The sequence below is a fragment of the Lissotriton helveticus genome, chromosome 5_1 (assembly GCF_964261635.1).
Source record: "Lissotriton helveticus chromosome 5_1, aLisHel1.1, whole genome shotgun sequence".
In the NCBI taxonomy this organism is placed as follows: domain Eukaryota; kingdom Metazoa; phylum Chordata; class Amphibia; order Caudata; family Salamandridae; genus Lissotriton; species Lissotriton helveticus.
In genome coordinates this window covers 296,986,475-297,270,972 of record NC_136065.1, presented here as the reverse complement: position 1 = coordinate 297,270,972, position 284,498 = coordinate 296,986,475, and the positions used below count along the sequence as shown (strand labels likewise).

At 45.9% G+C, this 284,498-nt stretch overlaps 1 protein-coding gene and 1 pseudogene across 1 annotated transcript; both read left to right on the top strand.

Annotated features, from left to right (window-relative positions):
- Positions 1–88,666: 88,666 nt before the first annotated feature.
- CENPS (centromere protein S) lies at positions 88,667–225,070 on the top strand. Its single transcript, XM_078642259.1, has 5 exons — positions 88,667–88,860; positions 138,871–138,994; positions 158,625–158,658; positions 220,526–220,592; positions 222,000–225,070. The coding sequence occupies exons 1-5, from the start codon at positions 88,828–88,830 to the stop codon at positions 222,147–222,149; spliced, it is 408 nt and encodes a 135-aa protein (XP_078498385.1). The 5' UTR covers positions 88,667–88,827; the 3' UTR covers positions 222,150–225,070.
- Positions 178,197–178,291, top strand: LOC144756910 (U6 spliceosomal RNA; annotated as a pseudogene).
- Positions 225,071–284,498: the final 59,428 nt, after the last annotated feature.

The window sequence follows — 284,498 nt, the reverse complement described above, 5'->3', positions numbered from 1 at the left end:
TTCACGGCCTCATCTAAAATGCCATTTCACTAGACTGCTTCTGTCGTTCAGCTGCAATTGTCCTTTTTCTTCTCCACAAGCAATTTTCTCAGATTCCACAGCCTTCCTCTTTGGCAGTAGAGCTGAAATCTGAAATTATTGACAGCTTATCCCTTCCCAGAGAACCTTGATCAGGCTTCCTCTTCCTCCTTGAAAAACCCCGACTCATTGCCCTCTTTTCCTCTAGATAGGGAGTCCAATAGGATTAATGCAAATGGGGCAGGGGGAGGTCTTCTGTGTTGGGAACCTTGTCCATTTATTTATTTATTTAGTGTTTTCTATAGCGCGAATGAGACCCTGTGTTGGGTGTCGGACCGCTTTACATTTCCAACCACTTCGATATCCACAGATGTCCAATTTTTCAAGTCAATAACATGTCTGTGTTCCGCTAACATTTGCACATATTTATCCATACACAATAATGTAATGAGGACTGATAGAAATCATTAGATTACATTCAAGATTGTCTTGTCGTACTTCAACTTAGGAGTAGATGCTAGCCCTTCATGCTTAAATAATGACTGTATCTTGACTCTGAGGGTGAACAGTTTTTATGATCTGTGTCTAACTGGGTAGTATTCCTGCTCCCAATAGTTAAATTGATAATCTGCGTTAGGATTGCCATTTTGGCAGCCAATTTCCATAATGATTTAGATATCCGTGTTGATCATTATGGGAAGAAATGTACCCATCAGAAAGGCATTACGCTCCTTTTTGAATCTAGGAGCGTAGGAGATTCTTCTGATATTCGGTGGGAACGAATTCCAAATCCTTGGTGCTGCTCCTGTGAAAGCTCTATCGTAGTTTTTTTTTTCTTATGGCAGAATGCTGGTTTCAGTAGAAAATTCTCCGATCCTCTCTGGTCTAGTGCCGCAGGATAGCGTAATTGTCTGAGCTAGGTAATGTGGAGTTTTGTGGTGTATTGCCTTGTGAGTGATACAAGCACTTTTTAGTTCTATTCTTGCTTGGTATGGTAGCAAGTTTAGCGCTTTCAGATGAGGAGTGATGTGGTTGTATTTTCTTGTTCCCGTTATAAGTCTAGTTGCTGCATTGAGACAAGCTTTTAGGGGTGCTGTTGAGATTCTGGGAAGTCCTGATAGTTGTGCATCCATATTCAATTCTTGATATGACCAGTGCTTGGACTGCCAATTTCAGATCACCGGGATCGATCAGTGGCATTAGTTTCCGGTGGTAATTCAGATGAAAACGAGCGTTTATTTTCCCATTGTGTTGATGTGTGCGCTCATGTTTAGATCTTTGCCCAGTGTGATACCCTTGAATTTGGTTGAGTCTTTGCTCCGCGACTGCAACTTTGCCTCGCCCATTATTTCCACAGCTTGTGGGAGGTGGTGCAACTTGCCATCCTGTCCCTTCCAGCACACTTTTGTGACCACTTTGCAGAAGTTATGTGCGACGGGCAGGACATGTTGAAACAGATCATTGGCTCCGGCCTGGACACAGTGGATACTTAACGAGGTCCATGGGCTCCTTCCTTACCAACCACCATGTAAGGACAAAGCAAGGCAGCAGGGTACAACCTACTGCACCACCCAGTATAGTCACTCACAAGTCACAAATTATATACTGCCCACCTCCAAGACCAGCTGCCACATGGCCATAAATAAAATACAAGTTTAACAGAAAGAAGAGAGGCAATATGATCTTAAGGGGCTTTCAAATTGCAATGATATTCAATTCACTATTTTCAGTGTGAGCAGAAGATTCTTTATTTCATTTTCTTCACAATCAAGTGGGCACAGCCAACGTGTTTCGCCCAATAAGGGCTTCTTCAGGGCTGTAAGCATAGACAAAAATATATATGTGTATAGCTGTTTAAAAGCAGAATACATTAAAACGATGTGTACTTACTAGAACATAGGCACTTTAACTTTTGAATATACCAGACAAAGTACAGAAACCAAACTAAAGGAAAACCAACAGTGAAACGAGTGAAAAGCACGAAGGAGCAAATTCCTGTGACCTAAAATGAAAGTCCTAAAATGCAGCAAGTAAAAAATTATTGTATTACAAAATAAATTTACAGGAGATTCCATATGATACATATAATGAACATGTGACGTGTTAAATAATCCAACTTTATGGATAAAAAAAAACCTTAATAGCTGACCGTGTTGTACACAGAGGGAGGTTGGGGACAGAAAAAGGTTACAACCAAAGAGGTTTCAAACTGTAACCCACCCAGACAGAGTCCAAGCACAATACTAAGTGCACTGTAACACAGTATAACTCAAATAGTGAGAAAAAAGGCCACGCTCCCCTACTTTTATAGAAGCGGTACTAAGATGCCGTATAGGGAACAGAAAGCAGAGAGAAAATGTAAAATCAGGAGAGAGGGGAGGAGGAAAATCCGAAAACAAAAACAGGGTTCTGACCAGGAATCAAAAGAAGCAAATAAACAAATCATGATTTCAACCATCAATGATGACACCAATATGAAACATGATACTATTAGAAATGATGATCTTGTGGTGAAATGCTTTAACAATTCATGAGAAAGCGGTGTTGATTAAAGGACTTTGTTTTTGCACAGTATCCCATGGTTTCTTTTCAGATTCACATGTCAATTTATATAAATTTGTCAGGAATGCGAAACTGAAGTGTCACTTTGCAATCAATGAATTTAGTCGGGAGAGGGAAAGATGTGCAACTATACCTACAGATCTTACGGTTGCACATATCAAAGTTTCTACACTTTTGTCCCTAGATTCTGATAAGGAGTCATCTCTGGACCATATACTTGAGAGTTTAAAAATTACACAGGACTACACTTGTGACAGTGGCTTGCATACCCGTAGTCGGTTTACACCTAAGGGGTCTCCTCTAAACAGCATAGAGGTCTTATATAACCAATTCACGGGTGATTTGTACCGTCTAGAAGAAAAATAGTTGCAGTCACAGAGAACTTATCAAAAAGACAATCTTTCAGCAGAGGATAGCGCAATCTAATTTTCAAGGTAATGATTCTAATGATAAGGGAGGCAGACAAAGGTGGCGACGTGGTTCTTATGAACAGATGTGACTGAGGGAGAAGTGTACAGACAGTTGAACAACACCACACATTACACTAGACTACATAGTAATCCATGTACATTGGCCTCGGCTCGTATTAATGAAAAATGAATACACTGGAAAGATATTGGTCTTTTATCAATTGCTGAATTCAACTTTTTCCTGGTAAGTAATCCTAGATTCCCATGCATGTATCTACTCCCAAAGATGCATAAGAAGGCACACTTTTCACCGGGGCGCCCCATTATTTCTGGAATTGGGTCCATGACTGAATCGTTATCACAATTTGTGAAACTGTAAATAGATTTTGAAATGCAATAATTTTTACTCACTGTATTTAAGAATATGACTTTCAATTTAGGTCACAGGAATTTGCTCCTTCGTTGCTTTTCACTCTTGTGTCATGGTTGGTTTTCCTTTAGTTTGGTTTCTGTACTTTGTCTGGTATATTCACAAGTTATTGTGTCTATGTTCTAGTAATTGCACATTGATTTAATGTATTCTGATTTTATATCGATATACACATTTATATTTTGTATATGCTTACAGCCCTGATTCTTGGGCGAAACGCATTGGCTGTGCCCACTTGATTGTGAGAGAATGAAATAATCTTCTGCTCATACTGAAAATAGTGAATTGAATATCAGTGCAATTTGAACGTCTCTAAAGATTATATTTCCTTTTTTTTTCTGTTAAACTGTCCGCCATGTGTGCTGCCCTCATGGATTTCTGGATGATGTACAAGCAAATCTTATTGAAATGCCTGTTAACTCATGGAATTGCAATCAAATGCGTGAGACTCTCTTCCAATGTGTGAGACTTGATATGTCTGGGAAATTCAGTTTAGGTTTTTTTTTTTTTGGTCAATCTACATTTTTACATCCTCCGAAATGTGGTGTAACACGGGTATATGAGGTTTGTGATCCGCTCTCCCCAATAAGGAAGAGGCAAGTGTTAATTTTCATGAAATCAGGTAGTGGTGGAGTATTTAAAGCAGAGAGACGAAGGTTCCAGAGCAGCTAAGGATATTTGAATGTTAATTTGCAGTGATCGCCTTTTTTGTCTACTGAGAGGCTAGTACCGATAGGCAGGATCAGTGTGCATGAATCTGCAAGATAAGCTGGTCTCCTTCCAGTGAACATTGGCTGGGGGAGAGGCCGGCATGGCAACACCACAAGAAGAGTTCCCGCTTGCATTAAATGTCCACGCATTGTCTAAAAGGAAGTATATTCAGGTGTTGATGGCGGAGCCGATGTTGATAAGAACTGAGGCAGAGTTGATTGCATTGTAAATGTAAAATTTGGAATTTTAATCAATATATGGTTTGGAGGCTAATGCAGACTTATAAGTAGGTATTTGCTCGGTGCGCACAGTCCTGGAGCTTGTAGTGCATAGGGCACATAGAGGAGCTCCTTTCGTTGATGAGCAGATCATTCGAGAAGTGGAGGGGCAAGGGATGGATAGATTTTTAATGAGGTGTGTTTATTTTGTCTCAAGACAATGCTGTCTTTCCAGTAGCCGTGATGAGTCAGGAGTAATGCATGCATGGATGGTATGAGAATGTTCTGTTAACTGAACACCCCTTCTCTCACTTAGTGATTAGAAGGTCTTTGTACAAGACCTTAGATTCCAGCAGATGGGAGCAGCAAAAGCAAACTGTTATCTAACAAAATTCATGAAGACCTGTTTGAAATGAAAACCTTAAATGTTCAATCTCTTCAAAGCATTACTTGTTTTAGGAGGATAACGTTAAGAATACAGTGAGGTTGAGAGGTGGGGGCGGGTTTGATCTGGGTGCCATCAAGCCTGATGGTTGGGCATGATAATTAAGGTAAATGCCTCATTTTATCCAAGTACAAGTTTGCTTTTAATTGGCTGTGTAGGAAAGTGCCCCTCTTTGTCGTGGTCACCAGCACTTTTTGCCACTGGTACAGATGTTTTTCGATTGATGTGCACTGGGACCCTGCTAACCAGGCCCCAGTGCCTGTTCTCTTTCTCTAAAAACAAGGTAAAATTGTCGAATTGTCTTACAATTGTCACACACTTTAGCACCCCTGTAAGTCCCTAGTAAATGGTATCCCTGCTACCTAGGCCAGGGGCACTAAAGAGTAAGGGCATCAGTATGTATTATGCCACCCTACGGTACCCCCATAAAAATTGCATACAGGCTGCCATTGCAAACTGCATGACATGGTGTAAACCATGTATGAAAACAGGACATGGCACACTCAATGAGTGCCATGTCAAAGTCACTACATATATATATAACCCCAGCAGGCCTTGCAGCCCTAGGCAGGGTGCATTATATTTAGGGCTCCCAGTTTATGGTATTCATTTTTTGTTTTGTTCAACATTTGTTTGTATTTATCAAATATTTGTTGGTCATCTTATTGGTATTTATCCATATTTAGTTTGAGTTTGAGTTTTGAGATTAGTCACAAAATGGTAGATTTCCACATTTACCTGATAAACGTGCTCGTACTTTGATTAGACGCGTTTTAGCAAAGTAAGCAGTCCAATATAGCGGAACACTACACCCACAGGTAAATATCAGCATTATACTACAAATATCTGTTAACATATGCCTGTATTTAGGGATATTTCAACCTGTTTTTTAACTCCCGATGCTGTCTGCTCCGCTGCTGTACTGGAATTCACGAAAGACAGCATGGAGAGTCATTCACAAAATATCATTTTCAGTATTTTACCGCTTTTAAAAATCAATACAGACAGGAAACATTGTTTTCTGTCTGTAAAAACTGAAAAGTAGAAGCCTTAATTATGTGAGGATAGATCTACATGAGCAGATATACTCCTGTGATGTCTAGTTCTATAGCTAGATATTGCAGGTGAACAGGGAAGCCATCTTAAGGTATGTACTTGTCACTGGTCATTACGAGTTCCCAGCTACATGATGGCTTTACTGAAACCTATGGTGTTTGGTATCAAATACCTTGTCTCAAATCTGTACTGTTACCAGTACTAGACTTTGCATGATATGCACCCAGAGTGCCCCCTGAAAAAACCTTCCATTATATAGTGTGCTGGCTGCATAGTCCAGCCTGCCACCAGAGACAGGTTTCTGACCCCCTGCAGATGAGAGCCTGCGCTCTCTGAGGTCAAACCATGCCTGCTCCGAAAGGTGTTCAGACCACCTCCCGCAGGATGGCTAGTGATTAAGCAAATCATGGCCAGGGGCTTCAAAGCCCCTGATGCCGTTGATATGCAACTCCAGATCCCCTCAGACGTGGAAGATGCCACCTACTGCCCTGAGGCCCATTTGACACAAGGACGGGGATGAAACTATCTGTGCAGTAGGCGTGTTTCACCTCCAGGCTAGTCACACCCCTAAGGTGGCCTACCTGATATGCTTCACAAAAGAAGGGTTCCACCATCATTTTTAAAAAACATTTTTTACTTCATGGAATTAGAAACTCTGGGAATGATTTATGTCCACTCCCCACAGGAAGTTTTCATATATGGGGTGTAGTGACCCCAGGGGTAAGTAGCCCGTTGGCTACTTCCTTCACTCATCTTAATGCCCCTAACTTTAGTATTTAGGTAGATCCCAGACACCAGGAACTCCGATTTGTCTACCTGAAAGTATGTTGAAGAAAAGCCAAAGACGTGAGAACTGTGAACTAAAAACTAACTTGGTGCAAAACCCGGCCTGGCTGCTGCTGCTCCGGACAATCATCGACACGGACTCGTCCAGAAGCGCAGTAGCCTCCCAAAACCCTTGGAGGTCTGCCCAGCACTTTATGGGCCCAGCAACATCTCCATTGGAGTGGAGGAGCCACTTCCCTGCACCAGCAGTCACTGACCACATCTGCCCAGTACAGCATTCTGACGGCCCTCCCGGGCACACTGAAAGAGCAGCACTCCAATAAAAGGCCTTCGGTGCTCCAGAAGGTCAGATCAGTCTCCCAGCCAAGTTTGGCAACGCCAGGAGCTATTCGGCACCAATACCTACTGTACCGTAGTCAGTTGTACACACCAAGGCTTGTTTGCATTCAGTTAGAACACCAACGCCAAAATGTACCTACATGTAGAGGGACTTGGAGAGAGGCCAGCTCCACACTGAGAGTGGCCCTGCTGTGTTTCTTTTCTCTCTTCTTCAGGTACATCAAGAACTGTAAGCGCCTCTAACTGCACGCCGGCCAAAACACCTCTGCACCCGAGCTCCCCAGCCTAAGATGGTGTCTCTGTGGTCCTGGGACCCTCAACAGCCTGGCAGCCCCCCACCCACCCTCATCCACACCCCAGTGAATTTGGTTTCATCTTGAGTTTCTCATTTATTGACTGTGTGTACAACAAAAGCTTAACACTACCCTCCGAGAAGCCTAAACTGCTTTCTCACACTACTACAAAGCGCATTTGGGATTATTAATGTAAGCCAATAGGGGTCATCTGGAATTTCTAGAGTGTGTAACCTCAATTTGGTACACTACGTAAAATGCCAGCGTCCCACAGGCTGTATTGTGACACACGGGTTGGGTAGGAGCAATCCATACTACAGTCTGGATGAAGTGAATCATAGCTACTGCGAATCTGAAGAGGTTATTTTTTTAATTGATTGGTTGTGTTGTCCCTGTTGGATACTACACCTGATGTATTGGTATCACTTGATCGGCCAGGGAGATTTGGAGGAGAATGTCTTTGCACAGGTGACTCGATGGAATCATTTCATTGTGTCACTACGATCTGATCTTTGATTTTAGGTCTGGCTGAGATACAGAATCAAGGGAGAACAGATCTGTAAGACCTTAAAGGATATGTCGAATCAGGAGTTTCAAGAAGAACTGCTACAAATATTTTAAAATAACAAGGGGTGGGCATGTTTTCAATGGTTGCTCGTGGTTGCATATAAGGCCAGACTGAGGAAGCAGCTAATACAAGGGGGCTAGAATATAATCGGTAAGGATTTAAAAAATACTTTTTGGGCGGGGGGGTGCAAATGATGATCGGGGTGGACATGGTGACAAGAACGTTTTATAACATTCTTTAAAGATTCACCTGGGAGAGAAGGCGGCATGAAGATTTCTTACGAAGCAGAAGTATTATGTAAACCGGGAAAAGGGCTGATAGGTTGTCTGTCCATACAATAACGGGAAATAATGGCTCACAAGCTGTAGGGGAGGGTGGAGCAATAGTCATGGTTCATAAATAATTAAAAAAATAGTTAATTTTATTGCTTTTTATGTTGGTTTCAAACCACACAAAACTAGGAATAGTGGAAAAATGTGAGACTTGTATTGATAGTCCTAAACATTTGAATATTCCTGTTCTTGTCCAGGATGCTGGAATGCCTTTTTTAATGTAAAACATTTCTTGAATTGCTCGTTTTAAAAGCAGAAATTTAGATCCGCCTACCTGCAGGCTCTATTTGCAAAACTTCATTTTTTTAAACATCAAATTCAAGATTAAAATCATAAAACAAACGTTTCTACGTTAACTTTATTGATCTTTTTTTTTTTTTTTGAAGATGGAGCCAAATAGGCATCAGTTCTATAGCGCTGTATTTTAAGTGATGCCCTTTTACTGTGGCCAGCAGCTCCAACTCCCCATCGTGTCACGCACTAGCAGTTGCTTCAGTTTGTCTTCTGTGAGAAGGATTTATAGGCCCTGGACAATTTTTGCCAAGCAATCCTGTTACAAACCAAGGGCCTTATTTATGAAGGACTTGCGCCGCTGGTGCGTCACTTTTTCCCATGTTAAAAGTGACGCACCGGCGGCGCAAGTCCTTCATAAATAAGGCCCCAAGTCTTTTCACATTCACGCAGTGTTGAGTGTGTTCTCGAGCTGAATAGCTCAGTTTGCCATTTTTTTTTTTTACTGACCCAATGCCTTCATATTTTGTCAAGTGCTCCTCCTGCAGCAGGAAGAAGGCTGAGAAATACTCAGATTTCCAAGGTGTGGTCTATTTCTTTGAGTCTTGTGCTGTGGAAAAGAGTAAATGGTTTCAACAAATGTCCAGGAAGAGAAGGTACATGGCTTTGAGGTAGTCTGGAAAATGCCATCTAGAGCCAGCAAACGAGATGCAGCTGCTGAACGTGCTGGAAAGGACGGGACGGGGTGAGGGGGAGAAGCAGGGAAAAAGAGGGGGGCACCTTCCATTCTCACCTTCAGTCCTCTTCCATTACCCCCACTAAAGTAGATCCAAGGAGTGGCGCTATAATTCCATTATTCCTGCTGTTCCCATTCAACATTGAGGGTCACAATGTCCTGGAGAGGCATACCTGCCACATGCTCGCTGCGGGTGACTGTAATGTCATTGAAGGCGCACTCCACCCCGAACAGAACCTGGCCGTCTGTTTATCCTATATTGAAGACATTACTAATGTTGAGATGTACTTCAAAACATTTAACGTCCAAACCTATGAATCGTGAAACATCAAGGACAATGTTATAGAGGAAACATTCATAAAATTCAACTCCAGAAGAACTTTCAAGGCAGCAGTCTGTGACTCTCACGAAGGAGGCCAGACTACCAATACCCGACCCACTAAGTCTTTAACCAGCCATGAAAAAGTTTCTGACCTCGTCGCCGATGAAGTTTAAGACACTGAAACTTTTGACAAGATGCAGAACCCCTCAACAGGATCCTGCCATTCTGAGTGTCTACCAACATCCAGGTTCAGTTAGACATGGAACGCCTTTACAGTGGAAAACCTGATCCCAAAGTAAATGTTTGAATGAATAATATAGTGTTCAAAGGTCAGGACGACCATGCAGAGACAGGGGTACTTTACCCTTTTCCCTAGGATTCATGCTTTATTCAAAGTAAAAAAACAACAAATAAAAATAGCATAGTAATATTTTATAAACAATTGCATGTTATGTGTATATTATCCAAATCCTTTATGCAAAACATACTTGCATAGATATTAACATCCATTCTAGACTGCTTCTCCTTTCGTTCGGCTGAAAGGATATTCTGAGCATGCAAAGTTTTGAACCTGCAGATGATAGAAAGATCTCCGCAGTGAATGCTTAACTAACAGTTCTTTAATAAAGCACGTATTTAAACTTTCAATACCAATGACTTACCAACTAATAGACCGGAAGACAATCTGTTTGTCTGCCCCAGCACTTATTGATAATGTGTAATGATTACATTTATTAATTATTTTTGAACCTTGAAAATGTTTGCCTTACTGGTGGTGCAGTCATGGTTGTGTAGACCTCTGATGGTATTCTGTGTACTACCGTCTGATGTCTTAGCTAAGTTCATTGAGTTAAACCCTCGCTGTTGAAATCTATGTGTGGGCTGCATGTCTCTGGTTTGAATCCTAGCTCAACCAACCTATCATTTCATCCTTTCATTGAGTTCAAATGAAAGGATTAAAAGTAAATAGGTACAGTAACGTAAATCTGTGATAAGAACTACAAATAAAGACAGAGTATTATTGCGTTAAAGGGCCTTAAGAAATTAATAATCAACTTGTACTGTGAAGAGGAGCGCTTCCTTATCCGAGAGTTCTGCTTCTAGCAGCTACACAGTGTGAGCACAGAGTAAACCCAGCTCGAAAGGGCAGATTAAAGGGGCTTGCTTGTGTACAAAAGGTCTGTAACTACTGAGCGCAACATAGTATGAGTTTAACATACCAGAGGGAGAGGCTGAAGGCTCTGCCTGCATCTTCTGTCCTTAGCCTGACGATGCAAACCACACCATGGTCCTTCTTCTAAAGTCCTTCTAGAAGAGAAAGCACAGATGTAAATAAACAAGATGGCGACGGCAGGAGTAGTTACCAGCCACAGCAGAAATATGACCTGTGCGGAAACCGGTCGGGTCCGTTTAATGCCATCCAGTGATTATCTGGTCAAAGTAGCAGAAACCTTCAGGAGAAAATCAAAAGTAAAATGAGAAATTATCGTGGGACCAGCACACCGAATTACCAATTCCTCCAGTAAATCCTCACGTATCAGGGGAGTCTCATCGTTGACCAGGAACCCCGGTTAATGTGCACTCCCGTATGTAGTGACCCCACCAGGGCCGGCGCTAGGCATGGGCAGCGTGGGCAGCTGCCCAGGGCCTCGCACTCAGCCCACCAGCATGGGGCCACACACTGGTGATGGGTCCTGTTGTTTTCCTGGCGATCCATTTCAGAGAAAGGTGTCTCCTTGAAATGAAGGTCCTTCAGAGGGCCCCCCTCCCCAGGCCTCTCGGGGATGGTGTCTTGAGGCATAGGGGAGGGAGACGCTCCCTTCCATTGCAAGGAGACCCATTCAAAGACACTGGGAGGCCCATTGTCCATCATTTTGGCACCCCCATACTTTTAACTTTTAGCCCGCAAGCAATTCTCACACCTGTCGGACTGAAGGTGTGAGAAATGCTTGTCGGCTGAAAGTTAAAATTGGGGGGGGGGCAAAATACTGGACAATGGGCCTCCCACAGTGTCTGTGAATGGTCTCCTTGAAAGGGGCCACCTATCTACATTAGAGGGGCCTTGCACATTCCATTTTAGCCCAGGGCCTCGCAAATCCTAGAACCGGCCCTGGACCCCACCATCATGAACTCCGGGAAAATTAACTCCCTGTCCCACGGGGGACTCGTCATGATAACCTAAGTAAGGTCTGTTAGGTTTCTATTTGCATTTATATCATGCTTCATGCACCCACTGAGGTGCGCAGCACATTCGGTGAACTGTTATCAAGGTACTCCATGTGCCATGAGTGAGTACTCGGTGGGGGAGATCTGAACTAGGATTCTCTGCCTCAGTTGGATAACAAAATGCCCGGCAGGCTACAGTAATGACGAGAAAGGGTCAAATAGATCTGCCACTCAGTGCTTATTTGATCTCAAAATATAATTATTCATTCCTCTTGCAGTATGTAATGCAATTATAGTACAAGAGCAAAAACAGAGCTGCTGTGCAGTGTACCGTTGTGCAGAACAATGCGAAGACGAGGTGGGCGTTGGTCTTTCTTTGTGATTATTAACAATGTGCATTTACACGTTTTATGTATTTACAAATTATGGCACAGTTACAAGCAAAACCAAAATCATTTTTTCAATGAAACTCCGACCTAAACATAACTACAGGTGCTATTGCCAACTCTGTATATGTATACGTGTGTATATTATATATGCAAATGTGCTGTGTGTAATATCCATCAAGCAAAATTTCTAAAGTGCGGCTAATCACCTGCGAGGGTATCCAGGTGCTGAGGGACTTGCTGCTTCGAATGGGTTCAGTTGAACAGACAGGTCTTGAATGCTTTCCCGAATTCTAGGAGAGAGGTAGGAGAAGGAGAGGCCCCCACTATTGCTTCGGTGGATGTGGGAGGGGTGTGTGCGAGGGAGAGGGAGGTGGAGTGCAGGTGTGTGGAGGGTTAGTAGAACTCCAGGCGGTGGTTTGTTTGCTGCTCCATGGTTGTGCAAGACTATGTAGGTGTGGATCAGCACCTTGAATTGACATCGATTCTGTATGGGTAGCCTGTGGATTTTCTAGAGGTGAGGGATGATGTGGGTCCATTTGGGGGGTCGAGGATGATTCTGGCTGCTGAGTTCTGTATGATTTGCTGTCTCTTCAGGAGGTGAGTTCTGCATAGAGTGAGTTGCCGTAGTACAGGTGGCTGGTGACTAGGGCTTGAGTGATGGTTTGTCTGGTGTTGATCGAGCGCCATTTGAGGATTTTCCAGAGCTTGAGAAGAGTGAGAAGCAGACGGATGAGACTGTGTTGAGCTGGCTTTTCATGGTGAGTTTGCTGTCCAGGATAATGCCGTGGTTGCGAACATGGTCTGTCGGAGTTGGTGAGGGTCCTAGTTTGGAGGACCAACAGGAGTTGTTATACAGAGAGGTGTTGTTACCAAAGGTCAACACTTCTGTTTTGTCTGTGTTGCGTTTCATGGAGTTTTTTCATCCAGTCAGAGATGCTTGTCATACACCTGTGTAAATTGACCCTCATGGAGGTGGGGTTTTCTAAAAGTAAGAGGTTGAGCTGGGTGATGTCTACATAGGATTTGATGTTTCATCCATGGGCTCCGACTATGTTTGCCATGGGGTGGGTCATTTAATTGTTAAACAATGTAGAACTGAGGGATGAGCCTTAAGGAACGCCGCCGATGATGTTCTTGGGTTCTGAGGTGAACCATGGTAGACAGACTTGCTGGGTACTTCCGGCAAAGAAGGAGGCAATCCATTTGAGGGTGTCTCCTTAAAATCCGATGTGATGTAGTCTTTTGATTAGGGTGTGGTAGGATACAGTGTTAAATGTTGTTGGGTCAAGGAGGATCAGGGCTGCTGTTTCTCCCTGGTTGAGGAGGGTTCTGATGTCAATGGTGGCAGCAATCGGGGCATTTTCGGTGCTGTGGTTAGTGCATAATCCGGGTTGGAAGGTGTCCAGAAGATGGTTGTTCTCCAGGTGTTTTGTGAGTTGGTGGTAGATGGCTTTTTCAAGGAATTTGGCAAGGAATGAAAGCAGAAAGTAAGAACTGTAGCTTTTGAGTTCACTGGGGTTGGCGGACAGTTTCTTGAGAAGGGGTTTGACTTAAGTGTGTTTCCATTCTTCAGGAAAGGTGGCCGTGGTGATAGATGCATTGAAAATGGTAGTGAGCTTGCTTCTAATCTTCATGCTTCCAAGGTTTAAGATGTGGTGAGGACAGGGATCCGTGGGGGCTTCTGAGTGGTTGGAGTTCATGATAGTGAGGTGTTCTGTGTGGTAAGCTGGCCCCAGGTGGTGAGTAGGTGGTCGGTGCTTGCATCAGTGGGAGCAAGGTGGCCGAAGAGGTAACAGGGGGTGGACTGGGGTTCAAAGTTCTTATAGATGATGGAGATCTTGTTGTGGGAGTAATCCTCCAGGGTGTCACAAAGTTGCTGGGAAGGGGTAATTTTTTTGTGGTGGCTGAGAGGTTGGAGAACTCTCTGACGATGTTGATGAGTTATTTGCTGTGGTTTGAGCTGGCTCTGATGCGGTCCACCAGGGCTTTCTTTTTTGTCTCCTTCAAGAGCTGGTGGTAGTGGTTGAGGGCTGTCTTGACTATCTCTGTCTGTGGAATCCTTGTTGTTGTGCCATTTCCTTTCTAGTTGCTGGTGGTTATGTTTCGTGGTTCTTTGCTCCAAGGTGTACCATCTGGCCAATTTGGTGGATCTTTTGCATTTTCTGGGCTTGATGGGGTGGACTTTGTCGGTGTTGTCTGTGATTCAGGTGAAAAAGTTCTTAACAGCCTGTTCTAGGTTGGGTCCGGTGTCAGGGTGGGGAAGTGTTGAGGACGTCGGTCCACTGGCGTTCTGACACTTTCTTCCAGCTACGTTGGGGGGCTCTGGGAGGCTTGGCAGCAGTGCCGTGGGGGGTCTTGTGATGATGAAGTTGATGATGGCGTGGTCTGTCCGGGTGAGCTCGGTGACATGACTGTCCTTGACTCTGTCCCTGGCTGTGAAGATGGGGTCAAGCGTGTGACCTGCATTGCGAGTGGGGCTGGTAACTAGTTGGGTGAGGCAGATGTTCATGCTTTCGATGAGATTGGCAGTGTTGGTGTCATCAAGATATTCCAGGTGGAAATTTAAATGTCCAAGGAAAGATCCTGTACTTGGAGTCTATGGTGAGTAGGGCAATGAAGTCCGGTATGGTGTTTCAGAAGCTGGGGTGTGGTCCGGGAGGTCAGCAAGCGAGGACGCCTCTGATGGTGGATTTGCCGTCAGTTTGGAGTTTGAAATTGAGGTGTTCCATGATTGGGTGGTGATGCAATGGATGTTTTCTTTGTGGATGATGACAATTCCACCTCCATGTTTGTTAATAAGGTCCTTCTGTGCTATTTTGTAGCCATCTGGTGTTGCTAAGGCGATGTTGGGAGAGGATGCGGGGCTGAGCCAGGTCTTAGTGAGGCAGATGACGTCCAGGGTGAAGCTGGTGGTCGTGATAATGGTGTCCCAGATGTCAGTGGCATGATTGCAGAGTGATTGTGTGTTGAGAAGGGGACAGTAGAATTGCTCCGAAGCAGGTGGTGGTGGTGGTGGTGATGATGATGATGATGATGGTCATTGTACATGAGGGTGCTCTGATACTGCAGGAGAAGAGAGTGGGTGGTGAAAATAGATAGGAGAAAGATACAAAAGGGACTACTAAGGCAAATCCAATAAGGACTAAATAAGGCAAATACAAGAAAGACTAAACTAGGGAAATACAAGGACTAACAAGGCAAAAAGGGTGCAGAAGAAGGCAAGAATGACAGAAACGTGAGTCCTGCTGTTCGGGGCTTCGAGGGGGAGCTGGGTCAGGGGCCTGCAAATATGCTATTTATTGACATTATTAAGTGTGGAGACAGGGAATGACTTAAAATAGGTGAAGCCTTATGCGAAGCCGGGGATGTAGTAAATTAACTCAATGTTGTGGTAACTGATGGGCCGTAGCCCTTACCATGCCAGGGAATTGATGGGGGAAAAGGTTGTTTGTGTCGGTGCTTTCTCTTCATTTGCTTCAGTAATAATGCACGGTCCAGTTTTGTGGCCTCAGGCCCGCTCTCGTGAAGGCTAGTGGTAGTAATAGCCTGGAAATGGGGCCCTTCTCCTTTGACTGTAACACCATGCTCCTGCTTACATTTGAATTTGCTATTGTTACCAGATAGGTACCTGTACCACTGTGCAAATGGCGATGGTAGTGCTGTAACACAAAGTTAATAAAGATATACATTTTAAAAAGTCTGTTTGTGGCAGAGCAATGACATAGTTGGAGAATAAGTGGGTTATTTAGAGTTTGGTGTATTGAAAACATCTGCCACAATTTGGTAGATGTTATGTCTGCCCTACTTAGATTGTATACATGGGAATAATTCTAAATAGGGCAGCTCTGACGTCCACCGAAAACTGCCTGGTGCCACTTCTGCCCTCTTTACAGTGCATACCTGGGCGTTTTAAACCTCTGATTTGCGGTTTTCATGTGCCTAAAACATCCAGCTTGATAGGTATGGCTGTCCTTTTATTATGGCGATAAGACATTTTCTGTTTTGCTTTCCCTTGGTTTTTCATATGGCACAGCATTGCATTGTATTATTTCGGCATGTATATAGTATTGTAATTAACCCTGGGCGAAGCACTACGCTCCGCTCGCGGAGGTTGCGAAGTTTTTGCAACTTCGCACTACGCGAGCGGCACGTAGCACAGTGCGAACATGCGTAGTGCAGCGTAGCGTAGTGCAGCGCTCATTTTTTGCTTGTTCGCGGTCCTGAACGTCATGTTCGCGACCGCGAGCAAGCAAAATGACATCCCGGCGAGATTCTCAACGCGAGGAGGTCCGGTTTCTCATTGTGAGTGGTTGCGCATGCTCGCGACCGCTCTCAATGAGAAACTACCTGTTCGCGTTGAGAAAGCTGCCGCTCGAGTGATAATCTCCTCGAGCAGCAGAAAACTACAGCTCGCACTGTGCAAGATGCCATTTTCAATGCTTGCACAGTGCCGGATGCTTGTCCGCACTGTGCAATCATTGAAAACGCATCTTGCACAGTGCGAACATGCTACTACGCAGCTCGCGTAGTGCTACGTGAAGTTCGCGTAGCGCGAAGTGCACTTCGCGTAGCTTCGCGTAGCGCTACTTCGCGAACTACGCCCACCCTTAATTGTAATATTTCAGCATGCATATAGTGCTTACTACCTGTGACAGGCACTAAAGTGCATACAATTTAACAGGTTTCTAATGCAAGTTGCTCCACTTGCTGTCACTTCCGTATGGAGGTTGGTAATGTGTACTGCCAGGTTAATCCCAGTGTTTGAAATATTGTCATGAGTGCCCTTCCTGGACAAGTAATACCACCACTGGGTTTGGGCTCCCAACAGTAAGGCCAACTGTCAGACTCTTTCGCCCCCCAGAAGAAATGCAAAGCAAAAAGCCGAGCTCCAGCCCCCTGGTTTAACGACTCTCTGAAATCTCTCAAATTAGCCTGCAGACAATCAGAGAGGAAATGGAGACAAGGCTACTCCGATACTAATAAAGCAATCTGGAAAAACCATCTCCAGGCATATAAAACTGCTATTGCTCAGAGCAAAGCCAACTATTTCTGCACCACGATTAGCAATGCCACCAACAGCTCAAAAAGCATATTTCAGATTCTCAAAAACCTTACCCACCCTGAATGTGCCTTAACAACTACCCCTCCCACACAAGCCCTCTGTGATAACCTGGCGCTATTCTTCAAAAACAAAATTGACACCAGTATCCGTAATCTGAACTCCTCCCCTCCATCAGGTGGTCCCAACATACCAAGGGCCTGTACAAGTGACCCGGTTTCGGTGCACTCAGGTTCTCCTCCCATGGAAAAGCTGCGGGAGTTCCCCCCCATCCCAGAACCTGAATTCGAAAGGTTGGCTCTCGGGATCACCTCTGGCTCCCCTCTTGACCCATTGCCTCCAAAAATTTGGAAAAATTTTGGTACCGATCTCTTTGTCACCCTCCGTAGGATCTGCAATCAATCCTTACACTGCGGATTTGTGCCTTCCCCTTGGAAGCAGGCCCTAATCACTCCACTATTAAAAAAACCTTCCTTGAATCCTGAATGTTTGTCTAACTACCGTCCTATCTCCCTCTTGCCTTTCCCAGCAAAGATTGCCGAACGCTGGGTAAGCACCTGTCTCTCCACTCATCTGGAGCAAAATCAGATCCTGGATGATTTTCAATTTGGTTTTCGCCCTGCCCACGGGACCGAAACAGCTGTCCTGACAGCCATGGAGGACCTTCGTATGCGGGCAGACAGGGGCCAGGCAGTAGCCTTGATTCTGCTGGACCTGTCTGCCGCATTCGATACGGTTAACCATGGGATCCTGCTGGAGAGACTCCGGGTGGCGGGGAGTGGACGGTACAGCCCTACTTTGGTTCCACTCCTTCCTACGGGACAGGAGACAGGCTGTGTTTCTCCCCCCTTTTCAATCCACCTTTTCCTCTGTCCCCCACGGGGTGCCCCAGGGTTCCTCCATCAGCCCCATCCTTTTTAACGTGTACCTTAAACCACTGATCACGCTAATAAAGGCCCACGGGTTAAAAACCATTAACTATGCAGACGACACCCAGCTCATCCTCTCTTGGGAGGGAGAAGACTCTGCCCCCCTTGCAGCCTTTCATGACTGCCTAAGGGAAACGGCTGGGTGGCTACATAATAATTCACTGCAATTTAATTCCTCCAAAACGGAGGTTCTGTATTGTGCAGGAAGTCGCATTCCTCGGCAATTCCCCCGCGACTTTTGGCCCCCGGAAACTCCAGACAAACCTCTACCAGTCACATCGGTTCGCAACCTAGGGGCCACACTGAACAATAAAATGAGCACAGAAACCCAAGTTGCAAAAACGGTGGGAACTTGCACGGCTCTCCTACGCTCCCTGCGCAAAATTATGCCACTGCTTCCCGCACAAGCTCGGGAGCTGATAGTCAGGTGCACCATCCTCAGTCGCCTCGACTACTGTAACGCGTTGCTACTTGAGTCCCCAGTTGCTCTACTTGACAGACTTCAAAGAGTTCAGTCGGCCGCAGCCAAATTAGTTCTTGGCTGACCAGGAGATCTTCAGCCACAGCGGCCCTAGCTGAGCTACACTGGCTCCCACTCAAACAACGAGTGGCCTTCAAGTCCCTCGGCCTCGTCTTTAAAGCGCTCCACGGAGCTGGGCCCAAACCTCTGCAGGCCATGTTCAACTGGTATACCCCTACCAGAACTCTACGCTCAGCCTCAGCCTGTCTGGTAATTGTTCCCAGATACAACAAAGTCCGGACGGGGGGCAGATCCTTCAGAGTCGCAGCGGCTAAACTGTGGAACAGTCTGCCTCCTGAAATCCGTCAAATCTCACAACTCCTCCCCTTTAGGAAACGCATCAAAACGTGGTTATTCCCTTAAACCACAACCTCACCTGTTCCTTGCCGTTCCCCTTAGTTAAGAGTATTCGCCAGCGCCAGGAAACCTGCAAGGTGTCAGATGCGCTTTACAAATGTTTAAAATATAAAATATAATAAACCTCTGACCTGTATCTAACTAAACGAATGCCAATACTGCTACTTTTTTTTTTTATGAGCGGACATATTGAAAATCCAACATGTGCCATGGACTTCTAGTTCTGTCTGGAATAAATCTTTTCTTTTTATTTGTTTTTCATATCAAAATGTCAACATTTCCACAATTCTTAAATTTTTAACATCACATCTGAACACAATTATTACGTAAAAAATTCTCTTGCTAACATTACTAATTCTCCCATTTAATCACACTCAACCGCTTCAAACACTCTTTACATTCATTCAACACATTCACAGCAATCACCCTCTATTTACAATTTCTTTTTGTTTGATCTCTTTTTTGTCCTTAGTTCAAAAAAACGCCGTAGTAAACAATATCATCACACTATATTTCTTCATATACACAATTCAGGCTTTGTTGTGCATTCTTATGGCTGAAGAAAACTGGTCTACGTGTTTCGAACTCTTGACCAATGTAGAGTTCTCCTCAGGACCAAGTAGCTTAATCAAGCTGTTCTGATATAACAACCAGACGCTGGGAAACCAATCTATCTGACTCAAAGTCCGGCATATTACAATGAAGCAACACCGGTCTCCAACGTGACACACACCAATCGCGTGAATGCGGAAATCGTGACGCGGCTCCTGTTTTGAGTCGATTGAAGACGAAACGGCTACAGATTTTCCTCCCATTGCCAACCTAGAATATAAGAGCAGACCCACCGGGAGCCCGACTCTAATAGAAGTGCCACCTGGTTAAAATTGACGGGTCCGAGTCAGACGGTCATCTCACAGATAGATGGGTTTCCCATGGATGGAATGCTGACCATGCAAACATTCTCCCCCAGTCAAAAGATCTGGGTTAAATCCGTCATTCTTTTGCTCACTACGCCACCCCAATTTAGAACCAGCCATATGCAAATCAGTCTTGACCTTGCGCCCCATGGGAACAGTCCAGACCGAACTGCCAGGCCGGGTCCTCCCTGGACCGGAAACAAGCATTCTGGGACGGATTTCAGGGTATGTCACCCTTCTTCAGCCAGACTAGCTTGAATCCAGTGGCACAGTGAGCAAGGGACCCACGTCTGGGCATATGCATCCCACTTGGGGCAAAAGGGGCACAGGTTCAAGACTGATTTGCATATGGCTGAGTCCAAACTGGGGTGGGGTGGTGGGCAAAAGAACGATGGATTTAACCCAGATCTTTTGACTGGGGGAGAATGTTTGTATTGTCAGCATTCCGTCCATCATTTGTTTGCTGTAACGCGGTCAGACGTCTCCGATATATTCAAGTGAGGGAAAGCCCCATAAATTCTAAATAGTTCTCATTGACCTATATTTTCGGAAGAGGCGAATTCCATAATCTGACTGCTTGGGCTGAGAAAGATGAACCGCCAATGTTTTTTTATTCTACTCTGTATGATGAATTGTGCTGCTGATTGCAATGGAGTGTCTTTGTTTGGTAATATCTCTTCAGTATCAATTGCAGGAATACAGGCCCCTGCCCGTATATTGTTGTATGTGTGAGCTGAGAATTTTAAATGTAGATCTTCTAGTAACCAGTAGCCAGTGAAAAGCCATCAGTATGGTAAAGATATGACTTCCAGGATTTATTCCACATTAATCCGAATTCTTTGGAGGCATCTCCTGAATGAAAATTATACTGCATAAACCATTGGCCTAATCCAGTTGTGAAATGAGAAATGTAGTTGCTTAGACTTTCCAGGAAAATTCATCTTAGAATCCTCATGTATAGAATGTCAATTGCCTAACTTAATTTATCTGAGGTATTATAGGTAAGACCGAGTTCATTACAATCCTTTACTTCCTTTGAGTTTCTTACTATGATTGTAATTCCTCATGTTAGCTTGTTAAGCGGTCATGGGATTTTCAGGCTCCAGATCCTAGTGTTTTTTGAGGCGTTCCGTTTAAGAGGATCTGAGGATTCAACCCAGAGATGTGATTGGGCATGGGTGTTTGAAAAGTTTCAGCACTCAGTCCATCATCTCCTTGTGTTTGCTTTGTTCACCCTAAGTTGGCAGGGTATGCCCAGAAGTGGTATCTCTTGTTTGTTTTGCCACTGGATTCAAGTTAGCCTGGCTGATGAGGGTTGTTTCCCTGAAACCGGTCCCAGGATGCTTGTTTCCGGTCCAAAGAAGACATGGCTTGGCAGTTCGGGCTGGACTGTTCCCATGAGGCACAGGGTCAAGACTTATTTGCATATAGCGGAGTCTGAACTGGGGTGGCAAAGTGAGCTAAAGAATGATGATGGATTCAACCCAGATCTGTAACTTGGGGTGAGTGTTTGAAAAGTTTCAGCAATCCGACCATCATCTCCTTATGTTTGCTTTGTTCACCCTAAGTTGGTAGGGTATGCCCAGAAGTGGGTCCCTTGCTCAATTTGCCACTGGATTCAAGCTAGCCTGGATGATGAGGAGTGTTACCCTGAAACCGGTCCCCGGATGATTGTTTCCAGTCCAGGGAAGACATGGGTTGGCAGTTCAAGCTGGACTGTTACTATGGGACACAGGGTCAAAGCTGATTTGCATAAAGCTGTGTATGAACTTGGGTGGCAAAGTGAGCTACAGAACAATGATGGATTCAACCCAGATCTGTGACTGGGGCTGAGTGTTTGAAAAGTTTCAGCACTCCGTCAATCATCTCCTTGAGTTTGCTTTGAAGTTCTAAGGTGCCACAGTCCTTCAGTTTCTCAATTTTAAATATTATCTGGGTATCATGACCTTATTATAACATCTGAGTTGGATTTGTTGAGTTTCCAGGAGTGGCCTGAGGTGAACATTAAAAAGTAGTGGAGATCCCTGAGGTTTGGGGAACTCTTTCTTGGTTGGTGTAAGGTGACGAGGTGAATTGTTTTTTAAAATGATGCATAAGATTGGAGGAGGGCCAGTCCGGAATTGTTCCTGTGATGCCAGTTTCTTTCGGTCCACTAATTAGTGTAATATAGTGTGCGTCATCAAATGCTTGACATAGGCCAAGGAGAAGTAGAGCCACTACTCTTTTCTATGCACTGTCATTGTCAGATTATCCCAGATTGAGATTAATGTGGATTCAGATTTGCATTAACTCAGGATATGCCTCTTTGATATCTCAGGCTGTAGATGTGTTGTGGCACAAGGACGTGCTGCTTTAATGGGCATGGCTGTGGTTGTTCATAGGGCAGAATATATTCCTTTAATGTGCAACCCTGAGGTTTGCATTTACGCATGATAATGCTTTTTGATTTAGTGTGTGTGGTGTGGCCTCAGGACATGTTGTTCTTAGGCTCGATCTTTAGGGATAAAGTTTGATAATTGGAACAGAACATTCTAGTTTGGATTACAATACTTAAAGGCCTCCAAAATCCATGCAATTAAAAATATCTATTCACAGGTTCTGGCTAAAAGGTTAGACCAGGTATTAGGAGACATAGTATGCACAAATCAAAAGGGCTTTATGAAGGGGAGCAGCTCTCTGACCTTACACAATATCTGGTGTGTGCGATAGATGTAGCCTCTGTTATGGGGGGGGCCCCTAACTGTCATCATGGTCGACGCCACTAAGGCGTTTGACAAAGTGAGTTGGCCCTATCTGTATGAAGTGCTAAACCAAAATGGTCTTGGTGGTAACTTTCTGCAGGCTATTCAAGGTATATATGAAAGTCCCACAGCGAGGACTTTGATTAACGGTTCTCTAACCATGCCCCTCGTGATAAATAGGGGAACCTGACCGGGTTGCCCACTTTCGCCTCTACTATTTAATTTGTATTTGGAACCTTTGGCAAGGAGAATAAGAGCAGAGCAAAGACCCCCCCCCCTTTCAATATGGGGAGTGGTATAGGAAAGAAGCGCTTTACGCAGACAACCTGGTAATTTATACAGCTAGTTTGGAAACATCTTTGCCAGCAGTCATGGAATTAGCGGGTAATTTGGACTCATTTCGGGCTACCTAGTCAGTGAAGACATGACAAAGACTATTTCATGGAACAATCCCATTCTCATCCACCTTAAACACCTGGATAAGACAGAGTTCAGATACCTAGGAGTACGAGTTACAAAAGATTTGGTTAGAATGGCATTGGTCAACTACACTCGTCTTATGCAAGTGACAAAAAAGCTTTTGTAAAACTGGGCCTCCCTTCCGCATTCCATTCTAGGGAAGGGCTAATTTAGTTAAAATGACTATTCTCCCTAAATTTACATTTATTTTTAACACCCTTCCTTAGTATTTTTAAGCCAGCTTGGTTTAAAAAACTTCATGGACAACTCAGTTGTTTTATATGGGAGGGGTAAGAGCATGAGAATATACTGGGAAAAAAATTAGAAAGAAAAAGATGGGATGGGGCATAGCTCTCCCAGATTTCCAATTGTTTTATTGGGCTTTCTCCTTGAAGAACGTCAGGATTTTGTGGTTGACCCCTTATGATATGCCAATGAGATATTGGGCTCTAATAAGTAACCTAGGAGAAGAAGGCAAAGGGTTTCTATATAAATTTGATCATGCAAAATTCTTCAAAAACAATTAAATTTAAGTCGCTTATAGAAGCATGCAGAATCTGGATTCAGGTTAAAAAAACTCTAGGGATTCCAGCAAGGCACCAATCTGGAATTCCCCAGCAACACCGTTATGTATGAAGGACAGCCTAGTTTCTCCACTGATTAATGCAGGTTTACTAAGGTGGACCCAACTTGCTGAGGATGGCACCTTATGTTCATGGGCGGACCTAAACCAGAGCATGGATTTTAATCTATCCAGATTTGAATATTATCAGTTGGTTAGTTGATTGCGATCCCAGTTAAACCTCGGGATGGAGTCGGAGGTTGAGAAAGAGTTATTAAAGACACAAATCTTCAGGAAGGAAGTCTCAAAGTGGTATTGGGCATTGGTACAAGGGGATGACGGCGGTGTTCCATGCCCGAGGAATCCTGGAGGCTGGACATGCAAGGCTGCGATATCCACACCTTCTGGCAAGTAGCTGCTACTACATCATGGGCTGCAGTGATGTCGGTTCCACTTAGGCGAAATCATTTGTTCACCATGTACAGGGCCTACTGGTCGCCCAAGAAACTCGCTAAGATGGGAGGGAACAAAAGAAGATGCTGCCCGAAAAGTCAACTGGAAAAGGCAGATGATATACACCTCTTTTGGCAGTGTCCAGCTATCCAGCTCTTCTGGTGAGATGTGGGTAAAGTATTTAAAAAAATCTTTGATTGTGATTTTGAGGTAATCATGCCTTTGGTGATATTTGGGATACGGTAAGCCGATAAAACAGTCCAGGGAAAAACATCCTGTATTTGTTATTGAATTTAATGGCTATTACACGCAGGGAAATCTGTGTAAATTGGGTCCCTGAGCTCTCCCCTACTTGTGCAAATTGGCAAACATTTTCAAGGCATATAGCCAAATTAGACTGTCAGATGGGCTCACCCAAGAAAGAGAAAATGTGTGCCCCCTTTATCTCACTTGTTTTGTAATAAATGCACTCACAATATAAATCGTACAGGTGGGATTTGGAGCATCTGAATTGTAGGGTTATTTTTATCTTTTCTTCGCCTAGTCCAAGGATTAAGACAAGCTCATGGAGTTGACGAGATTAGTGGTGGTTGCCACTAGACCACTCATCAACTGCAAATCAGCTAAGGCCTCTTCCCTGGTGGAACAAATCTTGAAGGTGCATGGTGCCCAGATCACCTTCAGATAGATCTCACTCTCGGCCTTTGTCAAATATGAGGGCTAAAAAATAATATTTTTTAAAAATTAAAAATATGAACTGAGGAGCTATGTAAAACACCTTGTAAATTCATAACAGAAAGTGGAAGACACATGAACTTGAGTTGTCATTATTCAAATTAGATCTAAAGTACATTTCATTGTATCCTGTTTATTAATTTCCCAATTGTCTCCAGTTATTCCCATGGCCCCTTTCCCCAATCAAATCTATAAGTGGATTAATCAAGGCATATACCTTTATCAAAAGGGAGTAATGAATGCACTGGAAACCGCTTGAGACTACTAAAGAGTTTATAACATAACATGTATTTGTAAAATTCACCCAGAAGTGTCTTTTGTCACAGAAATAACAGATGCTTACTTTTATGCAATACACTGGTACCATTTTATCGACCTCGGAAGGACGAAAAGCTGTTGAGGCCCTTTGGAATTTTGACCTGTTACCCGGAGGTCAAGCACAGGTCCCTGCAATGGATGCATTACTCTATTTAATCACCAGACCCGGCTTAGGTCCGTCCTGAGAGACAGACTTTCTGAGTGGGGGAAGACCTGCGCCCCTTGAAATGCTCATTATATGAGAGATACGCCTTGGTGACACCAGTGCAACTCTTACAGCAGCACATCATTCTTGAATGTAGCCTGTGATTGTAGGAATGAAGGGCCTCGCGCTCTGTGGAAACCTATGCCACCCTGCACTAGTGTTTGACCTTCGGACTGATCCAATGTTTCCTCCACTGGACACACTGAGGCCACAGACGATGCTCCGTATGCTCTTGTCTTGCTTTATCAGCCAAAAGGATCTCTGCTGGACTTCGGGTGCATCCAGAGTGTGTCTCCGACCATAGTAAGAGGAAGAATACAACAGACTATAAAGAAACTGATGGCTGATTACTGCTGGGATTGTAGTGAGATGACAGAGAGGCAGGCATGGGAGTAGCCAGAAAACTAAAATAACCCCCCACTTTGAACCAAAGCACTGATGAAAGCAAGTGAAGCAGGTGAGCCGACCCCCTCCTTGAACAGCTTCCTTGTCGCTTCCATCTATGTATCTAGCCATTCATTCTTTCACAGTTCTATCCACCTGCTAATAGCCACTATTTCACCTTAACATCATATTCTATCTTCCATTCATTCTTTCACCCACTATTCAGCCTTCCCCATTTCACCCATCCAAGCTGCCATCCGTCATCCTTCCATCCATCCGCTATACCACCCATCGATACATCCACTCTGCCATTCATCCATCCATCCACTCTGCCATCCATAACCTCTGCCATCCATCCACTATGTGACCCATCCATGTAGACACTATTCTATCCATCCATTCCTACAATCTGTAATCCATCCATTCTGCCATCCATCCATCCAATCTGCCCTCCATCTACCCGCCTATCCAGCCATTCATCCACTCTGCCATTCATAAACTCTGCCATCCATCCACTCTGTGATCCATCCATCTAGACACTCTTCCATCCATCCATTCCTACAATCTGCCATCCATCCATCCAATCTGCCATTCATCCAGCCACCCATCCAGCCACACGTCCAGCCACTCATCCACTCTGCCATCTACCAATCCACTATGCCATCCACCAATTCACTCTGCCATCTTCCAATCCACTCTACCATCCCACCTCCACTCTGCCATCCACCCATCTAGGCTGCCATAAATATATCCACTCTGCCATCCACTCATCCTTCATTCTTCCACTCTGCCGTATACCCATCCACTCTGCCATATATCCATCCACTCTTACCATCCAGTCACTCTTGTCATCCATTCACACATCTTTTCACTCGCTCATCTATCAATCCCTTTAGCCTGCCATTCTTTCACTTGCACATCGATCCGTTTACTCTGCCATGACCTGTCCATCCACCTATCAATCACTTATCCTTACACTCCTACATATTCATCCACCTATTCATCCATTCATTCTTTTTTCACCCATGCTTTCAATTTTGCTTCTTTCTTTTCTTTCCTGTTCTCTTTACCCAATGAGGTTATTCCTTGCTCCTGCTTGCTCTCCTATTGATGCTGTATTATGGGGGTTATTACTGAGCTTTTTTTTGCCAAGTTGCTGTTAGAAGAGGCCTAGAAAAAGAACACCACCCCAGCTGTAGCTGCTAAAGCAGAGTGTTCACAACGCACCTGCAGAGAGGCCACTGGTTGCATCTCTGAAGAGGTTTCGGCTTGCCATTTCTGTGTAACACATGGCCAGCCCTGTTTCCCATAACTAGGTTACACAACATCTTCCTGGATGACTCAAGGAATCAAGCTTTTCCTTCAGACATGGTGCTGTGGAGAATGGTGTGAAGCAGGTGTGCTGTGTCCAGTATAGTCTGGAGTACCCAGGCGTTTAGAAATGTGTCCTCTTTGAAGGCATAGTGTTTCTAGCCCAAGATTAGATTCCCCTTCAATTTGTATTGTGTATATTACTATCTACATTGATGTTTCCCCCTCACAAGACCAACATTTCATTAGAGAGGTCAGGCGGAATCCACATTGTAATCTGCCAGGCCCGATCCCAGCCTGAGGACAAAAAACCGCTTTCATGCTTTGGCTTCTGTACTTCTTGGTAAGCCCTGAGATTGTGTAACCCTGCTAAGGGTCTCTAGCCCAGGGATCTCTAACATTATCTGTAATAGAAGCTACTTAGGTTCAACGAAAATCATCCTAAGCTGATATTAGAAGTGTTGAAATGGTGACAAGGAAATTGCCCCTACATCAGTGGGACCCAACAGCCACAGCTGCTATGCACTTAAATATCAGCTTTAAATATATTTTGGAAATCCATTTTTCAAAACATCACTTTATGAGCAAATAATATCATCCTGAATGCATGCTTTTCAATTTTTGGATACTCCTATTAATTCAACCAAGCAAAAGCGCCTAATTTAGTAGGCTGGTTTGCATACAGAGAGCTACTTACAGGGAGCCAGCGAACTACCAGTAGCTCATGAGCTACTCGTTGGAGAGGCCTGCTCTAGCCCTTCACTCTACTAATACACATTGTGATGCTGCCTGTCACTTCTCCCATTTTAAGTCTCACCTGAATTTGTGCCAAGGCATGTGCTTTCGCTTGCAAGAGATGTATTGTTGAATAAGGGTCTTGAAGCCTGCCCCTTGCTTACCATTTGTGGGCTTCATTGTCACTCTCCATTGCTGCCTTCTAATTGGGCAGCGTGTGCTGTCTTTACTTCCTCTTCTTTCTGTAGGAGCATGGACCAAGTACTGATTGCTTCATTTGTTATAAGGTTCTTTTGCTGCTGGCGCTGTGATTGAGGTATTACTTTTTTAGTTTCTTTCTTCTTTATATCCCACCTTTCTTGTCCGTGTTGTATCTTCCTCTTCCACCTTCCCCCACCAATCCATGTTGCTTCTTATCTCGTTCCCCCGCCCTCTGTCCCTGTTTCTTCTTCTACTCCCACCCACCCCATTGTGTTTCTTCTTACTCTCCCACCCTTGTCCATTTTGCTTCTTACCCGCATTCCCCCTTTGCTCCTTCTAATCCTCCCCCATCTGTGTTGCTTTTTATCCCTCTCATCCTTGTCCCCCTTGCTCCATCCCTGTTTGTTCTTCTCCTACCACCCTCCCCCTCTTCTTCAAATCCTTTTTTTTTTCTTAGATTGCCACCTGTCCCTGTTTCATCTTCAAAGTATAGGATGTGCACAACCTAGTTTCTATCCAATGGTTATCCGTGCCTCCTGGGTATCACTCTCCTCCTGGAGTGTACATGAATAATCTACAGGTCGCAGGACTATTGCCCCATAGTCCTCTCACCCAGGGCACCAGGTAATGGCTGATACTTCAGCTAATGAACTTCAAACGTGATTCTGTGTTGTTTTCACAAATAGTTCAATCGAATTTATTCATCATGATTTTTTATCATCAAATATATTCATGTTGTATTCACATATATATTCATTTCTTCCAAAAAGTTTTTATCTTATCCCCAATTTTATCAATTCCAATGCATTTCGGTGCCCTCAGCACCTTCATCAGGGAAACCTGTGAAATTACAAATAAAACTTGCTTCAACCTGTCCTGTTCACATGAGCAAACATTACTAACGTAGATAAATGTTAATAATATGGCGGTGTTTAATCACAAACTCCTGTTTTCTAAAATAATGTTCACCTTTACGCGCTGTCTAAAAAATGCTCAGTGCTCAATTACCGTTGTGCTGTGCTATGTTAACCTTCCATATCTTGTATGCTGCGAACGATGTTTAACGCTTGTGTTCAAACGTTTACAGCTAATACCTCGATGTTAATAAGCCGCCCAAACGCTTGCTTAATCTGGTATTATTTTAGTGAAACTTACGCTTTACGAGATCTAAGTAACACGCCGGTGCCTCTCACCTAATACTTGTTGCTTTCAGCTCCAAACGCTTACGCGAACTCTGCTGTGCTGTTCCTGACGTCGGGGTCATATGTGCAAAAACTTTTACCGGGAACTTGCGCATGCGCAGTACTACGCGTGGCGTGTTTTTTCCAACTAGCTTTACGTTAATGAACAACAGTAGTCCTAGGTTCTACCGCCATAGGTTAACTCTAATAGCTACTCGCCAGTGCCATGTCTAAATGCTGTATAAGCCTTTAACAGGTGTGTGTGTTGATGACCCCTGTCATTATTCATTACTGATTCAAGGATGCATTATAAAGTTAATCATAGGTATGTCCAATAATCACATTATGCATTATAAATAACACAAAAATTCTGTTCGATCATTAAGCCCATCGGGCTTCAAGCTGTTTAAGTGATAGATCCAGTAATTCTCTCTCTTGAGTAAGTTCTTCTTGTTTAGGGGACCCTCAGTTTTAGGGACCGCTTCCAATATACAAGCCCGTAGTTGGCTTATATGATGGTGTTTTTCTTTGAAGTGAACGGCTAGAGTTGATTTCACGGATTCTGTTCTTATATTGCTCTTGTGTTCTGTTAAGCGTGTTTTTAGTTTTCTTTCAGTATGCCCAACATACACCGAACCGCAGGGGCACTTTAGCATGTATACTATGTTCATTGTGTCGCATGTGCCACTCACTCTTAGCAGTATTTTAAAACCTTTCATTGGATGGGAGATGACGTTCCCCTTCATGATCTGTTGTGACAACTACTGCAGTTCATGCATGGGATAGGTCCACGATATGTGCTCCGCGGTGCACGTTCACTAGGATATTTCAACATCTCTCCCAAGTTTCTCCCTCTGGTGAACGCAAATAGCGGTTCTTCTTGAAAAATCCCTTTGAAATCATCCTCTAGTTTTAAGATTTGCCAATGTCGCCTGATGATAGTTTTGAACTGTGAGCTCACATTGGAGAATTTACTCACGCACGGTATTCTTTGTGTGGTTTGTTTCTTTTTGTTCTTAAAAAGTTCATCCCTGGGCAATTTTTGTGCTCTTGTCAATGCTGTTTGTATAGTTTGTTGTGGGTATCCTCTATCTAGGAACCTTTGTGACATAGTTGTTAGTTGTTCTTGGCATTCTTGCGTTTCCGAGACCACTCTCCTGACCTTGAGGAATTGCGAATATGGCATGTGTGTCTTCAATGATTGAGGGTGATGACTTTCGTATTTAAGTAAATTGTTCCTATCAGTTGGTTTCCGATAGAGGTTAGTTTGGAATTGATGGTCGGACCTGGTGATTTCAACATCCAAAAACATCAGAGCGGATGTATTCGCTTTTACTCGCTAATTAACATAGAAACTACTGAACATACTCTTGTGAAAAACAAAGAACAACATATAAAACACTTGCTGTACCTGACCAGAAAGGAGATTAATCAGCGTCTACACGCCAGCACCATGGTGAAATACCATAAAGCCCAAAGAATCCCCCGAGGCCTTCGAATTTCCCTGCGGCCATCCCTTTGCAAAAACTCTAAACCGTTTACTGAACGATGGTACGCAATATTGAATAAATGTAGTTTAGACTTAATTTTATTGATAATTGAAGAATTTTCTAAGATATTGGCAGAATTAAAGACGGAAATAGACGCCACCACAGAGGAATTGAAAAAAGCAGTATCCGAAGACTAACTTAAAAAAATTGTGGAGGATATAAATAAACAACTCATCAGACACACGCAAGAAGTAAATGAACGCAAACTACTAAAATATAGGAGAGATACTCTCGACTATAAGTTGCAGGAGGTGTATACATAGGCTGAGATATATGCCAGGAGACGTCAAACTAAAACTTACATTTCCCAAACAGACTCATCATCCACAGATGAGGAAAGACGACCAACACGTACGGACCAAGTTGGTCGTCTTCGGACCAAGCAGGACCTTTAACTGAACGACGTCCTTTTTTAGGAGGAGGCCTCACAGAAATGGTAGGTCCCGGAGGGGACTCAGAAAAAACAAAAGACAGAGACAAATCACCACCGCAGACGAGAACTGTAACGTCCAAGAAGGACAAAACCAAGAAACCACAACAGAACAAAAAAATCTGGTAATTAACATATCTGACGAAACTCTCAACAAAGTTCAAATAGATACACTACAAAAGGGGATGTCATTTGTACCCACAGCACGTACCAACAAATTAGAACTAGAAGTGAGTCTGTTTAAATTAACACGAAAAGTCAGATTACGTCACTTTTTTGATAATGTCCTCACAGAACCTACACAACCTAAAGTCGATGAACTAAAAGGATTAAAGAGTACCAGCACATACATGCCACCAGTTAGTCACAAGATGATTGATCTTTTTGAAACATTGTGCAAAGAAGATATAAAGAAAATTAACACCAACAAAGGGCATAAGGTGAAGAACATGTCTAACAAGGAATATGGCATCATAGGAGCACTAGCTAAAAACGACAAGATAGTGTGTCAAAAAGCGGACAAAGGAGGGGCAATGGTGATCTTAAACAGATCCTACTATGAAACAGCAATTAAGGAACATATCGAAGACCAACTGTTGTACATGGAAATTGATTTCAACCCAACTGATGAAATTCGGAAAATTTTAGCGAACATATTGATGAAAGCAGAAGAGAAAGGAACCATCACAGAGAAAACTATGAAATATCTTACCCAGGATAATCCCAAGAGCCCTATCATATACATGGTACCAAAGGTCCATAAGGATTTGAATAAACCACCCTGCCGCCCAATAGTCTCTACGAAAGGAAGCCTCCACGAACCTGTGGGCAAATTTATTGACAAGTATTTGCAGCCACTGGTGGTAAAATCTTTATCGCACATTAAGGATTCAACTGACTTTTTGCTGAGATTAAAAAGTCTCAAAACATCAGAAAATATCATCATGGTAACCATTGACGTGAAGACGTTGTATACGTCTATACCACACAAGGAAGGCCTGGAAGCCATTGAAAACGCACTGCTTAACAGTGCATATGAACAAGATCTACAAGTATTCCAAATGGAGTTAATGGAATTCACCCTTGTGAGCAGCTATTTTGTATACCAACAACGATGGTTCATTCAACGTAGCGGCACATCAATGGGCAATTGCGCCGCACCGGCGTATGCTAATCTATTTCTGACAGCCTTTGAGAACCAACACATCTATCAACGCCAAGAATGGGCAACCCAATTATTGATGTATGTAAGGTTCATCTACGACATTTTTTTAATATGGAAAGGCGATGGAGAAACACTGATCAGAGAGTTGGAATTATTAAACAGCAGAAACGAACGCATTAGCTTTACGTGGCAAACCAGTACTACAAAAATCCAGTTTTTGGATGTTGAAATCACCAGGTCCGACCATCCATTCCAAACTAACCTCTATCGGAAACCAACTGATAGGAACAATTTACTTAAATACGAAAGTCATCACCCTCAATCATTGAAGACACACATGCCATATTCGCAATTCCTCAGGGTCAGGAGAGTGGTCTCGGAAACGCAAGAATGCCAAGAACAACTAACAACTATGTCACAAAGGTTCCTAGATAGAGGATACCCACAACAAACTATACAAACAGCATTGACAAGAGCACAAAAATTGCCCAGGGATGAACTTTTTAAGAACCAAAAGAAACAAACCACACAAAGAATAACGTGCGTGAGTAAATTCTCCAATGTGAGCTCACAGTTCAAAACTATCATCAGGCGACATTGGCAAATCTTAAAACTAGAGGATGATTTCAAAGGGATTTTTCAAGAAGAACCGCTATTTGCGTTCACCAGAGGGAGAAACTTGGGAGAGATGTTGAAATATCCTAGTGAACGTGCACCACGGAGCACATATCGTGGAACTATCCCATGCATGAACTGCAGTAGTTGTCACAACATCATGAAGGGGAACGTCATCTCCCATCCAATGAAAGGTTTTAAAATACCGCTAAGAGTGAGTGGCACATGCGACACAATGAACATAGTATACATGCTAAAGTGCCCCTGCGGTTCGGTGTATGTTGGGCATACTGAAAGAAAACTAAAAACACGCTTAACAGAACACAAGGGCAATATAAGAACAGAACCCGTGAAATCAACTGTAGCCGTTCACTTCAAAGAAAAACACCATCATATAAGCCAACTACGGGCTTGTATATTGGAAGCGGTCCCTAAAACTGAGGGTCCCCTAAACAAGAAGAACTTACTCAAGAGAGAGAATTACTGGATCTATCACTTAAACAGCTTGAAGCCCGATGGGCTTAATGATCGAACAGAATTTTTGTGTTATTTATAATGCATAATGTGATTATTGGACATACCTATGATTAACTTTATAATGCATCCTTGAATCAGTAATGAATAATGACAGGGGTCATCAACACACACACCTGTTAAAGGCTTATACAGCATTTAGACATGGCACTGGCGAGTAGCTATTAGAGTTAACCTATGGCGGTAGAACCTAGGACTACTGTTATTCATTTACGTAAAGCTAGTTGAAAAAAACACGCCACGCGTAGTACTGCGCATGCGCGAGTTCCCGGTAAAAGTATTTGCACCTATGACCCTGACGTCAGGAACAGCACAGCAGAGTTCGCGTAAGCGTTTGGAGCTGAAAGCAACGAGTATTAGGTGAGAGGCACCGGCGTGTTACTTAGATCTCGTAAAGCGTAAGTTTCACTAAAATAATACCAGATTAAGCAAGCGTTTGGGCGGCTTATTAACATCGAGGTATTAGCTGTAAACGTTTGAACACAAGCGTTAAACATCGTTCGCAGCATACAAGGTATGGAAGGTTAACATAGCACAGCACGACGGTAATTGAGCACTGAGCATTTTTTAGACAGCGCGTAAAGGTGACCATTACTTTAGAAAACAGGAGTTTGTGATTAAACACCGCCATATTATTAACATTTATCTACATTAGTAATGTTTGCTCATGTGAACAGGACAGGTTGAAGCAAATTTTATTTGTAATTTCACAGGTTTCCCTGATGAAGGTGCTGAGGGCACCGAAATGCTTTGGAATTTATAAAATTGGGGATAAGATAAAAACCTGTTTCATCTTCCCCTCTTCCGTTTCTCCCTCCCATCTGCCCTATCCCTGTTTCTTCTTCCACTTGTCCGTTTTTCTTGTTACTCTCCCACCCCCATTCGTGTTGCTTCTTACCACCATAGACCCATTGCTCCTTACTCTCCCCTGTCAGTAATAAATAGCACCTATTTCAAGTGTGAAGGGAATAATATGTGAATTGTTGTGTTTCATGTTTAACACACCAAAAGCCTCATGATACGGTAAATACTGTATGCTTTCCCCCCATTAAATTTTAGCAAGTTTGACCTGCAGAGGTGTGGCGCCGCGGCCAGGGCGACTGACGCTGGAATCTGGGGACCACGGTTCGATCCCCGGCTCCGGCGGCAGGTCAGCCCAGCACCATGTGACTCTGGGCAATAGCTCGCTTAATCTTCCAGACGGCCCCCAGCGCCTAGAGACCCTTATGGGTGATTGTGCGCTTTACAAATGTGGACTTTACTTACTTTACATTTAACAAAGATTGAGGTATTAAAGGTATCCATTAAACAGGTGTTTACACACGAGTCAGAATACACTGACTTACTCAAAATCAGACCCTAAGAGTTGCTCTTACCACCGTTGGGAATGCCTTGCTGGAACGATTGGAACTGCACAGTCCTGGAGGAGAATAGTTACCTAAACCTTGAAGCAAGAGCAAAGCCAAGCTGTTTCCATCTATGTGGAGTAATCAAGCTTGCCCTTGGGACATGAAAGTCTATGATAGGAGTCTCTACCTTTTCTGTCATAAGAGCTACTTTTGTCAACATAAATCATCACTCTCGTGTCAGTTTTAAATCTGTTTTAAATATGTCAGAAATTAAACCATTTTCCTCAAAACATCAGCTTATGAGTTCTGAAAATACACACATTTTCTTCTTAATTACATAATTTTAAATGTTGCTATACATATATTATTTATGCCAAGCAAAACCTTCAAACAAGAGAGCTACTTACAATTAGCTGGAGAGCCACTAGTAGATCACAGGCTATTTTTGGAGAAGTCTGTCTATGACACATTGACTTAAAGACCATAGAGCCGGACTCCATTTTAAGCAGGCCAAGGCTCCATTTTCTGCATTTCTGCAGAATCATCAACATGTCTGCCTTTAATGCAGATATTGCCTGTCCTTTTCTTTCTTAGAAATAGACTTAAACAAAACACCTGATGCAACATCAGTCTGGAACAAATGCCTTATCTTTGTTTCAAGATCAAACAATAACAATAGCCAAAACAGTGTAGTCTGAATTGTTGTATTTTTACCTTGTCTGTGAGAATGCAGTCTAGACTAACATCTTGATGCTCATTGGTTCTACCACACATTCCTACAGTGATGTCGGAAATGCCATCTTAAATAAGATTCAATATAAAAAGGGCTGCCATTTGACCACTTGTCAGGAGAGGTCCTTTGCTCCAGATTATCGCACAAGAAGTTGCCAGTGAAGATCTTGACTGCCAGAGATGCTGCCGTATCACACTTTCTATGAAGAGCTGATATCGAGCCCGAGTCCAGAAGGAGTTGATGCAAGTGTGTGCCTTTCACATTGAACACAGCCTCCCTGACTACTGATAATGACAGTGCTTTACTCTAAATAGTTATGCAGTATTTTGATTCTCCCTAAGAAACTCTAGTTGTAAGTTAAACTACTCCAAGCTCTTCTAGCGTAGTGCGTAGAAGTAGGTTTTAAGGTGTTCGTTTTCTAAATTACATATTAACTAGGGTATAAATGTTTATTTTTATTCTCGCTGTTTGTGACATGCATTTGTAATTATATTCTGTGTGGTTGTTTTAGATCTGCTAAGCAATGGCATACACTTGTTGAAATAAACGCGTTTTTTAGATTTGTGTCTTTTTCTTAGTGCAGTTTGTACCACTCCCCAGCTGATTTATATGAAGATAACCTAAGGTGGCCCTTTCTGCCCTAAAATCCCAAGTGCAGTTCTGGAAAGTTGCCTTTAGCTACAACCAGGAAAATAGCCCTATCCAAAATGATCCTCCTGAGGTTGCTCTACTTTTTTGTAAATGTACACGTTATCCTCCAATAACCCCTTTTCCAGGAACTTGATACAATATTAGTGGACTTATCAGGGGAGACCAGCACTATTGAATTACACAGAAAAAGCTGTAATTGCCAGTAGTCAGAGGCAAACTCGAAGCCCCATCGTTTGAGGCTTACTACTTAGCTGTGCAATTACAATGTGTTTCATGGTGGTTAGTGGGGACGCTCATGGGAGGGGCATGTAATGGATTTGGTCCTCTTACACCATCTCTGCTGCAAAACGTCCTACTCCCCAAAGTTACTTTCCAGACCTCATGGTCCCTGAAAGTCATGATTGCCGTAAATGCCTCGAAGGAGCTTCCCACTTTCCACGCCACTCTCCTGCCTGCGCACCAGTACTCCCCCTGAAGGGCCTGCCACGTTTTCCCAGATACTATTCAGCCACTGACTCGAGGAGCTGGCATGAGCAATCCCTGACCAACGTAGGAGACCTCTTTGCAGATGGCAACCTCATTACCTTCGACCAACTTGTCTCACCATGCTATTCCACAGGGGCAGCTTCTCACATACAGATAGCTGTGTAATACATGACACGCTCTCTGGTCCACACATGACGAAGAACCCCAAACATACTCTGTTATACAGACCCTGATACATATGGGTACAGGGTGTCACCTCATAATGTGGATATGCAAAGCCGTACAGGAACACCCTGGGTTTCCATTGGCAGCTCTGCAGGAAAAATGGAAGGATGATGTATGGCGGGGGCTACATGACACCGAGTGGGATCAGACTCTTGAATTTTCCCAAAGAGTGTCTATGAATTCCTGGTATAAAAGCTTACAATTCTCTATTTTACACCGGGCACACCTGACATCAATGCAGCTCAGCGGCTTCTTCCCTAATGCACACCTTAGCTGCCCCCATTGCCATTCGGCTTCTGCTGATTTGCAGCATATGTTGTGGTCCTGCCTGGCCCTATCCTCTTATTGGCATTCTGTCCATAACAAGTTGCAAGAGATCACTCAGCTTACTGGCATTAACAGGTGGGAGGCCTGTAGCCTTGAAATCTTCACGCATAGAAAGCTGGAGCGGCTCGCACAGGTAAGGGCGGTAGGCGGGTGGGGAGGGTGAGGAGTGGTTGGAGTCGACAGACGATGGGTTAAGTAATATTCAATAAAGAAATGTAAAAAAAACACTTACCTTGTGATTGCCGCATTGCTGAGTCTGCGATGCGGCAAGCACAAGGTAAGTGGTTTTATTAGGATGTAGCCTTGCTGCTAGAGCTCCCGACTTTTTGAGCTGGGGAACCGGGGTCGAGCCTTGGCGTTGGCTCAGCATCCTGTGATTCTGAGCAAATCACTTACTCTCCCTGCACCTACCAAAATATGAATGTGTCCTTGTGTAACATAACTGGTGCTCATGTAAAGTGCTCCAAAACCTTCGGGTCGAGTACGCGCTATATAAATCTGAAAAAAAATTGCATTTTTTTAAAAAGAGCTGTGTATAAATTACTCCATTTAGCCGTTCGGGGTGATGCTCTACCACATGCACTGCCAGTGGTCTTTGGCTTTATTAAGCGTAGATCCTCGCAGTGTTTCAATGCAACTACGGTTGAACTCTGAATTAAATAACATCAACGGTGAATGAGCGTTTAATCCGGCTCATGTACAATACTTCTTAAACAAGCATTGCATAGCCAATAGGTCTCCCCTTTGGGAACTTATAAGTGCTTAGCTATGCAGCATATAATCCTGGGTGGTGAGCCGCCAGGGATTGAATAGCTATACAATTACTATTTTTGCCATTCACAAAGCCAGTTTAGAAAGTAGGATTTTTCTTGCAACAAATCTGTATGCCTTTTTACTCATGTATGGGTTGGCTAGAATGCACAGGGTATCATATTGGTTTGTGCTCTGTCTTAGTAAATCAGTAATACATGTCAGAACTGACTCTCTCTAGTGTGTAGGGAAAACATAAGTGTTGAGTACATGGGGCAGAAACGTTCTAGTTTAAGGACGAAGGCCCTTACCCACCTGATAGGAGGCATGCTTCATCATTGGGACCCTCCTGGCACCTCCCCTATGAGTCTTTAGGTGCAAGCTACAACCTATGTACTATTATGGGAAGCTTAGGGGGCTATGTTGATTATTATGTTGCTATGCCACTCATATGGTCTCTCAAAAAGTCATGGCTGTGTGAAGATGGGATTAGAACACTGAGTTTTAAAACATCCTACTGGGTGGAGTAAATAATTATGTTAAGTCCACTAGTGGTAGCCCTTACTTTTTGAGAGACCCGGGGAGGGAGAGAATGAATGGCAGTAGAAGGGTTTGTTATGTAGTTAATTGAGTTCTGATAAGGAAGGGGTGGAAAGAGAAAGGAGCTAGGGAAAGGGAGTGAAGACACAACGTATATTACATACAACTAGAAAGGAGGTGGAATATTAAAAGAGGATCGGGAGATTACTGACCTCCTTGCAGATTAGATGAAACACACTTGAAAGTACTTCACTGAGCTGAAGGACTAAATGCACCACCACCGCATGGAGAAAACATGTCAACGAGAGTCTGTCAGTGAGAGTGAGTGAGTCAGTGAGAGAGAGTGAGTGAGTCAGTAAGTGAGAGAGAGTGGGAGAGTCAGTCAGTGAGAGAGAGTGAGTGAGTCAGTAAGTGAGAGAGAGTGGGAGAGTCAGTCTGTCAGTGAGAGAGGATGAGTCTTTCAGTGAGAGTCTCTCAGTGAGAGTCGGTCAGTGAGAGTCAGTCAGTCAGTCAGTGAAAGGGAGTGGGAGTCAGTCAGTGAGAGTGAGTCAGTCAGTCAGTGAGAGAGAGTGGAAGAGTCAGTCAGTCAGAGAGAGTGAGTCAGTCAGTAAGTGAGAGTCTGTCAGTAAGAGTCAGTCTGTCAGTCAGTCATTGAGAGAGTGGGAGAGTCAGTCAGTGAGAGTCTGTCAGTGAGAGTCTGTCAGTCAGTGAGTGAGTCTGTCAGTCAGTGAGTGAGTCTGTCAGTCAGTGAGTGAGTCTGTCAGTGAGAGAGCCTGTCAGTGAGAGTCATTCAGTGAGAGAGTCTGTCAGTGAGAGTGAGTGGGAGAGTCTGGCAGTGAGGGAGTCTGTCAGTGAGAGAGAGTCAGGGAGAGTCTGTCAGTGAGAGTCTGTCAGTGAGAGAGAGAGAGAGTGAGTCAGTCAGTGAGAGTGAGTCAGTGAGAGTGAGTCAGTAAGAATGAGTCCGTGAGAGTCCTCAGTGAGAATGAGTCAGTCAGTCAGCGAGAGAGTGAGAGAGTCTGTCAGTGAGAGCGAGTCAGCCAGTCTGTCAGTGAGAAAGAGTCAGGGAGAGTCTGTCAGTGAGAGAGAGTGAGTCAGTCAGTCAGTGAGACAGTGAGAGAGAGTCAGTGAGAGTAAGCCCGTAAGAATGAGTCCGTGAGAGTCTGTCAGTGAGAATGAGTCAGTCAGTCAGCGAGAGAGAGTGAGAGAGTCTGTCAGTGCGAGTGAGTCTGCCAGTGAGTCTGTCTGTGAGAGTGAGTCACTGAGAGTGAGTCAGTCAGTCTGTCAGTGAGAGTGAGTCAGCCAGTCAGTGAGAGAGAGTGGGAGAGGCTGTGAGTGGGAGAGTATGTGAGTGGGAGAGTCTGTGAGTGGGAGAGTCTGTCAGTGAGTGAGTCTGTCAGTGAGTGAGTCTGTCAGTGAGTGAGTCTGTCAGTGAGTAAGTCTGTCAGTGAGTGAGTCTGTCAGTGAGTGAGTCTGTCAGTGAGAGTCTGTCAGTGAAAGTGAGTCAGTGAGAGTGAGTCAGTCAGTCAGTGAGACTGACTGAGTGAGTCGGTCAGTGAGACTGAGTGAGTCAGTCTGTCAGTGAGACTGAGTGAGTTAGTCTGTCAGTGAGACTGAGTGAGTCAGTCAGTGAGAGAGAGTGAGTGAGTCAGTCAGTGAGAGAGAGTGGGAGAGTCAGTCTGCCAGTGAGAGAGGATGAGTCTTTCAGTGAGAGTCGGTCAGTGACAGTGAGTGAGTCAGTCAGTCAGTTAAAGGGAGTGGGAGTCAGTCAGTGAGAGTGAGTCAGTCAGTCAGTCTCTGAAAGAGTGGAAGAGTCAGTCAGTCAGAGAGAGTGAGTGAGTCAGTCAGTAAGTGAGAGTGTCAGTGACAGTCTGTCAGTAAGAGTCAGTCTGTCAAACAGTCATTGAGAGAGTGGGAGAGTCAGTCAGTGAGAGTCTGTCAGTGAGAGTCTGTCAGTGAGAGTCTGTCAGTGAGAGTCTGTCAGTCAGTGAGTGAGTGAGCCTCTCAGTGAGAGTCATTCAGTGAGAGAGTCTGTCAGTGAGAGTGAGTGGGAGAGTCTGTCAGTGAGAGAGAGTGAGTCAGTCAGTCAGTGAGACAGTGAGAGTGAGTCAGTGAGATTGAGCCAGTAAGAATGAGTCCGTGAGAGTCTGTCAGTGAGAATGAGTCAGTCAGTCAGCGAGAGAGAGTGAGAGAGTCTGTCAGTGTGAGTGAGTCTGTCTGTGAGAGTGAGTCACTGAGAGTGAGTCAGTCAGTCTGTCAGTGAGAGTGAGCCAGCCAGTCAGTGAGAGAGAGTGGGAGAATCTGTGATTGAGAGAGTCTGTCAGTGAGTGAGCCTGTCAGTGGGAGTCTGTCAGTGAGAGTGAGTCAGTGAGAGTGAGTGAGTCAGTGAGAGTGAGTGAGTCAGTGAGAGTGAGTCAGTGAGAGTGAGTCAGTGAGAGTGAGTCAGTGAAAGTGAGTCAGTGAAAGTGAGTCAGTGAAAGTGAGTCAGTGAAAGTGAGTCAATGACAGTGAGTCAGTGAGAGTGAGTGAGTCAGTCAATCAGTGAGAGTGAGTGAGTCAGTCAGTCAGTGAGACTGACTGAGTGAGTCAGTCAGTGAGACTGAGTGAGTCAGTCTGTCAGTGAGACTAAGTTAGTTAGTCTGTCAGTGAGACTGAGTGAGTCAGTCAGTCAGTGAGAGAGAGTGGGAGAGTCAGTCTGTCAGTGAGAGAGGATGAGTCTTTCAGTGAGAGTCTCTCAGTGAGAGTTGGTCAGTGAGAGTGAGTCAGTCAGTCAGTGAAAGGGAGTGGGAGTCAGTCAGTGAGAGTCAGTCAGTGAGAGAGAGTGAAAGAGTCAGTCAGAGAGAGTGAGTCAGTCAGTAAGTGAGAGTGTCAGTGAGAGTCTGTCAGTAAGAGTCAGTCTGTCAGTCAGTCATTGAGAGAGTGGGAGAGTCAATCAGTGAGAGTCTGTCAGTCAGTGAGTGAGTCTGTCAGTGAGAGAGCCTGTCAGTGAGAGTCATTCAGTGAGAGAGTCTGTCAGTGAGAGTGAGTGGGAGAGTCTGTCAGTGAGAGTCTGCCAGTGAGAGAGAGAGAGCGAGTCAGTAAGAGTCTGTCAGTGAGAGAGAGTCAGTGAGAGTCTGTCAGTGAGAGAGAGTGAGTCAGTCAGTCAGTGAGACAGTGAGAGTGAGTCAGTGAGAATGAGTCAGTCATTCAGCAAGAGAGTGAGAGTGTCTGTCAGTGAGAGTGAGTCAGCCAGTCTGTCAGTGAGAGAGAGTCAGGGAGAGTCTGTCAGTGAGAGAGAGTGAGTCAGTCAGTGAGACAGTGAGAGTGAGCCAGTGAGAGTGAGCCAGTAAGAATGAGTCTGTGAGAGTCTTTCAGTGAGAATGAGTCAGTCAGTCAGTGAGAGAGAATGAGAGAGTCTGTCAGTGCGAGTGAGTCTGCCAGTGAGTCTGTCTGTGAGAGTGAGTCACTGAGAGTGAGTCAGTCAGTCAGTGAGAGAGAGTGGGAGAGTCTGTGAGTGAGAGAGTCTGTGAGTGAGAGAGTTTGTGAGTGAGAGAGTCTGTCAGTGAGTGAGTCTGTCAGTGAGAGTATGTCAGTGAGAGTGAGTCAGTGAGAGTGAGTCAGTGAAAGTGAGTCAGTGAAAGTGAGTCAGTGAAAGTGAGTCAGTGAAAGTGAGTCAGTGAAAGTGAGTCAGTGAGAGCGAGTGAGTCAGTGAGAGCGAGTGAGTCAGTCAGTGAGACTGAGTGAGTCAGTCTGTCAGTGAGACTGAGTGAGTTAGTCTGCCAGTGAGACTGAGTGAGTCAGTCAGTGAGAGAGAGTGGGAGAGTCAGTCACAGAGTGAGTGAGTCAGTCAGTGAGACAGAGTGGGAGAGTCAGTCTGTCAGTGAGAGAGGATGAGTCTTTCAGTGAGACTCTCTCAGTGATAGTCGGTCAGTGACAGTGAGTGAGTCAGTCAGTCAGTGAAAGAGAGTGGGAGTCAGTCAGTCTGTGAGAGAGAGTGGAAGAGTCAGTCAGAGAGAGTGAGTGAGTCAATAAGTGAGAGTGTCAGTGACAGTCTGTCAGTAGGAGTCAGTCTGTCAGTCAATCATTGAGAGAGTGGGAGAGTCAGTCAGTGAGAGTCTGTCAGTGAGAGTCTGTCAGTCAGTGAGAGAGCCTGTCAGTGAGAGAGCCTGTCAGTGAGAGTCATTCAGTGAGAGAGTCTGTCAGTGAGAGTGAGTGGGAGAGTCTGGCAGTGAGACTGAGTCAGTCAGTCAGCGATAGAGAGTGAGAGAGTCTGTCAGTGCGAGTGAGTCTCTCTGTGAGAGTGAGTCAGTGAAAGTGAGTCAGTGAAAGTGAGTAAGTGAGATTGAGTCAGTGAGAGTGAGTCAGTCAGTCAGAGAGTGAGTCAGTCAGTGAGAGTGAGTCAGCCAGTCTGTCAGTGAGAGTGAGTCAGCCAGTCTGTAAGTGAGAGAGAGTCAGGGAGAGTCTGTCAGTGAGAGAGAGTCAGTCAGTCAGTGAGACAGTGAGAGTGAGTCAGTGAGAGTGAGTCAGTAAGAATGAGTCCGTGAGAGTCTGTCAGTGAGAATGAGTCAGTCAGTCAGCGAGAGAGAGTGGGAGAGTCTGTCAGTGCGAGTGAGTCTGCCAGTGAGTCTGTCTGTGAGAGTGAGTCATTGAGAGTGAGTCAGTCAGTCTGTCAGTGAGAGTGAGTCAGCCAGTCAGTGAGAGAGAGTGGGAGAGTCTGTGAGTGAGAGAGTCTGTGAGTGAGAGAGTCTGTCAGTGAGTGAGTCTGTCAGTGAGTGAGTGAGTGAGTCTGTCAGTGAGTGAGTCTGTCAGTGAGTGAGTGAGTCTGTCAGTGAGTGAGTCTGTCAGTGAGTGAGTCTGTCAGTGAGTGAGTCTGTCAGTGAAAGTGAGATTGAGTCAGTGAGAGTGAGTGAGTGAGTCAGAGAGTGAGACTGATTGAGTGAGTCAGTCAGTAAAAACTGAGTTAGTCAGTCTGTCAGTGAGATAGAGTGAAAACAATATATGTGAAATAACAATCCCAGGCATATATTAAGGCAACAACCAATAGATAGAACAAAACAAACTAGTGCAGTTTCAAGACATATACATTTTTAATTGTATATGTCTTGAAACTGCACTAGTTTGTTTTGTTCTATCTATTGGTTGTTGCCTTAATATATGCCTGGGATTGTTATTTCACATATATTGTTTACCCTGTCCCAGGATAACTATCCGTATCAGGGGGTCCTTGTTTGTTAACATAGTGAGATAGAGTGAGCCAGTCAGTCAGTGAGAGTGAGTGGGAGAGGTAGTGAGAGAGAGTGAGTGAGTGAGAGAATCTGTCAGTGATAGTCTGTCAGTGAGAGTCTGTCAGTCAGTCAGTGAGTGTGAGTCAGTCAGTCAGTCAGTGAGAGAGAGTGGGAGAGTCAGTGAGAGTCTGCCACTGAGAGTGAGTCAGTTAGAGTAAGTCAGTCAATGAGAGTGAGTGAGTGAGTCAGTCAGTCAGTCAGCGAGAGTGAGTGAGTCAGTCAGTGAGAGAGAGAGTGGGAAGGTCTGTCAGTGAGAGTGAGTGAGTCAGTGAGAGTCTGTCAGTGAAAGTGAGTGAGTCAGTCAGTGAGAGAGTCAGTCGGTCAGTGAGACAGTCAGTCAGTGAGAGAGTCACAGCGAGAGTGAGTCAGTGAGAGTGAGTCAGTGGGAATGAGTCAGTGAGAGTCTGTCAGCGAGAATGAGTCAGTCAGTCAGTGAGAGAGAGTGGGAGAGTCTGTCAGTGAGAGGGAGTCTGTCAGTGAGAGTCTGTCAGTGAGAGTCTGTGAGAGTCTGTCAGTGAGAGTCTGTGAGAGTCTGTCAGTGAGAGTGAGTCAGTGAGAGTGAGTCTGCCAGCCAGTCAGTGAGAGAGAGTGGGAGAGTCTGTGAGTGAGTGAGTCTGTGAGTGAGTGAGTCTGTCAGTGAGTGAGTCTGTCAGTGAGAGTGAGTCAGTGAGAATGAGTCAGTGAGAGTCTGTCAGTGAGAATCAGTCAGTCAGTGAGAGAGAGTGGGAGAGTCTGTAAGTGAGAGTGAGTCTGCCAGTCTGTCAGTGAGTGAGTCAGCCAGTCAGTGAGAGAGAGTCTGTCAGTGAGGAAGTGAGCGAATCTGTCAGTGAGAGTCTGTCAGTAAGAGTGAGTCAGTGAGAGTGAGTGGGAGAGTCTGTCAGTGAGAGTGGGTCGGTCAGTCAGTCAGTGAGAGAGAGTGGGTCAGTCAGTCAGTGAGAGAGAGTGGGAGAGTCTGTCAGTGAGAGTGAGATTGAGCCAGTGAGAGTCAGTCAGTGAGTCAGTCAGTCAGTGAGAGTGAGTGGGAGAGTCTGTCAGTGAGAGTGAGTCAGTCAGTCAGTCTCTGAGAGAGAGTGGAAGAGTCAGTCAGTCAGAGAGAGTGAGTCAGTCAGTAAGTGAGAGAGAGTGGGAGAGTCAGTGAGAGTCTGCCAGTGAGAGTGAGTCAGTTAGAGTCTGTCAGTGAGAGAGAGTGAGTGAGTCAGTCAGTGAGACAGTGAGAGTGAGTCAGTGAGAATGAGTCAGTCAGTCAGCGAGAGAGTGAGAGTGTATGTCAGTGAGAGAGAGTCAGGGAGAGTCTGTCAGTGAGAGAGAGAGAGTGAGTCAGTCAGTCAGTGAGACAGTGAGAGTGAGTCAGTGAGAGTGAGCCAGTAAGAATGAGTCCGTGAGAGTCTTTCAGTGAGAATGAGTCAGTCAGTCAGTGAGAGAGTGAGAGAGTCTGTCAGTGCGAGTGAGTCTGCCAGTGAGTCTGTCTGTGAGAGTGAGTCACTGAGAGTGAGTCAGTCAGTCAGTGAGAGAGAGTGGGAGAGTCTGTGAGTGAGAGAGTCTGTGAGTGAGAGAGTCTGTGAGTGAGAGAGTCTGTGAGTGAGAGAGTCTGTGAGTGAGTGAGTCTGTCAGTGAGTGAGTCTGTCAGTGAGTCTGTCAGTGAGTGAGTCTGTCAGTGAGTGAGTGAGTCTGTCAGTGAGAGTCTGGCAGTGAGAGTGAGTCAGTGAAAGTGAGTCAGTGAGAGTGAGTCAGTGAGAGCGAGTGAGTCAGTCAGTGAGACTGAGTGAGTCAGTCTGTCAGTGAGACTGAGTGAGTGAGTCTGTCAGTGAGAGAGTGGGAGAGTCAGTCTGTCAGTGAGAGAGGATGAGTCTTTCAGTGAGAGTCTCTCAGTGATAGTCGGTCAGTGACAGTGAGTGAGTCAGTCAGTCAGTGAAAGAGTGGGAGTCAGTCAGTCAGTCAGTCTTTGAGAGAGAGTGGAAGAGTCAGTCAGTCAGAGAGAGTGAATGAGTCAGTAAGTGAGAGTGTCAGTGACAGTCTGTCAGTAGGAGTCAGTCTGTCAGTCAGTCGTTGAGAGAGTGGGAGAGTCAGTCCATGAGAGTCTGTCAGTGAGAGTCTGTCAGTCAGTGAGAGAGCCTGTCAGTGAGAGAGTCTGTCAGTGAGAGTCATTCAGTGAGAGAGTCTGTCAGTGAGAGTGAGTGGGAGAGTCTGGCAGTGAGAATGAGTCAGTCGGTCAGCAAGAGAGAGTGAGAGAGTCTGTCAGTGCGAGTGACTGTCTGTGAGAGTGAGTCAGTGAGAGTGAGTCAGCCAGTCTGTCAGTGAGAGTGAGTCAGCCAGTCTGTCAGTGAGAGAGAGTCAGGGAGAGTCTGTCAGTGAGAGAGAGTCAGTGAGAGTGAGTCAGTAAGAATGAGTCCGTGAGAGTCTGTCAGTGAGAATGAGTCAGTCAGTCAGTCAGCGAGAGAGAGTGGGAGAGTCTGTCAGTGCGAGTGAGTCTGTCTGTGAGAGTGAGTCAGTGAGAGTGAGTCAGTCAGTCTGTCAGTAAGAGTGAGTCAGCCAGTCAGTGAGAGAGAGTGGGAGAGTCTGTGAGTGGGAGAGTCTGTGAGTGAGAGAGTCTGTGAGTGAGAGAGTCTGTGAGTGAGAGAGTCTGTGAGTGAGAGAGTCTGTGAGTGAGAGAGTCTGTGTGTGAGAGTCTGTCAGTGAGTGAGTCTGTCAGTGAGAGAGTCTGTCAGTGAGTGAGTCTGTCAGTGAGTGAGTCTGTCAGTGAGTGAGTCTGTCAGTGAGTGAGTCTGTCAGTGAGTGAGTCTGTCAGTGAGTGAGTGTCAGTGAAAGTGAGTCAGTGAGATTGAGTCAGTGAGAGTGAGTCAGTCAGTCAGAGAGTGAGTGAGTCAGTCAGTCAGTCAGTCAGTCAGTCAGTGAGAGTGAGTGAGTCAGTCAGTCAGTGAGAGTGAGTGAGTCAGTCAGTCAGTCAGTGAGAGTGAGTGAGTCAGTCTGTCAGTGAGACTGAGTGAGCCAGTCTGTCAGTGAGACTGAGTGAGCCAGTCTGTCAGTGAGACTGAGTGAGCCAGTCTGTCAGTGAGACTGAGTGGGAGAGGTAGTGAGAGAGAGTGAGTGAATGGGAGAATCTGTCAGTGATAGTCTGTCAGTGAGAGTCAGTCAGTGAGAGTGAGTGAGTCAGTCAGTCAGTCAGTGAGAGAGAGTGGGGGAGTCAGGGAGAGTCTGCCAGTGAGAGTGAGTCAGTTAGAGTAAAGTCAGTCAATGAGAGTGAGTGAGTGAGTCAGTCAGTCAGTGAGAGAGAGTGGGAAGGTCTGTCAGTGAGAGTGAGTGAGTCAGTGAGAGTCTGTCAGTGAAAGTGAGTGAGTCAGTCCGTGAGAGAGTCAGTGAGAGAGTCAGTCGGTCAGTGAGACAGTCAGTCAGTGAGAGAGTCACAGCGAGAGTGAGTCAGTGAGAGTGAGTCAGTGGGAATGAGTCAGTCAGTCAGTGAGAGAGAGAGAGTGGGAGAGTCTGTCAGTGAGAGTCTGTCAGTGAGAGTCTGTCAGTGAGAGTCTGTCAGTGAGAGTCTGTCAGTGAGAGTGTGTCAGTGAGAGTGTGTCAGTGAGAGTCTGTCAGTGAGAATCAGTCAGTCAGTGAGAGAGAGTGGGAGAGTCTGTAAGTGAGAGTGAGTCTGTCAGTGAGTGAGTCGGCCAGTCAGTGAGAGAGAGTCTGTCAGTGAGGAAGTGAGCGAATCTGTCAGTGAGAGTCTGTCAGTAAGAGTGAGTCAGTGAGAGTGAGTGGGAGAGTCTGTCAGTGAGAGTGGGTCAGTCAGTCAGTGAGAGAGAGTGGGTCAGTCAGTCAGTGAGAGAGAGTGGGAGAGTCTGTCAGTGAGAGTGAGATTGAGCCAGTGAGAGTCAGTCAGTGAGTCAGTCAGTGAGAGTGAGTGTAAGAGTCTGTCAGTGAGAGTGAGTCAGTCAGTCAGTCTCTGAGAGAGTGTGGAATAGTCAGTCAGTCAGAGAGAGTGAGTCAGTCAGTAAGTGAGAGAGAGTGGGAGAGTCAGCGAGAGTCTGCCAGTGAGAGTGAGTCAGTTAGAGTAAGTCAGTCAATGAGAGTGAGTGAGTGAGTCAGTCAGTCAGCGAGAGTGAGTCACTCAGTCAGTGAGAGAGAGTGGGAAGGTCTGTCAGTGAGAGTGAGTGAGTCAGTGAGAGTCTGTCAGTGAAAGTGAGTGAGTCAGTCAGTGAGTCAGTCAGTGAGAGAGTCAGTCAGTGAGAGAGTCAGTCGGTCAGTGAGACAGTCAGTCAGTGAGAGAGTCACAGCGAGAGTGAGTCAGTGAGTGTCAGTCAGTGGGAATGAGTCAGTGAGAGTCTGTCAGCGAGAATGAGTCAGTCAGTGAGTGAGAAAGAGTGGGAGTCTGTCAGTGAGATGGAGTCTGTCAGTGAGAGTCTGTGAGAGTGTGTCAGTGAGAGTGTGTCAGTGAGAGTGAGTCAGTGAGAGTGAGTCAGTGAGAGTGAGTCAGCCAGCCAGTCAGTGAGAGTGAGTGGGAGAGTCTGTGAGTGGGAGAGTCTGTGAGTGGGAGAGTCTGTGAGTGAGAGAGTCTGTCAGTGAGCGAGTCTGTCAGTGAGAGTGAGTCAGCGAGAATGAGTCAGTGAGAGTCTGTCAGTGAGAATCAGTCAGTCAGTGAGAGAGAGTGGGAGAGTCTGTAAGTGAGAGTGAGTCTGCCAGTGAGAGTGAGTCAGCCAGTCAGTGAGAGAGAGTCTGTCAGTGAGGAAGTGAGCGAATCTGTCAGTGAGAGTCTGTCAGTAAGAGTGAGTCAGTGAGAGTGAGTGGGAGAGTCTGTCAGTGAGAGTGGGTCAGTCAGTCAGTGAGAGAGAGTGGGTCAGTCAGTCAGTCAGTGAGAGAGAGTGGGAGAGTCTGTCAGTGAGAGTGAGTCTGCCAGTGAGTCTGTCTGTGAGAGTGAGTCACTGAGAGAGAGTGGGTCAGTCAGTCAGTGAGAGAGAGTGGGAGAGTCTGTCAGTGAGAGTGAGTCTGCCAGTGAGAGTGAGTCACTGAGAGTGAGTCAGTCAGTCAGTGAGAGAAAGTGGGAGAGTCTGTGAGTGAGAGAGTCTGTGAGTGAGAGAGTCTGTCAGCCAGTGAGTGAGTCTGTCAGTGAGTGAGTCTGTCAGTGAGTGAGTCTGTCAGTGAGAGTCTGTCAGTGAGAGTGAGTCAGCGAGAATGAGTCAGTGAGAGTGAGCCAGCCAGTCTGTCAGTGAGAGTGAGTCAGCCAGTCAGTGAGAGAGAGTCTGTCAGTGAGGAAGTGAGCGAATCTGTCAGTGAGAGTCTGTCAGTAAGAGTGAGTCAGTGAGAGTGAGTGGGAGAGTCTGTCAGTTAGAGTGGGTCAGTCAGTCAGTCAGTGAGAGAGAGTGGGTCAGTCAGTCAGTGAGAGAGAGTGGGAGAGTCTGTCAGTGAGAGTGAGATTGAGCCAGTGAGAGTCAGTCAGTGAGTCAGTCAGTCAGTGAGAGTGAGTGGGAGAGTCTGTCAGTGAGAGTTAGTCAGTCAGTGAGAGTGAGTGTCAGTCAGTGTGAGTGAGTGAGTAGTCAGTTAGTGAGAGTGAGTCAGTGAGAGAGAGTGGGAGAGTCTGTCAGTGAGAGTCTGTCAGTCAGTGAGAGTAAGTCAATGAGAGTGAGTGAGTCAGTCAGTCAGTGAGAGTGAGTGGGAGAGTCTGTCAGTGAGAGTGAGCCAGTCAGTCAGTGAGAGTCTGTCAGTCAGTGAGAGTGAGTGAGTCAGTGAAAGAGAATGGGAGAGTCTGTCAGTGAGAGTCAGTCAGTCATCAGTCAGTCAGAGTGAGTGAGAGAGTCGGTCAGTGAGAGAGTATCCGTGAGAGTGTGTCAGTGACAGTGAGTGAGTCAGTCAGTCAGTGAGACTGAGTCAGTCAGTCAGTGAGAGAGATTCTGTCAGTCAGAGAGTGAGTGAGTCAGGGAAAGAGAGTTGGAGAGTCTGTCAGTGAGAGTCTGTCAGTCACTGGGAGTCTGTCAGTGAGAGTGAGTCAGTCAGTGAGAGAGTGGAAGAGTCAGCCCGTGATAGTCTGTCAGTGAGAGTGAGTCAGTGAGAATGAGTCAGTGAGAGTCTGTTAGTGAGAGTCATTCAGTCATCAGTCAGTCAATCAGTCAGTGAGTGAGAGTCAGTGAGAGAGTCAGTCAGTGAGAGAGTCAGTCAGTGAGTGAGAGTCAGTCAGTGAGAGAGTATCAGTGAGAGTGAGTTAGTGATAGTGAGAGAGTTAGTTAGTCAGTCAGTGAGACTCAGTCAGTCAGTGAGAGTGAGTGAGTGGGAGTGTCAGTGAGTGAGTGAGTGAGTGAGAGAGAGTGGAAGAGTCTGCCAGTGAGAGTGAGTGAGCCAGTCAATCAGTGAGAGAGGGGGAGAGTCAGTGAGTGAGTGAGTGAGAGTGAGTCAGTCAGTGAGTGAGTGAGAGTGAGTCAGTCAGTGAGTGAGTGAGAGAGTGAGTCAGTCAGTCAGTCAGTCAGTGAGAGAGAGTGGGAGAGTTGGTCAGTGAGAGTCTATCAGTGAGAGTATGTCAGTGAGAGTGAATGAGTCAGTCAGTCAGTGAGAGAGAGTGGGAGAGTCAGTTAGTGAGAGAGTGGGAGAGTCTGTTAGTGAGAGAGTGGGAGAGTCTGTTAGTGAGAGTCATTCAGTCATCAGTCAGTCAGCCAGTGAGAGTGAGTGAGCCAGTCAATCAGTGAGAGAGGGGGAGAGTCAGTGAGAGTGAGTCAGTGAGTGAGTGAGAGTGAGTGAGTCAGTCAGTGAGTGAGTGAGTGAGAGTGAGTGAGTCACTCAGTGAGTGAGAGAGAGTGGGAGAGTCTGTCAGTGAGAGAGTGGGAGAGTCTGTCAGTGAGAGTGCGTCAGTGAGAGTCTCATTGAGAGTGAGCGAGTCAGTCTGTCAGTTAGAGTCTCTAGTGAGAGTCTGTCAGTAAGTCTGTCAGTGAAAGAGTGAGTGAGTGGGAGAGTCTGTCAGTGAGAGTGAGAGTCAGAGTGAGTGAGAGAGTCAGTGAGAGTCAGTGTGTGTGAGTCAGTAAGAGTGTGTGTGAGTCAGTAAGAGTGTGTGTGAGTGAGAGTGTCAGTGACAGTGAGAGTGAGAGTCTGTGAGAGTGTCAGTGAGAGTGAGAGTCTGTAAGCGTGTCAGTGATAGTGTAATAGTCAGTAAGAGTGAGTCAGTCATTAATGCAAGGCCTTTGCCGTTAGGGTGAGTACTCTAAAATTCAACTTTCATTGTGACAATGGTATGAATATACAAACTGTACATGTTTGCAAAGTTTAACGATTTGTGGCTATTCGTAATGCATTGAGGATACTACATTATTATATGCAAATAAATACATGCAGAACAAATAAAAGAAACAATTATAGTGAAGACTTGAATCTGCATGTTCTGAAAACCTGTAATTTCGTGTGTGCGTGCGTGCGTGCGCAGTCTTCTCTTTTTCGAAGCACATGCTCGTGCTTGTGGCGCTCCTGCTCGCTCCCGCACGGTGGATGCCGCCACAAGCACGAGTATGTGCTTCGAAAAAGAGCAGAACGATGGCTAAAGGTCTCCTATGCAGCACATGCGCGCTGCGTAGGCGAGACCTAAAAACAATCCTGGCAACTTAATGGTAGCAAACAAGGGGACCCCATGGAGGTCATAGCTAAAGGAGATCCAATTCAATAATAGCTAGCAATGATGATAGGGAGCAAACAGGGTTGGATATAGTACTACCATGGAAGCTAAGAACTTTGTCATTCTGAAACCAGGGAAAGATGGAGAACACGGCTGGTCCTACAGAACAATCTATTTACTAAACATGGACGTCAAGATGTTTACAAAGATATTGGCAAACAGACTAAACAAAATCCTCCCCAATTAACTGCCTCGGACCAATCGGAGTTTGCTTAAGGGAGATGTGTCAGAGATAACACCAGAAAAGTTATCAATATTATTGCCTAAAAAGAGCCACTGTACTGCTACCCCTATATGCTGGAAAAGTGTTTGATGGGAAGGGAGTGTCTTTGAAAGACCATGCAAGCCTGGGGAAACCTATAAAATGTAAGCTCTATTCTGATGACATGCTGGTACTGGTAACCAACCCTACCAACTCTATCCTGCCATTAAGAGAAGGGCTGAGATAATTAAGAAAAATCAATGTAGTTTTAAAATACATTTTTCATCAGCTTTAGAAATGTCTGTATTTGTAATTGAGTATCCATGTTGGCGACAATTTATTGGTTTGTGAGGCATGTTTGGTGACTACATCTAGAAAGGCATACAGCCTGCACTCAAATCCCTCCTTGAGGAAGACTTGCTTACTTTTCGCGCTGGCTCACGTTTAAATCAGGCATTACATGAGGGTTTAGATCAGTCCTAACTGAGGACCTGGACAGAGCCAGTGGGTGGAGTTAGTAGAGGAAATAGGCAGCGCCAATGAAAAAAGTGGGTGACAGAATCCAGAGAAAATTTTGGGACGCCTGCACTTTTATTTATTTATTTTTTCAAATGTAGCACCTTTATAGATATAGGCAAAAAGGGACAAACAAAAGACAAGAAAGTTAAGTGTAGAACACCATTTTTTTCCACTGTGCTCCTGCAAGGGACAGCTTCTGAAATATATCTAAAAGAGACAACTACTAGTTACATTATAGAAGGGAATTCTCTAAGGCCTTAAAACGCAGTGACGAACAACACTTCTGCAGGCCACAAACACAGCCCCTTTATTCCAGTGGGAACTTGGGTAACAAATGATGTGTGAACAGCAGGCGCTGATGTTACCACCGCCACACTGCATAGACCCCGGCAGGCGAGATTTCTATTTTTAGGGGATTTTGCTCTGGAGGTGTTGGCACAATGGGATCTACATTCCATAATTGTTTATCTTTATGCATGCCAGTCCCTGAAATGGCCGGAGGGGATATAAAAAGCCTCTTGCTCTAAATTATGCCCATCACAAAATAAAAAGTTTTTAATTCTTCAAACCCAAGGGATGCTATTTATATATAATCGCGACTTAGGCTGGGGAGAAGTACAAAAGGAGGCTAAATACAGAAATAACACTGCGTTCCAACGTTCGTTTTACAAGGACCTCACACACAGGCTCATTTTTATGCAACTCTTACTCGAAACAGTATTATTTGTGAAAAAAGCAGTGTGAGAAATTGGCCTGGTATATGATGTCCACTATTTTAGTGGGCACCTTGCACCAGTCCAAACCACCCTTATTGATGGTAGGTTGTAAAGTCAACCTTATAGAAAGCTTATCCTAATGGTAGCTGTGGAGAGCAGCCTTCAGGCTAAGACTTAGAGACGAGTTAAGGAAGTTGTTTTACAAATTATAATCTCTTGAATGACCAAATGAAAGCACACCATACAAAGTATATATCAAATATATATGTATTTATTCTGAACACAACCCCTCTGGACTCTTTATGAGGTCGGAGCTAAAAGTACAATACAAGGAACTTAATTAGCATACGAAAAGTTGTACAGTATACGTTATGCCCTAGGGGCCTCACAAACCATATACTAAAATAGTGGTATAAGAACCACTTGAGAGTTAGAAAGCAGCCCTAGGGCCTGTAGAACTGCTGGGGCTACCTATAACCACCCAAGGTTAGGATGCAGGAGGCCCACGGGGAACGCATGCAGTGTCTAAACACAGCCGCGGATCACCATTGACTTTCTATGAAGAACGAACAAGTTACAATTTTAAAGATTAAGGGCACCTAGAGGTGAACTACGAGTGAACCCTTTTAGACTTAGAGACTTCGAGAGTCAATACCCATGGGAGCACCGGAGTACTCGAGTTACCTCACCCACGGAAGCCGGGTGCAGAGGAGTCTTTTGGTGTCAGGTTTCGTTGTCGATTCCAATGGAGAGCTGCGAAGAAATGCTGCAGGCGATCAGAGAAAAAGTGTTCGGGTGGATCGGAGATGTGAAGAACCTGAAAACAGAAGGGACAGAGTCTGGGTCACTAGCCAGTGACCAGGATGGCAAGGAGAAGATGACAGCCGATGTCGGGTGATTTCAGGTGAAAGAGGTGAAGCTTGCCTCTTCAGCCACAAGGTCCAGGCGGCGTCAATGACAACCAGGAGCTGGATTCAAGCTGTCCACCGAAGGATCTCGAGTGCTGCAGCGTCGGAATCCGGATTGGACCCAACAAGCCTTGGCAACAGCAATCCACGCAAGATGAAAAGATTGGCTTCAGTTCAGACCAGCAAGGTCTGAGGGACTCCTCCTTTGGAGAGGAGTGAAAGCACTTCTGGAGCAACTAGGAAAGCTCAAGAAATCGAAGATGGCCCTTCGTGGGGGCTCGCTAGCCAATGGACTAGGAACCTCCTCGAGCGGAAATGCACAAAGCGGGCCCATGGGACACTCGTGGAGTGTGGGCCTCTGAGCTTCGGTGCAAAAGGTGCTCAGGCAGGGGCTTTAAATACCCCAATGCACAACTTCGGGAGACTTCGGGAAGTAGGTGCAGTTGCAAAAATGCAGGATGTCCAGGAGTTCCAGTCCCACGTCTCTCGTGTCCGCTACAGGTCTCAGCTTCGCTGGGATCGCAGGTCAGCATCAGCGATGTCTGAAAGTCTGTGTCCTGTGTCGCAAATTCTCCGGGATCCGGCGGGAGCCTCGAAAATGCAGACCGGCAAAGATGCTTTTGTTGCCTGTTTGAACAGGGTGGTCACTCCTTGACCACAAGGGAGATTTCTTCGAACTTCCAGTCGATGTGGAATGTTGAAGGTCCAGGATATATGTTGCAGTGTTTCATCCAGGGTAAGCTAAAGTCTCAGGGACTGGGATCCTATTGTTATAGCAAGATTAGGGGTTGGACTAACTCTAGGGTCCCACCTATGGGAGGGCCTGGGGAGTGGGTGGTTACACCCCTTCCCCTTTGTCCAGTTTCACACCAGAGCTGGGGCTGAGTGCCCTAGCAACCGGTTTGAACTGGGAAATGCATGGAGCACCTTGTGTGCCCCAGGCAGTGTCTGAAAAGCATTCACTGAATGCAACCCACCCTGCCCCAATACACTAAAGCCTGTCTGGGGAGGTGCTGGCTCCTCCCTGGACAGGAAACCTATTGTCCAAGCCTCCCCTGCTGGAGTTTCGTCCAGCAGCAGGAGGGAAGACATGTGTCTGTGGCAGCAGAATCCATTTTGTGATGCTGAGGCTCTGTTTAACTTTAACAGGGTTTACCAGTAACTACATGTCTTCTCCCTCTAGAAGGGTGGAATGCTAACCCCCCCCTGCCAGACTTGGCAGGGGGGTAGTATTCCAAAGCGTTTGACATCTTACACGACATGTTTTGATGAGGCCAAACCAAAGTTAGCATTAACCACGAGGATTATAATGCACTTAAGAGTATATGGTATGGCTATATCATAGAATAGCTATAAGGAGATGGTTCCGAAAGCTGCAGAGGGGCTCAGCTCATGCTAGGGCACCCTCTCACACAAAACCAAGCACTCTGCTTCCAGGATTGTCAAGGCCTGCCATAAGAGTGACTTATAGGTTAATATGTGTCTAAATATATATATATATTGTTGCAGAATCTGTTGCTTTTTCGGCGATTTCCACACCACACAGAAAGAAGGACCTCCAGAGGCAGGCAAATTAATGGTGAGAAGTTTTAATAGCTCGCATGAAATGGGTGAACGCCGACCTGAAAACTGTGACAATCAACTCTGTGGAAGGAACCGAGGGAAACTAACCGGCCCGGCTTGGAAACGGGAGGCAGCGGTTCCGGAGGGAGCACGTCAACTGGAGTACCCTGGAGCTGGTAAGCGACCTCTGGTCTTCGCCTTCGTGATACAGAAATTGTGCAAAAATTTTTTTTACAGTACATTCTATGGTCGGCTGGTCTCTAACAATTGTGCCATCTAGTGTGAAAGCTTACGAGTGAGAGAAAGACTCGAGGAATTTTTCCTGAAATATAAAATCACATAAGGGAGCCGTCGGAGGTTCTAATTGGACACAAATTGAGACGGGTATTATAATTACTATAAGAAACGTCTTTAATACGAATGCAAACGCATTTCTGATAAAATTCAGCTAAAATATTTAAAGTCGCCAGCTCACCATGGATAAGAGAGAGGTATCAAGAAATACTTTGATTCAATCATGTTTCGAGGAAGAAAAAACAGCCACAGGAGCTAGTGGTGGTGTTCGCAAAACTGACCTGAAAAACAAACTACGCACATGGGAAAAACTTTCCAAAAAAGAAATCAATAAATGGTGGGAAGTTGCGGCCCTAAAGAAATACTTGGAAGTTAAGCGGGTGCCTCGAGGATTACGCATCAGTTAGATGCCCAGTCATCAAGACACAAGCAATGAATTGTTAAGTGAATGGGGAGAATTCATTTTAAACTCATCATTGGGTCTAATGCAGATCTTAGTAAAACACATTGAGATTGCATTAGAGAAAACGACAAAACAACTAAAAGACATGGAAAAGGAATTGGCTACATTGGATTTAAACCCGGAAATGAAAAAATTCAAGGAAGAGCTTGAACAATACATTGAAAAGCAAGGAGAGAGTGTACGTTTGAGGAAACAATCCAAGTTCGAACGGGACAAAGAGGATTACGAGGAGGGTCGTATTTTTACATACGCAAGAAAATATGAGAAATTCAGACAAAGTGATTCTGGAAGCATGATAACCATGGGAAGCATGTCCTCCCTCTCCTCCCTTGCATCGACGGAGCCAAGCGTCAGCGGAGGAGAAGATGAACAAAGGGAAGCAAGAGCAAGAGTCTCTTTTTTAGACAAAATGAAACTGGTGTTCCATCAAAAAAACTGGGGGAAATCAATGGGACCCCAAAAAACACCGTATCAAAGAGGAAAGGGGAGAAGGCGAGGCAATGCACCACAAAACAAACCAGAAGAGGGAAGCACAAGTGCAGTAAAAAATACTGGCGAAACCCGCGTGGGAACCATGACCAGGAACATGCGGAAGAAATGGAATCACTAATCATGGATGACGAAACGACCATTGATAATCAAGAACTAAAAGTAATCAACTTATTCTCTAAAAAACTAAATGATTTGGAACTTAATCTGTTAAAACGTGGCATGAACTTCTGCCCGACAAGTGGAATGAATCTGGCAGAAACACATGTGGATCTGTATAAATATATTAGAAAGATAAAACTGGCTAAACTCTTTGTGGACAAACCTAATATGGCTAACTGGAGAAGAACTATATCTAAGTAAGGGGAGATTACACCACCTTACCCAGGCTGCAATTTCAGACCTGTGGTGTCAGTTTGGAAGGCTAACCAGGGGTGGCACAATACATGCTGCAGCCCCTGGTAGGCCTCTGGTGCACCTATGCCCTGGGTACCTAAGGTACCATATACAGGGGCTCACAAGGGTGACCCAGTAACCAATCTGGTATGTACCTAAAGTACATGGTATCAATTTACAGAGAGAACAGCTAGGCTGTGGTCCTGATTAGCAGGGCCACATCCAGACTAAAGTCGAAAAAAAGTGAATCACAGCAAAAAGTGAGGGTAACCATAGGAAGCAGACCCTACTCTCCTACAAGCAGTAGCTGCCAAAATCTATGGTCCATCTAAAGGAAACCTGTTTAAGATGGAAATAGAGTGTTAATGGAGGGCGAGAGCATGACTGAGCACACAAGCTGTCTTTTTTCATTTAAAAACTGCTGAAAGCGCTTCAAGACTGTGTTTTATCAGTTTCTCTTCTTTTAACATCTTTTTGAATGTTAACAGATGCAGGGGGTGTCTCGGTAAATACATTTTCACATCAACACAAATAAATAACAAAGCAAACACATTTCGAACTTTTGAAGTAGACCTTTCTGTTTGGGTAGATTATTGGGAATTCAACTCTATCCTTGGTTCACATGAAAGAACAATGGGAACATTTTCCGAGTGGCTGCACACGAACCCTGACAAGTGCGCAGAGCCAACTACAATACATTATATGATAGCATAACCTGCCACCCACGGAACAGCTTTCAAACACATGCACTGATCTGCAAAAACACAAATCCCTTATTACACATGGTCTTTCTAATGTTAGGTGAAATACACCATCTTTATTTTTTTCCATTACAGTTCTCAATAAATGTCGTTCTTTAACTCTATTTAAAATTACAATGTGCCCTCTCCATGGAGCTGCAGCGGAACCGAGGCCGCACGTTTCTTTTTGTGGAGAAAAATATTTAAAAAACATGTCAGGATGGCAATAAGGGTTTACGTTTGTAGTCAAGTTTCATCTATTATGCTCATTTGCCTGTTGGCTTGTAACTTACGCGTGCCACGGCCGGAAGAGCACACAAGAAACTGCTTGATTTAAAAGCATTGTCTACTAAAACATGTAATCACCGTGATACTTCATTTATAGCAGGAAGTTAGTAATCAGTACATACTTCCTGTGCAAGATGCAACGCTCTGAAATTTTAGTATGGTCCCCTTTTGGGCACAATGCATGCTTACTGTAAAATTTTAGCAACACGTCGGCGTTCAGCAAGATAAATAAACAAGTGCGGCCCCGGGGCAGCGACAGTTAAAGTGACACTCTTATTTTCCTTCCCAGTAGCAGTAATAATGAAGTTTACGTGGAGCGTAGCCGGAAGTCCATGGACAGCCTTTACCTTGCGGGACCGAGCAGCGCCAGGCGCGATAATTGCTAACAGATGGTGCTGCTGCTCGCTCCCGCAAGGGAAATGCCAGACATGCACGAGTGCCAATAGAAACCAATGCAAAACATGCACGAGTTTGAAGCAAAGTCCTGAGCGATTCCAAAAGGTTCCTTCCTAGGCAGTGCTAGCGTGCAGCGTAGGCGAGACCTAGAAACGTGCAATTTTAGGTTTGCGTCTTGTGTAAAATGTAGCTCACGAAGGTAGGGCGCCATCGTGTGGAAAACTTGTGATACACAGATTGTATTGAGTTTCAGACAAAAGGTAATGTTTACAAAAAGCAAGAGAGGGCAGAAACAATGGTAAAGGTGCTTCGAGTACACACTTCCTATACACCTCACGAGCACACACCCACCCTCCCTCGAAAATCAGCTGACAGCACTCGCCAGAAATCTTAGTGTCGAAGAAAAACCATAGTGGTCCTACCATTTACCCCAAATTTTGTAGAATTTAGTTTGCAGCCCAGGCAATGTAAGTTCTTCTAGTTTAGCTAGGGTGACCAGGTTCATGGTTATTATATATGTTATTAGTCTCAACATAACAGCAATTTAATTTCATGGTTTACACAACCTGTACCTAGGAGCACCAAGCTGCCACGATGCTACCGGAGGGTGATGTCACTGGTTTGCGTGTGCCTTTTTTTGTACGTTTAGCAGGCGCGGTCCGTCCATTGGGGCGTGGGGGTGTAGCCTCCCCGCCCGTGCAGCTACGTCGGTATCTTTGAACTTAAGTAAACTGATTCAGTTTACTTAAGTTTACTTAAGTTCAAAGACCCGAGGGGGAGGAGGAGCCAAGATGGCGATCCGGTCGGACGTGTAGTCTCCCGGCTCCGCGATCCTTTGAGTCCCGCACGGCTATTCTGTTCGTCATCCTGCAATTGTGTATCGTTTTTGCTGTTTGGGAATGTGCGCTGACATCGATAGCGCATTCCCGTACTCCCTGCCGGCCCCCCCACTCGGAGAATTTCGGAACGAATGTCAGCGGCTTGGAAGACTCTGTGATTAGGCATCTGCTGCGCAACATGGCCGGAGGCTGGGACAGCGACGGCCATCTCTACTGACGTGGCGTCGTCCTGGTGGTGCCCAGTGCCTATCTGTTCGACCCCTACTACACATGCCCTAGTCGCCGGGTGGTGCGGCTTTGGTGCTTTCCCCCGGCTGTGACCTGGTGGTGCCTTTGTTTGCAAGTGGAATACGGATGGTGGCTGCCCCGACGCGGTTTGAGATTCGGCCCGGTTTTCCCGGGCTGCTCCCGAATTCTCGGCTGGCGTTGCTTTGGAGCGCAGATGTGCGGAGTATGGGGCCGCTCTCTTGGTGATTTGCCTTTGCTGTTCCCACGATCCGGATAGTGGTCCCGCCGAACTGTACTCGCCTGTGCCTGATCTCCGGTCCCCGTTTGCGATGGAAACCCTGAAGGGCCACCGAGAAGTGATGGCGGCTGCCTTCTTGACTATCGAGGTACAGCTAGTGGGAGAGTGCACGCAGTCAACTGGCGCTGCCATACGGGGGAGAGGGCCCGCGTTCTCTTGTAGTGACATCCTGGGTGCGCTTGGAGCCCTTCGATCTGCCTGGGAATACGGAGCCCGCGAGCTGGAGAGGAAGCTGGATGTTATTGAGTTCATGCTGGGACACTCCCGATCGGACGCCCCCCCTGGTGCTTGATGATTTCCCCCCGTCTGTTTCTGATGTGGGTGCTGGTGTCGCCATGATGTGCGGGGGGGCAGAGTTGGCGCTGTATGGCACTGTGAGTCGTCGAAGACTATCCGGGGGTTTGGATTGCTCTGATGGTTCCCCTTCACGGCGGATGATGGCGGCTTTGTGCCCCGTACCATTATTGATGTCTTCTGCTTTGCCCCGGTGGCGCCTGGATCCTGTATCTGCTTTTTCCACCCTAGTCTTTACATCCCGGGTGTGGTGTACGTGTTCTGAGACTACTTCGGGGAAGATGGCCGTCTTGGTGGATGACTCTGTGGGTGGCCAGCGGCGTCCATTTTGTGCGCTCCTGTTGCTCTTTGGTCTTGCCTGGATACCTTGTCTCCATCTGTTGGCGGATGATGGCGTTCTTCGACAAACTTGCCTCCGGGGACTTTCACGAACTGGCCAAGGATAAGTTGTGTTCTTCCATGTTGACATTTGGGTGGCTGGCGGGGGTGGGGGGCGTGCGCTCTTCTGACACGCTTATTTCTGCAGTATGTTCCTAATTCTCCCCAGTACGTATTGATTTGCTTTACTAGTGTGGTGCATTGTGTATCTTGGGGAGGAATGTATGTGATGGGACGGGGTGACCGGGAGCCCGTGTGGATAGCCCTCCTCCAGTCTATATATAATATCTTTCTTTTTCTCTTTCTTGACTACATTTCAGGTACTCTCATGGGCGACAGGCACGCTGCTTGGGGGGGGGGGGTAGGCCGTGGCCTCCGCAGGAGTGCAGGGTGGGGGGGTGGGGGTGGTTTTTTTTCCCTGTTTTGTTTCCCCTTTTCTTTTTAGTTCCCATGGGCCTCTATTTGAATCTTCTTTCCTCTCTTTTTCTGTTTTCTTTCTCTTTCTCTCCTCTTTTCTTCTCTTTTCCCCACCTCCTTTCTTCTTTGGGTCAATATGCTGGTTATACATTATGCCTTTCGTGCTTTGAAGGTTGGGTGTTTTTCTTCCCTTTGTAACTGCTACTAAGGTAGCCTCACGTCCATGGGGTGGGCGATGACTAGTTTGAAAATGACTCCGTGCTCTTTTATCCTGCTGAATATATTGCTGCTTTGCTAACTCGTTTATGATTACCCGTTCTGTTGACTACTGGTTTAGTGCATTGCCCACTCTATGTCCCCGGTTGATTATGCCGCATCTGATCCTTTTATTTTCATGTTAAAAATCACCTTCTCTAATCCTGTGACTCGGTGGTCACGTCGCATTGAAGTCCTATTTTGATAATTGTTCTAACTCGTGCTGGACTGACTACTGAGTTACTTTATTGCTCACGGTTATACTTTAACAATTGCTCTCGAGGCCGGCCAGGTGGTTGTAGGCCAGTATTTGTATGCTGTTGATGCACAATAAAGGTTTTAAAAAAAAAAAAAAAAAAAGACCCGAGGGAGACCTGACAATCATGTAAGTCAGCATGACGTCGGACCGCCCTCCCCCTTCATAGTCTGAAGGGGGTGGGCGGTCTGGCGTCATGTTGAATGATTGTCAGACAGTGGGGGGCAACAGGCAGCAACACAACACAAGTGCGCATGAGTAAGGACGGAGGGCGAATTTTCGCACCGTGCCCACGCATGCGCACTTGTGTTTTGACCCATTTGCGCATGCCCTTTCGGAGCCCTTATGGGCGTTCTGCGGGCGAAAAATAGCTGTGCCCTTCCCGCGAGCCCCCCCCCAGAGCCGCGACTGTATGAAGCATACAATGTCAATAAATCATGTAGACACTGTAACGATCGCATCAGCCTGCCAAACCCAGACCTACTACTTGGTTTAAAATGACGCCACAAAGCAAGAGCATAGAGCATTGCAAAATGTACACTGAAATGTATCTTCACATATTTGGGAATTAACATCGAACAGTTTACGTGCATTAAATTAAGGAGGGTGTGCTATTTCATCTAATATGCAAGTTATTTACCTTATGAATTCACAAACTCCTTAACTTTCTTTAGAAAATAATACATGCTTGGTAATTGCCTTGGCTGCAAGTCTCCCAGTTGCAGAGATAAATTTCGCTTCTATTGAAATCTGTAGAGGCTCCATGAAGAAGTTAGTGCTGCACTCATTACTGAAAATTGCAAAAAACACAGTTGATGGACAGAATGTAGAACAATGTCATACATTCACCTCAGTACAAGGATCTGGGCCTAAATCCATCGTTTTTTTGCACTCCACACCACCCTGGGTTAGACACTGGCTATATGCAAATCAGCTCTGACCCTGTACCTCATGGGGACAGTCCAGTCCGAACTACCAAGCCATGTCTTTCCCAGACCGGAATCAAGCATCCAAGGACCGGTTTCTGGCTATCAGCCTTCATCAGCCTGGATAGCTTGACTCCTGTGGTGTGGAGAGCCTGGGACTCACGTCTGAGCATACCCAGCCCACTCGGGGTGAAAATTGCAAAAAACACAGTTGATGGACAGAATGTAGAACAATGTCATACATTCACCCCAGTACAAGGATCTGGGCCTAAATCCATCGTTTTTTTGCACTCCACACCACCCTGGGTTAGACACTGGCTATATGCAAATCAGCTCTGACCCTGTGCCTCATGGGAACAGTCCAGTCCGAACTATCAAGCCATGTCTTTCCCAGACCGGAATCAGGCATCCAAGGACCGGTTTCTGGCTATCAGCCTTCATCAGCCTGGATAGCTTGACTCCAGTGACGTGGATGCTTGATTCCGGTCTGGGAAAGCCATGGCTTGGTAGTTCGGACTGTACTGTTCCCATGAGGCACAGGGTCAGAGCTGATTTGCATATAGCCAGTGTCTAACCCAGGGTGGTGTGGAGTGCAAAAAAACGATGGATTTAGGCCCAGATCCTTGTACTGGGGTGAATGTATGACATTGTTCTACATTCTGTCCATCAACTGTGTTTTTTGCAATTTTCACCCCGAGTGTGCTGGGTATGCTCAGACGTGAGTCCCAGGCTCTCCACACCACTGGAGTCAAGCTATCCAGGCTGATGAAGGCTGATAGCCAGAAACCGGTCCTTGGATGCTTGATTCCGGTCTGGGAAAGCCATGGCTTGGTAGTTCGGACTGGACTGTTCCCATGAGGCACAGGGTCAGAGCTGATTTGCATATAGCCAGTGTCTAACCCAGGGTGGTGTGGAGTGCAAAAAAAACGATGGATTTAGGCCCAGATCCTTGTACTGGGGTGAATGTATGACATTGTTCTACATTCTGTCCATCAACTGTGTTTTTTGCAATTTTCACCCCGAGTGTGCTGGGTATGCTCAGACGTGAGTCCCAGGCTCTCCACACCACTGGAGTCAAGCTATCCAGGCTGATGAAGGCTGATAGCCAGAAACCGGTCCTTGGATGCTTGATTCCGGTCTGGGAAAGCCATGGCTTGGTAGTTCGGACTGGACTGTTCCCATGAGGCACAGGGTCAGAGCTGATTTGCATATAGCCAGTGTCTAACCCAGGGTGGTGTGGAGTGCAAAAAAACGATGGATTTAGGCCCAGATCCTTGTACTGGGGTGAATGTATGACATTGTTCTACATTCTGTCCATCAACTGTGTTTTTTGCAATTTTCACCCCGAGTGTGCTGGGTATGCTCAGACGTGAGTCCCAGGCTCTCCACACCACTGGAATCAAGCTATCCAGGCTGATGAAGGCTGATAGCCAGAAACCGGTCCTTGGATGCTTGATTCCGGTCTGGGAAAGCCATGGCTTGGTAGTTCGGACTGGACTGTTCCCATGAGGCACAGGGTCAGAGCTGATTTGCATATAGCCAGTGTCTCACCCAGGGTGGTGTGGAGTGCAAAAAAACGATGAATTTAGATCCTTGTACTGGGGTGAATGTATGACATTGTTCTACATTCTGTCAATCAACTGTGTTTTTTGCAATTTTCACCCAGAGTGTGCTGGGTATGCTCAGACGTGAGTCCCAGGCTCTCCACACCACTGGAGTCAAGCTATCCAGGCTGATGAAGGCTGATAGCCAGAAACCGGTCCTTGAATGCTTGATTCCGGTCTGGGAAAGCCATGGCTTGGTAGTTTGGACTGGACTGTTCCCATGAGGCACAGGGTCAGAGCTGATTTGCATATAGCCAGTGTCTAACCCAGGGTGGTGTGGAGTGCAAAAAAAACGATGGATTTAGGCCCAGATCCTTGTACTGGGGTGAATGTATGACATTGTTCTACATTCTGTCCATCAACTGTGTTTTTTGCAATTTTCACCCCGAGTGTGCTGGGTATGCTCAGACGTGAGTCCCAGGCTCTCCACACCACTGGAGTCAAGCTATCCAGGCTGATGAAGGCTGATAGCCAGAAACCGGTCCTTGGATGCTTGATTCCGGTCTGGGAAAGCCATGGCTTGGTAGTTCGGACTGGACTGTTCCCATGAGGCACAGGGTCAGAGCTGATTTGCATATAGCCAGTGTCTAACCCAGGGTGGTGTGGAGTGCAAAAAAACGATGGATTTAGGCCCAGATCCTTGTACTGGGGTGAATGTATGACATTGTTCTACATTCTGTCCATCAACTGTGTTTTTTGCAATTTTCACCCCGAGTGTGCTGGGTATGCTCAGACGTGAGTCCCAGGCTCTCCACACCACTGGAGTCAAGCTATCCAGGCTGATGAAGGCTGATAGCCAGAAACCGGTCCTTGGATGCTTGATTCCGGTCTGGGAAAGCCATGGCTTGATAGTTCGGACTGGACTGTTCCCATGAGGCACAGGGTCAGAGCTGATTTGCATATAGCCAGTGTCTAACCCAGGGTGGTGTGGAGTGCAAAAAAACGATGGATTTAGGCCCAGATCCTTGTACTGGGGTGAATGTATGACATTGTTCTACATTCTGTCCATCAACTGTGTTTTTTGCAATTTTCACCCCGAGTGTGCTGGGTATGCTCAGACGTGAGTCCCAGGCTCTCCACACCACTGGAGTCAAGCTATCCAGGCTGATGAAGGCTGATAGCCAGAAACCGGTCCTTGGATGCTTGATTCCGGTCTGGGAAAGCCATGGCTTGGTAGTTCGGACTGGACTGTTCCCATGAGGCACAGGGTCAGAGCTGATTTGCATATAGCCAGTGTCTAACCCAGGGTGGTGTGGAGTGCAAAAAAACGATGGATTTAGGCCCAGATCCTTGTACTGGGGTGAATGTATGACATTGTTCTACATTCTGTCCATCAACTGTGTTTTTTGCAATTTTCACCCCGAGTGTGCTGGGTATGCTCAGACGTGAGTCCCAGGCTCTCCACACCACTGGAGTCAAGCTATCCAGGCTGATGAAGGCTGATAGCCAGAAACCGGTCCTTGGATGCTTGATTCCGGTCTGGGAAAGCCATGGCTTGGTAGTTCGGACTGGACTGTTCCCATGAGGCACAGGGTCAGAGCTGATTTGCATATAGCCAGTGTCTAACCCAGGGTGGTGTGGAGTGCAAAAAAACGATGGATTTAGGCCCAGATCCTTGTACTGGGGTGAATGTATGACATTGTTCTACATTCTGTCAATCAACTGTGTTTTTTGCAATTTTCACCCAGAGTGTGCTGGGTATGCTCAGACGTGAGTCCCAGGCTCCCCACACCACTGGAGTCAAGCTATCCAGGCTGATGAAGGCTGATAGCCAGAAACCGGTCCTTGAATGCTTGATTCCGGTCTGGGAAAGCCATGGCTTGGTAGTTCGGACTGGACTGTTCCCATGAGGCACAGGGTCAGAGCTGATTTGCATATAGCCAGTGTCTAACCCAGGGTGGTGTGGAGTGCAAAAAAACGATGGATTTAGGCCCAGATCCTTGTACTGGGGTGAATGTATGACATTGTTCTACATTATGTCCATCAACTGTGTTTTTTGCAATTTTCACCCCGAGTGTGCTGGGTATGCTCAGACGTGAGTCCCAGGCTCTCCACACCACTGGAGTCAAGCTATCCAGGCTGATGAAGGCTGATAGCCAGAAACCGGTCCTTGGATGCTTGATTCCGGTCTGGGAAAGCCATGGCTTGGTAGTTCGGACTGGACTGTTCCCATGAGGCACAGGGTCAGAGCTGATTTGCATATAGCCAGTGTCTAACCCAGGGTGGTGTGGAGTGCAAAAAAACGATGGATTTAGGCCCAGATCCTTGTACTGGGGTGAATGTATGACATTGTTCTACATTCTGTCCATCAACTGTGTTTTTTGCACTCATTACTGAAGCATCTGGAAAGGCGGGATTTTTTCTCTAGAGCCTGCTTACCATTCTCCAGAATCCCATCACTGGTCGACTGGACCTTTTTACCTGTCATAGAGTGAATTTAGGCAACCTATTTACCAATAATCAATACTTGCAACAATTCCCATCCACCTTTCCCAAATGACCACTGACTAAGAACCAAGGTTAAAGATTTATTACAGAAATGAAAACAGCTGAAGGTACAGACACCTCAACACGAGGTTCAAAAGGTAAACGGGCACTAATACAAACATAATCCTACGGAAAAGTCTTAGGCGGCTTATGAATAATACGAGAATCAGTTCCAGAACCATCAGGCTAACAAAAATTGCTGTAACTTGGATTCTGGTATGCATTAGAAAGAAAAATCAAGTTAATCTGTCCCTACACTATACTAAGTGACATCCCTACTCAACAATAGCCCATTCTAACCAAAGGTGTCAGCCGTGGTGACTTCCCAAAGAAGTTCGCCCACTCCTCTCTTAGACTAGAGTTCCTCATCCACGCTAAGCTCCTTGCCCAACACGACCGCTCTCTCGAACTCCTCAGCCCATCTGCTCAGCCTCTACCCTCGGGGTGCTGTCCCTAATACGAAACCCCACAATGCGAGCGACACGCCTTCAGGTACGCCCCTCTCGAAGGTGTTAACTTCTGCAAATTTCCACCATGGCACTTGTCCATCCTTGTCCGTGCAGACGTCCTTGAGTCCCAGACTCTTCATCCTTTCAAGTTGCTCTTTCAAATTCCTGATCTACTCCTCCATGTCTGAGTCTAATATTTCTAACATTCATACACAATGGGCCCTTCTACTCTACCGTCTACTTGGTGATGCACCTGCAAAGAAATGCATACTATTCGGCTCACATTCTATCAATGTTGCAATATTTTCTAAAGGCATCTTCTTTTACCAAACATTTCTACAGTTAAACGCTAAGCAAGACATTTTCGATCAGGCCTGCACAATTTCCATGAAGTAGGCCTCTGCTTGGTTATAGGCCCAACGTTTACATGAACAATTCACTCTAATTCTCTAGGCCTCTAACTTTAAGCAAATGCATTTCTAACTTAAACTAGTTATCGAGTACATAAAAACACAATTACACATTTCAATAAGCAAATCTGAATGCAAAATAGTACTCGTGTAAAACACGCTTCTCATTAGTGAAAGATTTCATTTCAACAACATCTCTATGTTAAACAGCAAGTGTGGATTTGCACTTTGTAACATTAGTTCTTCAAGTTTCTAATACCAATTTCTCTAGTACTCTATCCCACATTGCATCTAAACATGATTAAAGTCCTCTATGTATATACGGGTGCTGACTACTTGTACATATGATGCACCCCTACACATTTCACTGTAAATGGCGCTCTCTCAGTTCCCCCCTTTGATGACCCGTGTCATCACCACCCTTACACCATCCTTGAGGTAAGAACCAATCTAAACAGAGCTTGTGGCCATTTTCCCTCGCTTGAGCATTTCCAACGCTCTCAAGCTGCGGTATTGACTGTCCTGCAGCCTCTCCATTCGCATCTCTTGCGCTCTCATTGATCTCGCCAATCTAGTGGATTTGTACCACTTGTACAATCTCACTAAACCTCACAATCCAATCACACACGCCACTGCTTTGATGAGGGGTTTCAGTACAAACCCAAGGAAACTCTTCCCTAAATTGGCAAACCAGCTTCCAACTTTCCCAAATCCCTTGCCAACTGTCTCCCACGCATTCTCTTGTGTCAAATCCTCAATTTCATAATGGATTGCAGTAATATTGCTTATATATTTTTCCAGATCTTTAGAGTTGTCTGGAATGTAAGTACAACATTCCTGAACCTTCAAACGTTTACAGACTCCTCCCTCTTTTGCTAGGATGACGTCGAGAGCAAGACGGTTCTGTAAAACCATTGTCCTGATCGACAACATCTCACCCTCAACCAACACCAATGACTTGGCTGTATTCATTGACAATTCATCCACTTCAGTTGCCAACCGCCGTATCTTTATGTCATTCAAAATGACACCCAACATAGGTATCGCTGCTCCAAACACGTCTCCCATAATTGCTCCAGCACTTTCCCCTCGCTTTACCCTCCTTTGAGGCCCTCCCTCTAAGAGCGCAAAATCCTCAGTATGATAAATCTTGGGAAAAATAATTGCTAGATAGCATGTTCCATACCACTTTTCTGGCAATCTCACATACGCATTCCTTCCGCAAACAAAATACACAGTAGGGATCACCTGTACCACACTCTTCAAGAAATCCTCCGTGTAATATTCCAATGTGAAGGTGTGTTCACATGTAGTATGACCCACATACACATTTTCATAATACGTCTGTGGTCGGTGAAGGCACAACTTCCCTTTCTGTACTTCATCTAGAGCTATTTGACCATAACTCCCTCTCTTCTTCGGTCCAATCTACCTTGCCTTGCCCTGGATCTCGCAACTGTTTTTGCTTCGTGTACCTATCTTCCACTTGTTCAATGAACTTCTTCTCCGTCTCAGATAATAAGCATGTCAAGTTGTGTCGGTGTGCATACGGGGTGTCTAGCTCTTGTGTGGGAATGAAAAAATATCCGAGTCTGTCCTCTGACTTATAATAATCGCACTTGTTCAAATGCTTGTAATTCGGGACTTCTGGTAACACAGCATCATAATTTGAAAATAAATATTCAAAATGATTTCGCCCATAAAGTATACTAATCAGCAAACTACAGGATATTCCATATGTCAAGGGAAGGTGATGGTACCTAATACCCTCATCTACTGCAGCTGGCAGTTGCATACACACATAACAGTCCTTCGCATCCATCGCATCAATGTATTCATACAACAGCTTTACATACGCATTCTGCCCAAAATTTCCCTTTGACAGATCTGTATGTAGCCTACGACTTTCTGCAGCCAGCAAGGCTTTCTCTCTTCGCTCTCTGTCTTCTTTCTGGCTAGGGGTGGTAGGTGTCAGTGTCCCCTCAGCCTTCACTACCTGTTCGTGTGGTGCAAAATAGGAAACTAGAACTACTATAGCTATAAGGAGTATCACTCCTCCTAAAAGAGTGCCTACTATGCACTTGGCTCTACGATTCAGGTATCCAGGCGCCATGGTCTCAGCACAAAGTAGTTTGTTCTCGGAAAGTACCCAAAAGTCTCTTTCTTTGTTATTTGAGTCTCTCGAACCACCGCGGAAAGCAGAAATCCCCGTTTCAGTTCTTCTTTTCGTTTCAACAGCAGACAACCCTAACCCTTCTCCGTCCTCTGTGGAAAGTCCCTAAATTTGTTCTTCTTCCACTCGGCTCTAGGTTAAGTTCAACAGCTATATACAAAGTCTTTTCAAAGTCGTTGCAAAGTCTTTTAATAATCAATGATGATACTTGCTCCGATCGCCTGCAACACATAGTCTAAAAGTTCCATGCGGAGCACCACTGCATCATAAGATGGTATATCCGGACCAAATGTAAGAAAAATCAGTCTATCCAGGAGTAAATCACGTATCTTGCTCAGGAGAGGGGGATTAGGAATAGTGAGTGTCAGTACGCCTTCGATTTCAAGTCCAGGTACCAACAGTATCACTTCCAGCTTAACATTTGGGATCGTACTGGTCACCGCCACTGACCTCACCCTCCCGGACCTCAGTACACCTGGCATTTGTAAAAGGGTAGGTCCACTCAGGAGTGGCGTATCTTCGGCAAGGTACTCTCACCGACTCCTTGACCTTCTCGGACCCCTTTGCTCTGATTCTTGTTCTCCCTCCTCCGGATCTGATTATTCGGACACTGGAGCAAGATCTCTTTCGGAAGCCAATCTCATATTCATTCGCCTCCGTCTTTCGGGCCAATGAGCCTCTGCACTTCTTGCTCTTCTGCTTCTCATTTGCACACCCTGTTTGTCCCCACTGTCAGCCTCTTCTGCGCTCAGATCACCTTTGTCGCCACTTCCCCTTTCTGAGGCAGACTCAGTGTCACTGTTGTCGTGGACACTTTCTGCTCGATCAGGAGAGTCACCAACTTCCACTGGCACCCCCACAGCTTGACTCGACCCCTCCTGTGGATCCTCTTCCTCGTCAGAATTTCTCTCTTCTAGAGGAGCTGTTCCCTCCAGGGGTGCTGGGACTCGGCGGGTGTGAGAAGCATGGATCCAGTTTGGCAATCCACCACACTTCACAGCAGTAGTGGTCACTAGAATCACTTGGAAAGGTCCTCTCCAACGCACATCCAGGCAGCTCTTCCGCACGTGCTTCCGCACCAGGACCCAGTCACCAGGGCACAGGTCGTGACAAAGGTCGCTAGAAGCCGGGATTTGAGCAGCCTGCACCTGAAGAGACACAGAACGGATGACATCAGAAAGTCCCCTGCAGTAATCAAGAATCACGTCATCTGTGATATTCAGCAAGGAAGTTGTAGGAATAGATGGCAGTCTCATAGCCCTCCCCATCAGTACTTCATGAGGTGAGAGCCCTGTCCTCCTGTCTGGGGTACTACGCATACTCATTAGTACCAACGGCAAAGCATCGGGCCACTTCAGGGATGTGGATGAGCACACTTTTGCCATTCGGGCCTTGAGAGTTCCGTTTATTTGCTCCACTATGCCAGAAGCCTCTGGACGGTAGCTACAATGTAGTCTCTGGTCAATGTTCAGGGCAGAGCAGAGCATCTTCACAACTTCGCTATTAAAGTGCTTTCCTCTGTCCGATTCCAAAGAGGTCGGAACCCCGAATCGTGGCACTAGCTCCCTCAACAATAGTTTTGCTACTGTGAGTGTATCGCACCTACGCGTGGGATATGCCTCAACCCATCTAGAGAACACACACACAATCACCAAGACTTACCTGAGGCGATTGCACCTCGGCATCTCAATGAAATCCAGTTGCATCCTATAGAAAGGTCCGCCGGACCTCCCAATGTGACTCAATGTAACTGGTGTTCTTTTCCCAACATTCAGCTGTTGACAGGTTACACATCTCTGACATACTGCTTCCGCAGCCTGTCTAAATTTCGGATTGTACCACGTTTGCCTGAACACACGCATCATCGCATCCCTTCCCAGATGCACACGACCATGTATCTGTCGTGCCATTGCACTCACCAGTTCATTCAGCAACACAGCTCTTCCATCAGCCGAAACCCACATGTCCAAATCTCCTTTGACACAACCAGCCGATTCCCACACCCTTCTTTCATAATCTGACGCCTGTCCCTGCATGTCTCTCAACTCTTCCCATGTGTCTGCCACCTCAAGCATCATGCTTAGTTCGGTTCTTTCCTTTGGTCCCTCAATTGTTTGTTCAGTAAATGAGTATCCCTGCTCCGCACAGTATCGTGCAACTTCATCGGCATAGCGATTCCCCATTGTCACAAAATCAGTTCCTTTGGTATGGGCTGTGCATTTTACCACGGCTATCTCTGCAGGACCTTGCAGGGCCTCCAGCAATAACCTGATAAATTTGCCATTCCTGATTGGGGAGCCCGATGATGTCATGTAGCCCCTTTGAGACCACAACTGACCGAAGTCATGAACCACCCCAAATCCATATTGGCTGTCAGTGAATATGGTGATCCGAATCCCGTTGGCTGCCAAACAGGCACGCGTCAACGCAATTATCTCAGCCACCTGCGCGGAGTGTACTCCTTCCAGGCAGGCTGCTTCAATTATTCCAGAAATAGTACAGACAGCAAACGCTGCTCTCAACTGAGCAGTATTGTCTCTTACACATGAGCCATCCACAAAGTAAATTTCATCAGGGTCTGTCAATGGCTCATCAACAATATCCGGTCTAGGTTTGGTGCATAATTCAGTCACATCAAGACAATGATGGTCTTCCCAATCATCTTCTATATCATTTTGTAATGGCAACAAGGTAGCAGGATTCAAGACAGAGCACCTCCTAAGAGTCACATTCTCCGCAGCAGGTATAACCTGCTCGTAGCGTGTGAGCCTGTTGTTGGTCAAGTGCTGCGTCTTGGTCCTGGTCATCAACAATTCCACAGAATGAGGTACATGCACGGTCAGTGGATATCCCATTACAATACTTTCACATCTTTCAATGCTGACACCTGTTGCAGCAACGGATTTGAGACATCCGGGCAACGCTGCGGCTACTGGATCTAAAGTAGCCGAGAAGTATGCAACTGGTCTACGGACTCCTCCATGATCTTGCACCAAGACTGCCAATGCACACCCCTCTCTCTCACAGCAGAACAATGCAAATGATTTGGTGTAATCGGGCATTCCCAGAGCCGGAGCGCGACACAGGTCCTCTCGCAGCTTACGAAAAGCCATCATACAATCTGTGTCCCATGGTACCGGATCACTCACGTCCTTGTGCGTCAGTTTCTGCAATGGTTTTGCCTTCAGGGAAAAGTTAGCAATCCACTGTCGGCAATAGCCAACCATGCCTAGGAACATCCTAACCTCTCTTTGAGTCGAGGGCACCGTCATCCTCATGATTGTCTCAATCCTGTCAGGCGACACTTTTCTCTTTCCCTTCTCTATCCTGTGACCCAGATACTGCACTTCAGACAGGCAGTACTGTAACTTGTTGGGGGACACCTTGTGTCCATTCTCTGCCAAATGGTTCAGCAGGGCAATGGTGTCAATCCTACAAGCATCTTCGGTGTCTGCCGCAACAAGGAGGTCGTCTATGTACTGTACGAGAACAGAGTTCTGCGGCAGTACCAGACTCTCGAGATTCCTTTTCAACAACTGATTAAAGATCGATGGGCTCTCTGTATACCCTTGAGGGATACGACACCATGTTAAGACGCGGTTCTCTATTTTGATCGCAAAAAGAAATTGGCTCTCCTCATGCAAAGGGATGGAAAAGAAAGCCTGACATAAATCAATCACAGAAAACCATTCAGCTTGGAACGGTATCTGAAACAATATCACTGATGGATTCGGTACCACTGGACAGCATGGAACAACTATGTTGTTAATCTTTCGTAAATCCTGCACAATCCTGAACTTCCCACTTGGCTTCTGCAGACCCATAATCGGAGAGTTACAGGGACTGCCCATAACCTCCTTCAGAATTCCCTGGCTAATCATGGACTCAATCACGGGTTTTATACCGGCAAGTGTTTCTGGGGTCAGCTTGTACTGGGGTGTTCTCGGGAATTCAGCATTCGGTCTTACTTGAATTCTAACTGGCTCTACTCCTTTGATCAATCCGATCTCCTCCCCTGTAAAGTCCCACACCTCCGGTGAGACCGAATCTCTCAAATCCCAAGGGAGTTCCTCCACTGTCAAAGCAGGGTACAATTCAATGCACACATGCGTATTGGCAACCTTAAAGTCAGCATCGTCATCGTTTGTCTGTAATTCTACTCCCTTGGGGGTACAATAGATGGTGCAGTTGAGTTTACACAAAAGATCTCTTCCTAACAGGCACACGGGACTGGAATCACACACTACGAACTGATGTCTGTCTCTGAAACTTCCGATCTTCACAGGGACTGGCTCAGTCAGGGGGTTTGTCATTCTTCTGTTTGCTACTCCTACAACTTGTATGGTCTGTCCTGAAAGGGGCAAGTTGGGGACTACCGCAGACCGCAGAGTGGAGCGAGAAGCACCAGTGTCAACCAAAAAGGTGGTGGGATGTCCATCTACATCTGCCTCTACAAAAGGTCCTCTCTGATCTACCTCCAGCACTGCTCCAAGAGTACAGCCCTCTTCCCCATCCAGGTACCGTCCTGTCACTGGGTCAAAGTAATAGCACTCGTCTCCTTCGACTATGAAAGGCATTTGCTTGTATACCTTGTTCCCTGCTGAAATCTTCGGTGGCTGGGGAACCGGAGCCCTAGGGGCTGAAGTCCCCCCTTTCGTCGTCTGGAACTTGGTCACTGTCACCTTCCGTACCGGAGGGGCTTGAACTTCCTCCTCCTCCTCCTCCTCCTGTACTTGATTGTCAGGGTTATGGGGACACTCGCGTCTCCAATGCCCGACCTCATGACATTGATGGCACTTGGTCGTCTTTTTCAGGGCCGCTATATCTATCCTAGGTCTCGGACCCTCCTCGTTGTCCCTCTTCTGTCCACCTGATTTCCTCCCCAAGGTGCCATTGCCTGACTTGTAGTACTGAAAATTCTGGACTCGTGTAATGTGTCTGCACTCGAGAATAAAACTTCATCGTAAATTGACGAATTTAGTACCAAAAGACTGAGAATGACGAGTACGTCCTGTACAGGTATTTTCAGCATATTCGAGTGACGATTTCACCTCGAAATCGTCACTCTCGTTCAGAACCCTCGGCTTCCATTTTGCGTATGGCAGCCATTTTGTGAGTTGCCCTTTACATAGGCTTATAAACCAGCTGGATTCGACCCCAGAAGGACACGTACACCTTGATCGACTTTTCCTTGACCTATGCCATTTGGAACCATTGTCCCAGGCCGGACCTGTTAGGTCAGTTCCTCTCCAGTGGCCAAGCAAGATAGCATCAGGGCTCAGCCGGCCATAAACCTCCTCATTGCGCACACACCTGCCATATCTTGCTCACATCTGTCTTTATTCTTTTGCTTCACTTAACTTTATGATGGGGAGGTGCCCGTTTTTATTGGGGTCCACCGATATCTGATGAAGGGTCAGGCCTCACCAGGTGATTTGTTATGGCCGGGCTAAATGAAATATGGACATGTCATCATGACTCTGCCTTTCTTTTGTCTAAGAAGTTATGTCAATGATCTACCGTAAAACCAGGTATGTTTGCCTGAAGCTTAATATTCTGTATAAGAAGAGAAGCCTGATTTTGTAAATTGCGACAGTCTCCTGAGAACATACTCCCTGTGTGTTGTACTTCCAGGACGCTTGTTACCTTGGTTGCAACCAATAAATCGATCCTTGACTACACCTAGAAGACTCTGAGTTTCTGTGGTCTGAATCAGGAAAAGGACTCGAGGTCTTTGGGTGTGTATTCCCTGACACCGCTGGGTTACCGGTTAAGTACCGGTTCTGAAAAACCCAGTACCTCAGTTGGCGCCCAACGTTTGGGGCGATTCCAGCGGTACCGGTCCAGCCAGAGGTTCGTGAGGAGCTTCATGTGAAAATTCTGGAGGAAGGCCTGCCACTTCATCGACCCCTGCATGTCGACGTGGTCCAAAAGTCTTTGCTGCGAGGTTCCCCGCTTCCCGACGGCTACGAAGGTCTGCTGCCCTGGCTATCGCCCTGATTTGGACCCTTGAAGTTTGGTAGAGCGAAACACTGAGACGAGTCTTCTGGTGACGTCATCGATATCTCAGTTAAGTATAAGTGGAGCGTCTCCCAGTCCTTAGTTGATCTTAGTTTTGGTATCCTTGGGACAAAAAGTTTTGTGTTGGTACTTGCAAGCACCAAAACCGAAGGACTCGTGTATTCACGAGAAATATCGTGGGACTCTTGATTGGAGGACTCATGTCCGGTTCCTCCGGTTGGAACTCCAACCTACGAGTTATATGTGAAACATGGGGTAGGCCCCATCACATACAACGAAGTGTGGATTAAATACACCAGGAAAGATGGTGTTTTAAAATGGCCCCAACATGGTAGCTTCGACACGGAAATTCTAGATAACCTCGAAGTTAAACTTTTCAAGAAGAAAGCCCGGCCGGCAATGTTTGACTCTTTTCGCCTATGGCGTAAGGAGGCCAGACAAAAAGAAATTAAATTAGAGAAGAAAAATAAGAGAGAAGGGAATATTTCAGTAATGAAAGCTGCTATGCAGTTTAAAGACAATGAAGAAGAACAGATGAGTGAGCAGTTGCACAGGCAACGTAAAATGGCGATAGATAAATGCTATCCAGTTTTGCCGCGTCCCAAGAAGGATGCAGCAAAAGACCTTAAGGAAGACCCGTTAATGGGCCATTTGTTAAGTTCACCACCCCCCTATGCACAAACAGCCACGGCGCCTCAGCAACCCTTAGTTGCGCCGCCCATGGTTGTTGTGCCTGCTCCTCTACAGCACCCACCAGCTGCTCTTCAGCTGGCTTCCGCTCCTCCGGTGCAGCCTCCTCAAGGCACACCGACTACATCTACTTCGCTTATGCCTTCTACGACTTTGCCTAGTGCACCTTCGATTTCTCATAATGCTCCCTCTGCTATTGCCTCTACTTCAGCCTTATCTCACTCTGTTTTTCCACCCGTTCTCCCTTCAGTTTCTCCTTCCGTTCGACAGAGAATGGCCAGCACTGTAACTAATATTTTCTCACCTCTTTTCGGGTCGCCTACTACGACCCCTAACACGGAACGAAGACAGTTGCGAAGTCAACTGCCTGACTACCAAGAGAGAGATGTATTGAATCGTTTAGCTCATAAATGGATTATGGATACTGTAAAATATGACGTTGAATCTGTCATGAAAGTTTTCCTTCAGTGGGAAGCACCGACACAGAGATATGTTTTTGAACAAATGTGTGTTTTCCTCTGTGAGGATTTGGAAGACAATGATTTAGAATGCAACCCGCAGGAGTTGTGTCCTGTACGGTTCAAGTTTGGGGAAGGAATGATCGTAGGTCCCGATGTCCAAAAAGCGGTTGAGATATTGTTGTCTTATCGGAGTAAAGGGAACACTTCTGGTTCGCAATCTGAGCGCGATACACCTAGGAAACACCTAGGAAAAAGGCGCAACAGTATCCCATGAGAGAAGTTCCCCCTCAATGGAGAGAGGGTGACGCAACGGCTAATCCACCTATTCTGCCACACTTTCAGCATGTGTGGGTACATGTCCCATGGATGCGAGCTGAAGTTTTAGCACTTAAACAGACATTACCTGATCCGCGTAAAAACCCTGCAGGATATTACAAAGAGTTGTCGCAGACTGCTGGGTCATGTGTAATGAATTTAGCCGATATCGATATGTTATTTGGGAACGTTGTTCCACAGCCTTTATGGGGAAAAGATTCATCACACGGATCATGATCAGGAATTAGGTGACTCATGGGCTAACATTACTGCGACAGATGCCCTACAAGTAGGTGGCGCTAAGCCTGAACCTTTGATAGCAGAACTGCCTGGTAAAATAATTGATTATATGAAAAAGATAATGCCTGAAATACGCGTGAATTGGGATAAACTGTCTGCATGTAAACAGAAGAAAGATGAAACGGTGTCTGATTTCTTCACCAGATTTGAAGAAACTTTTGTCGACCACAGTGGTCAAGATATGAGCACAGAAGGTGGTCAGAGACTGTTCGTCGATAAATTCGTGCACAATTTGCTTCCTGGGTTGTGCAAAAAGTTAAAGGACTCGGAAAGTTCTTGGGCAGTCTCGTCTTCGGCACAGATATTAGCTACAGCACAGTATTACGAAAATCGAGACAAAGACGAGAAAGATAAAGTAGAAAAGAAAACGAAAGAGTTGAAAACGAAGGTCTTGTTACAGCAAGCATATCCACCACGTGATGGTGGCGGTCAAAATAATAACGGTCAGAATAATTACCAGAGTAATTTGCAGCAGCCTCAGCAATATCAGAGGAACGCGCAAAGGATCGAGTATTGTCAACCACGTGTTTCTGTAGGTCCCAACCAATGTTCGTATTGCAAGGAGGAAGGTCATTTTAAATATAGTTGCCCTATCCTACTACAGCGCGCGAATGGCGCTTCTGGTGTAAGAGGTCGAGGTGCTCAGCAAACGCCTAGAGGAAGAGGACACGTGAATGCCCCCCGGAACGAACGTCCCCTTCCACCTCAAAATTCCATGAACAAGTTTGATCAGCAGAATAACACATCTGGTAGGACAGCTCAGTACTATACAAATGATTACTATACAGAAAGTGAGAATGGGAGAGTAATGATTGCTAGGACAGCCATAGACAAAGAGAGGGAGTTGTTTCAGTTCCAGTAGATCAGAGCGGACCATACGTTGAGGTGATTACATCAGGTGTGTCAGAACCTTTTCTGTTGGATACTGGTGCTACGAAGAGTTCCATTAAGCACTCAAAACTCCCTGGCGCACCTTTGTCTGGGGAAACGAATGTATCAGTAGGTTTTTCTGGCGCCCCGGTTAGAAATCCAATTTCTGACCCTTTGACTCTTTCTGTTGGTCCCCGTGAATTAGAAGCACCCCTTATTCTGACAACAGGTTGTGGTGAAAATTTGTTGGGATTGGATCTGTTCAAAAGATTGTATGCGACTTTGTACTGTTCTCCCTCGGGAGTGCAACTCACTTTAGGTAAGAAAGTGGTTTCTGCCATGTATTTGTCGAGAGACAAACTTCCAACAGAGTTGTCGTTTCTTCCAGACATTCTTTGGGCTACTGGTCCTAACAATGTCGGTCTTTTAGAAATTCCATCATATGTTGTAAAATTGAAAACCAATGTTCAAATGCCACGAATTCCCCAATATAGAATTTCTAGTGAAGGCGAGAAAGCTTTGCTAGTGATCGTTCACGAGTTAATTGAAAAAGATGTGATTGAAGAGACAAGAGGCAACGTTTGCAATAGTCCTGTTCTACCTGTTTTAAAACGAACTGACCCATCTCAGCCACCGGTGTACAGATTTGTGATCGATCTCAGAGAGGTGAATAAGATTGTGGTGCCACAATTTCCAGTTGTCCCAGACATTACTACATTATTGACTATGATTCCAGCTTCTGCCACTTGGTTTTCGGTGATTGACCTGAAGAATGCTTTCTTCAGCATCCCGATCGCCGAGGAGAGCAGGGATATTTTTTCCTTCAGTTTAGGAGGTCGAAGCTTCCGTTTTAAATGCGCTCCTCAGGGCTACTGTGAAAGTCCGTCAATATACAGTCAAGCTCTAAAAACACAGCTTTATACGATTGTTTTGCCAAAAGGTGCTACTCTTGTACAGTATGTTGACGATTTGCTTATAGCTGCGGATACTGAGGAAATTTGCAAGAAAGCAACAATGTCATTGTTACGCCATCTGTGCGATTTCCATCACAAGGTGTCACTTTCCAAGCTTCAATACTGCCGACAAGAGGTGACCTACTTAGGTCATCTCTTATCGAAGGAGGGAAGGAAACTGACCCCAGAGAGAATTCAGGCAATAGCGAAATTGAGTGTGCCAAGAACACAGAGAGAAATACGTGCTTTCTTGGGCATTACATCATATTGTAGACAATGGATCCCTAATTTTTCGTTATTGGCCAAACCTTTGGTGGCGTTAACGTGTAAAGATACACCCAATCCCGTCCCTTGGTCTGAAGAGTGTCAAACGAGTTTTTCCGAATTACGCACAGCATTATGTTCGGCTCCGGTGTTAGGTAACCCCAACTACAGTAAGCCTTTTACATTGTACGTCCACGAGAAGGAAGGTTGCGCATTATCAGTCATTTGGGGACAAACAACGTCCATGCGCGTATTTTTCGTCGACTTTGGACCCGGTAGCTAGAGCATTGCCAAGTTGTCTAAGAGCCACAGCGGCAGCAGCTGTTTCTATTCGACAGTCTGCTGGCCTGGTCATGAATAATACACTAGTCGTGATGGTCCCACATGCAGTAGACACATTGTTAAATAGAACCAAGACACAGCACTTAACCAGTGCTCGATTGTCAGGGTACGAACTGACTTTGCTAGCAAGTCATGTACACATTCAAAAGTGCAACACCCTTAACCCAGCCACGTTATTACCATTCATAGAAGAATCAGATGCTTCAGAACAGCATGATTGTCTTTATAGAACAGAAGAAGAGACGAAAGGAAGAGTAGACCTCTTCGACACTCCTCTTGCTGAATGTGATGGTACATTGTGGGTGGATGGTTCATGTTTCAAGCTTCCGAATGGCGATACGACTGCAGCATATGCTGTCACGACTTTGCACACGATTGTTGAAGCTACACGCATCCCACATAATTCAGCTCAGGCAGCGGAGCTAATTGCACTCACGAGAGCATGTGTGTTGTCGAAAGGAATGAAAGTGACTGTCTACACCGACAGCCAGTACGCGTTTGGTGTGGCTCACAGTTTTGGACGATTGTGGAGAGAACGTGGGTTTCTGACTTCGCATGGAGCTAAAATTAAGCATGGTCAGTTGGTAAATGAGCTTCTAGAATCACTGACTTTGCCTTTACAAGTGGCGATTGTAAAATGTAGTGCTCACAAGAAGGTGACTGATGACGTTGGTCATGGAAACGCATTTGCTGATGAAACCGCGAAAGAAACCGCAAGGAATGTGACGAGTCGAATGTATGTTGCAGGCCCTGCAAGATGGATTGGTGACGTAGGAATGTGTGAAGACACGATAGAGAGCGTGAAGTCCATTCAAGCCGAAGCCACAGAGAAAGAGTTGAGTACGTGGAGAGAAAGTTCGGGTAGAATGGATGCGAATGGTTGCTGGATTGAATTGTCGGAGCATCAGAGGTGGTTGTTACCCGATGCGTACGTGCTTGCAGTAGTCACAATGGCTCATGGAATGGCTCATATCAGCGTGAAAGGGATTTGTGAGTTGTTGGCCCCAGTGTGGAAAAATTCAGGCATTCCCAAGTGTGCAGAGAATGTTGTCAAGAATTGCATGGGGTGTCTGCAACACAATCCTGGTAGGGGAACCCCAACTCCAGCTGGTCATTTTGCACCTCCTACGTATCCGTTCGAGGTTTTGCAGCTAGATTTCATCCACATGGAAAGGTGCAACAACTTAAAATACGTGCTCGTTGTTGTTTGTGCTTTCTCAAGATGGATAGAAGCCTATCCCTAAAGGACAATACTGCCTTGTCCACAGCGAAAGCCCTTGTGAAAGAGTACTTCCCTAGATTCGGAATGCCTAGAATGGTCTGGTCTGATAATGGGAGTGAATTTGTGGGTCGCGTGATGAAGAAAGTGTGTGAAGGGCTAGGTATTAGGCAGAAGTTTCACGCTGCAAATCACCCCCAATCAGCTGGATTAGTAGAATGCTACAACGGCACGCTTAAACTTTAACAGCAACATCTCAATGACTTTAGGAATATGGATCTGGACTCAGATTAACATGAGGACGGATTAATTGCCTATGTAAGGGCAAAAGGAGGGATTGTAGTACTGAAAATTCTGGACTCGTGTAATATGCCTGCACTCGAGAATAAAACGTCATCGTAAATTGACGAATTTAGTACCAAAAGACCGAGAATGACGAGTACGTCCTGTACAGGTATTTTCAGCATATTCGAGTGACGATTTCACCTCGAAATCGTCACTCTCGTTCAGAACCCTCGGCTTCCATTTTGCGTATGGCAGCCATTTTGTGAGTTGCCCTTTACATAGGCTTATAAAGCAGCTGGATTCGACCCCAGAAGGACACGTACACCTTGATCGACTTTTCCTTGACCTATGCCATTTGGAACCATTGCCCCAGGCCGGACCTGTTAGGTCAGTTCCTCTCCAGTGGCCAAGCAAGATAGCATCAGGGTTCAGCCGGCCATAAACCTCCTCATTGCGCGCACACCTGCCGTATCTTGCTCACATCTGTCTTTACTCTTTTGCTTCACTTAACTTTATGATGGGGAGGTGCCCGTTTTTATTGGGGTCCACCGATATCTGATGAAGGGTCAGGCCTCACCAGGTGATTTGTTATGGCCGGGCTAAATGAAATATGGACATGTCATCATGACTCTGCCTTTCTTTTGTCTAAGAAGTTATGTCAATGATCTACCGTAAAACCAGGTATGTTTGCCTGAAGCTTAATATTCTGTATAAGAAGAGAAGCCTGATTTTGTAAATTGTGACAGTCTCCTGAGAACATACTCCCTGTGTGTTGTACTTCCAGGACGCTTGTTACCTTGGTTGCAACCAATAAATCGATCCTTGACTTCACCTAGAAGACTCTGAGTTTCTGTGGTCTGAAGCAGGAAAAGGACTCGAGGTCTTTGGGTGTGTATTCCCTGACACCGCTGGGTTACCGGTTAAGTACCGGTTCTGAAAAACCCAGTACCTCAGACTGACCCTGTCCTCCCGATTGCATCTGTACTAACATCAGTTTGTCCTTTAGCTTCCTTGTCTTTGAGTCTATCTCGTCACTGCAATACCTCGCATACCTCAAGATCTCATCCAGAGGCTTGTTTTGCCAACAGATTAAATGTTGCTCTATCATAAGGCAAATATCAGGCCTCAGTCCCAGAACAAATTTGGATACGAACTGTCCCATGTCCTTTGGGTACATCACATCTAACCCACTGTACTGCTTAAAAATCTGCAATAGCCTCTCGTAGTATTCATGCACTGTCTCCTTTGGTTCCTGCCTAGTCCGATCTATTTTCACCCAATCAATGTCCTGTGGTGGTACCTTAGTTTTTAGCCACGTGATCGCTTGCTCATACTTTGCCATCACCCTGGGTGACGGTCCATTTGTGGCAGCATCTCGCTCTGGCTCCGCTGTGGGCCATTCAACACTGACCTTGCATGCTATCCACAAATCACCTGGAACCACAATGTCAAACAGTGTGTTCAAATCAATCCACAGTACCTTTGAGATTTTAACGAACCTCTCTACCTGTTTGTACCATTCCACTGGACTCTCACGCAACTTTGGAAATGTGTTCGTAAAGGCAGCCAGATCTCCCCTACTCCAGGGTACATGTACATATCCTCCATGAGCCACCTCCCGCAAGGGGTACGCTTCAGTATGCATCAATCCTCCTCCCGGGGATGTCTCACTAACACTCCGTCTAACACTCTTTCTCTTTGACCACCTTTCTTCCCATTTCTCCAACTGGGACCACGTTCGGATTCCCACAATCAGTTCCCTAATGTGAGTTTTTAATCCGATCACCCTCTTTTCTTCTAGATCTTGATCTGAGTACTGTAACCGGTGGCCACCCTGCAGTGCTTTTGTTTTCGTCAAATCTACAGTATACTTATTCGCTATTTCAGTGAGTTTCTCATGAGCTGTCCTAGCCCTCCGTGTAACATCCTTCGCCACAAACAATAGCTCATCTGGTTCGTATAGTTTGATCCTTTCTAGTGGCAATGTACCTTCCACTATCTCCTCCACTTCTGTTTTTAGTCTCAGCACATCTATCCTTCTTGCTTTTTTCGCAGCCCTCAATGTACCTTGGCTAGCAGTTCCATTAGAGTCCCTCCCACCACCGTCCTGACTCTCTCGTCTGTTTTCTTCAGGTGTGTTAGGGGGAACCCTTCTGTTTTCCCAGCCTTCTCGAACCCACTCCTGTCTATGTCGCCAGAGGTGTGGTGGGACGTCCCCCTATTCCCCACCCCTTCACGTTCCCATTCCTGCCTGCTTTCACTAGGCACGCAGTGAGACTCCATCCTATTTTCCTGGTTCTCAGACCCAAAGACATTCCTTGATCTATCACTCTGAGTGTCCACAATTGTTTCCCATGTTCTCAAATCTGGCCTTAATTCTCTCATCGACCTCTGCCTCGGTCCCCTCAGATCCATAGGCCCCCTCCAACCCCCCTGCTCTTCCGAGGAGTCTGCCGATGCTGCCAAAGGAGTGCTTCTTTCTACAGGCTTTGGCAACTGCCTCCACCCTTCTATCCCATTACTCCTGTCCTCGCTGGCACATCTCTCACTCCCCGTTTGCAGCGGACTCTCGCCTTGTTTCTGTTCTGGGTTGTACACTGATACTATGGGACCTATGGTAACAGGTACCGTAAGAGCATCTGGCAATTTCTGTGAGTGGACACCCTCTTCCACCCGAACCTTTTGTACTGTAAATCTTCCCACTACTCTCGCCACTGGGGAAGGTGGTGGTGCCTTTTCTCCCTCCGCTGGGCAAAACTTGTCCCCTGAGGTACTCAAACCACTCACCATTTTGACCGCATCATCCCCGTCAGAAACTTCCCAGTTCTTGGCTGATGTTGGCGTGCCTCCCAATTCGGGATTGTATGGAGGTGGTCTCTCTGACAACAGCCTCTCTATCAGGCTATCATCTGTCTCACTGTCCTCATCCTCCGTACTTTTCCTCTGTGCATCCCCTGTATTTTCCAGCAACGGGTACAACCTATCCCCTTCAATGGTCTGTACCCTCCATCTCTTGGCCATGGCATCCCATCTCGCATCTTGGACCGCCCTAACTGATCGTTTCACTCTTTCTTGTCTCCTATCTCTGTTCTTTTCATGGGCTGCCCTGATCCATGCATTTAACGCTTCAAACTGTGTTGGTCTGGGCAAAGGTCGCAACGCAGCCATAATCGCTTTCAGCTGATACAGCACCTCTAATCTAAATGTTCCATATTTAGGGAATGTCAATTCTTCCTTTCCGTCTGTCATCTTACACCAATTATCAAGCCACAATATGGTATGTAACCCAACGTTCGTTGCCATATAATAAGCTGGAGTATCCTCGGGTGGAGCCTCCTCCCCACCCCGAGGTTCTATCATGTTTTCCCCCTTGAAACATTTTCGCAACACTTTAAAACATTTCATGATGGAAACCCACAACGTTTCCTTGATCCACAGCGCTTGTTTACTTCCTGATGACAATCCGCCAATCTCAGCGCGGCTTTACACTAACCGCCCTATCCCAGCGCGGCTCCACGCCAACCGACCAATCCCAGCGCGGCTCTTTCTGACGTCACTCGCCTCCGTTTCGCAGCAGTTCCCCTCCTCTCTCCGTTCATCTCGCGGTCTCGCATGCGTCCCAATCATACACTGGAATTGATTACTTCCGACCAAGCAACCACTTCCTTGACTGTAAGTCCACAGTCTGACTGTAATTGTCACCTGAACCGGCAAATGTCTGTCTAGACAATCGCCTCAACTGATAGGTTACAAACTCACGGCAACTTCCGACCAGCGCCCGTTACCCACGCACTCACACATTCGTTCCCCCTATCTCGGGCCTGCGGGCGATCAATGGTACCTCATGACCCCCTTAACAATGGTCGACAATTACTATGAGTGTTCGATACACCCGGACCACTTAGACTCCCCTTGAGCCTAAGATTTTCACTGGTTGCGCGCGCTCACAACCTGTTCCTCTTTCACACTACAGGCACTCAACTCCGCAAGACAATACAACACACAATACAACATAACACCGCAATCTAGCAACGCATGACCCTTTTCATACTCTCTCCTCTGACCTGCTGCTTTCTGCCGCACTGTCACTCTTCGTCAGTTTCCGTGGAACGCCATCCTCCGTCCGCGATTCTCTGGACACTCATCATTGGTTCTCTATGGGCCTCGGGGAAATCTCAGCCTACTTCTAGATTACCCTCACTCCAGAAGGTAAACCATCATACTCTGCTACCAACTGGAAAGGCGGGATTTTTTCTCTAGACCCTGCTTACCATTCTCCAGAATCCCATCACTGGTCGACTGGACCTTTTTACCTGTCATAGAGTGAATTTAGGCAACCTATTTACCAATAATCGATACTTGCAACAATTCCCATCCACCTTTCCCAAATGACCACTGACTAAGAACCAAGGTTAAAGATTTATTACAGAAATAAAAACAGCTGAAGGTACAGACACCTCAACACGAGGTTCAAAAGGTAAACAGGCACTAATACAAACATAATCCTACGGAAAAGTCTTAGGCGGCTTATGAATAATACGAGAATCAGTTCCAGAACCATCAGGCTAACAAAAATTGCTGTAACTTGGATTCTGGTATGCATTAGAAAGAAAAATCAAGTTAATCTGTCCCTACACTATACTAAGTGACATCCCTACTCAACAATAGCCCATTCTAACCAAAGGTGTCAGCCGTGGTGACTTCCCAAAGAAGTTCGCCCACTCCTCTCTTAGACTAGAGTTCCTCATCCACGCTAAGCTCCTTGCCCAACACGACCGCTCTCTCTAACTCCTCAGCCCATCTGCTCTGCCTCTACCCTCGGGGTGCTGTCCCTAATACGAAACCCCACAATGCGAGCGACACGCCTTCAGGTACACCCCTCTCGAAGGTGTTAACTTCTGGAAATTTCCACCATGGCACTTGTCCATCCTTGTCCGTGCAGACGTCCTTGAGTCCCAGACTCTTCATCCTTTCAAGTTGCTCTTTCAAATTCCTGATCTACTCCTCCATGTCTGAGTCTAATATTTCTAACATTCATACAGAATGGGCCCTTCTACTCTACCGTCTACTTGGTGATGCACCTGCAAAGAAATACATACTATTCGGCTCACATTCTATCAATGTTGCAATATTTTCTAAAGGCATCTTCTTTTACCAAACATTTCTACAGTTAAACGCTAAGCAAGACATTTTCGATCAGGCCTGCACAATTTCCATGAACTAGGCCTCTGCTTGGTTATAGGCCCAACGTTTACATGAACAATTCACTCTAATTGTCTAGGCCTCTAACTTTAAGCAAATGCATTTCTAACTTAAACTAGTTATCGAGTACATAAAAACACAATTACACATTTCAATAAGCAAATCTGAATGCAAAATAGTACTCGTGTAAAACACGCTTCTCATTAGTGAAAGATTTCATTTCAACAACATCTCTATGTTAAACAGCAAGTGTGGATTTGCACTTTGTAACATTAGTTCTGCAAGTTTCTAATACCAATTTCTCTAGTACTCTATCCCACATTGCATCTAAACATGATTAAAGTCCTCTATGTATATACGGGTGCTGACTACTTGTACATATGATGCACCCCTACAAATTTCACTGTAAATGGCGCTCTCTCACATCCGAGAAGCCATGTAAATCACAGATATGGGCAGTCACAAATAATGTATAGCCCCATTATCTGAAATTACTGCTTTGGCAGCAGGTGATCTGAATGTCATGAGGTAATCTATGCTTTCAGTAATTTGTCATTAGCTGTCCGAAACGCCAGCGGAGCAAAATAACTATAGTGTTTTGCAAATCCTGAACATTAATGAAGACACTGAGATGGCAACAACCCGAATTACTTGCTCCGAGTCTCCCAATCACTGACCCTAGCTATTTGCCTCCCCACATCAGGAGACACCTTCCGGCTCAAAGTGGAATGGGAGTTGGCTGTCTTTTTTTCCTTTATTGCATGATTCTGGCCCCAGGCACTGACAGTCAGCACTGTTGGTACTCTGGTCCCCTGGGCCCTGGCCCACAGCTGGCACGTCACGTGGCAGACTGGCAGACAGTCAGTGGCACCCAGTGTGTTACTGTTGTTGTAAGCACTGCAGTAATAAGAAATAACTGGCAAGTGGTTAAGCAATGTGTAAAACACGGAGAATCATTCCTAAACTTTCTATGCTGCAATATGCGTATTTTATCACATAATTCCTTAACTCCTTCGCTGCGGCGGCTATTCCGCCGCAGCGCCAAAGGTCGCGGGCGGGCGCGCGGCTCACCTGCGCTGGTGACAGAACCGTTCCGTCACGGCTCGCGGGTGAGCTGTGCTTGTGACGGAACGGTTCCGTCACGGCCCCGCCCGCTTAATGAAACGCGCCGCGCAGGCGCGGCGGCCGGGCCGTGACGGAACCGTTCCGTCATGAGCACAGCTCACCCGTGAGCCGTGACGGAACCGTTCCGTCAATAGCGTTGAAGCAGTTAAAGAGAGACATGGTCCCCATACACTCTCATGTTGTTATGACATCCCTTCAAGCAAGCCGGGCTGAAGACGGCTGTAATGCCAGAAACCGGTCCTCGGAAGCTTGTTTCCGGTCCAGGGAAGGCATGGCTTGGCAGTTCGGGCTGGACTGTTCCCATGAGGCACAGGGTCAGACTGATTTGCATATAGCCATGTCTGAATTGGGGTGGCGGAGTGGGCTAAAGAACGTGATGGATTAAACCCAGATCTTTTGACTGGGTGTGAGTGTTTGATTGGTTCAGATGCTCTGTCCATTACTACCCTCTGTTATACCGCTTTTGGCCGCCATAAGTGTGGCAGGGTATGCTTAGACGTGAGTCCCTTGCTCACTTTGCCACTGGATTCAAGCAAGCCGGGCTGAAGACGGCTGTAATGCCATAAACCGGTCCTCGGAAGCTTGTTTCCGGTCCAGGGAAGGCATGGCTTGGCAGTTCGGGCTGGACTGTTCCCATGAGGCACAGGGTCAGACTGATTTGCATATAGCCATGTCTGAACTGGGGTGGCGGAGTGGGCTAAAGAACGGTGATGGATTAAACCCAGATCTTTTGACTGGGTGTGAGTGTTTGATTGGTTCAGATGCTCCGTCCATTACCACCCCCTTTTGTACCGCATCCTTTTATTAATGTAATAACTGCACTTTCACCTTTGCTTTATGAACCTTCTTGCTTCTCAAATTTGCTTGAAAATGCAACATTTACCCACTCAGTTTTCAAAATGTTCTGGGGGGGGGGGGGAGAGAACCCCCCTTTAATTGTGCTCTCCCACAGATAAAGGGGTGAATGTATGACATTGTTTTGCATTCTGTCCATCAATTGTTCTTTTTGCTCTCCCACAGAGCGTTTACGCCCACCACTTTCAAATCTCACCAGCCACCACTGACGTTTAGTATTTAACCACCTCAGTCACAGGTTTCTGCGCACCGCACCGGGACACAATTACATTAGCCATAATATCAACTGCGTCCTTTCGAAGAGTCCCGACTCTGTGTGTAAGAATGACAAAATCTCCACCCCTTAGGGGAGGGGAAAAAAACAAAGGCTCCGCATTGGCTGTCTTTATTTAGGCACCGCCTCTGGAGGCCCCGCCCACTTAGGACCGGAACTGCCTACGCCAGTCTTCTGCGCGCGCATGCATCGGTAGTACAGGCTTTGCAGCTGGAAGATCACGAATTCGCGCCCCGCCCATCACAACAGCTCGTGCGCTTACGTCCTCTCAGACCGCTTCCGCCCTGAGAGCGGGTGATTCAAGCAGCTGGAGAGAGGAACGCTTGAACGTCGTTATGGAGGAGGAGGAGCAGTTTTCATATGCTCAGGTGGGTGGATATGTGCGTGGGGCAGAGCGATCGGTGGTCACTTTTATTGTATTTTAAAAAGGCGGGGTTGGCGGAGGCTAACTTTGTGAGGGCCTTACAACCAGAGTTCCTGGAACTACGTGGCAGGGAAGATCAAATTATGTGGCAGTGTTGACTAAATTTCACGGCAAGAAAAATAAAATATGCAGCACATTTCTACATTTTCATATTCTTACGCATTACTACTGCCCAGGGGCGAATGTTTCACCTCATTAGTACTAGTTTAATACCCGAGTACAGTAATAAGCAACTAAAAGACTACCAGTCAACCCTTGCAAATGCCGTTCCACTCTGCAGTAAGACATGTTGCTGCGTTTTTAGTAACATTTGATATGTTTGATTTAAAAACATTGTTTTGTTAAAATCTAGAGATCAGACAGCAGATGATGGATTGTGTAGCATGGTAGGCAAATCCATAATTAAGTGTATAACGCAGAAGCCTCAGAATTACATAATTACAGTCGCCCTGCCTAAAAGTAAGGGAGAGTACCAACATGGATCTGTGGGGTTAAGGGAGTATCCAGAAAATTAAAATATCCCTCGCTTGAAGTATACTTGCTGCTGAGCCAAGAAACTAGCAACTCCAACCCTCCATAGAAGGATTTCTTTCACCCTTCTTTTATACATATATCCAGCCACCCTTCTATCCATTCGCCTCACTTAATACCACAAACGTATTCCGAGGTCCTTTGGGGGAGACATGCAAATTACATTGAGGTCATCATCAGGGTGTAATATTGTAGGCCTAGTGGCAGTCGCAGATGAATCGTAAGAGGGGATGCGACACCAGCCTAACCAACACTTGGGTTCAGAGAGTACACTTGGAGAGGCCCAGGAAGAACAGAGCTTTACTGACATAAGTTAGGCCCCAACATCAAGTGATCTATCAACCGCTACAAGTGGCAGGGATCTCATTTGACAGCATACCAGGCAACAGATCTCAGGCAATCACTCTACCCCTGATTTGATTGCTTTGTCCTCTTTTTGTTGTGTCATACTTCCACAGTTCAAATAAGTGAGGCATCATGTTCAGAACATATATACATTGTGTACCATGTCTCACTAAAGCCATTATTGCTAACGTAATGAAACTCTATTAATGTATAACAGAATGCTGTACCATGATCTGTATTATCCTAATGCTAGAATGATGTATGATGCAACTGCATTAATGTTCTTGTTCAGAAAGATGATACAAAAAAAAGTCAATAAAAAGATTTATAAAAAAAAATCAGGGTGTAATAATGTAAATGAGTACACTACACGGTTCCGGCGGCGAGGGGTAGGTGCTAGACGATACTACACGGGATGATCAACCAGATGTTGGATGACTTTACCCGTCGGATACTGTTGTTGTCTGCACATTTAACCATTTAGGTAGATGCAGCCCAACACAGGTATCATGCAGGGAACACTATTTTTTCTGTATACATACAAAACTTGAATGTACTCTGAATAAAAGATACCAATCACTTTGACGTAGACAGTTGGCTAGAATACTTAGTTTCACTTGTAGGTCCTGAAGAATCGCTAGCCACTGCACCAGAGCGAGAAACATGTCGACCAACTACAGCACACACTAATTTGTGACTCGTGACTTGGGAGCATAATATCCCAGCGAGTACTAGTTAGTATGATTTTAACTAAAGTAGGGGACCTCCAGAATAAAGTAATTCCCGGTACTCCTAGCTTTATTTTAAACCACTTAGACACGTCTAGGCATCTCAGGCCCCCCCCACCCGCACTTCATCTAAACGGCTGTTGGATAAAAGATCTCCGCCAAAGAGCCCCTCTTTGAGGTGTTGCCCGTTGGGTATTGCACCGCCGACCCAACGAGGAGCAAGCCCAGATGATGAAGCATGACACCTGAAAGGGTGTGTGAGGGCATCACATCCAACAAAATGGATGCCCAATCGTAGGACTCCACGAGACCCTACAACATCCCACACATTTAGAGTTTTGTACATGCCTGATAATCTCTAGGAACAGCACAGCCTTTTTGTAACTACACTACAATTTGCCCTAGCATTAGTCGTAATTGTGCACTATTTTAAGTATTAATCACAAGGCCCTTAAGAAGATTATTTATCTTCCTTGTTTATCTTGTGACGCACAGTAACACGGATAAGTTGTGAAGCGTGGTGGGACAGTCAGCTGTTTTTGTCCCAGTATGCTTCAGCCGCCTCTGGGGACCCCATTGACTACATTAACATAACCAACACAGAAAAGGATTTCAAGATTAATTTTTTCTGTGAATTACTGTGCAGGACATCAAGTTTTTATGTAAAATTTATGTCTTGACAGTCGGTTAAATAATCCCTTCTTGAGTTGTCACAATTGTTGTTTCATATGATTTTCAGTATGTTCACCGTCTAACTTGCTTTATGTTTTTTAAATCTATTTACGCTCAAGGTTTGAGTCAAACGCTTATAACCAATGAATCCTTAAACATTGATTCCATTCCTTGTATACGTTAAGTGTAGTTTAATCTATGGATAGAGGGGGTACTGTTTGTTTCCCAATTTTGGTACTTGATCGCTCTCCCATGAGTTTGAACATAAAACCTCATCTAATATAAAGATAGTGCATAATTTCAGCCGGCGGTTAAAGGTGGGGCCCACTGCATTCCTTTTTTGGGGATTGGCACTTATTTTTCTTTGTGAGACTTTCACACATAGCAAGAGAGAGAAAAACATAAACAGGTAAAGGAGGAAAATAGAGGAAAATAGAGATGGAAAAACGGTGACGAATGGAGAAAGAAAGGGTGGGGAAAAACATGACAAAGAGAGTTTAAGGTGCAAGGAGGGCCTCGTAGTATTTGAAAGAGGCATACAATGGAAACCAGACAGTGCAGCAATGGTATTCGCTCCACCCCAACCTGATACTCAATGTGGTGTCTGCAGGCTTCTGGGCAAATCTTTGGGCCCCTGCACTTACTGTTTACAAATTAACATGGAATGTGATGGCTGACACCAGTAATTTGTAAATATGAAGTCTAAAAATATACACCTGTGAGGGGATAACTGCATTGCTGCCATATTTTCAGTTTGGTTATAGTGACATTTCAGTGTCGCACCTTGGCTGACACTTTATAGTTCTAGACAAGGCAGTTATGTCCCTATAAAGAGATTATTTTCTGAATTGACTCCTTTTTAGGTCTTACCTAGAGACTGCTTTTAGCTGTCTGCTATCAACGAACTATTGAGTACACTATCAAAACACAGAGTGGGCTTTTGGTCAGCCCGTTGATTACTATGATTTGGTATTCTTATCAATCTCATTAGTTTGCTTCTTTTTCAATGGCTTTTCTTCCTCTTCTGATCTTAGTCCCTACTCTGGAGCATGTCATTGTTGCTATCCTTTTTATTGACCAACTTGTAACTTTTCATTAGCTTGCATTAGAAGGTGGGCCCATAAAGCTTGGGTAGGTTAGTCCTCAATATATGAATGGCAAAAATACATTTATTTTCAAGCACGTGTTTAAGTTGGAATTAAACAAAACAAGCATTTGCAAGAGTTTAAGCTATTGGCATTGTAAATGACAATGCTTTTTATTTATCTGTTTTGATAACACATATATAAAAGGCATTGTCATTTACAATGCCAATAGCTCAAACTCTTGTTAATGTGAGACCTATTTAATTTCAAAGAAGCAGCCACCATTGTCCCGGGCTGCTTGGAAAGTGAAAGGTTGAGGTGGCTATACAGTCTTCATTGAGTCACAGGTCCATGGGCAGCAGCTTTTTTGCTTCAAGGGGAGTCAGTGAAGCAGTAACAACTTGGTCTGCTTGGGCGGACTTCAGGACAGTGTCTCGGACAGCAGCACATTTACTCAGGCACACACTGGCAAGTGCCTCAAAGCGGTTTCAATCCTTGGGGCATAGTCTGCATTGACAAATGTTGGGCAAGTGCCATGGGACTAGCAGTGATGCAAGGCAAGTTGGACACACTTGGGGCAAGTAACACAATGGGTATGATGTATGAAATGTGGATGGATTACACTTGGCATGTATGTCAATTGTAAATGCAGACTCCCAGATGGGCCTCCTCCAGATAATATTCTTCAGACACTCTAGCCATGATCGCATACACTCCAGTCAGAGCAACTACTTTTCCCACGCTCCCCAGTCTGATTTTTGCAAGGGTTGCCCATGACATACTGTCACCGTGGGACTGCACCAGTTTACCACAGTGCCAACCACCCTTCCTTAATGGCAGTTGCCGTTTTCAATTCATGGAAATTTTTCTATTGACAAACCAGTTCAACTTCCTAACGAACAGGATGTAGGTTGTGTACCAACGCACCTCCATGACAAAGTAAGTTACATACAACTGCATGAGTCTATGGGTATTTTGGTCCACTCCAGGGATGCGCTTTGAGGACTCTCTTTATGATGGGTTTATCGTGTATTTCTGTCATACCTATAATTATTAAAGGCTGTTCCTCCGGTACTCCGTAGTACTATCCCCAGCTTTGGGCTTATCGTTTCCCGTGACTAACTTAATACATTTCTGTGACAGCCGAGATGGGTCTTACCTTCCCTTTATATTGTACACTGTGCCTCATCTTGAGCAACTTGTAATCACATTAGTTTATTTGTACTGCAAGTGTGTGACGACAGGAGTCGCCAGACTCATACGAGACCTAGAAGTCAGTAATGTCCCATATGAGAGTAAGCAGTGTTTGACTGAATACATGGCTTTGTCACTAATCACAGGTGTCTTGAGTAAGGTCCCTATATACATCAGTCTCTTAACTATGCTAAGATATTTTTCCCCCCCTAGGTTGGCTTATGCAAGTGGTGAAGATAGGAAATTGCTTTGCATGTGGTTAATAGGAGTGATAAGGGATCCACATATAGCCCTGATGAATGACCATTACCAGTTTCCATGCTCGAGTGGGCAGAAACATTTTGGCATCTTAATAAATGAAACAGGCTTTGGACCCTAATCATCCGCTACATATTTTGAAACATACCTAGGATACCTGTTAATAAAAATAATTCCTTTTCGGTATACCCTGAGGTACACCGAATACCATCTGGATACCTGTCTTTTCCAGGTATAAGTTTCATTAAGTTGAACTATATTACAAAAAAACTCCCACCCGACCTAGCATTTATTTTTCATAGGCTTGAATAACGCCACCACTGCCATAAACGCAGGTTCAATCTTCAGTTTAGATTGTAGTTCATTTAATACTTTTTATTAATTCATTTTTTCTTTTTTATGATTGAAAACATTAAATCATTCGATTAACCATATATTAAAAACTTAGGATCATCAAACATTTGTGAGATACAAACAGATTTTCAATTGTACAGATCCAATGTAGATGTGCTCTATTTTTGTGTTCCATAGCTATTTACATGTACTTTAAAATCATTACAATTTCCCCATGATTGAACCACTCTCCTATCCTAACCTGTCACACTGGTACTCACTAACCACACAAACCTCGCATACATACACTCACTACCCAGCCTGCAATAGCATACACTGATAAAATCACAAAGATGATATATCGTGGCCGTCCATGGTGGTGTTGCCAACTGGGATACCAGTCGCACTGGTTGAAGAACTCCCCCTCCGAAGTGGTTGAGTACCCCCTTGCGATATCCTCTTAACATGATATGGTTGAGAATACCGATGATGAAGCATACCACAGAACGTGGATGAGGCTTTCTTATCCAGAAACAATTGGTTTCACTATTTGTTTCTAGGGTTGAGCTAGGAAAGTAATCCATCCCCATTTTTTCATGCACAGTACCCATTGTGTTCTTTGAGGTTTCAGGTAGAAGGATGTACGGTGAAATTCCTCTTTCACCTTGTAGTACTACAGTTGAGGGAAGTGCCACGGCTGTGACCGCAAAGTCACTTCAGGCACAGTTGGCGAGTGCCACAATTTGACTTCAGTCTCTTGATCAGCAGTGCAGACTTCTTGGCCACACTTGTGGCAAGGGCCATGACTGCAATAGCAGGGTTGACTGGGCAATATGCTGGGGCACACATCAGCGGTGCCAGGAATCTTCTCCTTCGGTGATAGTTATCGGCTCTGAACTAAGAGCATGGGTTCCCTGTCGCATCACGCAGGGATTGCAGGACGGCATTAAAATCCCCCCCGACCACCATGAGGCCCTGCGGAAAGGAGAAGAAGACCAGCGTAAGATGCCGAGGGGTGGAGGGCAGAAGTGCAGGTGGAATATAAGTGCATACGAGGTTCGTGGGGCTTCCGTCAATCGCTCCGGAGACGGCCACATAGTGGCCCTGTGCATCGGTCTCTGCTCTAGCCAGGGCAAAGGGAAACCTTTTTCTGAGTAGGATAGCCACACCTCGGGAACCCCGCGCAAAGCCAGCATGCCAGACCCTGTCAAATCCATAGCGGGCTAAGAAATTGCATTGTGTACCCTGGAGGTGCGTCTCTTGGAGAAACAGGATGCCGGGCGTGTGGCGGTGGGCTGCGCGAAGGACAGCCGTGCGCTTGATTCGATCAAGGAGGCCATTGACATCCTAGGAAAGGATATGGATAGGCCTATTGAGGGTGCTCACCATCTAGTAGAGTGATGTGTGGAGGGGCTGATATAGACGTGGGACCGTTCCAGCCCGGGGGTGGGTACCCACTCGGACTCAGGAACTAGGGGAAAAGGCATGTAAAGTGATGATCTGCTTGTCAACTGCGGGGACAACTAGGGAATCACGGCTGCCAGTGAGAACAACAAACAGCGGCCCGTAGGAAGCTAAAAATAACAACTGTTGGGAGACAACAGTCGTCCCCCCCCCCCCACTCGCCCCATCTCAACCCACCCCACACTTCTGAAGTGGAAGCATCTGTCGCCCCAAAAAGTTCCCCAACCTCTAACTACCCCTCTAAGAGGTGATTCGCTAATCTAAAATGGTTAGCAAGAAACCAACAAACAAGCGAGAGCGTGGCTAAAGTGGACCCCCTCCATGTATACGGATGAATGCCAACAGCTGGAAAAGACAAGAAGTGATAAACGTAAGATTAACAGGGTGAATCAGTCCCGGCACTGCATTGGAAAGGCGAACCCCCGATCGGGCCACCCAGTGGAGCCAGGTAGGACCCTGCTCAGAGGATCAGAAGCAGACCCGTTGTGAAGAGTCTTGACGAGTGAAATGCAAGTTACACAGGCTGCAGCCCTGGTTACACCCCCTCCTCACCACCAGAGCCACGGATCCCTGGGCTCCCAGACAGGTCCGAGTCCGACATGGCCTTTCGCAGACTCACGTCCGGCCCGGGGATACTCCCCATGTCGATCAAAGAAGAGGCCAAGGTGGGGGAAGAGGCTCTTTGGTTTGGGGGCTGAGTCGGGGAGCGCCGGGACTGCGCCCCCTGTGAATGGGAACCGCCTCCCCGGCGATTGCCCCGTCTTCGAGATCCAGTTTGGCGCCTCTGGGACTTGGGCGCATCGTGGCTCGGCTGCGTCGATGGTCTCCGGGCAGGGGAGGGGGCCGCACCAGGCAGGAGGGGACCCTCCTAAGGGAGCCAGGTCCATGCCGCCTGGGGGGTGTCAAGGAAGAATGTCTTGTCCTGGGAGATCACCTTAAGATGTGCTGGGAAGAGGAGACCGTAGCGGAGCCCCATAGCCCTGAGTTTTTAGTACCGGCGCTGAGTCTGTACCTCTGTGGAGTAATCCAGGAAATACCATGATTTTGGAGTTCTGGAAGAGCATTGAACCCAGTTCCCTGGCCGCAGAATTGCGTCCCTCTCCCGGAAGTTGAAGATTCGAAGGATGATGGGCCGGGCAGGGGATCCGGGAGGGGGTTTAGGAGCGAGAGAGCGGTGAGCCCGCTCCACCGCAGACTAGGGGTAGAGTTTCTCTTTGGGCATCCAGGGGCGGACCAGGCCTCAATGAAGGTGTCGTGCGGCCCTTCACCACCCCCTCCGAAAAACCCAGGAGGCGCAGGTTGTTTCTCCGTGCCCTGTTTTTGGCATCTTGGGCCCTGCGGTGTAACTCAGAGGTCTGCTTGTGAAGGTGGGCCACCTGGGATTTGAGGGCACCCACGTCGTCCTCCACCGTGGAGATTCGGGACTCCGTTTCAGTGATATGCGCCATGGCATTCCGGAGGTCCTGTCGAATTAGGGCCACGTCCACCCTCACTTCCCCGATCTTGCTTTCCACCGAGGCCTGGGACGCGCTTATCGTCTGCAGGATGGTGTAGAGATCTCCCTCGGTGGTCCCAGGAAGGGGGGGGGGGGCACCCCGGCGTCTCGGCCTCAGCCCCCGCCACCCGTCATAGTGTCCGATTCCCTCACCCACACCTTGAAAGAGGGAGGCCACTCCCCAGGGAGCTCAACTGTCCACAGCGGCGGCGATCCCCCAGGCAGCCCCGGTGACCCCAAGACCCTCAGGCCCCCTCAGCAGGCCCCAGTGGCAAGGCCTCAGGCGTCCAGGGGATGAGAAAGGGCGCCCCCAGACCAAACCAAACCCAAGCTCACCACTCACCCCCAGATGGTGGAGAAAGGTGGTCCCTCACAGCATCGGTCCCAGGGTAGGGCGAAGAACGTTCAGGGCCCTGGAGACCAGCGTACTCCGCAGCTCCGGTGTCAGTGCCAACGATGGAGGGACCGTGTTGCGCAAGGGACCAAGCAGCCCGCCTCCAGGGACTACAGGACGGCCCCAGGCCAGTTGTCCCACTCGCCCAATGAATCCGGCAGCGTCATGCCTCCCTGGCACCGCGCCTCCAAGATGGCGGAGGGGGGGGGGGGGCGCGGGAAACCAGCAGCGAGCAACAGGGGGAGACCAGGGCACTCAGAGGACTCCCACACCGGCGAGCAGGATCCAGGCCAGTTCAAGCAGGGTTCCAGGCCCCGAGAAACGGGCCAACTTTCCAGGCACCAGCGTGGACCTCAACCCCAAGCCCGCACGGGGGGCGCCCCTGGCTATTCACCAGCAAGTCCCAGGGGGAGGCGACACACAGCCGGGCCCTCAGTCTCCACACAGCTGCCGTGAAACAGCATCAGACATGCCCAGGCAGAAGCCCTCACCTCGCCTGCCCCACCGGACCCGCGCTGGGTACGCCCGCACCCCAGCAGGTCGCCCACGTCACCCAGGCCTCGCCGCCACTCACCGCAGCCCCAGCCGCGGCCCGGGCCGGCACCTCGTCAAGTCTGGTCTTGCTGTTCTGCCAGTCCTCCGGCCAAGGCGAAGCTCACCGGTGCCGCCCACACTGCGCCGTGCAGGAAATCCGCTGGCACCTCCCGTGGCCCCGGCCAGGTTCAGAGGGTCAAGGGCACTTCCGAGCGCCCCATCCGGCATAGCGTTGAGAGCCATACGGATTTCAGCGGCTTCAAGGGGCCTCATAAGATATTCTCTGTGGCTATTCGTCAGTCAGGGCAGTTGTGTGTATACTCCAAGGTAGTTCAGTATGCTATTCTCATCTGGGGTGACGTTGGAGCTGTACAGGTCCTGGTAATATCGTCCAAATCTGTTTACTATATCTGACTGCTCCTTCAGGACAATGCCCTCCTCAACAAGTACTTCTCGGATAACTCCAGACTCATGCCGTCGGTGGGCAATCGCCGCAAGCACTGAGCCTGGCCTGTCTCCCTCACCATAATATCTGGCCTATGCTTATTTCCCCATGTCACAACGGTCAGTTTGCGAGGACTGAGGAAAGCGTCTGTGCCATCCTCTGGTTTTAGCGTACCTTTGGGTCTGGAAGCAGGTGACAGCTGAACGTAGTGAATCATAACCTGTCCGGTTAGCTCCATCTGAGAGCTTCTATCGCTGAAGAGAGTATTGTTTCATTGCCCACTCCTAGGTAGCCTCCGGAGTGTCAGAGAAGGTTCTAGCGGCAGGTCCGTGGTCCACTCTAAGCTGCGCCTAAAAAAGCAGTATATATTGAAAATGTTATGTTATGTGTTATGTTAAAATGTTATAAAGCGCAACAGCTGCCCCAGCTAAGAGGCATCCCTGCGCTAAGCAACAGAAGAATAGCACACAAGATGAGAAAAAGGGGGCCTACAGAGAAGGAAAAAGAAATGTTTTGATAGCTTTCCTAAAATGAAGATAGTTGGCGAGCCCTTGAATGTGAACCGGCAATGAATTCCACAGAATAGCAGCTCTATTACGAAAAGAGCGGCCACCGGCACAAACCCTACTTGCCCGGGGGATCACGACCAGGCATTGGCCCATCGATCGAGTGGGAGTATAAGGTAGGAGAAGATCAGTCAGAATTTGCAGGGAAGCCAATTTCAGGATTTTATAGGCTATACATAGTGCCTTGAACTTAATTCGCCTGGCCACTGGTAGCCAGTGGAGACGATGGATGGCACTAGTCACTGAACAGGTTCTACGCAGGCCCAGGAGAGATCTTGCGGCCGCGTTCTGAACTCTCTGTAACCTCTGTATTTCAGACTTGTTAGCTCCCAAGTACAGAGAACAGGCGTAATCTAGCCTAGACCAGATCAAGGCCTGAATAATGATCTGCCTAGTCGGGGCATCAAAGAAGGTCTGGATAGATTTGAGCCCACGTAACAGACCGAAACAAGTTCCTGCCACCTTTTTAGTCTGGGTCTGAAAATTAAGTGAGGTGTCCATCCAGACCCCCAGGTTCCTCACTGCAGGCTTGGGGCCCGGGGCCATACCTAGACTCTCGGGCCACCAACGGTCGTTCCATTGGTCATGGTTTCCTCCCATCAACAACACCTCCGACTTGTTGGCGTTCAGTTGGAGACAGTTGGTGGTCATCCACTCGGCAACCCTGAAATTTCCTGGCGTCCTGCTCTGAGTCGCTCGAGAGAGCCACCACCAACTGAGTATTGTCGGCATAAGAGACCATGGTCAACCCTCTGCTCCTGGCTACACCAGCCAGAGGTTGGACATAGAGATTAAAGAGCAGAGGGCTCAGGGACGAGCCCTGTGGGACCCCTGGCCTATAGAAGAGTACCAGAAGCGAAAGGGGGGGCAATCACATGGAACGTCCTATCAGCGAGAAAAGAGGACAGCCACTTAAGTGCTGAGTCAGTAACACCAGCCTCTGACAGACAATTCAGCAGGATCAAACGCGGCACTGAGATCCAAAAGGATCAGTGCCGATGCCTGACCCGCATCCAAGGCCTTCCACAGATGTTCAGTCACAGCCAGGAGTGCTGACTCGGTGCTGTGGCCGGGCCGAAAAGTTTTGAGAGGGGTCAAGCCTGTGGTTTGCTGTGAGATATTCTGTGAGAAGGGAATTAATGTAGGCCTCTGTAATCTTTGCAGTCCAAGGTAACAGGGATATAGGCAGAAAACTTTCACGTTTTTTGGGGTCTAAGGAAGGTTTCTTGAGTAGCGGTATTACCCTGGCCTGTTTCCAAGCCTGGGGCACAACCGCTGCACTCAAGGACCCATTGATCACCTGTTCCAAAGAGTGTATAATGGTTGATAGAATTTTTTGGAATTGGTCAGGCTTCAGGGGAACCTGACTTGACCTTGGAACAAAGTGTCAAGAAAACCTCTCGAGTAATAGGGGGAAACCCCTCAAGGGTACCATTGGTAGAGACACAAGATGTCAGGGGGGCCTATAAGGACCGTAGGGAAGCTTTTATAAATATACTCAATCTTCCTAACAAAGAAGGTTGCAAGCTCGTTACACCGCCGATCACAGGTAATGAATGAGCCAATCAATCAAGAAATTTGTATAGCGCACTACTCACCCGGAGGGTCTCAAGGTGCATGGGGGGGGGCGAGGGGGGGTCCGCTACTGCTCGAACAGCCAGGTCTTGAGTTGCTTCCTGAAGGAGAGGTAGTCTTGGGTAAGCCGGAGGTGGATGGGGAGGGAGTTCCACGTTTTGGCTGCCAGGTAGGAGAAGGATCTTCCTCCCATGGTGGCTCTGCGAATGCGAGGAACGGCGGCGAGGGTGTGGCTGGTTGATTGTAGCTGACGGGTGGGGGTGTAGAAGGTCAGGCGGTCGTGGAGGTATCTTGGGCCCAGGTCGTGGAGGGCCTTGTGTGCGTGGGTGAGGAGTCGGAACGTGATTCTCTTGCTGACGGGGAGCCAGTGCAGGTCTCTCAGGTGTCCGGAGATGTGGCTGTGTCGGGGGATGTCCAGAATGTGTCGTGCGGAGGCGTTCTGGATGCGTTGGAGTCTTTTCCGCAGTTTGGCTGTGGTTCCGGTGTAGAGGGTGTTTCCGTAGTCCAGTCGGCTGGTGACGAGTGCCTGGGTGACCGTCTCCCTGGTTTCGGTGGGGATCCAACGGAAGATCTTTCGGAGCATGCGTAGGATGTTGAAACACGATGATGAGACGGCGTTGACTTGTCTGGTCATCGAGAGGGAAGAGTCCAGGATGAGTACCAGGTTGCATGCGTGGTCCGTTGGTTTGGGTGCGCTGCCCAGGGCTGGGGGCCACCAGGAGTCGTCCCAGGCAGAGGGTGATGATCCCAGGATGAAGACTTCCGTCTTGTCTGAGTTTTGTTTCAGGCGGCTGTTCTTCATCCATTCGGCTATGTCTTTCATCCCTTCGTGTAGGTTGGTTCTGGCTGTGGCGGGGTCGTTGGTGAGGGAGAGGATCAGCTGGGTGTCGTCGGCGTAGGAGATGATGTTGAGGTTGTGTTGGCGTGCGATGGCCGCGAGGGGGCTCATATAGACGTTGAAGAGGGTGGGGCTGAGTGATGATCCCTGTGGTACGCCGCAGATGACTTCGGTGGCCTCGGATCTGAACGGGGGAGGCGGACTCTCTGGGTTCTTCCGGCGAGGAACGAGATGATCCACTCCAGTGCTTTCTCTTGGATTCCGACGTTGCTGAGGCGTTGTACAAGGGTGCGGTGGCAGACAGTATCGAACGCTGCGGAGAGGTCCAGGAGGATGAGGGCCGCTGTTTCCCCGTTGTCGAGCAGGGCTCGAATGTCGTCAGTGGCTGCGATGAGGGCGGTTTCAGTGCTGTGGTTGGTTCGGAAGCCAGACTGTGAGTGATCGAGGGATCCGTTCGTCTCGAGGAAGGCGGCAAGCTGTCTGTTGACGGTCTTCTCGATGACTTCGGCGGGGAAAGGGAGGAGCGAGATGGGGCGGTAGTTCTTGAGGTCGGTGGGGTCTGCTGATGGTTTCTTCAGGAGGGCACTCAGTTCGGCATGCTTCGAGCTCTCCGGGAAGGTGGCGGTGTTGAAGGAGCAGTTGATGATGTCCCGGAGTTGGGGTGCGATGTCGGAGTCGGCGTTGTTGAAGACGTGGTGGGGGCATGGGTCGGTTGGCGATCCGGAGTGGATGGAGTTCATCGTGCGGATGGTGTCTTCGGTGCTGACCGGGGTCCAGGCTTGGAGGGCGGTGGTGGGGGGCGTTGGTTCTGTGGTTGGGTGCGAGGTCTGTTCGTCGAAGTCGTTGTGTATGTCTGCGATCTTGCTGTGAAAGAACGAGGCGAGTGAGTCACAGAGGTCTTGTGATGGAGTGATGTCGTCGTTTCCGGCGCTGGGTTTGGAGAGCTCTTTGACGATGCTGAAGAGTTCCTTGCTGTTGTGTGCGTTGTCTAGTCGCTCCTTGAATGCTGATTTCTTGGTGGTGTGGATCAGCTGGTGGTGTTTGCGCACGGCGTGCTTGAGGGCGGTCATGTTGTCTGTGGTCGGGTTTTTTCGCCAGGCTTTCTCATGGGTACGACAGTTTTTCTTGGAGTTCTTGAGGTCGTCGTTGAACCAGGAGGCTTTCTTGCTTTCGGGCCTGCTGGGATGGTTATTCAGGGGTGTGAGATCGTCTGCGCAGTTAGTGATCCACTGTGTGAGGTTGTTGGCTGCTTGGTTGGGGTCCGTTGATCTGGCTGGAGGGTTCTGGTTCAGGGATGTGATGAGCTGGTCGGTGGTGATCTTATTCCAGCTCCTGCGGGGAACCTGTTGCGGGTGGTGGTGAGTCGTGGTCATTCTGAAGCTGAAGTGGACGCAGCTGTGGTCTGTCCAGTGGAGTCCGGTGGAGTGGCTGAAGGAGGTGTACTTGCTGGAGGAGAAGACTGGGTCGAGCGTGTGTCCGGCGTAGTGGGTGGGGGTGTTCACCAGTTGCTTGAGTCCGAGGTCGGCGAGGTTGTCCAGCAGGGTGGTGGTGGTGGTGTTGTTCTCCAGGTGGAAGTTGAGGTCCCCTAGGAGGATGTAGTCAGCGGAGGGGAGGGCGTGTGGGCTGATGAAGTCTGCGATGTCGTCGCTGAATTGAGTGCGGGGTCCTGGGGGTCTGTAGATGAGGGTGCCTCTGAGGGTGGTCTTGGGGTCGGTGTGTATCTGGAAGTGAAGATGTTCGGCGGCTGTGAGGGTGTCCGTCGGAGTTGGTCGTGATGCGGATGGTGTTCTTGTGGACGATGGCGATGCCTCCACCAGTCTGGTTGACGCAGTCCCTCTGGATGATCTTGTAGCCGTCCGGGGTGGCTATGGCGATGTCGGGCGCGGAGGAGGCGTTCATCCAGGTTTCCGTGAGGAAGTCGACGTCTGGGGATGTGGTGTCGAGCAGGTTCCATAGTTTCACGGCGTGTCTGTGGACGGAGCGGGTGTTGAGCAGAATGCACTTCAGGTGGTTGTTGCTGGTGCTCGGCTTGGCGGGTGCGGATGCGGTGCAGGTCCGGATGCAGAAGAACTTGCAGGGTAGGCAGGTGAAGGGTCCGTGGGTGTGTCCTGGGGTGGCTCGGTGGCATCCGGCCGGTGTTAAGTGCGTTGAGGGTTGCCGCGCCGTACGTCCGGCGGATGGGATGGCATCTGCGGGGGTCTGGCGCTGGGCGCGGACGGGCGCAGACGGGCTTGCCTTTGGCGCACCATTGGCGCACCCGCTGCGCGCACGCGTGGACTCTGCCATAAATGGAGAGGGGGGCGGAGCGAGGGAGGAGCAGCTGGGAGGCGGGAGCGGGGTGGCGAGTGGGGAGGGGAGCGGTGCTGGTATGCTGGAGGGGACGGGGTGGGGCCGCGGGGGAGCAGCGGCTTGGAGCGGGGAAGTGGGAGAGGAAACGGCGATGGGGTCACGCAACTAAATCAGGGGCACAACGGAGGACGAGAGGGGACAAATACCGGCACACACAGATGCTGGCACAATACGGGCAGAAACGGGCACAACAGCGGGCGAGAGCAGGCACAAAACGACAAATACTGGCACACACAGATGCTGGCACAATACAGGCAGAAACGGGCACAACAGCGGGCGAGAGCAGGCACAAAACGATACAGATACTGGCACAATATGAAACAATGCAGAGGCAACAGTGAGGCAGAACTCACGGGCAGCAACGGCAGCAAGGAGACCGGGCACACTGAGGGTGGGCCACGCGGCGGGTGGAGCGACCGGATCTGACCAGGTCAGGTTACCAGCAACGTCCTTCTGTGTTTTAAGGTCCGAGACTATAGAAAAATGCTCTTAGCCAGATTAGTACTCCTGATAATTTGCTCAGCGTAAAATGCTGCGCGCTCTGTATGGATAGCCCTGTGGTATTGCTTAACTGCTGCGTGGTAGAGATCCTTGGAAGTAGAGTCAAAGTCCAGTCGCCAAACTCTTTCCAGCTTCTTACAGGTCTTACGTAAGGCATCTAATTTGACGTTATACCAAGGATTAGATTTAGTATGACGATTCATGGACAACTTGGCTGGAATAAGGCCATCCAAAGGCTGAGTAATCCAATTGGAAAAGACCAAATTGGCCTCGTTAGGGTCAGCCGGAATGGCTGGCGAGGTGGCCGCAAGAGGAATTTGAAATTGTTCCCAGTTCAATTTATGCCAGGGGCGCTTAAAAGAGAAAGTAGTCTCTAAGTTGCGCGCTGGCATAATATCGTAAATCAACATGGGGACTAAATAATGATCAGACCAATCTAACGGGACAGGGGGTAGAACCACAAGGGAGGGTATATTTGTGAAGACAGGGTCTAATAAATGGCCAGCCACGTGCGTGGGGCCCGATACCCGTTGATCGAGCTGACGCCGCAAGATCAGCCAGGAAAGATGACACCTCAGGATCATAGAGCTTGTCTAGGTGTAAATTAAGGTCGCCTTAGAGGCATTAACCGCTAGAGTACTGACTACCTCAGAGAGAGAATCTCTAAACCCTCTGGACGGACCTGGGGGTCGATAAATCAGTAAACCTGACACAATGTAGTTGAGGTTGAGAGTGATTTTAAATAAGGCACATTCACAGTCTGTGACATGCTTTAAGCCAGTTCTCGATAAAGGTTTCCAAATTGGGGTGGGGGTCTCTACTCCTTCAGGAAAGCCCATTAGTCGCAAACTTTTGTGTCAAGAGCCATTTTCCACATCCTTAGCTGTAGCCTCGAGACTGCGCACAATCGAAAGCAGCATATCCCCTGTGGCCTTAAGATCTGTTGAGTCATCTTCAAGGTTGGGCACCCTATCCTTCATCCACGTAAACCTCCTGGCCACACCACGAAGGTCCTGACGCAGGAGAGCAACATCAATACCAACTTCATCAATTTTTGACTCGAGGTGCCAGCCGCCTACCTGAGTCCGGAAGCTCCCCAGAATGGACACAGCAGGGAAAATGGACAAGGGACAAGTTTTCCACGATGTTGTCGACCCAACCAGTGTCCTATGTTAGTCCATCCAGCCGGTCAGCATTCAGTGAAGAGATCAGTGGCAGGTCTTCGGCCTGCTTACCCCTTGAGCCTGAAGGTTCAGCATAAGCAGTCGGGAGGAGAGTCCGTCAGGTGGCTGAGTCACACCTTATTAGGGGAAATGAAGGTCACAACTGGTTTGGGAAGGTGCGTTTAGGTCCAAAAAAGACCCAAGGTATATGCAGTTGTACTGGGGAATTAGTGCCGCTTCAAGGGCCTCCAGTGACCACTAACAGGCTCCACCGCAATCCTGCAGGCAGGGGCCAGCCACAGAGGGGATGCATGTGTTGCATCCAGGAAACTGAGCTACGTGGCCCAATACCCACAATAAGTCTCGCACAGCCCCCGCTTCTGTCCCACAGGCAGGGGCTATCACGAGGAGCTGGGGGGGAATGGGTACAAGCTCCGATAAAACCACGGCTTGCGGCTACCAACAAGCATCTGTCGATCCCTGACTGGGTGAAGTCCGGACCACACTCACCAGGACAGTTGTGTAGAGACCCCATGGGGGCCAAAGCTGTGTGCAAGGGACCAAGGGATGGTGAGCAGGATGACGGAGGAACTCCAGCTATTTTAAGGGTGCTTTTTTACTCCTTTTTCCTCTTCTCAACTTATTAGCTCAGGCATTCCAGAGACGTGCAAATTGTACCTTGCAGCTATGGCCTTGTATATAAACTTAAAAAAGCAATGTTTTCTTCTCTATAGTGCTCCTTTTAATCCACATCAACCTTTTTTCCCTAGTTGTCCCAGCTTAGTTTTCAATTTAACTATGGCTTTTTGCGTCAGCTCACAAGCTTTGAACACCAAGTCAGTGGTTAAATAGAATTTTTTTTTGTGGCCAGCAGTTCAACTAGCAGGATGAATCTTTTTCTTTTGGGCAGCCTTATGCTGTTCTATCTAAAAACTAGGAGGACCTTCAAGCTTATCTTCCTTTTCAGCCAGAGTTTCCATCATGCTACTGTAATCAGTATATAGATGAGGCTTGATGTTTTTCTCCCTTACTTGTATCTTATGTACTCTCCTAGAAGCAGAGAAGATTTTTTAACATTCATGCTACATTCTTCATGCTTTAAAGGTCTGTTTAGATCAGACGAAGGCCTTTAGAAACTCATAGACTTTAATTACACAGTAGCCCAAATAAGTTAGATTTCTGTTTCTCGTTTGATATTCTCTCTGCAGTTGGAATTTGTTGCTGTCTGTGTGATTTCCCTCCTCCTTAAGACAGCTACTCACATTCATCCAGGGCTGTGCCAGTGCTGATGGCCTTGGATGACATCAGTAAGCAGACACTCTGTAACATTCCAGGCGTTTTGTAGACACTAACTTGTGTATTTCAGCTCTACCTTTGATGCTCAGTTTTGCAGAGAAGAACATTCTTTATTGAAAAATGGTGTCTACCAGTTGCCTTCCACCGTCCCATTGGAAATTAGGTTTAAATACATTTTATTGCGGTTTCATAGCATAACCTATACAAAAAAGCAGGAAAAAAAACCATTCCCATGTTCTGACCTCTCTCCCTAGTCTATACCCACCAACAGGGAGCCACATTCAATCAGAATGTGTAATTTGCATCATGAATAATTGGTGTATCTGGCATGTGGATGACCCAAGAAATATGAATGAATAGGACCCTGGCAACATGCAGAGGATGACCTGTCTTGAAGGAGGGGCTCGGGTTGCCCAGGACCTGAGGGCACTAATCCGTGCCCAAGATTCTCTTGGCGGGGGTCTATATGGTGTCTTCTCCTTGGTACTATTTCTGCAGGAATTTGGCCGGTGCCTCAGTCGGCAGATCCTGTTGTATTGTATTAATCAGTCTTCTGCCGCATCCGGGTTGCTGCTTTCCACCCGGTTGTATGAAAATAAAAAAAAGATTTTTTTTAAAATCAATATTTGTGAATTGACTGCACCTGCAAATAAATCGAGTCAAAGGATTGTTATACTCCGCTATCTTTTTTGTTTGAGTTATAATAGTCCCACATATTTAAGGCTCTCATCTCCTGGGGCATTTGCAGTTTCGGAAGTCTGTGGTGAGATAGTCCAGTAGCAAGTCCTACTGTTTTTAGAACTCTCGTTCTCTGGCCTCACCTGTCTTTGCAACTGTTTCCACCACCAAGATCCACCAAATCCTCCCCATCCATGGCGCCTCTCCAGCACCCCTGTAAAACCCCTTATTGACAGAAAGCTTTGTTTTGCCACCAAGAGCAGGTGGGAGATGATTCCTTCCCTCCTGACAAATATAGGGTACATTTCTTCCAAAGGCGACCCCCCGCAAAATCACCTCTGGACTTCTAGACAATTGGGATCCTGTTATGTCTTAAATCGTTTTTAAAAACAAAAGCCAAAAGATTTGTAGCTGTGGACATACCCGAAGAATGTGGGTCAGGGATCCTGTCCCTACATCCTCTCCAGCATTGTGAGCCTCCCGGATGTCCCAAAGGTCCTAATTAGCCAGAATGTTGTACCAGTGAAATTATATTTTCAAGAGTTGCTCTACCTCCAACATAGCTGGCTGCTGTGTTTGCTCAGGTTACAGTGTCCTGCCATTGGCCATGGTTCAGCTTGGTGGCGAGCTCTCCCTCCCATGCATCCTGAAAGGGGAATCATTTACTTGGTTTGGACCTATTCAGAAGCTAGTAGAGCTTAGAATTACTCTTCCCTAATTTTCATGGTTGAGAAGAAAGTTTTAAACAAGGTAAGGTCCATGCTGGCAGCGTTTCTTTATGTGCGGTTGGATTACCCAGTGTCATACATGACAGTGGAGAAATCTTTCACTTTCTTGTAACAATCACTCTTCTTTGAGCTGCTCAAAGGGTTTTCTTTGTCTCTCTTAAACATGCCTTTCTTTCAAAGTTCTGCAAGCCATCTGCTACTGTCTAAAAAAAATCCCACCTGTCCTGGAAAGATATGTTTATTGCCTCATAGTGACGTAAACTGGGAGGGACATATGATCATGCCTCTCTGTATCCCTATTTTACCCAAGACACTAAAGGGGGTGTACTGATCAGAGAGGCAAATAAGCTCACCTTCATGTCTGATTTAGCTGTGCACTGTTTTCTTAAAGATCGCCCCCAAGCGGACAATGGTCAATCATGACTCTCATTTATCAGTGTTCCTGTTAGTCCACTTCACGAAAAGGTAAAGCTGATTTGCTCAATACTTGTTAAGGAACGCCTGTGCCCCACTGTCTGGTTCCAGTCATACACTGCCGTCTACATAGCCTACCTTTTTAACTTGCCCATTCCCGCACTCCTTTATGCAGACGATGCCGTGTTACTGGCACGTACGCGAAATGACCTCCAGAGAGTTCTGGATAGCTTCAGTGTATTTATGAGCAACTTGGGTTGTAAAACTAACATTGCTAAAACATAGGTCATGAGATGTAGGCAAGACACCCAGAAGAACAGAGAAATGTTTTTAGATGGAAAGAAGGTATCAACCGCAAAAAACGTTTCTTATCTAGGTATACTTTTTAATCAAGATGATTCTTGGGTTGCCAACCTAACTGCTAAAAAGCTGGCATTTTCTAGATCCACCGCAGCTCTAGTAACATTCGCTAAAAAATCAGGTAGGAAACCACCCTCAGAACTCCTACAAATATATACGGTAAAATGCATCACTACGGCAACTTATGGGGCCGGGGTGTGGGGTTTTGCAGATGCCACCCGATACAAATAATTGAAAATGCTTTTATAAGGTATATTTTATCCGTATTCCCACTTATGGGGCCGGGGTGTGGGGTTTTGCAGATGCCACCCGATACAAATAATTGAAAATGCTTTTATAAGGTATATTTTATCCGTATTCCCAAGACCTCCTCATTTATCTGTCATGAAGAGTTGGGTTACACTATATATCTGACTTAGTAAAAGTAGAGTACAGAGTTTGGAACAGAGTTTGGTGTAAAGACCAAACAAAACTAAATCGGGAGATTTTGAAAGATGCATCGAGGTTAGAGGGGGCTATGCGGATACCTTGGATTAAATACATCCCTGATTTTATGAATGATTTGGGACATCCAGAGTACTTTTTTAAACCTAATATCCATGCTGGAGATTCCCAGAAAAACTTTTAAAAAAGACTGTCTCCAGTTAATGGAAACAAACGGAATGGTAGGGGAAATCTCAAACCAAATCACTGTGAGGCAACACCAGCTGACACGTACAACCTTGGGGATGGAGCCTTACCTATCATTCGTACCTGGAACATTTGATAGATTCTTTTTAATTCGGTTTAGACTGGGAAATATCCGTAGATTAACATCTTTGCCGAAAAGGAACGACTGGTCGCGCAAACTAATACCGTGCCCTTGCGATAAGATCTCAGACCAGTCGACTATGCATGTAGTTTTATATTGCACATTTTATACGGAGCCAGAGAAAGCTTGGATTAGGGCTTAGGCAGTGTCGCCAGGCAATGCTCTCACTCCAGCTCCTGGAAAGGTAGCACGTAGCGTGGAGAATAACAACGTTTAAAAAAAAAAGGTGCTACAAATCAGGAAATTTATTATTATGAATTTGTAAATCATGTACTATGTTTCTAACTGAGTATGATATGTGTCTCTTTTTATGTATAATGTAAATATTATGAATTGAACCATATTTTTTATCATAACTATGTGCTTTGAAGACTGTATTGAAAAGCAGCTGAATAAAGCTTTTCTTGACTTTTAAAAAAAAAAAAATCTGTTTATTAGCATAGTGTTTAGAGCAACAGTACAGTGTTGTTACCATATGACAAAACCAGAAGTGTGCCCCTCTAGGTCTAATAACAGCAGGTACATTGTACATTTCAATTTTGTTGTAGTTTCGAATATGTGAACAAACCCCTTAAGAATTGAAAAAACTCCCACCCGCCAAAATCCCACCCAGACACTCTCACTTTACATGCGTATATACCAATTAGTACCAGGTTGCATCCACAGTACAGATCGAACCAATTATGTTTTTTCACACACTCAGACAGTGACATGAGCAATAGTATCACGGGGTATCCCATATCATAGTCTAGTGCACCACGTTTGTTGACGGTACATGGAAGCCCACTGAAGTAGGACACAGTTCAGGTTATGGGTATCGAAACAGTAGACTCATCATCATCACCCCCTGACTCGAACCTCCCCAGAATGGCAAACCAGTCCAATGAAATCGGTGTTTTCCTGAGGCCCCTGTGTTCTTCACGCTGTAGCTCAGCACCCTCCGCTTTGCCCCATTGTATCACTTCCGCTTTCCACAATTCGGGATCAGGTGGCTTGGGTGATTTCCACCTCGTAATTGCACGTTTCGCTAGTAACAAGACTACATCTGTAAAACGTGTGGCTACGCTCCTCTTACGCGCTGCTGGGCTTAGCCCCAGAAGCGCATATTCCAGGGTGAGCGTTTGTACCAAGGCACCTGCTTCCGTGAGCGATTCATTAATAGAGGTCCAGTAATAGCCCAGTTTGGGGCATATCCACAACATGTGTACCAATGTAGCATCGTCCATAGCGCATCGAGGGCAGGCGTCGGATGCGTTAGGGAACATAGCGTGTATACGGTGTGGCGTTAAATACGCTCTATGTAGGACCATTAGATGAATGAACTTAAATTTGGGGTTCCTAGCTACTTTTTTGGGAAATTGAAGGATCCGCTCCCATTCCTTGTCCCTTAGTGGCCTCCCTATATCGCCTTCCCACTTGGTCTTGAGAGGCGATAGTGAGACCGCCCGCCCTGTTCTGATGTTAGCAGTGAGCCATTTAGTTAGATGACTTCCCGTCCCCATGAGATACTGCATTGTCAGCAAGGGGTTCGTGGGTGGTTCTACTCCCTCAGGCGCCCACCTTCCCATTACATAATGTCGGTGGCCAGCATGCAGGAGGAACGATCCTCCGGGAACACGATGTGCGGCCCTGAAGTCTTCAAAGGACAGCATCTGACCCTCAGCAAAAAGGTCTACTATGTGTGTTACACCAGCGTCGTGCCATGGCACAAGTTTGAGAGTTGTGAGTGGACCCGACCCCAGTGGTATACCCAGTAGCGGAATTGTGGGGGCATATGATGACATAGAGGTCGTGTATTTCATCGCTTTCCGCCAGTATTGGACCGCAAGTCGGAGGAGCGGTGGGGTGTCTCTCGGCAGTTCCGAGCCGGGTAATAGTAAGACATGGATTTTCCCTTTAGAGCGATCATCCTCTGTCATGTTAATCTCATGTAGGTTTCGACCCGCTAGCCAATAGGCCAGCCACTGCAGTTGACATGCGAAGTTGTAGGCCCTGAAGTCTGGTACTCCCATACCTCCAGTTCCGGAGGTGAGCTGCAACTTAGCAAGGCCTATGCGCCTTCGCCCCGGCCCCCATATGAGTTCTGTGAGGAGTGTATCTAGTGCCTTGAACGTCGTGGCAGGGATCAGGAACGGCAGGTTAGTGAAATAGTAAATGAGACGGGGAAGCATCACCATCTTGGAGATGGCTACTCTGCCGGCCACCGATAGAGGCAGCGACAACCAAAATTGTATTTGTGATTTAAGTGCTCTCATAGCCCTTCCGAGGTTGACGTCAATCATTACTTCGGCATCCCTGTAAACGTGTATCTCGAGGTAGCGGAAGGTGGTGTCAGCCATTTGAAATGTGTGTGGCGCGAAGGGCAGTGGTGTAGACGAGCCAGTGGCAGCAAATGTAAACCCGTAGGACTTGGGTTCGCTTATGGTGAGGCCCGACAGTGACCTAAATTCCTCAAATATTTTAGGTATAGGATCCAGGTCGCCCCGTAGATCATGTAGGTATAGGATAATATCGTCAGCATAGGCGGACACTATAAGTGTCGTCGTACCCCTCTGAATGCCACAGCGGGGGGCCACTGTCCGGAGTTTACAGAGCAGCGGTTCAAGTGCCAGGATGAATAGGAGCGGGGAGAGCGGGCAACCCTGCCTGGTACCTCTTGCTATGGGACCTGAGATGCATTTGGATGTGCGCACCCGAGCCGTGGGGTGGGTGTATAGCAGTTTGACCCACGCAATATATTCGGGAGGTATCCCGAATTTCGCGAACGTAGAAAACATGAAATCCCATCTGAGGGAATCGAAGGCTTGCTTCAGATCCAATGAGATGCATCCCTCAGGGCCTATGTCTGTCGGGTCTCGTAGTATCAGTTGGGCTTGTCTTCGAAGGTTCATGGCCGTGCTCCTGCCCGGTACAAATCCGCACTGGTCAGGGTGGATCAGTTGCGGGATGTATTGTGCCAATCTCGTCGCTAGTACCTTACTCAATATCTTATAGTCGCTGTTAAAGAGAGATAAGGGCCTATAACTAGCTAGGTGCATTCCATCCTTACCCGGTTTTAAGAGGGAAGTTATCAAAGCTTGTAGCGATGACTGTGGTAAGGAGGCAGTCCGCAGTGCTTCTAAATAAATGGTGTGTAAGCGCGGGGCTAGTAGGTCTATAAATGTGGCATAAAACTCGGCCGGCAGGCCTTCCGTCCCAGGAGTTTTATTTCTCGGGAGTGCGCGTATTGCCTGTCTAATCTCCGCAACAGTAATGCTACGCTTCAAGTCGTAGCTCTGCCCGTCAGTGAGTCGGGGTAGTTCTAAATCCCTCATAAATCCTTCAAGCGCAGTCTGTGAGAGGCATCGGTGTGGGCCATAGAGTGTGGTGTAGTAGTCCTTGAACGCGGCGTTGATTCCTACTTGAGTCGAAGCCAGCCTGCCTTCTTGATCCAGTATTCCCAGGATTGGGTGATGCACTGGGGAGTCACGTATGATACGGGCCAGCATAGGGCCCGACCTGTCTGCCTGCGTGTGCTGTCTATGAGTGTATTCCTTGTAGTCTAACAATCTCAAGTCTTCTAGCAGTTCAGCGTGCTTTACATGCGCGTCCTGCAGTGGTGTGAAGTGTGTGTTCGTGCCCGCAGCTTCACTCTCCAGCGTTGCCAATCTACCCTCCACTTCTTTTAGATCATCGATCACTGCCCTCCTCCTGCCCACCCGGGTGGCCATCGCTTCCCCTCTGATGAAGACTTTGAAGGCGTCCCATTCTATTTGTCGGGAGCTGGCAGTGTTAGAGTTCGTGTCAAAGTAACTCTCAATGGCGTCTGCCACAGACGACCTGAAGACCGTGTCTTCTAGCAGTTCTGTGGGCAATCTCCAAGTCTGGATTGGGGTCAGCTGTCGGCCCCATTGCCAAGTCAGCTCAATAGGATTGTGATCGGAGAGGGTCTTCCCCATGTGCTGGGCCTGGATAACCGATCCTAGTATGGAACGGGAGCAAAATATATGGTCTATTCTGGTGTGGAGTTGATGTGGCGGGGAGAAAAAGGTATATTCCCTGTCCTGTAGATGCGTACTGCGCCAAGCATCTGCCAGATCCCATCCCTCTGCCCATTGTGCCAGCGCTTCTGCTTGTCTCCTGCTTTCTGTAGCGTGTAGTGGGGGGTGTGACCTGTCCAGTGCAACATCTAATACAGCATTGAAATCCCCTCCAACCACCCATTGATGATCTGCCCAATCCGCAAGGACCCCATTGACATTTACCAGAAAATCCGATTGGCCCGAATTTGGTGAATACACACATCCAATCACAATAGCAGCCCCATCCAGTAAGCCCCGCATAAACACATATCTACCCTCCTTGTCAATTCTCTGTTCTAGTTGCTTAAAGGGGACAGAATTACGAAGCCAAACAGCGGCCCCCCTAGAGAATGTGGAGTAGGACGTAGCGAAAAGTTGACCCTTTCATTTCTTACGCAGTTTCAAATGTTCAGCGCAGTTCAAGTGTGTCTCTTGGAGGCAAGCTATCATAACTCCCCTACGGTTTAGCTGAGCAAGTATCCTGTGCCTTTTGTGAATCGAGCCCATGCCCCGCACATTCCAGGTGCACAAGTTATAAACATTAAGTGGTCCCATGTCTGATTGTGTAACGCGATAAAGCTGAGCTCGTGGGAGCACACGCCTGATACATCTTACTGCAGGAGAGGAGTGTCAAGCAAACAGTTAACCCCTGAACATTAAGGTCCCCAGGCCAACGGGATCGAGGTCCGAACCATGATGCCCAACATGGGCATAAGTCAAACAGTTCCATGTGCATACAGTGGGGGGTGCAGACCACTTGTGCCTAACTCGTACTGGCCTGCGGTGGCATGGCAGCCCTTAGTAAACCAAACCCTCAGGCAACCCACCTGTGTGCAGACAGAGAGTGATACAGTCAATACATTACCACCCGGAGAGCGTTCGTGGCGTTGATGTTAGAATTCCGCTGCCATCTGCGCCGTGATCTTGGGGAAGAGTTGCAGGCTGTCCGCCGATCCCGACACTTCGGTGTGTGTGTCAGAGTTGTTAATCAGGTCCCTGGCCGTGCCCGCGTCAAGAGCGGCGAGTGCCTCCTCCGTCAATTGTACCACTGATGTGTGGTCCGCCAATCGTTTTTCAGCTGCTTGTTCCTTTGGCGCTGGCCTTGGCGAGGGGGCTTGTTTAGTGATGGAAGCGGTGCCTCTACGATCCGTTTGACCCCGATGTCCGTCTCTCCTGTCGGCCGTAAATGGGTCCTGTGAGGCCGGTGGCGTTAGCGTCACCTCCTTCCACTCCTCCGCCTCTTCCGGCGAGTCAAAGAAGTATGATTTGTTACTCTGTAGGATCTTAAGGCGGGCGGGGAACAGAAGGGCATATTTCAAGTCTCTCTCCCGTAACTTGCGCTTTACCCCTAGGAAGGTGGACCTGGCACGCTGCACCGTGGGTGTGAAGTCAGGATACACTGAGATATTCTTGTCTTCATAGCGAATCAGTGCTTTCTCTCGGGCCACACGCAGCACAGTGTCGCGGTCCTTATAGTGAAGGAGGCGCGCGATCAAAGGACGCGGAGGCGCACCTGGTTGCGGCGGTCTGGATGGCATTCTATGCGCTCGTTCTACGCTGTATAGGGCAGTAAGATCTTCCGGACCCACCAGTTTCCAAAGCCAGTCCTCCACAAATTAAGGAGGATTCCTCCCCTCGCTGCGTTCCGGAATGCCTAAGATGCGGACGTTGTTGCGTCGGGCTCGTCCTTCCGCATCGTCCACCTTGTCCCATAGCTGCTTGAGTTGTTTCTCCATGCCTTCCAGTTTCGTCGAGTGTTCCGTTTGCTGCGGTATGAGATCATTCAGCGCAAGTTTCTGTTCGGAGACCCTCTCCGCGAGTTTGTTGTGATCTGCCCGGAGCAATGAGAGGCCCGTCGCCATGCTATCTATGCGTGATTCCAGTGCCTCCCGTGTGGCCCGTATTTCGTTGAGGATAAGGTCCAGTTTGGCGTCTTGTGTCCCTTTCCCAGTTGGTGGGATAACGTCCACATTAGAGGAGGCTAGAGGGTCCTCCGAGCCGGTGGACTGCATGTCCGTCGATGCACCGTGGTCCTGGGCCCTGCCCCTGTGCCTTCCCATCGATCTAGTATGCAGGGTGGCGCTGTGGCAATAGCGCTCCTGTCCTCAGTCTGTACAGCCTATGATGCACCGTGTCGTGGGTCCAGGGTGTCTACGCAGCTACCGGCGTCACAGCGGAGAGGGCAACGGGAGAGGTAGACTCCTGGTGTTGGGCAGGGTCAATGGTGCTGTAGCAGTAATAGCGCCTCTGGCAGGTGTGGCGTCGCTCCACGGAGGATCCTCTGCGCAGGTGTCGCTCCTGCCACAGCGAGGTGTTGGGTATTGGCAATTGACTGCAGGAGGGGGGGACCGTCAGAGGCAGGACAGAAGAGAAGCGCCGCGTACCTGCTCCAGTGAAAGTAGTCCCGTAGTCAGCGGCCCGCCTCGCGGGTCTCTGTGCAGCTGGACCCTACGATGTTGCTCAGGGTCGTCACCGGTGCTGTGGTTGCAGGGGCCGTGCCGGTGTTGCGCTGTGTCCCCCGGGCCGTGGCACCTCTGACCCCTCCAAGTGTTTCAGGTGTCGCCAGTTTTCGCGCCATCTCCCTAGGGTGCTCTGGGGTCCAGAGCGGAGGCAAGATGGCGCCCGTAGCACCGCCGCGGTGCCAAGGCTTGTCGTGCGGCCGCTGAATGTCCCACGCAGCGGCAACAGTCCCCCGGGCGCTAGCGGCCTTTCCTCATCTCCTCCGAAGCCTCTCTCCCCTCCGGCACTCAGGCGGGCACAGTCACCTCCGCGCCGAACCGGCGGGTGCAGGGCCAGTCTCGCGCTCCTCCGGCTGCGGTCGGGGCAGGCAAGTCGGGACGGGCCCTCCGGGCTCACCAGTGAGGGGGGAAAACAGAGTGGTGCCGGCAGGAGCAAGCGCCAGGTGCTGATTGTTGGCGCGTGGTCAGCTCAGTGTCTCCGCACCCCTCCGGCGCCCCATCCGCAGCCCGCCGGCGTCCGCCGGCAACCAGGCCTCCTGGCTAATTGAGGCCGCGGCTCTCCTCGGCGCAGTAGGCCCCAGCAATCTCCGCAGCTCACCAGGGTGTCAGGCGGTGTCCGAAGGAGGCAGCTCGCCGTCACTGCTCGCCGCTCGCCTGTGGAAGCTCCGGGCGCAAGATTGAGGTGGGTTGCGTTGCAGGTAGTCAGGATAATCAGCTAGTTTCAAGGGCTATGGACGGAGCTCTTCCACTATACGTCCGCCATGTTCGGCTCTTGGCCACGCCCCCAAAGCTTTTCTTGACTTGACTCGCCTGATAAACTCCATGCACCAGCGCTACAGTTCATCAATATATTCCTTCTTAATATGTAGTGGCATACTTTGAAAGATGTATAGTGTCTTGAGGAAGACATTTTAACAGCTGTGACTTGCCATAGCCAGGAGACCGTTTTACTTTGCCCATTGTTGAGTTTTGTGTGTACTGCATTCTTCAGTTTGCATAAATGATTCCCCCTATTCATCCTGAGCTTTACCTAGGTTAAGCTTTAGGTATCGAATGGAGTTAGCCCATTGTAATGGCGCTACCTTTCGAGTAGCCAACAGCATCAATGTGGCGAAAAGAGATGAGACCCTCAGATTTAGTCCAGTTTGTTACGCCACACTCTCTGGAACTCTGCCACCTCCGCCATAATGGGCGGGAGTGACTTGGATGGGTTAGTCAATTATAACAATACATTATCAGCAAACATAGTCTATTTAAATTCATCCCCAGCAAACTCTAGAATTTAACATTTTCCCTACAGGGCCTTGCCCCTCTTCAAATCTTTTGAGACGCTCTTGAGAGTCTCCAGCCTCTCTCAACTGTGTCTTCACCTGTAACATCAGGTCCTCGTTTGGAGGCAAGCTGCATCCACGATGCACTGTCTGCTGAAGATTACAATCATTACATCCCAAAGTGTATTAGAGCTTGCTTCTCCATAGTTCTTATCGGCTGTGTAGTCCATGATAGCTCTTTTAATGTTTCTAATGACAACTGGATCTCTTAACAAGGTCTCATTGGGGCACAAGACCACCCATCTTTGCCTTGGAAAGTGGGTTATTCCAATTCCAAATGGGTCATTGTCTAAAAGAGTCTGGAACCCGGAGTGGCTTCCTGAAACTCGGGGAACAGTCCATAATCTAGGAGAATGTGGTTTAGTTGTGGGTAGCTTTTATCAGTGGCCGAGTACTAGGAATAGTCTCTGCCTAATGGTTGCCTATGTCGTCACCCGCCTACTAGGCTAAGGTCTTCCAGGTGAATTTTTCACGGTTCTGTGATCACTGCTGCCACCCCTACATATGATTTGTGACCTCTCTGCTCTTCCATTCATGACCAGGTTCAGATCTGTGGCCACAACCATGGATCCCTCTGCCCAGTCTAGTAGAGTGCTTAAGGTTTGGAGAAGGAATTGTCCCTGAACCGGAGAGGAAATGGACTCCCTCTGAAAGTGCCACCTACCTCCAACCGCCTTCCTAACATGTCTATGTTGTGGTCTTTCGGACAAATCCACAGCCTCCTGCTGTCTTTTCCCAACAGATGAGAATTGTTGGTGCTGAAAGTTCCTGGATCTAAGCAGAGCTTGACCAGAGGGGTAGTAGCTGTAGGAGTCCTTGTCTGTCTTTAGGATTGTGAGTACATGGAGTATACATTTTCTTTTTGCTGGGTTATAAAGACCCTGTAAGTTACAAATTGTAACCATGCTTTGGTGAGTTGAGGGTGGCCCCTCGCTGTATTAACACTTGGCACGCTCGTGGTGATGGAGGGTATGTTAAGAATGTGAACCAGATCCCCAGTGAGTTGAACATTACAGTAACAAACAATGTTCGCCCAAAGTTGAACCACTTACAATCAGGCGTTTGCCTAACCCTATCTTAAACGTCCTGACCTAGTAATTGTCAACTGAAGAGACTATTAACATGTTGATTCTGAACCTGACGTATTGACGATTAATAGGGAAATTAAGTGGGAAGGCTACAGTTGGACAGGTATCCGAGGCATCGCCCCAGCAAGGATATCTTCAATGGCCATGCATGCTTAACCTGTATCGGACACCCCCCCCCCCCCCGCCCCCCCCCCCCTCAGCCTTCCCAGATCCGCTTTAGTTATTATCGAACCAAAGAGTATCTTGCTGGCCTCAGTAAGAGACTTGATCGTGGGGGTCAGACCCCTCCCAATCAAAGAGGATGTTAAAAGGGGGGGCCCCACTTGTATCTGATGCCTTTGTATTGGAGAAAGGAAATCACTTGCTTGCAGGATCTCTTTTTCTGAAGAGTCACTAGAGAGAGCTCTTTGAATATATTTGCAATTTGATCCAGTTGCAGGGCAACTATCCCTCATTCCTGACTGCTCCAATAACTCTCTTCTTGTCCTTGAAGTAACGTAGACCGGTCAGAATATCTGGCTGGCCTCCTAGACCCTATTTCTCCCATTTGTGCTCTGCGAGCCCTATCGAGTAGATGGCTCCATCAGCTGGTGTTCCAAGAATGATCTCTAGTAGTTCCTCGATGTAGGTCTTGAGCTCTTTCCCTCCGAACCCTTAGGTACTCTACAGATGCAAAGGTATCATCCATGTGACCTATTCTCTAGGTCTTCCTGCTTTTGATGAGTAACAATCAAATGGTACCACCAGCTGGAAGCTGAGGCACGTTTTCTCTGGTCTCCCTGGAGATCTAAAAATGCTCCCGCCAGGCAGAAGTCGTTATGCAGGCAGGGAAAATACTCTGTCCCGGTGGTGGGCTCCCCGAGAGAGAGAGTAATGGAGGCGGCACTGGGGGGCTACAGGGCCCCCTCCCTTTTAACTTAAGTTGGGACCCAGGGCCTGCAAATGCTGGGGGAGGATCGCCGTTCTCCCCTTTTACTGCATTTCGGCTCCCGGGGATGGAGTCCCCAGGACCTCTTAGAACCTTGTGGAGGCGGGGGGACATGCACCCAACTCCCCTTTACAAACATGTTGGGCCCAGGGAATGTGGTTCCTATGGCCTTTTTAGGCTTGGGGACGAGTGCCGTGAGGGCCCCTAATCTTCATTCAAATATCAGCTCTAGGGCTTCTTAAAGGCTTTGGGAGGGGGACCATGTGCCCCTGCTCCTAAAATTACCATTGATCTACCTCCCTGGGCTTTGGCTTACCCGGTGGAGTGTTTTAAATTCTCTTATTTTTTTTTATTTGACCATGGTTTGCCAATCCTCCTTGAATTTGTGGCAAAATTAGAAACACAAAACATTTTTGGCCCCACCACCAGACCCAGGGGGTTAGGATATTGCAACTTTGCTCCCTATGTTTTTTTTAGGTCGAGGACCGTAGGCTGCGCTTGCGCAGTCTCAGGGAGAGATTTAATGTTTTGTAGAATGGGGGCTTGAACCCGCCTCTCTCCCCCATTGGCTGGCTTCCTAAACGGAGGCCAGCCATTGGAGGAGAGAGGCGTCACTCCATTAAAGCCCCGTCTCTTTCAGATTCGGGGGCGTGTTTTTGCCGTTCTTTCGCCCTGTGACTTCATCCGTCACTCAGAACGCCAAAAACACGCCCCCGATTCCGAAATTTTCGGAGTTGCGGCTGCCATTTTGCTGCTCGGTAATGCCCAGGGATGGAGGAGACAAATGCAGGCAACTGCCCACATGGAATTTAATGCATGTCCCAAATTTGGAGGGAATATAACACCCTGTATGCTGTTTCTATATGCTCCTGGGGAAACCTCCTCGGGCCGCACTGTTTCCGCCCAGCGCCAGGCGGCCTTCTCCAGCTGCAAGCGAGGGGCCATGGAGTCTGCACCGGAGGCGGTCAGTACGCGACGCTGGGGATCGGGCCTCGGTTCTGTAGCCACGTCGCAATATATCCAGGGGAATCCGATTAACCTTACAAGCTAGACTCTTCAGGTATATGTCAAAGGGATATGTGAGCTATGCTCTAAGGGAATTGTAAATATCTATTTTGATAGGTGCTAGACAATATTTCCCAAATGGATCAGAAAATCTAAATACAAGCGCCTGTCTCCCCTCGGAGAGAAGCCCAAATCAAGTATATATCCTACCAAAAGAAGCCCAAAACACGTATATCCATCGAATATCAAGAAACATTTCCAGGAAAAGGATTCGAAATGAAAATACAAATGTAATGGCATGAACGTTTTATAATAACATATTCTTTTTAGCATGATTCAATCACAAGTATATTTTTTGTAAATATCAGTGAGCGCGCAATATGCAGGTTAAAGGCAACGACCATTTCAACTTGATATGTAGGTGCAATTACAGCTCAGCGAATGTACTGTTGATTATGAAATTATCGTATTTACAATATCTTTTGGGGTATTAGGATTTTATTTTCGTATTATTTTTTTGAATTGTACAATTGACTTGATACATTCACCGTTTACTGCAGCGGATCAGTATGTTTCAAAGGAAATAGTCTGTTCAAATATGGCCACAACCTTGCCTTTGCCTGGAGTGTGCGTTTTAAGGTTAGGTTGCCTGTTGGTCCAGTTCTTTTCTCAAATACTCCTCCTCCAATGATGATGAGCCAGAAGACTTCAATGCCTCGTAGTAGCTTGTTGATGGCTTTGGTTTCCGTCCTCCGTCACAAAGCACGTCAGAGCCTGTATGTCAGGTTTATTTCAGCCCAAACAGTACATCACATCCAGCAGCTTGTAGTATTTAGGGAAACATTTGATAATTCTTTGAAAAACCTGACGTATTGGACCTTCTTTACAAAACCCGAACGTTGTCTCCGTTTTGTTGCTAACTTTACCCTTCTATCAGTATAATAGTCCTAGCATGTTATCAAATGGTATTTAGGTAAGCCTCAATTAGCAGCCGCTTTACAAACTAACAGTCAAGTGCTAATTGGTCCTCACAAACGAATATATGTTAGTCACCATACCATACGCCACTTGCTTATTCCTGTTCTATTCACCACATTAATGGTTCTTAAGGACAACTAATTAATTTGGGGATACAGAATCTTGGTCTGTCTTGCATGGTATGCAGCATTTTTGTGCTAGATAGTTGAAAACAACCAAGGTGAAAGTATCGTCAACAGTTCTCGAATGTAAAATCTGATAAAAACTTCTCTGACCACGAACATTAGAGGTTCAACCATATACACTTGTGGAGTAAGTTCTGCATAACGCCTGTTAAGTTCGGCATTATTTTAGCATAAACATAGATTGATTATTATTATTATTATTGAAACCACAGAAAATCAATGAATATTTCTCCAGTTGGGCTTTAAATACTATGAGAGAATAAGTAAAAATACCGTTTACTCAAAAAGTCTCAAGCTTTAATAGATGGTCTAATGCAGTTGTCTTAAATGGATTGAAAGGTCTTTTGATGACTTCAGCCCTGGGGTTTGATCTTTGTAACCTGAATCAGTACTCTGCTGCTGTTTTGGCAGCTACCAATCATCAGGATGTGTTCCCCAATTCTGATCTCAAGAATGATTGAGAGGTCCCTTTTACAATAGATTTAACACGTCTCAGTACATTTTACCCGTAATGTAATTCCTCGTCAGCTGTACCCGAGAACGCAGTCACTTAAAAAAGCAAGCAAAAGGCCATACAATCAGAGTAGGCATCCCTCTCCACCCCAACCACTTTATTGATTCAGCATGTGCAGACCAGAGTAATTACATATTTTGTGTCACAAAAAGAAATTACTTCTCCCTAGAATGATTTATGGGTATTTGTATCCCCCCTAAGTGTACCGTTTGTGGCTCTGTCTGTGTGTGTGTGGCTCTGTCTGTGTGTGTGTGTGGCTGTGTGTGTGTGTGTGTGGCTCTGTGTGTGTGTGTGGCTGTGTGTGTGTGTGTGTGGCTCTGTGTGTGTGTGTGTGGCTCTGTGTGTGTCTGTGGCTCTGTGTGTGTGTGTGGCTGTGTGTGTGTGTGGCTCTGTGTGTGTGTGTGGCTCTGTGTGTGTGTGTGGCTCTGTGTGTGTGTGTGGCTCTGTCTGTGTGTGTGGCTCTGTCTGTGTGTGTGGCTCTGTCTGTCTGTGTGTGTGGGTCTGTCTGTGTGTGTGGCTCTGTCTGTCTGTGTGTGTGGCTCTGTCTGTCTGTGTGTGTGGCTCTGTCTGTCTGTGTGTGTGGCTCTGTCTGTGTGTGTGGCTCTGTCTGTGTGTGTGGCTCTGTCTGTGTGTGTGTGGCTCTGTCTGTGTGTGTGTGGCTCTGTCTGTGTGTGTGTGGCTCTGTCTGTGTGTGTGGCTCTGTCTGTGTGTGTGGCTCTGTCTGTGTGTGTGGCTCTGTCTGTGTGTGTGGCTCTGTCTGTGTGTGTGGCTCTGTCTGTGTGTGTGGCTCTGTCTGTGTGTGTGGCTCTGTCTGTGTGTGTGGCTCTGTCTGTGTGGCTCTGTGTGTGTGGCTCTGTCTGTGTGTGTGTGGCTCTGTCTGTGTGTGTGTGGCTCTGTGTGTGTGTGTGTGTGGCTCTGTGTGTGTGTGTGTGTGGCTCTGTGTGTGTGTGGCTCTGTGTGTGTGGGGCTCTGTCTGTGTGTGTGTGTGTTTGGCTCTGTGTGGCTCTGTGTGTGTGGCTCTGTCTGTGTGTGTGGCTCTGTCTGTGTGTGTGGCTCTGTCTGTGTGTGTGGCTCTGTCTGTGTGTGTGGCTCTGTCTGTGTGTGTGGCTCTGTCTGTGTGTGTGGCTCTGTCTGTGAGTGTGTGTGTGGCTCTGTCTGTGAGTGTGTGTGTGGCTCTGTCTGTGAGTGTGTGTGTGGCTCTGTCTGTCTGTGTGTGTGTGGCTCTGTCTGTCTGTGTGTGTGTGTGTGGCTCTGTCTCTGTGTGTGGCTCTGTCTCTGTGTGTGGCTCTGTCTCTGTGTGTGGCTCTGTCTGTGTGTGTGTGTGGCTCTGTCTGTGTGTGTGTGGCTCTGTCTGTGTGTGTGTGGCTCTGTCTGTGTGTGTGTGGCTCTGTCTGTGTGTGTGTGGCTGGCTGTGTGTGTGGCTGGCTGTGTGTGTGTGTGTGGCTGGCTGTGTGTGTGTGTGGCTGGCTGTGTGTGTGGCTGTGTGTGTGGCTGTCTGTGTGTGTGTGGCTGTCTGTGTGTGGCTGTGTGTGGCTGTGGCTGGCTCTGTGTGGCTGGCTCTGTGTGGCTGGCTCTGTGTGGCTGGCTGTGTGTGGCTGGCTGTGTGTGTGGCTGTGTGGCTGGCTGTGTGTGTGTGGCTGTGTGTGTGTGGCTGTGTGTGTGTGGCTGTGTGTGTGTGGCTGTGTGTGTGTGGCTGGCTGTGTTTGACTGGCTGTGTGTGTGTGTGTGGCTGTGTGTGTGTGGCTGGCTGTGTGTGTGTGGCTGTCTGTGTGTGTGTGTGGCTGTCTGTGTGTGTGTGTGGCTGTCTGTGTGTGTGTGTGGCTGTCTGTGTGTGTGTGGCTGTCTGTGTGTGTGTGGCTGGCTGTGTGTGTGTGGCTGTCTGTGTGTGTGTGTGTGTGGCTGTCTGTGTGTGTGTGGCTGTGTGTGTGTGTGTGTGTGTGTGGCTGTCTGTGTGTGTGTGTGGCTGTCTGTGTGTCTGTGGCTGTCTGTGTGTGTGTGGCTGTCTGTGTGTGTGGCTGTCTGTGTGTGTGGCTGTCTGTGTGTGTGGCTGTCTGTGTGTGTGTGTGTGTGTGTGGCTGTCTGTGTGTGTGGCTGTGTGTGTGTGTGTGGCTGTCTGTGTGTGTGTGTGTGGCTGTCTGTGTGTGTGTGTGTGTGGCTGTCTGTGTGTGTGTGTGTGGCTGTCTGTGTGTGTGTGTGTGGCTGTCTGTGTGTGGCTGTGTGTGTGTGTGGCTGTGTGTGTGTGTGGCTGTCTGTGTGTGTGTGTGGCTGTCTGTGTGTGTGTGTGTGGCTGTCTGTGTGTGTGTGTGTGTGGCTGTGTGTGTGGCTGTCTGTGTGTGTGTGTGGCTGTGTGTGTGGCTGTCTGTGTGTGTGTGGCTGTCTGTGTGTGTGTGGCTGTCTGTGTGTGTGGCTGTCTGTGTGTGTGTGGCTGGCTGTGTGTGTGGCTGGCTGTGTGTGTGGCTGTGTGGCTGGCTGTGTGTGTGTGGCTGTGTGTGTGTGGCTGTGTGGCTGGCTGTGTTTGGCTGTGTGTGTGTGTGTGTGTGTGGCTGGCTGTGTTTGGCTGTGTGTGTGTGTGTTTGTGTGTGTGGCTGGCTGTGTTTGACTGGCTGTGTGTTTGTGTGTGTGTGTGTGGCTGGCTGTGTTTGTGTGTGTGTGTGTGGCTGGCTGTGTGTGTGGCTGGCTGTGTGTGTGTGGCTGGCTGTGTGTGTGTGGCTGGCTGTGTGTGTGTGGCTGGCTGTGTGTGTGTGGCTGGCTGTGTGTGTGTGGCTGGCTGTGTGTGTGTGTGTGGGGCTCGCTGTGGGTGGGGCTCGCTGTGGGTGGGGCTCGCTGTGGGTGGGGCTCGCTGTGGGTGGGACTCTGTGTCCGCGAATACTCTCTACTACTCTCTAATGCTCACCTATTGCCATTGTAAATGACAATACCATTTATTTATTTATTTTTTTTTAAATGAAAAAAAGTCATGAGCAATGCCAATAGCTCTACCTTTAATAATGCCGAGACCATTGCATTGTAAATGCTTGTTTCTTCTTTTTTATATATACATATATAAAAGAATCAGGACTTCCTGGTTAATGTGTTGGCAGCTAATTAGATATCAACAGATCTCTTGGGTCCGCGGAGCCTCTGGAGCATGAAATATATAATGTTTTTGGGCATTAATTGCTATAAAATTACTGAACGTAATTACACCAAATCACAGAAAAGCCATTTCTGGGCCAAGATATAGCTTTCTGCCAAATTTAGTGTAAATCTGTTCGGTGGTTTGGACTGTAGATGTGTCTAAAGTTCTGGAAAAAAGATTAAGAAAAATGGGTTTTGGGACCCCTCCCTTTTCTCAGCCCCAGGAAGAAGCTATGGTGCAAAAGAAGGTTTGAGGGTTGAGTTTTGTGAAGAGACGTCAAACTGTGCCAAAGATATAAGCAAATCAAAAAATATGTTTCCTATGGAAAAACGATCCTAACTACCTAGTGGCAACCGTCGCTGGGTAATTCCACACATCCAATCACCTACTTGTGCTAGAAAGCAAGGATTGGCCCTCTAAAGCTCCACAAAAGTATTCAATTTCAAATGTGCTGAAACATAAATAAAAAATCAACGTGTTTCGGTGTTCAAGGCTTATTCGCAAAGGTGTGTGTGTGTGTGTATGTGTGTATGTATGTGTGTATGTATGTGTGTATGTATGTGTGTGTATATGTGTGTGTATATGTGTATGTATACTATTATGTCATCGCGAACACCCCTCCCCCCTGTAGATAGAAACAGTTCCCCACTGCAGCAACACATATACTCACCCTTCATACATCCAGGCCCTGTAGACATGCAGACGCACCTTCTAATGTTTTGTGCAGCAGCCATATACCCTCCAGCAGGTCTACCCAGCTATCAATCCACATTCCTAAGGTACTCTGGGATGACACTGGGAAGCTTTAGGAAGTGTGTTGATGAATGTAGGCTGGCTTACTAGAATGTGATGAAGATGGGATTAAGAAAGGAGAGGAGAGGCCATGACTCTCTACCAATATAAGTTTGTTAGTTCCAGCTGAATCTCCTAGGCGAAGCTGCAATTAATGTGTTTGGGCTGCTCCTTGCTGGTGGAGTGTTGCTACACTATAGTTGTTTGCGTTACTTTTTTGTTAGCTTCTCCAGAGGTAAAAACATGTTCTAAAGCTGGCTTGTCCAGGACACCTGTGATGCAGTTCCTCCATTCTTGATGTGTAAGCAAACTTTGTCCCTTCATAGAACCCTTTGCACAGCTTTTGATCACAGTGCGCAATGGGACATCATTCCCTGGTCACTCAAGCTATTTGGCCTCCTTCGCCCTTTTTCACTTTTTTAATTGTTTTACATAGCATGAGATGGCCCAGCTTATAAACCAATCACAAGACTGAGTCTCATGCAAGACAAAGCCTGGAATGTACTTATTCTCCCTCAGTCAGTGCCATGTCTGGCATATGTTATGTAACCTTCCACAGGTGGGGGCCTGCCAAGAAAGCAAAGAATTTGAAGATAGCCCCAGGAAAATTTTCATTCTAAACCAGAGATGCTCTAAAAGTGTAAAATGAGAATGTGGCCATCTAAGGAGCTTGCAGAAGGATTGGGATTGAAGTATACTGCCTATTGTTCTGATGTCTGTGGTCACGTTTGTAGAAAGATGGCTCTGTTTATACTATAGCAAAGTAAGGTATAGTGTGCACATAGTCCAGTGGATCCCCAGAGATACAGCCAAGGCTAAAGTAGATAAAACTGACAGCTCAGTTTGTGGTAGTGTGGTCGAAGTCCGGCTTATCAGAGGGCTGTGTTAAGCATTTATTGTACACACTCTGTCTAGAAATTGTCACACACTCTGAGACTGAACCCAGACCAATTGTTGTATAAAAAGGGGGCCGCAAAGGAGGAGAGACAATTCACCACCAGCAGCACTCTGGCAGCAGGGTGCAGTGTGCAAAGTCAAGTCATGTTCCCATTTTCAGACAATATACAGACATTCAAATGCGATAGCCATAGTGGAGACAGAGCCTACAGAATCAGGAACACATATCAGGGGCATATCCGGACATACAGAAGTAGTTGGTCATGAACATAATGGGATTTTGTAGAACAATACACACCACCAATGGAGTATGGGCAATCAGAAAGAAAAACAAGGTATTATACATTTGCTGTTACAGTTTGCATTGAGATAAGAACGTCTGGAGTGTGACAGTACATTAGGGTGCCATGATGGACGGGCAAGGGAAGCCGGAGTATTGAAGAAAGTGGACATGTGGGAGCAGATATTATCTGACTTTAGGGCGTAGCGTCGTCCACATGGGGGTGTTCTAATAAATATGTCTGCAACGGGCCACAAATGTCCTGAGGACGAGAGGAGCTGATCAAGAGTCTTTGTAGTAGAGTTTCTTCGTGGGACAATCCGTGTCCCTCAGAAGAAAAGAGTCTTTATGAAGGAGGTCCAGGCTCTTGAGAGGTGCTTGACGCAGGACACACCACTTTCTTCGGAGCAGGATCACAGGCTGGTAAGTCTGGGGCCAAGCCGGTTGTCCTCTTCTCATTGCACTGCTGCACAGCTCTTCGGCCCTTCTTCGTTGGTCGTCGTAATCTGAAGAGGTAAGGTTCAAGGGTGCCCCTAAATACTGGAATTAGGCCCATTACAGGTATGTGCAGGACCAAATGGTCCCTACCTTGGGGTGTCTCCACCCTCTAGTATGCCATCCTCCCTTTTGAGAGTGGCATATTCCTCTTCCTAATTGGCTGAATCCCCTCGTCTTCAAGCTGGAGGGGACTGAGATGTGTGCTTCACCTCACCTGTGGGGTTGGCAAATGTGGGCACACCTCCCTTCCTGGCTAGGTTTTCCCGACGATTCTTGCCCCCAAATGTGGGTCAGAACCGGTGGGGCCATTTGCTGATAGCAGCAAAAGGCTGGTGGTAGCTAAAAAGGCGGCATGTTTTTGAAGCTCCCACTTCGTGTGCCCTGCCCATCCTGGGGGAGGAGGCATGACACCTCTGCCAGGATGTGCTTTGTTCCCAGAACCAGAGAGCAGAAGGCTCTCTACGCAGGGGTCCAGAAACATGTCTGGTGGTGGCAGATGGCGGGTAGTCAATCAGGAACCACACCAGAGATGGTCATGTTTCAGGGGGCATCTCTAAGATGCCCTCTGACTGCTGTTTACATTAAATCCGACACTGGCATCAGTGCAGGTTTAATGTGCTGAAAAGTTTGATACCAAACGTCTGTCTTCTGTAAAGCCATCATGGAGCTGTGGGGTTCGTGATGACCTCTCCCAGCCCATGTACTCAAAATGGCTTCACTGCACTTACATTGTCTGTGAATGGCACAGATACTGTACGGGCTTAGTGCTCATGCAACTCTGCCCTCACCTGTGGTACAGTGCACCCTGCTAGAGGGGTGACTTACCAATGCCACAGGCAGAGTTTTTTAGGCATGTCTACTTTTGTGTTTGAGGGCCTCACTCTGACCCACAGTCTGCGGTGTGTACGTGTCAGGTGAGGAGTCTCTGAGGGTTGCATAATACATACTGCAGCCCTCAGAGGCTCTCTCCGGTCACTAGGCCCGTGGTACCAGTGGTACCTTTGACAAGAGACTTACATGATGGCCCGAGGTTATGCCAGTTGTGGGTACAAAGGTGCAGTTTTGGGAAAGAACACAAGTGGTGGGGCCTGGTTGGTAGGATCCCAGCACATACTTAATTCAGGGTGGCATCAGTTCTAGGCAAAAAAGCTAGGGGGTAACCATGCAAAAAGAGGGCACTTTTCTTAAAACATTTACTGGATTTCTCTCTGCAGCTACCTCTTGTACTGGATGAAGTCCACCTCTGAAAATATTACAGTAGTAACGTAGTGGTGATAGTTTAACATGTATTCTGCTTAAACGTGGGAAAAGATTTAGAAACTGGAACAGGCTTTGTATAGGGGATTGAGAGAGACAAAAGCAACGTAAATAACTTTGAGCGAAAACTGGTCTTAAACATACTGGAAAAACTTGAAAATGAGCTAAAAATGATGGCTATAGCAAACATTTTTCTTTCGTCTCTCACGTCTGAAGTAAGGAAGGTGACCATTTTTGCACTCAAAAAAAGGCCCTGTTTGAATAAATAAGTGAACAAACTACAGCGTATGGCCCTTCACAAGGAGACGGGCAGTTACGACTGAATGGTTTATTTTATTTTACAAATACCGAGAGCGAGCAAGATTTCCATGCACGCAGATTTGATAATGTCTATGATTTCAGCTGTATTTTATGAAGAATACATATAGTCTGTGCTGTAGCGTCTCTTATCCAACCACAACCACCTTATAGCCATGGTTACTCACAATCATTTTTCATGGCCCAATATTGTTTCTGGGTTGTGCCCGAGTTGTGCCCGAGGACCGCGTCATGCCGTGGTATTCTCAATGAGATAGGTTAGGGTGGGAGATTATGGATACAGAAAAGAAACGCCTAGTAAAACTTTGTTTCAGATCATTGTTGCACTTTTTGCAGCAGCTTATTTTAGTGTCTGTATCAGATTAATTTGTTTCAATTGTGTAGTCTGCGGTCTGCTGCATGTAAAAGATTGTTAAACTAATTAATTGCATCCCTGTCATAGGAACACTACAATATAAAGACACGTCACTTTTCCCCTGTGCACCAACAAGGATTTAACTCCGTGATCTTCCAGTTACACTCAGACATCTGAATTCTGTAGTGATTGCTGAGCTTTACTCCCAAAATAATGCATTTCCATAGATTAGTTTAACTTGCCTTCATTTTGTTCCTTTTAACTACCTGTCTGACCCTCCCCCCCCACACTCACTGACCCTGCCTGATTATGCTCACGATCACAAGACTTCCACAGTCCCCAGCCATGCTTTAACCTGTGAGCTGGGCTGCCTTGCTGAAAGTACACGTGAACGGGCTGTAGAAACCAAGTCCATAACCAAAGTAACACAAAACAAGCATTTACAATGCAATAGGTCTCGCAGCATTAAAGTTTGAGTTATTGGCATTGTGTATGACAATGCGTTGCATAAAATGTTTAGCAAACTGTTGTATTGGTGAGCAGTGAGTGTGTGCAAGAGTATGCTGTTCTTGAAAGCAGTGTGGTAGAGAGTGCAGGAATTTGGGTGACCTGAGCAATGTGGATGATGCACCTCACGCACGGGGCTGACGCAGTTATTATTCACACAGCTCTGATGATGCACCTCACGTACGGGCTCACTGTTGTTGTTCACACAGCTCTGATGATGCACCTCACGCACGGGGCTGACGCAGTTATTATTTACACAGCTCTGATGATGCACCTCAGGCACGGGCTCACCGCTGTTATTATTCACACAGCTCTGATGATGCACCTTAGGCACGGGCTTAGAGCTGTTATTATTCACACAGCTCTGATGATGCACCTCACGCACGGGGCTGACGCAGTTATTATTTACACAGCTCTGATGATGCACCTCAGGCACGGGCTCACAGCTGTTATTATTCACACAGCTCTGATGATGCACCTCCGGCACGGGCTCACAGCTGTTATTATTCACACAGCTCTGATGATGCACCTCAGGCACGGGGCTGCCTGCAGTTATTATTCACACAGCTCTGATGAGGCACCTCACGCATGGGGCTGACGCAGTTATTATTCACACAGCTCTGATGATGTACCTCCGGCACGGGCTCACAGCTGTTATTATTCACACAGCTCTGATGATGCACCTCACGCACGGGCTCACAGCTGTTACAGTGTTTCCTTCTTTTTACTGGGGGCGAACCTGGCTGGATAAATGCAGCGAAGTTTCTCAATGTAAAGACTTTGCTGCCTCAGCTGCATGTTTACTTCGTTTCACTGACTCAGAAATGTCCCTTTAAGTGGTTAAAAGACTACCTAAACAAGAGCAAAGAAAATACACCTAAAAAAAACTGAAGCCCCCCGAAGCCCGCTTACCGCTGGTGCTGTGGTGCGCGGGACGAAAACTACCGTGGGGCGGGACTTCCGTTTCCTGCTGGAAGCTCGCGCCCACGGAGTGACTGGCTAGGAGAGGAGCAGTCAGGAGAGGAGCAGTTTGTGACGCGGGGCTCCCATGCCCGAGGGAGAGTCCCGCGGTGGTGGCTGAAGTCCGGAGTTTCGCCCATGAGGTGAGTGGGGCTTAGTTGTAGTGGGGTGGGGGGGGGAGGAGAGGGGGGTTGTCTGTGTGCACTTTTGTGTCTGTGTGCGCGCGCTCTTGTGTGTGTGCGGCGGGGGGTGGTGGTGTGGGTCTCTGTATGTGTGCGCTCGTGTGTATGCGTGCGTGTATGTGCGCTCGTGTGTGTCCGTGCGTGTATGCCTGTGTGTGTGTATGCGTGCGTCTCTGTGTGGGTGTGTGTGTGTGACTAGCCTGCTGGAATAGGAGCGCGTGGTTGTGCGGGCCACCCGCTCCGATCACTCTCTTGACGATGCGCGCGGCCAGGTCTTGTCTCCTGGAAAGCGAAGCCAGTGTCAATAGGTCTCTGCCGAGACCGCGCTTTCGCGCGGTTAACGCCACGAGACCTAAAAAGTGCCCTTGCAAAATCGTTTTTATTGTTTTTCTGATTCTGAGCTTTGTTTCTAGAGTCATTTCAGCTTGCTCAATGTCCATGGTACAAGTGGAGCGGACTATAGAATCAATGCCCAGAATCCACAAACAAAGTTGCTTGGCTTGCAGAATTAGGCAAAAAAAGGGTACTCCAGCAGCTTTCCCTGCTGCAACTCTTTGTTTACCAGGTGTCCCAGAGGAAGATCTGCGGGCGGCAAGGAAAGGGTTACCGGGCTGTACTTTGAGTATCACTCTTGTAGGCACCTGGTGCTTCAATACATTAAATAAAAGTAAGTATATGATATGGTTGCCCAAGCCCTAGATCACAAAGTCATACAGTAAGCTCCAAAAAATAAATAAAAGGAAGGGATAGATTCATGAGCAGGATGTAGTAGACATTAGGATGTGGAACTGTATAGTCCTCTTAGAATTGTCCCATGCAGTTTCTCAAGGTCCTCTGAGGGAGAGAAGGCCCGGGCTGAATTCTGTAACCACTCTTTAGAAGCCAATAACGGAAGGGAGCCTATCCCGTGATCTACCCCCAAGTAAGCTCTGTTCTCCAGCAGTAAGAAACGTTTTACGGGCTCAGGACTCCTTAGACAATCACAGGCTAGAGTCCAGTCACTGACTTACGGCCAGTCACAGGTCTACACATGTTCTTAGTAATGATAGGATTTCTTAGTCGTCCATATTAGCTGTGAGCTCGAGAGTGCCGTAGTTCAGCCTCATTTTACAGTGATTTACTGTTTAGTAGTCCACTGGACAAAATGGATATTGAATCTTCTAGCCTGTGGCATAGCTGCTAAGTTTTCAGATTGCTTATGTGTGGCATTCCCATGGTTTCAATGTACTTATGACTGACATTATGACTGACATTCAACTGTCAAATGTGCGACATTAGAGTGACTCTTTCTTACGAGTGAAACCAAGAGATGAAGCAAATGAAAATAGTTAACTATCAAAAATGACACCTTTTTGAGCAATGAGTAGCTCTAAATAGATCTTGAAATGGTTGGAAAAACTGGATTGGCACTAACCTACTGCCCTTTTTTTAACATAATGACTTGCATATTCACAATGCTTTCGGTTGCAGGCTGGGTTCTCGTAGTGCTATGAATACAACTCGCATTCCCCTCTGCACTAGGATTCAATTCTATTTCTCTGTGATTACACACAAACACACCCAACCTCTGATGCATGTTACTTTACAGGGTTGCCTGTGGTATTTTGCAGGCTTGCTGTAACTGTCTAAAAAGCGCATCGTCGACAAAATAATAACAAGCATTTTCAATGCAATAGGTCTCGCAATTGCGAGAGTTTAACATATTGGCATTGTAAATGGCAATGCCTTTTATTTAACGTTTTAAAAACCAACACATAAATAAAAGACATTGCCATTTACAATGCCAATGGCTCAATCTCTAACAACTGCGAGACCTATTGCATTGAAAATGCTTGTTCTCTGAGCTGCAGTTCTGACAAATGTGAATGCAACTGGAGTTCATGTCCATGCTTTGTGCTGCAGTCTACGTGATGCAGATGTTTCAATGGACTGTATGTGTGAGGAGAGCTTGCACAACTGTGTGTGCTGCACGATGTGTGTGAGGCAAGCCTGCACTCCTGCTGCCCCTAAGCTTTATTTGTTTTGTGATTGGGGAACCTTTGCATACTGCTGCTCGCGCTGTGTTCATCTGTGCAATGGAAGCTTGCACTACACTTCTCGGTCTGGGAAGTTACATAAAGGATGTGAGCCCTGCTTGCCCATTGACTTCTCTCCATCAATATGCTTTTGACACACAACTGTATCTCCGTATCATTGGTCCGCAACATCCAGATGCTGCCCAGACTCCATCCAAACTTTGATGTGTGCTGTCTTACAAAAGCTCAACTTAACCTAAAAGATTTCATGCTCTACGGTAGCTGCATGTTTCGTCTAGTTAACAGTATGAACTGCAGTGACTATCCTACTTTTATTACCACCTGTGCCAAGCCAGTTGTTTTCCATCTAAATGATAACCTGTCCCATAAGGACCACGTACATGTCCAACTCCACATCTCTGCCCAGTCCCAAGCTTTGTATCCCTGGGCCTCTTGTACTGAATTCTGCCACTTACTTCACTTACTAGGATCTTGTCCTGCCTCATGGCTTTCCTTGTACCATTTTAGCGTAATGAAAGTTGGTGCTTTCAGAGCTGCCCGCCTCCTCCGCAATCAAAGGAGCTTTGATCTTATTGACCCAACTCAAAACTACTTTGCCTTCTTCCCCCTACCAGACTACATCACATTATCGTCAGACTGAGTAATGTACAAAACAGTCTGTGCAAAAAAACTTGTCAAGCAGACAAGTTAAGCAACTTTGTCAGTCTGCGCACAATATACTGCACTTGAGATATTGAACGACCAACAGAAATGTTAAAAAGCACAGAAGCTTTTTCTTTTTTCCTCTAGACTGTTAAGTTACTTGTGTGGTCATCTAAGCGTATCACCATCTCTGCACCCTCTCATTGGCTCGTCACCTTTTATTTCTTGCCTTACAGCTGATTCCTTCCAAAAAGTTTCAGAAAGTATGTGCACCTCCGTGAGATCTATAATTGTTCCTGCAAGCACTCTGTAGTCACATGTGTCAGATGAATACCCCTGTGCTGTGTCCATATCCTGTAATCCTTTGAACATTTGGCTTGTTCTGCATAAATACCCAAAATAAAAGGACAAAAATAAAATCATATCTAAAATGGTGGCGTGACTGCGATGAGCATTAACAATGAATCCGTAATTGTGGTGATTTTTCTTGAAAACTCCTGGCTTGACAAGTAGCCTTTTGTCCATTGTCTGCACAATGACACAGTCCTAGTGCTTTAATTTCTTGCTAACCGAAAAAAAATCCATAGCTAATTTCTGCCTCGATGTAGTGCAGTGTTCTTCTGTCATATATTCTATTGGTCCTCAATGGTTAAGGAACAGTGAAGAATACTGTTAAATGTAAATGTACAGGAATTTATATAGCGCAAATCACCGAGCGGTTTCTAAGCGCTTGCTTAGGGAACCCGTCCTGGTATTCCCCTGTGAGATAACCCCGGCAGGGTATCCGCAAGGTGAAAGCCAGGCATCCCGCCGCGAGGGGCCGTTGTGGAGATTAAGCAAGCTATTGCCCGGAGTCGCAGAGTGTGAACCCGTGAATCGAGTAGGCACCGGAGCGAGAGAATTGTCGAGTCCATGGACATTTTAGGACTCAAGACCCCGCCGAGCCGGGAATTGAACCCTGGTCCCGGGCTGACCTCTGCTTCCAGGTCTGCCTCCTCTAACCAGTGAGCCACACTTCTCCACTGTTCCTTGTCTTTACTGCAGTCCTTCTGGGTACTTACAACTGGAGTGTGCTTGGGAGCTGAGCACAGTCCAGAACACTCTTTAACCACATTTCCTTCCCCATACTGTTCCAGTTAATCCCCGTCCGAGGCTGGTTCTGGGTGCCCTGGTAGATGGCTGTGCTTTCCCAGGGCACCGTACTACTGGGCATCCCAGGGTGCCCAGGTGGAAGGCTGCACCGTCCCTGCTGCTACAGATGACAGAATGCAGACTGGCAGTGAAAGGATGCACATTCCATCTGACGCTGGTTCTGGGTGCCCTGGTAGGGCTGTGTTTTCACAGGGCACCGTACTACTGGGCATCCCAGGGTGCCCAGGTGGATGGCTGCACCTTCCCTGCTGCTACAGATGACAGAATGTAGACTGGCTGTGAAAGAAAGCACATTTCTGTTGAATAAGGAAGGTGTCGTTATTTTCATATTAAATTGCATTTATTATCTAGAACAAGTAGCTTAAGGACATCAGTCTAAATGGGCGAAAAGAGAAGGGGATTTGGTCCGCCCTGGAATTTGGCACCCCATTGCCGAGCTGTTGTTGCTGCATCGTTGTCCAGGAGGAGGTGACTCCTCGAGTTCCTATGGCTTCTGATTTTTATTTTCATTTCCACTCTTGAGATTCCGGAATTGGCTGCGAGGCGCCGATGTGAGTGAGGCACCCAACCCTTGTTGGTGTAACCTTCTAGATATCTCGAGCACAGTCAGGAGTTAAGCGTCTCCCACCTACTAGGTTTAGTAACGCAAGCTTTTAAATCTGAAGCTGCTACTTGGATTGAAAAAAGAACCTGCACTGCTGTTTTTAGGTGAGGTGAAATCAGCAGCTCTGAAAACCGTGGTGTAACGTGAGAGCAGTCGCCTCCCCATGCCACGTGCACGCGCGTATGCGCTCCTCTGCTTTCAGAACCAGTAAGTGCGACTTTGACTCCTCTGCTTTTAGAACCAGTAAGTGCGACTTTGACCTACAGGGGACTAAACAAATGGCATGCTCGAGGCCAATCCTTTGCGGGTTGAGGTCTGAAATGCCATCACGAGATTCTTCATTTTGTAAATAAAGGCAGTAAAGTGACTGTGGGTCGGAGGAAGGGTCATGCTCACCAGCTGCTTGGAGCTCAAGTTTCTCAAGGCCACGCTTGAGCAGTTAAGTCGGTGCCAATTTTAGTCCAGGTTTTATAGTGGGAGCAAGAAGACTACACCTCTCAGAATGCAAACGAAAAGGACAAGCTAACTCACCGCCGCAGCCCGGCTTCAACAGGAAGCCAGGCAACCTTTGTCGGGACGGGGGCGGGGCCGGACAAATACAGGAAGCAGACGGGAGCCGCGGTGCTGTGCCCGCCGGAAGATTTGCGTCGCAGCTAGCGGTATTCCCGTGCTCGTGGAGAGCCCCGCGGCCCCCGCCTGTTAACAAGAATGACCCGCTGGCTGCCGAGGGACAGGCGACAAGAACTTGGTGAGTGGGGTGTGAGGGGGATGTGCGCGCGCGTGTGTCTGTGTGTGTGTGTGTGTGTGTGTGTGTGTGTGTGTGTGTGTGTGTGTGTGTGTGCGCGCGCGTGTGTGTGTGTGCGCGCGCGCGCGTGTGTGTGTGTATGCGTGTGTATGTGTTAAAAGAGCCCGATGACCGTGGGGGGTGGGGGTGTGTACGCGAGTGTCTGTCTGCACCCAGCACTACACGTCTTGAGAAACACAAACCCGAAAGCGAAACAGCACGCACACAGCAAACAGCCAGCAGGAAAAGCACGATCACGAGGACAAATCTGAGACAGCAAAGGCGCGTGGCCGAACGCTGTCTCAGATTCCCAGGAAACTGAAAACAATAGTTGTCGAGCTAGACAGCGCATACTACGCATGTGCAACTCTAGCTCGACCTAAAAAGGAAGTAAACAAGCATGTGCAATCCGTGATGGCTAATTTTTGTTTTACATAAATGGCAACATTCACATAGCTGCTAAGGTTTCAGATAGCTATTTATGACATTATAATACTTTCAGTGTAATTATGAGTGACATACAACGACAACGAATTACACTTTCTTGCTAACAGTTTAATGTCACCCACACTTAGTAGTAGCATGGCACAGCCTAGGTCGGAGACCTGTTGCCAGGGGGGGCGGCAGAGAAACAATACATTAAACAGAGATTCCCTGTCTTAGCCAGCCTGCGCCTCCCTGGCTGGCAACCAATCAAATTAATGACATGATCAGATCATGATCAATTGACAAGTCTGTCAAGACTCTCTGCCATGTGAGGCCGACTACAGGATGTGAAAGGGGCCCCAGCGGGGATCTATCTTCTCCTTGTACAGTTCTCCAATCAGGCCGGTATGCATTTAGAAGCCTCATTTTGAAGCTGAATATACACAGCTGTTAGATACTATGTTTTGAGCAGGTGTTGCTTAATTACATTAATTAGTCGGGTGTGGGGTTTTGTCTTTCGGTCTTCAAATCTCTGAAGTTTGTTTGTCTTGCGTGTGAGTTTCTGAGATAGCAGGATTTTTCCGAGTCATAATATATTGAGATTTCTATTCCTCCTGTTGTACACTAGTGCCATCTTGTGGCCTTTGAGAAACTAGCTAAGCTTTTAAGCGTCCATCACAGCAAAACGAGAAACTACAACTACACTGTTTATTGCACTTCAAGACACCTTTCTTTTGCGTCACAATCTCAGGCATTGCAGTAATGCGGAAACATTACAACAAATGCATTATTCTAATGGGAGGTGCACGGCACTTGGCAGGGCTGCTGTAACAGAAAACAGGAGTCGGATGAGATGATTCCCACACCCCTGATGTCAACCCTGCATGATGCACTGAGGTGATAACTTCTGATAAGTTTGAATAGGATGATCTTTAATGTAACCAGGGCCAGCTTCAGGGCAGTGCGACCGGTGCAGCCGCACTTGGCGCAGAGCTCTGGACGGGGTGCTGCATGTAGAAAAGCTTTGGGCGTAACTACACCTGCTGTATGCGGAGTACCTTGTATACCTATGTCAAGGTAATTTTAGGGATTAATGTTCCTTCTGGAGAGATGTCAGAGTTTTGTCTAGTGGCAGTTTTGGCTCCTCATAAAGCTGTGCAGAGAGATAATGTGCATGCTGCAAAGAATGTGTACCATGCAGATCACAGAAGTGTATTTTATGTGGATAGCTCAGTGAGTTACTGCTTTCGTTACACATCTTTTTGTTACTTGCCGCACATACGTTACAATCCTGATACAGCACAGTGACCTACGTACTGTCATCATAGTTGCCTGCAAGCTGCATGTTATAGGTTAGGATGCTGTGCCCCCGGCTTTCATTATCCTAATAGGCTTTATTTGCGTAGAAATACATTCTTATTATGTGAGCGGGGGCTATGGAAAGATGAGAGGAACTGGTGGAAGGTTGATAGTGAGAGAAGGAAGCCATTCGGGGCACTAAAAAGGTTGTCGCACTTGGCACCACCAATGCTAAATCCAACCCTGAATGTAACCTTGTCTGATCGAATTATAATTACTAATAATATTAGTGGCTCAGGATGCTTTTCATTGATTATAGCATACATTTAAGACCTCTGCACTGTGTGGCCTTTCACAGTGGTAAGTCGGAGAGTATGTGGCCAAGAGAGACCTGAACTGGGCGATTTATGTAGATGGTACTTGCTAGTTACTTTTGTTACAAGAATTCTGAAACCAAAACTAGTGGTTTTGTTAATTTAAGAGAATTTAGAACACAAGAATTGCTTTGTTTCTATAAGCACGTGTTCAATTTTGTCTGCAGAGGCTGAAAGCTGCTGTTCACTACACCGTGGGTTCCATGTGTCAGGAAATGGCGGAAGAGAAAGACGTTCAGTACAGCAAACAGACTATTGCAGCCCTTTCAGAAGTGACCTTCAGACAATGCGGTAAGTACCCAACTGTTCATGCAGATTTGTTACATCTGTTTTCTGAAGTTATGTTACAGTAGTAAAGACAACATTACATCTATAATACCTCCCTCTTCACTGGCGCCTATTTTTGATTGCTTTGGTCCCTAATAGATTAACTGTTTTCAATAGTTTTCCTCAGTACAGTTTTTGAAATGCAAATGTTAGTCAAGGCTAATTCAGTTTAAATTTGCTCATTCTCAATTTGTTGCCTGTTGTAGACTTTTATTATAATCCAAGCATTATTTTTAATTTGTTTTGTTAAAAAAACTTGCTTTTGTGGGGTTTTAGTTTCTATGAATACTTCCATAAAGAGCAATCAATGACTCTTCATAAATGGACGGAATCTGCTGCCCTAAAGCAGTTTACAGAAGCTTTCATCGCTAAAGAATCTCTTAGAACCTGTGTCAACAAGGCCAAACAGCGAGTTACTTGCTAACCACGGAGACACCCACAGGAAATGTGATCTATGTAGCATTCTTACTCCATATGAGTGGAACGACTTTAAGCATGGTTTGCACCATTGGGTTTTACACCCAATAAATGAGCAGTGTGGTCAAGTATTAACAAAATGGAAATGCTATTTGGGCATTCATATGGATTTAATTGGTGGCCGCCTTAGAGCCTAAGCTACTATCGGTGACTAGTAGAAAAGTCAACCCAATGAGAAATGCTCATACCTTGGGCTTCCATGTTGAGTTGTAGACTGTTTCAATGTCACTGACAGATCCCGGGGGAAGACAGCAATGGGTATGGAGGCATCTCATGCAGTTAGTCTCAGAGGGCCAAGAATACATTACTACGTTCTATATCTTGCATGCACACCAGCTCGATTAGGGTCCAAAAGAAGATGTGAATTGAGGAACTGTCTGAAATGCTTTTTCTTAGTGCTTTCAATACGCCTTTCACCTGGGCAAATTAGCACCTCAAGACCTTCTGCATGCACATTTTGGTAACTTATGACCTACTGTTTGCTCCCTTGGTTAAAGATTAATCTTTCTTTTCTTCCAAGAGCCGACATAGTAGAAGGCTTCCTCCAGGGGCTGGGGCTTGCTCCCAGCCGTGTAGGATTACAACCGCAAACCCGACAAAGAGTCCATCACTGCAGGGGAAGGTTTCTTGAAGTGCCGGTGAATATAAAATTGTAGCTTAAGGGTATTTATTAAGCCAGTGGTTGGAATGCGGAGACAAACAAAAACTAAACTTCATTGGAAATTCAAAAGATCTTCTAATCAGAATGGAATGCTTTTCTCTGACTTTGCAACCTCTCCCTTAACTTTGGTGCTGGCGGGCATAGGTAGGAGTGATCCTAAAGCGATATGTGGATTTTACAGAAACTACTTAGCAAAGAGGGACACCAGGCCTACTAATTGTCCTCCACAAGCCAGTAAAGATTGAGCTGTAGTTTTAGGAACTGTGTAAGAAAACTGATTTGGTTCAGTAACAGAAGTAGGTTATCCCTCAGCGTAGCAGACTGCTTTGCAGCATAGACTTTGAATACAAAGTGCATGCAGGTTGTCCAGTCCAGATAGTATGAAGGAAGCCAGTAAGGAAACTGCTGGCTCATTCAGTCTTGTGTATCATGCCCTCTTTGGACGTGGTTCACAATGCACACAGGTTACTGGCCATTCCCATAGTTTGCATTTGGAATTTCACATACTACATACAACAGACATACTAAGGAAAGGAAGGTTCCAGTTATAGGGACAAGGGGGTTATTGTACATAGGAAGCCTCGGAAGGCTTCCTTCCTAATTGGATTACATTTGGAGAACAAACCATTACCAGTCAAGTACAATGTGGTGATCATTATCAGGAGAAAGGTGCATGCCTGCGCGCTTTGCTGCTAGCGATATAAGCGTGGAGCGCTTACTATTTCTATTTTAAAATAGCATTTTTTACTTCACATTGAAAACTCAGTTTTCCTGGTTTTAATATTTCTACAATTGTGCCCACATTCCCGCACTCTAAATTGTGCCCTCACCGCTTTTTTGCGGAGGCTGCTGTCCTCGCTTGATGCCCTTGTGCTGCCTTTCGCGTGGCACTTGGCCGCCATCTTGGGGGTGGTGGTTGTCGACCGTGCCATCTGTTTGAGCGCTCTAGCGCTTGCCAGGACCACAGGTGAGCCGGTATTTAAGACGAGCACGCTGGTTGCTCGTGCTTGAGAAAGGTGCATGCCTGCGCGCTTTGCTGCTAGCGATATAAGCGTGGAGCGCTTACTATTTCTATTTTAAAATAGCGTTTTTTACTTCACATTGAAAACTCCGTTTTCCTGGTTTTAATATTTCTACAATTGTGCCCACATTCCCGCACTCTAAATTGTGCCCTCACCGCTTTTTTGCGGAGTCTGCTGTCCTCGCTTGATGCCCTTGTGCTGCCTTTCGCGTGGCGCTTGGCCGCCATCTTGGGGGTGGTGGTTGTCGACCGTGCCATCTGTTTGAGCGCTCTAGTGCTTGCCAGGACCACAGGTGAGCCGGTATTTAAAGCTCGCACGGGCCGCGCAGCGGTGACGCGCAGCGGTAGCGCCTGACTCTCGCCTGAGTCGAGCCAGAGTCTGCCCGTCTGCGCCCGTCAGCGCTAAGGACGCGCGGGGCGCCGCGGGACTTCCTTCTCCTCATTCTTGGAGTGATAGGATGATTACTTACTCCAGTGCCTCGCTTCGCGCCATTAGGGATTCCCTCCCTCGCTGCTTTGTTGCATCACAACATCCGATGTGTGGCCCATGTCAGTGTGTCTGTAAGAAATGGTCGCTGGATAAGCCTGTAGGTATTCGTGACCCTGTCACCTCCCCGGCTCTTCGAGCTCCGTCTGGTGACTCCCCTACGATTGGAAGTTTGGGGCACGGCCTACGATTCTTTAATCTTAATACCAGATCTCTGGTAAAACACCACCTGTCCATTGCAGATCTTACCTTGGATGAGAAGCCAGACTTGCTGGCCATAACTGAAACCTGGCTTCAGGACACCGATGATGCCATAGTCAATCTTGCTTGCCCTTTGGGCTATTCATGTTTTACATCTAATCGCCGGTCCAGAGGTGGAGGTATCGCCTTATTTATCAAATCCGCTTTCGCATGTACCTGGACGGTCTTGCAGATTGCCGGATGTGAAAGCGCGCTGTTCAAGGTCATCGTCAGCCCCCAGTTCTCGCTGTCAGGGATGGTTGTTTATCGCCCCCCGGGCAGCGATGCTGCTTTTAGGAATGCCTTCCCGGAGGCAGTGAGCTCATGGGCTACTGGCTGCGCTAATTTTTCGATTTTAGGTGACCTCAACCTCCATTTTGACAGGCTAGAGACTTTGGCTGTCAGTGGTTTTCTGGCTGACTTAGAGGCCCTGCAGTTGATCCAGCTGGTCTCTCAACCCACACATGTGGCCGGTCACACTTTGGATCCGTTTTTTACGAACCTAGCGGATGTCCAAATTGTGGCGGTCGCTCCGGTGGCATGGTCTGATCACTTTCTGGTGTCCGCCTGGCTACCCCTTCCTGCCACTCCTACGATTCCATCTTCTAAGTGGATTCCTCGGCGCCACTGGAATAAGCTAAGGCTAGAGGACCTCCACTACATCATGGCCGCTGAGCCTTTAGGTCCTCTGCTTAACGCTACTGTGGGCTATGACCTGTTCTGTAACTGGATTACTAAGGCGCTTGACGCCCTGGTACCCATCATCTCCAGTAAGTCCAGTTCCCGACAGGCTAGCCCCTGGTACGACAATGCGCTTCGCGCCTTGAAGTCCTCCTGTAGACGGGCAGAAAGGGAGTGGCGTAAGTCGTATGACGCCGCTAGAAAAACTGCTTATCTGGCTTCAGTTAAGCTATACCATCGTGCTATCTGTAGAACCCGGGCGGCGTTCTACGCAGCGGAATTTCGTAATAGCCGCAATCCTACCAAGACCATCTTTAAAACCATAAAAGATCTGATGGCAAAGAGAGTTGCTCCACAGTTGGATAGTTCCATCTCCCACTGCGAAGCCTTAGCCACTTTTTTCTTGGATAAAGTTAAAAACATCTACCAGGCATTTCCAAGTACTGCGCTACGTGTGATCCCTGCGAGGGGTTCCAGTAGCTGTCCATCACTGCACTCTCTCCCCACTCTCTCTGATGAGGAGTTTGCTAAGTGGGCTCTGCGAGTCAAATCTGGCTCACCTGCAGATCCGCTAAGATCTGCCCTTTTCAGGGATGTTGCTTTTCAGGGACGCACAATAGTGTGCTCACTGATTAACCTCTCCCTGACTTCGGGCCTTGTTCCTGCCAAGTGGAAGCAAGCGGTGGTCTCCCCGATCCTAAAAAAAAACATCTTTGGATCCTTTAAAACCAGAGAACTACCGCCCCATCTCTCTGCTTCCTTGGCCGGCCAAAGTCATGGAGGCCCACGTAAATCTGGCCCTCGCGGAGCATATGACCCGAGCCAATGTCCTAGATCCCATGCAGAATGGGTTCCGTGCTGGTCACAGCACTGAGACGGCCCTTCTGGCAATGGTTGAGCATTTGCGGACTGTGTTGGATGCAGGTCAAACGGCAGCGCTTATTCTATTAGATCTTAGCGCTGCCTTTGACACCGTGTCCCATCGCATCCTTCTACACCGCTTAGAGGACATTGGCATCTGTGGCTCGGCTCTGCAATGGTTCCGCTCCTTCCTCAGTGATCGCTCCTTCTGCGTTGCCACCCCTCCTTTCCAGTCCAAGTACCATCCTCTGGACCTGGGGGTCCCCCAGGGCTCCTCGCTGAGTCCCACGCTTTTTAATCTGTACGTGCAGCCGCTGGCTGAGGTCGCTAGGCAGTAGGGCCTAACCATGGTCTCCTATGCCGACGATGCTCAGCTAGCGGTTACGATCAGCGGGGATGCCGAGCAGGATGCCCCCAGGTTCCGTAATGGACTGAGAGAGGTGGCCAGCTGGATGAATAACAACTGTCTCCAGCTGAACGCAACAAAAACCGAGGTGATGATCGTTGGAAGGGATGCGGACCATTGGGGGGACAGATGGTGGCCACCTGAGCTGGGGCCGGCCCCGGCACCAGTCTTGGAGCTCAGGAATTTGGGAGTATGGCTCGACCACACTTTGAGCTTTGTGACCCATACCAAGAGAGTGGTGGCTTGTTGTTTTGGGGTATTACGCGGGTTAAGACCTCTGCTCAAATTTTTTGACGCTCCAACAAGACAGCTGGTCATCCAAGCAATGATTATTTCCCGGTTGGACTACGCTAGCTCACTCCTTTTAGGAGTGAACCAAGCTGAGATCCTTCGTCTACAACGGGTACAGAACGCAGCAGCTAGGGCGGTGGTCGGTTTGCCACGGACTTGTCCTACTTCTAACACTCTGCAGTCCTTGCACTGGCTACCGATCAAAAAGAGAATTTATTTCAAGGCCCTTAGCTTGGTTTTTAAAATCCTTCGAGAGTCGGCTCCAGAGATTCTCAATAAACTTATCTCTCCCTACGTTCCCACCCGTTCACTTAGATCTCTTGGTCAATCCCTTGTGGTCGTCCCCCGTTTCAGACTCTGCCAGATGGGTGGACGCTCCTTTCGGGTGAAAGCTGCGATTCTTTGGAATGCACTCCCCTTGGAAATCCGTCTCTTGGATGACCTTTTATCTTTTCGTAGGGCTTTGAAAACCTATTTGTTTTAAATCTTTCTTTTAAGTATTCCTGCTTTTTTGCTGGTTTTAGTGTTGTGTTATGCCCGCCTTTCTCTGCGCCAGGACGCTCCTTCGCTGGAGCAGCTGTGCGCATTAAAAATGTAAATAACATAACATAACAATGAGTTGTGATTAAGTCCACTGAGAGAGAACCAAAAGACAGGCAAGAAAAATGAGATGAAGTAGGGTGACCCCTTTTTTTTCATGTTACACTAGGCTTTGCACCCCTATAATTCTTTCGTACGTAAGGAAATGGAGTAAAAGGTAGCCATTGATTTGCCTAAGATTGTTCAATGTGGTTAAACGGAGAAGCTTAAAATACATGACTTGTCTCCTGGCTCGAACATAAACATCTTAACCACTTATTTCTTCTCCGGTTTAATACTAGGTCAGATCTCTTCCAGTCTCAAGTTTATATTTAATTCTCGACACTGGTATTGTCGTTTTGTCAACAACAGACTTTGTGGGTCGGATTCACACACTGCATACGTAAAGAAGTATTACAGTCGTACTATTCACGTCCAACAAAATGCTGTTCATAAACCTATTGGCAAAGGCCTCTGCTACTATCTTTTCTGTGCAGAGATCTATGTACATATCGCTATATGGTTGGATAGTATATGAGGGAGGGACACGGTGGAATAGCTAATACATGGGTATCATGCTTTAGGGAAGTTTGAGGGGTTAAAGAGGGAAATACTGATATAAACACACAACTGCAAACAAGTAAGACCATTGATATCTACAGACTAGACATCTAAAGTTAGTACAGCTCTAAATGTGAGAAAACCAGTGTAAAGGTATTTCAGTTCAGCCATGCAGTAAGTGATGCACTGCACACGGCCACTAAAAATGATGGCAAAACACTCCCATAGAAAGCAATATAGACCGAGAAATAAAATAACCTCCCATAGGAACTAATGTTAAAAAAATGTAATTATTTCAACATTGAAAAAAACAATATGTGTGTGTGTGTGTGTGTGTGTGTGTATGTATATATATATATATATATATATATATATATATATATATATATATATATATATCTGTGGGTGTGTATATACTTGTAAACTCTTATTTAAATATTACACAAAATTTAAATTAAAAACCTAATTTACAAAATTAACAATATCATTTTTTGGGTGGGAAAGGTTATTTTATGAATTATGTTGAAACTTTATTAGTGAAGTTAATATATTTAATTTAGTCAAGACACTGCAGATAAAAACATCTAATCTGTCCTAAGACGCTAGCACTGGCAGATATGTAACACCAAGCGCACAGCTCTAGCAGATCACATCGACGCTAGCATAGATTTCACTGCGCATTCTGCAGCTTTTGCCAAACTTCACCTCCTCACAAGACATTTGCAACAAGCTCTTGGAATTCTTTGGTAACAAAATCACATCCATATACAGCAACTTTGACCTTCAACTGGTCTCTGTTACTGTCGCACCTCAACTTCCCATCACAACCGATGAATGGACGCTGACCTTGTGGCCTTCCATCACCACCATCAGAATCGCTGCTACCATACATCCCATCCACTCCGGGCCCCATCTTACCATTGACCTCCTCCTCCCCCCACCCCCCACCCCCACTGTTCACCAAAGTACTACTGATTTGTGAAACACTAGCACTCGTCCTCAACACCTCTATCGACTCGGTTACATACCAGGACACCTTGAAACATGTCTGCTTAACAAACAATCCACGGAACCAGCCACACTTTCCAACTACAGATCCATTTCCCCCTTATCATATCCGGCAATGGTCTTCAAGAAACTAATCAACCAACTCCTCACCGACCACCTAAGCGACTACCAGCTCCTTGACGTCACGCAGTCCGGATTCAGGCCCAACCATAGTACAGAAACAACACTGATTGCCACCACAGACTTCCTCATGATCCTTGGCAGAGGAGAAATGGCAGCCTTCATTCTCCTGGACCTCTCTGAAGCATTTGACACTGTCTTACATCCCATCCTCATAGGGTGCCTGAACAAGAGTGGTATTCAAGGACTTGCTCTCCGGGGGATCTGCTCCTCTTAACGGATAGAACACAAGCTGTCAGCCTGGTACTCACTCCTCAGAAGTCTGCAAACTCCTCTGCGGAGTGCCTCAAGGTTCATCATTCACCCCATCCTCTTCAACACATACACAATTCCTCTGGCAAATGTCATCTGCACACATGACATCCGCATATTCACCTATGCAGACAATCCGTAACTCTTACTATCCATCTCGTACAAGACACCCAACACAAGAAAAGTTCAGCACCGGCATGACTGAAGTCGCTAACTGGATGAAAGCCATCTGTCTCAAGCGCCACATTGACAAAAGTAGTGATCTTCGTCAAGAACAGTTCATCTTGGGACTCCAACTGTTGGCTGGCCAAACTCTGACCCAGAAACCACATCAGGAACATCAAAATAATCACCAACAGCAAACTGAACATTACTGCATAATTTAATGCTGTTACTGCATCCTGATTGCACACCCCAAAGATGCTGAGGAAGATCTTCAAATGGCTCTCGAGCAACACTAGAAAAACTGTCACACCCTTGTATCTAGCAAATTGAATTATGGGAAAACACTTTAGGCCTGGATCACCAGGCAACTCATTAGAAGACTACAAACCATCCAGAACTCTGGAGCCAGACTTATCCGCAGCTTCCTACACAGAACTCTCATCATACCACGCCTCAGAACTGTCAAATAATCTGCGTTTGATCATGTATGATTTAACTCATTAATTATCCTTGCTCCCTCCAAACAGCCTTTAATACTATAAACAGTTTTCAATACTATGTATACATCACAGACGACAGGCCCAGGAAGTTATATTAATATCTTGAACAATAAGACTGCGACTTATAATTTTCCTACGCGATGCACATAAGACTTATCAAATAAATTTATGAGGTTTGGATTATACAGGTTTTCATGATAGATAGTTTAGATTACTGTACCTCATAGACCAGGCAGTTTTTCATTTTCATTTTTTCATCTTTACGGATATAAAATAACACCAAATAATTACAAAATAAAACTTAGATCAATACAACTTATTTACAAAAGTATGCCCGGTTGGCACAAGTTAAAAATGTTAGCTGAACGCCTAAATCCTTTTCCTGAGAAGTGACGTTACTAAGTAGAAGCCTATGCAAGATAACACAACGGGACCCACTCTAAGATTGCCCCCCCCAGCGACGGCCTAGTCCATCGCAAGGACCAGAAGACCCTACCCAGACGTTGGAAGGTACTTCCTAGTTCAATACGGCCGGTACGGATATACTCCGTATTCTCTGTTGCTCATTGTAAAGGCCTACAGGTTTAGAGGACTTTCACAATCCCGCGGTGAGTAAACCTGCCTTGGTACCAAGAGTTAATGAATCAAATTACACTCACGTATACAAACTTTAGTACTTCGATTTTTTATTAAATCTGCAGACCTGAGAATGACCCAATTAGAACGCCGACCGTTAATAAAAAAAATATGGATTGCGAGGTATATTGACAAGATACTCCCCCGAATATGGGGTTCATCTATGACATATGAAGGGCATTGTATGCATGGGTGACAGCTCAACTAGTGCCTCGTCTATAAATACGAATCCTTAATTCTTAAAATTTTCTAGTACAAACTGAGGATTGTTTCCTATTAGAAGAAATAATGCCATTGATCCGCCTTTTCGTAGTCAATTCAACAGTAGGACCGAACACTTTAATTCTGGAAGATGACCGTTCTATCTCACTAAGATGTTAAGCACGTAGTTCATGAGGTGCTTAGCTTCCCAGATCTACATAATATATACCTATAGTCTTTTCCGGTTTCTTTTTATAGACCAGGTATACCAGCAATCATCAACTTACCTTCGCTCTGCTTGGAGACTTGATATATCTCTGTGCCATAAAATATCCTAGTCGAATATCTGGATATATCAGAAAAAATAATTAAACTATAAAAAAAATTAAGATTGCGTTCTCTCACCTAGAATTCTTTAACACTCCACCCCTCAGGTGATATCTGGTGTAGTAGGGTTTAACAAATAATACTTACATTTTTATTCTATTCTTCTCATGAGACCCTTTGTGTATTTTGTTCTTATTGCATTCGCCCTATCTATTAATGTCTGTTTTATGAAATGAATACATTCTGACTCATTTTCTTGTTTAATGATTATCTGTGTAATGTCTGTCTTATGAAATGAATACATTTTGCCTTGTCTCGTGTTATGTTGCACCTTTTCTAACACCATTCTTCACTCTCTTCCTCTTGTTCTGTTGACTTTTTCCTTTTTAATTTTATCCTTTTTTTCTATTTTCTTATTTATTTTTCTCTTTTTTTCGCTATTTTTTCTCCGATTCTTTTTACGTTTTTCCTTTGCTTTTCTTCCCTTTCTCATTACCACTTTCACTTCATGTTCGTTTCTCACTGTATATATCACTCTTGTTTGGAATATTTTAAACGATAAAATATAAAACGATAAAATATATTTCTGTAATGGTTTATTGACAACAACAGCCTTTAGAAAGCCTGGCTTTCGGGCCACATGGGGCGAAACACGTGTTGGTTGAGCTCTTTAAAAGTAGCTTTTCTTTACCTCATTTTCAAATAAACACGCACAAAAAGTACCAAACGATGTCTCTTTGTAACTAAGGATCTCACTCACTAAACAACAAAAGTGAATAATTTATCACCAATTGCTCAGGACTACTTCCACACGCCTCAGAATTACACTGCCTCCCGATTCACAGACTAACTCAATGCAGGTCCTTAAACACACATTCAAGGCACTATACAACTCAAGCCACACCTATGTTTACAGTTCTATCTCCTTCCACCAACTACGCTCCGCAGGACTTGCACTTTCACACATCCCATGCATACAGAGACCCAGATCAAGAGGACTGACATTCTTTTACATTGCTCCTAAAGCATGGTACAATCCCCCCAATTCCACATCAGAGCTTCTTCATCACTTCTTGAACTCTGCAAGAAGCTGAAGACCCGGGGAGGCGCTAGGGGGCGCACAGCGGAATGGCTGCCTAGCTGTGCAGCTCCGCCGGGCGAATCTCAAAATCGCCATTAAACCGCATTAAATCGGGTCGCTGAGGGTCGGCAGGCACACCAACACGGATCGGAACACAATGTGCATGCGAAGGACGACAGAAGAGGTGCATCGGCTCACGGGTGGTACAGCACGGGCCGGGGGTCTCGGTGAGCTCCGCGATCCCATCATGGCGGACGGCACTCTGCTGGCGACGTTCGGAGACTGACCGCGGCAATGCCACTGTGGGTGAGCGTGCATACACGGAGACAAGACACAAGCTGTGACGATCTATTGCAGCAAGTGATGCCAGAGGTACAGAACCGGCAAACACCGTATGGGCATTTGGACGGGAAACGGCGGACCAGAAGGTAGGAGGCTGAAACAGAGTGTTGGAAAACCGCCAGGCACTGCTATCCATGCCGATGTTTCGGCTAACAGCGCGACCTACCCTGGACACACAAAGGGCCAAATTAACAGGTTACAAATAACAACAGCGAAGCAGCCTTGCAGCGCCCATATAAACAACGGTTCCCTCCCAGTGCCCTGAGAATAACTTACTAAATGCCGAGAAACGGCGGGAAACAAAATGGCGGCGCCCATACACAGATTAACTCGGACCGCGCTTTACACACAACGGGGCTCCAGGGAGCTGGCCTACACACATAACGACATAACGCTTGTTCTCTTTCGGCCCTACAGCCAATAAGGAGGAAAGGGAGCAGAGTATGTGTCCAGGGACGGTGGGAAACCTTGAGTAATGTGTGCAAGCCTCGGAATGTAAAGCAAGAAACGCTAAACCCCAACACAGGCATCTAGTGCTGAAACAGCGGGGCCACCTTCTCAGTGCAAGACAAGCTGGATGTTTGGTGTAATTGCTGCTAATACCGGTTAACCCCCACAGGGCTAAGAGAACACTAATAAACATCACCTACATAGCGTGTCAGTGCCAAAGGCGGTGAGACTCGACGATTGGAGCCTGACCCTGCTCCCGGAACAGCGTGGCAATCTACGGAAACCTGTTGCAATGTCAAGAAACCACTACTGACTGCCAAGAGACGCATTCCGGCTGTTGGGTCCAGACTCTGCGGACAGGGTTGGCATACACAGACTGGGTGGTTAGGCGAAGAGCCTCCTCCTCTCGACCCTAGGTGCTACACGTTAAGCCTCTGCGCCCCAAACGCCAGGGAATCACACAACTCACGAGAGTGCCGATCCAGCACCCCCATATCATACAAAATTGGCAAACCGGATAAACAGCCCAAACTAACCTTCGAGGCGCGGAAGACACCGAAAAACCAAAATGGCGCCGCTGAGGAAGACCCAGAATCTGAATCACAAGAAGGTAGTGTCATGGAAACCATATTGAAATCCATACAGGCTAACCTACAAGATATCAACGGCAAACTCGATCACTTGACAGGTCGAGTGGACAGTATGGCGGCTAAACTCGACAAACAGGGTGAGCGACGGGACACGGCCGAAAACAGGATCTCAACCGTTGAGGACGAATCAAGAACCACGACGACCAGATGCACGGGAATGGAGAAAGTACTAGAAGTGATTAAAGCCAAGGCAGAGGAGTTGGAAGCTAGGTCGAGACGGAACAACATACGTATAGCAGGTCTGCCAGAATCGACCAACACTGGCCGAATGGAGCCTTATGTGGAACAACTGTGCAAAGACCTGTTTGGCCCTGAAAATCTATCGCCGATATTCATCATCGAAAGAGCACATAGATCTCTGGCGCCTCAGCCAAAACCGGGAGCTCCTCCGAGACCGATCGTGGCAAGAGTCCTGAATTACGGCGACAGAGACACCGTGCTCAGGTTGGCGAGGGAAAAAGGTGAGATCCAGCATCAGGGAAACAAATTAGCATTCTTCCCGGACTTCACGGTTGCAGTACAACAGGCACGTAAAGAGTTCAACGAGGTAAAAGTCAAACTTCGGGACCTACAGATCCCATATGCCATGTTGTATCCTGCTCGCCTTCGGATTATGTGGGAGGACAAACCAATCTTCTTGTCGACCCCGAAAGCTGCTATGGATTTCATCAAAACGGCGGTTGCCAAAGGTAAACGGTCCAATCGCAGAGACAGACATACTGAATCAGATTAAAGGTAAGACCTGCTGATGAATGGTGTGCTGCATTGCCTAATAAAAGACTGGCGACTCTCAGAGAGTAAGGTTATACACCTTCTAAGCTACGAAAACCGACCTGTGCCTCCTACCCTTGCCGAGTGCACTGTATGGAGAGACAATGGGTAATGTGGGTATCGTGCAGTAGAGAGATGCAGCTTGGACAATCGGGGGAGGTTTGGTGTGTTACACAAAACAGAAGGACGCAAAAAGCTAAAAGGTATAGACTTTTGCTAAGATGCAGTTTACAACCTCAGTGCAAATGATGGAAGGGCTCCATGTCTCTTGTCACGAAGTGTAAGACTGTTCTGGACACCTATTGTTTCAAAGACCTTTATCAGGGATGGTGTTGCTTTGTGACCTGGGCGACCTGTCTGTAGAACGTAGATTCGCCCACATCCTTTCACTAGGGTGGGGATATGCGCCCTCGGCGGACCTCCACAAGGGCAGCCCCCGAAAAGTTATGTTGACAACTATAGTTAGAAGGGTAAAATGGCTTCAGCAGAACTGGGTTGCTGGAGTGGGTGGGAACCGGGGCAGTTGGGGTTTGTTTTTTTAACCACCTGGGCGATCGAGATACACTGCTGTACACAGACGTGTGAACACTACTAATAGGCTGATATCCAGCATTATGACACTACACTACACTGTGCTGATACTTAAGAGGTGGGAATATTACACGGGACACATACAGGGAGTCGAGTGGACAATATGAGTAGAGATAGCCTGAAACTATTGATGTGGAATGTGAGAGGTCTTACCAATCCCAAAAAGGTCAGACAGATATTTGCATGTCTTGATAGGCACCATATAGACACAGTATTGCTTCAAGAGACCCACATGGACCCCAAGGTACACAGAACTATTGGTACACGTTGGGCGGAGTCCAACCACTCAGCGGCCTACTCATCCTACTCCAGAGGGGTTATGACACTGGTCAAAAAGGGCACTAATTACAAAATTGCACGTACAATTGTCGATAAAAATGGAAGGTATGTAATTGTCGGGGGTGCTAAGGGGGCAAACCATGACGATAGTGAATGTATATGGTCCGAATTTTGATTCTCCGGAATTTTTTCAGAAATTATGGTATCATCTGCTAGAATTTACTGATACGACAATAATTTGGGGAGGGGATTTTAATATAGCACTACGTGACACTGTAGATCGATCCACAGCCTCCATGGAACCACACAAGAAAGCCAGGGACAAATTGGGCGATATTTTAGAAGACCTAGCATTCAAGGATATTTGGAGGGTTAAACATCCATCCACACCAGGTGCGACGCATGTTAATATGGCACACGGCAGCTGGTCGAGGATAGACTACTGGCTGGGGACGGACAGCGCTGTACTTTGGGCTACAAAGGTAATGACGCACCCACGCACGCTGTCCAACCACAATCCAGTAGAACTTACACTGCAGATACCGCGCTACATACCCCCACCATTCAGCTGGCGCTTCAATGCGCAAGCACTGTTGGACCCCTTATATGTCAATACCATAACGAAAGCAATCAAGGATTACTTCCAGCTGAATGTGGGCTCAGTAGACGACCCATGCATCGTCTGGGAGGCATTCAAGGCTACACTCAGGGGCATATGCATCAGCACGACAGCTGGGATACTGACAGACATAAGGACGCAATTAACTAGGCTTGAACGTGAGGTGACAGTCCTAGAAAGGGAGTACACACACACTGGAAATGTGGAACTGCTGGGCAAACTTAAGCCTCTACTCGTAGAACACCAGAAATATGCGGAAGACGAACTGAAATATGTCAACAAACGGCCACTAGCCAGACAGTTTGGGGAGGGTGGAAGACCCGGCAGGATGTTGGCAAAGAAAATATGTAAAGGGAGAGAGTCACAGATGATCACACAAGTGCGCGACAATGACAACACCTTACAAACACAACCTGCGGGAATACTTGACAGCTTTGTCCGTAACTATGCAGACCTGTACACGTCCCGGCAACCTGCCCCACCACAGGAAACGCGTGATTACTTACATGATATAGCTATAGCGTGGTTGTCAGATCACCAGCGTGAATACCTGGCACAACCTATTACAGTAGAAGAGGTAACAGCCATTATACATGCACTGCCAAACGGGAAAGCACCAGGGCCCGATGGCTACACATGTGAGTTCTATAAAAAATTCGTTGACATCCTTGCCCCTCACATAGTTGAAATGTACGGTGCGGCCTTTGACCAACAGGTACTACCGCCGTCGCTGCGTGAGGCAATGATCATCGCTCTCCTAAAACCAGGTAAACAACCAGACCTCTGCGAATCATATCGTCCACTTTCCCTTTTAAATGTAGACTCAAAAATATTAGCGAAACTCTTGGCCGAGCGATTGCAACCCCTTATGTCGAACCTGATACTTCCGGATCAGGCAGGATTCATTCCAGCACGAGCCACATCCCACAATACCAGAACACTATTTGCACTATCTCACTATCTAAACCCCCAGACAAAAGCGGCTGCCGTCATGCTTGATGCAGCCAAAGCATTTGACTCCATTGAATGGTCCTACATAAACACGATATTGCAGAGAATGGGTTTTCCGGCGAGGTACATGACCTGGGTAGCTCTGCTATATACGCGACCTGTGGCAAGAGTGCGAGTAAATGGATACATATCTGCACCATTTAATATAGCCAGAGGAACTAGACAGGGCTGTCCACTGTCGCCGTTAATATTTACATTAGCATTGGAACCACTCGCATGCATAATTAGACAGACACATAACCATTCAGCCTTGCATTTCCCCGAGAGGCCCCTGCATATCTCATTGTATGCGGACGATATGCTTCTCTATGTAAGGGATCCCGAACAGAACCTCAGCCCATTATTGTGTGAATATGTGAAATTCGGACGCCATTCTGGGTTACAGATTAACTGGGAGAAGTCACTAATCATTCCACTTACTGATTCCACCAAGCCACATGTACCTGACTTTCCGCTAGACTGGCAGACAGACCCCACGCGCTACCTGGGTATCTGGTACAGCCGCGACCCAGAAGAAGTGATTAGGACAAACTATGGTAGGGTTTTTACAGAACTGGAAGGTAAAGTAGCGAGATGGATACAACTACCGCTGTCCCTGGCGGATAGGATTGCAATAGTCAAAATGAACATACTTCCGAAGTTTTTGTATTTATTCAATAACATACCAATCACACCGCCTAAAGCAGTTTTTACGCACATCACTTCCTTGGTGCTGAAACTTATATGGGCTGGGAAGCAAGCACGCATAGACTTGCGCACGTTAACACTGCCCTATGAAAGGGGTGGGTTTTGTGTGCCAGACTTTCGGCTCTACTTCTTGTGCGCACAGGCCCAATACGCGTCACACTGGTATCATCCCACCCCGTATCTAACGCACACAGCGGTGGAAAAAGGTGATGCCTCACCGATACCCTTAACAGCGATAGTAACGCATAAAAGACCGCCGTTACACTCAAAAGACATTAACACAATTGATACCACAGCTACCGCGTGGAGAACGCTAGGGAGGTTATCTCACAAATTACCGTTATACGCCCCGGCACTCCCACTACACTTCCACCCGAACGTATCGGTGACTAACGAACAAATGGGTATGGGCATACTGAAAAACACAGGGATTGACACATTTGGAGACTTATATCACGAAGGAACATTTCGCACAGCCGACGACCTGACCTATGTAAGTAACCCAACACTACTCTTCAGATTCACACATTACAGACTGCAGAGGGCAATTCAAGAATTATATCCAACCTACCCAGAAGAACCGCCAACTTTGCAATCACTACAATTCATCATCACCTCATCGAACACATCCCATCTGGTCTCTAGATTATATAGAGTGGCTCAAAGTGAAATTCTTTATTCATATAGTTATTACATAATTCATAATACAAATCACAATGTTAAAACATTCATATGACAATAAAACAAATTAAACAATTATAAAAAAGAATCAAAGGTCGACGCGGCGTTTCGGTTTTCTTTTTTTAAACACCTTCTTCAGGACTGATTCTTGTTCCAGGTTGAGATCATTTTCTCTACTGGGTGGCGCTAGGTCGTTCTCATTATTATGGGTTTTTTCTTAATTTCCCCATTCCGATATTCTCTTGCTGAATATGCTAATTCTTGTTGTTTCTGTTTTCGTTGATGTATTTTGTCGTTATGCTGCCAGGAGGAGCCACCGTTTATTTGTGTATTTTGCTCACATCAATGGAAACAATTTCCTCTGTTAGAGCAACTGAGTTTGGCCTCGTAACCACTTTCCATTCGGTTCGAATTACTTGATTGGGCCGTCTTGGGTAGCAGTTTCCTTTCTTAATATTATCGGCCTCCCTGCTCCTCTTTCCTGGCAGTCGACACCTCCTGTTCTTATCCGGAATATGGACTCAAGAACGGAATTGGTTCTGTTGCTCTAACAGAGGAAATTGTTTCCATTGATGTGAGCAAAATACACAAATAAACGGTGGCTCCTCCTGGCAGCATAACGACAAAATACATCAACGAAAACAGAAACAACAAGAACTTGCATATTCAGCAAGAGAATATCGGAATGGGGAAATTAAGAAAAAACCCATAATAATCAGAACGACCTAGCGCCACCCAGTAGAGAAAATTATCTCAACCTGGAACAAGAATCAGTCCTGAAGAAGGTGTTTAAAAAAAGAAAACCGAAACGCCGCGTCGACCTTTGATTCTTTTTTATAATTGTCTAATTTGTTTTATTGTCATATGAATGTTTTAACATTGTGATTTGTATTATGAATTATGTAATAACTATATGAATAAATTGTATTTTTTTTAAAAACTTTTTACCAAAACACTTTTTGTGAATTCGTCTGTCACTAGAAGCATTTCTGAATATATGTGCATGAACTGTCGGATTATATCAGTGATCTTGCTACTGTTTTTCGGTCTGTTATTATAGTTAGTAGGGACATAACCTGTAGGCACCAATTGAGATACCCGATTTGAACCTTTACCTCTCCCGCCCTTTGAGGGCATGCCATAGTTTGGGATTAACACCACCAATGATTCTTCATTGTAAGTGGATACATCTTTGATTATCCACTGATTTTGGGACCTTAAGCTTTAAACAACCCTGTTTCCCCCCAGTCCCGTATTAGTCTGTGTGGGGTCCTCCTTTTCTTTTACATCAAAGTGAAATTCCACATAATATAGACAGAGCACTGCAGAGATGGAACGACTCACTGTTGGAAGCGCTTACAGAGCGTGAATGGTCTGATGCCTGCACGCTCCTTAAACTGCTCACTTCAAATGGAAATCTGCGCATAACACATCTTAAATATTTACATCAAACATACCTTACACCACAAAGACTGCACAAATATGGGCTACGTGAGGACGCCAGGTGTAGACGATGTGGATATGACAGGGCGGATTTTGTTCATTTGGCTTGGCACTGTCAAAAGATAAACGCATATTGGGGTACGATCACAACCACACTGAGTAAAATGGTGGGGGTCGAGGTAGAGTGTACTATGAAAACTTGTCTGCTTGGTCTTTTACCCAAAATTAAAGCGGGGAAACGGAAGTTTTGTGCTGTGGCGCTGTTAATTGCTAAGAGACAGGTCTCCAGATGTTGGGAAGGGAAGAAGGTCCCAGACTCTAAGACATGGCTAAAAGACCTGACGTATTGTAGAGACTCCCTGCTAACATACGAAGAGGAGTTGCCCAGAAGCTCGCGTCCAAAGGACTATTGAGGGTATTTGTCAGACTACTTATTAACTTTGGTGGGGGAGGAAGTGGAGGTGTAGATCTGCATTCACGTATTCAACTCGCCCATGCTGCTGCATAGCTGGTAAGAAATCTGCACTAAGCAATGACTTAGGCCTATATTTAACGAACGTACATCATACTGCACACGAGAGGTGACGGAGTGTAGAATTGTCCAGGGGTTCCCAGGTTCAATGTTCTGAATGTTAAAAAAAAAGGGGCTAAGACCCCGAAAATGAAGTCAAGCATGAACGCACATACGGCTGGATCCGCACTAAGAGATATATTGCTGTAATATCGCTGAAAATACGCCGCTGGACCCCCGGGTTGCCAGCTGAACGGCTGTGTAGATTATGAAACTGTGCTTCTGCGAACCGCGGCCGGCCCCAGGGTTGTAGGCCAAAGGCTGTGTTCACTATGACATGACATGACAATAAAGATTTTGTTGAACTTCAAAAAAAAAAAAAAAGAAGCTGAAGACCCTGTACTTTGAATTTATCTACCTACCATAGGCATGGCTAGGCACAAACACCTGTTCAGTGCCAGGGTATCCACGCAGGTGATAGTTCACTTTACAAACACACATGACATTTTGGGGAGTTAATACGTTGTAACATTGTATTGTATCAGTTGTTGATTAAAATAATCCACATTAATTTACACTTCGATTTTACATGAATATTTTTTTAAAGAATATCTAACTTTAATATTTTCCCTATACTTTACCACAGGGAGATCTCCATCCTGCTGGTGGAGATCTCCATGTACCTGTTTAAAGTTATTAGTAGTAGAGGCATTGATGTGAATTGTTATATGATGCTACCTCTGTTGAGATTGATGTCATCTATGAAATTATGTATGAGATTGAGTAGTACATTGGGGGTCTGTGGGGGTTTTAATTGCATTGTGCACAATAACTGCTGAATTTATTTTGGGCAATTTAAATGTTCCTTTTCAATAAGAAACATTATTTCTGTATGTTAACTTACATTTGTATGTAATGATTGTTATTTTGGTATTTATTTTTAGAAACCTTTGCAAGGGACCTCGAAATGTTTGCAAGGTAAGTTTAATCACTGAGTGTGCCTACCAATTCAGAATGTATCAAATATATATATGTGTGTGCATGTATATATGTGTAGCAGTGTGGCTGTAGACACATTGTAAGCATCAATTTACTGTTGGGCTCGGTCTTTTGCAAGTTTCTCTTCTTTGAAAAATGTTTACAAGCCACGAGATGCAGTATTGTGACTCCCCTTCTCAATGCATATTGCAAATGTAAACTGACTTAATCGTAGATTGTGTTTTTTCCACCCTTGGTTCGGACGTGCACAGAATAGGCTCTGCATTTCAGTGTCGCCATTAAGTGTCTGTTGGATCCTTTGGGTCCCCTCCTTTATAATTCATAACCGGATTTTTATATCTGGTTGCTGAAAGACCATCGAACTTTCCATACTGAGTCTCTGTTGAGCCGCTCCGGGGGCTGAAGACTCTTCTACACGCAGCATTCCATCCGAGAATGAGCCATGGGTGATGGAACAAACACTGTTCCAATACTATCCTCAATGCTATAAATATCTGTGGACCGACTACCACGAGAGTTGTAATCTGTGCTCCTTGAGCTCGATGAAACAAACTGCCTCTTGGGCCTAGCTGGCTTTCGAGGAAAAGACTGCTCCCAAGTCTTCCACAAAAAAGCCCACCCCACCCCCCGAAAAAACCACAGTGTCAGTACCGCTAGCTCTATATCTCTGCCACACACTCCTCCATCAACTCCTTCATTAGCTGTTCTTTCACCCTTGCGCCTGTCACCTTACTCCATCTCCCCGTAGGGCACCGCCCATAAGGTCCATTTAACCCCTATGATCACACAAATCATCAGTTGGTTCCCACCGTACTGGCTGAAGTCTATAATGTGGACCCATTAGGCGATACTAAACTGGACCAATAACCTGTTAGGGCCTCCCCTCCAGATGGTACGTCCTTGTATCATGAAGTCATTCATTATGCCGCCAGCTACCGCGAGGTGGATATGCATATCTTGCAAGAGGAACCACACTTCCTTATGGAGACATTCTCCTAATCTGAGAGGTCGGTCCAGTTCTTCACCCATATTAGACTGGATGTTATAATATGCCCTGAAAAAATGAATAACCCTGTTAGGGCCAGGGTGGTCACCCGAGGGTAGAAAAAGTTTAACCGTCCCACCAAGGACTCCATATACATCAGGGAGCAAGTTCCACCAGAATCCCTAGTTGTCCACTTTGCCAGCAAATGCGCCTCAGCAACTGACGATGCTCCTCCTCAAAGTACAAGTTAGAGTAGACATTTTGGGTAAGAGGGTGGTGTTAGGAACGGCTTCCCATTGGTGAATAGCCATTTGAGTAGCTCTCCTATTACATTTCAATAGAGTACAGTGGGAGGAGATAGAATATACTCAAACATCTTCCAGAGCAATATCGCCGTTAAGGGTAGTGATAGTGACAGAAAGCAAACTGATTTCCAACCTCAATTTACGTTGCATATTGGATGTTGCTGACACAGCCTCTGGGGCATAAGCAAAAGCATAGTATTACGCTGCCATGCCTGGCTCTGTATCTCTGGTTTTAAACTTGCAGTCTAACAGCATCTTATTACCCAGCCATTCGACGAAGCACATCTCTTCGGCCCTCAGGTGGTTGAAATGCTCGATTTTATTTATTTATTTTTTTTTTTTTTAAAGGGTAAGGAGATGGCAAAATCTATAGGCGCTCTGCAGAGCACCACTTGAAGGGCGTCCTTTCAAACACCAGTTTGGGGGGGGGGTAGTCAACGCCTACATCTCCTGTTGCATCCTGTCAGAACGTTTCTGCATGATCACATTGCAAGAGGTCGTCCCACTCCTGCAGCAAGAGTTCATGATGACAACACTATCTCAAACGCTCATTTCCAGATTCTCATCCACCCTGCTCATCGAATGTTTCTGCGTTTAGTGGTAAGTGGTTATCAGTACCAGTTTAAGGTATTACCTTTCGGAGTCACTGCAGCCTCAAGGGTGTTACAAAATGTTTAGCCGTTGCAGCAACACCTTCACAGTGAGGAAATTCTTGTATTCCCATACCTGGACAGTTGATAGATCATGAGAAGCAGTAGGATACAGTGCCTAGTGCACACACAAGCAACTATATCCTTGCTTCATGCATTGAGATTTACCATAGATGCCACAAAATCACACCTTCTGTCCTTTCAGTTGTGGTTTTTCCTCTGCTCTATATTCCACACACTCACTGCCAAAACATACCCCAACCAACAAATGTTGCTGCCTTCCCGCAAATGGTGGCTTTTTTTTTTTAACCAAACCATCATATTCCAGTGTGAACGATTATCCACCTTCTCAGGATGATGGCCTGTTGCATTGCAATAAGTACCATATGCAAGGTTGCACCTGAGTTCCTGCGAGTGTGTCTGGCAGTCCAGTGGTCACAAGCGCAGGGTCAAGGGAAATATCTAGTGTTGGTTCAAGCCAAAGCTCATTGCTCTCTGGAATGGTGGACACCCACCAAGATGGTGCAAGACAAGCCTTTTGCAGACCCAGTCCCGCATGTGACCATTACCGTAGACGCCTCTCTGGGGGGGTAGAGCAGGACGCTCATTTATCTCATCACTCAATACAGGGCCAGTGGCCCCCTCAAAATCAAGGTCACCCTAGCTCTTGGCTGTATAACTCCTATGCCTTTCTCTAAATCATTCAGGGTGTGGTAGTTCCAATCAGCACAAACAAGACAGTGATGTATTGCATACCTAAGCAAAAGGACACACATTCACTCCAGTTCTCTTGACTAGTACAGAGCATCTGGCATTGGGCGATTGACCACAAGATTCACCTACTTGAAGAACATCGCCCAGGAGTAGCCAACAGTTTTGCAGACCTACTCAGCAGGACGCGTCAACAAGTCTGCGAGTAGAAACTCCATGTCCTTCACACATACTTCCAATGGTGGTGCACTCCACAAATAGACCTCTCTGCCACTGTAGAAAGTGCGAAAATGCCCAGGTTGTGCATTCAGATACCCCCACCCAAAGTCCATGAGGAATGCACTATGGACAGACTGGTCAGGGCTATTTGCTTTTCCACTTCTCCCACTGCTTCGATTTGTGATCAGAAACTCGAGCAGATATCTCACCCTCGTTTGAGTTACACCAACCTGGGTCAGTGAGCCCTGTTGTTCCACTCAGTCATGCCCCACAAGAGGTTTCCCGCTCAGACCAAATCTGCTCACACAGAGACACTAACAGTTCAGACACCTCGACCCAGCACAGTTTAGTCTTGCGATTTGGCTCCTAAGGTCCTAGAATTTGGGTAACTTCACCTAACCCATTAATGCATGTTCATCCTCAGGAAGCTAGACCTCCTACAGCCCACGCTGGTTACGCAGCAAGATGGAAAAGAGTTGACCACTTCTGCATCACCAAGAAACACTACAGTACAAGAGTTAATTACCCAACTTCTCCATCTACCACTGGCAGGATTAGCTTACCCATCTATCTGCCTCCACCCAACTGCTGTTGCAGCTTATATGCAGAACAGACCGCATACATCTTTGTTCAGAATACCAGTGGTCAAAGTATTTATGAAGGGACTAAATAGAGTAGTACCCCAACAGAACCCTGCAGGCCCTATCTGGACCTTCAACAGAGTCTTTACTAGACTTATGGGGCCACAATTTAAACCTTTGCATTTATGTACTCTCCAGTTCCTTTAATGGATAGTAGCCTTTCTAGTCACAATTACATATTTTAGGTGCATTAGCAAGCTACAAGTTTTTACCATCCAAGAACTCTTTATGTAGATCCACAAGGATAGCGTAGTTCTTAGAACCAACCCTATGTTCCTTCCTAAGTTAGTATCACTTTGCCACCTCACTCAAACTATTGAACTTACAGACTTCTTTCATCAGCCTGATTCTGTGGATGGATGTTTAAAGGTCACATAAGTATTATATTGACGGGACCAAAACATTCCTCAAATCATACCAAATGTTTCTCATTTGCTGAATTTATCAAGGGGCAAGCCATTTCCAAAGCTGACATAGCCAGATGGATTGTCAAATGCATTCAAACTTGTTACCTAAATGCCAAATGGGTACTTCACACTCCTCCCCAGGGCCCTCTATTGCCTTCCTTGGCAGTATCCCTTTAGCTGACCTCTGTAAGGCAGATATTTGGTCAACACCACACCCATTTACTAAGCATTAATTTGTGGAAATATTGGCCCGCCAACAAGCATCATTCATGCTCTAGCCACCGCAACGGGGCAGGGGTGGGGGGATACTATTCTAAGCATCTACAGCCGCACATGTTACAAACACAAAATGCTCCTTGCCCTGTAAGAATCTTAGTGATGTATATTCACATGCACCAACCCTCCCAGTGCCTAATCTGCTATGGAGCGTTTAGCTTGCTGCCCGCAATTCTGTAAGCACTTCTCTCACGTGCCCACCTCTCCTTTCTTTTTTTTTTTTCTTTTTTGTTACTTGCACTTTATTTACATACACTTAAAACACTGCTCACATTTGTGCTCCGGCACATCATTTAAAATATTGGACGAACTTGTTAAATATGTGATTTGCATTCTTGTTGTCCTGTTCCTAGTAATTGTCATAATGAACTTACCCATGGACAAATATGGATCAAACATACTAATGAGTGTTATTAGATTGTATGGTGCAAAAAAGAAATTATGACAACAAAGTGCAATATTATTTGGAAATGTAGTTATGTTCAATATTGATGTGGTATTTCTTATTTTGGGGACATTATTTAATTTTTTTAGTTCTAATTAGCACAATCTCGACCCTAAGGTATTGGAGCGCTTTACATGAGTACCAGCTGTGTTAATAAAGGATACATTAATTTTGTTGGGCACGGGGGCCCGATTCACAGAACTAACTTGAGACAAAATCCTAAACTTACTACTTTTGGTATTCACAGAAGGCATTTAGGAGTTAACTTAAGTTTGTTAAGACAAAATCCTAATTTAGGACGAAATCCTAATTTAAGACAAAATCCTAACTTGGGACAAAATCCTAACTTGGGACAAAATCCTAACTTGGGACAGAATCCTAACTTGGGACAGAATCCTAACTTGGGACAGAATCCTAACTTGGGACACAATCCTAACTTGGGACACAATCCTAACTTGGGACACAATCCTAACTTGGGACAAAATCCCAACTTGGGACAAAATCCCAACTTGGGACAAAATCCCAACTTGGGACAAAATCCCAACTTGGGACAAGACAAAATCCCAACTTGGGACAAGACAAAATCCCAACTTGGGACAAGACAAAATCCCAACTTGGGACAAGACAAAATCCCAACTTGGGACAAGACAAAATCCCAACTTGGGACAAGACAAAATCCCAACTTGGGACAAGACAAAATCCCAACTTGGGACAAAATCCTAACTTGGGACAAAATCCTAACTTGGGACAAGACAAAATCCTAACTTGGGACAAGACAAAATCCTAACTTGGGACAAGACAAAATCCTAACTTGGGACAAGACAAAATCCTAACTTGGGACAAGACAAAATCCTAACTTGGGACAAGACAAAATCCTAACTTGGGACAACATCCTAATTTAAGACAACATCCTAATTTAAGAATACTAAATGCCTTTTTTGAATACTAAAAGTAGTAAGTTCAGGATTTTGTCGTAAATTAGTTCTGTGAATTGGCACCGGGGAGATTAAGTGATTTTCCCACAATCACAGGATGTTGATCATCCCTGCCGAGACTCTACTCCTCTAGCCGTTAGGCCACATCCTCTCCTATTCCTAGTTTTTTGCACTGAGCTGCGCCCTCAGGGCAACACTTTCTGCAATTTAAAATTGCTGCTTTTCAATCTGTCCTAAAAATACTTTTGGAAATTATAACTTTCCCCAAAATATTCCAGGACTTGAGGTAAAATATTAAATAAGCCTGGAATATATGGGAGAAAGTTGCCCTCTCCCATTTATTTTTTTGGACTGGCATTAGAATAGTAGATTTCACCTTCTAAACCTGTAGATCTGAATCTCAGGATCATAGTATGTCATCGATTTGTAATGCACTGAAAGTATTTGTATCTGGCGATGATAGGGCACACTATGGTTTGACTATGGCAGAACTCTGAAACGCACAACTTACTGGCATAAACACCCCTGTTTACAAATCTTGGGGTGCCAGTTAATTTCTGATCGGAAGAAACTATGTGCGCAAATCACAGCACAGGCTGTCTGTAGGAGCTTACCGAATAGTTTTTATGACTCATCTCAGTACCAGATGGCGTATCTTACTAAGAACATTTTGTTCAGACTTACCAGAAACACAACATTTTAAGTCAAAAGCTGTATGAAAAACGTCGAACGAAAACCAAATATTGGAAATTGTGGTGTGAAGGACAGAGCCCATTTTTCACAGAAATCTGAAACAAATTATTGAAGCAACTGCCAGTTCATGGCATGTGGGATACTGGAGATGCTGGCTACCTTGAATGTGCTTAGGTTTTAGTTTTTATGGCCTCTGTCCCCTCATCCTCTTTACTGTTTCATTTAAAAAGTTATCAGAAAATATCAACTGAGTAGCTCCCTGTTTTTTGGAAGACTCCTTAATTCATGTTTTGCCCCAAGTTTTTCAACTTCTTTTTTTTAATTCTTTCTCCTTATTAAAGGCCATTCCTCGTAAATGTGACCGTGAGCTCGTCGTTGTCCTTGTGGCATTGTTAAATTAAAAAAAAAAAAGCTACCTTTTCGATTATGGGCTTTGGCATATGTATCATTAACCATCGGTGCCGTCCTAAAAATACAAGCTTCTCAACATGTAGATGAAACCGTTGCAACTTTCTGAAGAGGAATCTGCCTCTTTCCTGAAAATGTCTCTGCTTCTGGTTTTTTAAACTATAGAAGTTTTACAGTGATACCCTGTTTTAGGCATTTGCTCTCTAACTAGTATTGTAGAAATGCTTGTATTATACTGTCAAACCCAGCTCAAAGTTGCACCGCTCTGTACAGTAGTGCATCTTTTGATTAGTCTGCTATGTAGACAGTCACTTTGTGGGAATTCAGACCATGTGGGATGATTCATCCTCTCCTCTTCCCTCGGCCCCTACTATCCCTTTCCACCAAACCGTGCAGGATCCTGTTTGCAGGAGGTGGTGTTTGGGTGCTAAAAGTAGCACTATGTCCTATACTGCAATATGGCAGACCTTTTAGACACTGTTCCTTGGTGTTCTATACTGCAATGTTAAGAGTGTTTGAGCGACAGCATGCGGCTATATTGTGCTGCACTATAGGGAGTAATTCAAGCTTTGTACTCTATCATTTCTGCAAACAGAAGTTATTCCCCTCTAGCACTGCCTTGGAGGACAGCATAGGTGTGAAAAAGGTCGGGGCAGGATTATGCTTTGTCCAGCTCGAAAGTTGAGAATTCAACATCCACTCAGCTTAGAGGTTTCTGGTCTGTGCAGTAAGGCAGCGGATAATCAGAGGATGGATCCTGCCAGAAATTTGATCTGATGGTAACGGCAAAGGGGCAGCAGGCTGTTATCTTGATGTAAAGATGCCCAGTTCTGTGAATATCTTTCTTGACTATTGTATTTTATTTCATACCCAATAAGTAGTCAATGTAGTCGGCGTCAGCTAAGTTTTACAGTTTTGGCATTTCATTGTTCAGGAAATGCAGAACACTGCCACTCCAAGAACACTGCACAACACAACAGAGCAAGATTAGTCGTCGTACTGCATCCATCTGTCTACCGTACTACTTGTATCATCACATGCTAGTGGTAGCCCTCAACCTCAGCAATGGGACAACCGCTTCACATCTTGTGATCGGAAACCAGTATCTCCTGCTCAAATATACCCAATCATCGATTTGCATTAAAGCAGAAACGTTAGATCTTGCTTCAAGTAGTGTGTGCTGCTTTCACATGCAAAGGAATAACTTGCAGGAATGCACTAAATATATGTGATCGTGTTTGATACTAATTGCCACTTGTCTAGTAGTAACCATGCAATAGCTTGCAACTAATACTTCTGGTGTAACTCTGTTACGAAGCTAAAGAACACAAGGCTTAAGGGAGTTCAGTTGAGTAGGTAACTCCAGTCCAAAAATGTGGGTGCAATTCCTGTTTATTGTGCACTTAAGATGGGCTTTTCGGTTTCTTTGATGAAACCTACTTACTGCAGAGGTAGGAGAAGTGTAACAACTCATTAATGTGCCTGCAGGATGGACATGTAAATCACAAACCTCGAAGCTTTAACAGGAAGGGGTCTTTTTAAATCACCTGAGCGTTAGGGAAACCGGAGGGATATGAAAGTACTTTTATCAAACAAAATTGCCTGTAGCTTCCTGAAAAGATTTCTTTGCACTTTGCCATCAAACCTGAAGTACAAACTGAAACCAGAATTTAATAGTCTGTTTCCAGGTAGGCTTTACATACATTTACCTGCAATTCATCGATCTGTCTGCACATAGTGATTAATGAAGAGTTAAGTGCAATGTGGTACTAGTGATCACTGACATATTAGATTCCAATAATAGGACCACTACTGAGCCACAACAGATCTTTGTTAACCAGCGCCACCTCAACTCTACAACAAGTTCTCATTACCAGTTTACTGTCCCTACCCACAATCAACCTCATCGCTACACCGCACTACATTGCTACACTGCATTCCTGCCCACGTGACCGAAGCACACATATCGAGCGCAAAGAATATAAGAGTCACACACCACTAGTTCCGCATATCCTACAGAGGGTTTACATTACCCTCTGTACTTCCCACGCTATCAGCTGCTGTGAACAGAAGCCAGACAAGGAAGTATCTGTTACTCAGCGATTATCAAAAAGAGAGTGTCGAGCCTAACCGCTTAACCACATCCATCACTTAAACCCTGCTCGAAAATGGCGGAAAAAGAAGGCAGATCTTCATACAAGAAAGTAAGACCGGGACCAACCACCTCGGACTGAGCAATTAAAGTCAAACCAGATCTAAACAGCACAATGGACATGATACTTAAAAATTAGCTGAAGTCCATGACCTGGCGAAATCCACGAAGCAAAACACTGACTCCATGCAATTAGAACTTACTGCGATTAGCGCAGATTTAAACACTATGGGCACAAGAATTAGTGAAGCAGAACAAAGAATAAGCGATGCCGAAGATGCGACCTCCCAAGGCATCAAAGAACTCAAACATCTCCACATAGTCACTAGTGAACTCAAGAAGCAAAACGCAGAGTTGGAAGATCGAAACAGAAGGGGGAACATACACATTTTTAGCATCCCGGAAGGATCAGAAACCGATGCGGGTTCATGCGTGGCCTTCTTTGAATCCTGGATCCTGATGGTAACGGGGTGGAAATTCCACCATGGCTTGGAATTAGACAGAGCACACAGAATCCCAACTTTCAGCTCTCCTAATAAAAAAGGATTGCGGCCGATGATGTGCAAACCACTCCTCTACCAGCACACAGAAGCCATTCTAAACTTCGCCAGGAAGAACCACCATGTAACCTGGGAAGACCAGCGGATACATTTGACATGTGACTACTCTAAAGTTGACACACGGAAAGGCTTCCTACAACTGAGAGACAAACTGAGGGCAAAAAACATTAATTTGCAGGTCCGGTTAAGTTTAAGATTATGGAAAATGTCAGACCACACGTCTTCACAACCCCGCCAGGACCTCCCCCGACATCTGGAGGAGTCTCCCTCCCAAGAGATGAACTTAGCTGGAGGTCCCTCCAACAAGCGGAAAACCTGATATCCTTTGATCTGCTCTCCTTTGATTCGCTGTACCAATGCTATTCCCATGGCTTTCCTGTTACCTTTTAGTTTGACTTCTTTGAGAGCCAAACACACTCACATGTTTATGCAGCGTTTATGCAATGGTTATATAATGCACGTTTGTTCCTGAGATATATAAATTGTCTGATGTTTACTCTATTCAAATCGCCTTAATGCTCATTAGAGATTCTGCAAACCATCCTGCTATACAGTTCATTCACGCCAATACACTCTCTACAATAACCCACATAGGACACACCTTTGATCCTATCGCATGGAGCCGGACACGCCCATCGATGACGCCGACTACTCCTAAGACCTTGCTATACACCCAACTCAAAACACCTTAATGCACACTTTGACTCTGAAAGTCTACCTGACATACACCTCACATACATTCATGCATGCTCTAAATATACACCGCAAAGTACTCTTCCAGCTGCAATGTAACCTAATGACACCTAATACTTTCTTAGTACGAACTCTATCTCCTAGTTAAATCACAATATATCTCCTGATGAGACAATGGATAATCTAATCACTTCATGTTACCGTTAGACGGACCTGCTTTCGCAGCTCCTGAGTTCGAGTTTTTCAGGGAAGAGAGGGAGGGAGGGGAGGGATGGCTAGGGGATGTGGGGGGAATCAGGGATGAGGGTATGTGTAATTTTGGTTCTTTCCTCTCTTTTTATTCCATTTATGTTGGCTTATTAACTCAAATATCGCTGTAGTATCCGATGGGATCTTTCTTGCTCGTTTCCTTAAGGTGAAGAGCCATTCGTGCATTCGCGAGACACACACCACTAATGCCTCGCTCTATGATCCGGTACACTTGTTTCACCTACTGTAAACTATTCAGGGATGACCCTTTCACAGCTACATCGACCATAGAACCCATTGCAACTATAGCGACATCAGGCCCCTAGATGACACAACATAAAACATTAACAGAAAACCTTAATATTGTATCTCTGAATGTTAAAGGGCTCAATCACCCTATGAAACGCAGGAAAATCTTTGATTACTCAGTGAAAACTAAAGGAGATATAATTCTGCACCAAGAAACGAAACTCTCAGAAGAAGACGTAGGCTTCATAAAACACAACTGAATTGCTCATAAGTTATGCTCTCCGGCTGACCAAAAGAAAAAAGGAGTGATCACCCGTATCTCCAAAAAATCCAACATCACTGCTATCTCACACACCCATGATAACGACGGTAGGCTCTTAGTCACGCACCTACAGAGAGGCGACGACCACATCCATGTAATCAACATTTACGGGCCTAACAAAAATGACCCCGATTTCTGGGAAAAGGTCTCGAACACTATTGGGCGCATCCCTCAGAAAGACCTCACTATAGTGGGGGGTGACTTCAGCCTTCCAATGGACCCCCCCATATAGAATGACAATCTAAATGCAAATACCACCCTCACGCGAGGTCCTCAAAAGCATATGCTCCAAGTTTAACTTAAAGGACTCGTGGCGTCTCCAAAACCCAGACGTGAGGGACTACATATTTTACTCGGCACCACACAATTCCTACTCTAGGATTGATTACATCCTACTCTCAAGCCTGTTCACACATCTCATTGACGAAACTGATCTAGCCCCCAAACTAGTTTCCGACCACTCCTGCATCAGCACTAAGCTCGCAGGCACCCACACCATCCTGCCTCCAAAAAGATGGCGCTTTAACGATTACATACTTTCTGACCCAGAATATAAACTTAAAATTGACAACGCAATTAAAGAATACATCACACTAAATGACCTCCCCGACATGAACACTTCCACCCTATGGGATGCACTTAAAGCGACCATCAGAGGAGTCATTATCGGTATCAAAGCTCAGATCAACAAAAAACTAAACCTTGAACTTGAATCGCTAGAAAAAGAAATCCAATCACTCGAAACCTCACATTCGGTGAATATATACAACAAAGCCACCCTAGACCAACTAATCAAGAGGAAATACGAATATAATAAAATAGTATGCAAACGTGCTGGAGTATGGATAAATAAATTCAAGGCACTCAAGCTATGTGAGGGAAATAAGGCAGGGAAAATCCTAGTGTCATATCTCAAACATAAACAGAAACAATTCACTATTTCCTTGATTTAAAGATCATAAGAATAATATTCAAAGCAAACAAAATAAGATACTAAGTACATTCCATGCCTTCTACGAGGACCTATATAAAAACAAACAAACAATGGACCCGGAGGTCTGCTCCAAATACCTAGTGTCACTGAATCTACCAAAACTATCAGAATCAGACCATTCTGTGTTCGGGACAACCCATCTCTGAAAAAGAACTACGGAACGCCATTAAATCCCTCAAAAACAACAAAGCCCCGGGCCCAGACGGCGTCTCGCCGCCTTTTATAAAGAGTTTGATAAATTGCTTAGACCTACTTTACTAAAATTATTCAACTCTGTAGCCAAGGAGGGCTGTGTCCTTATTCAATGGGTGAAGCCAATATTATCGTCATTCCGAAAGAGGGGAAAGACCCCCTCTTAACTAAATACTACAGACTGATTTCACTCATCAACCTGGACTGTAAGATCTATTGAAAAATCCTAGCCAACAGGCTGAACGCTATCCTTCCAAAACTGATCAGTAACTCACAGGTGGGGTTCCTAAAATATTGCATATCTAACGACAATACCAGATTATTATGTCGTATTCTAGAGAAAGCTAAGATAACGGCCACCCCCTCTATTGCCATTACCCTGGATGCAGAAAAAGCATTCAACAGGGTATCATGGTCATTCCTAAAGCAGTGCATGGTATCCTTTAATCTTGGGGAGTCCTACATCAACATGGTGATGGCTCTTTACTCGAACCCTTCCGCCTGAATTGCCATTAATGGTACCCTGTCAGATTCATTCCACTTAGAATATGGCACCAGAGAGGGTTGCCCTCTTTCCCCTGCGCTGTTTCTTTTGGCCTTAGAACCTCTAATTACGGATATCAAAAGCAACAAAGAAATTAGGGGAGCAAAATTAGGAGAAACTCAAGTGAAACTAGCCGCATACGCGAAGTATATCCTTGTGGTTACAGAGAATACGGGTGAATCCATCAATGCGCTCAGGTCCACCATAGAAAGATACTCGATCCACTCTGGATATAAACTAAACCCGGATAAATCAGAAGTCAAACCACTGAATATTCTCAGCTCTCGTGAAATGCTAGGTGACTCGGGCCTCACATGGCAGCCAGGATAAAATTAAGTACCTGGGGATTGAATTCGGCAGTACGACACTAGAAACGCTCCAGCGCAACGAAGACATCACAATAGAGAAAATTAAAAACCTTCTAGATGCACGGTCACCTAGATTTATAACTTGGTGGGGAAGGATCGAGGCCATCAAGATGATGATCTCCCCACTAGTGAACTATCTAATCACTATGTTACCCCTCATATTATCCGAGGAATTCCACAATAAACTAGACCTCTTACTCTCGAAATTTTTATGGAGAAGGAAGAAGGCAAGAATTAGTATGAAATAACTCAGATTAGATAAATCATTGGGAGGGGTCAATCTAGCTGACTTCAAACTCTACCAGACACTGTTTTTTGGCAAAACAAGGCTCTTACTGGCTAGTCCCACCGGTCGAATACACCCTTGTTTGGCTAGACATCGAGAAATCAATCCTAATGGATCTTACACTAGCGACCCTCTTAACCACAAACCTAAATATGGTCGCCTGTTCAAAATCTCTATTCTAGAACACAAAGTCCGCCCTACTAAAGATTGACAGACAGTTAGACATTCGCATTAAGCGATCTAACCTTGAATCCCTCTGGAACAATCACTAAATACTCTATAAGGGGAAAACCTTATACAACGAATCATGGATTAATAAAGGGATCTATTTCCCCCATCAACTCTCTAACGGAGCCTACCCTCTTTCATTCAAAGAATTACAATCCAAATACAACTTGCACGCACTAGACTTCTATGACTTACTAAAAATAAAATCCACTATAACCAAAGCAAAGCTTTTACCATTACCTCCTTCCCATCTGAGCTACCTACCAAAAATACATAAACTAGGTCACCAGGTATCCTGGATCTACAAATGAATACGCCCACAACACTCTACCCTCAATAAGAGACTCGCATCCTTTTGGGAATCACACGCCTCTTTCGCAATCTCAGAGCTAGACTGGACCGCAACCTGGAAATCTACCATGAGATATAAGATCAGCCCAACACTCTCCCAGACGAAGTTCTGCTTGTTGCATAGGGCCTTCTGGACGCCAGCCAAACTCTACTCACACAAAATTAGGGATGATTCCATCTTCTGGAACTGCAAGGACAAAACAGGAGACCTCGAACATTTACTAATTCAATGTGAATGCGTTCTACCCTTCTGGGATAAAGTATTCAAATTCATATCTAAACTTTTCTCATACTCTCCTAGTAGGGATCTCCCGACACTGTTATTCGGTTTCCTCAAAGCTGGGTCACTACAAGAAAAAGATAGGGCGCTCCTAGATCTACTCCTAATATCTGTGGTCAAGATTATTCTCAGCAACTGGGAAGGCACACGTAAAGCTTCCTTTAAATGCTGGCTAAACTGGGTCACCAACCTAAGAGGAGCTGATAATATAATGCTCCAGAATTCACCGTGGAAACCTTCCACCAGACACATGTGGGACACTCTTGTCCTCTACTTTTGTTCACAAAAACCGCCATGAAGCCCACCGTTTGTGATAACTGCCCCGCTAAACGATCTACCTATGCTGTTCTCGTCTCTCCTATGCATGTCATATAATGTCACTGGGCATACTCACAAGGTCTGTGCTTGGTGCTAAAGTTCCCCCTGAAGTTCATAGAGATACCGCTCATGATAACGTTAACAGATATAGTCGCCTGTGGTGCGATACACTGATACTACATGTGTTTATTCCCTGAGGTTCTGCCGTACCATTTTGATTAATAGTGACTTCTTCTAGCCATGTAATTATTGCTTTGTACCCAATGTTTATTTCTGTATGTCTATTTCATATGTCCCTTATTTGATGTGTTGTCCGTATGATTTTATTTGGGAACAACCAATAAAAACTTTTTTGAAATAAAAAAAAACTGTTCTAATGTTGTGCTCAATTTAGACCCCGTTAGTGTAAATAATATATAACAATCCTAGTACATTAAAAAGATGAGAAAAAAACAAGAATGCAATTGATTATATTGGTTGGTCAACATAAATATTTCACAAGTTCAGTCATCACAGATGTATTATAATAATGAAATCGGTGACACATGAACATGTGGGCACGTATCCTATAGTATCATAGATAAAAGATTGGGAAAGTGATATCTGTGCAGAACGTACGCAAGTGTCTTGTTATACATGTACTGGGAGTCTATAAGATCTTTTGTATAAAAATTATACAGTAAGTCAAAAACTTAAATTGAATGTCTTCAGTGGATGAATTCGTAATTTCGATTCTACTTTTCTCTATCATATTTATATTTATATTTGTAAGTGTTTTGCAGTTGAATTTCATTATTGCTTTGTATTTAAACGGTTGGTTAAGCATTCATTTGTCAGTACTTACCCTCTCAGGAAAGTGTGGCTACTTGGAACCTAGACGGCATTGTTGTTTAACTAGGGCGTTGATATATTATAGGTGTGTTAGGTAATGGCTATAAATGTTTCCTTTTTGTTGAAAATCCGCATTTTATGCGTGGCCACACTGTATTTTTTGCCTTTTGCTGAACCCTATATATTTGTTGTTGTTAGAACTCTGTACATTATACCCCTGCTAGCCAGTGATAAATTGCCTCTGCTTTTCATGTCAACATGATAAAACTGGTAAACTCCTAATTGTTATGTTTAACTTGTATATAAGTCCCTGGTATATGTGTTTCTCGCTATTGGATTTTTGTTCATTTTATTCTATTTTTCTAATTCCTGTGTAATGTTTGTTTTCCATTTCATCTTTATTTTTTTGTTATTGCATAAATACTTCACACATTTTTTAAGTTAAGACTATCTGCTTTGTGCAAGTGCTACCGGGGGTTGTGTAATTTAGTGACCGTAAGGGTTGTGATTATTCCTTGAGGTAAGTAATTCCCCACCCCAATTTATAATCCGATTTCTAACACATTTCAGATTTCTTTTTGTTTGTTTGTAATTTAGCCTCTTGAAAGACCTTTTGGTCAATACATGTGAGCTGTGGCTTTTTCTCGCTTTACCTCAGTTGGTGCACTGCTTTTGAAAATAATGTAATCTGTTTCCTCAGTATGGTTCTCAGTGGTGAAGCATGGTTTAAAAAAGGTTTCTGGCTTCTTGAATTTGGTCCCCCAGTTAGCTGGTCTAGTGTTTGCTCATAGAGTTTGGTCCTGTGCGAAGCATCTTAGATATTTTGTTGTGCTTAATGACAGTAGAACCATAGTGCACCCATCTTGTTTTATACAATATTTCCCACTTCCTGTAGTGTTCCTATAAACCATTCGTTTTGGGTTTCGGCATGCACTTCTGTAAATAACTTGCCCCTGATTAAATGCTTTTGCTGTAGGTTCCTTCAGATAGAGGGTTTAGTGTTGTGATGTCAGCAGAAAAAGTTATTGTAGATATCTTTAAATGCCACTGGAGCATGACATTTCAGGTTGGATACTTGCTTGAAGAATGATTCCAGAGCAATGGAAGAACATTATTTGAAGTAGCTTTTCTTTCAGCACCAAGGAAAAGCTGATCTAAACATTGTTTATAGTCCATGCCTTCCAGTACCAATACTAGATATGAGAAGGTTTCTCTCAATAGAATAAAAACAATGAGTGATGGTGCCGGTCATCTATTCCAGCTTTTGTTCTACCAGGCAGTGCTCCTGTTAGATACAAAGCTCGGTTCTGCACCAGCTTCAGTGGAACCTCCATGTTTGGATGTCCTCCTCCTTCCACTCACAGCCAGCATACACCACAGCAAGATTTGCTGAGAGAAAAGCGAAAGAATTGATGGGTGGACTGCAGAACTCACGGCTCACCTTTTCCACTAGGGGTGTCAATTTGACCAAAACTCAGGCTTTACATTGCTGATCAGGCCCAACAAGGCTGGGTTGTGGGATGCATTTGTTTATTTTGAAAGGAGATGTGACCTAACAGCTCAGAATCAACTGTTCTTTTTAAGCATCACTAAGACAGATTTGCATATTTGTGGTTCTGGTCTACAGTGGCACAACAAACCAAAACTATCTGTCTGAAATGCAGTTAAGAGTAATGACTGGTGGCTGAGATGAATTGAAACGTTCTACCTGTGACTTATTGCGATCCCACTGCAGAAAGCTTCTGCTGTTTTTCACAGACACCATTGTATATAATATTACATAGATTGGGTTTCCAGTCAACCTCTTGCTCATGATTGAATGGCTGTATTGTCTCTCCCAATTCCCTGCACTTTATGGAATGCCTTTCCTTCCGATTCCTCTATTTTTCACACCATGGAGTGTTTCTTCTTTATGATTGCTTTTGATTGGCTAAGATGTATGCTTTCACCTCTGGTGTCATGTTACTATGTTTGTAGCATGTGTCCGTAGATACGCATGTTCTGTGTACTCCTGCCATCTAGTATTGGACTTGAATGCTTTCAACTTCTTTTTCTTCAATGAAGTCTTTCTAGTCACGAGGTATAGTGACGCTTCCCTTAGCTGGTAATTAGCTTGTTTTTTTTCCTGCCATTGAGTTTGAATGTGTACCAATGGGTCGCCGTATTCTGCGCTAGTAGCACTAATCTTCTAGCCCATTTGGGCACACTCCAACTCCGGTAAACACCGGAACACATCCCTCACAGCGACCATTCCATTCTTCGGCAAGGCACCATTTGTAGGATGGAACTGTCCTCCATGTCCAAACCAGTGTTGACCACAAGTACCCACACAGTGCCAAAAACCCACATGATACCGGCCTCTGATAACTTGAAGCAACCCATCCTTCAGCACCTGGAGGTAGAGTTAGATGCTTGACAGAAATGCCTGTTCATAGTCTGTCAAACAGGCAAGATTACTAATAAGCCTCCATTGAAGCCAACTGAGACTATACCATGGAAGAGACTGCTCGCTATTAAGTGAAAAATAGAAAGTGGGCAAGGCTCCAAAGCACAAGGACGGTGGCACCAGGCTTCTTAATCGTCCTACTCTTAAGACCACCACAGTCGCCTTTAAGAAGCCTGTGAAGGCCAGGGTAGTCACTCCATTTGTTGATCAAAAAAGACATCCCTCCTGCCAATGACCACCCTACCTTAGTAGGCAAGTGCCCTCTGATCATGGTGGTCTAGACTGTGCAGAAACGCCCAAGCCACAAAAGCTGCTAACCCACCAGATAGGGAGTGCAAAAAGGTAGATGCAGCATTGAAGAGGGTAGCAGTGCAGGCAGCTACCCACTGGAGGTGCACCGACTTTCTGATGTTGCTCTCCCTGTGTGATAAAGCACACTGGGACGAAATGCAGGTCCTCATCAAGCATGTACACTAAGAACATAGATGAAGGGGTGAAGAGTTGGTGGCAGAGGGGAAGACCATTTCCAACGCACTATCCTGTGTGCCCAGGATGTTGCCAACACCACTGCTTCTGGACTCAAAACCAGTATCCTGGTCAGATGCTACACCTGGTTCTATGTTTCTGGTTTTAAACTAGATGTCCAGCAGCATTTGCTCAATCTGTCCTTTGATGGCAAACACCGCTTTGGTCCGTACATTGACCAAATGCTAGAGAAACTGAAGAAAGACACTGACACACCCAAGGATATGGGCGCCCTCCAAACAACATCTCTTTCAAAGGGATCCTTTCCAAGGCAGCATTATAGACTAGGCATTAAGACCACCTCTACAGGCACCCCTTCTTCATTTCAGAGACCGCAGAAGGCCTACCACCGGCAGAATCCAAAGGTTTAGTCCTGAGGAGTTTACATAAATAACAGTGGTAGGGGCAAGGAAGGTTCTGTGAAAGTGGTTTCCACTGCCACATAGACACTGTCCCTCCTTTCTCCCAGCTACACATGTCAAGGGAAGACTCCAGGATTTGCTCCAGTTGGCTGGAAAACACATTAGACAAGTGGGTATTAGGCTTAGTTCAGGACAACTTTGCCTAAACTTCTCACACCACCACCCAACTTTCCCCCCCGCAAACACGACCTCAGCAGCAAACACCTGTGTCTGCTAGAGGAAGAGGTCCAAACAATTCTTCAAAAGGGTGCCATCGAGCAAGTGCCTTACTGTCCGAGGCGCAAAGGTGTTTACTGATTTAATTCCTGTATCTCCAAAAAGTATGGCTCTCTCCGACCCATCAATAGATATGTTCTCTCCAAACTTTTCCACATAATCATGCTGCAGGATGTCAAGCCTCTACATAGCAGCGTTAGACTTCAAGGATGCCAACTTCCACTTCCTCCATTCACAGTGCTCACCAACTTTACCTGAGATTCGTGGTCACTTGTCGGCATTATCAGTTCAAGGTACTCCCTTTCATTGTCACCACTGCCCCAAGGCTCTTCACCAAGTGTCTGACAGTGAGGGCTGCCCACTTAAGGATTCAACCTTTTCTCCGAGTGAATTTAATTTTTTTCAGCCTCAAAGCCTACCCAAGCCCTCAAAGGGTCGTGGCCATTGGCCAGCTTGTATCTGTTTTTCAGCTGCGGTGTCACAGATGTAAGAACTGTAATGAACCTCTTGGGCAGGGTGGCTTCCTATACTGCTGTTATACCCCACACCAGGCTATGCATGCATCTGTTGAAATAATACCTCTCAGCACAATGGTCACAAGTAGACGGTCAAATGCTTGCTTTGGTAACACATATACTAACATTTGAACAATTCTGAGAAGATGAGCATGGCCCCTGCACAAGAATGGTTTAAGTAAAAAATGGTTCTGTTGGGTCGGACCAATTCCTTTGGGAGAAAAATCATTAAATGTAAATAACAGCTCTCTGATACAAGTCCAACATTTGAGAAATGAATGCTCAAAGACTTAGGATTGTATGATCAATCTATTGTATTAAAAGATTCAAACATTTAGTATCCGAATTTTAGTCATTCATGGATAACTTTCAATGCATGTTGTGACCGTCAAAAATGAAGTGACTTTTTTGTGAAGGGTGCTCAGTGAATGACCAAGTATACAATGCAATAGATTTCTTATGTACAAATATATACAAGTATTTTCATTGGCCAGATGACAATTCTAAACCAAGGATTCCTAGTGTTTCTATCGGGATCCTGGCCTTTCTGGGCCTATGATGTTCGTTGATGTTTCGACCCTGGTGCACCCCGGTTGGTGGTCGCGGCGGGTCTTTATCAAGACAGGTGGGGGACAGTTTGGAGTCAGGCAGGTGAGTCTCAGCCTGAATCAATTGGCGGCGCAAGGGCCGATCAATTCTCATCAGTAGATAGGTTACTGCTGGGCATACGGAGGCGCTTAGTTCCTCTCGTCTCAGTGCAGATACTGAATGCGCGCGGAGCACAAGCCGTTTTGCAGTTACGGCCGTGACTGCAAAACGGGGCGCACCAGGGTCGAAACGTCTGAGCACCCTTCATAAAAAAGTCACTTCATTTTTGACGGTCACAACATGCATTGAAAGTTATCCATGAATGACTAAAATTCGGATACTAAATGTTTGAATCTTTTAATACAATAGATTGATCATACAATCCTAAGTCTTTGAGCATTCATTTCTCAAATGTTGGACTTGTATCTGTTGCTGTTGTTGTTTACATTTAATGATTTTTCTCCCAAAGGAATTGGTCCGACCCAACAGAACCATTTTTTACTTAAACCATTAATGCCCAGGTTCTGAGGGACACAGGGTTACCACTTTGCTTTAACTATCCCTGCACAAGAATGTCATGGAAATTTGTGAAGCATTCCTTGTTTTTCAAATAACAATAAACGCTAGCCGAGGTTCAGATGGATGATCTAGTGCTAGTAATGGCCGGCACCCATTGCTCTCTGCAGTGGTGGAACAGCAACGGCCTAATGCGAGGCAGGCCTTTCCGAGACCCCATTCCGCAAGTCACCAATACCACGGACACCTTCCAAGTTGGGTAGGAAGCTCCCTTCGATTGCAATGCAGTACAAGGTGTGTGGACAACAACTCCGCTAGCCACCACATCAGTTACCTAGCCATTCGCCGTGCCATCGAAGCCTTCCTACTACTTGCTCGAGGCAATGTAGTCCTGGTCAGAACAGACAACATGACTGCCATGTATTACATTCCAAAGAACCCCCTCGCTCTTCCTCTCCCTGCTAGCTCAGGCTATTTGGCATTGGGGTATTTACCACTGCATTCACCTGATGGTGAAGAACCTCACAGGGATGGACAGGGACCTGGCGGACTGGTTATGCAGGACTCATCCACAAGTCCATGAGTGAATACACCACTTGCAGGTCTCACACCAGTAATTCCACGGCTGGGTCAATCCTGACTTCGACCTGTTCACCACCCTCAAGAACGTGAAATGCCTAAACTTCACCTCCAGATAGCCAAACCCTCACTCCATGTGCAATGAACTATGGATCTACTGATCAGGGATATTAGCCTACGCTTTTGTGCCTCTTCTCCTCCTTCAACTGAAGATGATGTGACAAACATCACAAACCTGCACTGTATAGACCTTGGGGAAACTAGGCCTGCAGGGTGCTCCACCAATGTCCCTGAGGTTTCACAAATATAATCAATTGTAATTCGTTCAGTGCAAAACTGTAAGTATAGCTTAATCAAAAACAATACAAGAAAGTTTACGTTTTTCACATCTTTTGTCTATTTCATTAGGTCAATGCTTTTCAAACATTTCTGAGAAAATGATATTCAAGTCATACATTTCCAAAATATTTTTGTTCAATTAGAAGTGAAATCTATATACAAATTGTAATTCCTAAAACGCCCAATGCATTTCGGGTTGCGTTGAACCCTTCTTCAGGGGATACAAGTTATGAAAATGTTCTTATGTACTTCTTCTTGGGTTATCTTTCATTCCAAGAGTAGGCACTACAACAAAAATAATACATATTTCAAACGCGTGTTTAGTTATATTCTGCATTATTCCAAAAGGATAGCACTTGATGAGGTAGAAGGTACTGGTGGTTAATAAACTAAACCAAAACGTGCAGATAATGAAATGGAATGGTGAAAGAGATAGAGATATGAGAGCTTGTATACCGCAATAGTAATTTCCCGATGTTATCTATGTTAAATATGTCAGATTGGAAGTGTTCGCCTATGAGTGCTACCAGAGTACTGATCCCTATTTGGTGTCACACTCCATCGTGTTTATTCAGATGTATCTATTCACGTTTAACCCTGGCGTTCGTTGATCAAAGTTTCGATGGTTCTCCCTCAGTGCTGACTTTATATTATCGAGTGGCCAAGTCTGACTGAAAAAATAGTAATAATGAGGTACTCCTGTGTTTCAAAAAAGGCCTGGGCTTCCAAAAACTTAGATTAGTAAGTGCTGCGAGTTCGCATCTTTAATAAGCGCTTACCCCTGCATCTGTCGCGTTATTCTCTTCCATCTCCACCGTTATCTCAGGGACCTCGATTTCTAGTCTTGTATTCAACTCGGCTCTGCCAACTTCCTAATCGTGAACAAAAAACGCCCTCCTTAGTCGAAAAATCCTCGCTACAAGTGGGGTTCTAATTATATCAAGACGCTATTTCCGTACCTTGAAACGCTCGTTAAGAGTACCGCCTCCGGTTCCTGACGGATAATCTTCCGGTTCTGTCACGTGATGATCTCGCCTACGTTTTTTTAAAGGGAAAGCTGTTGTTGAATAACTTTATTGGAATTGTTCCGTAATAAAGCGAACACTGCTAACCTTTATATACTCCTCTCTATCTTCAACTATAGTGTGAAATGTGACTTCTGTGATTCCAGACTAGGTGCTAACTACGGGATTATGGTCATTAGTCCCTAAATACTGGAGAATACTCCTGGTGTGAGCTTCCTGTGATGTGCTAACTTAGATTATATATCGCACTGTGTGTGTTCTCAGAACATCAAAAAAAGGACAGGATAATGGAAAAACACAAGGAAAAGCAACATTACGAAATCAGAAATGATAAAGAGAGTGAAATCAATGAATGGGAAAGTGAGATATGACCAGTGAGTTACAAAATGTGTGTGCCAATCCCTTATAATCGGAATTGTTACTTGTCCAACATAAGTCAATACCAAATTTTATACATTTACAGGTAACACAGCAATTCATATTGATCATTGAGACCCCCTTGATTTATTGTATCCATGTATTTAATCCAAAATGTTTCCCTTCGTGATAGAAATGTGTGGTGGTCTCTCCCTGTTTGACTCTCTACTACTTCTAGCACTGTGTATCTGAGTTGAGGAATAGTGTGTGCTTCTTTTACCCAGTGTGCTGCCAAATTGGAAGACATTTGTTTGTTCCGTATTGTACTTTTGTGTTCTATGATTCTAGTTTTGACTTTTCTTGCTGTCCTCCCCACATATACCAAGCCGCAGGGGCAGCGTATTGCGTAAATTACTCCTGTTGTGTTACAATCAGCGTTGTGTTTGAGTTTAATACTCTGACCGTTTTGGGGTGTCCAAATGTATTCCCCACTATGACATTGCCACATTGTCCGCAGTTCATGCATCTTCTCATCCCTTTGAAATTCTGCACTTTGGTTGTTTCCTTCTTCTTTAGAATCTCCCTGAGATTCTTAGCTCGTGTGTGTGCAAAAATAGGGGTGTGTTTAAACAAATTCACAAAGTCTGGTTCGTTTGCAATGATTTCCCATCGTTGAAGTATGATTTTCTTGATAGTTGCTGCCTGTGTTGAGTACTTCATGATAAATACTATACGTTCATTGGTAGATTTTTCAGATTTTTTCAATAAACTAGTTCTGTTCATTTTTGCCACCTTATTTTTGGATTCCTCAAGTACCTCCTCTGGGTAACCCCGTTCCTTGTAACGTTCCATTTGTGCTTGAATCAAAGTTTCACATTGATTTGATTCAGATGAGATTCTTTTGATCCTAATCAATTGTGAGGTGGGCAAATGATCCTTCAGAGTTTTTGGGTGAGCTCTTTGATAATGTAAAGCATTATTTACATCCGTTGGTTTCCTGAACACTGTTGTGGATATACCTTCCAAAGTTTTATGAAGTTCAATGTCCAAAAATTGGATTCACTCTTTGTGGAAAAGTAAATTTTGCCATGTTCTGTCTCCCTACGCCTCATCCATCATATGTTATGTGTGCATGACCAATATGCATCTGTTATTCCCCATGTCTGATAAAGACGCAATTATAGTTGTGTCCACCTCTAGTATGCTATTTTCCAGTCCTCGTGAATACTACGAATATTAGGCCTAGGTAAAGTTATGTTGCCACGTTCCTCAGTGTGCACGTTATTCCATTATAAAGTCCCCGTTTCCAGGCCTCAAAAGGGCCCGGACATCAGATTCAGCTCCTGTCTCCTGAAAGCCTCGCTGAGGAGCGATACAGCCCCCACCTGTATCCTCGACCCTTCACTTACTTCCTGCTTCGCAGTGCCCGGTGCAGCTTGGCTCTGCCTCTGAGTCTGCCAAAAGTATGTTATAGTTCCAGTTATCAGTTCAGTCCTCCTTCTTTGCATTCCTAAGCTACTGAACTGCATCAATAGTTTCCGTCATTGTCTAGCCTTCTCGTCTCCACGTTAGAGAAATACTGTATCAATGGTCATTTAATATTCTTCATCACGCACTACATGTAGAATAATGCATGGTCCAGTCTTAGAGTCAAGTTAGCTTTTCCCCTCATGACTCCTAGTTTATATCAACATGTTCCAACATGTTCCCTAAACATCAGATACCAGATAGGGTTTAGGTACATGTCGCTCCGACCCTCCAGACTCTAGTCTCTGCTCCTAGCACAGAGTTCGTAGCCCCCCAGCTTCTCCTAGTAATACGTCATTGCCAGTTTTCGCGCACCATTAGGTTAGAGGTCCCGGCTCCTTAGGTAGCCCCCTCCTATGTTTCCGCCCATTCATGACATATTCTGTTACGTTTGCATCACATGTCTATGTACACTCCCAGTTACACCTCTTTTTACTGTTATCTTTCGCGACTGCTACGCGTCACGCCTTCTGCTCCACCCACTGTTACGCCTACTGCAATGTAATGCTATGTGTTTGCGCTATGTATATAAGTCAATGTATTGTTATTAAAAGTTAGCGCGCTCATCCCAGACCTAGCCCCAGCAGCTGCTGGGCCTCTTTTCCCCTGCTGGGCCCCAGTTGTCCTGCTGGGCCCTGTTACCCCCGTTCTATGCAGGTTGTCCTGATCCTGTCCTTATGCTGTAATAAACCTGCAGAAACTCCTACTACCTCGAATCTTGACTCTTATTTTATTGAGCTATCTGTTATTCATTCATACATTCAAAAATAGATCCGGTATTATTTATTTATATACCACATAATGGCGCCCGAATAGGGACTTGCCCTTTCCCCACGCGTCGGTGAAGCCACGCCGACCCCCTGACCCTCTGCAGTCGTGACGGAACCATACCGTGCACTGGCAGATATTTCTGCTCCAAGTATCCCTCAGGCCCACGGAGGAGACGGAGGAGGCGGTCCAGCATCCGAACGAGACGGTGGAGGAACGCGGCGAGTCCCGACCAGAGCCCAAGCCGAGAGTCCAAGGTCCGAGGTATCCGGAGGCCCACCTGTAACTGAAGTCCGAAGTTCGTCGTCCAGTCCAGTCCGAGGCCTTCCGTTCCGTGCTGCCCGGTGAGTACCATTGCTGGGGTAGTATCTAGACAGGACCAATCTAAATTGACTCCTGGTCCGTGGGTTGGTGGTACCCAGACTCACAAACGAAGTGTTCACCTAGGTGGATACGGGTCTTGATGCGTCCCTTTATGGGACCGGTATGTTCCGTACTGTTACAGCAGTGCATCCAGTAACTCTAGTCTGTTCCGTTCTCGAGGAATTCTGTTCTGTTTCTGTTCTCAGTATTCCAGGTAATATTCTGTTCGAACTGTTATTTATAATGTTCTTTATGTATTTTAATGTTGTGGTATGAGTGTGACGTGATTTCGTGTTTTCATTGTATATTGTATTGTGTCTAGATTACAGTTCAGTCATGCCGCTCTTTTCCAAGTTACGTCAGATAAAAACTAGAAAGGGTCTGTTAGAGGAAGCGGTTCCTGTCCCGCCCAGGGACAGTCCAGGTCACTTTATGTATCAGAAACATGGCATAAGCGCCATAATGTATCTAGATTTATGGGTAGAGTATACCAAACAGTTAGAAGAAAAGTATAGATGGCCCGTATCGGGTACATGGGATGCCGAATGTATCATGCGAGTAGAAGAAGCATTATGGAAAAAGAAAGCCAGACAGTCACAGAAAGATGCCATCGAGTTATGGCGTAAGGAAGCTCATAGAAGAACCGAGAAAGAAGTCAGAAAGTCAGAGTTAAGTAGAGAATCCCAGGAACGAGCCCAAGAAAGAGAATTAATCGAGATAGGTGAACAAGTCAAAGCTGAACAGTCAGACAGACAGAGGCATGCCCTCATTAAGGGTATGTATCCTCTTCTTGCCGAAGGTGTGCCAAAAGCGACCCCAGAGGCATCTAGTAATTTCCCGCCACCATTAGTTCCGACTAAGTTACGTCACAAACAGACCGCAGCTGATATTTTTATTTCGTCCTACTTGGACGACACAGTCCCAGAATATGCAAATCCTGTTCGCGCTCCGCCAGTCCCTGTAAATCAGGCACTTCCTGCTCCTTCAGACACCGGGGTGCCCTTAACAGCCCCCCCGGGCCAGTCCGCCATACAAGTCCAGCCCACGTTACAACTACCGACCCTGTCAGCACGAAGAATGTCAATCGACGATTCCAGTTTAGGGGCCGCAGGAGGAGGTCTTCCTCAAACCCCGCCGCCACACAAGCGTTTAACATTACTCGAATTACATGCTCAAGCGTTACAGCGCACGCCTAAACATCAGTCTGTTACAGAAATCAGGCAAACCCTTAACGAATGTGTCTATGATCCAGTTCCAGGCGAATATAATATGGTTTTATATTCCTTACGTGTAAGGAGAGTGACCGAGTATCTAGTCACCTTGCCGAATATGAAAGAAGATCTAGACAGAATATATCGTTTCATCCGTACAGGGGATGATCCAGAAAGTATTGGCGAGATTATGTCTCAAAGGAAAGCCGAGATTCAGCTCATGATATTAAAGTTCCTGATCAATTGTCTAATAAGAGAACAAGATTACCCGTCTAAAGATCCCGCCGAAATGAGAATCCTGACAAGGTGGAGTGATAATATAGCCGAGGGTAAGCACAAGACCATCGGTGCTATGGAGAGTATGTACAAGAAAATCCGTAAAGAGATAGTAAAGATACACGAACAGCGTAAAGCAGCGCAAGTAAGCGAGAAAGAAAGTATCTCTGATCCTGAAGAGGAAGACGAGAATTCCGCCAGAATAGCGTATGTAGGAAAATCTAGATTTCCAGATCGTCATTTACGTCTAGAACACAAGTCTGTTTTTCATCATCCAGCACCAGAACTAGGTTCTCTAGAACAAGTATTTCAAGCTACCGATCACATTCTGAAATCACGAGTCGGTTACAGTGAATTAAGTACCATGCATGAACAAGAACTAGCCCGATCAGCAGTCCGATGGATTACTGATTCTACCACTTTTCCAGACGAAATAGTGGCACAAATGTTTCTGAAACTGCCCCCAGCCGAGCAACGACTGGTGGGTATGTATATGATCCAGCACCTCATCACTCTGTATGAGGGTCAACATTCTGATCCAGGTCCGTTGCATGATATTCTGAACGAGTTACTTCAGTATAGATGGAGAGGTCTAGGTACCGATTTAATTAGTGTCATTCTAGAACAGCGCCACAAATATAGAACGTTCCTGAATCCGCATTTTGTTCATGTCTCACCCCCAGAAAGTAAATCATTTTACATAGACAGACAGAATCCGTTACGAGAAGTCCACCCAGTCCAAGGGGCGGGTGGCGTAATGCAACGAGTGTTTGTATACACTCCGATTTCAAAGATGGAACTTCTTGAAATGAAGAAATTAATTCCCTGTCATGACAAAGATCCAGCCGGGTTCCATAGAGAATTAAAAGACATGCTCCGTATGGGAGAATACACTTACCCAGACATCATTAAAATGTTAAAGGTCCTGTTACCCGCAGGGGTGTATGAAAAGCTAAAGGAAAAAGAATGGGAGGTGGGAGAGAAAAAGATCGATTGGGCAGCTCTAGAAGCTGAAGACAAGGCACGAGTACCAGGTACCGGTCTTGGAGATAAATGTAAAGAATTACCAGAATTACTGATTCAAGTTTTACCCAGATTATTGACAACTAGGAAGGAAGACTGGGATGCAATCTCAGCCTGTAAACAGAAACAAGATGAAGATATTAGTGATTTTTATTCTAGATTTGAAAAATGTTTTAGTATTAACAGTGGTCTCAAGACAAGTAGTGAGTCATACCCTCACCTTTTCGTTACCAAATTAGTCGAGAATTCAAGTCCACAAATTAAAAACCGAGTTTTGAAAGTCGAAAGCACCTGGCAAGCAAATACTCCGTCCCAGATGCTCCAGATGCTCCAGTACCACCAGAATAGAATCAGGGAAGAGCAAGAACACGAGAGAAAACGTATGAAAGACACGAAAATGAAAGTGCTAGTTGCACAATCTGTTCCTCAAGACAGTCAGAAGAGGGGTCCGAATCAAGCCAGTCATCCTGCAGCTCCCGTTAAAGGGAACTGCAATTATTGTAAACAGCCAGGTCATTTTATAAATGAGTGTGCAGTTCTGAAACATAACATAGCTACTGGTAAGACTAAAGAAAGACCACGTCCGCCTAGACAAGAACAAGTTTCACAGATTCCTCAGCCACAGAATGCACAACAGACAGTTTCCGCACCGCAGCCTATTGCTGCAACACAGCACGTTACATCGCAGATGTACCAGTATGCACAGTCTGAGTATCCAGAGTACCAGTCATATTCATGAAACAGCCTGGAGAGGGAGGTAGGCTTGCCTCTCATCGAGATACCTGTAGATCAAGAAGGTCCCTATGTTCACAGTCAAGTATTAGGGAAAGACAGAAAGTTTTTGATCGATACAGGGGCAAGTAGGACCACAATTAGTCATGCCGAAGTTCCAGGGGCTCCACTCTCAGGCTCAAGAAATGTTTCCCTTGGATTTTCAGGAAAGCCAATAGTTAATGAGATATCCAAGCCAGTTACTCTAGAAGTAGGTCCATTGTCCCGTACTACTGATCTGTTACTTACTAAGTCATGTCCAGAAAACCTATTAGGTATTAAGACACTGAAAGAATTAGGTGCAGTTATTTGCTGTTCCCCAGAGGGAATACGATTGTTCCTACGTGACTTTAAGGGTCACTATGTATTACGAGATTTTGATTCAAGATTGTCTAATGTTCCGCAGCATTTATGGGCGCAAGGTCCAACTGATGTAGGTTACATGCAAATCACACCCCATCGTGTGACTCTCAAACCAGGTGTAGTGTTACCACGAATCAGACAGTACAGATTGCCACCTGAGGCTGTAGCAGCCTTATCCAAAATTATTGACGAGCTCATCGCTCAGGGAGTAGTTGTAGAAACTGACTCCAATGTATGCAATTCTCCGATCATTCCAGTCATGAAACGTACTGATCCGAATGCACCCCCAGTATATCGATTAGTGATTGATTTACGAGAGCTTAATAAATGTATTATTCCTCAGTACCCAGTTGTCCCAGACATTTCTTCCCTGTTAACAGCCATTGATTCCGAAGCCATGTTTTTCACTGTCATTGACCTCAAGAATGCATTTTTCAGTGTTCCAATTCATCCAGACAGCCAGTTTCTTTTCGGATTTTGTTTAAATGGAAGGAGCTATATGTTTACACGCGCTCCTCAAGGTTTCACAGAAAGCCCTAGTATTTACAGTCAAGCACTCAAGCGACAACTAGACAACATTCACATGCCAACTGACACTGCCCTGCTCCAGTATGTCGATGATCTACTGATCACAGCCCGTTCTGAACGTGCTTGCGAGCGAGCATCACTTACAGTCCTGTATTTTCTAGCCGAGATGGGGCACAAGGTGTCACCTTCGAAGCTTCAATTCTGTGTCCAGCAAGTGGTATACTTAGGACACTTGCTGTCCAAGAGGGGTAGGCAGTTGACACCAGACCGTATCCAGTTAATAGCGAGTCTTCCCCAGCCCAGAACCCAGAAGGAGGTACGTGCTTTTATCGGCCTTACTTCTTATTGTAGACAATGGATTCCCCAGTATGCATTTCTAGCCAAGCCACTGATACAGTTAACGACACAGGAGGCAGCCGTATCGACTGTCCTCCCTTGGACATCTGAACATACACTTAGTTTCAATGAGTTAAAGAAAGCCCTATGCCAAGCTCCAGTTCTGGCTACACCGAACTACAGTAAGCCTTTTACACTTTTCGTTACTGAACGCGAAGGTACAGCATTATCTGTTCTCACACAAGATCAAGCAGGACAATACAAGCCCTGTGCTTATTTTTCGAGCACACTAGATCCAGTCGCCCAGGCGTTGCCTGCGTGCCTCAAGTCAGTTGCAGCCACAGCACTAGCTATCAGACAAAGTGATTCCATAGTTTTAGGGCATTCCCTGACAGTACAAGTTCCACACTCCGTAGAAGTTCTTTTAAACCGAACACAAACTCAGCACTTGACAATTGCACGTTTAACAGGTTATGAATTGACACTGTTCCAGCCACACATAGAAATTAGACGCTGCAACGTCCTGAATCCTGCTACACTGTTACCATCAGTTAATTCAAATCCAGACCCACACGACTGTGTGGAAGTAGTCAACATTACGACAAAGCCAAGACAAGACCTGACAGATATTCCGTTACCAGATCCCGACCTGACACTTTATGTGGATGGTTCATGTATGAGAACTAGTACAGGAGAACTAGTCGCAGCATATGCAGTAACTACTGACACCGAAGTTATTGAGACACACCGTATTGATACCCTGTCCGCTCAAGCAGCAGAGCTAGTCGCCCTGACACAAGCCTGTATACACGCCAAGAACCAGAAAGTTAATGTTTACACAGATTCACGTTACGCATTCGGAGTTGTACACGACTTCGGAGTGCTCTGGCAGGAGAGAGGTTTTATGACTTCTCATGGAACCAAGATTCAGCATGGTCTCCTTATTCAAGCCCTGTTAGATGCCATACATTTACCGACATCCATTGCTATCATGAAGTGCAAAGCACATACGAAAGTTACAGACATTATTTCCCAAGGTAATGATCTAGCAGATCACACAGCCAAGTTTACAGCACAGACTCCAGACATTCCAGTTAACATGACACATACTCCAGATCCGATTACATGCATGACAGTTAAGGACCCTACTCGAGACGTCATAGATATACAGTTACATGCTACTCCCGATGAAATCAAGAAATGGTCTGAACAAGGAGGGGTCCAGACAGATCAAGGATGGTTAACGAAGGGTAGAGCCACATGGTTTCTCCCCGACTCTATGGTTCAAGTCATTATCAATACCGCACATAGTCCAGCACATTTAGGAGAAAAAGCTATGTTAGACAGTATCCAGAACATTTGGTTCAACAAGCATTTACGAGCTGCAGCCAAGCAGAAAGTCCGTACCTGTATGATATGTTGTCAGTTTAACCCAGGTAAAAGTGTCCCGGTGGAACAAGGTGGTTTCCAGCCCCCTGACCACCCTTTTGAGGTCCTCCAGATGGATTATATTCAAATGGAGCGATGTCGAGGTTTCAAGTATGTCCTTGTAGTAGTATGCGCTTTGTCCAGGTGGACAGAAGCATATCCAGTCCCAGATTACACAGCCGCGACCACTGCCAAGCAGTTGGTTCGTGAATTTTTCCCTAGATATGGACTCCCTAGAGTCGTATATTCTGATAACGGTCAGCCATTCTCATCTGAACTCATGAAGCACGTTTCCCTGTTGTTAGGGTACCAGTGGAAGTTCCATTGTGTACGCCATCCTGAAGCAGCCGGTCTCGTAGAGAGACATAATCAGACTCTGAAAATCCGTATCGCAAAAGTTTGTAAAGAAAAAGGTGTGGACTGGCTAGTAGCTCTGCCAGTCGCTTTGTTTTATATGCGCATGGTTGCACATTCCAGATCAGGTCTGTCCCCGTACGAGGTCGTATTCGGCCGCCCCCCTAACATGTGGGGTACTCCTAGACCCCGAAGTATTACCGATGTTTCATGTAATATGCTGACAGATTACCTAGCTTCCTTGATGTCTGCCCTCAACTCATGTCGTTCACAGGTTGCTGCCGCATTTCCAGACAATACCGAGGTGGCACCACATGAAATCGTTCCAGGCTCCCTAGTGATGGTCCGGAATTTCGACAGATCAAGTCCGCTGGAACCACGTTGGAAGGAGCCACGTCAGGTCCTCTTGACCACCCGTACTGCCGTCAAGTTGGAAGGCAGAAAAGGATGGATCCACCTGTCTCATGTTAAACTTTTTAAAGGACTAAAATCTGTTTCTAAAAACATTTCCCAGGATTCGAAGGACTGCCAGAATATTGCTCTTAAGGACTGTCCCGCACAAGACATTATTACAACCCCTCCCTTGTTAGAGAAAACTCCGCAACAGGAGTATAAGTTAAAGCTCAGGTCTAGTAAAATAAGTCAGTCAGTTTGATTGTATAAGTCCTCCCCTAGGTGAAACGGTTAGACTGTTTCTGACATGTATAAAATAGACCCCCATAGTGAGAGAGTTAGTCGAAGTTCAATTCAATGTATCGTTTTTCTGAGTTTCGTATTATTCATCAGCATTATGATTTCCTGCACCAGCTATGCATTCTATCTGTATTTTCCAGTTTCTCATGCTAATATGTCTACTAATACTACAGTAGAGCACACGTTTAGTGATCTACCTCCTCACGAATATTCTTACCGCCTCGCTATGCGCAACAACACATTTATCCGTATGTTACATTATTCACACCAGACCAGCAATGCCACTAATTGTTGGGTGTGTGGTCGACTCCCCCCTTTTCAGACACCGAAGGGAGTTCTGCCACTGTTTCCTTATCCATTCTCACATAATGGTTCGTGTGGAGCATGGTCCACGTTAACGTCATCCTCAACAGATATGTCTTTTCTTAACAGTACATGTTTTCCAGACAAGCAAGGTCTCCCCCACAGAACAGGTTTAGATCTAGAAAATGAAGTTTATAATTTAGGTAATTATTCGTCGAATTTCATGGTCCTGAATGTTCAGTCTGATACTACTCCAGACTTACCTGCTATTTCAGTACTACCAGTCAAAGGCGAATTATGTGTCCGTAATTATGGTTCTGTACACGTAGGACATAGTGATTGTACTACTGTTATCCAGTATAGTGACAGTGGGAAATCTGTTTTCAAAACTTCACGTCATTCCTATTTTATTTGTGGTCAGACCGCATATGTTCGTCTGCCCCTCGATTGGGAGGGAACCTGTTACATTGCCTTCCTACTGCCACCTGTTTTTCTAGCCCCATCTGATTATCACAGAAACACACATCTAGTACACATTAGACATAGAAGGGAGTCCCCAATTGTCGATTATACTGAAACTACTCTAGAACAGTATACAGATTTCAATAAAGGTTTCTTCTTTTTTGTAGGACCTGTCCAGAATAGTAAACTGATCCGTAGGTTAACAAGAACCCTTGAAGCTGTAGTAAATGAGACTGCCTCTGCTCTAGGTAACCTAACCGAAGAACAATCTGCTATGAGATTTGTCGTTTTGCAAAATCGTCTCGTCCTTGACGTCATATTGGCCGATAGGGGCGGGGCCTGTAGAGTCATCGGATCTAGTTGCTGCATTTTCATTCCAAATAACGCGCCGTCTGTTTATTCAGCTATAACCAGACTTCATAAAATTGCCCATCTGTTACATCAAGATCCAGGCACCTGGACATGGTCAGGTTGGTTCTGGAATATAATTTCCGCCTGGGGATGGAAAGTCCTGTCCTTTCTAGGTATTGCAGTAGCGATCATATTTAGCTGCTGCCTCTGTATACAATGTGGCCCTGCGATTTGCGGCATTTGTGCTACCTCTTGTATTCCTAGTCCCAAGCTCCGTTCTAAGTCCCGTTCCAGGATAATTCGAGACGAGCAAATGATACTGTATGAAATGATAGATGGTATCATGAAAATTGATGTTTCCTGATGGAAACGTAGTGACAAGGAGGGAATGTGGAAAAGTAAATTTTGCCATGTTCTGTGTCCCTACGCCTCATCCATCATATGTTATGTGTGCATGACCAATATGCATCTGTTATTCCCCATGTCTGATAAAGATGCAATTATAGTTGTGTCCACCTCTAGTATGCTATTTTCCAGTCCTCGTGAATACTACGAATATTAGGCCTAGGTAAAGTTATGTTGCCACGTTCCTCAGTGTGCACGTTATTCCATTATAAAGTCCCCGTTTCCAGGCCTCAAAAGGGCCCGGACATCAGATTCAGCTCCTGTCTCCTGAAAGCCTCGCTGAGGAGCGATACAGCCCCCACCTGTATCCTCGACCCTTCACTTACTTCCTGCTTCGCAGTGCCCGGTGCAGCTTGGCTCTGCCTCTGAGTCTGCCAAAAGTATGTTATAGTTCCAGTTATCAGTTCAGTCCTCCTTCTTTGCATTCCTAAGCTACTGAACTGCATCAATAGTTTCCGTCATTGTCTAGCCTTCTCGTCTCCACGTTAGAGAAATACTGTATCAATGGTCATTTAATATTCTTCATCACGCACTACATGTAGAATAATGCATGGTCCAGTCTTAGAGTCAAGTTAGCTTTTCCCCTCATGACTCCTAGTTTATATCAACATGTTCCAACATGTTCCCTAAACATCAGATACCAGATAGGGTTTAGGTACATGTCGCTCCGACCCTCCAGACTCTAGTCTCTGCTCCTAGCACAGAGTTCGTAGCCCCCCAGCTTCTCCTAGTAATACGTCATTGCCAGTTTTCGCGCACCATTAGGTTAGAGGTCCCGGCTCCTTAGGTAGCCCCCTCCTATGTTTCCGCCCATTCATGACATATTCTGTTACGTTTGCATCACATGTCTATGTACACTCCCAGTTACACCTCTTTTTACTGTTATCTTTCGCGACTGCTACGCGTCACGCCTTCTGCTCCACCCACTGTTACGCCTACTGCAATGTAATGCTATGTGTTTGCGCTATGTATATAAGTCAATGTATTGTTATTAAAAGTTAGCGCGCTCATCCCAGACCTAGCCCCAGCAGCTGCTGGGCCTCTTTTCCCCTGCTGGGCCCCAGTTGTCCTGCTGGGCCCTGTTACCCCCGTTCTATGCAGGTTGTCCTGATCCTGTCCTTATGCTGTAATAAACCTGCAGAAACTCCTACTACCTCGAATCTTGACTCTTATTTTATTGAGCTATCTGTTATTCATTCATACATTCAAAAATAGATCCGGTATTATTTATTTATATACCACATAATGGCGCCCGAATAGGGACTTGCCCTTTCCCCACGCGTCGGTGAAGCCACGCCGACCCCCTGACCCTCTGCAGTCGTGACGGAACCATACCGTGCACTGGCAGATATTTCTGCTCCAAGTATCCCTCAGGCCCACGGAGGAGACGGAGGAGGCGGTCCAGCATCCGAACGAGACGGTGGAGGAACGCGGCGAGTCCCGACCAGAGCCCAAGCCGAGAGTCCAAGGTCCGAGGTATCCGGAGGCCCACCTGTAACTGAAGTCCGAAGTTCGTCGTCCAGTCCAGTCCGAGGCCTTCCGTTCCGTGCTGCCCGGTGAGTACCATTGCTGGGGTAGTATCTAGACAGGACCAATCTAAATTGACTCCTGGTCCGTGGGTTGGTGGTACCCAGACTCACAAACGAAGTGTTCACCTAGGTGGATACGGGTCTTGATGCGTCCCTTTATGGGACCGGTATGTTCCGTACTGTTACAGCAGTGCATCCAGTAACTCTAGTCTGTTCCGTTCTCGAGGAATTCTGTTCTGTTTCTGTTCTCAGTATTCCAGGTAATATTCTGTTCGAACTGTTATTTATAATGTTCTTTATGTATTTTAATGTTGTGGTATGAGTGTGACGTGATTTCGTGTTTTCATTGTATATTGTATTGTGTCTAGATTACAGTTCAGTCATGCCGCTCTTTTCCAAGTTACGTCAGATAAAAACTAGAAAGGGTCTGTTAGAGGAAGCGGTTCCTGTCCCGCCCAGGGACAGTCCAGGTCACTTTATGTATCAGAAACATGGCATAAGCGCCATAATGTATCTAGATTTATGGGTAGAGTATACCAAACAGTTAGAAGAAAAGTATAGATGGCCCGTATCGGGTACATGGGATGCCGAATGTATCATGCGAGTAGAAGAAGCATTATGGAAAAAGAAAGCCAGACAGTCACAGAAAGATGCCATCGAGTTATGGCGTAAGGAAGCTCATAGAAGAACCGAGAAAGAAGTCAGAAAGTCAGAGTTAAGTAGAGAATCCCAGGAACGAGCCCAAGAAAGAGAATTAATCGAGATAGGTGAACAAGTCAAAGCTGAACAGTCAGACAGACAGAGGCATGCCCTCATTAAGGGTATGTATCCTCTTCTTGCCGAAGGTGTGCCAAAAGCGACCCCAGAGGCATCTAGTAATTTCCCGCCACCATTAGTTCCGACTAAGTTACGTCACAAACAGACCGCAGCTGATATTTTTATTTCGTCCTACTTGGACGACACAGTCCCAGAATATGCAAATCCTGTTCGCGCTCCGCCAGTCCCTGTAAATCAGGCACTTCCTGCTCCTTCAGACACCGGGGTGCCCTTAACAGCCCCCCCGGGCCAGTCCGCCATACAAGTCCAGCCCACGTTACAACTACCGACCCTGTCAGCACGAAGAATGTCAATCGACGATTCCAGTTTAGGGGCCGCAGGAGGAGGTCTTCCTCAAACCCCGCCGCCACACAAGCGTTTAACATTACTCGAATTACATGCTCAAGCGTTACAGCGCACGCCTAAACATCAGTCTGTTACAGAAATCAGGCAAACCCTTAACGAATGTGTCTATGATCCAGTTCCAGGCGAATATAATATGGTTTTATATTCCTTACGTGTAAGGAGAGTGACCGAGTATCTAGTCACCTTGCCGAATATGAAAGAAGATCTAGACAGAATATATCGTTTCATCCGTACAGGGGATGATCCAGAAAGTATTGGCGAGATTATGTCTCAAAGGAAAGCCGAGATTCAGCTCATGATATTAAAGTTCCTGATCAATTGTCTAATAAGAGAACAAGATTACCCGTCTAAAGATCCCGCCGAAATGAGAATCCTGACAAGGTGGAGTGATAATATAGCCGAGGGTAAGCACAAGACCATCGGTGCTATGGAGAGTATGTACAAGAAAATCCGTAAAGAGATAGTAAAGATACACGAACAGCGTAAAGCAGCGCAAGTAAGCGAGAAAGAAAGTATCTCTGATCCTGAAGAGGAAGACGAGAATTCCGCCAGAATAGCGTATGTAGGAAAATCTAGATTTCCAGATCGTCATTTACGTCTAGAACACAAGTCTGTTTTTCATCATCCAGCACCAGAACTAGGTTCTCTAGAACAAGTATTTCAAGCTACCGATCACATTCTGAAATCACGAGTCGGTTACAGTGAATTAAGTACCATGCATGAACAAGAACTAGCCCGATCAGCAGTCCGATGGATTACTGATTCTACCACTTTTCCAGACGAAATAGTGGCACAAATGTTTCTGAAACTGCCCCCAGCCGAGCAACGACTGGTGGGTATGTATATGATCCAGCACCTCATCACTCTGTATGAGGGTCAACATTCTGATCCAGGTCCGTTGCATGATATTCTGAACGAGTTACTTCAGTATAGATGGAGAGGTCTAGGTACCGATTTAATTAGTGTCATTCTAGAACAGCGCCACAAATATAGAACGTTCCTGAATCCGCATTTTGTTCATGTCTCACCCCCAGAAAGTAAATCATTTTACATAGACAGACAGAATCCGTTACGAGAAGTCCACCCAGTCCAAGGGGCGGGTGGCGTAATGCAACGAGTGTTTGTATACACTCCGATTTCAAAGATGGAACTTCTTGAAATGAAGAAATTAATTCCCTGTCATGACAAAGATCCAGCCGGGTTCCATAGAGAATTAAAAGACATGCTCCGTATGGGAGAATACACTTACCCAGACATCATTAAAATGTTAAAGGTCCTGTTACCCGCAGGGGTGTATGAAAAGCTAAAGGAAAAAGAATGGGAGGTGGGAGAGAAAAAGATCGATTGGGCAGCTCTAGAAGCTGAAGACAAGGCACGAGTACCAGGTACCGGTCTTGGAGATAAATGTAAAGAATTACCAGAATTACTGATTCAAGTTTTACCCAGATTATTGACAACTAGGAAGGAAGACTGGGATGCAATCTCAGCCTGTAAACAGAAACAAGATGAAGATATTAGTGATTTTTATTCTAGATTTGAAAAATGTTTTAGTATTAACAGTGGTCTCAAGACAAGTAGTGAGTCATACCCTCACCTTTTCGTTACCAAATTAGTCGAGAATTCAAGTCCACAAATTAAAAACCGAGTTTTGAAAGTCGAAAGCACCTGGCAAGCAAATACTCCGTCCCAGATGCTCCAGATGCTCCAGTACCACCAGAATAGAATCAGGGAAGAGCAAGAACACGAGAGAAAACGTATGAAAGACACGAAAATGAAAGTGCTAGTTGCACAATCTGTTCCTCAAGACAGTCAGAAGAGGGGTCCGAATCAAGCCAGTCATCCTGCAGCTCCCGTTAAAGGGAACTGCAATTATTGTAAACAGCCAGGTCATTTTATAAATGAGTGTGCAGTTCTGAAACATAACATAGCTACTGGTAAGACTAAAGAAAGACCACGTCCGCCTAGACAAGAACAAGTTTCACAGATTCCTCAGCCACAGAATGCACAACAGACAGTTTCCGCACCGCAGCCTATTGCTGCAACACAGCACGTTACATCGCAGATGTACCAGTATGCACAGTCTGAGTATCCAGAGTACCAGTCATATTCATGAAACAGCCTGGAGAGGGAGGTAGGCTTGCCTCTCATCGAGATACCTGTAGATCAAGAAGGTCCCTATGTTCACAGTCAAGTATTAGGGAAAGACAGAAAGTTTTTGATCGATACAGGGGCAAGTAGGACCACAATTAGTCATGCCGAAGTTCCAGGGGCTCCACTCTCAGGCTCAAGAAATGTTTCCCTTGGATTTTCAGGAAAGCCAATAGTTAATGAGATATCCAAGCCAGTTACTCTAGAAGTAGGTCCATTGTCCCGTACTACTGATCTGTTACTTACTAAGTCATGTCCAGAAAACCTATTAGGTATTAAGACACTGAAAGAATTAGGTGCAGTTATTTGCTGTTCCCCAGAGGGAATACGATTGTTCCTACGTGACTTTAAGGGTCACTATGTATTACGAGATTTTGATTCAAGATTGTCTAATGTTCCGCAGCATTTATGGGCGCAAGGTCCAACTGATGTAGGTTACATGCAAATCACACCCCATCGTGTGACTCTCAAACCAGGTGTAGTGTTACCACGAATCAGACAGTACAGATTGCCACCTGAGGCTGTAGCAGCCTTATCCAAAATTATTGACGAGCTCATCGCTCAGGGAGTAGTTGTAGAAACTGACTCCAATGTATGCAATTCTCCGATCATTCCAGTCATGAAACGTACTGATCCGAATGCACCCCCAGTATATCGATTAGTGATTGATTTACGAGAGCTTAATAAATGTATTATTCCTCAGTACCCAGTTGTCCCAGACATTTCTTCCCTGTTAACAGCCATTGATTCCGAAGCCATGTTTTTCACTGTCATTGACCTCAAGAATGCATTTTTCAGTGTTCCAATTCATCCAGACAGCCAGTTTCTTTTCGGATTTTGTTTAAATGGAAGGAGCTATATGTTTACACGCGCTCCTCAAGGTTTCACAGAAAGCCCTAGTATTTACAGTCAAGCACTCAAGCGACAACTAGACAACATTCACATGCCAACTGACACTGCCCTGCTCCAGTATGTCGATGATCTACTGATCACAGCCCGTTCTGAACGTGCTTGCGAGCGAGCATCACTTACAGTCCTGTATTTTCTAGCCGAGATGGGGCACAAGGTGTCACCTTCGAAGCTTCAATTCTGTGTCCAGCAAGTGGTATACTTAGGACACTTGCTGTCCAAGAGGGGTAGGCAGTTGACACCAGACCGTATCCAGTTAATAGCGAGTCTTCCCCAGCCCAGAACCCAGAAGGAGGTACGTGCTTTTATCGGCCTTACTTCTTATTGTAGACAATGGATTCCCCAGTATGCATTTCTAGCCAAGCCACTGATACAGTTAACGACACAGGAGGCAGCCGTATCGACTGTCCTCCCTTGGACATCTGAACATACACTTAGTTTCAATGAGTTAAAGAAAGCCCTATGCCAAGCTCCAGTTCTGGCTACACCGAACTACAGTAAGCCTTTTACACTTTTCGTTACTGAACGCGAAGGTACAGCATTATCTGTTCTCACACAAGATCAAGCAGGACAATACAAGCCCTGTGCTTATTTTTCGAGCACACTAGATCCAGTCGCCCAGGCGTTGCCTGCGTGCCTCAAGTCAGTTGCAGCCACAGCACTAGCTATCAGACAAAGTGATTCCATAGTTTTAGGGCATTCCCTGACAGTACAAGTTCCACACTCCGTAGAAGTTCTTTTAAACCGAACACAAACTCAGCACTTGACAATTGCACGTTTAACAGGTTATGAATTGACACTGTTCCAGCCACACATAGAAATTAGACGCTGCAACGTCCTGAATCCTGCTACACTGTTACCATCAGTTAATTCAAATCCAGACCCACACGACTGTGTGGAAGTAGTCAACATTACGACAAAGCCAAGACAAGACCTGACAGATATTCCGTTACCAGATCCCGACCTGACACTTTATGTGGATGGTTCATGTATGAGAACTAGTACAGGAGAACTAGTCGCAGCATATGCAGTAACTACTGACACCGAAGTTATTGAGACACACCGTATTGATACCCTGTCCGCTCAAGCAGCAGAGCTAGTCGCCCTGACACAAGCCTGTATACACGCCAAGAACCAGAAAGTTAATGTTTACACAGATTCACGTTACGCATTCGGAGTTGTACACGACTTCGGAGTGCTCTGGCAGGAGAGAGGTTTTATGACTTCTCATGGAACCAAGATTCAGCATGGTCTCCTTATTCAAGCCCTGTTAGATGCCATACATTTACCGACATCCATTGCTATCATGAAGTGCAAAGCACATACGAAAGTTACAGACATTATTTCCCAAGGTAATGATCTAGCAGATCGCACAGCCAAGTTTACAGCACAGACTCCAGACATTCCAGTTAACATGACACATACTCCAGATCCGATTACATGCATGACAGTTAAGGACCCTACTCGAGACGTCATAGATATACAGTTACATGCTACTCCCGATGAAATCAAGAAATGGTCTGAACAAGGAGGGGTCCAGACAGATCAAGGATGGTTAACGAAGGGTAGAGCCACATGGTTTCTCCCCGACTCTATGGTTCAAGTCATTATCAATACCGCACATAGTCCAGCACATTTAGGAGAAAAAGCTATGTTAGACAGTATCCAGAACATTTGGTTCAACAAGCATTTACGAGCTGCAGCCAAGCAGAAAGTCCGTACCTGTATGATATGTTGTCAGTTTAACCCAGGTAAAAGTGTCCCGGTGGAACAAGGTGGTTTCCAGCCCCCTGACCACCCTTTTGAGGTCCTCCAGATGGATTATATTCAAATGGAGCGATGTCGAGGTTTCAAGTATGTCCTTGTAGTAGTATGCGCTTTGTCCAGGTGGACAGAAGCATATCCAGTCCCAGATTACACAGCCGCGACCACTGCCAAGCAGTTGGTTCGTGAATTTTTCCCTAGATATGGACTCCCTAGAGTCGTATATTCTGATAACGGTCAGCCATTCTCATCTGAACTCATGAAGCACGTTTCCCTGTTGTTAGGGTACCAGTGGAAGTTCCATTGTGTACGCCATCCTGAAGCAGCCGGTCTCGTAGAGAGACATAATCAGACTCTGAAAATCCGTATCGCAAAAGTTTGTAAAGAAAAAGGTGTGGACTGGCTAGTAGCTCTGCCAGTCGCTTTGTTTTATATGCCCATGGTTGCACATTCCAGATCAGGTCTGTCCCCGTACGAGGTCGTATTCGGCCGCCCCCCTAACATGTGGGGTACTCCTAGACCCCGAAGTATTACCGATGTTTCATGTAATATGCTGACAGATTACCTAGCTTCCTTGATGTCTGCCCTCAACTCATGTCGTTCACAGGTTGCTGCCGCATTTCCAGACAATACCGAGGTGGCACCACATGAAATCGTTCCAGGCTCCCTAGTGATGGTCCGGAATTTCGACAGATCAAGTCCGCTGGAACCACGTTGGAAGGAGCCACGTCAGGTCCTCTTGACCACCCGTACTGCCGTCAAGTTGGAAGGCAGAAAAGGATGGATCCACCTGTCTCATGTTAAACTTTTTAAAGGACTAAAATCTGTTTCTAAAAACATTTCCCAGGATTCGAAGGACTGCCAGAATATTGCTCTTAAGGACTGTCCCGCACAAGACATTATTACAACCCCTCCCTTGTTAGAGAAAACTCCGCAACAGGAGTATAAGTTAAAGCTCAGGTCTAGTAAAATAAGTCAGTCAGTTTGATTGTATAAGTCCTCCCCTAGGTGAAACGGTTAGACTGTTTCTGACGTGTATAAAATAGACCCCCATAGTGAGAGAGTTAGTCGAAGTTCAATTCAATGTATCGTTTTTCTGAGTTTCGTATTATTCATCAGCATTATGATTTCCTGCACCAGCTATGCATTCTATCTGTATTTTCCAGTTTCTCATGCTAATATGTCTACTAATACTACAGTAGAGCACACGTTTAGTGATCTACCTCCTCACGAATATTCTTACCGCCTCGCTATGCGCAACAACACATTTATCCGTATGTTACATTATTCACACCAGACCAGCAATGCCACTAATTGTTGGGTGTGTGGTCGACTCCCCCCTTTTCAGACACCGAAGGGAGTTCTGCCACTGTTTCCTTATCCATTCTCACATAATGGTTCGTGTGGAGCATGGTCCACGTTAACGTCATCCTCAACAGATATGTCTTTTCTTAACAGTACATGTTTTCCAGACAAGCAAGGTCTCCCCCACAGAACAGGTTTAGATCTAGAAAATGAAGTTTATAATTTAGGTAATTATTCGTCGAATTTCATGGTCCTGAATGTTCAGTCTGATACTACTCCAGACTTACCTGCTATTTCAGTACTACCAGTCAAAGGCGAATTATGTGTCCGTAATTATGGTTCTGTACACGTAGGACATAGTGATTGTACTACTGTTATCCAGTATAGTGACAGTGGGAAATCTGTTTTCAAAACTTCACGTCATTCCTATTTTATTTGTGGTCAGACCGCATATGTTCGTCTGCCCCTCGATTGGGAGGGAACCTGTTACATTGCCTTCCTACTGCCACCTGTTTTTCTAGCCCCATCTGATTATCACAGAAACACACATCTAGTACACATTAGACATAGAAGGGAGTCCCCAATTGTCGATTATACTGAAACTACTCTAGAACAGTATACAGATTTCAATAAAGGTTTCTTCTTTTTTGTAGGACCTGTCCAGAATAGTAAACTGATCCGTAGGTTAACAAGAACCCTTGAAGCTGTAGTAAATGAGACTGCCTCTGCTCTAGGTAACCTAACCGAAGAACAATCTGCTATGAGATTTGTCGTTTTGCAAAATCGTCTCGTCCTTGACGTCATATTGGCCGATAGGGGCGGGGCCTGTAGAGTCATCGGATCTAGTTGCTGCATTTTCATTCCAAATAACGCGCCGTCTGTTTATTCAGCTATAACCAGACTTCATAAAATTGCCCATCTGTTACATCAAGATCCAGGCACCTGGACATGGTCAGGTTGGTTCTGGAATATAATTTCCGCCTGGGGATGGAAAGTCCTGTCCTTTCTAGGTATTGCAGTAGCGATCATATTTAGCTGCTGCCTCTGTATACAATGTGGCCCTGCGATTTGCGGCATTTGTGCTACCTCTTGTATTCCTAGTCCCAAGCTCCGTTCTAAGTCCCGTTCCAGGATAATTCGAGACGAGCAAATGATACTGTATGAAATGATAGATGGTATCATGAAAATTGATGTTTCCTGATGGAAACGTAGTGACAAGGAGGGAATGTGGAAAAGTAAATTTTGCCATGTTCTGTGTCCCTACGCCTCATCCATCATATGTTATGTGTGCATGACCAATATGCATCTGTTATTCCCCATGTCTGATAAAGACGCAATTATAGTTGTGTCCACCTCTAGTATGCTATTTTCCAGTCCTCGTGAATACTACGAATATTAGGCCTAGGTAAAGTTATGTTGCCACGTTCCTCAGTGTGCACGTTATTCCATTATAAAGTCCCCGTTTCCAGGCCTCAAAAGGGCCCGGACATCAGATTCAGCTCCTGTCTCCTGAAAGCCTCGCTGAGGAGCGATACAGCCCCCACCTGTATCCTCGACCCTTCACTTACTTCCTGCTTCGCAGTGCCCGGTGCAGCTTGGCTCTGCCTCTGAGTCTGCCAAAAGTATGTTATAGTTCCAGTTATCAGTTCAGTCCTCCTTCTTTGCATTCCTAAGCTACTGAACTGCATCAATAGTTTCCGTCATTGTCTAGCCTTCTCGTCTCCACGTTAGAGAAATACTGTATCAATGGTCATTTAATATTCTTCATCACGCACTACATGTAGAATAATGCATGGTCCAGTCTTAGAGTCAAGTTAGCTTTTCCCCTCATGACTCCTAGTTTATATCAACATGTTCCAACATGTTCCCTAAACATCAGATACCAGATAGGGTTTAGGTACATGTCGCTCCGACCCTCCAGACTCTAGTCTCTGCTCCTAGCACAGAGTTCGTAGCCCCCCAGCTTCTCCTAGTAATACGTCATTGCCAGTTTTCGCGCACCATTAGGTTAGAGGTCCCGGCTCCTTAGGTAGCCCCCTCCTATGTTTCCGCCCATTCATGACATATTCTGTTACGTTTGCATCACATGTCTATGTACACTCCCAGTTACACCTCTTTTTACTGTTATCTTTCGCGACTGCTACGCGTCACGCCTTCTGCTCCACCCACTGTTACGCCTACTGCAATGTAATGCTATGTGTTTGCGCTATGTATATAAGTCAATGTATTGTTATTAAAAGTTAGCGCGCTCATCCCAGACCTAGCCCCAGCAGCTGCTGGGCCTCTTTTCCCCTGCTGGGCCCCAGTTGTCCTGCTGGGCCCTGTTACCCCCGTTCTATGCAGGTTGTCCTGATCCTGTCCTTATGCTGTAATAAACCTGCAGAAACTCCTACTACCTCGAATCTTGACTCTTATTTTATTGAGCTATCTGTTATTCATTCATACATTCAAAAATAGATCCGGTATTATTTATTTATATACCACATAATGGCGCCCGAATAGGGACTTGCCCTTTCCCCACGCGTCGGTGAAGCCACGCCGACCCCCTGACCCTCTGCAGTCGTGACGGAACCATACCGTGCACTGGCAGATATTTCTGCTCCAAGTATCCCTCAGGCCCACGGAGGAGACGGAGGAGGCGGTCCAGCATCCGAACGAGACGGTGGAGGAACGCGGCGAGTCCCGACCAGAGCCCAAGCCGAGAGTCCAAGGTCCGAGGTATCCGGAGGCCCACCTGTAACTGAAGTCCGAAGTTCGTCGTCCGTCGTCCAGTCCAGTCCGAGGCCTTCCGTTCCGTGCTGCCCGGTGAGTACCATTGCTGGGGTAGTATCTAGACAGGACCAATCTAAATTGACTCCTGGTCCGTGGGTTGGTGGTACCCAGACTCACAAACGAAGTGTTCACCTAGGTGGATACGGGTCTTGATGCGTCCCTTTATGGGACCGGTATGTTCCGTACTGTTACAGCAGTGCATCCAGTAACTCTAGTCTGTTCCGTTCTCGAGGAATTCTGTTCTGTTTCTGTTCTCAGTATTCCAGGTAATATTCTGTTCGAACTGTTATTTATAATGTTCTTTATGTATTTTAATGTTGTGGTATGAGTGTGACGTGATTTCGTGTTTTCATTGTATATTGTATTGTGTCTAGATTACAGTTCAGTCATGCCGCTCTTTTCCAAGTTACGTCAGATAAAAACTAGAAAGGGTCTGTTAGAGGAAGCGGTTCCTGTCCCGCCCAGGGACAGTCCAGGTCACTTTATGTATCAGAAACATTGCATAAGCGCCATAATGTATCTAGATTTATGGGTAGAGTATACCAAACAGTTAGAAGAAAAGTATAGATGGCCCGTATCGGGTACATGGGATGCCGAATGTATCATGCGAGTAGAAGAAGCATTATGGAAAAAGAAAGCCAGACAGTCACAGAAAGATGCCATCGAGTTATGGCGTAAGGAAGCTCATAGAAGAACCGAGAAAGAAGTCAGAAAGTCAGAGTTAAGTAGAGAATCCCAGGAACGAGCCCAAGAAAGAGAATTAATCGAGATAGGTGAACAAGTCAAAGCCGAACAGTCAGACAGACAGAGGCATGCCCTCATTAAGGGTATGTATCCTCTTCTTGCCGAAGGTGTGCCAAAAGCGACCCCAGAGGCATCTAGTAATTTCCCGCCACCATTAGTTCCGACTAAGTTACGTCACAAACAGACCGCAGCTGATATTTTTATTTCGTCCTACTTGGACGACACAGTCCCAGAATATGCAAATCCTGTTCGCGCTCCGCCAGTCCCTGTAAATCAGGCACTTCCTGCTCCTTCAGACACCGGGGTGCCCTTAACAGCCCCCCCGGGCCAGTCCGCCATACAAGTCCAGCCCACGTTACAACTACCGACCCTGTCAGCACGAAGAATGTCAATCGACGATTCCAGTTTAGGGGCCGCAGGAGGAGGTCTTCCTCAAACCCCGCCGCCACACAAGCGTTTAACATTACTCGAATTACATGCTCAAGCGTTACAGCGCACGCCTAAACATCAGTCTGTTACAGAAATCAGGCAAACCCTTAACGAATGTGTCTATGATCCAGTTCCAGGCGAATATAATATGGTTTTATATTCCTTACGTGTAAGGAGAGTGACCGAGTATCTAGTCACCTTGCCGAATATGAAAGAAGATCTAGACAGAATATATCGTTTCATCCGTACAGGGGATGATCCAGAAAGTATTGGCGAGATTATGTCTCAAAGGAAAGCCGAGATTCAGCTCATGATATTAAAGTTCCTGATCAATTGTCTAATAAGAGAACAAGATTACCCGTCTAAAGATCCCGCCGAAATGAGAATCCTGACAAGGTGGAGTGATAATATAGCCGAGGGTAAGCACAAGACCATCGGTGCTATGGAGAGTATGTACAAGAAAATCCGTAAAGAGATAGTAAAGATACACGAACAGCGTAAAGCAGCGCAAGTAAGCGAGAAAGAAAGTATCTCTGATCCTGAAGAGGAAGACGAGAATTCCGCCAGAATAGCGTATGTAGGAAAATCTAGATTTCCAGATCGTCATTTACGTCTAGAACACAAGTCTGTTTTTCATCATCCAGCACCAGAACTAGGTTCTCTAGAACAAGTATTTCAAGCTACCGATCACATTCTGAAATCACGAGTCGGTTACAGTGAATTAAGTACCATGCATGAACAAGAACTAGCCCGATCAGCAGTCCGATGGATTACTGATTCTACCACTTTTCCAGACGAAATAGTGGCACAAATGTTTCTGAAACTGCCCCCAGCCGAGCAACGACTGGTGGGTATGTATATGATCCAGCACCTCATCACTCTGTATGAGGGTCAACATTCTGATCCAGGTCCGTTGCATGATATTCTGAACGAGTTACTTCAGTATAGATGGAGAGGTCTAGGTACCGATTTAATTCATTCTAGAACAGCGCCACAAATATAGAACGTTCCTGAATCCGCATTTTGTTCATGTCTCACCCCCAGAAAGTAAATCATTTTACATAGACAGACAGAATCCGTTACGAGAAGTCCACCCAGTCCAAGGGGCGGGTGGCGTAATGCAACGAGTGTTTGTATACACTCCGATTTCAAAGATGGATAATCTTCCGGTTCTGTCACGTGATGATCTCGCCTACGTTTTTTTAAAGGGAAAGCTGTTGTTGAATAACTTTATTGGAATTGTTCCGTAATAAAGCGAACACTGCTAACCTTTATATACTCCTCTCTATCTTCAACTATAGTGTGAAATGTGACTTCTGTGATTCCAGACTAGGTGCTAACTACGGGATTATGGTCATTAGTCCCTAAATACTGGAGAATACTCCTGGTGTGAGCTTCCTGTGATGTGCTAACTTAGATTATATATCGCACTGTGTGTGTTCTCAGAACATCAAAAAAAGGACAGGATAATGGAAAAACACAAGGAAAAGCAACATTACGAAATCAGAAATGATAAAGAGAGTGAAATCAATGAATGGGAAAGTGAGATATGACCAGTGAGTTACAAAATGTGTGTGCCAATCCCTTATAATCGGAATTGTTACTTGTCCAACATAAGTCAATACCAAATTTTATACATTTACAGGTAACACAGCAATTCATATTGATCATTGAGACCCCCTTGATTTATTGTATCCATGTATTTAATCCAAAATGTTTCCCTTCGTGATAGAAATGTGTGGTGGTCTCTCCCTGTTTGACTCTCTACTACTTCTAGCACTGTGTATCTGAGTTGAGGAATAGTGTGTGCTTCTTTTACCCAGTGTGCTGCCAAATTGGAAGACATTTGTTTGTTCCGTATTGTACTTTTGTGTTCTATGATTCTAGTTTTGACTTTTCTTGCTGTCCTCCCCACATATACCAAGCCGCAGGGGCAGCGTATTGCGTAAATTACTCCTGTTGTGTTACAATCAGCGTTGTGTTTGAGTTTAATACTCTGACCGTTTTGGGGTGTCCAAATGTATTCCCCACTATGACATTGCCACATTGTCCGCAGTTCATGCATCTTCTCATCCCTTTGAAATTCTGCACTTTGGTTGTTTCCTTCTTCTTTAGAATCTCCCTGAGATTCTTAGCTCGTGTGTGTGCAAAAATAGGGGTGTGTTTAAACAAATTCACAAAGTCTGGTTCGTTTGCAATGATTTCCCATCGTTGAAGTATGATTTTCTTGATAGTTGCTGCCTGTGTTGAGTACTTCATGATAAATACTATACTTTCATTGGTAGATTTTTCAGATTTTTTCAATAAACTAGTTCTGTTCATTTTTGCCACCTTATTTTTGGATTCCTCAAGTACCTCCTCTGGGTAACCCCGTTCCTTGTAACGTTCCATTTGTGCTTGAATCAAAGTTTCACATTGATTTGATTCAGATGAGATTCTTTTGATCCTAATCAATTGTGAGGTGGGCAAATGATCCTTCAGAGTTTTTGGGTGAGCTCTTTGATAATGTAAAGCATTATTTACATCCGTTGGTTTCCTGAACACTGTTGTGGATATACCTTCCAAAGTTTTATGAAGTTCAATGTCCAAAAATTGGATTCACTCTTTTTGAATGTTATATGTGAATTTTATGCGTGGATTTTTTGTTGATGTCTCTGATCCGCTCTTTTAGTTCCACTATCTCTCCCTTCCATAGAACAAGAATGTCATAGATGAATCTCGCTAGTAGTAATGAACTCTCCATCCATTTTGGATCTTTTAAAATGAATTGGTCTTCAAAGTACGCCATGAAGGTATTCGCGTATGATGGGGCCCCAGAGAACCCCATGGATGTACCAGTCCTTTGTAGGAAAAATTCTGATTTCCACAAAAAGTAACTGTGGTATAAGGAGAAATGTAATAGTTCTAGTAGTAGTACGCAAAATTCGTGATCCAACTCTGAATTCAAAAGACGCCATTCCATGGCTTCCATACTTTCCATGTGGGCAATTGAGGTGTATAGTGCCACTACATTAATAGTGCAAAATACAGTTGTTTCATCCACTAAATGATTGATAGCAGCAATTTTTGACAAGTAGTCGGTTGTGTCCCTGATGTATGTTGTCCATGATTGCACCAACGGTTGCAAGTAATAGTCAATAAAGCGTCCAACTGGTTCATGAATTGAACCACATCCTGCCATGATGGGTCGAAACGGAGGGTTTGTTAAATGCTTGTGAATTTTTGGTAACATATATATGTGCGGTATCTGAGGTGTACTGGTGCGTAGATATCTGCTCGTATTCACATTAATGAATCCTTATGTTTCCGCCATTGTGATGATGCCATCCAAAAGCTTACCAAATTCGGTCGTGGGACTTTATCTAGTTTTATGTCAGTCTCCCTGTCTTGTACATGTTCATTCACCTTGCTGTCATAAAAACTTGTATCCATCATCACCAGTGCTCCTCCTTTGTCCGCTGGCTGAAATGTAATCTGCGTGTCTTGTCTCAAATTTGTCAGAATTCCCATTTCTTTCTTGGATAGATTAGTATTCTTGGGTCGATGGTATTTGATTTTTTCCAAATCTTTTTTAATAAGAGTCTCAAAATTATCACAAACCCTCATCCTGGTATCCCGGACCTGGGCCAGGCAGACCTGGTATTCAGCCCTACTAGAGATGGCCATCAGTGCTCATGAAAATTTCCCAGATACACTGAACCATCTCAGCAGAAACCAATTTCAGGTGAGGCACCCAGATCCCAAAACAATGAGTCTAGCGATCTGCCACCTGGTGTCTTAGAATTTGGCTACTTAGCCAGGCCATAGATCTTCCAGTCGTCTTCCAACAACTAGACTTTATAACGGAGAGGATGTAAAGCACACTCTCATTGACGGAACAAACCTTCCCGTAAGGCAGATCAACTTTTTGTGGCTTTTGTATAGCCCCCAAAGAGCAACCCAGTTCCATGGCTTTTTTTGCTAGGTGGATAGTTGGGTGTAACCAGTCTTTCTATCTTGAAGCCAAAAGAGCCCTCCCTTTTAACCTCTGGGCTCTCTCAATTTGCAAGCAGGCCAGACCCATTGCCGCCTTAGGGGAATTCCCCTAGCCAACATAAGTGAGTCGGCTACATGGTAAACCCTGCACACATTTACTAATCCCTATTGTGCGGATGTTTTAGCTAGACCACATGCAATGGTTTACCAGACAGTCCTGAGGACCTTATTCCAGACAGCTGCATCATCCACACAATAAACACTGCTTACAGGCAGGTACTGCTTTACAGTCTAAGCAGAGCATGTGTATCTTCAGCAGCACGTGCTCCGAATGGAAAACGTTGCTTTCCCTGTAAGTATCTGTTGGTAGTGTGTTGTGTTATATATTCACATGCACCCACCTAACTTCTCGGACTCATGTAGCTTTGAAAAGATTCCTTCACTCTTGTTTTCACTCATTATCTATTCAAGGCAATGCACATGTGCATCATACAGAGTTCACTCACTATTCCATGCTACTCCCCCCCGATGTGCGGAAAACAATCTAACATGGATTCGATGCCCATCCACATTGCCAGCTAAGGGAGAAATAAGTCTATACCTAGTGACTTGAAAGTAATTTTCAAAGAAAAACAAGTTGCAAATGTCGGAGTCGAACTCTAGATGACAGGAGTATGCAGAGCGTGTGAATGTAAACACTACACGCTAAGACGGATGCTTCCAGGGTAAGTAACATTTTCCTTTTGATTTCTGTCTCGGCGTTGCCTCAGAGTGCATGCCCTGCTCCTTCCTTAGGCGCCCTCACTCTCTCTCTCTCTCTCTCCCTCCCTCTCTTCTCCCCTCTCCACCCATCTCAAGGAAGATTCTGAGTATCCCACTTGTTCCATATTCATGAGGCTGAAGATTCGGTTGACGTCTCTGCAACACGTCCGGCGCCGGATGGCGAGATTTGTGATGCCAGGGATGTTGTTGTGATTACTTTCCTGTGCCTCTTGGCATCCTTTTTCCTGAGCCTTCTCCCCTTCTCTAGCCCTATCCTCTTAGTTTATCGCTATGTGCTTTCAAGATCGCTACTGCATTGTCATCACATTGTATCTCAAGGTGGTAACCATCTTGGAAATATCAAATTCATTATTTTCTGTACTTTTATGATGGCCACTTACCACTATTGGCTTTGAAGGTGCTGGTGCATTTTAGCAGCATTCAGTATTTGTAAAGCCTACAGCGATGAACTTAGAGCATTGGCAAAGTGAAATAGATTAGTTTTGCTAATTCTCATTTGTTTTTCTCAGTGCATATGAGGAGGTTGCCAAAACATGGGCCCTGTAATTCAATGTAGTATTCGATCTGCTGCTCACTGATGAGACCAAATCGGGCAAAAAGTAGTCTGAGGATGCTTGTGTTCCTGTTCAGAGGGGATGTGACCTGGCAGTACAAACTATCTGGTGTTTTCCTTTAGGACCAGGACCAAGGCTTATGTGCATTCCCTGTATGTAGTGGCGCAGTGAATAAATCATAGACTGAAATGTGACACAGAGTAATTTTCCAGTGACTGAGATTAACCCCACTTAACGCTTTTTTTGTTTTTCTCCTTGTGACGCTTTTTCTCATTGGTATGCCCAGAAGTGGGTCCAGTAGTTCATTGAGCTACCAGACCTCTGCTCAGAAGTTCACAGCCAGCGCAATGAAATGTTGGTGTACGAATACCAAGGCTACACAGTCTTGAATCGACCTCACGTCTCTTTAATCCACTATTAGGCACTGTATGCCCCTCTATCTCATGCTTACAGGTTCCTGCTTTCTCCCTTCATGACTTTTTTTCCGTTTTTCTCTTCCTCTGACTTTCCGCTTTGTTCATTTTTATGTCTCTTGTTTGCGGTAAATGTCTGATGCAGAAAAAATACGTGCCAGTCCCCAATAATGAGTGCCAGTGGCAATCACTGACTCAAATTAAGCACTCCGCATAATGGACAGGTGGACTGGAATCGGCCCCGAGACATTACTAGTAACTCTGAGTAGTACAAGCATTCCATCCTTCACTTTTTTACTTTTGTTACAGGATATGTTGGTGCCAGATTTTTATGTTGCCATATTGAACGCAGATGCAAGGCCCAGATACTCACACAGTTGCTAAAAGTCATAAACCTGGGTGAGAAGGTGTGCACCTCTGGTGCTATGGCCTTAAAAGCAGGTGAAATGACTGCCACTCAAGTTTTAATGGACAGGAGCAATTGGGACAACATTCATAAGTTGTTTTTGTTTCTTCCAAAAGAGACCAGGGTGAAGCTGCTGGTTTTACAAATAGCAGTTTAATCAGACAGTTTGTGGAAGCTGCTGGTTTAGCTGTTAGGGATTTAGCAGATGAGTTATTGTTAAGACTTTGATTTAGCAGCATTTGTGTTTTGGAAAAAACATTTTGGTTCCTACCCTGAAAAGAAGATTCACAAAATGAGAAAAGAATCAAAACTGTTTTTTGATTGGGCCTGAAACAGTAGAGCAATGAACTTTCAGATGTTTCAGAAGAAAACTAACTAGACTGCCTTTTCTACAGGTTCGACACGACTAAGATATGCAGTACTGCAGGCATCATCCAGTACTGAGCAGAGGATGAGGATATTCACCTAAAGTTGCCAAGATTACAGATCCAAAACAATGGGTATCTTCAGGGCCCTCTTCCATATAGCACTCTGGTGGGAAACGGAAGCTGTTTTTTCTTCCCAGACACATGGATGCTGAAAAATGTAGCCTGTGGTCACAGACTTCCATGTATTCATCAACCTTCGTACCAAGAACATCAACAATGTTTCAAGAGAGATCAACTTTTTATATCTAGATTCATCCTGTAGGAGGTACCCTTTCATGAAGAGTGGAAAAAGATGATTTCTATCGTAATGGCGTTCAGGAAAAGTCCTAAACTGTCTGAGGTTTGGGAGCTCCCAAATGCTTCTTGCCTTTTGAGGTATAAATAAAACAATTGAAAGGTCTTCCCTTGGGATTACATTCAGCACTGATGGTCTTCAGTAAGCTTTTCAATAATTGTAGCTCACTTAAGACATCAAGTACACCAACTTTTTTTTATGTGTATGACCGGTTGATGAAAGCTCCTTCATTGAAGCTGATGGCAAATTATGTTAGTGTGCATTTAGTTGAGTCATCAAATAGCAAATTGAGCTGTTTTTGATTGCCTGAGAATCCTTTCAGTGAGTTCAAATGTTTCAACAACAGAACTTTAATGAAACTTTCCTTTGGCCGATATATGCCTGCATGTATATAGCATGGAGGTATGTTCATATCTTTTGATTCTAACTCTGGGTAACTATTATCTTCTCTCCACTTTTCACGTTACCTTAAACACCAACTGTTTTCTGTCCGCCTGTCGGAGAACATGCCCTCACACATGCCTCAAAAATGTTCTCCGTAAGTTGGCCAACAATGTCGGTACTGACTTGATGTGCATGTTCCAGTTGGTTAAAGTGGATTTTGAAGAGAAAATGTACATTTTTCTTCATGCTGACAGATCATATATTGAATCTTCTGCACACCATTGCACTGCTACAGTCCTGCTTTTGTAATATCTACTTTCTGAGGTAGTGCCTTTGCCAATCCCAGGACACTTCCTATCAGCTGCGATTTTATGTTTTGGCCGTAATCTAGAGATAAGTATACTTGACAAATCATTCGGACTTACATTTTTCCATTTGGTGGAGTCTTACTTTTGTGATGTTGATTAGCTGCAATTTTAGTTTACCACTGCCTTCTTGAAATCCAATCTTTTCACAAAATGCGAGCCCTCTTCCAAGCACCTCACATTCATATATGAAACAAAAATAGACAACCGCTTTGGTATCTTTTTGGAAACAAGTTCCAAGGCAGCTAGTGATCTTTCTAGCGGGTCTGCAGGGAACAACAAACTGTTATAGAGAATATGGGAAACTGAAAGACATGTCTGGAATATAGCTAGCAGTCACAACTAAGGAATGATCATTTTATCAAGCTGCATACTTCAGAGATTCTAGCCTCAGATTCCCAGGAATGCCAAGCTTATGAGATTTCTCAGTTATAGACCTCAAACCGTTACAGGAAAACCAGGTTGGGGACAACTCTGGACGAGTAGACCACTCTGGATGGGTAGACTCCATAAAAAAAACTGAACATTATAGACAAGGCCCAAAGCAAGGAAAAGTGAAAACCCAAAAGAGTGCTTCTAAGGAGTGAAATTAACTAACTTTTTTGCTTGTCTAGGAGTTCAAAATTCGAAGACATTGGACAATAAGGGAAACATAACAGTATTTTAAAAGTGTTTCATTTTGGTTTCTGGAGGACGGGAATCAAAAGGGACACACCTGCATTTAAGCAACAGAGGTTGAGGAATACCTTCAAAATCAGAAAGAAACACCGTTTACCCCCCAGTATTGGAACTTTCATAGATTCCCATGCTTTGTATCATTCCCTGTCGTCGGAATGGGAGTCTCGGTAACAAAAATACCATAGCTGTAGGTACAAAAGACCAAGGAAAAAGGCCTGGGCCTCATTCCCTTTTGTAGGATATCACCCTCTTTGTGTAAAAGAGACCAAACTTTGGCCTCAGCCAATCAGAAGTGCCTCACCCCTTAGAACCTTCCTGAAGGAACCTCAGAGCCTCAGATTTTCTACCGCACGTTGTGCTTAGGGAGTCTCCTTTGAGCTCTGCTCAACTTCTACTTTTACAAAGGATTTCTTCAGGATTACTTCTTCAAAATCTTCAACTTCACTTCAGAATTGTTGGCTGCCTTCCAGGATGTCAGAAATGGAGAAGAAAAAAGCTCTTTTCAAGCCTTGTTCCACCTGTGGTAAGAAAAGGCTTTTTGTGGAGGATAGGCACAAAGACTGCATTTACTGCCTCTATCCTGACCACCAGGCTGCGGACTGTAAGATCTGTCGCACCTTTTCGGCCAAGACCCTCCGGGACCGTGAGGGAAGACTCTTGACATGGCTCCATAAACTGAAGACCAGGAAAGATACTGTCTCCAGTGACAGTGAGGATGCAGCATCGATGTCTTCTTCAAGAAGGTCAGTAAAAAGGGGTAGGGGTTCCCCTTCGCCTTCTATGGAAAGATCTTCCAAGGCCTCAAAAAAGACCCCCAGTGAGTCTGAGAGCCCAGGTCCCAGCAAATCTCCTCACCGAGGTGTAAAGGAGAGGGAAGGACCAGATTCGCCTTCTAAAGGTGAGAAGACTGTCACAGCCTTCAAAAAACCTTCATCCCAGTCTTCTGAGAGGAGTTCCAAGTCCTCGACGACGAAGACGTCGACGGCGGAGGTTCTGTCGACGAAAAAAATCAAAGGCTGCATTGATGTCTACAACGACAGGGGAGTCGTTGACGAAGGTTCCGTCGACGGTGGTTTCTTCTCCGCCGACGAAGAAGACGCCGACGACGAAGACGCCGACGGGGGCGTCGCCGACGACAGGTGCCACCGATGAAGACGACGAAGGCGCTGGCGACGAAGCCGTCGACGGTGTCGACGACAGTGCCGACCACGAAGGTGCCGACGACTGCAGTTCCAATCTCACCGTCGACGGTGGTGCCGACGTCGACGATGTCGACCACGATGTCGACGACGACTGTCTCGTCGACGAGAGCATCGACGACGACGACTTTAACAACGACGACGGCTGGCGTGTCGACCATTTCCTCGTCGACGACTTCTACGACCCCGATCTCGTCGACGCGTATACAACCGACGACGACGGAAGCGCCGACGATCTTATCCTCTGAAAAGAGAATCACCATTTCTATGACACGAATCACGCCGGAGGTTTCTTCTCCGAAGGCTATGTCTCCTCTACTGTCATCCATGCTTCTGCAGGAAGGAGATTCTGAGGAGGAGGACCAGGACTCATACAGCTACGCTGATAGTCCCTCCCAACTACTGGTCAAATGTCAGGACACTGATTCTGAGGGCGACTACGGACGCGAGGATGTGGGCCATCATCAGTCGGCCCAGTCACAACATCATGCTGAGCAGGAGATGGTTTCAGTGCCATCTTCGTTTCTCCAAGATCTGCATAAGATGCTGCAGGACTATAAATCTAAGGCGAGTAGGCCTACTCCGGTGCCGTCAGCGCCAGTAACTCCTGCAGAGATGTCTGCCTCCTTCGTGACGCCTTCCACTCCAGCTCCAGTTTCCCCTCGGCCTCAAATGTCCATCCATCATGAGTCCTCCAGGTTACAAGACGTCCATGATGATTCCTCAGAAGAGGGTCAACAATCTGATCATGGCTCTATTCCTGATACAGAATATGACGAATACATCATTCCGGATCCAGCATCGCCAGTCCCAGAGCCGGCGGATTCCCCGCCTGCAGACATTGGAGGCTTCCATCAGCTGATAGAGAGAGCCGCTGCGAGATTCAAATTGGCCATGCCTAAAGTTGCCACGGATTGCTTTTTTTACGATTTCAAGGAGCCTTTTATGAAATCAACTAGGTCCATTCCTTTTGTGGATCATGTGTGGAAGGAGGGCCTAAAAGCCATGAAAAACCCGGTGACGGTGGTCCCGGTGCTACCGCGTCTTGAGAAAAAATACAAGGCACCAGCTGATGGCCCGGCAGCCTTAACGGGTCATCCCAGACCTGACTCTGTGATCTCGCAAGCTGCGCAGAGGAAATCCCGTAACCCCTCTGCTCCCTTAACAACCCCTCCGGACAAGGAAGGGCGGAGGTTGGATAATGTGGGGAAGAGATTCTCGTCGATGGCAAGTTTGCTGGTGCGAGCGGCAAATGCCCAGGCAATCATGGGTAGATACGACCGCCAGCTTTGGTGTGATGTCGCTCCATACCTTGACCAGCTGCCTCCGGAATCTAAGACTGAGGCAAAGAAAATCTTACAGGAGGGAGAAGCGACATCGATGGAAATCATTGACTGCGCAATGGATATTGCGACAACGGCGTTCCGTTCTTTGGCTGGGACGGCAGTCCTCCGCCGCCAAGGGTGGCTCAAAGCTACTTGGTTCAGGCCTGAAATTCAAAACAAGGTCCTGGATCTTCCCTTTGATGGGGAAGCATTATTTGGCAAACTTGTGGACGACACTCTTCAGGACATAAAAAAGGACACAGACACTGCCAGGTCCTTGGGGACCCTTCAATACAGAAAGTCTCCTTTTAAAGGATCTCGAGGTAGAGGTGGTAACTACAGAGGATCCTATCACCAACAGCAAGGCTATTCCACCACGGGCTCAGGTTCCCAGCAATACCGTCAGCCTTATCAACAGCGGCAAGGCCAGTCTACCAACTACTCCAGGCCTTACAATAAGGGGAAACAGGCTGGACGGGGACGAGATTCGTCCGAACGCCAATAGCGGCCTCCTGGCTCTTCCTACTGGACCCTCCTTCAAGAGATCATCAGTTGGAGGCAGGGTCACCAAATACCTTCACAACTGGTCCAGGATAACATCGGACCGTTGGGTGCTAAACATCATTCGGAAAGGGCATACCCTGGAATTCACGCAAGTCCCTCCACCCAAGCCCCCGGCAGCCATTCCATCGAAACACCTGCGGCTCTAGGTCCAACAGATGCTCCGGAAAGGAGCGATAGAGACGGTCCCTGCAAACCAAAGGGGACAAGGATTTTATTCCAGGTTCTTCCTGGTAAAGAAGACGCAAGAAAAGTGGCGCCCCATTTTAGACCTCAGGGAGCTAAACACCTATCTCATCTCCCTGTCCTTCCGGATGGTCTGTCTCCAGGACATCTTGAAGCTCCTCAACCCGGGGAATTTCATGGCCACACTCGATCTCGAAGATGCGTATTTCCACATTCCGATTCACCCAGCACACAGAAGGTTTCTGCGATTCACAGTAGACAAGAGCCATTTTCAGTTCAGGGTCTTACCCTTTGGACTCAGTTCAGCCCCAAGAATTTTCACAAAGGTGCTGGCGCCAGTAGCAGCTTTCCTGCGACGGAACCATTTCCAGGTCTTCCCCTGCCCGGACGACTGGTTACTGAAGGCTCCGTCCAGAGAGGCAGCGCTGGAGGCTGTTCAAGCTTCTACCAATTTGTTTCAGAATCTGGGGCTCACTCTGAACAACGAGAAGTCTTGCCTGCTCCCGTCCAGAAGGGCTCGCTTCCTGGGAGCCATCTTAGATTCCAAGCTCTCAAGAGCCTTCCCTACTCAGGAAAGGAGAGACAAATTACGAACCCTAGCTCAGGACTTGCGCAGAAAAAAGTGTCTTTCAGTTCGCCGCTACAAGTCTCTGCTGGGGGTGATTTCATCGTGTATCCCACTAAATCCCCATTGCAGACTACTGATGCGTCCTCTGCAGGAGCAACTAGACAACCAGTGGCAGCAGGTCCACGGTTCATTCGAAGACAGATTGATGATCACTCCAAGCATGAAGGAAGCAGCGTTATGGTGGACAAATCAAGACAACTTGTCCCAAGGTCTATCCTTTGCAAGCGTCCCGTCTCCGCAAGTGATAACAACGGACGCGTCATTGGAGGGTTGGGGGGCAGTGATGCAAGACCTGCATGTCCGCGGTCATTGGTCACCACAGGAGAAGCGCCTCCACATCAACCTGTTGGAGCTACGGGCGATACGACTGGCTCTGCAAGCTTTTCTTCCTCGCCTGCAAGGTTCACATGTGCTTATCAGGACGGACAACACCACGGCCATGCACTATGTGAACAAAGAAGGGGGAACCAGATCTCGTCCATTGTTGCAGGAAGCTCAGCAGATCTGGGAATGGGCGATCCTTCAGAGGGTTTCGCTAAGGGCAGAACACTTACCAGGCGTCCTCAACGAAAACGCCGACAGACTGAGCAGGTCATCCTCAGTCAGCCATGAATGGGAATTGAATCAGAGAGTCTTGGAGGAGGTCTTCAGCCAGTGGGGCAGGCCGGAAATCGATCTTTTTGCCACTCCGACCAACAAGAAATGCCGGTCTTATGCAAGCAGGCTTCCCCATCAAGATTCTCTGGGGAGTGCGCTTTTGATAGCATGGTCGAGGACATTTGTCTACGCTTTTCCTCCCATATCTCTGATCCCACGACTCATCAAGAAGATCAAGGTGGAGCCGTGCAGGATGATCCTTATAGCCCCTGCCTGGCCGAGGCAGTTCTGGTTCACGGAACTCCATCTGCTCTCGATGGCCCCTCCTCTTCCTTTGGAGGTTCTTCCAGATCTCCTCACGATGTCCGAGGGACAAGTTTGGCACCCGGATCCGCAGTCCCTACACCTGACTGCATGGCTCCTGAGCAGTGAGAAATTATGAACCTGCCCATTTCTACTGAGATTAAGGAGGTCCTTTCTCAGGCAAGAGCTCCTTCTACGAACAGGACTTACCGTCTTAAGTGGAAGAGATTCTGTTGCTGGTGCAAGAAAGAAAGCATTGATCCTTTCGCTTCCGAGCTTCATCAGATCCTTCCTTATCTGCTGTCCTTGGCCAAATCGGGACTAGCCCATTCATCGATTAAGGTCCACTTGGTGGCAATGTCGAGGTTCAGGAGAACGGGCTCTGGACCCTCCTTGTGGTCATCCAGAATTGTCAAACAATTTCTAAAGGGATTGTTCAGCGTTTATCCACCAGTGAGACCACCGCCTCCGTCATGGCATCTGAATCTAGTCCTTTCACAACTCATGAAGGGCCCGTTTGAACCTATCCATCGTTCTGACATGAAATACCTTTCATGGAAATTGGCTCTCCTCCTCACTCTCACGTCGGCTAGGCGTGTTGGTGAATTACAAGCCTTGACTATCCAAGAACCTTTCCTTCAATTCAAGAGAAACACTGTCATCATGAGAACTAACCCGAGGTTTATGCCTAAAGTTCCCTCGGACTTCCATTTAAATGAGCCGGTCATTCGGAAGGCGTTCTTTCCTCAACCGGCTACACCAGCAGAGAGAGCATTACATTCGCTCGATGTGCAACGGTGTTTGAAATTCTACTTGGAGCGTACTAAGAGTATTCGAAAAACCTCTCAGTTGTTTGTTGCCTTCGGAGGTCCAAGCAAGGGCCTTCCTCTTTCCAAGCAGGGCATTTCCAGATGGATCACAAGTGCCATTCTGCATTGTCACACTGCTGCAGGAAAACCTCTGACTGGAAAGGTTCGAGCGCATTCCACGAGATCTGTGGCTTCTTCTACAGCCCTCTTCGCAGGGGTGCAGATCAAAGACATTTGCAGAGCTGCTACCTGGAGCAGCGTTCACACATTTACCAGGCATTACTGCTTGGAGTCCCTACAACAAGGTGATGTGGCAGTAGGACATGCTGTCCTGAGGAACCTCTTCCAATGAGTGGTGAGCTTTCCTTTCTTTCCCACCTTTCACATTTTGTATCTTTATGTCATGTTGCCTATTGCTATATTGTGATGATGCAAAATGTGGTTCTGTTACTAACTGCTTGCTACTCTGATACAAAGCATGGGAATCTATGAAAGTTCCAATACTGGGGTAAGAAAACAAGTTATTTACCTGTAACTTTGGTTCCCCAGTATTGGTAACTTTCATAGATTCCCATGCGCCCTCCCACCTCCCCGAGGAAAGCTCAGCCTACAACAGATATGGTGTCTAAGTACACAACGGCTACAAAAATCTGAGGCTCTGAGGTTCCTTCAGGAAGGTTCTAAGGGGTGAGGCACTTCTGATTGGCTGAGGCCAAAGTTTGGTCTCTTTTACACAAAGAGGGTGTTATCCTACAAAAGGGAATGAGGCCTGGGCCTTTTTCCTTGGTCTTTTGTACCAACAGCTATGGTATTTTTGTTACCGAGACTCCCATTCCAACGACGGGGAATGATACAAAGCATGGGAATCTATGAAAGTTACCAATACTGGGGAACCAAAGTTACAGGTAAGTAACTTGTTTTCTTCTCTGTGTTGGCCAGCATGTGGATTCAACAATGAGTTTTACTGAGCACTCAAGGCTGTAGACTCTATTGTATTCAGACTGTGGAGTGTGACTGACCATTTCAACTTTTTATTGCCCTGTTCCAGTTCAGGAGACAAAGAAGACTTGCAGGATTCAGGCTATCCTGCACCATTGCATGTTGCTTTCTAAGCAAAGCAACCAGATGTCCTCACCCTCTCTAATGGTCACTGAAAGTATGATGTTGATTAAATATCCTTATCTTTTTCGTAGGCATGCAAAGAGAAGCACCATTAATGCAGAAGATGTCAAGCTATTGGCGAGGAGGAGCAATGCTCTGGTAATTCTAATTTGTTGTACCTTTATCAATTATGGTGTACTGAATGAGACTGAGTAAGTGCGTCTTAACATGGAGCCCTTAGTGTGCACCGCCATGGCTTATTGCTATTTACCAAGCCAATTTTGTGATTTAGTAAATACTTTCCAAATCACAAAATGGGTTTATGGATTTTGTTCCAAATCACATTTAAGATGAGGAGTTCCCGCCTAATTGGGATTCACAATATGCATCAATAGTTTGTGACCACAATTGCAGTTGCAAACCATTGCTAAGTCAATGACTCCTGAAACCCTTTTGCAAAGGAGGGACAGTTCTCTGTAGGACAGCTTTAGATTTAGGAATTGTGTCCGGAGACCTCCAGGGCCCACTGCTTTCTCCCCCTGATGTGTTTCCTAACCAGAAACTTTTTTCGTTTCTGTTGGAGGGGAACCAGTTCATGTAAGACACACTGGTAAAACTATTAGGAATGTTAAGAATGGAATCGTGGACTGCTGTACTTGGCAGGTCACCATCCCTGAGTTTGTTGCCAATTACAAGGAGGTAGCAGAAATAGCAAATTGTCTAATATTATTAGGCCGTCATTCTGTAACCCCCTACAACTGAAGATGTAACTCGACCTATTAGTACATGCAACTGTATATTTGTTTTCAGTTGGATTCAGAACTTTATTTAATGCTTGTTAGAAAACTGTGAATGTTAGAGCTTCAAGCAAACATGTATGTGGAATCTTTGTTGTGGTCTGAAGTGATTTACTTTTTAAGTATCCGTTCTTTGAGTTTTTTTGTTTCATGGGTTTGTTCATTCATTACTTGTGACCATATAAGTTCATGCATTAAGAATTGTACAACTTCAGTTATATTCATGAGTGTGCCATTGGAAAAGATTCATTTAGAATTGGCGATTGTTGTCTGTGAGCTTCCTGGTCTTTGTAAAGCTTTAAATAAAATACGAAAGATTAAAATCTGTATTGGCACTATCAGGCCTACAACTTTGACCGGGAGATTTACACATGTTTGGTGTAGTGCTTTGACTAGCTGAACAGTGAATTCAAGATCATAGATTATGCAAAAAGTCGAATATTTGATTTACCAGTGACTTAATGTGTATGGGTTAGTGGTAAACCTTTTCACGGGAGCACAGGAAGAAACCCAGATCACTTGGATAACAAGTTTGAGGAGAATGCAGTGTTTGGAAATGCATTTTTTAAGGTCTGGTGGACTGAGATGCTTAAAGCGGATTGTGTCGGGTAAGATTGACCTAGCATAAAGCAGTAGGAATAGGCCAAAGAACTTTTTACGTGGGCGTCCATGACTGGCAGGCAAAGAAATGTGTCTGAGATCCGAGATTTCACTTGCAGTTATAAGCTATTGATTAGCACCTTTTTAACTGCAGCATTTTTATTTTCAGTTTAACTATATCACTCGAATGAGTGAAACACTCGCCTCTCGAAATCAGGAACAGAAGGAGAAAAAGAAAAAGAAGTCAGTGAGTGCGGGAAAAGGAGCCAGGAGCGCTGAGGAGGTGCCAGAGGCTGGGACAGTGGACACTGAAGACTAGCTCGAAGTTATGCCTGTCTCTACACATAATGAGCAACCTTACTAAGTCAGAGCTACCTACGCCTGCCCAGGAATGTGAAGATGTGATCTTCTACATCCATTGCCAGCTCAGTGTACCTCATAAATTCCACCAGCCTCTTTGACCATCCAGGAAGTGTAAACATTTGTCACCAACCTTTGCATCCACTTTCAGTTTGAATGTCCTCACCTATGCTGTTGCTAAAATCCTGCAATGTGCTCTTGAGTTTTCTATGCTAACTGTGTAACACCAGTTATTATTCTATCTAGTATGGTAGACGTGTATTTTTGTGTTAAAACATGCTGTTGGTTCCTCCAACTCCATGTCCTAACCGGGGACTGCATTCGCTAACATCGGAGTGCCTTTGCTGTGGACAAAGTCAGTTGCTAAAGATTTTAATTTATATTTACTTGTACCATGTCAGCCTGCTGTCTGATGATTAATGCAGAGTGCATGAGATAAAGTAATTCCATATAACAAATTATAAATATATACTTCTTCCACAACAGAATATACAAATATCTTTATAGAATAAATTACAAATATTTTCTCAAACATTTTTCCTGTTTTTTGGTCTTATGACTGTACTTTAGCTTTTCCTTTTTTTCCTCTATTTATTAATGTCCTTACCTGTAACGACCTCAAGCTTCCAGGCGTCAACAACAATGACAAAGCCATCCTGGCAGCCTTATTCTCTTTGTTGGTTGAGGGCATAGTTTTAAATCATCTTAAGTTTGGGTTTTCTTCTGTCATTTAAAAAAATCATCATATCATCCCATGCATTAGTACCTCTCTTTGCTTTATGGTTCAGTAATTTGTACTTTACCAATAGTAAGATAAACTATTTTTAAACCAAACTTTTATGGCCATGCCAAAAAGGGAGAAAAGTCGTTCCGCCCTTTCTTTTTCTGCCTGATGGGGAATTTCATCTCTTTATTGGGATGATTAATTTACTATTGGTCCACAGATCAAATAATACCTTTGTCAAAAAAAAACCTCAAAGGTTTTCACATGTACTATAGGTCTGGCACCTAGTCCTAAGGATTGAGCTAATTCAACCGAATCTATTCAGGAGAAGGGCATCGTAAGAGAAAATGATGTCCTTGTTGTTTCTTGGGCACATTTAGTTAAGTTTCATGTGAAGAAGTAGTCCAAAATCAAGGTGCTGACCATGGAAACCTCATGAAGTTGTAGCTCAATGTATGTTTTGTATGCATACATTTAATTCTGAAGACTGTAGTCTGGGATCTGTTGACTTTGAATGATGACGGAGGACTGCCACATACGCTTTCAACAGTAGGGCGAAGGCTGAGCCAAATTACACTTGCCTTCTGTAACATTAAATGTGAATCTATCTTCTTCCCAGAGAGTAGCATTGTGTACAAGACCTTAATTTCCTCTACATCTTTCTTATCCATATTTACTGCTGCAGGTGGTACAACCGAATCGGATGATCCTTGGTGTAGATATACCAGCCAAGATCAGTGTGGCTAGAAGTTGCATGTCCCTTAATGATAAAAATAGACTTTGTTTATGCAATGTGCACAAGGTGTCAGTGGAGTCTGAAGCAAGCCTTGTAAGCAGTGATCTGATTCTAGATATATTTGCAATTTTCAAGTCTCCTCCCTCTCAATGCAATTCGGGATGGACAGAGAAGGCATCTCTCTCCTTATGTAAAATTTAAAAACAAAAATTAATTTCTGTTGAAGTAGAAACACAAAATATGGTTAGCGCCAATGTGATTGGTTGTTTAATCATAGAGAAAATGCATTTCATTAAAATGTATTCTAGTTATATATGTAAATTATAAAAAATGGCACAGACATTGAGGCCTTATATTTCGCATAAAATCATCTGCTCGAGGCTCAAGTGTAAAGGCATAAAATGGTTATGGCCTGGGACCCAAGGTATCCAGGACTCTAGTGCGCACTACAAAAAAATTCAAATTCTCCAATATTACATTTAGATCAATTTTATCAAATTATTCGGGGAAAAACATCACAAGTTCACATTATTTTCAAACTTGATTTTGTCCATAAGCAACAATTTACATTCTCCTGATGCAGTTAATCATACTAAAAATTATATGCACAATAAAACAATAACAATAATCGACAAAAACCCAATGCATTTCGGGGCTGATGTTCAATGATGATCAAGTGTAAAGGCAGCATACTATAACTACTTTATGTGGTGGTATTATTCTTTTACACTTGAACACAAATGAGAGATTAGAAATTGGTCATTAGGTAAAGGAGATCACAGCGTCTGCCCTGTCATTAACACACTTGTCTCTTTCTTAGACTGCAGCAGGTTTTTTTCCCCTTGATGCAGGCTGTGATTATTGTCATTTAATTTAAAGGTAGATTATTTTGCTGTCTGTAAGTCTGGTAATTTAACTACTTACTTTCTCAGACTCAAGAATGACTATTTAAAAAATGTCAACATTTTAATTTGTGCGACCATCTTATATTTAGATTTAGTCTTATATAAGAGCCATTGCTTAATTTAAATATCCAAAACTTTTTTACATGGCTAATCCAATACTGATGATCAATTTTGCTGAATTGTAGATGTTTTATCTGAGAGATTTCTTACTCTGTCAAGGATGCTTCTCAGATCACTCAGAAATTACCATAAAAAGCTATTATGCGCTTCAATACCAAAACGTAACCTACTTTAATATGTACCTACCCTCCTAATTATGACTTATGTTCTTTACTTTAAATACATTACTTTGAAGACTTGTGTGAAGTTGCTAGTCCTTTTCTGCACTCCTTTTTAGTGGTAGCGCCGCAGGTAAAAGGATCATATTTTTTTTCTGTCTGGAAGTCTTTACTGTACATTTGGAAATTACATTTAACCTAACTTTGTATTTGCGTAATAAATTACAAGTCACCAAAGACTGATCTTATTCTGTTTGATTGCAAAGTGCTGAAAACTAACATAGGTCATTGATCTTTATCATGTAATCATCATGAACATTATTGCACCTTAACCAGGGTATCACAGGACTCTTAACAAGAGAGAATTTATCTTAAAGATATTTTTTTGTTTTTTAAAAAATGTTTAGATTTTTTAAAGGCATGTGAAAATGTAAAGGAAATTATTGAAAAGCTCACAGTAACAAAATTGGATACATTGGCAGTTTAGCCTAACGGAGAGGATTACAAAATATTCTTGCTTTTGCGACAATTTTTAATTCTAAGGACACAGAGGCGAGGATTATGCTTCTCAATCTTTACTAATGAAAAACAGCAGGCAATCAAAAAACAGTAAACAAAATACACTACATTCCCCATGAGGCTTTGAACCACGCCTCTATCAAAATGACCACTCATCTGTGGTCATCCAATACATAAGAGATACACCATCCTCCTGCCTTTTCCTTTGCAAATAAGCAGTCACTAGAAAGAACATAATACAACGAGAACAAGCCCACAATTTCAAACGCTCAATGGAGAGTTACCAGAATCCAATAAGCAAATCCAGCCAGCAGGGCTGCGTCCACTGAACCAATGGAAAAGAGCACAAACTGCTGAAAACAGCCAAACCATTAGCGTGAACTTTGTTTCGAATCCAATCCTGTCAAAAGAAAATAACTTGAGTCCCATCATAACCTAATTGTGAGCACAAGGGTGGGACAAAAATCATGATACATAAACCATTTGATGCGATGACAGCAGTGAGAACTTTAATCTTACCTGTCCCAGTGGGTGGGATAATCCTCGCCTCTGTGTCCTTAATAGAATTTAAAATTCTTGTTGCAAAAGCTAGAAACTTTTCTGATTATACAGGTTCAAAGTTCACCAACAACAATAGAAGAAACCTGCACAATAGGTTAAATCTTAAACATGGAGTTAGATGACCAATCGGCAGCACGACAAATGTCTTCTACTCTAGAACCCATAGCAAAAGCTTTGGAAGCAATGGGCCCTCTAGCTGAATGATCACCATACTCTGAAATGTCAATCCCAGCTTCAGCCATGACCCAACGGCCCAAGGTCACTGCTGATATTGGGCGGAAAGGCTTTTGGATAGCCAGCAGTAAGGGACCGAGAAAATCAGTTCTATGAGCCAACGTTCGTTTTTCGAAACATTTTACTACACATGAGTTAGCATTGTGTGGAAAAGCAGCATAATCAATAGAGCATGACCTGGTCTTTGTTCGTTTGGAAATAATAAGAGAAACACCATCAGGAGAAAACATCCTACCTGCAAGGTCAAAGGCACGTACATCTGATACACGGCAAGAAATCAAGCATAAAAACATAGTCAACTTGGCAGAAGTTTGTTTCAAAGTCAAATCCTTTTTAGCAGGTCATGACTCTAATAAAGATAACATTCGAAACATCCCATAACTGATTGTACTTCGGTCACAGAGGATGAGCCACCCTAATACCTTTCAGTTATTAACATACCATATGATGGACCCCAACAGGCTTCTCATTGATAGGGTTAAGTTCAGCTGACCATGCTGACCTAAACTTTTTTACTGACCTGTAACAGTCGAGATTCAGCAGACTCTGAAAGGAAATTCAGAACATCTTTCAATTCAGGACCCACAGGATCCACCTCCCGTTGAAAGCACCAACCCACCCAAACGTTTCCATGCAGAAGAATGTTGTGTACGTGTGGAAGGATTCCAAGCTTGATGTATAAATTCGGCAGCTGCAGCCGAAATTCCTTCTATCTGTTCAGGTCTCCTGAAACCTTCCAGACCATGAGGATCAGTGTGTTCTTGAAGAATTAGAGGAGAGGCGAATTGACAGGATCCATGAGTAACTGAGGGGAACTGGAAGGAGGATGGGAAGAGCTACAGACCATTCCAAAAGAGTCTGAAACCACAATTGTGTCTTCCAAAGAAGGGTAACTAGCACCAGAGTCGTCGATTGACGTCAGACCTGAGCCACCATCCTCGCAATTATGACAAATAGAGGGAAGGCGTAGTTCGTCTGATCTCCCCAAAAGTGGAGGAAGCATCTGTCCCCAATGCCATTGGATCTAGCCTCCAACTGTAGAACTGTGGCAGTTGAGCCTGGATGCAAACAGATCCACAGTGCACGGACCCAAAGTTGACATTATATCCTGAATGATGTTAGGATGGAGCTTTCAATAGCTGTAGTCCTTTAGGAATCTGGATTTCCAGTCCGCAACTAAATTGTCTTTTCCCAGAAGATATTCCCCCAGAACCGTGATGTTCTGAGAAAAGCCAAAAGTCTCAGGCGGGCGTTATCTTGTGCCCCCCAATCGGTTGATATAGTGAACCGCCAAAACATTGTCCATCCGCAGGAGGATGCAGCAGTTGCTTTTAATGGGAGAGATTGACCTCATGGCAAAAGAACCTGCTTGAAGTTTCAGGCAATTGATATGAAGTTGTGATTCTTCGGCTGACCAACAACTGCCTGTAGAAAACTCTGCATCGTGTGCCCCAATGACTAGCGTCTGACTCGATGACCACGTCTGGTGAGACTCCGAAAATGGCCTTCCCATTCTACGTTTCCATGTGAAGAAGCCACCACTGAAGTTCTTCTTGGGCGTCGGACACCCGTGGAATCAGGTGATCGTTACTGAAGCCCTGTTGCAAGTAATGAATCTTCTGGCGCTGAAGAGCTCTGTAGTGCAACCGGCCTGGGAAGACTGATTGGATTGAACACGCTAGCAACCATGCAATCCTGGTCAGAGACCCAATCTTTTTCGACAAAGTCGATTTCAGTTCTCTTGTGATAGATTTCACTTTCAAAGGAGGAAGAAGCGATTGTGCTGTGAGGGAACTTACCTGAAAGCCCAGGAATTCATATTGTTGGGATGGAACAATCATGGATTTCTTGGTATTTATTGCAAAACCCAGATTCTGAAGGAGGGACATTTTCCAAGACCGGTGCATTAACAGAAGGGAGTGATCTTGGGCTAAAAAGAAGCATGTCGTTCAGATAGATGATCATGCAATTCCCCATCTTTCGTAAGCAGACAGCCACTGGTTTCCATAGGTTGGTGAACACCCAGGAAGCCGAATATAGACCAAATGGAAGAGCTTGGCCTTTTCTTATAATAATTTTTTTTATCATTATCCATTTCATTGCAATAATCCATAAAGAAAAACATAATTTAACCACAAATAGCCCATACCCACCCCCTACACAATTAATCAATATCACATAAAATGACCAAATTGTCAATTGAAGAGAGGCTGCAGATGAAGGGGATACAAAATACAGAGTCCATACTCTAAAGGCTTCCCGTAAATAAAGTACTGGCAAAAAGTGCACGGTCCATATCTTGTGTACTTCCTACCATAATCTTGTGTAGTTCGCAACATAATCTACAGCCACCTCAGCAGGCCCTTCTCTCTTTTTTTTTTTTATTTTATCCTGTGCCCCTTTCCTTGAGTAGATAGCTTTTTCCAAATTGCATACTGTGAGAACCTGGGTTAGCCGTTGCTGAAAAATGGGTGGATTAATGTCCAGCCGTGCCGATGCAATACATAATTGAAAAATAGTCATGGATATAAATAAAAGCTCTCTACCTCTGTCACACCTCTCCCCCTCTGGTAATCCCATTAGAATCGCAGCAGGTGTCAAAGATATTCTCATTGAAAGATTTGGTGATTTCTTCCTTAATAGTTGTTAATGCATAATAAAACTGTGCCAATAACGAAGATTCCAAGAAACTAGTTTCCGAAATAGCAAACTTCTCCGAATAGCTAACTTCTCCTGTCATTTCTGAGAGTATTTGTCTAAATCATCTTTCATCTATTTATGGAAAAAGGTATAAATAACCCCAATTAGGGATATACACCTGCTAACCAATAGATCCACCAAGACACACCTTTGGAACCCTGCCAGTCCTCCTCCCTTACAGGTTAGAAAGTCCTCTACCTGAAGGTACTTAAAGAAGTCTTTCTGACTAATATCAAAATCATTCTTAAGCTCTTGAAAAGAAATAAACATGTAGGGGGAAAAAGAGACCTACCCTGTTTAAGCCAGCTTTTACCCAAAGTAGGATATATTGGTCAGCAAAAAACCCAGGTAAACTTCCATTGTTACTTATTGGGTTATAAATATTTAGTCTACCTATCCCCAATAACTTACGGACAGCTGACCAAACTTTAAAAGCATTCTGTAAGGTCTTAAAACGTTAAATTCAATTGGTCTCTAAAGGCCTCCCCATGCCTCCTTCCCTATCAGTAACTCTAAGGTAGAGGAAAGTTACGCAGACCCAACTTGGAGCGGAGATTTTTCTTGCAATAATACCAAACTGTTTTGAAGCATGGTGGCCCATTAATATAGATTAAGATTGGGTAACCCCACTCCCCTCTATCTGTAGGAAGTGTCAACAATTTTAGGGCCCTTCCAGGTTTAGAATATGCCAGCCAAATCGACGCATCATCCTTTCCAACCTCTTAAACCATATATTCTCCATCTCTAAATGGATAGAACGAAAAAAGTAAAGAATTCTGGGGGGAAAGATCACCTCCCTGCCAAAGATAAGTTTAAGTTTTTCAGTCTGCACAGGCCCCTTTTTGATTTTTCTATAAAAGGGTCAAGGTTTTCTTTGACAATGGTTTCTAAATCCGAAACTATAGTTATTCCTAGGTATGCCGCCCTTGTAACCACACACGCATCTTAGAAAGTAACTCTTATTGACCACTGCAAGTCGAGGAGTGGGCAGGCTGAAAGGAGCTGAGGCGTGGTAGGGGTTAATGGCGGACTTAACGAGAAGTGACGAGACATCAGAAGCCTCCACCCTAGAGAGACCCCCACACATAGAGAACCCCTAGAGTCCAGGTTAGTACGGAGCAACATTGTAGATCCTGAGGGATGAGAACATTGCATTGACATGCATAGGAGAGGATGGAGATGCGATAGAGGGTCCCGGCGCAGCACCGTTACACTCATTTCAAGCACAGGAGAGGCTACTAACTGCGCCCAATAGTTAGTAGGGAGACTAGCGGGGGGGGAGCTAGTAACTCTGGGAAGTTTCTCGTATATATGCTGAATGACTGTGTGACTGACACAGTCAAAACGTGAGATGGTTAGACCAGGTAGGGGATACCAAATGATGCATTCACCTGATCGTGATCTTTGTACATTGACACCACGGAGAATGATTATGTTGTATGACATGTAAAAGGCAATAAAACGTATTTTAAAAAAACTCTTATTGACCACAATTACGGTTCTTTCCTTATTTAACAGATAGCCAGAGATTAGCCAAAAACCGGTCACCTCTTTCTCTAGGTCGATCAGGGCTGTATTTGGATCCGGTGTCACAATCTGTCATCTGCATAGGAGAGGGTTTTAGTATCCCATCCTCCGAGAGCTATAGCAGGAATATAGATATTGTACTGAAACGTACATATAAATGGATCTATATACAATGCGAACAAGAGCGGCGAGCAGGGAGCCTGGCCCCCTGAGAGAGCACAAAAGACTCAGAGAGCTCCCCAGCAATGAACACCCTAGCTTCTGGGTTATGGGATAATACCTTCATTGCTTGCAGAAATTCTGGCCCAATACTTGCCCTCTTCACCACAGCCCTCAGATATTGTCAGGTGACCCTGTCAAAGGCTTTCTCTACATTCAGTAGGATCAAAGCCATAGGGTCTCCCCCCCCCCCCCCACCTGCACAGCATCAAATATGGCATTTACCTGTCTAATATGATCAGAGGTGCCTCTTCCGACTATACACCTGTACTTCTGTCCAGATACTACCTTACTAATAATTGGGGATAAGCAAGAGGCCAGAATTTTCCAATATAATTTTGAGTCCCAATTGATCAGGGTAATAAGGCTAGAAGACCCAAGAACCACTACTAACTTATTTTTCTTGGCAAAGGCAACGATCTTTGCATGCAACCAAGAGCGAGGAGGACTAGCTCCTTTAAAGATTTTCAAAATGAGCATGGTTAGGCAGTCTTTTAACTCTGATGCAAATACCCTATAAAATTCAACCGGAATACCGTTGTTGCCAGCAGCTTTGCCTGCAGTGAGACTGGAGACAGCTAAAATGTATTCCCACAAGGGGCGCCCGCTCTAAGCCCTCCTGTTTTTCTTCACCTAATCTAATAAGTGGGACCAAGTCCATAGCTGCATGAGGCTACATCCTCACCCATAATGGTTCCCAAATACAAGGATTGATAGTATGTTGGAAATGCCATTCTGATTCCTGCTGGATCAGAAACCATGCCCTGTACAGGATCTCTTATTTCTCATACTTCACTTTGTCCACCCTTCTGCCTCACCCTGGTGACGTCCAGTTTGCTCACTACATTCGTGGGCTTTCTCCCTCCACACTGTGTACTTATCTGCTACTTTTGTTGCAGTGATCTCATTAATCGCGGCTATAGCTTCCCCAGAATCCGCCTCTCGAATATTATTCTTCTGTTGTGTAGCGATTATTAATTTCCTCTCTTCAGTAGCCAAAATGGCATAAAGATCCTGCATCCTTCGTTTTTCTTTTTTCCAGTTACTTGGAGTAAATTGTAGTCTCCCCCCAAATCCCCGCTTTCATAGTGTCCCAGACAACTTCCAATGAGGTACTTTCCAAATTCTCCCTGAGAAATGTCGGTATCCATTCCCTCATGTGGAGAAAGTATTCATCATTAATAACACTCGCTCAAAGCTCCAGTGGATTCCCTACTTAATGCAGCCCCAGGGCCGGACTGGGAACCAAAACAGGCCCTGGCAAAGTGCTCTGCAGGCCCCCCTCCCAGAGGGGATGGGGGGGTCAGGGGGGGGGGGGGGTCCGTGGTGCGGCTGAGTTCATTGCCAGGGCCGGTGTTCGGCAGATTTTGTTACAGGGCCGATTTTGCAGCTCTGCAAAAACGGCCCTGTAACAAAAACAGCCCTAGGGGCCCCAAACCGGCCCCCACCCATGCGGCGCACAGGGGGATTGCCCGGTGCCCGCAACGGCCAGTCCGGGCCTGTGCAGCCCCAGTCTTTATTTCCAGCACTAGGGGGTTATGGTCAGACATGACCTGGGGGTAGATTTCGATGTTGCCTTCTTGTACAACACAGTGAGGGACGCAAAAAATTTAATCAATTATGTGACTGATGTGGCGAAGAGAAAAAAGTGTAACCGTGTTCCTTAGGTCTCTTTATCTGCCAACACATGATCTTTATAGAGCCCTCGAAGAGAATGAAATACCTTCGGTTTGCTTCTGTGGTATTTGTAATGCTCTTCACATTACCAACTCATTTGTAGATTAATATTCAAGTCCTCACAAAGGATTATAGGTAAGGGCCACAATGCTAATTCATTGGAGAGCCAGTCTACTAGCCCAGGATAATCTAATATGAACCCATTAGCAGAACACTTTCAGTAGAGAAATACTCTGTAATAACTCACCTCCCATACCTATCTGAATGCACTTGTGTAAACTACCCTAATGCACTTCGAGCTAGGATTGCTACCTCACAAGTATGTGTCCCTAGCAGAGTACCACCAACTAATTTATATCCAAGAGTATCTAGCAGTGAGACAAACAATATATCAGCCTCTAGTGCTTGTAACTTAAGAGCAACACTGGACCTCATCTTTTCATCATTAAGCCCTCAAATATTCACAGTTGCGATTCTCAATTTACTCATCTCCCTGCTTTCAAATCAGTCATCCGGTCACCAGTAATTCTCTCAAAACACCTATCAACTAGTGAATTCAATCTTCCCCTCTTCTTAACACGTCTCTGCAAACTTTCGGTTAATTGTGCAGCACCCCCTATCCATCACCCTCCCATTGCCACCCCCGGAGCCTCCCACACACAAAGCCCCCCCACCACCATACGAGCAATTAGGTAGCATGACCAAGTGATGATACCAGAGGGAGCTAGCAGTCCTGCCACACCACCGTCTATACATCTTGAAAAAAACCAATATAGCTGATCAAAGAAAAGGAAGGAGCCCAATTTTACCAACAGCAACAAACTTATTCCCAAAACTACAGCCCTTAGGGGTAGGTGGCCCAGTTAGCCAGCTAGACCGGTTAAATCTCCGCTTCACCCTGGACTTGCCTTCTGAGGCATCTAGATATTTTTATCCACAACAGCACCCAGCCCCCACTAATCTCTTAAGTATTCCTAGGCCAAAATCTCATAAGTAAAACTACAGGCATGACCCTTATACACCACTTTCAACCGTAGTGATGATGCCAATCACACTACGCGTTGCATCACAATGGGCGATCGGACCCTGCACCTCTCCGGCACGCCATTCTCCCCATCATTATATAGTGTATTACTGCATGAATTGGTGAGCTTCACAATACTCAGATACCGCATCTGACCCCTACACCTCCCTGTACCTGTCCCCGGTTATTGTGTCCCCGGGTTCTTTTTTTATTGTTCATGGCATTCACACAGCCCCAACTACCACTATTGTCACTTTGTATCCGAGCAGCTTCACCTTACACTACCGAGCTCACCAGCTATGACTGGTGCTAACTATTACTTGTCTGAATGTGTTTGAATTGCAAAATGTCCTGATATCTTTTAAATGGCAATAAAAATTTTATTTAAAAAAAACTACCACTTTCAACCGGGTGGTATTTTCGAGGTATACTTCGGAACCAATTTTCAGAAACTGGTTAAAAAGTTGTTGCGCCTGCCATCGCCTCTCTACCGTGGCATGTGCAAAATCAGGCCTAACAAAAAATGTGACACCCGCCACCTCCCTTTTTGAATTGGGGCGGGCTAGATCATATATTTCTTTACAAAGCAAAAGGTTCCGAAGCAGACCAACATAGGCCTGTGTTTCTCTGGTTCATTGGGCTGATGTTTCTTCAACATCAACTGAAAACTGCGCACGTTGGATTTCTGCATCACAGTTCCAATTGTTTTTTTCCGGAAAGGCACCCCTCAATAACTTAACTACATAGGCTCTAGCCCCAATTCCCTCCAACCCCTTAGGAATCCCCAAAAATCTCAGGTTGTTCCGTCGTTGTATGTTTTATTGATCTTCCAGTTTCCAGAAGACGTCAGCCATAGCAGTCTCCTGAGAAGATTTCTGAATTTTAAGGGCATTGACTTGTTGTTAAGCACTCTGTCCAATCATCAATTATAGCTATTCCAGCAATGTCCAATCACGTTTTATTTATTTACTTTATAAGTCTGCTCAATTTCGTTTGTGGCTAGCCGTGTGCGGTGACTTGAACTCCGTGTTTCTTCCTGCAGTTGCTTTATGGATTGGAGAATTACAACCAGCGAAGCTTCTGCTGTGGATAGATCTGAAGTCGTACCCCCTGTCATCCTTTGGGGGTTTCCCTAGGTTCCTCTGCTGAGAATACCAACTGGGTTGCTGTGTAATCCCATCGTAGGTTCTGCGATGAGGCCCCCCCTTCCTACTCCTGTCTGTATCTTCATTTAAACGTCCCCTTCTTTTTTTCCTTTTTTTTCCCCGCCCTCCCTGTCATTTTACGTTATGTTTGTCGTGCTGTATTGGGAACACCACTGGATGAGGAATAGGAGGCCAACTCTTCAATTGAGGAAGACAACGTATTACCAAGGTTAGGGAGATCTGAGTCATCAGTGAGGGAGAAAAATGTTTCTCCTATTTCAGGAGACTTGACCGTGGCTATTGGCTCATTCCCAACAGAGTTTCAGTTCTATGCTGCTGTTGCAAATACTTCAGGATTAACCCCCATGGTTCCAGCTACCTGTTCCTCCCTGTTACTAGTAGTCCGATTTAGGCCTGCTGTCTGAGATTTTACCCAGGAATGTATCTCGTTAGCCTGCATCAGACTTACCAGTGTGTCAGCACTGCCCCCGTAGCCATGTCTGTGATGCCAGGAATAACAGAGGTCAGGGTGCAGTCAGATATCTGGTCCACACCCTCGCTTGATGTATCCTCCCTAGGCTTTGGGCTTTTGCTGGTCTCTCTGATTTGGGGTCGGATTTCCGAGGTTTGGGTAACGTCTCTATTGAGAACATCAGCTTTGCTCTGGGCTGCAGGGGTGGCGATAATGATTTACCCCCACTCATCGGGGAGTCAACGGGAACCCCTACCTTATTATTTGCTTTTTATGTTTTATTTCAAAGGTTTTAAATAGTGCTGGCTAGACCCAGAGGTATCAGAGCATTTTACAGGAGTATCAGACCATAGTTGCAGGTTACATCGTTACAAAGGTTATGCGGTTATTAGTGCATGGCAACATAGTTACATGTAAGGTCGAGACAAACAAAAAGGACATATACGTAAGGGAAAAAGCAGGCAAGGGGAGAGATTCAGGGGAGGGGAGTAGGAGCTGGGGAAGTAGACAGAGAATGAAGGAGGGAAAGAGGAGGGGAGGGTGAGAGACACAGCATGGAAAGAGAAGGGGGAGGGTGACAGGGACACAAACCGGTAGATGAGTCAAAGCTGCGTCCAAAGTCCAATAAGCTGTGATCCTAGGGGAAGTGGTATCATTTCCCCATCTCTATTGCGGGTGGCTCCCTATACGCAGTGGACTCTCTCAGAGGGGTTTCTGAGACTCCAAGGACTACATACAGGATCCTTCCCCAAAAAGTGAAGAGGGGGAGTGCTTTGGCAAGGGGTGCCATACCATACCTCAACTGTGAGTTGCTCCCTTGGTACTGTGGACTCTCGCAACGGGTTCGTTGAGACTCCAGAGTATAAATATTGGATCTTTCCACCACAAGGGGAGAAGGAGTGCTTAGTCAAAGGGCAAAAAAGGACAGGGGGCTAGGCGGTGTAGTAGGCAAGGGGCGCGATTCAGGGTAGAGGGGATAGGAGCAAAGGATGTAGACAAAAAAAAAAAGACAGAGTACTAAATGGGAACAAACAGCATCAGTTTGGGGGACAGACTGTTTTCTCTCTGTGGCCATGAGTTTGCCCCATCTTTAAGGTAAAAGCCTAGCACAGGCCATTCCAGGAGGTTTGCCATCCAGGACATGAAGCACACAGTTATTTATTCGAATTATTTTTTCACAATTCACAGACGTTTATAGTATGCTGCACATCAGCAATCCAGATGTTTTCATATTAAGTTCTTGGGTGCAGAGGATGATGCTCAGAACTAACCGTGTTTAACCAAGTCATCATCCAAATGAGATAGTCATAAACATGAGCCCGAGGGAGAAAATCATGAACCCAAAGAAGGCCAACTCGTGGACCGCAGGGTTCTCTGTAGAGGACATGTATGTCACGTATGCCATCATGTGGTCAGGCAAGAGGGGGCGTGGCTAAGCACGCAATGGCGGCAGACGTGCCTGGGTAGAGCTCCGAGCTGAGCTCCCCTGCCGCAGGCCAGTACTCGGTGCAAATTACCCGGAACCTACCCTAGTCGTCAGCGGACCAGCACAAGGGAGCTTTCTATGCTCTTGCCAATTTTGGGGACAAACGAGGAGCTTTCCAGCCGCTCCGGTGGCGACGAAGACAGTCTGCCCCCTCCGCTGGTTCTCCCGGCCGGCACGCATGTCTGCGCGAGGCCGGGGTCGAGCTGCGGACGCGGGGCCCGGTTGCTGAGCCCAGCGGTGGGGAGCCTCTAGACTGCGGCTCGGTGATACGAAATTGGCCCCTGACATCGCCGGAGCAGTGTGGAGACGCGCTGTGCTGACGGGCAGCGTCGGAGGAAGCGGGGGCCACCTTCACCCGCCCGGACTGCGACGAGAGTTGCCGCCCTCTCGGCCGGTTCCCCTGGCCGGTGCTCGTTTCCACGCGAGGCCGGGGTCGAGCCACGGCCTGAGGGCCCTACCGCTGGAGCCCGCACCTGGGGGTCCCCGAGCTGGACTAAAGGTTATCAGTGGACAAACTATAAGGCCACCGCCCGCACTAGGTTGGAGTGAATCTGCCAATTTTCACGAACGATAGGCGCCCCTCCCCTGGGAAGAGGAGGACGACCTGCTCCTCGCATTCATCCCCCAGCCACGGGGCGGACCTCTTCCCAGTGTCTCGTGAAGGTAGGGGACAGCATCATACGCCTCACAAGAGCCCTGGTCTTGCCCCCTCTGCCACTTGGGTAACCACCCCTCCCCCCGGAGGGGACCGCACAGGGTGCCAGGGAAGCACACACCGATCGCCATTGAGCACAGAGTGCAGACCGAGGTGACCTGAGACATTCAAGTGACCAGTCGAGCCGGGGGGTCCACTAACAGTAGCTGGAGGCACGTGATTCCCACCTCGGGCTTCTATCGCAGGGGGACACCGCCTGCCTGGGCACATCGGTGGGGGCCGGTTGTGTGAAGAGGAGGCACCTTTCATTCCATCCTGCCCGCACCCCGTTGCTGCTGTTTGACTCGACGCTCAGCAAAGCCACCCTCACGGCCTGACAGCGACACTGTCTTGCGCCCTCCCTGCAGGGCTGGACACCTTTGACCCCGAGGTGGACCACACCTTCTCCTGGGTCTTGAGGGGACTCCCTGGACGCATTCACACATCGGACCACATTGCACCGCCCATGTCTGGGGGACCCAAGACAAGAGCCGGTACTGGCGGCACACAGGTGAAGGGGAAGATGGCGAAATCAGCCGAACAAGACCAGACCGCCTCCAAATTAGACACGATGCTGGCGGCGATGGAGCAACTGGAGGAATCAATGCAGCTGACCTGCACCTCCCTGGAAACAAAGATCGATAGTGTTGCCATAGACCTCACGCACCTGCGGGCTGACCACAGGAAATTATCGGAGCGCACCTCCACCCTGGAGGCCACCATGTCTGACATTGCGCCCAAGGTCAAACAGACGGACAGGCATGTGCAAGATCTCCTCAACCGAGTGGAATTCCTGGAGGACCGTGCGGAGGATGCGGAAGGAAGGGCGAGGAGAAATAACGTCCGCATTATAGGACTGCCGGAATGATGGGAAGGTAGGGAGCCTGAGATACACATGGAGCGCTGGCTCACGAACCTACTGCCTGAGGGCACCCTCTCCCAACACTTTGTGGTGGAACGGGCTCACCGAGTGCCGACCCGGCCCCTCCCAGCAGGTTCTAACCCGAGGTCCATGCTCATCCGCATCCTGAACTATCGCGACCACGACACCATCCTACGAGAATCTAGGAAACTACTGGACATCAAGGTCGAAAACGCCAAGATTATGCTGTTCCCTGACTACACAATCCAGGTGCAACGCCAGCGACACTCTTTCCTGGCAGTGAAACAGCGTCTCTGCCAATTAGCTCTGAAATAGACTCTTCTCTTTCCGGCCCGTCTACGTGTGGTGGCCCAGGACAAGACTCACTTTTTCAACTCCCCTGAGGCGGTTGATGCCTGGCTGGACTCGGGTGTCGGCAAGGAACCCCAGGCGACGCCATCGAAGTCGGCCCAGCGGCGCACTCGGGGGCCCCGACGCGTGGCAGGCGAGGATCCTCGCCGATGGGCTGGACACGCACAGAGATGGAGGTGAGCCCCCCCGGCCGAACTCATCCACAGTGAACAACAGGAGGCCCTCCGGATGGTACCGGAAATCAGCGGTTCTCTGGACGCAGACCCCGCCCTGGAAGCCAGCCCCCGCGAAATGCCCAGTGACGACGAACGTATTTATGGGCTGCCAGACTCGCAGGTATCAATGAGCCTACCAGATGTCACCCCACAAACTGCTGATCTCATTCACTGAAGACAGCCCGAGATATCTGGCGCCCCTTGCTTGTCCCCGAGGTCTCTTATTGCCACCTGGGATTCTGCTCCCACCGGACGTCATCTGGACACTGGCGGGATCGCCCTGGCCCTGAGAGGTGCTCTGATCTGACTGAAGTGGCACAGCGAGTATCACTCTGAAAGTCCAGGCACGGGGCAAGCACCGGCTCGGCCCACTGACCGAGGAGCAGTGTTGCGGGGGCGGCCCGGCCTCCGTAGGTGAGTGATATGTTGGGGATCGCTCTGAAGCGCTATCGAGCTGTGGAGCGCTGTGCCCAGAGGGCCTGGAACTCCTCATCAGAAGAATGCTCGCTGGAACTGGGTCGATTGACTTGAGATGTCTGTGTTGGGGGATCCCAGTGCGCCTGTAAAGGTAGAGCCAAGCGCTCAGCGACCCCCCCTGAACTTACGGTTTCATTAGCTCTTTAGAGCGTTTGGACGACAACATGTTCTGCTGTCGACCTTTTGGCGTTGTACTTTTGTTTTCGCTGTTTTTAGTGTTGATTGTATCTTCTTTCTTCTCCCACGCTCTCCGTACTTTTGTTTTAGCTGTTTTTAGTGTTGATTGTATCTTCTTTCTTCTCCCACGCTCTCCTAACATATTGTAAGTGTGCAGGCGGGTTCTCTGATGTTAACTGTAGGTGTTTGACTTACCAAGATGCTGCATTGGCTACTGGTGGGGGGCAAGCGGGGGGGAGTGATGGTTTTCTGGATGTGCTGTCAGTGATTCAACTATGCACATGGAACGTGCGTGGAATGCATATGCCATCGCGCCGTTACCAGATATATTCATATCTCAAACGACACCACGTACACATAGCACTTTTACAAGAAACCCATTTGACTGGCCCAGAGACGCAGACACTACACCGAAGATGGAGGGGGCAATTGTATGCTACTGGATATTCGGCCTAGGTGCGTGGGGCGCTGATCTGGGTGCGTCCCGGGGTCCCTTTTGCACTTTTCCACTGCTAGGTAGACCTGGAGGGCAGGTATGTGGTTATTCATGGTAAATTGGATGGACCACTGATTGTCCTCGCATCCCTTTACGCCCCTAATACTGAGCAGGGAAATTTCTTCACGTGGCTGTCTTCAGTGTTGGCACCCTGGCATGGTGTTCCATTATTGTTAGGGGGTGACTATAACTGTGTTTTGGACATTGACCTGGACCGGTCGGTCCCTCCCTTGGCTAGCGCACCGACAAGTGGGGCAATCAGGACACTCACGGACTGGGCGACACAATGGGATTTACACTACTCCTGGCGGGGGCGTAACCCGCACACAAGGGTATACTCATACTATTCAGGCGCCCACACCTTACAAGTCAGGCTAGACAGATACATGCTAACAAGTGACCTGCTCCCTCATGTCACGGACACTTACTACCTGGGCCGTACCCACTCTGACCATAACCCCCACATTTTAGACCTGGTTTGGGAGCGCCCACACCCGCCGGTGCCCACTTGGAGGCTCCAACCCGATGTACTACTGGATGCCCCATTCAGAGACGCGCTCTCGACACGCCTCTTACAATATTTTGAAGAAAATAACCACACCGCCTCCACCCCTCAATTAGAATGGGACGCATTGAAGGTCGTCGCAAGAGGCCACTGTCTAGGCATGCAGGCGGGTATGCGGATAAACAAATAGAGGGGGAACTGACACGTGTTGAATCTGACCTGCTAAACAGGGAGCAGGAGGCAGCGGAAGGGGATGACTGGCCATTGACAGCGACTAGGGAGCAACACACACGGTTACTTGACAGGCTGAAAAATCTGAATTATGCTGCCCATTCGGCGCACACCCATCATCTTGGGGATAAGCCATGCAAACTATTGTCGTGGTTAATCAGGCGGGACACACACTCCGGTGACGTCCGTCTGCACTGCTCAAGGTAACACTGTATATACGCAGAGAGCTATCCATGAAACCTTTGCAGCACACTACGAGGGCCTCTACCGATCTCGCCTGCAGGTCTCCACTGCCGATATAACAGTATGCCTATCTGCCCTACCCCTGCCAGCGATAAATGACGCGCAACGCGACGAATTGGGAGCGCCGCTTACGTCCGAGGAACTCCGTATAGCCATTTTTACCCTCTCTAACGGTAAGTCCCCGGGGCCTGACGGACTACCCGCGGAGTTTTACAAAGCCTACTGTATTATCATAATTCCGGAATTGCTGCGTGTGTTTGAAGCGGCAATCACCGACTCTGCTCTCCCGCCCACACTGAATGATGCAAACCTGATATCTCTTCTGAAGCCAGGCAGAGAAGAGACTTGCATGGGTTCGTACAGGCCGCTGACTCTCCTCAATACTGATTATAAGGTTCTGGCATCCACGTTGGCCCAGCGATTAGCCCCCTTAGTGCCTGTTCTTGTCCATGCTGACCAAAACGGTTTTGTACGGACCCGCTGCACATCGTATAATATCAGACGACTGTTCAGGTTGCAGAGTCTAGCCACAACCCGATGGCCTCACTCAGGATGCCTGATGCTCGACCTCGAGAAGGCATTAGACTCTGTGGAATGGCCCTACTTGGTGTCGGTGCTGCAGAAATATGACTTGGGTGATGACTTTCTTCAGATGGTAGAACTCCTGTACCTGAGGCCCATGGTGCGGGTTCGCACAGGCAGGCTATTCTCGGACTCGATCCGGGTGTCCTGGGGTACTAGGCAGGGGTGCCCCCTATCCCCTCTAATCTTCGCTTTAATGATGGAGCCCCTGGCGGCATAACTTCGAGCCTCCGGCACAGATTGGGGCATCCCCCTGGCAGACGGGATACACGCGGTGTCGTTATATGCTGACGATGTACTGCTCTACATCAGAGACCTGACTCACTTCCCACCGGTGCTTACTGACATATTCCATACTTTTGGAGAGATGTCGGGGCTTACGGTTGATTGGGCGAAGTCTGACGTGTACTCCTTTGACGCTGCCACACCGGAATGCGCTATCACGGTTCTCGACGAACAACTTGTCTGGTAGCCAACCACTTTCCGCTATCTGGGGGTATATTTGTATCGGGACCCCACTGATGTCTTAGAGTGCAATCTAACTAGGGCGATTTCATCGCTCAAGGCGCAAGTGACCTTTTGGAACTCTCTCCCTCTGAATGTCCCGAGCTGAATCACTCTGACGAAAATGATAGCATTACCTAAATTGTTGTATTTCTATGCCAACCTTCCGGTCTATGTCCCCACCCGAACGTTCCGTGAACTAGAGACACTAATTAGAAGCTTGATCTGGAATACGGGAAGGCCCAGGGTAGCTCTGAAGACGGCCATGGGCAGTTGGACACGGGCTGAGCTGGATGCTGTGGGGGACCTATTTGCAGAGGGTGCTTTAATCCCATTCGAGACGCTGGCCGCAGAAACGGGGCTACCGGCAGGACAGTGCCTGACACATGCAGTGTTTATACGCACGCTGACACAGGCCTCGGGCGACCTCTCTGAGGAACCACCGACCCACTTGCTAATACAATACTTACATGTGATGGGGAATGGATCCCATGTGATGCACTGGCTCGCACAGACCCTACACAGACCCTACGCAGACCCTACGCAGACCCTACGCAGGCAGGCAGGCCGGCCCCCCGTGCTTGCGTGACAAGAGGACAGGGGTCAGGAATGGACCGACAAAGAATGGGCTGTGATATTGGCTGGCGCACTTAACATCCCATGTAATTCTCGCTTCAAAATCATCCAATACTACATTATACACCGTGCATACTTGTCCCCAGACAAAGTAAACCGTTATTTTGGACTTACCACATCTGCATGCCCGAAGTGCGGGCTGGTGAATGCAGGTCTCTTACATATGCTCTGGTTTTGCCCCTCCCTACAAGACTACTGGAAAGCGGTATCGACCACCCTGCGTGCTAGGCATGCCTGCTGGGTCTTTACAAACGGACAAAACAGATGAAAGTCTCTGCCAGATTTTGGGACCTAGGTTTAATAATAGCGAAAAGGCTCATTACTAAGCGCTGGAAGAACAGTGAATCCCCCCCGGCGATGCACTGGTGTGACCCCTTTGATAACTGAGCTAGAGCGGAGAGCGGAGCCTTACACAGGGAAGAAACAGCGGGGCTCCGTGCGTATCCTATAGCTCAGGCCTGGGACGACACCCTGACCGCCTTTTACCGGGTGTGCCTCCAGGGAGGCATCACTTAGACATATTCCCTGTCGATCACTTCCCTGACAGTAACGCTAGCGTTAGAGACTGTCCAATATGGTGATCCTGCATTTGAACCCCAAATGGGACACTAGATGGGCCCACCTGCCTCGACCCGACAGACACGACTCCCGCAACACCTAAGCAGAAGCCATAGCTACTCCCCCTAGCTCCCCCTCCGTGCCCCCCCCCTCTACTTACGCATTTCCCTCTTCTGCCCTCACTGGGTCGCGATGCTTGCAGTTCCCCCTCGGCCCCCTCCCGAAACAACTACACCCCACATTGGACACCTTACATCGATGACAGCCCGACACACGTACCCACTCTCACCCATGCTCCTTTTCATTTGAATTGTTTTTATTTATATTTCCAGTTCCTATTTTATAAGTTACTGTTCTATGTTTAATATAATGAGTATGATGCACTGAATATCGAATAACATACATATCCCTTTGGGCCTACCCTAATGACCGCAGACACGGATTTGAGTATGTTGGTACTGTAGTCCCAAAGGATGATCGAGCTTCCCTCGGGAGCGTGGTGGGAGATACACCCTAGAAATGTGGACACTGACAAAAGACACGCATGACCAGACACATCGCAGTACTTTACATGTCCTGAATTTCTCCTGCATTATGTACCTTCCAAATGTGATGGCACCCATTTGTCGAAATGTACTTGTTTTTGTTTGATTAATGTACTCCCCGTTGTTTACAAGTGATCCTAATCATTCCTAGATTATTCGTTTATTGGAATATGTGCCTTAAACCGGATGCCTGATCTGCAGGAGATGTACGGCAAGCAATGCTAATATAGCGAACTGTTGTTGATTGCATATATCTTTGTACATCTGCGGTTTTATTTTCATTTTCTATTCTTTTATTATGTGAAAAACAAGCTTATCCTGTAAGAATCATTGCTTTGTCATGCAAATCTCAACTAAGAAATGCAATAAAAGATATTCAAACAAAAATGGGGTCAGGCAAGAGAAATTCTGCCTCGGATTGTTCCATTTCACCGGAACGCCAGTCACAGTATTGCAAAACTCCCTCTATACCCCAGTCACATCTACCTTATATCGGGTTGGAGTCTCAGCCCTCATCTAGGTAGTGGGAGGCTTCTTATGAGGAATGATCTAAAAAGGTGGCCATCATAGGGTCCGGCAAACTGTTATCGATCCTGCTATTTAGTGGTGTGGGTTGCTTTTACTGTCCGTTCTTCACAATGTAATCTCCAGACTCTCCACTGGTTCTTTTGTTGGTGCAAAGCGCTCTTTTAACAGAACCCCTCCTATTGGGCTTAACATCTGGCGACTTTATAAAATCATGTTCTTACTAACCAGATTATCCCAGACAGTTGGTGGAGGTCGATTCTGGCCCCAATCTACAATGCAGGGAAAAGCACACTACCTTCCAATTGCCAGCTGATTGCTTTATTGATGGGAAGGCGAAATATTTTGATAAATGTTTCCTCGCCGAATTGTCAGTCTGGGCTTAAACAAATTAATTGCTGCAGGTATATCAGACCAGGCTCATCTGAAGAACAGGCACAACTACTAACATCCAAATGCTGGCCCTGCTAAATGATCAAGCTAGGCGAATCTACACCTGTGTTTCGTGGACTTTCAGCATTTGTAAAATCTTTATTTCGGCAATCAATGCCATTTGATGCAGTACAGCGAAACATCTTGTGGTCCAAGTTGCAAAGCTAGGGAATTTCTCCTCTCCTCTTAAGAGCTATTCCAATATTGTACTCTGATACATGGACAAGGGTATGGCTGGGAAAAGGTGTGACCTATGTAACAAGTTATCCTTTTAAAGGGATGCCAATTTGGACCCCATCGCTGCCATTTTGGGGTCCGGCGGGGTTGGAATGGATCCACTCCCCGTCTAGAAGGTGCCCGTGTGTCCCCCACTGCCTCTCACCACCCGGCGTGGGGTCCCGGCGACTGTGTCTCACGGCAGAGGACATTATGTTGAATACGTTCAGCCGGCGCTGGAACTCCCAAAGGCGACAGGATATTGGCAGAGCCCAGCGCGGCAACGTGAGCTCTCTTTAAACTTCCCAGGCCTGGTGTTGTGGTGAGAGGTGTGGGTGGGTGGATCCAGTGCCGTGCGTCCGATGCATTCAAAACCACTTTAGCTGGTGTTGTGGGGGTGAGATAGCGCAAGCGGGCCACACTGTGAGCGTCACCGGGAACTCTCTTCCGCTTCCCGGGCCTGGCGCTGCAAGGGGTTTATTTTTATTTTGGTATTCCGCTGATGTGGCGGGGCGAGAAAGCGCAGGCGAACCCAGCGCAGGGCAGAACAGTCAGAGGGCTTTTCCTGAGACAGCTCACCTAGACGGGCACACGGGTCTCTCCTGATGTTCCGTTCAGGAGGGGAGATCATTTATCTCCTTGGCTCTTTTGTCCCGGTTGGTCGGCGAGATTCTCTGGCCCTGGCTTGCCCTCACATCGGCAGGGGATCACCGCTGGGATCTAGTAGCGTGCCGGAGGCTGGCACATCCGCATCGACGATGAGACCGGGGTGGAGTCTTCGCACTGCAGCAATGAGGTATGATGTTTAGGCGGTGGCAGTGCTCTGCGAAGCGGTCCTCTGGAGAAGACGGAGATTTTTACTCATTAGAGTTATCTCCTGCCCGGATGCTCGCTTAATAACAGGTCCAGACTTGGGACCCAGCCCTCCATTGCCCAATGGAGGGGCCTTACTGCTAACTTGTAAAACTAAGGAGGGGATTAATGGTTGGGTCACTGTAAAATCTCCAGGCAGGCCTGCCTTTCCGGGTCGTTTGCCTCCTTTTAGTCCACCAACCGTTCCATTACTGTTTAGCTTACCCCTGCCAGAGCTTCCTTCAGTTTTCCTCCTCCACCTCGCCTCTTTACCGGGATCATTGTGAATATTGGAGGGGGCAGGGGGTGCTGCAGCCACTGCCGAATTGTCCAATACCTTTTTCTTTGCCCCAAGACCCAGGGAGCCTGGAAATGGCCCTGGTTGTTACAGCCGCCAAAGCCTGAGCAGCAAGCCTTGTCCGTAGTGCAGGTTAAATCTAGCCACATCAAGCAGACAATAATTGCTCCTCCATGTGTGGGAGATTCAGGGGAGCGACGGTAAGCTAGTGTCTTACTCTGGCGCCATCTTGCTCACTGTAGACCATTGGCCTTTCCATCGGAATTACAGATACCGATGATGAGCGGGGCAAATGAGAACAGACCATTACGCATCCTTGAAATCTAGGCAAACCATCCAATCTTGTTCTTGAAGAAGAACTCTTAGCAGATGGATGCCCTCCATCTTGAAGTGATGATAAATCACAAAGGGATTGAAGAGTCTGGGGTTCAGAACCAATGTTTGACTCCCACCTTTCTGTTGTACGAAAAAGACATTGCTGCAAAAAAATCATTGAGTGTGAAGACGTCTGCGCACTTACCTGTTTTGACAAACGTTCTCAAAGCTCGGAGTCTATAAAAGACTTGTCTTGCTGGGGGTAAAAAGGAGAGGGGGGAGGGAATGAATCTTGAAAGGGAGTGCGAGACCGCTCTATTTGATACCCCCGAACAGTATCCAGAACCCAGGAATCAGAAGTAATGTTTGCCCAATTGTGTACAAGGTATTAAGCCTGGGTGGAGTTTGCGGAGTTCTGCTACGCGGAATTCCGTGAAGTGCAAAAAAAACCTCTGCTGCTCTACGCGTAGCTCCGCAAGCGGCAGAGTGCGTTGGATTTTCAGTGCCAGGTGCTTGTCTGCACTGTACAATCATCGCAAACCGCACCATGCGCAGCGCAAGCGGGTGCTGCGTCCTTTCTGCCGCTCGAGTAGATTTTTACTCGAGCAGCAGCTTTCTCAACGCAAACGGACAGTTTCTCTAAGCAAGCGTAGGCAAACATATACGACCATTCGCAATGAGAAATCCGACTGCCTACGTTGAGAAAACTTGCTGGGAGGTTTATTTTCCATGCTCGCGCTCGCCAACTTGATGTTGACGATCGTGAATGAGTAAAAATCACGCCGGGAGGTGGATTTTCCTCGCTCGCGTTTGCCAACTTGACGTTGACAAATGCGAACAAGGGAAAAAATTCTGCTCCGCTATGCTGTGTAGTTTTTTCCGAACTCCGTGAGCTCCGCGTATTGCGGAGTGTGGAAATCTCCGAAAACTCCACGAGCAGAGTTCACCACCCAGACTCACAAAATATCTCAGTCTGCCCTCCAGAGGAAGCTGGGGAAGGGTTGTGGAAACCAGTACCTGCAGATTGGTTGTCCTTGTTACGGAACCCTCTGTTGACTCCTCCATTGAGGCGTCCACGGAAGCCTCTGGACCTGGTAGGGTAGAACCCTGCTTGGGCCGGTTCCTGGGGTTCAATCCACTTTGAGGACCTTGCTGGTTGAAGCGGCCAGTCAAGCGTCCTCTGCGACGACTGGCCTTTCCATAAAGGGGGTTGAAATCTCCTTTTAGCAAAGTTTGGGATTTATCCAGGGAGGTGAATGCATTGACAAATTTTGCTATGTCTTTGACAAAATGGTCCCCAAGCAACTGGCCTTTTGCCAGGGAATCCGGTTCTGCAGTAGCCAATTCGACCAACTGAGGGTCAATTCGAAGATGCATGGACTTGCGGCGTTCTGAAGCTAACGCGCAGTTAGTGTTGCCCCAGAGGCAGATTGCCCACTGGGTCTAACCTGCTTGCACCTCCGGCAGGACCGGAGCCCCAGTCTCTTGGGCTTTGAGGGCCAATTCTAAAATTTTGACTAAAGGGCCAGCAACGTCAAGAAATTTGTCTTGGCAAGCACGAAATTCTTTATTGATACCCTTTTTAGGGTCTTTGTTATACTTCTTAAAGAAGGTCTACATGGAAGTATCAATGTCTGAGGTGAGAGCTGTTTTGACGTGTAAGTCTGGATGAGGGCATTGGGAGTGTAAACAGGACCTGACCTCCTTGTCAAAACCGTTGCGCAGATTCAACTGCACATACTCTGACACTGCGGGGCAGGGGGCTAATCGGAGGACCTGGGATGCACGACGACAGTGAAAGCAGACCGAGTGGAAGGAGAAATGGAGCGTTTGCGCTCTTTTGATCACTTGCGATTCATGAGAAGAGGTATCTGTATCCATGTCAGTGACCTGGGCTGATGGAAAAAGATGGGACGCAGGAAGAGAGCCCCTTTAGTCACTTTCACATGTGGCCATGACAGGGCGGAAGTGGAAGAGGACTGGGGAGATGGGGTTCCCTGAAGGAGGTGGGGTGGATGCGCGCCTGCAAGCTTATCTAAGTTTTTTCCAAACTGTATTCTTGCCATGACGATATGAATGGAAGAGGGTCTGTCCATTCCTCTCTTCATGATGACTACTCCCTTTTCCCTGGCGATCCCGATTTTACACTGAAGGAAGTAGAGTATGCTATTAACTCCATCACTCCACAAAAAGCTGCAGGACCAGATGGCATCCCTGGGGATCTGCTAAAAGCTGATGGTGCTAATTGGGGCAAATCAATCCACTCCCTCCTCCTTGCCATCTGTAGGGGTGCCCCCATTCCTGTCTCTTGGAAGGGGGCAGAGGTGGTTCCCATCCACAAGAAAGGCCCTAGGGATGATCCGTCCAATTATAGGCCGATTAGCTTACTGGATGTAAGCCAAAAAGTTGTCGGTAAAGTCATTCTACTCAGGATACTCAACTGGGTGGATGAAAACAAAATACTTACCGATTTTCAGGCCGGCTTTAGAGTAGGCACTGGAACGATAGAGCAGGCCTTTAGGCTTATGATGATCCACTGGAAGGTGGTAGTGATAGGCAAGGGCAGTCTTTATCTCGCATTCATCGATTTAAAGACTGCCTTTGACCTCGTTCCCAGGGACTCGTTATGGAGGGTTCTGGCCAATATGGGGCTCCCACAGTACTTATTGTCCCTATTAGTTAGGCTCCATCAAGACAGCTTTGCCCAAATCAGGTGGGGTTCTGGAGGGGAGAAAACAGGCTGTATTCCGGTCGAGAGAGGGGTCCGCCAGGGATGTGTTCTGGCTCCCACCCTTTTCTCCCTGTATATTAATGGGGTGGTGGAGCACTTACTTAAATTTCCATCTGACGAACCATCCCTGGGGGGGGGTACGTATACCGACCCTCCTCTTCGCGGACGACACGCTCCTAATCTCCAAAACCCCTATGGGACTACAGAAACTCTTGGATAACTTCCAATCCTTTTGTACCGACCGAGGCTTGGTCATAAATACCAATAAAACAAAGTACCTCGTCCTTAATCCCCCTAAACAGAAAGTGCGCCCCCCTACTTTAAACACCGAATCCCTGGAAAGGGTGAAAGAATTTGATTATTTAGGGATACGCATTTCTGACAAAATGGATTGGACTCCCCATCTAGATAAGATGCTGCTGAATCATAAAAGGATCACAGGTGCCCTATTAAGGGAGCAACGTTCCAGTTCGTTCAAACCAATAGGAACAGTCCTAGAGATCTATGCCGCCAAAGGTGTCAGCTCTGCGCTTTATGGAGCTGAACTTTGGGGCTTCGCATCTTCTCAAACACTGCAAAAATCTGAGAATAAATTCTGTAGGCAAATAATGTCCCTCCCTCAAAGTACCCCCCTCTTGCCCTTATTTATGGACCTCGGCTGTACTCAGATCGGCGAAATTGCGAAATTTCGCCCTCTCCTATTATGGGCCCGCATTTGGCGGGTAGAGGAACTTAGTGCCTATGCGAGAGGTTTGGAAGAAATAATGGAGTCACCACACTGGGCCAGAGTCAAATGGTTAACTGATATGAAAAATCTATTGTCAAATTTGGGCCTATCAGACTCTTGGTCCAGCAGAACCTCTCCTCCAAAACAAGTTCTTAAAAACCTCTTTCGGGATTGGGTTTGCTCCCAAAGGTATTCCAGCCCATCCATTGGCAGACTCACAGAGGATTTTTTGATGTTTAAAGACTGTCCCAGGCGAGAACCCTATCTAGACACAATCGGGAAACCCTTTGCCCGGTCTTTGTATTTTAAATTCAGAACGGGTACTCTTCCACTGAATACTTTTACCAAAACATGGAAATCCTGTACAGACAAAACTGACCTGTGTCCATCTTGTTCAGCCCACCCAGAGACATTAGCTCATTTTTTATTTGTCTGCAAGGAATATGCCAATCCAAGAAGGGTGTGGCTGAAGAACTTGTGTCGGCAACTTGGAACTAGGAGCCATGCTGAGGCAACCAGGATACTTGTTTCGGATAGTTATGTACCCTATGCTTGTGCCCTAGCAAAATTTTTATTTTGGGCTTGGGCTATTCGAGCCAGAAAGCTTAAATACTCTGTTTAATTTTTTCTTAAACAATATTTATTCTAGTAAATGCTGTACTTCTTGTTATCAACTGGATATGTATCATTAATTTTATCATTACTTTTAAACTGCTTTTATGATAATGACATTTTATCGAAATAAAGCTTTTTGACTTTGACTTTGACTTATCTAAGTGTAGAGAAATGGGTAGTAGTGTTGAGGATGGGGCCTTATCTAGATTTTTCTGAACAGATTTATCAATTATGGCTTCTATGCCCTCACAACAATAATCTTCGTCCTTTTCTGGAACATAGGCAGCCAGATCATGGTCAAAAGTCTTGTAGTCAGACATATCACAAGGAGGGTAAAAGACACCCCAGTCGAAATCCCAGAGGGAAGCAAAGGTCAACTAAGACTAAAGTTATATGTAGCAGGAAGGCAGTGGGAGACTAGACTCTCAATTGTTGCAGCCCTGCTCAATGTGGAGTCAGGACATCAGAGGGAGCATTCAGCTGGTTGCAGGATTGTATAAGGTTACCCAAAAATTATGTAGCAGGACTTAAATAGGGAGAACAACAGCCCTGAATGCCTGAAATATGCAGCCTCTATTAGACACAGACCCGGTAGTCAGACAACCTGTAGGCTCCTCTGTTGTTACAGCCTGGGGAGAGGCCGCTCCAGTGATGTGTTCCAGAGGCTACAGCGCATGCAAGAGGGATACGCAGGCAGGCTTCTGTAGAGGTACACGTGTGTAGCCCAATTGGGCTGCACATGCAACCTCGCTCCCGGAAAGGGCTTAGGGTAGGAGGGTGGCTATGCAGAGAGCGCTACAACATGGCAAGAACGCTGAGGCGAAAGACGGGGATCTGGAAAGGGAAAGAAAAACTGGCAATAGGTTATGGGAACAGCAGTTCTAAGGCACAACTCGCCCCTAAATTACTACAAAGAGATGGTAACCGCGCAGCAGTCTGTGAGTCAGGAGGGTGCGGATCGCCGATCATAACCTGAAAAGGAAGATGTTATCTGCGGAAACCAACACGACAAAGCTGCTGGAAAACGAGAATGTCCATAAATTGTGCAATATGCACTAAAAAGTAAATAAAGTCAGTGGTTTACAAAATAGAGAGGCACGTATCTTGATTGCGGAGCAGCAAAGTGAGAGGCAGGAAGATGGTGCCGCTGTATTTTTTTACTGGATGACCACAGATGATTGGTAGTTTTGTTGCAGGGCTTGTTCACATTCACAGAACCATTTGCAGGAATATTGGACTTCGTGTGTAGGGGCTAAGCCTTCCCCCCCCCCACCTTGGAGCCCACAAACCCAGGACCGACTAGCTATAGTGTCTCACGCGCTCTCTTACACACTCATAAAGAAGCAAATGATTAAACACCCCAGAACACAACACTACCGGATCTCTCAGGAATCGCGGTAACAAGACACACCTTTCCGCTCAAACTCTCGTACCTGTCCACAATAAGAACTGACTGAAACACGAATATATTTTAAAATGTTTATTTCAACTATCGTGCTCTAAAACGCAGTATTCGAGCCACAACCAGCAGCAAAATGCATAATATCAATACAGTTGCAGCAAGGCCATATATCATAAAGGGAGATGTCATCATATAAAGACAGTGGAGAAAGGACTATAAGGCCTAATCACCCTCTCCTTGCTAAGAAGAATTATTATTATACAATAGCAGATCTCTGGGCTATGTCAGCAGACTCCATACCTTAGTGCCTAGATGGTATATCTACATCATTGGAACCACCTGGCTCTTCTCCCTGTAAAGCTCCCTCTCCAAGTGTGTGTTACCTAAACATGCATCCCCATAATATCAAAGTACGAGCTTCCAGCAGCAGCTGTGTTAGTATGTTTTAGTTTTTTATGAGTAGTAAAGATTGAGAAGCATAATCAGAGCCTCCGGTCCTGACATAGAATCACAACTGATGCAGCTTGGCTGACATCCTCCACCAGACTGTTCGGCAGTGAAATTTGAATAGAAGCTCACATAGCTCTGATGGCTTTGACTAAATAAAAAAATATTTTGATAACCCATCTTTTGGACACCATTCAACATCTCTGGTGACCCTCGCAGTTTTACTGTGTTTTTGTTCTTGAAGGAATGTTTTTTTTCATCTGATCATTCACATTTGTGTTTAGGCCAATGTGACCTCAGTTTTGTGTGAAGTGCCATTTCTGTTGCAAGAAAAAAAAATCCAGGATTAATCCACAAACATGTGCATCCCGAATTTTTCAGAAACCCACACAGTGGCTGTATTGCTAATTTTCCAGAATATGCCTATAGAGTTTCATAGATGTGGAGGATATTTGGCAGAAAGAGGCAGCTTGGGAGATTATTTAGAGGGCATACCTCCTGACATTGGTGAGGTTATGGTGGTCATCTCAATTAAAGTCATTACAGACACTTCCTCCAGCCCTGAACTTTTCATCTACAACTCATTGCTTTCAGGTGTTAAGTGTAATTAGTTCGATAAAGGTACAATAAGCAATGATGAGTATCAAAATGGAGATCCCAGTATATCGTTCAAATCCTTATTAAAAGGGATCTTTTTTCCAATTACTTTTACCCACAGATTGTCTGTAGAATGCTTTTGTTGTTTTGTAATAAATCACATTGAGCAGTGGTGAAAATGGGTAGCTGTAGTTTATTTGTTTACAGGAACTGGTCCAAAAGAGAGGGATGAAAAGAAACAATCATCCCACAGGCTGTCCAGGTTGGAAGGATAGGGGAGACTAACAATGGAACAAAGCCACATCCAAATTTCAATTACGGACTATGCACATGCATTGAATATAAACAAGAAAAGATTGATAACACACATAAAACATTTCCCTTACTGAAAACAGAAGGGAAAAGTTATACAAAATTAAAGTCAAACATAGTGCTTTTATTTAACAGGTAAATTAATATTTCTTACATTACTTTTGTTAGTCGGAGACCAAGAATTAAAATGGGGAAAGCCCTCCTCTTTCAGGAGAATCAGATAAATGATGATCTCAACATCAACATTGTCTTCACAAACGATTGTATCATTGTTATCTTACATTCTTTGATAGGAAACGTCTCAACCCCTCACACCGCCATTGCTATCGTTCACACAACATAAACATTGTTAAATCTATTTGAACGTGTCAGGCAAGTTACTTTCACAAATAAACTGCACATTTTGAGCAATTTGCCTTTCTGATCATAACGAGGAAAAGTGTTCTTCTGATTGGCATAATTTGTAACCGGGACTCCATTGCTTTTTCATTGCCATCTTGTGTCAAACACTTCCATACGACCCACCTGGTAGTTTCTGCTGATGCCTGAGGAAATTCTAACTGACACGACAAAAACCATCTTGCAGCCTGCATTTCTGCCCGGCAACTGTCGCACACCCAACCCCCCCTGTTCTTTGCAGTTCACCAGAAAGCCATGAGACACTATCACCCTATGTAAATGATTTGTTTTCCATCTCCTGCTCCCAGCCTGGTAAACATCTTTGACACCGTGATCAGGTTATCTGGACAATGGTCTAACTGCTGGGCCTTGATCAGGGTGATTAAACAATGACCTGAAAGACCGGGCTTTGATCAGGGTGATTGAACAATGACCTGAAAGAATGAGCCTTGATCAAGCCGAGTGAACAATGATTTGTGTACCAAGCCTTGACCAGGTCACCACCTACAAACATCATCTAGATCTGGTTATCAACTGCAAACATTGCCCTGATTGAACAATGAACTAACAGCAAAAAGGTCAGAATGAAAAAGTATAAAAGGCTTGTAAGCTGCGGAGTAAAGCAGCAGCCTCCTCTGTCTTGTTTCCAACAAGCTTGGGACTCTGTTCCATAGCCCGGGCTATTTGAATAAATCTGGGTTCTTCCTGCAGACGAAGGCTCCTGTGTCTCCTTTTACTAAGTATGGAGGGTATGGGAGACTTGGGCGGTTCCTCCGTCGCCGAGACCCAGTAAGTGGGTTTAACCGGTTCTTCAATAACTAAGTTTATTGATTGATTTTTTTATTCCGCCAACCATGACCTATCAACAATGCAGCACTTCTGGAAACGTACATAATTTGGACAGGTTCAGAAAATTTTGATTCACCTTTCTGAAAATGAAAAAGTTTCTTAATAAGGACCCACTCTTCAGTTTTCACATACTTATCCTCCCCACCTTTCATGCGATCACAATATTCTTTTGTACGTGCTTGTATATATATATATATATATATTTTTTTTTTTTTTTAAAAGACCTTTATTGTCCAAAACAAACACAATACACAGCGTCTAGCCAACAACCCCGGGGCAGGCCGCCATCAAGTTGTCAGATACTTTGTTCAATTTTGTACACAGCCTTTCAGCCGCCATCCCTGGGGCGCGGCGGCAGTTCATTATCACTCCTGTGGGTTTGACTACCGCTCAATTCGAATCGTAGAGGTCAATTTTTTTTTTTTTGTTTCTTAAAACATTGAACGATTAACCAACTAGCAGTTACCACTTGCGGTCCCCTATGTTCCTGGCTTTGTGAATTGTGCCCCCGTCTAGTCCCGAACAGGCTCCCCCGTACCAGCGCGTGCTTGCCCAATATCTGTGTGCCTTCTGATCCCCCCACCGTGTGCAGTGTTCTCCCCCTTGCCCCCGCTGCCTTATGTCCCCCCCCACACCTCCCAGCTGCATGTGTGTCCTCCCTCCTGTGGAGTGTGGCCTATCTCCCCTCCCCTTACTCTAATGGGTCATCCTCTCCCTCCTCATCGGAAGTCAGTGATTCCTCCTCTTCCAGTGGGTCACACAGGTCCCCCCTAAATGCATTCCACGGGAGCCATATCTTGTTCCACTTACGCGGACACGCTCTAAGGGTATATATTGTTCTTTCCACCAACATGACCCTGTCCATGGTCGCGCACCACTGTGGTAGCGTTGGGGTGGTGTCCGCCCCCCACTTCTGTGCTATGTCCCTTTTGGCGATCACCATACCCAATGTGGCCCATTGTCGCCCGTGTCTGGTGAGGTCTGTGGGCTCCCATACGTTAAGTAGACATCTCCGAGGGTCCGGAGTCAGGGACACCTCTAAAGTTTGCGAAATGGTCCTCATGATCTGTCTCCAAAACTCCTGAATGCGGGGGCATTCCCATAAAGTGTGGAACAGTGTCCCTTCCTCCCCGCAACCGCGCAGGCAGTACGGGTTTTGTGTTCTGTGGATTGCGTGGAGCAATGTACGTGTGTAGTACACCCTGTGTAAAATTTTCAGTTGTACAAGGCGAAATCTCGCTGATATGCCCACCTCCCTGGGTGCCGCCAATGCCTCATTCCATTCCGACTCGTCCATGTCCCCTACCTCCTCCACCCATTTGGCTTTTAGTGCTACGGTCGGGTCCGTCAGGTTATTGACTAGTTTGCGATACGTGAGGGAGGTTGCTCGCTCCAGCATGAAGTCCGTAAGCAGTCTATCCTCTAAGGGTGAGGCTTCCGGTAGTGTTGTGCCGCCGGGAATGGCGGTTAGTAAAGCATGTCTCACCTGTATGTACCGATATTGCTCCGTAGGCCCCATCTCGTACTGCTGTCGCAGTTGGTCGAAGGGGATCACAGTACCCCCCTCCCATAAGTCTCCCACTGTGGAAATGCCTATGTTGTCCCACGCCGTAAAGCCCTTACTACTCCTCAGATTACCCAGTGCCCTCGAGTCCCATAAAGGGGTCAGTCTTGTGATCGTCCCTTTCCATCCCAGTTTTGCCTGTGCCCTATGCCACAGCGACACAGCGAGCTTTGTGGGTCCGATGAGTGTACGCGCCCTACGCAGGTCATAAAGTGGGGCCAGAATGGTGCTGGTGCCCAGCTGGAGTCTGTCCGCCCGGTATGCCGGGTCGTTCTGGGGAGCATGCAGCCACTGGTTGATGGATTTCAATTGGGCGGCCCAATAATAGAGCTGCAGGTTTGGTAGCGCTATCCCTCCATCATACCACCCCCTATGTAGTTTGGCCTGAGCTATCCGTGCCGGGCGGTTACTCCACATCAGACCTGCAACCACCGCGGCCACCCTCCTGAAATACCTATCGTGGACCGGGTAAGGGGTATTCTCCAGAATGTATAAGAACCGGGGCAGTGACATCATCTTGTAGAGTGCCGCTCTACCCAGCAAAGTCAGCGGTAGCGCCGCCCAGAATTTAACATCCTGTTTAAGGCGCTCAAGGGGTGGCGATAGATTCTTATGGAAGAATTCCGCAGGATCCCTCGTAACATGGACCCCCAGGTATCGGAACGAGGACCCCGCCATTTTGAGAGGGCACCTGTCTCCCAGATCGGGGGACGGGCCCTTCAGTACATACAGCTCCGACTTGGTCCAATTCAGAGTATACCCCGACACCTTCCCCTGCTCGTCACAAATGTGCAGTAATGCCGGCACTCCGCTTTCTGGTTCCGATAAGTACACCAACATGTCGTCTGCGTACAGTGACAGTCTGTCCTCCCAACCCTCAGCCCAAACAATCCCCCTTAGCAATGGGGTGGATCTTATCAGGGTCGCTAGGGGTTCCAATGCTATTGCAAAAAGCAACGGCGAGAGCGGGCAGCCTTGACGAGTGCCTCGCCCTAATCGGAACGTCCGGGAGATATGGCCGCCAGCGACCACGTGTGCCAATGGCTCGGTGTACAGCAGACGAATCCAGGCCACGAATTTCGGTCCGAACCCCATACGCCCCAGGACTTCGAACAGGTACTCCCACTCCACCATATCAAACGCCATTTTGGCGTCCAGTGCCAGGATCACCGCTTTTTCTGTCAGCGTGTCGGCCTTCGCCAGTACGTTATGTACCCTACGTAGGTTGAGAGCGGTGTTTCTGTGGGGCATAAAGCCCGACTGGTCTGGGTGTATTAGGTGGGGCAGGACGGCCATCAACCGAGTGGCGAGGAGTTTGGCCAAGATCTTAAGCTCGGCGTTAAGCAGGGAGATGGGGCGGTAAGACCCGCACTCCTCCGGTACCTTACCGGGCTTGGGGATTGCTATTATGGCCGCCACCCTCTGATCTTCCGGAAGCAGGGCCCGTTCCAGGCTGTCGTGGTACATAGCCAGCAGGGGTCCACTAAGCCCATCCGCTGCGGCCTGGAACCACTCTATCGGGACTCCATTAGGCCCCGTTGCCTTCCCCGGCCTGACTGCGTGGATCGCCCTTTGGACCTCCTCCTTCGTGATAGCCGCTTCTAGTTCCGCCCCCTCCTCCGGGGAGAGCGCGGGTATGGGAATAGTCTCCAGCGCTGCCCTCGCCATATCTGCTGTCACTGTGCCTGCCGGCGTGTACACCCCTTCAAAGTAGTCAGCTAGTGTCTCGACTATTTCCTCAGGGCACGTGCATAACTGCCCTTGTTTATCGCGAATGCGCTGTATTCCTCTGGCGCTGCCTCCCCTCTTGTCTAGCCATGCCAACATTCTCCCCGCCTTGTCCCCTATGTCGTATATTCTATGGGCCGTGTCGGTGATCTGTGACAACGTCTGCAATTTAATATGTTCCCTAATCTTTTGTTGATGCAGGAGAACCGTCTGGGCGGTGTCTGGCGTGGGACCTGCCTCGTGTGTTGCTGTTGCCCCCTGCAGTGCCAGTTCCAATTCCGACCGTTCACGATGTGTCTCCCTCAAGTACCCCGTTATAGTGGCAATGGCCTGGCCCCGTAGCACCGTCTTATATGCTTCCCAGAGGGTGGCCGCTGACTCCACTGACTCAGTGTTCTCCCGAAAGTAGTGGGACGTCGTCGTTTTAAGTGTCTTACTAACCTTAGGGATGGCTAGGTATGATGCGTGGATTGGATATATCCTTTTACGCTTCCGTTCCTGCGTGGAGAGCTCGAGTGTGATGGGTGAGTGGTCCGAAATCCCCCTTGGGTGTATCTCAGCAGTGTCAATATGTGGTAAACCCCCACCCAGCGCCATGAAGTAGTCAATCCGCGTCAGACTATTGTGCACCGTGGAATGGTAAGTGTATTGCCTCGCTGCAGGGTGTAAATATCGCCATACGTCGATCAGTCCCAGTGCCGTCATGTACTTCTGCAACTGGGAGGGACCGGCCGCACGTGTCATCACGGGCACTCTATCTGCAGTGGGGTCGAGTATTGCATTGAAGTCTCCCCCTATTATCGTGTCTCCCTCAGGCAGGCCTAGCAAGAATTTACCCAGCTCTGGAAGCATGACCGAGTGTAGTGCCGGAGGGACATACACGGATACCACATTCAGTAGCCTCCCCTCCCATTGGCCCTGGAGCGCCGCAAAACACCCCTGCTCATCCACCTTGGTGCTAAGTGTAATAAACTGCGCCGATTTCTTCAACAAAATGCCCACTCCCCTCGAACCTGTGGAGAATTCTGAATGCGCCACCATCCTATAACCTTTTCTATCAAGCGCCTTTGTCGCAGACCCTGTAAGGTGTGTCTCCTGGAGGAGCACCAAGGCTGGCCCCAGCCTCCTAACCGCATTCAGCACCAACCCTCTTTTGATCTTGTCCCCCAACCCTCGCACATTCCAGGACATGAGCTTGAGCGGCGTTACTCGGGCTCGCTGCGACTCCTCCTCAGCTGCTCGTGATTGTGTGTCCTGCATTGCGTGTTTTGCTATATGAAGCGCGGGAGCCGGACCCCCGGCCCAGGGTGCGCTCGTTCAGTGCCATACCCAGGGTGTGTATTTGTACCAGTGGAACGTTAGACCTCGCTCGCGGAACTACTATAACATTGAAACAACCCCTACCCCCCACCCTCCTCCCTGCCTCCCTGCCTAACGGACTTACAACTGCCCGCCTCCCCAACTTAGCAGAGTGCTTAACCCGTCCCTTCAACAGTGTACTTGCGCGCTGGGGTGGAGAATCTTCCGGAGCAGGCGACATCCCTGCCCTCCTGTGAGTCCTCCAGGCCCAGCACTCAGGCTTGTCCTCCCGCTAGAGTACATCCGAACGGGCAGTCAGCCAGCGTCTCTTGTAGAATTAGCTTTCCACCCCTCCTTCTGAGCCCTGACTGTCCAACGTCGGCGAGGCATTTCCTCCTTTCCTTCCGGGTGACCGCGATTCAGGAGGCCTGTCGTTCCCGTGATTCCGGTCCTGTCTCTTCGTGCGACGAGAGTGGTTCGCGGATCTCCAACCCTCCAACCAGTCCTGCGCTGCCTCCGGCGACTCAAAGAACCAGGCCTTGCCCTCTGCTTCCACTCGGAGACGCGCCGGGAAGATCATGGAGTATGGCAGTTCCCTCGCCCTCAGCGCTTTCTTGACCTCCAAGAAGGTCTTCCTTCTGCGTGCCACCTCAGCAGTGTAATCCGGGAAGAAGGCGACGGTCGAGTTTTGAATACGGACAGGTGGGGAAACCCTCGCCGCCTGCAGGATGGCGTCCCGGTCTCGGAAGTTGAAGAGTCTTGCCAGGATAGGCCGAGGGGTCGCCCCCGGCTTGGGCGTTCCACCAGGCACTCTATGGGCCCTCTCCACCGAGAAGAAGCTAGAGAGGCCCTTCGGCTGCAGGTGCTTCGTGATCAGATCTTCCACAAATAGGTCGGTCGCCCCCTTTCCTTCCGACTCCGGCACTCCCAAAATTCGGACGTTGTTCCTCCTCGAGCGCCCTTCCTGATCGTCCATCTTGTCTCTAAGGAATTTGTTTTCGGCCGCCATTTTCTCCATTGCAAGCTGTAATTCCGAGACATCCTCCACCAGGGACTTCGTCACCACCTCCACCTGCTTTACTCTTTCAGACATCTTGTGGAGGTCGGCCCTGATCAGGGTGACTTCCGTAGCAGTGGAGCCCACTGTGGTCTGTACCTGCGCCAGGGCACGCATCACATCCTCCAGCGTCGGCTTCTTCGTGCCCTCCCCTTCTCGGGGCCCGCCCGACGAAGTACGGGATTCCACCGGTGGCTGGGTGCTCTTATCGTAAGCGAATTTGTCCAGTCTTGCCTGAACGGCGTTGCCTTTGGTGCCTCTCCCTGACATGGCTTGTCTCGTGGCCGCCCCACTTCTGGATCGTGTGGACGTCGTGTCTTCAGGCTCCGTCCGCCAGGTGCAGGCGATGGTCCCCCTCCCAGCCTCCACAAATCTATCCGGCCGCAGTTGTCCCGTGGCCACTTGAGGTCAGGATCACTTCAAGGGGGGGAGGCTGCCTGGATCCCGGCGGCGCCCCCGCTCCCAGTCGTCTCTGCGACCCGTCCGCCACTCCAGGCCGCGCTGGATCTCAGTCTCAGCTGCGGGGTGTGCAGCGCCTCCCAAACCAAGTCCTGAACTGCCCCAGTTCACCAGTTATTGGGATGCCCCAGCGTATGTCCAGTTGCCCCGGTCTCTCGTGGCCGTCCCCACGCTCCTCCTCACCCCTGCAGTCGCCCGCTGGGGGGGGCCGCCACTGGGGGGTACAAACTGTGCGTGTGTCCGTGGCGCGGGATGCCCACTCGTGGCTCCGGCAGACTATCGGCCCCCACCAGGCTCCTCCTGTTTGCGCCGGGTCTCCGCCACCTTGCACCCGGTATATTGCGGGGGGGGAAGGGGGGAGGTCCCAATGCTGCCCCGCACTCCCCACCGTGCGTTGGCCGCCGGCTCTCCTACCTCCGCCCCTGGACGGTCTGGGTACTCGGGCGTCACTGCCTCAGTCCGGCGCCTCCCCAAGATCCTTACGTGGCGCCGGTAAGTCTTCTGCGCCTGTCGCTGGGCGCCGGTGTGCCTCCGCTACCTTCTTCCGCTGCGGCGTTTCCAGGTCCCGGGCACCGACCACTTCCTGCGCCCGAGTCCCGCCGTCGCCTCACTTCCGCCTGGACTGCAGTTCCAGGGCAGGTCGCGGCTCTCCTCCTCGCGCAGGCCTCGCCGCGCCGGACCGTTCTCCGTCAGTTCTGGGTGTCCGTCAGCCCTCTAGACACCTCTGCGGGATTCCGCCCGGCTCCGGACCCGGTCAGCCCCACTGGAGTGAAAAAGTATAACGGATCAGTGCGGCGGATTGACGAGGGAGATCGCCTCACTCACGGAGCTCCGCTGTTAAGCTGCCGCCATGCTCGGCTGCTAGCCACGCCCCCCATATATATTTTTTTTTACATTGTTCTCTGCAATTTGCCTACAGATGGAGAATTTGTCTGTCAGATTAAAACAAACGGGTGTAAGTCTAGTATTGGCTTCATGCCCTCTCAACATGGCAAATGGGAAACAATCCAGTAATAGAATGTAGAGTACACAAATAAGCCCACTCGTTTTCCCTCAGATAGTCTTTAACATTTAAATGTGAAGCCAATACAGCCTGTATACCTGATGGGGCGGTAATTTCTTCTGGTAGTGTCTCAATGCAAAACCCTCATGCTACCTCTAATTTACCGCTCAAAAGGTGTTGGGCCCTTCACACCATGTATTACCTTCAGGAAATTTAAATAAACCTGAACAGTCAAAAATGCAATTTTATTATTCAAGCCAATAAAGAGAGTTGTTGAGTATTTTAAAGGGTTTTATTTTCTAGTCAAAAGTTACGTTTTCTCTCTGACCCTTTATTCATTAGTAAAATATCAATCAGGTTACATAATTTGGAAAACAGGAAAAATATCAATACAGAACACATTACAGCCTGCATATAAGCATTACATGTAGTTATGAAAATGTGGCGCAAAATATAAGTCAACATTTTTAGAGTTTCTAAGAAAAATAGTCTTGCAAGGCTAATCAATAATTAAATAGTTGGCAAAAATCTCCCATAAAGAGAAATAAATGCATAAGTCAAATAAATCTTTTCAGACCTAATTAATTAGTCAAAGCATAAACTTAAAGTTTAGCGTCTAAATCTAAAGAGCCTTTCTATGTTGCTGCCCTGTGCATCTCTCTGTGTCTAAAGAGCAAAAAGGAGGGAGACAGCCCGCCCTTCACCAGACCTCAAAGAAATGTGGTCTGCAGTGCCAAGATATGACGTGGAAGCAAGAAACCTCCCCCTGACTCTCCTCGGACGCACCTCCCCTTCAGCAATCTCCCGGGACGTTTCGCGTACTTAACCCATAGAAGCCAGCTGAGCTGAGAAAGCCAGCCCCCATCCAGAGAGGACATTATTTTATACTCTAATTATTGGCAGACTACACAAAGATGTAGCATCTTTCAGGAAAACCTGTACGTGATTTGTCAGTCATGATGGCATAAGTTCTCAATACCCTGACTCATTCTAAAATCCTGACTTTACCAGTTTTAACAAAAGAAGCATACATGAATAACTACATTTATAAACATTTGCAACATTTACTAAGAAAAATGTTTCATTCTAATTCTCTTCCTTCCACAGCGCAGTCAGATGGACACTTTAACTAACACTGGTACATTGGCACAATCACAAGAATGTACAAAGTGTCCTTGACTCCTTTAGGAAAGCTGGTACAGTCTGCGCATGCTCTCTTCTCTTTAATGCAAGCCATAGCCTTGCTGGATTCACAGGCAGCCATTTAATTGTAGGCCCCAAAAATAAAACAAACACAAAGATAATATTAATTTCATGTAAATCAGCCCATTGTGTTTCCCAAGTCCATACTAATACCCCTTATAAATGTTTACCTAGCCAAGCTATTAGTTTCAAGTAGCTTTTCTATTATTTATGACAAGATGCAAAATAAATGTGCAACATAGCATTTTCATGCATTTAGTGTAAATTTTAAAAGCACACACAGTTAATATAGCACACACAGCAACATGCATTAGTGTTTTAGATAGCTTTTCATGCAAAAAGCATTTAGTCCCCTGTGTAGTGTTTGGTGCATTTGTTAATTCACACACATTATAAAAAGAGGTGTTATTTAACTGAAAATATTTATCAAAATATGCAACAAGTCAAAGTCCTTTAAGACAGAGATTACATGGGATGAGCTGGGAAGAGAGAAACACATTCTATTAATCTTCAAAGCTAAAAAGGCCACCTTTTTCTAGACTGTAAAAAAAAACACAAGTTAATTCAGCAAAAGCATTTTCAGACTGAATAGGCCTCACTTTCATGTTTTTCATGTGCCGTGTTTTTAACCTGCACCAAAATGTGCGTGGCAATTTAAATGCAGCCTGTCTGAAGCACAAAAAATAAAACAATGCCTGACTGCAGATGAAATCTGCTCCATCAATCCACCTTTCTGATGATTCAAATCATAATAAAATGATTTATAATTCATCACACATATTTAATTTCACTAGTGCAATATTTATTCTTTTTTTTTTTTTTTAAATTGCAAAACCTGAGCATATAACAATGTTACTTCTATTTCTAAGGCAAACACAAGTTTGGTCTGTAATCAGATCATATATAGCCAAGCTCAAATGTTTTAGTGCAGAGATCTGTAAGTAGCTTCTTGGAACACTTAGTCTTCTTTAAAATAAGTAACTAAAATAATAAAAAAATGAATTCAACAGGACAGTTTCAGCATTTCTTTGCTCTTTGTCATCAGCTTGCCATCATAATGGCTCATACAGTGTGGCATTCTGTACTTTTCCATGCAAATTACTTAGGTGCTGAGAAACTCTGACAGAGCACCATTAATCCTTTTGCACTTTTTCAACCAAGGCCTTTCACTCTTATTTTCACTTTGATCAGATTCAGATGTTTCACTACAGCATCTCTCAGATCAAAGCCGTTGCACCATCCATTATGCAGATCTTGTGTAGCAGCTGCAATCTGGAGAGAAACTGCACACTGTATATCAACCAGACCTACACAGCAATGGCTAGTGTTCTCCTCAGTGTTTTCCACAAGTGCATTTGCATATGTATTTTCAAGCCACTTTAGTGTTGCTGAAACACAGTCTTTTGCAAAAGGTAACTCAGTGCTGCCATTGTGTTGCTTTATTATGCTTGACACATCAGGCAGATAGCTACAATCCATTCCTTGTCCAATCTGTTGTTCTGCACTCATTATCTTTGAGAGCCCATTATGATCTGATTTCAGAGAAACTGGCAATCTATACCTGGGCATCAGTTTTTGCAATAACACTTTTGCCACTATGCAGTTGTCACTTTTCTCAAAAACAGTTCTGATACAACCCTGTTGTTCTGCTTCAAAAACATTTTCTTGAGCCTCTTTTAATTCAACTGTGAAGATTCCATTGAATGTATATGCTAACAGAACACAAATTTGTGCAACTGAATTAGCATTTCTCTCTCCCATGACAACAGTGACTCTCATTTGAGCAGATATACTGCATGTTATGGTAAGGGCAATCAATTTCGAATTTTGGGCTGGGGTAATTACTAAAAGCCATGAAGCTTTGACAACATTATGTATAAGGAGCACAGCATGTGCTGCTTTTAATGTGTCACCTTTCAAACATGGGCCATCTACAAAATGGACATTGTTGGGCTGACTCAGACATTCATCCTTAAAGTCTGAATTTGGCTTTATGCATATTTTCATGATATTTAGACTCTCATATTCAGTTTCATCATAATCCAATTCATTTGCTGACATTTCTGTGAAGTTGGGGTCAAAGGTCATTGGGCAATACATCACAGACCTTTGAACACAGTCATCTTTTTCAATAGGCAATGAGAGAGCGCAGCCCTCCCTCTCACTGCAAATTAGTGTATTTTCTTTCAAATAAACTTTCATTCCTAGTGCTGGGGCGCGACATTTTTTCTCTTTCAACTCTAGGAATGCTTTTGTGCAGTTGTTGTCCAATGGAAGCGGATCAGACACACCTGAGTGTGTCTTCCTCTGTAAAGGCTTAGCCACAAGGGAAAGGTTTAGTAACCACTCTCTACAGCAGCTAACCATTCCCAAACATGTCCTGACTTCTTTCTGAATTTGAGGTGTATTCATCCTGAAAATTATTTCCACCGTCTCTGGTGACACCTTTCTACCTCCCTTTCCAATTTTGTGTCCCAGGTATTCATCTTCTTTTTGACAGTACTCCTGACTATTCTCATCCAATGGCACTGTGACATGAACTTGGCAAAAATCAATAAAAATAAGCCATTCTTCACCACATGGAATGTGAAAAAATATATTGGCTGGATTCGGTACCACAGGACAACATGGAAAAAATATGCTTTTAATCTCCTGCACTATTCTGTTCTTTTCATTTATTTTCTGTGAACCTGTGATCAGAAAGTTACACAAATTTCCAATCAATTCCATCATAACTCCTTTTATTGGTAAAATTCCTGCAACTGATTGTGTTCCTGAATACATGTCATCTGGTTCAAATTTTAATAAGACATGCTCTGCACATTTTATTAATCTGGCATCCTTCTCTGTGAACTCTCTTATTTCTGTGTTTATTATTTTTTCCAAAGCAGAAGGTAATTTTTCAACTGTCTTTTCTGAAAATAGTACTACAGCTGTCTCTTGTTGGGCCATTTTAAAATGTACATCCTCATCAGGAATCTGAAAAATAACATTATCTGGTGTACAGTAATCTGAGCTGCTTAATTTGCTAAATAATTGTTTTCTTGCTAGGCCAGAGTCACAGACAACAGTTTTGCAATCTTCCTCAAATGAGCCTAATTTTGGGGCAAATTCTTCTAAAACTTGGTTTGTAACTCCTCTGTTTAAAACTCCTGCAACTAAATCTGGACTTTCCACTGCCTTCACAATGGAATTGGTAAATTCAGAATTGTGAGTGTTAAAACTCTCATTTGCAAACAAAGCAACCTGTTTGACTGGGTTCTCATTTTGTCTCTGGAAATAATTCACATTTGTTCTGGACACCTTATTTAAATTAATTTTAGCAGTTTCCATATTTTGTGGGACCATCTGTGCTTGAAAAATTCCTGCCATTGGTACCTGTTTCTGAACTGACATTTGCATTTGCTTAGCTGGCATAATTTGCACCTGCATTTCTCCATGTTTGTGTGCATCATTTTTTAATTTATTTTTCTTCTTCCAATGCTCAAATCTGTTAAAAAGATGGCAAATGTACACGTTTTCCAGCAGTACAACATCCATACCTGAATTTGCACAAACCAAAACACCTTTACTTCCATCCTGTACTCTTTTAATCTGTACCCAATCAACATCCTTTGCTGGCACTCTGCCCTTCAGGAAAATAATCACTGCTATGTTTTTCTCCATAACAACAGAAAATGATAGTGCATTCATGCAAACCCTTTTCATTGTCTCTTCACCTGGCTTTTTCACAACAACCTTAGATTCAAACCATAATTTAGTCTGCATGGCAATGTAAAAGAACATTTTCAAATTAATGTACAGCTCTTTTAAAATGTCATCAAATCCATCAACTTGTGGGTACCACAGCATAAATGTGTCTCTCAATTGTGGTATTGTGTTCAGAAATGCTGCAAGTTCACTTTTATTCTGTGGCATATGAACATGCACTTCTCCCACCTTTTCTCTCAATGAGTAAGCAAAAGCCTCTCCCTCATTCTGCTTATTATTTTTCTCAACTAGATCTGGTGGCTTCTTTTCCTTATCCATTTTTCTTGGTAGGTCTGGTGGTTTCATTTTCTTCTCATGTTTTCTTGCCCACTTGTTTCCTAATTTCTCAAACCCATTGCATAAAAAAATATATTTTATTTCTGCAATGTGCAAATGCAATCCTGAAGAACACATTTTCTCATGTGCTTCATCATCCATATGTACCCTGACACTTTTCTGAAATAAAAAACTTCCTGAACCATCAGTTTCATAATTTTGAGTCAAATCTGTCAGTCCATTATGTGTAGTTAATGCACATGCAGCTGTTTCCTTACTCAGGGAAATTAATTCTTTTTCCTGACACTGGTTCACATTTTCATTATTGAAACAGCATGGACTGTTAATTTCTTCATGTTCACATGTTGAATTTAAAACACTAGGCTGTTTCTCTTTTTCAGGGCCTGTGTTAATATGTTCTCCCATGTTTTCTATATTTTTAATCACTGCTGCTTCCTCAAAGCAGGTTTGAAAAATCCCATTTTCAATTACATTTATTTTATTCTGGGCTGCAGATGTTGTAAATACCATTTTCCCCTCACTTTTCAGTGCTTGGGGTAATTTCTGTTCAATAATCTGTGTATTCTGAGTTTCTGAAATAAACCCTTGCAAAATCACTGATTCTGCAGCTCTTTGAACTTTTTCAGTAGGGGCCATATTAATTGGGACAGTCATAATTTTTCTAGGCATTATCTGTGCATCTGCAGTTTGTAATTCTTTGACTGAATCAGGCACATTTGAAGGAGTAACACCTGGAGGTATCACTGTCAGTGCTGAATAAACAGGTAATGGGTTAATATAAAATATCTGCACAGTTCTCTGTCTGTATTTCTCTCTGTTCAACAGAAGCAGTAGCCCCTGTAGTATTTACTGGTGCACTATTTTCAGTATTTTTCATGGGAACCACATAAAGTGATGGACACTCAGTTAACAATGCATCCATTATTTCATCTCCTGAATTATTATTTATTTGAAGCTCTTTGTCAGCATTAATTCCCTTCTCCTGTATCTGGTGCTTTACCTTTTTATCCTCACTTGCTTTCTCTCTTGCTGCTTTTTCCCACATGCATAAGGCCTCAAATTGTGCAGCTTTAGATTGTGTCTTTATTTCACATAACACTTCCCTTAATTTGTCAATAATTTGCAATTCGAAAGTACCATCTTTTGGAAACCTTAAAGCACCCTCTTTTTCAGTAATCTTGCACCATTGGTGAACCCACATACATGTGTTTTGTCCCACATTGGTAGACATAAAATGCACAGGTGTTCCTTCAGGAGCATCACCAATAAAAAACGAATTTTTCACTTTACCTCCTAACAGCTTCTTTAAACCTTCAAACAATTTCATTTTTGCAATAGTTCAATGCAATTTCTTTTCTCCAAAGCTGTCAGTCTCAATTTTAGTCAGTTTTACTCCTACCACTGACCCTCCACAAAATCTTACTGCAATATTTTCTTAATCAATAACTCAGTTAGTAACAACATAAATACATTCGCTACTCTGTCTGTTGTGCTAAATAAAGAATAGATTTATATTCACTGCGAGTAACACATTCCGCTTACCCTTCACAAAGTAAGACTTTACGTTTTCTCTTCAAACACTACAGGTAAATCCCTTCCGCTTACCTTTCACTCAAGCTCAGAAGAACCTGCTACTCCTTTGGACTTATCCTTCAGGATATATCTTAGTCCAAAGTTTCACCAGCTAACCCTTTTACTGTCAATCAAGCTCAGAAGAACCTGCAACTCCTTTAGTGTGACCTTTTCTAGGTGATATCAGACCAAAGTTTCACCAGCGAACTCTTTGCTATCAATCACTCACACAGAAAATAGTCCCTAATTTAACACTGCCAGCCCTACCTAGCTTCTCAGAACAAGACACTTACTTAACATGAAGAGTTAAAACATGTAATCAATAACCAAAAATGATGTCCTATGAAATTACCAATATAATCAATAACACCATCAATTCAAAATGAGCAAAATTTCACCAACAATAAAAAAATTAATATTTTCAACACTTCAAAAAATACATGCTAGCATATTAACAACATTTCACAACCCTATTGATACTCACACCACTTCTTGCATCACCTGCCAGTACTGCTTTGCCAGTCTTCAGGTTCTGAGCATTGGAGTCAGGAATCAGGACTTGGACATTTATCTAACTTGGGCAATTATTTTCTTTCCCTTCTAAGGTCAATGATCCATTAGTTGAGTAGTTGATGGTGAAAACAATAATCATTAATCACCAAACTAATCAATAATAACCATCCTCTGCTTACCAAAAACTGATGGAGCGGTAATTTCTTCTGGTAGTGTCTCAATGCAAAACCCTCATGCTACCTCTAATTTACTGCTCAAAAGGTGTTGGGACCTTCACACCATGTATTACCTTCAGGAAATTTAAATAAACCTGAACAGTCAAAAATGCAATTTTATTATTCAAGCCAATAAAGAGAGTTGTTGAGTATTTTAAAGGGTTTTATTTTCTAGTCAAAAGTTACGTTTTTTCTCTGACCCTTTATTCATTAGTAAAATATCAATCAGGTTACATAATTTGGAAAACAGGAAAAATATCAATAATACAGAACACATTACAGCCTGCATATAAGCATTACATGTAGTTATGAAAATGTGGCGCAAAATATAAGTCAACATTTTTAGAGTTTCTAAGAAAAATAGTCTTGCAAGGCTAATCAATAATTAAATAGTTGGCAAAAATCTCCCATAAAGAGAAATAAATGCATAAGTCAAATAAATCTTTTCAGACCTAATTAATTAGTCAAAGCATAAACTTAAAGTTTAGCATCTAAAGAGCCTTTCTATCTGTTGCTGCTCTGTGCATCTCTCTGTGTCTAAAGAGCAAAAAGGAGGGAGACAGCCCGCCCTTAACCAGACCTCAAAGGAATGTGGCCTGCCAGTGCCAAGATATGACGTGGAAGCAAGAAACCTCCCCCTGACTCTCCTCGGACGCACCTCCCCTTCAGCAATCTCCCGGGACGTTTCGCGTACCTAACCCATAGAAGCCAGCTGAGCTGAGAAAGCCAGGCCCCATCCAGAGAGGACATTATTTTATACTCTAATTATTGGCAGACTACACAAAGATGTAGCATCTTTCAGGAAAACCTGTACGTGATTGGTCAGTCATGATGGCATGAGTTCTCAATACCCTGACTCATTCTAAAATCCTGACTTTACCAGTTTTATCAAAAGAAGCATACATGAATAACTACATTTATAAACATTTGCAACATTTACTAAGAAAAATGTTTCATTCTAATTCTCTTCCACAGCGCAGTCAGATGGACACTTTAACTAACACTGGTACATTGGCACAATCACAAGAATGTACAAAGTTCAAAGTGTCCTTGACTCCTTTAGGAAAGCTGGTACAGTCTGCGCATGCTCTCTTCTCTTTAATGCAAGCCATAGCCTTGCTGGATTCACAGGCAGCCATTTAATTGTAGGCCCCACAAATAAAACAAACCCAAAGATAATATTAATTTCATGTAAATCAGCCCATTATGTTTCCCAACTCCATACTAATACCCCTTATAAATGTGTACCTAGCCAAGCTATTAGTTTCAAGTAGCTTTTCTATTATTTATGACAAGATGCAAAATAAATGTGCAACATAGCATTTTCATGCATTTAGTGTACATTTTAAAAGCACACACAGTTAATATAGCACACACAGCAACATGTATTAGTGTTTTAGATAGCTTTTCATGCAAAAAGCATTTAGTCCCCTGTGTAGTGTGTGGTGCATTTGTTAATTCACACACATTATAAAAAGAGGTGTTATTTAACTGAAAATATTTATCAAAATATGCAACAAGTCAAAGTCCTTTAAGACAGAGATTACATGGGATGAGCTGGGAAGAGAGAAACACATTCTATTAATCTTCAAAGCTAAAAAGGCAACCTTTTTCTAGACTGTAAAAAAAAAAACACAAGTTAATTCAGCAAAAGCATTTTCAGACTGAATAGGCCTCACTTTCATGTTTTTCATGTGGCATGTTTTTAACCTACACCAAAATGTGCGTGGCAATATAAATGCAGCCTGTCTGAAGCACAAAAATAAAACAATGCCTGACTGCAGATGAAATCTGCTCCATCATACCCGCCATCAAAAATCTATTGCTACTTTTTACCAAACCAGTAACATAAGAATACAGAGGAACCTTCACATGAATAATCCCATAATATCTTTAAAATGTCACCATGTTATCAGATGCCACCATTTTATCATCACTGTGCCTCAAAAGGCCTGCAGAAAATGGATCTTATTTTCCACACCCAGAATCCAATGGGATGGAACTCCATCCTCAGATCCCTCCTCCACATATCTAAAACTACCAGCACCCCTCCCACTGTAAACTAACGTTCCTAATACCCAACCATCACACACGCAGCAGAAACACCTTTGCGACTATATACAGCAATGGCACAATCCAAGCCAACAATGACAACCTGGAGGCTTTCGACTCACTCTTCTCCACGCTACGTCTTGCCCTTACCCATCTATCCCAGTCCAACGCGAAAGTTACCCCACACTCAAGCTATACATACGGGGAAAACCATCTAACCAATCTATCCACTCAATCCCTACCCGCCAACCTACCGCCAGCCAGGCCACCATCCCCTTCAACTCCCCCACGAGCCCGCAAAATTCATCCCGATTAGATACACCCAACACCAGGCCCACCCAAGATGATACACTACAGCCCTTCTCCAGTGTCCCCCCCTCCCTTTACCAGCAACCAATGAAACCGGCCCGCTGATAACAGCCCCGAACTCCCCTCCTGCACTAAACCCAGCAAACCCGCCGCACAATCTCCGAAACACTCCTCCACAACCTATACCTGCAATTTCCCCAGAACCCACACAGATACTAGAAGCACAGGGAACGGGAAACATCCTTTACAACGCAACTTTTACCACGCAGTGCCTTTACGATGCAACTTTTACAACGCAAACCATTACAACGCATTGCGCCGGGGGGCGCTCTAGGATAGGGAATAGGTTTAATGTACTATCCAACACCTTCCCTACTATCCACGGGGACTGGAGTTGGAATAGTAAATTAAATAATTCACTATCCAGCGCCCCAAAGCACTATGCGTTGTAAAGGCATGCGTTGTAAAAACTGCGTTGTAAAGGCATGCGTGGTAAAAGCATGCGTTGTAATGTCATACATCCACAGGGAACTGCACCCACACAGATATACTATACTATCATTACCAAACACAACCAAACATCTCCCAACCTCAAACGGCCAGACCCTGGTCATACAGAGACCAAACTCCTCCACCCCTCCCTCCTTGAACACAACCCAAAGATTGGCTTGACTAGAACACCAGCTAGAAATAGTTACACAGGAGATTAACAAAATAGTATCTTACCGCAACAACTCCAACGCCCAACCCCCACACTCTGTGGCACTCCCAATAAACACAGATACCACCACAAAAATCAACAACTCAGATGGAAGCCAACCCCCCCTTAGAAACCAGCCACATAGACCACCCAAGAGGACGAGCGCTGTAATGTCCTTGCAAGAGGCGTGGGATCTAGCGGAATCCTATGAAGCAGCTCCAACGGTCGCCCCCAGCTTTGTGATCCCAGTAATCACTGGATTTGGTAGAGCACCTACAACTGCAAAAATAGCGAGACCTCCAGCGCACCTCACAAATATTCCTAGGGCTCTCCAAATAAGGAACTCAACAACAAGAAGGTGGCTAATTGCATGCTCATAAACTGTACATCTGCGAACAAACATGCAACCGAACTGGCAGAAACCATCCTAACACACGACATAGACATCACGTTCATCACAGAAACATGGTTGAACAAATCCTCTCGCCCTATCTTCGATATGCTCGTACCCCCGGGATTCTCTATCATCAACAAGGACCGGAAAAACCAGCGAGGTGGAGGGACCGCAATCATACATAAAAGGAACATCTCTATAACAGAAACGGACTCCTTCAAATACCACACACTGGAGTACCTAACCGCCACCATTAAAACGTCTGACAACAAAATGCTTCACTATCACCTCATCTACCGCCCACCAGGTAACAATTCCGTATTTGGCGAACAGCTGGCTGACCTGATCGCACACTGCTCACTCTCAAATGTAACAACCTAATACTAGGAGACCTAGACCTTCACTGGAATTAGACCAACAACCCTCAAATACAAACCTTAAACAAGCTCCTTCACAATAACAACTTGACCCAACACTGCTCCGAACAAACCCACAACAAAGGCTCAATGGGAACAGTCCAGCCTGAACTGCCAAGCCATGTCTTCCCTGGACCAAAATCAAGCATCCTAGGACCGGTTTCTGGCTATCAGCCGTCATCAGCCAGGATAACTTGACACCAGTGGCGTAGTGAGCACGGGAACGACGTCTGGGCATACCCTTTCCACATAGGGCGACCAGCAAAACACACAAGATGATGGACGGAATGTTGCACATTGGCAAAACATTCACCCCCAGTCACAGATCTGGGTTTAATCCATCGTTATTTTGCTCACCACGCCACCCCAATTCAGACATGGCCATATGCAAATCAGTCTTGACTCTGTGCCTCATGGGAACAGTCCAGCCTGAACTGCCAAGCCATGTCTTCCCTGGACCAGAATCAAGCATCCTAGGACCGGTTTCTGGCTATCAGCCGTCATCAGCCAGGATAACTTGACACCAGTGGCGTAGTGAGCACGGAACCCACGTCTGATAGCCAGAAACCGGTCCAGGGAAGACATGGCTTGGACTGTTCCCATGAGGCACAGGGTCAAGACTGATTTGCATATGGCCATGTTTGAACTGGGGTAGCTTGGTGAGCACAATAACGAGGGATTAAACCCAGATCTGTGACTGGGGGTGAATGTTTTGCCATTGTGCAACATTCCGTCCATCATCTTGTGTGTTTTGCTGTTCGCCCTATGTGGGAAGGGTATGCCCAGACGTGGGTCTTGTGCTCACTACGCCACTGGTGTCAAGCTATCCTGGCTGATGACCGCTGCTAGCCAGCAACCGGTCCTAGGATGCTTGATTCTGGTCCAGGGAAGACCTGGCTTGGCAGTTCAGGCTGGACTGTTCCCATAAGGCACAGGGTCAAGACTGATTTGCATATGGCCATGTCTGAATTGGGGTGGCGTGGTGAGCAAAATAACGATGGATTAAACTCAGATCTGTGACTGAGGGTGAATGTTTTGCCAATGTGCAACATTCCGTCCATCATCTTGTGTGTTTTGCTGTTCGCACTATGTGGGAAGGGTATGCCCAGACGTGGGTCCCGTGCTCACTACGCCACTGGTGTGAAGCTATCCTGGCTGATAACGGCTGATAGCCAGAAACCGGTCCTAGGATGCTTGATTCTGGTCCAGGGAAGACATGGCTTGGCAGTTCAGGCTGGACTGTTCCCATGAGGCACAGGGTCAAGACTGATTTGCATATGGCCATGTCTGAATTGGGGGAGGCGTGGTGAGCAAAATAACGATGGATTAAACCCAGATCTGTGACTGGGGGTGAATGTTTTGCCAATGTGCAACATTCCGTCCATCATCTTGTGTGTTTTGCCCTTCTTCAACTTAAAACTACTGAACAAAATCAAACCCTTCATCCCACCAAATGACCTTAAGCAAGTCACGCAATCCCTCGTCCTATCCAGATTAGACTATGGGATCGCCACCCTCACAGGCACGGCTAAACTACACCTTGCTCCTCTCAGAACAACCCTAAATGCAGCAGCTAGAATGGTGACGGGAGTAAAGAAATACAAACACATCTCCCCCGCTCTAAAAGAACTTGAGTGGCTCCAAATAGAAATGCGGGCTAACTTCAGAACTGCTTGTCTCACACACAAAGCTCTGCACACTGGTAAACCCACCTATCTAGCCGCCAAACTCAAGAAAGCGGGACAGACAAGAAACCTCAGAAGCACCAACACTCTGCTACTCATCCCCCTGAAAGCCTTCAAACAAAAGACCTTATCTAGGTTCTTCTCCGGAAGTGCACCCAGAATTTGGAACGCCATCCCTATACATATCAGGACAAACTCTTCCTTCAAAGTATTCAAAAGCCAGCTTAAAGCGCTCTTCCTCAATCGAGCCCTCACTAAGTAACAACGGACCTACAAGAATATCCCGCCACAAACCAGAGGACCTAGTGACTATGAAAAGACCACTCCTTACAACACCTTCCTCTTGACCCGCACAGTACTCCCCCCCCTACTTTTACCACAAACTTTACAACTCTGCATTGAATACTACTTGACTTATACAGATTAATGAACGACCTTTGAACATTGTGTATACTCTGGCACTTTTGTATACTGGTCTGTTACTGACTAATCTTGTAAAGCGCTCCAATGCCTCCGGGTCTGGCTAGCGCTATATAAAACTCCAAAATAAATCAAATAAATTACAATTATCAGAGACCAGAATTTTAGGCCCTCCTTCTTACTGAATACATCCTTAAGAAAATCAATCACATTATCAGTATTATGAACACCAACAAACCCCACATTAGTTAGGCTGTCAGGACAAATAAATATCTCATTCATAGGCAATCTATAAGGACCTGCAAAATCAATACCCAGTGTGTACCAAGCGCTATCAGGTAACTGATTCAGATTGATTAATTGACTAGTAGATTTCCAATGCTTATCAGATAACAAACATTGCTGACACCTTTTAACGAAGTCCTCAACGTGACCATTCATAGAAGGCCACCTATAAAACCTTCTCAAAAGTGTTTTTGTACCTGGGATGCCTGGGTGACCACTATGGCCAATATCAATGAGTTTCTCTCTTAAAGACACCCGAAGAATAAAACAACCTTGCCTAGTCCTTGTACCATTCTCTTAAGTCATTCGAAATCAAAGCACGGTACACCAGCAAATCCATAACAACGTACAAACATAGACATTAAACTACACACACAAAAAATACGTGTTTATAAAAAAAGAAATATCCCAGCTCATAAAAACCCATCAGTAATAAAATCAAACACAAGTTTTCCTCCATCTCAGAGCGGCTTTCAGGGAAAATACTACATTAAAAAATTAATTCTTCAGGTAGTAAATGTAAATACAAGAGAGCGGTACGCACTTATCGAAACTTCATTTTTTTTCAATTTAAAACAACAGTCTTTCCTTGGAACCTCATAAAATTTACAAAATATAAAAAAATGAAGGGTATCCTGCGGAGACAGACCATCAAAGCTGCAGGGCTCCAGAGGTTGACCCCAGTTCCTCACCCAGGGATATGCCAACATAAAATGTAAAAGGCCAAGCCTAAATCTGGTCAACAGAAATTGCTCCTATGTTCTTTTAAATATACCAAGATATGGCTCGATTAAAAAGGGTAGACTTCAATAAAAGATGGACATGTATATGATGTTTCATAAGAGCGCCCTCTTCTCTACCAAAGGACAAAAGATAGACAAAAAATGTTGGCCCACTTTCGATCAGACTTCACAATTCTCTCTGGTGAGCTACACAGGTCATACCTTCCTATACTCGGAGAAAGATCCTAAATATATTTGAGCCAAGGAATTTTCATAGACCTATCCAGGGACATAGTCTTTTAAAATCTCCTTGTTTATTTTCGCCGTGGTTCTTGACCAAATATATAACCACAACCAAAGAGGGCAAAATGACATTAAGTCTGTTATGTGGCCCACCCCTAATTCTTCTTGTACTGAAAATGTCAGAGCACTGTGTGGGACACATAGGAGACGTCTTAGAAAAGAATTTTCCACAGACTGCAAGTCGACCTGATCGACAAACCCCCAGACCTCACTTCAATAGGCTACAATAGAAATACCCTTAATCCAATACACTTGCAGTAAGGCAAAATGAAACCGATGAGTTTGCCCTTATGAAATCCTCCTCCTTCCTGTTCATCAATAGGCATCAGCTCATTTGGGAGTCAAAGAGCAACCCCAAATGGGAAAAAACTCCTGTCTTTGGGATAGCACTGGATCCCATTATGAATTCGCATGTCTTGGTCTTCCGTAGACCTACCACCATCACATAGGATTTTTGAATGTTCGCTGTCAAATCCAGGTCTTCCATGAGGTTAGCTAATGAGTCCAACAAGAATTGTAAACCCTTGGCTGTTTTCGCCATAAGAACAGCATTGTCTGCATATAAGAGCACCAGCAAACGCCGGGCTCCCACATGCAGGCAATCTGCTCCAGTGTCGATCAAGGCCTGTTCCAACCTATTGATATATAAATTAAAAAGAAACGGGGGGCAAAATACGGCCCTGGCGAACCTCCCTTATGATGAGAAAAGTTGGGAACATTTCACATTACTAGAATAACGAACCGAAGCGATAGCATTTTGTGTGTAAATCTTTTTAAAAAAAGAACAATATCACGGTCCACCCCCATGAACAACATAAGCTGCGATAGTTTCCCTCAATTGACTCGATCAAATATGAAGGAAAGATATATAAAATCTAAATGGATAGAACCTGGACGAGCCATAGTGTATTTACTTAAAATCATAAAAAGGTTTAGGCTATGGTCAACTGTAGACCTCCCAGTACGAAAACTCTACTGCAGTTCTGAGAGAACATCATTGTCCTCTGCCCACTTCCCCAGTCTGTCCAAGAGCAACTGCCTTCACACCGGAACGAGGAGGGATATTGGTCTGTAAGACGCAACGGATTTCCCTATCTCCCCTTTTAAAGACAGGGATAATAATAGAAGAAGCCCATGAAAACAGTGGGCTCTCCCTCACTGCCACATTAAAAAGTGAGGTTAAAAATGGGACCCCCAAACCTCAGCGTCACCAATGTGCATATCAGGCGGGATGTCTTCAGGTCCCGGGGCCTTCCCTCTAGTTAACCCTGCTATTCCCGTCTTCACTTCTTCAAGGGACAATACCAATTTGGAAGTCCCAAATAACAACCCCTCCTCCAGCCTCATCTGAGGTTTCAAAACACTTCTCAAAAAATGGAAACCCAACTATCCTCAGTGATATGCGATCCCAGAGAAGGTGTGGATTCAGAGGCCAGGAATGGACTATTTGCTAATTTCCAGAAATTAGAGCCAATTTTTAGGGTAATGGCTTCAAGCAGATCTTCTCATGCCACGTCTCTTAAGATATTATTTCTCACACAAGCTCTTTTTTATATTGGAAACAACTATTCTTCACAAGATTGGGATCTCTAGGCTTGGTACTCAGGGCATTCATTTATTGCTTTCGCTCTAGGGTACATCCTTTCTCAAACCATCTGGCCCACTCTTGCTGCCACTACATACTTTGGCCTTCAGAAAACTTGACGACATGTTGAAAATAACATCAAATGCCCCCAATACTTCTTACTGAGACGACCTCAATCTCCTCTCCTGCAACATAATGGTTGTGATACCGCCTGATCTCACTGGGCACTTTAGAACCATGGTGGAAGGACCTAAACGCATACACACTGGGTTATGGTTGCTGAGGGGGCTCATAGGTATCTCTGCCTTTATAATAAGTGGGGAAAGCAAAGCTGAAACACAAATAAAGTCAATAAACATCTCACTACCCTGCCCTATAAAAGTAGGATGTAAGACACTCACACTAGAGGAAATCTTCTCCTGGGTAAAACTAGATCAAACTCACTCAACAATACATTCAGCAACAAACCTCTGGGTGAATGTTCAAAGTAATGGCCTGATGGTAACATACAGTCTGCCCCCCTCCTTTATTCAATTCTGAGGCAACTTTCTGTTAAGGTAGAACAGATATGCCTAAAGATCTTACACGTGCTCAACTATGAATTTCTTAACCAACTGCAACTCTATGTCTTTCGGGCTTTCCAAAACACATTCATTTTCAGAAATAACTCCTTCCCATACGTCTGTAGCATCCTCCACAGCTACAACACACCCTTTCCTTATCAAGAAATCGGCACTTTTGCGCGCTACAGGCAGACAAGGTAAGCAATCATCCTGTACATTCCTTAAACCAGGAATGTGTTTAAAGTCAAACGAAAACTCCTGAAGGTGTGACACCAACCTTGCTGAAGCTCTACTTGTCCCATTGCCACTCAACTTGTAATCTAAAGGTTTTTGGTCAGTAAAAATAGAAAATGTATTGCCCCACAAAAGTGTTCTGAATCACTGTTCTGTACTTGTAAAGGCTTTATGTTCGATGGTGCCATAGTGCAAATCTGCACCTTTCAGCATATGAGAAATTTAAACCACAGTGTGCTTTCTATTGTCATGCCACTGAGTTAAAACTGCTCCTAGACAAATAGAGCTGACATGAACAATACCATTGCACTTGGAATTGACATCAAAGGGGGTCATACAAGGAGCGGCCAGAAAGAGGTGGCTGCTCCGTTGGAGCGGAGAAGCGTTACCCCACATAAATTACCCCCAAAGCTCCAGGGATTAAAATTAAAATGGTAATTCTCTACCATTTTATTTTTCATCCCCTGACCCGAACAGAGCGTCAGGTCAGGGACGGGCCTGCTGAGTGACAGCAAAAGACACAAGATGATAGACGGAATGTTGCACATTGGCAAAACATTCACCCCAGTCACAGATCTGGGTTTAATCCATTGTTATTTTGCTCACCACGCCACCCTAGTTCAGACACGGCCATATGCAAATCAGCCTTGACCCTGTGCCTCATGGGAACAGTCCAGCCCGAACTGCCAAGCCATGTCTTCCCTGGACCGGAATCAAGCATGGTTTTGCGAATGTTTTGCCATTGTGCAACATTCCGTCCATCATCTTGTGTGTTTTGCTGTTCACCCTATGTGGGAAGGGTATGCCCAGACATGGGTCCCGTGCTCACTATGCCACTGGAGTCAAGCTATCCTGGCTGAAGACGGCTGATAGCCAAAAACCGGTCATAGGATGCTTGATTTCGGTCCAGGGAAGGCATGGCTTGGCAGTTCGGTCTGAACTGTTCCCATGAGGCACAGGGTCAAGACTGATTTGCATATGGCCATGTCTGAACTGGGGTGGCTTGGTGAGCAAAATAACGATGGATTAAACCCAGATCTGTGACTGGGGGTGAATGTTTTGCCATGGTGCAACATTCCGAGGAGACCTAAGAAAGATATCAATGAATCCTTATTTATGGGCTTGGGCACATATTTAGTAGCTTATAGCCAATCTTTCTTGGGTTTGATACCCGTGGTAGAAATGGTATGAGCTAAGTAATCCACTTCTATTTGATAGGATTTGCACTTTTCATGGGACACAGTCATGCCATTATTATCCAGAATCTGCAGTACCTTTTCCAGGATGATATTATGCTCAGAAATGTTCTCTGCAAAAAGTAAAGCTCCTGGACACCATTGACGCTTTTAGATAGTATATCCATGAGTTTTTGGAACACACTGGCTGCAGAAGCCACGCCAAATGGTAATCTGCGATGCCTAAATGCGCTAAAAAGTGTCACAAAAGTCGTAAGATCACTAGATGCTTCTGAAAGAAGAACCTGATGGTACGCTGACTTCAAATCAATTATGTGAAAACATGGAAATACCCACAGCATCTAATAATTCCTGAATGTGGAGAAGTGGATGAAAATCCACCACAATGTTTCTGTTCAGTGATCGAAGATTAACACCTAGACGAATACTGCCTGACTGTTTCTTTGGGATAACAACAGCAGACTCCCATTCAGAGGAGTTTCTGGGTTCAATATCCTTGAAAATCTCATCCAAGAGTTTTCTTAAGAGCCTCCCCCCCAACACTAAGGGGTACTGATCTCATCTTATGTTTGACTGGAATGGCATCTTTGATGAGCTTTTTCGAAATGCTCAAAACTCTTAACATTCTACTGCAGAAGAAAAAACACTATATTTGTATGATAGAACACTATTATCTGAATCCTCACACTGAACAGAAAAAAAACATGATTTCTCCCAAACAGATAGGTTCATCAGTGCCAAAAGTAAGCACACTGCACACTGCCCAATCTGCCAAAATCCCTCCAACCAACAATGTTGCATCTTTTGACCGCTACATACATTTTGGTGAAAATACTGCGATCTTTGAACTGTAAAGAATCATTCAAATAGCCCAACACAGTGATATCCTGACAACCAAAAGTTTTTAAATTAGCGTCAGTGGGAATTCAATCCACAACATGCCATTTATCCTGAAACATGGTATTGCCAATAATTTTCATTGGCGAACCTGGCATCGTACCTAGACTGACAATAAGAACTAATCCATGCAAAGATTTGAAACTAGTTGAAGTGACATTACCACTTACATCTTCAACAGTGAGAACAACATTGTTAACAGTGTCCAAATCATTCTCCTTCACAGAATTTACTCTCAAGATAGGACTTCTTACACTTTAGCACACAGCCTGAAGATACCCTATCTTTTTACACTTTACACAATTTTTCCCAATAACCAGATACGCCGGCAAATTCCCTAAACGGATTTTGGAACCACACCAATAACAATATTTTTAATTTAATAGGAGGTTTGTTGGTCTTTTCTTTGTCCACTATGACATTAACACTGTCAAATTGATAACTCTCCTTATTAGCCAAAGCTTTTGCAGATACTATGGATCTCTGTGCCTATACTATAGTGATTTCCATTACTTCATACAATTTTGGATCTCCACATGCAAGTACTCTCTCCAAAATTTGTTTTGAGACACCGTTAAAAACAAATTGATCTAAACATGGACCTTGTTATGATCGCAGAACGCACAGTGTACAAGGCCAGGGGGAGCCCACGCAAATGGACTAGAATCTGGGCGGCCTGGAACACTTTCCGAGAGGACATTTGCGATCCGATACTGGAGTCTGATACAGATAGCTCAGATGAAGAGTGAATTGTAGAATAGGGATGGGGGTGGGACTGCATTGTTGTGGGTACTGTCAAGATGTGTAATGTATTTAAATACTTCATGTAGACATTCAGTTTGACCATGTATGTACAGACTCAGCGAGATGTGTATTTGCTAACTGCCATAATTGCTGACTCTTTATAAGTTTCAATAAAAACTTTTTTTTTAAAAACTAATAAGAGAAAACACACAAAAAAACACAAATTGATCATGTAAATAAATATCGATGTTATCGTTGAATTCACATTTGCATGCCAGAATTCTAAGCGCTGAAATATATTCCTTGATAGTTCCATGAGTTGACTTTTTCCTTTTAAAAAACTGTCTTTCAATCATGACACTGGGCTGATCATAAAAGCATTTTTCCAAACCAGCTACTGCCTCCTTATACTTATACTGGGGAAACATGCTGAGCTATGGGGAGATCAATGGTGGCCGCCTGAGCTGGGTATTATACCTATCCCAGCATCCGAAGTGAAAAATCTAGGAATCTGGCTGGATCCTGCGCTAACCTTCACAGGACACACGAAGAAGGTTGCAGCCACCTGCTACGGTATCTTACGTGGCATGAGACCAATTTTGAAATACTTTGACCCTCCCACTCGGCAGCTCGTGGTCCAAGCCTCGATTTTATCCCGGCTGGACTACGGAAGCGCGCTGATATTGGGGGTAAACCAGGCTGAGGCATCTAGGCTTCAAAGGGTTCAGAATGCCGCAGCGCGGGCCATCGTGGGTCTTCCCAGACACTGCTCGGTCTCGGGCACCATCCTGGCCCTACATTGGCTACCGGTCAGACAGAGGATTAAGTTTAAAGCGCTCTGTCTGGCTTTTAAAATCCTAAAAATGTCATCGCCGCCGGCTCTTGCCAATTTGATTACCCCCTACATCCCATTGAGATCTTTAAGATCAGAGGCTTCTTATCTGGCGGTCTGCCCTCGTTTTAAACTCAGTAGAATGGGTGGCCGCTCTTACCGGGTTCTTGCTGCGGGGCTGTGGAACTCCCTCCCTGTACACATTCGAGCTCTGAACGATCTGTCCCTTTTTAGGCGGGCCATTAAAACTTTCCTGTTCCCTCTTTCCCAATAGCCGCCTTCCCTTTTTTTCTTGCATTTCGTGTGTTATGTTAGGGTACCTGTCTAAGCGCCAGGACGCCCCTTTGCTGGGGCAGCTGAGCGCTATAAAAATATCATTAACATAACATAACATAACTTGTCCCAAAGCCCAATTGGCCCTGCAGGTGGATCGATTCCAAGGTAATTATCCAACATTTCCTGACTTGCTGAATAGCAATGCTTTCTTCCTTTCACTGGAAAAATTATTCCGGTAAAGCGCAACAAGGTAGTGTTTAAAGCTATGGTACCATTGTTTCCACTTTACAATTGGGTTGCTGTGATTTTGAAGACATAAAATGAATGGATTAAATAATGAGGATTGCACCATAATGAATTACTAATGATTGCTTGACAAAATCTTCGAAAGAAAGTCCTAAAGCGAATATCCAAATCCTCAAAGTTCAGCCAGTCCAAAAGAAGTGGAAACGCTTGAGGCAAGTGCACTACTGCAATTAGGTAAGAAAATGTATATGCAAAGTTTAAAGCAAAACAGGGTTGGCTGTAGGAATATTTTAAAAATGCAAACTGCTAAATGATTGGCCAAACGAACATGAAATCAGACTGGTTGTAGGCGAAGAATCTTATTGACTGATGTAACACAGCACTATGATGCACTGACAACAAAGCACAGTGCGTAAGACAACATGCCGGTCATGTCTATGCATTCCAGACACAGCACCTGAGCAAACCCAGCAGAAGCAAGCTGTGAAGATCCTCAAGACGCATTATACTATGCACAGATCGTGTCTCTGTTCTAGAGATGGTCTGTGAGCCAACACAGAAGCAAAGCACGATGAAAGTTCTCTGGATTTGAAAGCTGCAGTGAGCTCTCTCCAGCAGTTTTAACTGTACGAGCTTAAGCTGTGTCATATTGTTAGCAGTAACAATGCCGGTAGTAGAAAGTACACACCTCATGAATAGTTCAAGTAGATTCAACATAAAAAGTTGCACGTAAAGTCCGAAAATACTTTAATCCATGGCATAATGTATGGTAAACGATTCCATTAGACAAACTCCAAAAACAAGCCTTTCTGAGCCTGTGACGTAGTCATCCTCATCGCCACTCTGTTGTGTCGTCCTTTTAATAAATCACAGGAAGCTGTGGTGATAAATGATAAATTCGTGTATTTGGGTACAGCCACAGACCCTAAAGGGGGGAATGAAAAGAAGCAACCATGCCACAAGCTGTCCGGGCTGGAATGCAAGCCAAGATAAACCATGGAACAAAGCGGCATTCCAAGTTCCAAAAAATGAATATGCACATTCATTGAACATAAACAAGGAAGCACTTATAACAACACACATACAACAACAGTGCATCTAGATGGGCTTAACCTTCCCGAGGGAGTTTTTTATATTGCTGTGGATAAAACACAGATGATTTAAAATTACCTTGTAGATTATCCCACGAGATAACTTATTCTTGGGATCCCTGGGTCAAAAAATAAAGCATATTGAATGCACAGAGAGAGACGCAAAGAGTGATCAGTACTCCAGCACCATGGGATCTACATGCTACGGCCGTTCATTGCCTCCAATAATAACATTGTGTTATTCATCACAACTATGGTTGAGTTAGCCTATAAAATTGATAGGGACTTCTTGCTCCTGATGTGGGCCAGCCGACCTAGTAGGCAACAACCAATAACCGTCAATGCTTTCCAGGACCCTCTCACAAATCCTGACATCATAAGGGACGTTTGGACAAGCTGTATTACCAACAACATTGCCACCCATACTATTGAGCCTCCTGGGAGGTGGTGGCATTTGTCAGGAAGACCAGCATCTACAGTGAGAACCACAATTGGATCATTGGTTCATTGGCTTACCACTACTGGGTATAAAGACTTTCAACCTCTTATGAGTACCATCAACATACCACATATTTTCTAGAGCTGCTGCCTCACTAACAGGTAAAACTGACTGTTAACCACATAGCTTAAAGATTGCCTTCCCAGAGAGGAGACTGCTTTTGAAAAGGCCTAGCAGT

Excerpts from the sequence above, each read along its gene's own strand:
- CENPS (XM_078642259.1), top strand. The coding sequence starts at position 88,828 with ATGGAGGAGGAGGAGCAGTTTTCATATGCTCAG. Across the intron at positions 88,861-138,870 it reads AGCAGTTTTCATATGCTCAG|AGGCTGAAAGCTGCTGTTCA; the intron begins GTGGGTGGATAT and ends TTTTGTCTGCAG. Across the intron at positions 138,995-158,624 it reads AGTGACCTTCAGACAATGCG|AAACCTTTGCAAGGGACCTC; the intron begins GTAAGTACCCAA and ends ATTTATTTTTAG.